This window comes from Pseudophryne corroboree, chromosome 9 (genome assembly GCF_028390025.1).
Source record: "Pseudophryne corroboree isolate aPseCor3 chromosome 9, aPseCor3.hap2, whole genome shotgun sequence".
In the NCBI taxonomy this organism is placed as follows: domain Eukaryota; kingdom Metazoa; phylum Chordata; class Amphibia; order Anura; family Myobatrachidae; genus Pseudophryne; species Pseudophryne corroboree.
Genome location: NC_086452.1, coordinates 442442331 through 442689288, shown reverse-complemented (window position 1 = coordinate 442689288; position 246958 = coordinate 442442331). Strand labels below are relative to the sequence as shown.

The window sequence follows — 246958 nt, the reverse complement described above, 5'->3', positions numbered from 1 at the left end:
CATCTAGCCCCAATACGCCATGCAGTGCGAGAGGGCTGGTGTGAGTGAGCCGCAAGGTGCCATACAACTAACAGCGGGCGTCTTTTTGCCGGAAATGAGTCTAAATTGCAATGGAACTAGGACACACGAAGAGACTGTGCTGATTAATGCAATAGGACCCTTGTATACTGTGTGTGACTGAGTCTGAATCATTACACACAGTGCTACAATGTAGCAGCTTTTTCCAATACAAGTTCTGCTCCAGGTTACGGCATGAATGGTCAACCATGTTATGGTCGATAATCATTAGGTCAACCACTATTGGTCGACACATGAAAAAGTCGACACAAGTTTTTTTTACTTTTTTTGGTGTCGTTTTCTGCGTAAAGTGACAGGGAACCCCAATTAGTGCACCACCTTCGCTCACCATGCTTCGGGCAAGCTGCTTTGCTCCGCTACCACTATGCTCGGCACATATCGTTCCTAATCATAGTCTACGTGGATCGTAAAGTATGGAAGAGTTCCACAAAAGGAAAAAAAAATAAGATTTTACTTACCGATAAATCTATTTCTCATAGTCCGTAGTGGATGCTGGGGACTCCGTCAGGACCATGGGGAATAGCGGCTCCGCAGGAGACAGGGCACAAAAGCAAGCTTTTAGGATCACATGGTGTGTACTGGCTCCTCCCCCTATGACCCTCCTCCAAGCCTCAGTTAGGTACTGTGCCCGGACGAGCGTACACAATAAGGAAGGATCTTGAATCCCGGGTAAGACTCATACCAGCCACACCAATCACACCGTACAACTTGTGATTTGAACCCAGTTAACAGTATGATAACAATGGAGTAGCCTCTAAAAAAGATGGCTCAACAATAATAACCCGATTTTTTTGTAACAATAACTATGTACAAGTAATGCAGACAATCCGCACTTGGGATGGGCGCCCAGCATCCACTACGGACTATGAGAAATAGATTTATCGGTAAGTAAAATCTTATTTTCTCTAACGTCCTAGTGGATGCTGGGGACTCCGTCAGGACCATGGGGATTATACCAAAGCTCCCAAACGGGCGGGAGAGTGCGGATGACTCTGCAGCACCGAATGAGAGAACTCCAGGTCCTCCTCAGCCAGGGTATCAAATTTGTAGAATTTAGCAAACGTGTTTGCCCCTGACCAAGTAGCTGCTCGGCAAAGTTGTAAAGCCGAGACCCCTCGGGCAGCCGCCCAAGATGAGCCCACCTTCCTTGTGGAATGGGCATTTACAGATTTTGGCTGTGGCAGGCCTGCCACAGAATGTGCAAGCTGAATTGTACTACAAATCCAACGAGCAATAGTCTGCTTAGAAGCAGGAGCACCCAGCTTTTTGGGTGCCTACAATATAAACAGCAAGTCAGACTTTCTGACTCCAGCCGTCCTGGAATTATATATATATATATATTTTCAGGGCCCTGACAACGTCTAGCAACTTGGAGTCCTCCAAGTCCCTAGTAGCCGCAGGCACCACAATAGGTTGTTTCAGGTGAAACGCTGACACCACCTTAGGAAGAAACTGGGGACGAGTCCGCAGTTCTGCCATGTCCGAATGGAAAATCAAATATGGGCTTTTGTAAGACAAAGCCGCCAATTTTGACAATCGCCTGGCCGAGGCCAGGGCCAACAGCATGGTCACTTTCCATGTGAGATATTTCAAATCCACAGATTTGAGTGGTTCAAACCAATATGATTTGAGGAATCCCAACACTACGTTGAGATCCCACGGTGCCACTGGAGGCACACAAGGGCTGTATATGCAATACTCCCTTGACAAACGTCTGGACTTCAGGAACTGAAGCCAATTCTTTCTGGAAGAAAATCTATAGGGCCGAAACTTGAACCTTAATGGACCCCAATTTGAGGCTCATAGACACTCCTGTTTGCAGGAAGTGCAGAAATCGACCTAGTTGAAATTTTTTCGTGGGGCCCTCCTGGCCTCACCCACGCAACATATTTTTACCACATGTGGTGATAACGTTGTGCGGTCACCTCCTTCCTGGCTTTGACCAGGGTAGGTATGACCTCTTCCGGAATGCCTTTTCCCTTAGGATCCGGCGTTCAAACCGCCATGCCGTCAAACGCAGTCGCGGTAAGTCTTGGAACAGACAAGGTCCCTGCTGGCGCAGGTCCTTTCTTAAAGGCCGATGCCACGGTTCCTCTTGGAACAGACATGGTACTTGCTGAAAGCAAATCCCTTCTTAGCTCCCGAGGCCATTAGTCCTCTGTGAGCATCTCTTGAAGTTCCGGTTACCAAGTCCCTCTTGGCCAATCCGGAGCCACGAGTATAGTTCTTACTCCTCTATGTCTTATAATTCTCAATACCTTGGTTATGAGAAGCAGAGAAGGGAACACATACACCGACTGTTACACCCACGGTGTTACCAGGACGTCCACAGCTATCGCCTGAAGGTCTCGTGACCTGGCGCAATACCTGTCCCATTTTTTTGTTCGGGCGGGACGCCATCATGTCCACCTTTGGTCTTTCCCAACGGTTCACAATCATGCGGAAAACTTCCCGATGAAGTTCCCACTCTCCCGGGTGGAGGTCGTGCCTGCTGAGGAAGTCTGCTTCCCAGTCGTCCACTCCCGGAATGAACACTGCTGACAGTGCTATCACATGATTTTCCGCCTAGCGAAAAATCCTTGCAGTTTTGCCACTGCCCTCCTGCTTCTTGTGCCGCCCTTTCTGTTTACGTGGGCGACTGCCGTGATGTTATCCCACTGGATCAATACCGGCTGACCTTGAAGCAGAGGTCTTGCTAAGCTTAGAGCATTATAAATTTGCTCTTAGCTCCAGTATATTTATGTGGAGAGAATTCTCCAGACTTGATCACACTCCTTGTGTGACTGCTCCCCAGCCTCTCAGGCTGGCCTCCGTGGTCACGAGCATCCAATCCTGAATGCCGAATCTGCGGCCCTCTAGAAGATGAGCACTCTGTAATCACCACAGGAGAGACACCCTTGTCCTTGGATATAGGGTTATCCGCTGATGCATCTGAAGATGCGATCCGGACCATTTGTCCAGCAGATCCCACTGAAGAGTTCTTGCGTGAAATCTGCCGAATGGAAGCGCTTCGTAATAAGCCACCATTTTTACCAGGACTCTTGTGCAATGATGCACTGACACTTTTCCTGGTTTTAGGAGGATCCCGATTAGCTCGGATAACTCTCTGGCTTTCTCCTCTGGGAGAAACACCTTTTCCTGGACTGTGTCCAGAATCATCCCTAGGACCAGCAGACGTGTCGTCGGAACAACTGCGGTTTTGGAATATTTAGAATCCACCCGTGCTGTCGTAGAACTACTTGAGATAGTGCTACTCCGACCTCCAACTGTTCTCTGGACCTTGTGCTTATCAGGAGGTCGTCCATTTTCTTTGAAGACGAATCCTCCTTTCGGTCATTACCTTGGTAAGGACCCGGGGTGCCTTGGACAATCCAACGGCATCGTCTTGAAACTGATAGTGACAGTTCTGTACCACGAACCTGAGGTACCCTTGGTGAGAAAAGGCAAATTTTGGGACATGGAGGTAAGCATCCCTGATGTCCCGGGACACCATATAGTCCCCTTGTTCTTTGCTATCACTGCTCTGAGTGACTCCATCTGGATTTGAACCCTTGTAAGTGTTCAAATTTTTCAGATTTAGAATAGGTCTCACCTAGCCTTCAGTACCACCATATAGTGTGGAGTAATACCCCTTTCCTTGTTGTCGGAGGGGTAAATTTATTATCACCTGCTGGGAATACAGCTTGTGAATTGTTTTCAATACTGCCTCCCTGTCGGAGGGAGACATTGGTACAGCAGACTACAGGAACCTGCGAGGGGGGAAACCTCTCGACATTCCAATCTGTACCCCTTGGATACTACTTGTAGGATCCAGGGGTCCTGTACGGTCCCAGCGTCATGCTGAGAACTTGGTAGAAGCGGTGGAGGGCTTCTGTTCCTGGGAATGGGCTGCCTGCTGCAGTCTTCTTCCCTTTCCTCTATCCCTGGGCAGATATGACTCTTATAGGGACGAAAGGACTGAGGCTGAAAAGACGGTGTCTTTTTCTGCAGAGATGTGACTTAGGGTAAAAAACGGTGGATTTTCCAGCAGTTGCCCTGGCCACCAGGTCCCATGGACCGACCCCAAATAACTCCTCCCCTTTATACGGCAATACATCTTTGTGCCGTTTGGAATCTGCATCACCTGACCACTGTCGTGTCCATAAACATCTTCTTGCAGATATGGACATCGCATTTACTCTTGATGCCAGAGTGCAAATATCCCTCTGCGCATCTCGCATATATAGAAATGCATCCTTTAAATGCTCTATAGTCAATAAAATACTGTCCCTGTCAAAGGTATCAATATTTTTAGTCAGGGAATCCGACCAAGCCACCTCAGCTCTGCACATCCAGGCTGAGGCGATCGCTGGTCGCAGTATAACACCAGCATGTGTGTGTATACTTTTTAGGATATTTTTCAGCCTCCTATCAGCTGGCTCCTTAAGTACGGCCCTATCCGTAGATGGTACCGTCACTTGTTCTGATAAGCGTGTGAGCGCCTTATCCACCCTGAGGGGTGTTTCCCACCGCGCCTTAACTTCTGGCGGGAAAGGGTATACCGCCAATAATTTTCTATCGGGGGAAACCCACGCATCATCACACACTTCATTTAATTTATCTGATTCAGGAAAAACTACAGGTAGTTTTTTCACCTCACACATAATACCCTTTTTTGTGGTACTTGGAGTATCAGAAATATGTAACACCTCCTTCATTGCCCTTAACGTGTGGCCCTAAAAGAAAATATGTTTGTTTCTTCACCGTCGACACTGAAATCAGTGTCCGTGTCTGGGTCTGTGTCGACCGACTGAGGTAAATGGGCATTTTACAGCCCCTGACGGTGTTTGAGACGCCTGGACAGATACTAATTTGTTCGCCGGCCCTCTCATGTCGTCAACCGGCTTGCAGCGTGTTGACATTGTCACGTAATTTCCATAAATAAGCCATCCATTCCGGTGTCGACTCCCTAGAGAGTGACATCACCATTACAGGCAATTTGCTCCGACTCCTCACCAATATTTTCCTCATACATGTCGACACACACGTACCGACATACAGCACACACATAGGGAATGCTCTGATAGAGGACAGGACCCACTAGCCCTTTGGGGAGACAGAGGGAGAGTTTGCCAGCACACACCAAAACGCTATAATTATCCAGGGACAACCTTTATATAAGTGTTCCTCCCTTATAGCATTTTAATATATATACATATCGCCAAATCAGTGCCCCCCCTCTCTGTTTTAACCCTGTTTCTGTAGTGCAGTGCAGGGGAGAGCATGGGAGCCTTCCCACCAGCCTTTCTGTGAGGGAAAATGGCGCTGTGTGCTGAGGAGAATAGGCCCCGCCCCCTTTTCGGCGGGCTTCTTCTCCGGAGTTTTAGATATCTGGCAGGGGTTAAATACATCCATATAGCCTCAAGGGCTATATGTGATGTATTTTTCGCCATACAGGTATTATACATTGCTGCCCAGGGCGCCCCCCCCAGCGCCCTGCACCCTCCGTGACCGCTGTGTGAAGTGTGCTGACAACAATGGCGCACAGCTGCAGTGCTGTGCGCTACCTGATGAAGACAGAGAGTCTTCTGCCGCCTGGTTCCGGACCTCTTCATCTTCAGCGTCTGCAAGGGGGGTCGGCGGCGCGGCTCCGGGACGAACCCCAGGGCGAGCCCTGTGTTCCGACTCCCTCTGGAGCTATGTCCAGTAGCCTAAGAATCCAATCCATCCTGCACGCAGGTGAGTTGAAAATCTCTCCCCTAAGTCCCTCGATGCAGTGAGCCTGTTGCCAGCAGGACTCACTGAAAATAAAGAACCTAAAAACTTTTTCTAAGTAACTCTTTAAGAGAGCCACCTAGATTGCACCCTTCTCGGCCGGGCACAAAAACCTAACTGAGGCTTGGAGGAGGGTCATAGGGGGAGGAGCCAGTACACACCATGTGATCCTAAAAGCTTGCTTTTGTGCCCCGTCTCCTGCGGAGCCGCTATTCCCCATGGTCCTGACGGAGTCCCCAGCATCCACTAGGACGTTAGAGAAATAAAAAAATAAAATAAAAAATAAATAAAAATGGGAAACTCATATCGACCATGTCAATGTTGACAAACAGTGGTCGACCATCCAAATGGATACCCTGCTCCATATACAGACCGTCACACACACACGTCATATCACATTATTCAGCAGAGTCCCCTTGTGCATCCTAGTCGCATTGAGTCATTAATCAGGCGTATTTGCGGCAAGAAAAAAAAAAAAACGCTTCTCAGGAGACCTGGCGTGCCAAGAGGGCCCATTTGACCTGACTGCAGCAAAGATGAATGAGGACACATCGGTAAACCAGGCTGAGCGTTCATTGCAGTTGCCGCTTTAAATCAGTCACAGGAGCTAATCATCAGCTTTAACAAACTGCAGGTTAGTTAATCTACCCATTAATGTACGAATGAAAAGCGTCCACACTCCTAGCAGAGTCTCTATACCCAAAGCAGCTGGCCTTCTCTAGATGGTCTCAGAGAAAGAATCCCATTAGTAGATTACTGAAAACGGTAAAGTTTTATAACGATAAACAGCAGATAGCCCATCAATAAGAAAGCAAGACCTGAAACCTGGGACTTACGAGTGGAGTCCATGCACGCCGCCCTCCACCTGCGCAGACCTAGTCCTCTTCTCAAACTTCAGCTCACCGGAATACATCATCGCTCTATAATGAAGCAAAAAGCTTACACTTCATTTCCATCCAATGGCAGATCTTCCTCTGGACTGCCTACTGCAACTCTATAGAGTGTAAGGAGTGCTGGAGTCTTTACCACTTTCTAGGTCACACTGCTGACTGAAGTCTGTATTGGGCGCATCCAAACACAGGTAAAAGGCACCTCCAACTAGGGGACAATGGAGCAGATGTATTAAGCCCGGAGAAGGGATAAAGAAGTGTACCAGCCAATCAGCTCCTATCTGTCATTTTTCAAATACACAATGATTGGCTGGTGTGTTATCACTGCTTTATCCCTTCTCCAGGCTTAATACATCTGCCCCACTATTCCCTATGCAGATCATCTGGCTGGTACGTACCAAAATTCCACACCAGTAGGTTGCAGGCATCTGCAAGTCTGGCTGAGGTTTTAATGTGGCCATCAATTAAAAGGCCTTTTTAAAATGATTGCCACTTTAAACATCATCCATCCAGAATTCCCATATTACCCCCGGGTGACGAATCAATGCCAGAGGAAAAATAGGATTTTGGTACTTACCAGGTAAATCCTTTTCTTTGTATCCATAGGGGGCACTGGAGTACTCTTGGGATATGGACGGCTTCCGCAGGAACAGGGCACTGAATATTTAAATTTAGAACCCTCCATATCCCAGAGTGCCTCAGTGTTTTTTACTGAGCAGAACAGGAGCTATAGAGAGGTTGACAATGGAGAATTACATATAACATAACGGACAACAATAAAGTTGACACATAACGTTACTGACAACTAAACAGTTTACACCATAACCGATAGAACTTGATAATTTGAACCAGTCGGTGAGTGTGTTACCATAAGATCCCCTGAACTTACCACAAACTGCTGTGGGTGGACGTCCAGTGCCCCCTATGGATTCAAAGAAAAGGATTTATCTGGTAAGTACCAAAATCCTATTTTCTTTTTCATCCACTAGGGGTCACTGGAGTACTCTTGTGACGTACCAAAGCTTCCCCCGTGGGCGGGAGGGCTGTTTGGCACCTGTAACACTAGGCGGCCAAAGCTAGATGCTGATGCCGCAAACGTGTGCACTGATGACCATGTAGCCGCACGGCAAAGCTGCGTCGTAGAAGCCCCACGACCAGTTGCCCATGAAGTTCCCACGGAACGTGTGGAATGAGCTGTTACCGATGTAGGCGGCTGTAACCTAGCATGAAGGTAAGCCTGATGTATTGTCAGTTTTATCCATCTGGATAAGGTCTGCTTAGAAGCTGGCCAACCCATCTTGGCAGCATCATAGAGAAAAACAACGTATCCGTCTTACGAACTGAAGACGTTCGGGATACATAAACGCGTAATGCGCGTACCACATCTAAAGTTCCAGAATCTTCTGTTAAAACACAGAAACTACTATTGGTTGATTGATGTGAAAAGATGACACTACCTTTGGTAAGAAAGCAGGATTCGTCCGAAGTTCCGCTCTGTCATCATGAAACACCAAATACGGTGGCTTGTATGACAAGGCACCCAAATCTGAAACACGCCTTGCTGAAGCTAAGGCTAGGAGAAAAATTGTTTTCCAAGTGAGAAACTTAATATCCACTTGTTGTAAGGGTTCAAAATATAAAGACTGTAAGAAATCTAAAACCAAATTCAAGTCCCATGGCGCTGTAGGTGGAATGAATGGAGGCTGTACTCTGAGGACACCTTGCAGAAAGGTGTGTACAGACGGCAATAGAGCCAATCGTCTTTGAAAGTAAATTGACAAAGAAACCTGCACCTTTAGTGTAGATAAACGCAGTCCTCCATCTAACCCCGTCTGTAGAAATAACAAGACGGGATAACTTGAAAGATGTCGGAAACTTCTGAGCTTCACACCAACCTATATAGGCACGCCAAATTCTGTAATAATGAGCTGCCGTAACTGGCTTCCTAGCTAGTAACATGGTTGGTATAACAGATTCTGGAATGCCCTCTCTTCTTAAGGAGGGCGGTCTCAACAGCCACCCCGTCAAAACGCAGCCGCGCTATATCGGGGTAAAGGAACGGACCCTGTTGTAACAGGTCCGGACGTAGTGGGAGCGGCCAAGGATCGTCTGCGAGTAGTCCGCGGAGATCCGAGAACCAAGCTCTCCGAGGCCAATAAGGCGCCACTAGTATGACTGTGGCGGACTCTTTTGATCCGTTTTAGCAACAGAGGGAGCAGCGGAAACAGATACACGAGGCTGTACGGCCACGCGATTGAGAGAGCATCCACCGCCACTGCCTGTGGATCTCGCGTTCTGGACACATACTGGGGCGTTTGGGGATTGTGGCGAGATGCCATCAGGTCCACTTGAGGGTAACCCCACCTCTGGACCAACATGTGAAACACTTCGGGATTTAATGCCCATTCTCCTGGATGAAAATCCAGACAGCTCAGATAATACGCCTCCCAGTTGTCCACTCCCGGAATGAACACTGCCGACAATATTACTTGGTGATGCTCGGCCCAATTGAGGATTCGAGCTACTTCCCGCATTGCCATGCGGCTTCTCGTTCCTCCTTGTTTGTTGATGTACGCGGCAGCCGTCGCGTTGTCTGGCTGCACCTGGACAGTCAGAGACCGAAGCATGTGCACTGCTTGTCGTAGCGCATTGTAAATTGCCCGGAGTTCCAGGACATTTATAGACCGCAATCTTTCGTGATCCGCCCAGAGACCCTGGAGCTGACAATTTTGAACTACAGCTCCCCAACCTCTGAGACTCGCATCCGTCGTTAGAATTATCCAATTCCAGGCGCCGAACCGTTTCCCTGCGGTTAGATTGTGTACTTTGAGCCACCAGAGTAGATACCCTGGCCCGTGGCGACAACCTCACCCTGTGGTGAATCTGCAGATGCGAGCCCGACCACTGTGCGAGCACATCCAGTTGAAAAGGACGCGAGTGAAATCTTCCGAACTGAAGCGCTTCGAAAGCCGCCACCATTGTGCCTAAGAGGCGAATGCACAAATGTACCGAGACTGTGCGTGGCTTGAGTACTAATTGTACCAGATGACAAATAATCTGTACTTTCTGTTCTGGTAGGTAAATTCTTTGATTTACCGTATCGAGAATCATACCTAGGAATTGAAGTAGTTGAGATAGAATTAGATGTGATTTCTTGAAGTTGACAATCCAACCGTGCTGAACTAGTACATTGTAAGTTAGCAACGCATGTTGGAGGAGCATCTGTTGAGACGGAGCTTTGATGAGCAGATCGTCCAAGTACGGAACTATTATCACTGCCAGGGATCTGAGATGAGCTATCATCACAGACATCACTTTGGTGAATACCCGAGGTGCTGACGAGAGGCCAAACGGTAGAGCCTGAAACTGGTAATGGTTCTGCCGTATGGCAAAACGCAAGAACCTCTGATGAGGTGGCCAAATCGGAATGTGTAAGTACGCATCCTTGAGATCTAGCGCAATCATGAATTCCTGTGGCTCTAAACCTGCAATTACTGACCACAGAGATTCAATCTGTAGTAAGTGACATACTGATTGAGACCCTTTAGGTTCAATATTGGCCTGACGGAGCCATCCGGCTTTGGTACCACAGACCGACTGGAATAATAAACCTGACCTTGTTGTGCAGGGACCGGAATCAAAACTGCTGAATCCAGCAGGGACTGAATGGCAATTTGCAGAACCACCCTCTTGTCGTCCGACAGAGGCAGTCCTGTCTTGAAAAACCGCAGTGGCGGGAGACAGTCTAACTCTATTTTGTAACCTTTTAACACTAAATTGCGGATCCACCCATCTGTGGATGTCTGGAACCATGCCAAATGGAACGTCTGAAGGCGTGCTCCCACAATTGGAGATCAGAGATGGGCTGGGAGCCCGTCATGCCACTGGCTTGTCGGTGACCTTAGCGTCCCGACGACTGGTGTTGGTTTGGTGGAAACCACGTCCTCGTCTACCAGGCGTGGCTGTTCCTCTACCACGGCCTCGAAAGGGCTGAGGTCTAAAGGATTTGAACGCCGGGCCAGAGTATTTCCGTCTAGGTACCGTTGGAGGCAATGGTAGGAAAACAGATTTTCCTCCCGTGGCCTCAGAAATCCATTTGTCCAATTCAGGACCAAACAATTTCTCGCCACCGTAAGGTAACGCCTCTATACCTTTCTTGACCTCTGCCTCCGCTTGCCAAGAACGCAGCCAGAGTGCTCGTCGTACTGTAACTAGCGACAAAGAAATACGAGAAGTGAGCTGACAGACGTCAGTAGAAGCTGTACATAGATACTCAGCAGCTTCACTGATTTGTTCAGCGAGAAGTATAAGGTGATCGTCATGTAGGGCAGACTTGAGTTCTGTTATCCATACTATTAGCGCCTTAGTGACCCACATGCCAACCAACCCAGGTCTAAGCAGCACTCCTGCTGCTATATACATGGACTTTAGCATAGTTTCTATTTTACGGTCTGAAGGGTCTTTAAGCGTAGTAGCAGTTGGTACTGGTATGGTTAATTTCTTTGTAAGTTTTGACACCGATGAATCCACCATTGGCGGATTCTCCCATGTACATGTTACAGACTCTGGAAACGGGTAACTAGACTTAAATCTGCGAGGTATAGAAAACCGTTTATCTGGATTCTTTCGTGTTTCTACTAACATCTTAAGGGATTCCGAAACAGGAAAACACATTGGAGATCGGTCGTTTAGTAAAGACTACTTCATCATTTGTCAGAGGTTCCTCAGCTTCTGTAAACTTCAGAGACTGACGCACCGCTCTGATGAGATTATCAATACCTGGGCTGTTAAAATCATCACTATCTGACTGCTGTTCCAGTTCGCCCTCCTCACCCTCATCTTGCGCAGTGAGGTCTGGTATGGACTCGTCAGAATGCAACATAGCAGAAACTGGTAAATCATAAGACATATGAAATTTATCCCGAATACCCAAAATGGATTTGGACTTTTGGCAAGGCTGAGACGTCTCCGGTAGTTCTGGCGGTCTCACCCTAGACTCAGATCTTGCAGCTTCCCGTTCTTGTCGAGCGGCGGCCAATTCTGATTGCAACCCAGCCATTACATTTGTTAGCATAGCCCATGGAGGGTCCGGGGAGGAAACCGGCTTTAAAACCGGAGCAAAAATTGTATTCGTAGCTGAATTCACAAAACATACTGTACAAGTGGTAGATCCATCCGGTAACACACTGTTACAGACCTTGCAGTGAGACTGCTTTTTTGCTTTAGCTGGTGCCTTACTCATTATGGAGACAGACAATACAATAGACAAAGACAAACAGCTTGCACGACTCCGTAAAATAGTACTAAGGTGTGTCATATATATATATATATATATATATATATATATATATATGTGAAAAGGTGGTACTTAGCGCTACACCAAATGAGTGAAAATAAAGTGAGTCTTAGTCCAGAGACAGTGGTAATGTCCAATTTCTATGTCTCCAATCCACATTCCCTCTGACAGGGTGGCAGCCGTAATCCAGGTGACCGGTGTTCAGTCGGTCTGTTTTGATGGATCTAGAAAGGAGGTGCGCCTACTAGTGCAGTATATTAAGATCCTTCAAATGAAAACCTCCACCAGTTCAATAACACCCTTAGAAAAACGCAAGTACCATCATGAGTGGAGTTAACCACTTAATTAAATCGCACGCTCTCAAAATGGGAATTCCCGAACTGGATAGATTTCTCCCTTTAGCTCCAGAACCTCATGGTACTTCTAATGCTCAATGATCACCAATGAAAGGAAAGAAGGTAGCCGAAATAGTGTAATAAAGTTTTAACACCAGGTTATATATCTCTATCTATATCTCTCTGGCCAAGTGCAGTGCACGTGGCCCGTACTACATGAAATCTGATCCCAAATTCCCACTAACACCCCTGCGCCTACGGTGGAGTAGAGATGTAGTACAGGAACGTTCTGGAATCACAACAGGAAGAACAGGAAGCATGGTTAAAATGGCCACCATGCCATGCTTACAGTTAAAATCACAGTACAGGTTAACTTTGCAAAACAGATATAACCTGGGAATAATCCGGTTAAGAAAGGCTTAATAGCCGGGGCTTACATGACTGAGCTATCTGCTCTGATTACGGGGAGCGAGGTAGAGGGAGCCAGGGAGCGGGAGCGCGCTTCATAGAGCCGTGGAGCGGCATCTATGGTGTGCAGCAAATGCGGCCGGCGCGGCTCTGTTAGCGGCGGGACTGAGAGGGTTCGGCATCCGCTCACAAGCTCCTCACATAGCGGCGGGCGGCGCTTCACCGTACAGTGTCCCCACACAGCGGGGCGGCAGCGTGACCTGACCGCCCCGTCCCCAACATACCTGGACGCCTGTGGTGAGGGGCTATGACGGGGCTTCATCTGCAAGCTCCGTCCAGCCTTTCCTGCAGGTTGTATGCACTTGGCTGTGAGGGTGCTCTTTTAGAGAGGACAGACACGCCACAGTAGCAGCTTCCACTCTCCCGGACCCTCACCTTTCGGAAGGGGGGGGGGGGGGGGGGGGGGGAAGGGATGTGGAGAAAGTGAAAAAGAAAAATCAAAAATATAATAAAAATAAAAATATATTCAAAAGAAGTGTGGTTGAGCTACACAAGCCTTGTTGCTACATCGAGCACAGAAAAAACACTGAGGTACTCTGGGATATGGAGGGGTGGAGAGTTCTAAATTTAAATATTCAGTGCCCTGTTCCTGCGGAAGCCGTCCATATCCCAAGAGTACTCCAGTGACCCCTAGTGGATGAAAAAGAAAGGGTTCTCCTTTCTGCACTGATCTGTGCCTTGGTGTTGGCACTGAATGCCTTAGTGCACCAGCCTACTTCTCTCCATAGGGATCGTCGTTCCAGATGTTGGAGGTGCATTTTAGATACATTTTGAATGTGCCTTGGATGGTCCATACAAGGAGATAAAACACTTATGCAGCACATAGGGCTGGATGACCGTTATCCAAAGTCTCTTCCTAGCTAGCTTAGGGAAAAGGAAGTGGGGCTTACTACTTACCGGACTTGCATTAGACTCTTTGCACCGATATCCTGGCAGGAGTGCTGGATGCCAGCAATCAAATACGGAATAAACTTGTGAATGGATCCCTTGTCTTGTACGGCGCCAGATACACCCTGTGCCACTTTAATCTTATCTGCCTCGCTGAGGAGAGAAAACATGAATGAAGAACAGGAAAATTCCAGCAGCCTATAGAGGGCGCTGTTGTACAGCGAGCCACAGATATCCATTCCACAAGATGCAAGCTCAAGGGTTTAGTGGTGGTTCTGCATCTATTCCTCACCTGAAATATCTCTTCTGGCTGCTCACGTTCTTGTCCATGGCATCAAGGGAACCCATGCCGCGGTATTTCTTTAGCCGAATGCCGTCAGAGAAGAAATATTCACCCGGGGCTTCTGTGGTCGCTGCCAGCAAGGATCCCATCATAACTGCAACCAGAACACCGGACGGTTACAGACCCAGACATGACCGCCGTAAGCCAGGGGGGGTATTTGTATTGAAAGAAGATTCTGATCGAATCTTTAATTAGTTTAAATCTTTCCAATCATATTTCACGGAAAGAGGGGGATTTAGTTCTTGCCAACATCCTTAAAGTCTTATTCAAATGGGTTTGCCGGCCAGACAGATCGGGCGGACAATTGGTAAGTGTGTAAGCACAAGATCGTTTGTGTATAATGGTTACCAATCATTAAAAATCGGTCAGCCCATCCATTGGCCAGTTGCACCCTGCCTAAGGAGGAGAGCCGTCACCCACAGAATCCTTCCTCGCCCACATATGGGATTTACCACATACAGGGCTGCCATCAGAAATTGTGGTACCCGGTACTGACAAAATGGGCAGGACCCCACGGGGGTTAGGTGGGATACAGAGGCGAGAGGAGCTGTGGATAGATGTGACGGAGAGGGTGACAGGGGGAGTTAGAGTGACAGGAAGAGGGGGAATGAGAGTAGGTAGCGCCGGGTCTTCAGTGTTACAGCTAGTGCACCGGCAGCAGCACGAAGCAGTCATGTAAAGACAAGGACAGCGGTATGTCAAATGTGACAGAGGGCGTGGCCAATTGGAGCTCGCAGACCGACAGCCAATCAGGAGCCAACGGCTCCTGATTGGCTGCCAGTCCGCATGCCCCGTTTGGCTTGCGGCAAGTGGCACATTTAAATTGCCGCTGTCTTTGTCCCTACATGGCTGTTGCCAGTGCACTAGCTGTAACACTGACGAACCGGTGCTACCCACACTGCTGCCACCCAGGCCCCCTTTATGGCTGGGCCCTGGACTGCAGCACCCTCTTGATGGTGGGCCTGACCACATAGCACCCTCAAAAGCTAAATGCCAGAAATAGTCATTTTTGACAACAAACTGCTCTAGTGTCTGAAAAGGTTGGAGACCAGAGTGCACATATCTCCATCACAGCCATCCTGAACTTCAACTCACAGCATGCCTAGATACCTCAGTAGGTCTTTTAAACATTACAAGTAAGACTTATTTCACGTCACTCAAGTGCGCTGTGGGACAATCTTTTGTGGACCATTTCCGGTGATAAACTATAAGAGGACATGTACCTGTAGAGGCGCCAAGGGAGAGAGCCTTTGCAATATGGCCGACTGTCTGAATCCCACCATCCGCGATCACAGGGACGCCAAATCTTCTTGCATACTCGGACACTTTGTACACAGCAGTAGCCTGAGGCCTTCCACACGCAAGCACTGCAGTGAACACATAAGGAGGACACATTCAAATGACTATCCAATTAACGGGGAATTAGCTTGGGAAAAAAACAAAAAACCACACACAATTCACGTAATAAGGGGGATTGTGCAGAAATTACAAAGACTGCCCGTCTTGAAGTGTACCTGTCGCCTGCAGACTGAGCCGGCGGCAATATGCACTACGACAACATACATCAATTTGCTATAAACCGGTGAGGTATTGTACAGAGTAACCATTCACACGAAGAAAGGAAGCGCCGTTCAGCCTAGTTATAAGCGCAGCACAAGTATTGTAATGATAGGATAATAGTCCGCAGCAGATGACTAGCATAACATTACACCCAGCTCTCTTCCTTTAGGACCATTGCTTATTAGTGTTACTGTAACGCAGGATACTTGGTTTTTGCGGTTGCGTCTGGCTGTACTCAGCGGGTGGCACAGTTGCAATCGCTAATTATGGAGCTTCTTGCAATTGTAAAGGATTCTGTTGACCAAATGCATTCAGTAGGGATAACTATCCCAATCTACTAACAGAACAGCTAGCGGAGTAATCAATATTTCATTTTAATACAGACAAGCAAAGTATTTCTGTAGGATTTAAATTGTAAAGAAAAATAAATATTCTCATTACAGAGGTTATTAACCTATATCATCTGACAGAGGTCTGCAAATAGAGATTGAGGGACTGCCTATACAAACATGTACATCAAGAAGTAAAGCACTAAGGGGGCAATTCAGACTTAATCGCTAGCAAGCGATTTTTGTACTGCTGCAATCAGATTGTCACCATGTGTATATGCGCAAAACCTGTGGAAAAAGAAAAAGTTAGTAAAATGTTTACAGCCCTTTTAGGACTTTAAGGATCGGGTTCCAATTAAGCCAAAAGATACAGATTAGTAGGATTCCTGTCTAACCCTATCTAAATACCTGTCAGTCCGTTTTGGTAATAGCAGAGCTTCCACATCAGCGTGTGGTGGAATTCCTTGGTCCTATGTTCTTGCAGAACGATGATTACGGCACCTGTAGCTTGATGAGAAATACGGTGCCCGCTCTCCACTGTTGAACTGTATTAGTGGCTGACAGCTATAGATAGCGGCTGACGGCTGTAATTAGCGGCTGACGGCTGGCTGGTTCCCCGTCTGTGTCACGTTTAGTATTGCAGTTTAGTGCACAGCATTAGATCCTTAAAACATAAAATCCAACGCGTTTCAGGCATAAGCCCTTCATCTACAGAGACGGGGAACCAGCCAGCTGTCAGCCGCTAATTACAGCCGCCAGCCACTAACTATAGCCGTCAGCCGATAATACAGTTCAACAGTGGAGAGCAGGCACCGTATTTCTCATCAAGCTACAGGTGCCGTAATCATCGTTCTGCAAGAACATAGGAGCAAGGAATTCCACCACACGCTGATGAGGAAGCTCTGCTATTACCAAAACGGACTGACAGGTATTTAGATAGGGTTAGACAGGAATCATACTAATCCGCATCTTTTGGCTTAATTGGAACCCGATCCTTAAAAAGTCCTAAAAGGGCTGTAAACATTTTACTAACTTTTTATTTTTCCACAGGTTTTACACATATACATATCAAGCGCTCATTACTTCTATTCCACATTGTATAATTTTTAATAGAGCTGCTCTCAAATCCCATTTTAGCACGATTACGTATTTTATGTATATCTAATCAGATTGTCACCGCCTACAGGGGAGTGTATTTTATATGTGCAAGTATACGAACGCATGTGTAGCAGAGCTGTACAAACAGATTTTGTGCAGTCTGAGTTGCCCAGGACTTCCTCAGCCGCTGCGATCACTTCAGCCTCTCCGGGACCAGAATTGACGTCGGGAACCCTCCCTGCAAACACATGGACACGCCTGCGTTTTTCCAGACACTCCCTGAAAATGGTCAGTTACCACCCACAAACGTCTTCTTCCTGTCAATCTCCTTGCGATCGCCAGTGCGAACGGATCTGTCACACAAACACATCGCTGAGCGGCGATCCGCTTTGTACCCATGCGACACGCCTGCGCATTGCGGTGCATACGCAGTTTAGACCCGATTGCCCGCTGTGCGAAAACGCAGCCTAGCGATCAGGTCTGAATTACCCCATAATTGTGAACCCTGCTCAGATACGACCCCTACAAAATAGTTGTCACCCTCCAACATTCCAGTTTCTCCGTGGCCACTAGCTGGTCTGATGCGATTCTTTTAAACGGCCCATTAAAATCAGGTCACCCATTCCATGCGTTTTACATTTACACTTAAAGGATTTACCGGTAGGTAATTAAAATCCTATTTTCTCTTACATCCTAGAGGATGCTGGGGTCCACTTTAGTAGCATGGTGATGTACCAAAGCTCCCAGAACAGGAGGGAGAGCGCGGTGGCTCCTGCAAAACCAATTGGCCTCTGAGGACCTGAAGTTTGGTCAAAGTATCGAACTTGTAGAACTTAGCAAACGTGTTCGACCGAGACCAAGAAGCCGCTCGGCAAAGCTGTAAAGCAGAGATACCCCGGGCAGCCGCCCAGGAAGAACCCACCTTACGAGTAGAGTGGGCCTTAACAGATGTAGGACACAGCAATCCTGCTGTAGAATACGCATGCTGGATAGTGAACCTGATCCAGCGAGAGATAGTCTGCTTAGGACACCCAAGTTTCTTGGGATCATACAGGACAGAGTCCGATTTTCTGTGACAAGCAGTCCTCTTCACAGATTTTCAGAGCCCTTACAACATCCAAGGACTTTGATAAAATTGAGGAGTCAGTAGCAGCTGGCACCACAATAGGTTGGTTAATATGAAATGCAGACACAAGCTTTGGAAGGAACTGCAGATGTGTCCAGAGCTCAGCTCTATCTTAATGGAAGATCAAGTAGGGGCTCTTACAAGACAAAGCCCCCAACTCCGACACACATCTAGTTGAAGCCAAGGCCAACAAAGTGACAGCATTCCACGTGAGAAACTTGACCGCAACCTCCGGTAGAGGTTCGAACCAATCAGATTGGAGGAACTGCAACACCACGTTAAGATCCCAGGGCGTCGTAGGCGGCACAAAGGGAGGCTGGATGTGCAGAACCCCTTTCAAAAAAAAAAAAGTCTGAACCTCAGGGAGGGAAGCCAATTGTTTCTGGAAGAAAATGGGTAGGGCCGAAATCTGGACCTTTACGGATCCCAACTGTAGGCCCATATCCACACCTGCTTGCAGGAAGAGGAGAAAAACGTCCCAGTTGAAAGTCCATCGTAGGAAACTTCTTGGACTCGCACCAAGATACATACTTTTTCCAAATGCGATGGTAAGGTTTAGACGTTACTCCTTTCCTAGCCTGTATCAGGGTAGGAATAACCTTGTTCGGAATGCCCTTCCGAGCTAAGATCTGGCATTCAACCTCCATGCCGTCAAACGTAGCTGAGGTAAGTCTTGATAAGCGAATGGCCCCTGCTGCAGCAGGTACTCCCGACGAGGAAGAGGCCTCGGCTCTTCCAGCAGTAGATCCAAAAGATCCGCGTACCAAGCCCTTCTTGGCCAGTCCGGAGCAATGAGGATTGTTCTCCTTATGAGCTTTAGAATCCTTGGAATTAGTGGAAGTGGAGGAAACACGTACACCGACTGGAACACCCAGAGTTACCAGGGGCGTCCACCGCCACTGCTTGTGGGTCTCTTGACCTTGAGCAATGCCTGCGAAGTTTTTTGTTGAGGCGGGAGGCCATCATGTCTATTTGAGGAACCCCCCAAAGATTTGTCACCTCCGTGAACACCTCTGGATGGAGGCCCCACTCTCCTGGATGGAGATAGTGGGGTAAATTTACTAAGGTGGGAGATTTTTAGAACTGGTGATGTTGCCCATAGCAACCAATCAGATTGTATCTATTATCTTCTAGAAGCAGCTAGACAAATGTTAAGTAGAATCTGATTGGTTGCTATGGGCAACATCACCACTTCTAAAAATCTCCCACCTTAGTAAATTTACCCCAGTGTCTGCTGAGGAAGTTAGCTTCCCAGTTGTCCACTCCCGGAATGAAAATTGGCGACAGTGTTAACACGTGCTTTTCCACCCAGAGGACGATTCTTGTCACCTCTGACATTGCAGCTCTGCTCTTTGTTCCGCCTTGACGGTTTATGTAGGCCACTGTCATTACATTGTCCGACTGCACTTGAATGGGTCGATCTCGCAGAAGGAGAGTTGCTCGAAGAAGACCGCTGTATACGGCTCTTAGTTCCAGCATGTTTATTTGAAGACTGGATTCCAGACTTGACAACCTTCCTTGGAAGGTTTCGCCTTAAGTGACTGCGCCCCAGCCTCAGAGACTTGCATCCGTGGTTAGAAGGATCCAGTCATGAATCCCAAACCTGCAGCCCTCCAGAAGGCGAGGCATTTGTAGCCACCAAAGGAGTGAAATCCTTGCTTTCGGCGACAGACGTATCCTCAGGTGCATATGTAGAGGAGAACCCAACCACTGGTCTAGGAGATCCAGTTGGAAGGATCGAGCATGAAATTTGTAGAGCCTCGTAGAAGGCAACAATCTTCCCCAAGAAGGCGAATGCACTGATGACCCGAAACCCGGGCTGACTTAAGGACATCCCGGACCATTGTTTGCATCACCAACGCTTTCTCTTCCGGTAAAAACACCCTTTGCACTTCAGTGTCGAGGATCATCCCCAGGAAAGACAGACAATCTCCTTGTCAGCTCCAAATGTGACTTTGGAAGGTTCAGGATCCAATCATGGACCCTGAACAGATGAGTCGTGAGAGCAATGGACTGCAACAGCTTCTCCCTGGATGACTCCTTTATCAGCAGATCGTCCAGGTATGGAATTATGTTCACTCCCTGTCTGCGGAGAACCGTCATCTCTGCCATCACCTTGGTGAATACCCTCAGTGCCATGGAGAGACCGAACGGCAGTGCCTGAAACTGATAGTGACTGTCTAACAGTGCAAATCTGAGATAAGCCTGGTGCGGAGGCCAAATCGGAATGTGGAGATACGCATCCTTGATATCCAGAGATACCAGAAACTCCCCCTCCTCCAGACCCGAGATCACCGCTCTCAGAGACTCCATTTTGAATTTGAACTCCCTTAGATAAGGGTTTAGCAATTCCAAGTTCAAAATTGGTCTGACTGAACCATCCGGTTTCGGTACCACGAAAAGGTTTGAATAGTAACCCACGTTGTGAATATGAGGTGGAACTGGAACAATGACCTCTGACTTTTCCAATTTTTGGATAGCTTCCAGTAGGACATTTCTGTCTGTCAATAAAGCTGGCAAGCCTGATTTGAAGAGTCGGTGAGGTGGGGTTTCTTGAAACTCCAGTTTGTACCCCTGGGACACAATATCCTGTACCCAGGGGTCCAGGCCGGACAACACCCAGACGTGGCAGAAACGTCTGAGTCTCACCCCCACCAGCCCGTCCTCCAGGCTGTGTGGTCCACAGTCATGTTGAGGATTTTGAGGCATCAGAAGCAGGCTTCTGGTCCTGGGAGCCTGCAGGTGCAGGCTTTTTGTATTTTGCCCACTTTTAAAGAAGGTGGTAGTAGGCTTGGACTTTTTTGTCTTAGCGGTCCGAAAGGACTGTGATGCAGACGAAGAAAGGGTTTCTTCGTAGGAGGCGTAGCGGAGGGAATAAAAAGGTGACATACCTGCGGTTGCCGTGGAAATTCACGCATCCAATGCTTCCCCAAATAGAGCCTGGCCTGTGTAGGGTAGGTTCTCCACACTTCTCCTGGTTTCCGCATCTGCAGACCATTGGCGTAGCCAGAGTCCCCTGCGTGCTGAGACAGCCATGGAAGATATTCTTGCAGTCAGCGTACCCAGGTCATTCATGGATTCCACCATGAACCCCGCAGAATCCTGTATGTTACGTAAAAATAATTCAATGTCACTTCTATCCATTAAATCCAAATCCTCTAGTAACGTGCCTGACCACTTTACTATAGCTTTAGAGATCCATGTGCAGGCAATAGTAGGCCTCAGCGCCACCCCTGAAGCAGTGTATATGGATTTGAGCGTAGTGTCAATCTTACGATCAGCCAGTTCTTTTAACGCGGTAGATCCACGGACAGGTAAACCCACCTTTTTTGACAGTCTGGAAACAGATGCGTCAACTATGGGTGGGTTTTCCAATTTTTTTTTTCTATCTTCCTGAGGGACGGGAAAAGCAACCAGAATCCTTTTGGGAATCTGGAATTTTTTCTCCAGGTTTTCCCAGGATTTTTCAAATAATAGGATTTTGGTACTTACCAGGTAAATCCTTTTCTTTGAATCCATAGGGGGCACTGGAGTACTCTTGGGATATGGACGGGCTTCCGTAGGAACAGCACTGAATATTTAAATTTAGAACACTCCACCCCTCCATATCCCAGAGTACCTCAGTGTACTACCTCAGTGTTTTTTACTGAGCTGAACAGGAACTATAGAGAGGTTGACAATGGAGAATTCCTATAACATAACGGACAACAACAAAGTTGACACACAACGTTACTGACAACTAAACAGTTGACACCATAACCGATAGACCTTTATAATTTGAACCAATCGGTGAAAATGTGTTACCATAAGCTCCTCTGAGCTTAATACAACCCAGGTAAAACTGCTCTGGGTGGGCGTCCAGTGCCCCTTATGGATTCAAAGAAAAGGATTTACCTGGTAAGTACCAAAATCCTATTTTCTTTATCATCCACTAGGGGTCACTGGAGTACTCTTGGGACGTACCAAAGCTTCCCCCGTGGGCGGGAGAGCTGTTTGGCACCTGTAACACTAGGCGGCCAAAGCTAGATGCTGATGCCGCAAACGTATCAAACTTGTAAAAGCGCACAAACGCGTGCACTGAAGACCATGTAGCCGCACGGCAAAGCTGCGTCGTAGAAGCTCCTCGACCAGCTGCCCATGAAGTTCCCACAGAACGTGTGGAATGAGCGGTTACTGATGTAGGTGGTTGTAACCTAGCATGAAGGTAAGCCTGACGTACGGTTAGTTTTATCCATCTGGATAAGGTTTGTTTAGATGCTGGCCAACCCCATCTTGGCAGCATCATCGAGAACAAACAACGTATCCGTCTTACGAACTGAAGACGTTCGGGATACATAAACGCGTAATGCGCGTACCACATCCAGAGTTCCAGAATGTGCTGTCAACACAGGAACTACTATTGGTTGATTGATGTGAAAAGATGACACTACCTTTGGTAAGAAAGCGGGATTCGTCCGAAGTTCCGCTCTGTCATCATGAAACACCAAATACGGTGACTTGCATGACAAAATACCCAAATCCGAAACACGCCTTGCCGAAGCTAAGGCTAGAAGAAAAATTGTTTTCCAAGTGAGAAACTTTATATCCACTTGCTGTAAGGGTTCAAAATATGAAGACTGTAAGAACTCTAAAACCAGATTCAAGTCCCATGGCGCTGTAGGTGGAATGAATGGAGGCTGTACTCTGAGGACACCTTGGAGAAAAGTGCGTATAGACGGCAATAGAGCCAATCGTCTTTGAAAGTAAATTGACAAAGCAGATACCTGCTCCTTTAGTGTAGATAAACGCAGTCCTCCATCTAACCCTGTTTGTAGAAACAACAAAAGGCGGGATAACTTGAAAGATGATGTCGGAAACTTCCGAGCTTCACACCAACCTATATAGGCACGCCATATTCTGTAATAATGAGCTGCCGTAACCGGCTTCCTAGCTCGTAATATGGTTGGTATAACCGAATCTGGAATGCCCTCTCTTCTTAAGAGGGCAGTCTCAACAGCCACCCCGTCAAACGCAGCCGCGCTAAATCGGGGTAAAGGAACGGACCCTGTTGTAACAGGTCTGGACGCACTGGGAGCGGCCAAGGATCGTCTGCGAGTAGTCCTCGGAGATCCGAGAACCAAGCTCTCCGAGGCCAATGAGGCGCCACTAGTATGACTGTGACAGACTCTCTTTTGAGCCGTTTTAGCACCAGAGGGAGCAACGGAAACGGTGGAAACAGATACACAAGACTGTACGGCCACGCGACAGTGAGAGCATCCACCGCCACTGCCTTTGGATCTCTTGTTCTGGACACATACTGGAACGTTTGGTGATTGTGTCGAGACGCCATCAGGTCCACCTGAGGATAACCCCATCTCTGAACCAACATGTGAAACACTTCTGGATTTAATGCCCATTCGCCTGGATGAAAATCCCGACGACTGAGATAATCCGCTTCCCAGTTGTCCACTCCCGGAATGAACACTGCCGACAATATCACCTGGTGGCATTCCGCCCAATTGAGGATACGAGCTACTTCCCGCATTGCCATGCGGCTTCTTGTTCCTCCTTGTTTGTTGATGTATGCGACCGCCGTCGCATTGTCCGACTGCACTTGGACAGGCTGAGAGCGAAGCATGTGCACTGCTTGTCGTAGCGCATTGCAAATTGCGCGGAGTTCTAGGACATTTATAGACAGCAATTTCTCGTGATCCGCCCAGAGACCCCCTGGAGCTGACAATTTTGAATTACCGCTCCCCAACCTCCGAGACTGGCGTCCATAGTTAGAATTATCCAATTCCAGCCTCCGAACCGTCTTCCTGCGGTTAAATTGTGTTCCTTGAGCCACCAGAGCAGAGATACTCTTGCCCTTGGCGACAACCTCACCCTGTGGTGAATCTGCAGATGCGAGCCCGACCACTGGGCGAGCACATTCAGTTGAAATGGACGCGAGTGAAATCTTCCGAACTGAAGCGCTTCGAAAGCTGCCACCATTGTGCCTAAGAGGCGAATGCACAAGTGTACCGACACTGTGCGTGGCTTGAGCACTAATTGTACTAGATGGCGTAGAATTTGTACTTTCTGCTGTGGTAGGTAAATTCTTTGATTGACCGTATCGAGAATCATACCTAGGAATTGAAGGCGTTGAGACGGAATTAGATGTGATTTCTTGAAGTTGACAATCCAACCGTGGTGAACCAGTACATCGTATGTTAGCAGCGCATGTTGGAGAAGTATCTGTTGAGACGGAGCTTTGATGAGCAGATCGTCTAAATACGGAACTATTGTCACTCCCAGGGATCTGAGATGAGCTATCATCACAGACATCACTTTGGTGAATACCCAAGGCGCTGGCCAAATGGTACAGGCCAAACGGTAGAGCCTGAATCTGGTAATGTTTCTGGCGTATTGCAAACCGTAAGAATTTCTGATGAGGCTGCCAAATTGGAATGTGTAAGTACGCATCTTTGAGATCTAGTGCAATCATAAATTCCTTTGGCTCTAAACCCGCAATCACCGAACGCAGAGACTCCATTTTGAATCTGTAGTAAGTTACGTACTGATGGAGACCTTTTAAGTTCAATATTGGTCTGACTGAGCCATCCGGCTTCGGTACCACAAACAGACTTGAATAATAACTCTGACCCTGTTGGTGTACAGGGACCGGAATCAAAACTGCCGAATCCAGTAGGGACTGAATGGCAATTTGCAGAACCGTCCTCTTGTCGTCCGACAGAGGCAATCCTGTCTTGAAAAACCGCAGAGGTGGAAGACAGTCGAACTCTATTTTGTAACCTTTTAACACTAAATTGCGGATCCACCCATCCGCGGATGTGTGGAACCACGCCAAATGGAACGTCTGAAGGCGTGCTCCCACAATCGGAGAACCGAGATGGGCTGGTAGCCCGTCATGCCACTGGCTTGTCGGTAACCTTAGCGTCCTGGCGAGTTGTGTTGGTTTGTTGAAAACCACGTCCTCGACCACGTCTAGCAGGCGTGGCTGTTCCTCTGCCACGTCCTCGAAAGGGCTGAGGTCTAAAAGATTTGAACGAAGGTCCAGCGTACCTTCTTCTTGCTACCGGTGGAGGCAATAGTAAGAAAACAGACTTACCTCCCGTAGCCTCAGCAATCCATGCGTCCAATTCAGGACCAAACAACTTCTTGCCATCGTAAGGCAACGCCTCTATCCCTCGTTTGACCTCTGCCTCCGCATGATAAGCACGCAGCCAGAGTGCTCTTCGTGCCGTTACTAGAGACGATGAAATACGAGAAGCGAGCTGACAGACGTCAGTAGACGCTGTGCAGAGATACTCTACAGCCTCACTCATTTGATTTACAAGAAGTATCAGGTTTTCGTCATGTAAAGCAGATTTGAGTTCTGTAAGCCATATTATGAGCGCCTTAGTGACCCAAATGCCAACCAATCCAGGTCTCAGCATCACACCTGCTGCTACATACATGGATTTTAGCATAGTTTCTATCTTGCGATCTGAAGGGTCTTTAAGCGTAGTAGCTGCTGGCACTGGTATGGTTAATTTCTTGGTAAGCTTGGACACTGAAGAATCAACTATTGGTGAATTCTCCCATGTACACGTTACCGAGTCTGGAAACGGATAACTAGATTTAAATCTGCGAGGTATAGAAAACCGTTTATCTGGATTCTGTCGTGTTTCTACTAACATCTGATTAAGAGATTCCGACACAGGAAAACTTATTGGCGTTTTTCGTTGTTTCGTAAATACGACCTGATCATTTGTGAGAGGCTCTTCAGTTTCAGTAAACTTCAGAGACTGACGTACCGCTCTGATGAGATCATCAATGCCGGAACTGTTAAAATCCTCGCCATCTGACTCCACTTCGCCCTCCTCACCCTCATCTTGTTCCGTGAGGTCTGGCATGGAATCGTCAGAATGCAACATAGCAGAAACTGGAAAATCATAAGACATATGAAATTTATCCCGTTTACCCAAAATGGATTTGGACCTTACGCAAGGCTGAGACGCCTCCGGTAGTTCTGGCGGTCTCACCCTAGACTCAGATCTTGCTGTTTCCCGCTCCTGACGAGCGGCGGTCAATTCGGATTGTAACCTATCCAGTACATTTACTAACATACCCCACGGAGGGTCCGGTGAGGACATTGGTTGTAAAACTGGAGCAGAAATGGTATTCTGAACCGAATCCACAAAACATACTGTACATGTGGTAGATCCATCCAGTAACACACTGCTACAGACTCTGCAATTATGCTTTTTAGTTTTTGCTGGTGCCTTACTCATTATGGCGACAGACAATACAATACACAAAAACAGACACTTGCACGACTCAGTAAAATAGCAGTAAGGTGTCTCTGTATATATATCTGGCAAAGTGCAGTACACGTGGCCAGTACTATGAAATGTGATCCCAAATTCCCACTAACACCCCTGCGCCTCCGGTGGAGTAGAGATGTAGTACTGGAACGTTCTGGAATCACAGCAGGAAGACACAGGAAGCATGGTTAAAATGGCTGCCATGCTTATACATATAATCACAGTGCATTTCATACTGATCTTATAAACAGTCTCCCTGCCAGCATAAACATCATTATATATCTATATAAATGTGTGCTATACTACCAACAGCCTGATATTGCTGCTGTCCCTTCTCCCCCCCTCGCATCTGCTCATAGCGTGCAGTGCGGGCCGGGCATCGGGCACCCCTGCGCCGGGACCTGGAAGACTGGGAGCGCGTGTTAGCGCTATGTAACGGGCCGCAGCTGATACAAGCGGCGGCCGGAGCATCGGGAGAAGCGGCGGCCGGACCAGCGGCGACTTCAGAGACGCGGGGAGCGGATGGGCTGTGAGAAGCGCCGGAGCAGCGCGTTATGAGACCCGGCGGCCAGAGCAGTTGAGCGGCTATGTTATCCGGCGGCCGGAGCCGCTGCGCGCCTTCCCCACACGTCGGGGCGGCAGCGGAAGCTGACCGCCCCGTTCTCCCCCCTCACATACCTGCAATTGTTGTCTGTGATGAGGCTCCGACGGGGCTTCTTAGTTAAGCGCCGGCCAGCCTGCAGGATGTGTGTGTGTGGCTGTGAGGGAGCTCTTTCAGAGAGGCCCGACACGCCCCTGCTGCTATCAGCAGCTGCACTATCCCTGACCCTGCCTTTTGGAAGGGGGAAAGGGATGTATAAAAATAGAGAAATATAAAAATAAAAATATTCAAAGTAATTGTGACCTGAGCCACAGAGCTGTTACTACTTCGAGCACAGAAAAAACACTGAGGTAGTACACTGAGGTACTCTGGGATATGGAGGGGTGGAGTGTTCTAAATTTAAATATTCAGTGCTGTTCCTACGGAAGCCCGTCCATATCCCAAGAGTACTCCAGTGACCCCTAGTGGATGATAAAGAAAAAGCGTTTAATTCTTTAGATGCAGGGAAGGTTAGCGAGGCTTTCTTATTGTTTGTGAAGTAAGCCTCCTCAACCTGCTCAGGTGTTGTGTCAGTAATATTTAACACCTCTCTAATGGCCTCAATCATTAGCTGCACCCCTTTTGCAAGGGATGCCGCCTCCCTCAGCACCTCCCCATCACCGTCTGCCGTGTCAGAGTCGGTATCTATGTCATCTTGCATAATCTGGGCAAGTGCACGTTTCTGTGGGTGTGGCTAGGGGATTTTGAAGGAATAGGAACAGAACCTGACCACACTGCCATAGACTTCTTTAAAACCCGAGTTTCAGTCTCAGTATGAGCTACCCTAGTAGAAATCTGAGAGATCATACCCTTAGAGCAGGGGTGGGGAACCTCCGGCCCGGGGGCCGTATAAGGCCCGCGAAGCAGTTTGCTCCGGCCCACCCGCTCAGTCCGGCGGCAGCGTGTCTCAGCTTTTGAGGACAGGGAGGAGAGCGCGGCTATAGTCGGGTGGCCAATCACAGCTCGCGGACCGGCAGCCAATCAGGAGCCGCGGCTGCCGGTCCGCAAGCTCTGATTGGCTCTCGAACTGGCGGCTGGTTTCAAGTCCTACACGCCGCCCCCCCCCCCCCCCACCCCCACATAGCCGCGCTCTCCTCCGTGTCCCGCCGAAAGGTGCAGCATGCAGCGGTAAACAGCGCGGGGGGGCGGCATTTGTATACCTGGCACTGTGGGGGGCATCTGTATACCTGGCACTGTGAGGGGCATCTGTATACCTGGCACTGTGAGGGGCATCTGTATACCTGGCACTGCACTATTGGGGGATATGTGTATCACGTCCCATATTAACTGGCCACATCCATGGCATGCGCGCCTCCAGCGCACACACACACACACTGCCTCTAAGGGGTAGACCTACTGGGGGGCAGGCTTATTTTTTTAAGTTGAGAATTTATGTATGGCCCCGAAGGATTTTATAAATATCCAAATGGCCCTCGGTAGAAAAAAAGGTTCCCCACCCCTGCCCTAGAGGTTAACCACTCAGTCTCATTAATAGGGATCTGAGACAAGACATTACATTCCTGTGTACATGGAATGGATTCCTCCTGAGAGGAAGAGTCCTCTGCAGCATAGACAGAGTCCCTAGACATGGCTATGCAAGACAACATACACACACACAGGGAAATGTCAGACAAATGTCGGGCACATTTTCTGGTAGGAGTGGCATAGAGGGAGGAGCCAGCCCACACTCTCAAACTCTTAACGTGCCAATGGCTCCTAGTGGACCCATCTATACGCCATGGTACTAATGTGGACCCCAGCATCCTCTAGGACGTAAGAGAAATATACCCTGGAGCTTGTGTATTGTCCTGTGCTACAAAGAGCATTCCCCACGTTGCCCCCTAGTGGTGGTATGAATGGACCTTGCAATCTAAAATGTATACCTGAGCGTTTATCTTTGCCATAAGTATAACAGATAAGTATAACAGAACAAGGCTCAGGTGGGAAAGTGGATTGTTACAGAGCATCATTGTCGTGGGCTTCACAGGCTGCAACAGCCGAAGGATCATTTATCAGCAGCAATACCGTACCGCAACATTTATTCTCTGCTCATCGCACGCACTTGTATTAGTCCATAAATTCATAGATTTATTTTGTAATGTTTCACGTTGATTTGCAGGCTTAAATTTTACCCAATTACACCGGTAACAGAAAGTGTAGGGACCAAACGAGCGTCCATGAGTGAACAGCCTCAATCTTCCCTAGGACAACATCACCAAGACACGGGCCAAGGTTCAAACCAATAAATAGCCGCCTGCACTGTATGTAGGCAACAAGTACACACGTGACGATCACAGCAGTGACATGCTATACACAAACATACAATCCGACATCAGAAAACCAACGTGTCCACTCTTTTTGTGGGCGCTACATAAGGTGGGATGGGGAGGAATTAAGGAGGGGGAGGGGATGGGAGTGTTTGGACAGATTTTTTTGTCCAACTTTAACAATATTAATATTTGTCTCATGCATTCTCACATCCCTCTGCTGTAACACATGCAGGATTAGTAATTACAGTACAGTAGCATTATAATATCAAACCGTAACATTATTATAATGTCAAACAGGAGCAATAAGATAATGCTGGGTTTTCCTGCTCGGAACCAGGCAGGCTGGCAAGGGAATGGTCAGTTCCCCAAAATACCCCCCGAGCCAGCAGTTCCCAAATCCGGTTCTCAAGGAACCCTAACAGCCCAGGTATTAATGTGAAAACCATGATATAGCACAGGTGACTTAGTCAGTACCTCGGAGGCACCCAAATAACAACTGAATCCCCCCCCCCCCCAGTCAGTCTGATTTTATCATCTGTGCACAAGCATGGATATCCTTAAAACCTGGCCTGTTAGTGTGCCCTGAGAAAAGAGTCTGGGGAAACACTGACCTAAGCCATTGGCATGGATGAGTAGACAGGAGAGGAGGGATGAGTTCCTGTCTGGTGATAAACATTAGAAGGTCCGGTGACAGACATCACATGATTGTTTTCATCCCACATTAAGGGTGACCATTCCCTTTATATCTCACCCGCAGCAGCTGGTGTGGATTATTAAATGTCACAGTATCAGAAATTCCAAATTGGAGTGCTAGGGGGTTAGGATGATGCAGTCATTCCCCCCCCAACAAAAGCAGGGTTCAGGGGGATTCTCTGGTACAGAATTAATCTTACGGATTTGAAGAGCAAAAGGACTGAGACGCTGCAATTACTGTACGCGTCAGTTTTTTTCTTTTACACATTCTTTGCTAAGGGAATAATACAAAACACTAAACAAAAAAAAAAAAAAAAACAGAAAAATCTACTTAAAAGCATTAGGGGACAGGCGCTCCTTAGAGAAATCACTTTGCCAGTCAGAAAAGCGCAGTGTTCAGAAAATCCTGTGGTGAACGGTGAAAGAGAAAACGATTTTCCCTTCACGCAGAATCAGGGCCTGGCAGAACCCTGAATGGCAGAGACATTATTATTCCCACTCACGGCTGTGTCACTGTGGGAGCTTTGGAACGCTGTACTTTTACTGTGTGGGCGTCCAATATTTTATAGGGAAAAATATATATTTATAGAAATGTAAGAACCACATGACACGAATCTGCCCCCTAATAAGGAAGAAACAATTAAAAAAAAAAAAAACACAACTCTATACCAGGTATATTCAATCTGAAGCCCTCCAGTTGCTGTATAACTACACATCCCAGCATGACTGTAGGAGGGGATGATGGGATATGTAGTTCCACAACAGGGCTGCATGTTAAAAGCAACAACTGAGCAATATTTGGGTCGGTTATTGGAAAGGGAGGGAATAAAACATTTTGGTGGTTTATGGTTCTAGACCCCACCAGGCATGAGCAAAACGCAGGCAACGAAACATGGGAGGATGTTTGAGGAGAAAGATACATAAATAGAACCCTGCTTTCATAAATGGCCTTTCCTATCAGAGAGTTCAGCAAGTTCCCCAAAGCCGCAAAACCCCAAGTGCATCTACAACTACCAATCAGTCAAGCAGGGCGCCGCCTCGGGGCTCAGGCCAAACAAACCTGTGACTTACTATAAGTGCCTGTCACACTAGAGGGGCACTTGGGGCTGTGAGACTTTAGGTCTGGGGGGATCTTGGGTGCAGCTAAATAAAAAAAAAATAAAAAAAAATAGGAAAACAAAAATATATATAACAAATAAATTCATTCAGCAGCAGCGTCATATCAATAAATTTCTATAGCAGTGGAAAACATGGGCGGCTGCCACAACGACAAGTCACACACAGCTGGAAACATCGGAGCATTGCGGAATGTGGACCTGTCACCTACACAGAGTGGGGGCTGGACTGATAAGTGATCTTGGGGCAGATGTATTAACCTGGAGAAGGCATAAGGAAGTGATAAACCAGTGATATGTGCAAGGTGATAAAGGCACCAGCCAATCAGCTCCAATATGCAAATTAACACTTAGGATCTGATTGGCTGGTGCCTTTATCACCTTGCACATATCACTGGTTTATCACTTCCTTATGCCTTCTCCAGGTTAATACATCTGCCCCCTTATTGGTTATTAGTTCCGCCCACAGAATGAATGCTGCCGCTGGACTGTCATTTGTAATGCATTAGCGTCTCTGGTACAGTACAGTCAACTTTCCCAGCACCTCGTGCCTCAATTCACTTAAGTTTATCCAGAGTTTTCCTGAGGCTTCTATGGGTAAATGTAGGCTTATGCAGGAGGTGTAGAGGTTGGGTTTTTAGCATCTATGGCAGGGATGGGGAACCTTCGGCCCTCCAGCTGTTGTTGAACTACACATACCAGCATGCCTTGCTACAGTTTTGCCATTTGGCCATGCTAAAACTGTTGCAGGGCATGCTGGGATGTGTAATTCAACAGCTGGGAAAGTCAGTTGTGACTCTACCTTCAGCTGAATGGGTGTAAATGGGTGGCAATGGGACTCAGGCCGAAATCACGAGTGATCTAGAGTGCTGTGCATGCAGAAAGTCATTTGATTAGAGCTGCTGCAGGTGTGCACTGATAATGGAAGCTAGGAACCCAGGCGTGTGGACAGGGGCGGTGCGTCTACATCGGCGAGGATATCTGAATTTAGGGGGTCATTCAGAGTTGTTCGCTAGCTGCTTTCGTTCGCTGTGCAGCGATCAGGCAAAAAAAAAAGGCACCTCTGCATATGCGGCGCAATGCGCACACATGTCGTACTATGACAATGGCCGATGTAGTTTCACACAAGGTCTAGCGAAGCATTTCAGTCGCACTGCTGGCCGCAGACTGATTGACATGAAGTGGGCGTTTCTGGGTGTCAACTGACCGTTTTCGGGGAGTGTTCGAACAAACGCAGGCGTGCCATGAAAAACGCAGGCGTGGCTGGGAGAACACAGGGCGTGTTCGTGACGTCAAAACAGGAACTGAACAGTCTGAAGTGATCGCAAGCGCTGAGTAGGTTTTGAGCTACTCTAAAACGACACAAAATTATTTTGTAGCCGCTCTGCGATCCTTTCGTTCACACTTCTGCTAAGCTAAAATACACTCCCAGTGGGAGGCAGCATAGCGTTTGCACGGCTGCTAAAAACTGCTAGTGAGCAAACAACTCGGAATGACCCCCTTAGTTCTATGCGCACTGTTTTATGTCTGACTTGCATGTAGCGCTGAATCATTCACTGTATGTAGAAGACAGTTCCACAGAGTGGGATTGGCAGAATGTAGTGCAGGAGAGGTTTGGCTAGTAAGGAGCTGATAATTACATTCACTTATTGAAAAACAAAAAAACGAAACCCAGTTCCACGTGATAACGTGACCATGTACGGTGACGACGTCCCAATGCTTTCAGGCTGACACACGTTCTGGCAGTGCTGCCAGGAAATACTTTAACAAAACACAGAACACATCTAACCAGGCAACTAGCACTCCAATGGTTCTCAGTGTGAGGCTTTGGGTCTCTCTAGACATATAAAGACCCTCCTGCCACAAGTCTGACCCACCCAGACAATTTAATATAATTGACTGTTACAAGCTAACAGATCATAAATTTCTGCAGGCTTACATTAAAGATTCAAGTGTCTGTGTGTTGTAAAGGAAAAGAAGTATTTAGCTTACAATACCGGCTTCCTGGAATGGACTAGAGTTAAATGCCCTTTAAATGAGAATTTTCCAGCAACTAGACCTTCTATTGTACACAGTATGATAGCAATTCAGGGGGGGAAATTAAATGATGCGTGATTTTCCAAGGTCACCAATTTGCAATAATTTTTGCTGCAGGATTTATAATAGCTATAAAAAAATAAAATAAAAGCAAAGCCTTACATTTTGGGTTGGGAATAGCTAATACACAAGTTTTGGCTTATTATAAAATAAAACTAAATTATCTATATTTCCGCTTTATATTAAGTGGAAAAAAGAATCATAGGAAAATAAAATTGAAAGCATTTTTTTTTAGCACCACCCTAAGCACGGTTAGACAACTGGTGTCCCTCCAGCTGGGGAACTATAAGTGCCAGCATCTTGGTATGGCACGATGATGCTTTTCAGTACAAGCCAGCTGGAAGGACACCGGTGCACAGTACTTAACGCGCCATATAGGTTACCCACCAAACACACCCATCTGCAGCTGCTGTTCACCCGCTCAGTGCTGATTACCCGGGCAGCAATCACACACAGTCACTACACGGATCAGCTGTAATATTATTACCTTCCTGCGTTATGCAGATGGAACCGCTTCCCATTCCTACCCTCAAGGCATCTGCTCCGGCGTCAATAAGGTTCTTAGCCTGCGCTGCAGTCACAACTGCAAAGAAACGAAAGCATTTCTGGTGAGTGACATTAAACATTACTATGGCCCTACAAGAAGCACGGATGGCAAATGTCTGTGGGTCAGACATTCTGGGGGGGGGGGGGAATTCAATTGTTTGAAGAGTCGGTTGGGTGTCTTTTTTCCCCAGCTAACAGATGGGAGGGGGGGGGGGGGAACAAGAAAAAAAAAAAAAAAACCACACAGCAGACACCCAACCAACTTTTCAAACAATTGAATTCCCCCCATGGGCTTTGTTCAGAGGTGGAAAAAGAAATCGCTCACAGCTGTGTCTATTGGCCGCCGCCCATGTGACTTTATGCAGATGCTGCAACAAAGCCAGTCACTGGTATGCATCTATGCAACCTACTGGGTTAATGTAGGTAATTAGGAAGGAGTAGTTATTCTGTACATAACCAATTAATGACGTGGCGTTTCGTAATGTGAATGAGGGAACTGATGATTGTTTAAAGAGTGGTTGTCAATGAGGGGATAATATTGTGTGGCAGTGTCTAGGGTGCGCTCTGTACTGTATATGGCAGTGGCTGGGATGTTTTACGTTTTGGGTAAAGGTAGGCAGCATTGAGATTTTATTCTTTTATGCTGCTGGATCAGTTACGTGTCGGCCCCACCTGCATCAAGTCACTGGCGTAATTTTCCAGCAGCACCACGTTCCCATTCCACGTAGATTATATTGTGAGTCATTACGAGTATGTGTCACTGTGAATCAGACATGGAGGCATATGTATCAAAAGCTTGGCAAGATGTAAATTGCCAACCAATCAGCTATTAACGGTCATGTTACAGGCAGTTTTTGGAAGGAGGGGAAAAATAAATAAATAAATAAATAAAGAGAGTGTGAGTAGCCGATTGGTTGGTACATTATCTTTCGCCAAGCTGTGATACATATGCCCCATGGTCACAGAGTGTGTCGGTCACTGTAAGTCTGATCGGATTAACACAACTGTGTGTATTAGAGAACACGGTGTAAGATAATAAAAGTAAATCTCAAATACACAAACAAGCGTTTGGTTGAGTTTACATACATTTACCATGGTCACAGGTTCCTCCGTACCTATATTTATACCTTACAGTAGGCAGTAAAATATCCCAGATATAATGGATTCTTTTGCACATGTCCCTTAGGCTGCCACATGATACAGATAGCCGAGAGTGATCCCAGGGCATACACATGCCCCTGCCTATCATTACACGCCGAGTGTCACATTACTGGATGTGCCACCGCTCTATTTATAGCTGCAGAGAGACTGCCGGGTGGCTCAGCACAGGAATTGTATTGCAGAGTACAACAGGCTTCGCCTCACATGTGTAAACATGCAGAAACCCACCGATTCTGCAGAACCCAATGGGGTTTCCCACGCGTTAGATGCATGTAACGTTGATTTTTCCTGCCTGTGGAGAGTTGCACGTGTGATTCCTGCAGCCAATTGAATCGGGCATTGTGATCAATTAACTGGATCTAATTCTGCAACATCAATCGCAGTGCCCTGGATACAGCAGGTGACTTTGGGGATGGAGGTGTTTTGGCGTTCAGAGGCCAGGGTCTGCATCCCCCGACGCAGATTTCCTGGCGTCTGCAACGTGATTACGCCACCCACCCTGAGTAACCCGTAGGTTCCCAATATCCAGTCTCAAATATATTTTTGAAAAACAGATATTAGTGAATGTACAACAGTCCTTTCCATATTAGGCCAAGTAGCATTTTAGGCTGACTGGCCAGGCATACTGTCAACAAGGAGGCTTATTTAAACCGAGGCTATTTTTGGACAAATATTGCAGTTGGTCGTAGCTTCATCAGGACGGATAGAGCGTTTGTAGATAGAATATGGCGGAACGGACAGGAAGTGGCTGTAACCCATGGCAATCAGATCAGCTTCAGGCCACCTCAGGAGCCGGGAACATCTGATTGGAAGCGGTAGGTCAAAGCATGTTCTACTTTATTAGATTAAACATCATACGGAATAATAGCATTAAATTGGATTTTCAGCAAATCCTTGTTACCATTTCCGGCGATGACTTGAAGATCCAAATACTTCTCCTTAATGTACTTAATCATATTGATCTGATAAATGGAGTTTCCTTGAGACGAATCCTGGAATGTAGAAGGATAGTTTGTTATTGCAAATGATAATTAATGTCAGTAAAATAATCCCTCATTTTTAGGAGCACAGTTATTTAATGCTCAGACACTTCACTTACAGTCTATATACAGGGAATGCAGACATGGGGAAGATTTAATAAACATTCTAAAGAAAAAAATGGAGGCGTTGTCTATAGCAACCAGATTCCAGCTATCATTTTATAGAACATACTAGATAACGGACGCCTAGAATCTGATTGGTAGCTACTGGCAATGACTCCACTTGTCAGCTTCAGAAGGATTGGTACATCTCCCACACGGGATGTACTTATGAGACCACCGGTCACATTACCGGCACCTACATCCCACACACCCCTAATCCAGACTAGCAGGGACTATTCCAACTCGTGGGTGTCCATGACACTCAGTGGGCATAGAACCTGTGGCCACTGAGCCCACCATGGGACTCGTTGCGCTCGCCCCCCCTGGCATTATGCTGCCAGGATCCCAGCGTCAAGATGCTCAACGCCAGGATCCCGGCCACCAGTAACTCATACCAAACCCTGATGTAAGACCATGGGTGTGGAACTTTTTTTTCTACCAAGGGCCATTTGGATATTTATAAAATCCTTCAGGGTCCATACAAAAATGATAAACTTAAAAATTAGCCTGTCCCCCAGTAGTTACGCCCCTTAGTGATACTGGGTGCGCGCCAAAGGCACGCATGCCAAAAAATGGGTGTGGCCAATAAAAATGGGGCGCGATACATATGCCACCAATAGTGCAGTACCAGACACATTGCCAGATACACACTGCCCCACACATGCGTCTCTCCCCCCCTCCCCCCACCGTGCTGCTGCTGTGTGACAGGGGAGGGGAGCACAGAGTGTCCCTTAGTGCTCCGTTGGGCGGCGGTGTGTCTCAGCCATCAGGGGTCAGGGCAGGGATTAGAGCGTGGCTATGTCGGGCGGCAGCGGCGTGTAGAACCTCAAACCAACCACCGGTTCGGGAGCCAGTCAGAGCTCGAGGACCGGCAGCGACGGCTCATGATTGGCTCACGAACCGGCGGCTGGTTTGGAGATCCTACCCGCCACCGGACACAGCTGCGCTCTCCTCCCTGCCCTGACAGCCAAGAAACGCCGCCGCTGGACTGAGGGGCGGCGTGTCTGACACACAGCAGCAGGTGGGCCGGAACAAACAGCTTTGTGGGCCTTATACGGCCCGGAGGTTTCCCACCGCTGATATAGACCCCCAATGAAGGAGTTCCAATAAAGAGACTTTTTGGCTGGAGATCACAGTGCTTTGGAGTATTCCCGACACTGAGGAGGGGGGGACATTTTGGCGGGAGAGCACAGTGCTTTGGAGTGTTCCCGACACTGAAGAGGGGGGGGGAGGAATGGGGGGCACAGCCATTTTTTAATCAATGAAGGTTTGGCCACAAAATGGCTGTCTCCACCGTGTGTAAGTGACTGATGCAGTTTGACTGCCAGTTATGCATTTCTCAGCTCCTTACAGTATAATTCAGTTGTGACAAGATGGAGAGCACCGCTCTGCGCAAGAGAACACAGTTCTGTTGGATAAAATGTTCTAATAAACTAGCTGACGTGCCCAGCTTCACCAGGGCAAACGTTTGCTGGGTGGAACATTTTACCCTTTTTCACCCCCGTAGGAGTCAAATTTGGAAAAATCTCTGCTTAGTGGGAGGCTGAAAATAACGGTCACAGTTTCCATACCACCCAGCAGGAGCACAGGGAGAGTTCACCAACTGTCACATTTCCTAGAGCACAATGGTGATGCATTGTAAATGGCAAGCGGACGCTTTGCCACAACTCCGGAACGAAGCAACCAATTGCGACGCCAACATTTTTTTTGCAAATCTACAGACCAAGAACTTTAATTTGGTAAATGATGTGCCCTACTCAGACACTGGCATCATATAAATAGGTCACTCAAAAGTCGCTCTTCTGCTATTCATATATAGATAAGCGGCCAGCAACTTTCATTCAAGTTCTTGCACAACTACAGTTAACAGATTCAGTCTATATAGTATACACAAGACTCCACCATACAGCGCAGGTTTTAAGCAGATCCATTGCTTGTGCACAGATGGTTAAATCAAATTGACTGAGGTACTAATTAACTCACCTGTATTCAAGCAAGGATATCGTTTAAAAAATAAATAAAAAATAATGGACTGTAATGGCGGAGATTAGGAAACTCTGGTATATGCGCTGGGTAATCCTGCCAAATACTATTGCTGGGCGCTGGTGTTTATAACCGCAACCATTAGAAAAACACAGCATGCCAGGCAATTATTCACTATGAAACTGGAATATGGGACTACGGTGCCTCTGAAATACGGTCAGTAAAACGACTTTGCATCAGTTGTGTCATTAAATAAATACCCCAATAAAACACAGTGTGTCACGTACAAGAACCACAGCGTCTACCCCGGCCTGCATTAGGAGATCTAGCCGGTATTTATCATCCTCATGGGTCCCAATAGCTGCTCCGCATAGCAGCTGCTTCTTGGAATCCTTTGAAGCCAGCGGATAATCCCGATTCTTCTTCAAATCTGTTCGAGCAATAATCGCCACCAGCTCATCATCCTGATTGACAATTGGCAGCTTCCCTGAAAACGAAACGCAATGGATTTGAATGCTATTTCAGAGCAGGCAGAAATTGGAGCCGAAACAAAAATACCAAGCAGGAGGACTTGGAATTACCTTTCTTACTCCTCTGCAGAATTTCATTTGCTTCTTTTAAATTAACACCAGCTGGGGCGACCACAAGATCTTCCCGTTTGGTCATGATCTGGTTATACAAACCAAAAAGATGGTATTTATCCGGTTATTAAATCAGTTTCTGAAGGTCATCCACAAAACCTAGAACCTCACAACCACGGTAATAGATAATTTAAACTCCAGCAGACATGAAATAATGTATAATATAGTTTGGTATAAGTGGGGTGCAGTTACACGCTATGGCCGACACAGGACAGATACTTACTTCACTCAGAGGTAGATCGTGCTCTTCAGATTTAAGGAAGTCTATATCTCGGGATGAAATGATCCCCACCAGTTTGCTGCCCATCTTTCCATTGTCCGTGATGGGGATCCCGCAGAACCCGTGACGTGCCTTCGCCTCAAACACGTCTCGTACTCTGTGCTTAGGGCTCAACACTACGGGGTCGGTGATGAATCCTTGTTCATATTTCTGTGACGGAAAAGGCAACAAAATTACATGGGTGATTCTACCCAGGGCTGTAACTAGGGGGGGGGGGGGGTTTGGCTAAGGGGGCATGCGCCACAGGTGCAGAATTTGAGGGGACACCAAGGAGTTACAGAGGAGCAGGTTTGTTTGTTTTTTTTAAACCGGCTGTGCTGCTCCAGCTCCTAGGACAATGTATCTGACCCACCTGTCTGCTCGCAGCTGTCTCCGACGCTGTGCAGGTGAGCTCTAGTACCTGGGATCTCTCCTATGTTGGCTACTGTCTTAAACTCTCTACTTTGCCATGCAGTGCTGCGACTAGCGTGCGGTGCACCGTGCAAGCTATAGAAGCGCACTGTGCTCTCAGTTAGCAGTATCAACCACCGCTTTGCCTCCCAGATGGGGGGGAATTTGGTGTAGCTTATAGGGGGGTTGTAGTGTAGTGATGCAGTGTACCTTATAGGGTATGTATTGTAGTAATATATTGCAGTATATAGGGGCATGTAGTGTACTGATGTGATGTAGCATATAATAGGATTTTAATACCTACCGGTAAATCCTTTTCTCCTAGTCCGTAGAGGATGCTGGGAACTCCAAAAGGACCATGGGGTATAGACAGGATCTGCAGGAGACATGGGCACACTAAAAGACTTTGACTGGGTGTGAACTGGCTCCTCCCTCTATGCCCCTCCTCCAGACCTTAGTTATAGGAACTGTGCCCAGGAGAGACGGACATTTCGAGGAAAAGGATTTTTGTTAAACTAAGGGTGAGAAACATACCAGCTCACACCACAAACACACCGTACAACTGGATTAGCAGGAATACCAGATAACAGTATGAACGAAAAAACAGCAACAAGTTGAACGTAACCGATACACAACTATCGTGTAACCAAAAACAATCACCAATAATACAACTGCAGGTAAAGTACGCACTGGGATGGGCGCCCAGCATCCTCTACGGACTAGGAGAAAAGGATTTACCGGTAGGTATTAAAATCCTATTTTCTCTTACGTCCTAGAGGATGCTGGGGACTCCAAAAGGACCATGGGGTCTATACCAAAGCTCCAGACCGGGCGGGAGAGTGCGGACGACTCTGCAGCACAGATTGAGCAAACATGAGGTCCTCCTCAGCCAGGGTATCAAACTTATAGAATTTAGCAAAAGTGTTTGAACCCGACCATATAGCTGCTCGGCAAAGTTGAAGTGCCGAGACCCCTCAGGCAGCCGCCCAAGACGAGCCCACCTTCCTGGTAGAATGGGCCTTTACCGACTCCGGCAATGGCAACCCAGCCGAAGAGTGAGCATGCTGAATCGTATTACAAATCCAGCGTGCAATAGTCTGCGTGGAAGCAGGATTTCCAATCTTGTTGGAAGCATACAGGACAAACAGTGTTTCAGTTTTCCTAACAAGAGCCATTCTGGCGACAAATTTTTAAAGCTCTAACGACCTCAAGAGACTTTGGGACTGCCGCAGCCACAGGTACCACAATAGGTTGATTTATGTGAAACGAAGAAACCACCTTCGGCAGAAATTCTTGACGAGTCCTCAATTCCGCTTTATCCACATCAAAAATCAAATATGGGCTCTTGCGAGACAAAGCCGCCAATTCTGACACTCGTCTGGCAGACGCCAAGGCCAAAAGCATGACCACTTTCCAAGTGAGAAACTTTAACTCAACCTTTCGCAAAGGTTCAAACCAGTGAGACATAAGAAACTGCAAGACCACTTCAAGATCCCACGGGTGGCACAAACGGAGGATGGATATGCAGCACTCCCTTCACGAAAGTCTGAACTTCAGGAAGGGCGGCCAATTCTTTCTGAAAGTAAAATAGATAAAGCTGAAATCTACACTTTGATTAAACCTAATTTCGGGCCTGCATCCACGCCTGCCTGCAAAAAAAAATGGAGGAAACGACCAAAGTGAAACTCCTCCGCAGGAGCTGCTTGGTTTCACACCACGACACACATTTTCTCCAAATACGGTGATAATGTTTTGCCGTGACCTACTTTCTAGCCTTAAGGAGAGTGGGGAGGACTTCCCCGGGAATACCTTTCAGAGCTAGGATTTGGCGTTCAACCTCCACGCCATTAAACGCAGCCGCGGTAAGTCCGGTAACACGCATGGCCCCTGCAGTAACAGGTCCTCTTAGAGGAAGCGGCCAAGGATCTTCTACGAGTAATTCCTGAAGATCCGGATACCAGGCCCTCCGTGGCCAATCTGGAACGACGAGTATTGCCTGAACCATTGTTCGTCTTATAATCCTCAACACTCTTGGAATGAGAGGAAGTGGAGGGAACACATACACCGACTGAAACACCCACGGAGTTATCAGGGCGTCCACTGCACTGGCTTGGGGGTCCCTCGACCTAGAACAATACCTCGGAAGCTTCTTGTTGAGGCGAGACGCCATCATGTCTATTTGAGGAATTCCCCAACGCCTTGTCACTTCTGCAAATACCTCTTGATGAAGGGCCCACTCTCCTGGATGGAGATCGTGTCTGCTGAGGAAGTCTGCTTCCCAGTTGTCCACGCCCGGAAGGAAGACTGTCGACAGAGCGCTCACGTGCTGTTCCGCCCAGCGGAGAACTCTTGTGGCCTCCGCCATTGCCGCCCTGCTCTTTGTACTGCCCTGGCAGTTTACGTACGCCACCGCTGTTATGTTGTCCGACTGGATCAGGACAGGGAGACCTTGAAGAAGGTTCTTTGCTTGCAGGAGGCCGTTGTAAATGGCTCTTAACTCAAGAACATTTATGTGGAGACAAGATTCCTGGTTTGACCATTTTCCCTGGAAACTTCTTCCTTGTGTGACTGCACCCCAGCCTCGGAGACTTGCATCTGTGGTCAGTAGGACCCAATCCTGGATTCAGAATCGGCGTTCCTCTAGAAGGCGAAAACCTTGCAGCCACCACAGGAGAGAAATTCTGGTCCTGGAAGATAGACTTCTTTCCGGTGCATGTGCAGGTGAGCCCCGGACCATTTGTTCAGCAGATCGCACTGAAACACCCGGGCATGAAACCTGCCCAACGGAATGGCTTCGTAAGCAGCAACCATCTTCCCTAGCACTCAAGTGCATTGATGAATCGACACTCTTGCCGGTCTCAGAATCTCCTTGACCATGGTCTGGATTTCCAGAGCTTTTTCCGCCGGAAGAAACACCCTCAGTAGTTCCGTATCTAGAATCATGCCCAAGAAGGGCAGCCGATTTGTCGGAATCAAGTGAGACTTTGGCAAATTTAGAATCCAACCATGATGTTGCAGAACAGTCAGGGAGAGTTCCACATTTCTTAGCAACTGCTCTTTTGATCTCGCCTTTATCAGGAGATCGTCCAAGTACGGGATAATTGTGACCCCCTGCTTGCGTAGGAGTACCATCATTTCCGCCATCACCTTGGTGAAGACCCTCGGGCCGTGGAAAGCCCAAACGGCAACGTCTGAAATTGGTAATGACAATCCTGCACCACAAATCTTAGGAAGGCCTGATGAGGAGGATATATCGGGACATGTAAGTAGGCATCCTTTATGTCGACTGACACCATAAAATCCCCCCCTTCTAGGCTGGAGATCACAGCTCGAAGAGATTCCATCTTGAACTTAAGTTTTCAAGTACGGATTGAGGGATTTTAGGTTCAGAATCGGTCTGACCGAGCCGTCCGGCTTCGGCACGACAAAGAAGCTCGAACAGAACCCTTCCCCCCGTTGGGACGGGGGAACCGGGACAATGACCCTCTGTCGACACAGCTTTTGTATCGCAGCATTTACCACTGCTTTCTGGAAGAGAAACTGGCAAGGCCGACTTGAAAAAGCGGCGGGGGGGGGGGGTTTGGCGGGCGGCATCTCCTGAAACTCCAGTTTGTACCCTTGGGACACTATGTCTAAGACCCAAGGATCCAGGGCCGACTGAAACCAGACCTGACTGAAGATTCGGAGACAGCCCCCCACCGGCACGGACGCCCCAGCGTCATGCAGTGGACTTGGTAGAGGCGGGGGGGGGGGGGGGGGGGGGGGGGCTTTTGGTCCTGGGCGCCAGACACAGCAGGCGACCTTTTTCCCCTTCCTCTACCCTTTGAAGCGAGGAAGGACGAGCCCTTTCCTTTTTTGTATTCATTAGGCCGAAAGGACTGCATCTGATAATGGGGCGCCTTTTTTGGTTGTGTGGGAACATAAGGAAGAAAAGATGACTTACCCGCAGTAGCGGTAGACACCAGGTCAGCAAGGCCGTCACCAAACAAGACACTACCTTTAAAAGGGAGAGCTTCCATAGCTTTCTTGGAGTCGGCATCAGCATTTCATTGATGAATCCACAGCGCCCTCCTGGCAGAGACCGCCATGGCATTGGCCCTTGATCCCAAGAGGCCAATATCCCTCGCCGCATCCTTTAGGTAATCTGCAGTGTCCTTGATATAACTAAGAGTCAAAAGAATGTCATCCTTACCAAGGGTATCCATATCAGAAGCTAAATTATCAGCCCACTTAGCAATAGCACTACTCACCCACACCACAGAAGGCCTGAGTAGTGCACCAGTAGTAACGAAAATGGCCTTCAATGTCGTCTCCTGCTTGAGATCCGCCGGATCCTTGAGAGCAGCAGTGTCAGGAGACGGAAGCACCACCTTTTTGGACAGTCGAGACAGAGCCTTGTCCACGTTGGGTGACGACTCCCATTTCTCCCTGTCGTCAGAGGGGAAAGGATATGCCATAAAAATTCTCTTGGGAATCTGCCACTTTTGTCAGGCGACTCCCAAGCCTTTTTACAAAGAGCGTTCAGTTCATGAGAGGGGGGAAAAGTCACCTCAGGCTTTTTTCCCTTATACAAACAAACCCTCTTATCTGGAACAGCAGGCACTTCAGAAATATGTAAAACATCTTTAATAGCCACAATCACGTACTGAATACTCAACCACTTTCGATGTAAACTGGCCTCATTGAAGTCGACACTGGAATCAGAGTCTGTGTCGGTATCTGTATCTGCCATCTGGGTAAATGAACGTTTTTGTGACCCTGAGGGGGTCTGTACCCGAGACAAAGTGTCCACCATGGATTTACTCCATGTTTGTGTCTGAGAATCAGATTTATCTAGCCTCTTAGACAATAATGCCACGTTTGCATTCAATGTACTCAACATATTTACCCAATCAGCAGTCGGCTGTACCGACAGTCATTCCCAAATCTTTCTCCGCGCCCCCAGTAACCTCCTCTGGGGAGGAACACTCAACCTCAGACATGTCGACACACCTACACTCACACCGGCCAAAAGGGGACAGACCTACAGGGAAGCCTGTAGAGAGAACACAGAGGGAGTATGCCAGCTCACACCCCAGCGCCCATATACTACTAAATAAATATTATATGATGGCTGCGCTGTAAATATATACACATATATAGCACCAAATTGCCTGTGCCCCCCCCCCGTTTTGCTCCCTTGTACTTGTAAGGAGAGTGGAGGTCCGGGCCAGCGTCTCTGCAGCGGCTGTGAAGAGATAAAATGGCGCTGGTAAACTGTGCGGCTAAGCCCCGCCCCTTCCCGGCGCGCTGTAGTCCAGCTTAAATTTGAAATTTTTTATACTGGCGGAGGTATCGTACACGGTGCCCGGGCACCGAATATGCATCTTTTGCCAGTTAAAAGACCCTCAGTAACTTGCTGCCCAGGGCGCTCCCCCCCCAGCGCCCTGCACCCTGTGAGTGCCGTTGGTGTGTGTGTGTGTGTGGGAGCATGGAGCGGAGCGCAGCGCGACCGCTGCGTGTTACCTCCGTTACTGAAGTCTTCTGCCGTCACTGAAGTCTTCTGTTCTTCGAATGCTCACCCGGCTTCTGTGAGGGGGGTGGCGGCGCAGCTCCGGGAACAAGCAGCTAGGTGCACCAAGTGATCGAACCCTCTGGAGCCAATGGTGTCCAGTAGCCTAAGAAGCAGAGCCCTTAACTCAGAAGAAGTAGGTCTGACTTCTCTCCCCTCAGTCCCACGATGCAGGGAGCCTGTAGCCAGCAGGTCTCCCTGAAAATAAAAAAGCCTAACAAAGTCTTTCCAGAGAAACTCAGTAGAGCTCCCCTAGTGTGTGTCCAGTCACTCCTGGGCACAGAATCTAACTGAGGACTGGAGGAGGGGCATAGAGGGAGGAGCCAGTTCACACCCAGTCAAAGTCTTTTAGTGTGCCCATGTCTCCTGCGGATCCCGTATATGCCCCATGGTCCTTTTGGAGTCCCCAGCATCCTCTAGGACGTAAGAGAAAAGTGAATGTAGTGTAGTGATGTAGTGTACCATATCGTGTATGTAGTGCAGTGCATAGGGGCATGTAGTGTAGTGATGCAGTATAGTGATGTAGTGCAGTGATGAAGTGTTATGATATAGTGCAATGTATGGGGACACAGAGGAGCATGTAGTTGAACACCCACCTATTTATCAAAGCATACCCCTCCAATGCATAACCTAGTCCTTAGGCTGCTCCTCCATCCCCATGCCTTGAACATCTCTGCTTTGCTCGCATACCACCATCAGGCTTCCTCCCGCTTGCTTGCACCTCATGTCATCTGTCTGTCGCCCCTCCCCACTACATTGTTAGCTCTTCAGAGCAGGGCCCTCTTTCCTCTTGTCTAAGCCCTCTTCTCGACACATTTCACTCAGCGACCATCTTTACCTGCTCTTTCTCCTACTGGTAAATGGCCCCTCTCTATCTATGGCCGCCAGCCCCTTGTAGTACAATGATCACTCCCTCACTACTTACATCTATGTTGTATTATGTATGAGAATTGTGGTGCTCTTTGTTACCTGCACTCTATTTTTGTTATTTATTTACTGTAATGCTAAGTTTTGTCTCCCTGTACTGTCCTTTGTACGGCGCTGCGAAACACTTGTGGCGCCCTATAAATAAAATGTAATAATAATAATAATAATAATAATACGCTGGCGGGGCATGTGACTCATAGGGCATTTGAGGCACATAGGGGAATATTGTCCAGTAACATTCCCTTTTTTAAAAATTTGTGATAATCTGATTATTTTAGTCTGATAGGGCTTGTTTGTTTTGTGTTTGTTTTTTGGGGGGCAAATTATTGCCTTGCCCCGGGTGACGAAAACCCTAGTTTCGGCCCTGTTCTACCTAGTCTCAAATCCCTTCTCTCACCCCTCTAGGCAGCACTGTGTAACTCCCAGAAGAGGGACAGACCTTGCAAGTGACACTTAAAAGTATCCCTGACTGCCATTAGTGCCAAGGGTGGTACTAGAGGTTGAAGGGTGGAATTTGCCCGAAGTGGACAATCAGATTAATACCAAACACTAAAAAAAAAGAAAAAGAAAAAAAAAAGGGAAAAAGGGAAGCATTGAAGGGGCCTTGACTGTATTTCCTTCTATGTTCTTCTTACATATAGAGTATAGGAAATTTTATATATTTTAGCTATAAAGTAGTTCTTTTAGTATTCAGTACAGTTCCATGGTTTTCACTCCATCAGGAACCACTGAAGTCCTTCCAATCTCAGAAGTGTAATCAGCCTTCTACGTTACAGTAGCTTGGAGATGTGAGCAAACGATGCACGACAAATATGGTAGGAGGTCATTGGAAGTGTGATCAGATCCATAAATGTAGCGAACAGGAACAGGTAAAATAGGTAGTAAGTAGCCCTGGGATGGCTTGTAGAACTCAGAGGGAGAATATAAAACCATGACTATGTGCCAGGCCTTCATAGAAGAGTGGGTTAAGGTTATAGCGACTTTAAAGAAGTCCTCAAGAGTGAAACCTACCGCTTAGTAAATATGACTAAAGGCAAAAGGTTTATGCTTTATCCCCAGAACCTCCAGTGACTAGCACTGGGTGACGGACACTTACCTTAACCTTGCGCACTTCGTTAGCTTGGAACTCTGGCGTACAGTTGTGATGCATGATACCGATGCCGCCCGTCAGCTGGGACACAGTGGGGAGAGATAAGTGACTTACCATAATGAATGCCCTAGCACAGTGGTTCTCAAACTCGGTCCTCAGGACCCCACACAGTGCATGTTTTGCAGGTAACCCAGCAGGTGCACAGGTGTATTCATTACTCACAGACACATTTTAAAAGGTCCACAGGTGGAGCTAATTATTTCACTTGTGATTCTGTGAGGAGACCTGCAAAACATGCACTGTGTGGGGTCCTGAGGACCGAGTTTGAGAACCTGTGCCCTAGCAGAACAAAACCAATCAATAACTAAGATCAAAGCCATAAGCTACTTACCGCCATAGTGATAGCCATGTTGGCTTCAGTCACCGTGTCCATTGGGGACGAGACCAATGGTGTTTTTAGAGTTATTTTCTTAGTAAGGGCCGAGGTGAGGTCCTAAAACACAGGCCAGTGGTACGTAATCAGAAATGACCCCAAAAAATGCCTGCCACCCCCACAGCCCAGGCTATTTACAATGCACAAAGCTGCGCACATGTCCCAGACAGCACCCAATTAGCAATGTCTGGAAGGCATCAGGCCCTGAGGTTACATATTAAGCGGAGACTACGGGAGGGTCACTCACCACTTGATCCGCCGTGAAGTCAATGTACCCGGGAAGTATAAGGAAGTCGCTGGAAATTAGAATAAAATAGCAGTTAGTTTGATCTTTCTTGAACACAGTGTATGGTTGCGATATTAAAAAGATGTGGGCAAGCCCCTGCCCCATTTACCAATACCAGGGTAACAGTGGGAGCCCTAAAAAAGCTGAAACTAGGAACTGCAAAATGCAGAAGGATTACAGCAATACTGTATATCCATTATTAAGGAAGGGGGGGGGGGGGTTTGGAACGATGACAGGTCTGATGTCAAAAGATTTGTACATTCTTTCACAGATGACATTGCATTAAGGGGAGATGTACTAAGCAGTGATAAAAGTGGAGAAGTGAGCCAGTGGAGAAGTTGCCCGTGGCAACCAATCAGCATTGACATAACATTTATAATTTGCATACTATAAAAAGGTATACAAAGCAGCCAATTGGAGCAGTTGCTCATGGCAACCACTTATCACTGCTTAGTACGGGTGTGGTATAGAAGGTAGATAGTTACTAGGTTGACAGGGTCTCTAGGTCGACATGAGTTTATGGTTTTTTGGTGTCGTTTTCTCCGTACAGTGACCGGGAACCCCAATTAGTGCACAGTGTCCCCTCACATGGCCCGCTTCGCTCGCCATGCTTCGGGCAAGGTGCATCGCTCCGCTGCCGTAGCGTTCGGCACACGTTACAATTCCCAATCATAGTCCACGTGGATCGTCAAGTATGAAAAAGTAAAAAATAAAAAAAAATGGAAAAAAAAATAAAATTGAGAAAGACTCATGTCGACCTTTTGACTTGTCAACCTACAGACCCTGTCGACCAATAGTGGTCGACCTAGTCACTGTCAACCTAGAGACCGGATCCCGCTTAGTACATGTCCCCCTAGGTTTTGTTAGTAACACTTCGGGAACTTGCAGAACATCTGTGACTACTAAACTGATGTCACATCTGTGATAACATAATTTGCAGGAGGCTTTCACATTTTAGCAAGAGAACCGCGTTTATGTAAATGAGAAAACGGACACTTCACGTAAACAAGCTGGTAAGGCAGTCAGAGGGACAGCCAGGAGATAAGGCGGTATCTCTCCAGAGCAGCTTTGCACCATTCATGGAAAGTATTTCCCAGCCGTGCGTTACATCTGCGTAGAACCATATAAACAAGGTTTAAAGGCAAATAAACATGGGCTCTGCCTGACAAACTGTAAAATACAATAAGCTCCTGGACCTATTCACTTTCAACAACACAATTATATAGTCTCCGGCCCTTTCAAAATATATGCTCTAGAACTAACCCGACTTGTCCTAGCCACAGCATAACCCAGGGACCATGCTAGGTAAAATATAAAATTCATCACTTCCTTATGACACAAGTGGCATATTAGGAAAACTTATTTTAGGACTCAGTGTTGTCACTCACATGACCTCAGTGCAGTTAGGCAGTAATGCTTACCACTACGCTATCCATGCTATGCCTGGCACCGATTCTAGAAAGGCCCAAAAACTGCATTTACAGATCTTTTAAATTGGGGCGACATCAAATCAGGGGTGGGGGGGTTTGGGGGAGAGAGAGGGAGAACCATCTGCCCGTCCGAGTACAGGAGGGTGAGATGTTCCTTGTGGCAGGAGCCATCTCAAAAGCATCTGGAGGACACTGAAAAGTACAGTAACCACCAATATGTGGCGTGTATATATATATATATATATATATATATATATATATATTATATATTAGGAGAAAGTCTACCCTACCCCCCCCCCCCCCTCTCTCAACTGTATTTAGGTCTTGTTATATCCAGTCCCAGGTCTGTCACCTTCCCACGTGATTCAGAGTACAGCTTGCAAACACAGAGACCGTGAGAAAAGGTCACAAGGAATTCCCCCCCCTCCCCTCCGAGTTCTGAAAGATTATTATGTATAAGGTCAAACATTTCCAATTAATGACGCTGATTACTTAAACTAAAGTTGGGCTTTTATCTTAAATAATGGCAGCACACATATACAGTGGCTACGAGGAAATGTGAAACACGTGTGACCTCAGATTACGCAGGGTAGCACAGGGCAGGATATGGTGTCGTCAAGGAAGGAGCATACCGGGCGACAGCAACAATAAGTGTTTATATATGGATTCCATAATCACACTGAACTTGTTCATCGAATTCAACCTATTTGTTGTCTCCTATGCTGTATTATTTTTAGGACTAATTTTGTCTGTTGCTAATGTCGGCCGTTGTGTTTGCTCCTTTTTTTTTATTTTTATATATAACTATAGTGCGTGACTACACACCGTATCTCTGTCTATCCTTATCCATTAGGAATATATCTAGGCCATTCTTAAAGGGGTTGTCTTAGTCCGCAGTTACTACTCTCTCAGGCAGGGAATTCCAAACACGTATTGTCCTTACTGTGAAAAAACCTTTTCACCCCTGTGTGCAAAATCTCCTCTCCTCTAACCCAAGCAGGTGTTCACGTGTCCTCTGTATTGATTTTACCAAAAACAGATCCCCCGCAAACTGTGTATTGTCCCCTTATATTTTCGTAAATGTTGATCATGTCCCCTCTAAGTCTCCTCTTTTCCAGTGTAACCATGCCTAGCCTTACAAGCCATTCCTCGTATTCCAGCGTCTCCAACCCCTTAGTTTGGTCGCCCGCCTCTGAACCTTTTCTAGCTCCAAAATATCCTTTGTAGTATGGTGCCAAAAATTGTACACATTATTCAAGATGTGGCCTAACTAGGGATTTATATAATGGGAGTATAACACTCATCCCTTGCATCAATTCCCCGCTTTATACATGCTAATACCTGGTTAGTATTCTTTGCTGCAATCCTACTTTAGGTACTGCTGCTTAGTTTGCTATCTATGTGAACACCTAAGTCTTTTTCCAGTACAGAATTTCCTAATTTTACCCCATTTATACCCCTTTCACATCGCACAAATAACCCGGTATCGACACAGCATATTGCCGTGTCGAAACGGGTCAGTGTGCGATGTGAAAGCACTTGCGCTGAATTAGCGGTCGCCTGACCCAGTAATTCAACCCGGTATAAAAATAAGAATTTACTTACCGATAATTCTATTTCTCGGAGTCCGTAGTGGATGCTGGGGTTCCTGAAAGGACCATGGGGAATAGCGGCTCCGCAGGAGACAGGGCACAAAAAGTAAAGCTTTAGGATCAGGTGGTGTGCACTGGCTCCTCCCCCTATGACCCTCCTCCAAGCCTCAGTTAGGATACTGTGCCCGGACGAGCGTACACAATAAGGAAGGATTTTGAATCCCGGGTAAGACTCATACCAGCCACACCAATCACACTGTACAACCTGTGATCTGAACCCAGTTAACAGTATGATAACAGCGGAGCCTCTGAAAAGATGGCTCACAACAATAATAACCCGATTTTTGTAACTATGTACAAGTATTGCAGATAATCCGCACTTGGGATGGGCGCCCAGCATCCACTACGGACTCCGAGAAATAGAATTATCGGTAAGTAAATTCTTATTTTCTCCATCGTCCTAGTGGATGCTGGGGTTCCTGAAAGGACCATGGGGATAATACCAAAGCTCCCAAACGGGCGGGAGAGTGCGGATGACTCTGCAGCCCCGAATGAGAGAACTCCAGGTCCTCCTTAGCCAGGGTATCAAATTTGTAGGATTTTACCAACGTGTTTGCCCCTGACTAAATAGCCGCTCGGCAAAGTTGTAAAGCCGAGACCCCTCGGGCAGCCGCCCAAGATAAGCCCACCTTCCTTGTGGAATGGGCATTTACATATTTTGGCTGTGGCAGGCCTGCCACAGAATGTGCAAGCTGAATTGTATTACACATCCAACTAGCAATAGTCTGCTTAGAAGCAAGAGCACCCAGTTTGTTGGGTGCATACAGGATAACAGCAAGTCAGTTTTCCTGACTCCAGCCGTCCTGGAACCTATATTTACAGGGCCCTGACAACATCTAGCAACCTGGAGTCCTCCAAGTCCCTAGTAAGCGCAAGGCACCAAAATAAGCTGGTTCAGGTGAAACACTGACACCACCTTAGGGAGAGAACTGGGGACGAGTCCGCAGCTCTGCCCTGTCCAAATGGACAACCAGATATGGTCTTTTTTGAGAAAAAAACCACCAATTTGACACTCGCCTGGTCCAGGCCAGGGCCAAGAGCATGGTCACTTTTCATGTGAGATGCTTCAAATCCACAGATTTGACTGGTTTTAAACCAATGTGATTTGAGGAATCCCAGAACTACGTTGAGATCCCACAGTGCCACTGGAGGCACAAAAGGGGGTTGTATATGCAATACTCCCTTGACAAACTTCTGGACTTCAGGAACTGAAGCCACTTCTTTCTGGAAGAAAATCGACAGGGCCGAGATTTGAACCTTAATGGACCCCAATTTGAGGCCCATAGACACTCCTGTTTGCAGGAAACGCAGGAATCGACCGAGTTGAAATTTCTTCGTGGGGCCTTTCTGGCCTCACACCACGCAACATATTTTTGCCACATGTGGTGATAATGTTGTGCGGTCACCTCCTTTCTGGCTTTGACCAGGGTAGGAATGACCTCTTCCGGAATGCCTTTTTCCCTTAGGATCCGGCGTACCACCGCCATGCCGTCAAACGCAGCTGCGGTAAGTCTTGGAACAGACATGGTACTTGCTGAAACAAGTCCCTTCTTAGCGGCAGAGGCCATAAGTCCTCTGTGAGCATCTCTTGAAGTTCCGGGTACCAAGTCCTTCTTGGCCAATCCGGAGCCATGAGTATAGTTCTTACTCCTCTACGTCTTATAAGTCTCAGTACCTTAGGTATGAGAAGCAGAGGATGGAACACATACACCGACTGGTACATCCATGGTGTTACCAGAACGTCCACAGCTATTGCCTGAGGGTCTCTTAACCTGGCGCAATACCTGTCCCGTTTTTTGTTCAGACGGGACGCCATCATGTCCACCTTTGGTATTTCCCAACGGTTTACAATCATGTGGAAAACTTCCCGATGAAGTTTCCATTCTGCCGGGTGGAGGTCGTGCCTGCTGAGGAAGTCTGCTTCCCAGTTTCCATTCCCGGAATGAAACACTGCTGACAGTGCTATCACATGATTTTCCGCCCAGCGAAAAGTCCTTGCAGTTTTAGCCATTGCCCTCCTGCTTCTTGTGCCGCCCTGTCTATTTGCGTGGGCGACTGCCGTGATGTTTTTCCCACTGGATCAATACCGGCTGACCTTGAAGCAGAGGTCTTGCTAAGCTTAGAGTATTATAAATTTACCCTTAGCTCCAGTATATTTATGTGGAGAAAAGTCTCCAGACTTGATCACACTCCCTGGAAATTTTTTCCTTGTGTGACTGCTCCCCAGCCTCTCGGGCTGGCTTCCGTGGTCACCAGCATCCAATCCTGAATGCCGAATCTGCGGCCCTCTAGAAGATGAGCACTCTCTAACCACCACAGGAGAGACACCCTTGTCCTTGGATATAGGGTTATCCGCTGATGCATCTGAAGATGCGATCCGGACCATTTGTCCAGCAGATCCCACTGAAAAATTATTTCGTGAAATCTGCCGAATGGAATTGCTTCGTAGGAAGTCACCATCTTTACCAGGACCCTTGTGCAATGATGCACTGATTTTAGGAGGTTCCTGACTAGCTCGGATAACTCCCTGGCTTTCTCTTCCGGGAGAAACACCTTTTTCTGGACTGTGTCCAGAATCATCCCTAGGCACAGCAGACTTGTCGTCGGGATCAGCTGCGATTTTGGAATATTTAGAATCCACCCGTGCTGTTGTAGCAGTATCCGAGATAGTGCTACTCCGACCTCCAACTGTTCCCTGGACTTTGCCCTTATCAGGAGATCGTCCAAGTAAGGGATAATTAAGACGCCTTTTCTTCGAAGAAGAATCATCATTTCGGCCATTACCTTGGTAAAGACCCGGGGTGCCGTGGACAATCCAAACGGCAGCGTCTGAAACTGATAGTGACAGTTCTGTACCACGAACCTGAGGTACCCTTAGTGAGAAGGGCAAATTTTGGACATGGAGGTAAGCATCCCTGATGTCTCGGGACACTATATAGTCCCCTTCTTCCTGGTTCGTTATCACTGCTCTGAGTGACTCCATCTTGATTTGAACCTTTGTAAGTGTTCAAATTTTTTTAGATTTAGAATAGGTCTCACCTAGCCTTCTGGCTTCAGTACCACAATATAATGTGGAATAATACCCCTTTTCTTGTTGTAGGAGGGGTAATTTGATTATCACCTGCTGGGAATACAGCTTGTGAATTGTTTCCCATACTGCCTCCTTGTCGGAGGGAGACCTTGGTAAACCAGACTTCAGGAGCCTGCGAAGGGGAAACGTCTCGACATTCCAATCTGTACCCCTGGGATACTACATGTAGGATCCAGGGGTCCTGTACGGTCCCAGCGTCATGCTGAGAGCTTGGCAGAAGCGGTGGAACGCTTCTGTTCCTGGGAATGGGCTGCCTGCTGCAGTCTTCTTCCCTTTCCTCTATCCCTGGGCAGATATGACTCTTATAGGGACGAAAGGACTGAGGCTGAAAAGACGGTGTCTTTTTCTGCAGAGATGTGACTTAGGGTAAAAACGGTGGATTTTCCCGCAGTTGCCGTGGCCACCAGGTCCGATGGACCGACCCCAAATAACTCCTCTTCCTTTATACGGCAATACACCTTTGTGCCGTTTGGAATCTGCATCACCTGACCACTGTCGTGTCCATAACATCTTCTGGCAGATATGGACATCGCACTTACTCTTGATGCCAGAGTGCAAATATCCCTCTGTGCATCTCGCATATATAGAAAATGCATCCTTTAAATGCTCTATAGTCAATAAAATACTGTCCCTGTCAAGGGTATCAATATTTTTAGTCAGGGAATCCGACCAAGCCACCCCAGCTCTGCACATCCAGGCTGAGGCGATCGCTGGTCGCAGTATAACACCAGTATGTGTGTATATACTTTTTATGATATTTTCCAGCCTCCTGTCAGCTGGCTCCTTGAGGACGGCCCTATCTATAGACGGTACCGCCACTTGTTTTGATAAGCGTGTGAGCGCCTTATCCACCCTAAGGGGTGTTTCCCAACGCGCCCTAACTTCTGGCGGGAAAGGGTATACCGCCCATCAATTTTCTATCGGGGGGAACCCACGCATCATCACACACTTCATTTAATTTATCTGATTCAGGAAAAACTACGGTAGTTTTTTCACATCCCACATAATACCCTCTTTTGTGGTACTTGTAGTATCAGAAATATGTAACACCTCCTTCATTGCCCTTAACGTGTGGTCCGAATAAGGAATACGTTTGTTTATTTACCGTCGACACTGGATTCAGTGTCTGTGTCTGTGTCGACCGACTAAAGTAAACGGGCGTTTTAAAACCCCTGACGGTGTTTGAGACGTCTGGACCGGTACTAATTGTTTGTCGGCCGTCTCATGTCGTCAACCGACCTTGCAGCGTGTTGACATTATCACGTAATTCCCTAAATAAGCCATCCATTCCGGTGTCGACTCCCTAGAGAGTGACATCACCATTACAGGCAATTGCTCCGCCTCCTCACCAACATCGTCCTCATACATGTCGACACACACGTACCGACACACAGCACACACACAGGGAATGCTCTGATAGAGGACAGGACCCACTAGCCCTTTGGAGAGACAGAGGGAGAGTTTGCCAGCACACACCAAAAGCGCTATATATGACAGGGATAGCCTTATAATAAGTGCTCCCTGTATAGCTGCTTTAATAATATATTTTTGCCACAATTTTGCCCCCCCCTCTCTTTTTTACCCTGTTTCTGTAGTGCAGTGCAGGGGAGAGCCTGGGAGCCGTCCTGACCAGCGGAGCTGTGTAAGGAAAATGGCGCTGTGTGCTGAGGAGATAGGCCCCGCCCCTTTTCCGGCGGGCTCGTCTCCCGCTCTTTAGTGGATTCTGGCAGGGGTTAAATATCTCCATATAGCCCCCGGAGGCTATATGTGAGGTATTTTTAGCCAAATTAGGTTTTCATTTGCCTCCCAGGGCGCCCCCCTCCCAGCGCCCTGCACCCTCAGTGACTGCCGTGTGAAGTGTGCGGAGAGGAAAATGGCGCACAGCTGCAGTGCTGTGCGCTACCTTTAGAAGACTGAGGAGTCTTCTGCCGCCGATTCTGGACCTCTTCTCGTTTCAGCATCTGCAAGGGGGCCGGCGGCGAGGCTCCGGTGACCATCCAGGCTGTACCTGTGATCGTCCCTCTGGAGCTAATGTCCAGTAGCCAAGAAGCCAATCCATCCTGCACGCAGGTGAGTTCACTTCTTCTCCCCTAAGTCCCTCGTTGCAGTGATCCTGTTGCCAGCAGGACTCACTGTAAAATAAAAAACCTAAGCTAAACTTTTCTAAGCAGCTCTTTAGGAGAGCCACCTAGATTGCACCCTTCTCGGCCGGGCACAAAAATCTAACTGAGGCTTGGAGGAGGGTCATAGGGGGAGGAGCCAGTGCACACCACCTGATCCTAAAGCTTTACTTTTTGTGCCCTGTCTCCTGCGGAGCCGCTATTCCCCATGGTCCTTTCAGGAACCCCAGCATCCACTAGGACGATAGAGAAAGAAGGGTTATACCCGGGTTGAATACCGGGTCAAGTGCAGTGTGAATGGGAGCCGTTTCGACGTGTCATCCCATTCACAGCACAGGGAGAGGCGGCTCAGGAGATGAGCTTATCTCCCAGCGCCGCCTACTCCCCCGCTGCTGCGCCCCCCCCCCCCCCTGCTATGGCAAGCAACCCGGTATATTGCCGGGTCGGAAAGCCACCATAGCAGAGCAAATGCCGGATCCCACCCGGTAAGGACACGTTTCTCTTACTGGGTGGGATCCGGCATTTGCGATCTGAAAGCGGTATTAGTAGGTAGGTGTTATTTTTGTTCCTGCTACCAAAGAGCATTACCTTACACTTGTCTGTATTGAAGCTCATTTTCCATTTTGCTGCCCATGCTTACAGTTTTACCACGTCGTTCTGAAAAGACTCATCATCCCCCAACGTATTTATAACCTTACACAATTTGGTATCGTCTGCAAAAATTGACACCATGCTCTCTAGATCTACTGCTAGATCGTTATTGAAAATGTTGAACAATAGTGGTCCAAGTACAGACCGTTGTGGCACACCACTTAGTACTTCAGTCCAATTTGAAAAAGTTCCTTTTACCGCCACTCACTGCTCCCTATTATCTAACCAATTTCTGACCCAAGTACATATTGTGCTCCCTAGCCCTATTTCTTGTAGCTTGTAGATAAGTCTCATGTGCTGTACTGTGTCGAAAGCTTTAGCAAAGTCCAAAAAGATTACATCCACCTCCTTACCCTGATCAAGGTTCACACGAACCGTTTCATAAAAGCCTAGTAAGTTTGACATGATCTATCCTTCACAAATCTATGTTGGTTCCTATTAATAACCTTATTGGCTTCAATGAACTTCTGTATACTATCCCTTACAATACCTTCCAGTACTTTCCCCACTATAGATGCAAGACTAACTGGTCTATTATTACCCGGTTCAGCTTTACTTCCACTATACGCCAGTCTTTGGGAACCATGCCTGATGTAAGAGTCATTGAAGATCAAAAACAGCGGTTTTGCTAGTTCAGAGTGAAGCTCCATGAGAACCCTTGGGTGAATTCCATCGGGACCAGGTGATATATTATTTTTTTTTTTTAAATTTGGTCACAGACTACCTCCTCACTCAAATAAGCATTTACCAGTGGGACATTGGGGGTCATTCAGAGTTGTTCGCTCGTTGCCGATTTTCGCTGCGATTTGTTGCTAAACGCACATGGTACGCAGCGCGCATGCGCTTACTTATTTTACACAAAACTTAGATTTTAAATTGTTCGTGCGGCGCTTTTCAGTCGCACTGCTGATCGGTGAGTGATAGACAGGAAAGGGGCGTTTCTGGGCGGCAACTCAGCGTTTTCACGGCATTTGCAAAAAAAACGGGGGAGTGTCTGGAGAATCAGGGGAGTGGCTGGCGAAACGTAGGGCGTGTTTGTGACATCAAACCAGGAACTAAACGGACTGAGCTGATCGCAATCTAGGAGTAGGTCTGGAGCTACTCAGAAACTGCAAGAAAATATTTAGTAGCAATTCTGCTAATCTTTCATTCGCACTTCTGCTAAGCTAAGATACACTCCCAGAGGGCGGCGGCCTAGCGTGTATAATGCTGCTAAAAGCAGCTAGCGAGCAAACAACTCGGAATGACCACCATTATCTTTGTTGAGATAATGTGTTAATCCTTGCATCTGGCCCTCTTGTAAATATTGATGAGAAAAAAAAATAGGATTTTAGTACCTACCGGTAAATCCTTTTCTCTTAGTCCGTAGAGGATCCTGGGGACTCCAAAAGGACCATGGGGTATAGACTGATCCGCAGGAGCTTGGGCACACTATAAAGACTTAAACTGGGTGTGAACTGGCTCCTCCCTCTATGCCCCTCCTCCAGACCTCAGTTAGAAAACTGTGCCCAGGAGAGATGGACATGTCGAGGAAAGAATTTATTGTTATAAACACGGTGAGTGTCCTACCAGCTCACACCTCAAACACACCATAGAACGTGGCATTCAGTAGAATACCAGCCCCCGGTATGCACAAAACACAGCCACATGCTGAGAGAATATGTAACACAAACCGTGTGTCCACATAAGCAAAAATAAGACCCCGCATGCCATGGCATGAAAAACGGTAGCAACCGCCTGACAGAGTAGACACCACCAGGGTGTACCAAAAACACTAACTGCAGACACCGTACGCACTGGGACGGGCGCCCAGCATCCTCTACGGACTAAGAGAAAAGTATTTACCGGTAGGTACTAAAATCCTATTTTCTCATACGTCCTAGAGGATGCTGGGGACTCCAAAAGGACCATGGGGTTTATACCAAAGCTCCAAAACGCGTGGAAGAGAGTGCGGACGATTCTGCAGCACCGAATGAGCAAACAAAAGGTCCCCAACAATCATGGTATCAAACTCGTAAAGCATAGCAAAAGCGTTTGATCCCGACCAATAATCCGCTCGGCAAAGTTGAACCGCCTAGACTCCTCGGGCATCCGCCCAAGAAGAGCCCATCTTTCTATTAGAATGGGCTTCCACCGACTTCGGTCACGGCGATACACCCGTAGAACAAACATGCCAAATCGTATCACAGATTCAGCATGTAACAGACTGCATACTGCAGTCGCCCCAAGCATGTTGGGAGCATACCGGACAAACAGAGCCTCTGTTTCTCCAAACTGAGCCAAATTGGCTACCTAAATATTCAAATCCCCGATAACACCGAGAGACTGAATCAGCTAATGCCTAAGTAACCACCGGCATTAAAAATAGATTGTTTTCTGCGAAACCCAGAAACCACTCTTTGGCAGAACTACAATCCGAGTTCACAATTCCTCTCTATCCACCTGGAAGATCAAACAAGGCTCTTGTGAGACAAAACCACCACTTCCGACACCCACCTTGTGGACGCCAAAGCCAATAGCATGACCACTTTCCAAGAGAGAAATTTTTATTTTATTTTTTATTTTAAAGAAAATAATAAGGCCATACTGCACCGAAATGGAGCCTAACTGGAGGCCTGCATCCACACCGGCTTGTAAGTATGGATAAGAACGACCTAGCTTAAAGTCTTCCGTAGGAACCATCCTGGATTCACACCAAGGCACAGAATTACGCCAACCACGGTGGTAAGGCTTTGCCGTTACTTCTGTCCTAGCCTGAAACATTGAGGAAATGGCTTCACTGAGAACATCCTTCCGGCTTAGGATATGGCATTCAACCGCCACGCCGTCAGACGCAGTAAGTCTTGATACATGCCCTGATCTAGTTGTAACAGTTCCTCACGTAAAGGAAGAGGGCAGGAATCTCCCATGAGCAAATCATGAAAAACTGGATAGCAAAACCTACTTGGCTAGATCAGATCCAAGAGAATCGCCTGAACCTTTGTTCTTCTTACGTTTATCACCTTCAGAAAAAATGAAAGAGGAGATGCCACATAGACCGACTAAAAACACCCACGGTGTCACGAGGGTGTCCCTTGACCTGAAACAATATCCCTGAGGCCTCTCGTTGAAGCGAGATGCCAACATGACCAATTGCGACCCACCACAAAAAGTTGTCACGTCTGTGAAAATTTCTCGATGACTGAATTTTTCCCGGATGGAGATCGCGTCAGCAGAGGAAATCTATTTCTCCTTCGCTTACCACCGGAACGAATACTACCAGACTTTTCGCCCCACGGCAAAACTGTGCATCTTCTGCCATTGCCGCTTTGCTCCTTGTTCCGTCAGAGCGGCTTACTTACGCCACTGCTGACAAGTGGTCTGGCAGAACTAACATGGGCCGAACACGAAGAATACGTTCGTCGAAAATATCTCTTAAATCAAGAAAGCTTATTGCAGACAAGCTTTCCAACTTAACCTTAACCTCTGGAAATAAGTCCCTTGCAAGGCCTGCTCCCCAGCCTTGGAGATCTGTATGCACGGATACCAGGATCTAAACCTGGATCCCAAACCTTCATCCCTCTAGAAGGAGAGAACCGAGCAGACACCACAGGAGTGATGTCCTGGCCTTTAGGATTATATTCCGGTGCATGTGCAGGTGAAACCCGGACCACAATTCCAACTGGCCCCTTGAAAGCCACTCTGGCAGTAGACCTGCTCACCAAAACAGGCCTCGTAGGCCGCACCCATCTGTTTTAGTAACAGAACATATTGATGAAGTGTCCCAGCAAAGCTGATCCAACTATGTATCCTCAGACCTCTTTCCACAGGAAAAAACCCCGAACATTAACCGGGCAGTATCTACTCTGAAACCCACCTCCGACAACTGTGTCGGTGGGAACAACAGCCAATCCCTGTGTCGAAGAACAGTCAGAGAGAAACAACGATTTGCACCTTTATACAGGGACAACCGGACAATGTCCTGAACCTGACGCACCTCTGTATGACGTAGCGTACTACCTCTCCATCCAGAGGGGAACGGCAAGATCTATTAGAAAAACAGTAAGGGGAACAACCGTAACTCAGAATGCTCCCCTTTTGGATTCTATAAATAACTCACAAGTCTTAATCTATTCCTGGACTAACTGAAATTATTAGACGAGCGCTCACCGGAGTGGGAACTAGCCAGATAGACTCAGCGACAAGTGGTGGATGTGTTGGAAACAGAAAACGACATCCACTTCTGCGAACCTACCAAGGCTGCAGAACTCTTAGCTTTCAACCTTCCACTGTCTGCACAGAAAAGGAAAAAAAGAACGGTATCGAACCGGTTAAAACGACTGTATCACACAAAAGAATGCGTCACCAACCGTTGTGAAGGAGGCTAACTCACGAAGGTAGACTTACCAGGTGTATCCGCCGAGAGTGACTGAACAGAGGGCTCACCAAACAGCTGTATACCTCCCCCGAGTATCTCTCGGAGACAACCTCAGCATTTTTCCCGGCTACACCTCCTGCTGTCACGCGGCAGCCTGCTGCAATGTTATAAGTAGAATCAACATATGCAAGCTTACCCACTCTGGGTAGGGTAATTCTATCGGATGCCTACCCGAATACAACCCTCCCTCATGTGCATGCAATCCAAATAAGGCCAAAGTATAGAAATAAAATCTCACTTCGCTTCCTGTGTATGATCCTTTGCGACCGGGCTCTGCGTCGACCAGGAGTTGACTGCCGTAATGTTCTCTCCGCGTCGGGAAGAGAATAATATTCGGACTCCGTGAGAGGATCAAAAACCAACTCGTCACGGCCAATCTAGAGCTTAATCAACAGAGCGATCAGCACATGAGAAGAATACCATTATATTAGCATTCATGGATATACATAATGTAATACACAATAAAACACACATATCCTAACCATGCATATATAAACATATCTACACACACATATACATACATATAGATATAACCTATACGCAAGTGGATTGTCCAGACCAGCCAGGTCCCAGTAATGTGTATGACCATGTACTGACGTGCCCCCGATGTGGATCTCCCAGGAACGTTATGGTCGACAGAAACTGAGTAAATGTCGACAGCAAGGAATAGTAAGCGGGCAAAAAAATAATAATAATCTTGGAACCCCCAGGGGTCTGAGGGAAGTATACAAATACATACATACATACATAGTGTGTACATATGGGTATATATATTTATAGGTATGTGTGATAGATAGAGATATAGATAGAGATAGATAGAGATAGATATATATATCTATCTCTATCTATATACACATATATATATATATATATATATATATATATATATATATATATATATATATATATATATATATACACACACACACACATATACATATATATATATATATATATATATATATATATATACACACACACACACACACACACACACACACATATACATATATATATACATATACATACATACATACATACATACATACATCTCTCTCTATATATATATCTATATCTATCTCTACACACACACACACACAAATACAGGTACAAGGCAATAACAGCCTGTTAATTTTTTAACCCCGGAAATACAGTTGATGCCGACAGGGCATCCACCAACAACTGTGTCTCCCCTAGCGTGTTTACTTGTTTTCAAGCACACAAAACCAACCTGCTAATACTTAATTTTTCGGATCAAGTACCGCCAAGCGTCGGCGAAGCCGACAGTTATCCCCACAGCAGCTTGTGACAAAGCCCTCACACCTGTCGACATATGTCGACTAACAGATAGTGGGTAAAATAAGAATTTACTTACCGATAATTCTATTTCTCGGAGTCCGTAGTGGATGCTGGGGTTCCTGAAAGGACCATGGGGGATAGCGGCTCCGCAGGAGACAGGGCACAAAAAGTAAAGCTTTAGGATCAGGTGGTGTGCACTGGCTCCTCCCCCTATGACCCTCCTCCAAGCCTCAGTTAGGTACTGTGCCCGGACGAGCGTACACAATAAGGAAGGATTTATGAATCCCGGGTAAGACTCATACCAGCCACACCAATCACACTGTACAACCTGTGATCTGAACCCAGTTAACAGTATGATAACAGCGGAGCCTCTGAAAAGATGGCTCACAACAATAATAACCCGATTTTTGTAACTATGTACAAGTAATGCAGATAATCCGCACTTGGGATGGGCGCCCAGCATCCACTACGGACTCCGAGAAATAGAATTATCGGTAAGTAAATTCTTATTTTCTCTATCGTCCTAGTGGATGCTGGGGTTCCTGAAAGGACCATGGGGATAATACCAAAGCTCCCAAACGGGCGGGAGAGTGCGGATGACTCTGCAGCACCGAATGAGAGAACTCCAGGTCCTCCTTAGCCAGGGTATCAAATTTGTAGGATTTTACAAAACGTGTTTGCCCCTGACTAAATAGCCGCTCGGCAAAGTTGTAAAGCCGAGACCCCTCGGGCAGCCGCCCAAGATGAGCCCACCTTCCTTTTGGAATGGGCATTTACATATTTTGGCTGTGGCAGGCCTGCCACAGAATGTGCAAGCTGAATTGTATTACACATCCAACTAGCAATAGTCTGCTTAGAAGCAAGAGCACCCAGTTATTTTGGGTGCATACAGGATAACAGCAAGTCAGTTTTCCTGACTCCAGCCGTCCTGGAAACATATTTTCAGGGCCCTGACAACATCTAGCAACTTGGAGTCCTCCAAGTCCCTAGTATGTGCAAGGCACCACAATAAGCTGGTTCAGGTGAAACACTGACACCACCTTAGGGAGAGAACTGGGGACGAGTCCGCAGCTCTGCCCTGTCCGAATGGACAAACAGATATGGCTTTTTTGAGAAAAAACCACCAATTTGACACTCGCCTGGCCCAGGCCAGGGCCAAGAGCATGGTCACTTTTCATGTGAGATGCTTCAAATCCACAGATTTGACTGGTTTTAAACCAATGTGTTTTGAGGAATCCCAGAACTACGTTGAGATCCCACAGTGCCACTGGAGGCACAAAAGGGGGTTGTATATGCAATACTCCCTTGACAAACTTCTGGACTTCAGGAACTGAAGCCAATTCTTTCTGGAAGAAAAATCGACAGGGCCGAAATTTGAACCTTAATGGACCCCAATTTGAGGCCCATAGACACTCCTGTTTGCAAGAAATGCAGGAATCGACCGAGTTGAAATTTCTTCGTGGGGCCTTCCTGGCCTCACACCACGCAACATATTTTCGCCACATGTGGTGATAATGTTGTGCGGTCACCTCCTTTCTGGCTTTGACCAGGGTAGGAATGACCTCTTCCTGAATGCCTTTTCCCTTAGGATCCGGCGTTCCACCGCCATGCCGTCAAACGCAGCTGCGGTAAGTCTTGGAACAGACATGGTACTTGCTGAAACAAGTCCCTTCTTAGCGGCAGAGACCATAAGTCCTCTGTGAGCATCTCTTAAAGTTCCGGGTACCAAGTCCTTCTTGGCCAATCCGGAGCCATGAGTATAGTTCTTACTCCTCTACGTCTTATAATTCTCAGTACCTTAGGTATGAAAAGCAGAGGATGGAACACATACACCGACTGGTACACCCACGGTGTTACCAGAACGTCCACAGCTATTGCCTGAGGGTCTCTTAACCTGGCGCAATACCTGTCCCGTTTTTTGTTCAGACGGGACGCCATCATGTCCACCTTTGGTAATTCCCAACGGTTTACAATTATGTGGAAAACTTCCCCATGAAGTTCCCACTCTGCCGGGTGGAGGTCGTGCCTACTGAGGAAGTCTGCTTCCCAGTTTCCATTCCCGGAATGAAACACTGCTGACAGTGCTATCACATGATTTTCCGCCCAGCGAAAAGTCCTTGCAGTTTTTGCCACTGCCCTCCTGCTTCTTGTGCCGCCCTGTCTATTTACGTGGGCGACTGCCGTGATGTTTTATCCCACTGGATCAATACCGGCTGACCTTGAAGCAGAGGTCTTGCTAAGCTTAGAGCATTATAAATTTACCCTTAGCTATATTTATGTGGAGAAAAATCTCCAGACTTGATCACACTCCCTGGAAATTTTTTCCTTGTGTGACTGCTCCCCAGCCTCTCGGGCTGGCCTCCGTGGTCACCAACATCCAAAACTGAATGCCGAATCTGCGGCCCTCTAGAAGATGAGCACTCTGTAACCACCACAGGAAAGACACCCTTGTCCTTGGATATAGGGTTATCCGCTGATGCATCTGAAGATGCGATCCGGACCATTTGTCCAGCAGATCCCACTGAAAAGTTCTTGCATGAAATCTGCCGACTGGAATTGCTTCGAAGGAAGTCACCATTTTTTTTACCATGGCCCTTGTGCAATGATGCACTGATTTTAGGAGGTTCCTGACTAGCTCGGATAACTCCCTGGCTTTCTCTTCCGGGAGAAACACCTTTTTCTGGACTGTGTCCAGAATCATCCCTAAGTACAGGAGACTTGTTGTCGGGATCAGCTGCGATTTTGGAATATTTAGAATCCACCCCTGCTGTTGTAACAGTATCCGAGATAGTGCTACTCCGACCTCCAACTGTTTCCTGGACTTTGCCCTTATCAGGAGATCGTCCAAGTAAGGGATAATTAAGACGCCTTTTCTTCGAAGAAGAACCATCATTTCGGCCATTACCTTGGTAAAGACCCGGGGTGCCGTAGACAATCCAAACGGCAGCGTCAGAAACTGATAGTGACAGTTCTGTACCACGAACCTGAGGTACCCTTAGTGATAAGGGCAAATTTGGGACATGGAGGTAAGCATCCCTGATGTCTCGGGACACCCGATAGTCCCCTTCTTCCCGGTTCGTTATCACTGCTCTGAGTGACTCCATCTTGATTTGAACCTTTGTAAGTGTTCAAAATTTTTTTTAGATTTAGAATAGGTCTCACCTAGCCTTCTGGCTTCAGTACCACAATATAGTGTGGAATAATACCCCTTTTCTTGTTGTAGGAGGGGTAATTTAATTATCACCTGCTGGGAATACAGCTCGTGAATTTTTTCCCATACTGCCTCCTTGTCGGAGGGAGACCTTGGTAAAGCAGACTTCAGGAGCCTGCACAGGGGAAACGTCTCGACATTCCAAACTGTACCCCTGGGATACTACTTGTAGGATCCAGGGGTCCTGTACGGTCTCAGCGTCATGCTGAGAGCTTGTCAGAAGCGGTGGAACGCTTCTGTTCCTGGGAATGGGCTGCCTGCTGCAGTCTTCTTCCCTTTCCTCTATCCCTGGGCAGATATGACTCTTATAGGGACGAAAGGACTGAAGCTGAAAAGACGGTGTCTTTTTCTGCAGAGATGTGACTTAGGGTAAAAACGGTGGATTTTCCAGCAGTTGCCCTGGCCACCAGGTCCGATGGACCGACCCCAAATAACTCCTCTTCCTTTATACGGCAATACACCTTTGTGCCGTTTGGAATCTGCATCACCTGACCACTGTCGTGTCCATAAACATCTTGTGGCAGATATGGACATCGCACTTACTCTTGATGCCAGAGTGCAAATATCCCTCTGTGCATCTCGCATATATAGAAATGCATCCTTTAAATGCTCTATAGTCAATAAAATACTGTCCCTGTCAAGGGTATCAATATTTTTAGTCAGGGAATCCGACCAAGCCAACCCAGCTCTGCACATCCAGGCTGAGGCGATCGCTGGTCGCAGTATAACACCAGTATGTGTGTATATACTTTTTATGATATTTTTCCAGCCTCCTGTCAGCTGGCTCCTTGAGGACGGCCCTATCTATAGACGGTACCGCCACTTGTTCTGATAAGCGTGTGAGCGCCTTATCCACCCTAAGGGGTGTTTCCCAACGCGCCCTAACTTCTGGCGGGAAAGGGTATACCGCCCATATTTTCTATCGGGGGGAACCCACGCATCATCACACACTTCATTTAATTTATCTGATTCAGGAAAAACTACGGTAGTTTTTTCACATCCCACATAATACCCTCTTTTGTGGTACTTGTAGTATCAGAAATATGTAACACCTCCTTCATTGCCCTTAACGTGTGGCCCTAATAAGGAATACGTTTGTTTATTCACCGTCGACACTGGATTCAGTGTCCGTGTCTGTGTCTGTGTCGACCGACTAAAGTAAACGGGCGTTTTAAAACCCCTGACGGTGTTTCTGAGACGTCTGGACCGGTACTAATTGTTTGTCGGCCGTCTCATGTCGTCAACCGACCTTGCAGCGTGTTGACATTATCACGTAATTCCCTAAATAAGCCATCCATTCCGGTGTCGACTCCCTAGAGAGTGACATCACCATTACAGGCAATTGCTCCGCCTCCTCACCAACATCGTCCTCATACATGTCGACACACGTACCGACACAGCACACACACAGGGAATGCTCTGATAGAGGACAGGACCCACTAGCCCTTTGGAGAGACAGAGGGAGAGTTTGCCAGCACACACCAAAAACGCTATAATTATATAGGGACAACCTTATATAAGTGTTTTCCCTTATAGCATCTTTTATATATTTCTAACGCCAAATTAGTGCCCCCCCTCTCTGTTTTAACCCTGTTTCTGTAGTGCAGTGCAGGGGAGAGCCTGGGAGCCTTCCCTCCAGCCTTTCTGTGAGGGAAAATGGCGCTGTGTGCTGAGGAGATAGGCCCCGCCCCTTTTTCGGCGGCCTCGTCTCCCGCTCTTAACGGATTCTGGCAGGGGTTAAATATCTCCATATAGCCCCCGGAGGCTATATGTGAGGTATTTTTAGCCAAAAAAGGTTTTCATTTGCCTCCCAGGGCGCCCCCCTCCCAGCGCCCTGCACCCTCAGTGACTGCCGTGTGAAGTGTGCCGAGAGGAAAATGGCGCACAGCTGCAGTGCTGTGCGCTACCTTAAGAAGACTGAGGAGTCTTCTGCCGCCGATTCTGGACCTCTTCTCGTTTCAGCATCTGCAAGGGGGCCGGCGGCGAGGCTCCGGTGACCATCCAGGCTGTACCTGTGATCGTCCCTCTGGAGCTAATGTCCAGTAGCCAAGAAGCCAATCCATCCTGCACGCAGGTGAGTTCACTTCTTCTCCCCTAGGTCCCTCGTTGCAGTGATCCTGTTGCCAGCAGGACTCACTGTAAAATAAAAAACCTAAGCTAAACTTTTCTAAGCAGCTCTTTAGGAGAGCCACCTAGATTGCACCCTTCTCGGCCGGGCACAAAAATCTAACTGAGGCTTGGAGGAGGGTCATAGGGGAGGAGCCAGTGCACACCACCTGATCCTAAAGCTTTACTTTTTGTGCCCTGTCTCCTGCGGAGCCGCTATCCCCCATGGTCCTTTCAGGAACCCCAGCATCCACTAGGACGATAGAGAAAAAACAGTGAAGTTATGGATCACAACAAGGATTATGCGTCCATTATTAAACATAATGCTGTATGACACCCATATAGCATTAAAAACACTGTGCCCCCCTCCTTCTTACTATACAGTAAATCCTGGTGGGGACCTGATGAAAATGGCGCCGACTCCTCTGTGAGGGCTAAGCTCCGCCCCCTCCTGGCGCGCTTAAGCCCGCTCAATTATATAAATATATCATACCCTAAAAACTAGCTGGGGACCCTATATACAGGGGGTAACCACCTGTATAACTTACTTTTTGTCCCAACGCAGCCCAGGGCGCCCTCCCCCCCCCTGCACCCATGGAAGCCGTTGGTGTGTGGGAGCTATGCACACTGCGGTCTCCCGGCGGGGCGAAGACACCCGGTGTCTGGGCATACTCCCCCGCCCGGGATCCTTTTATAAATGCCGCCCAGGGCGCTCCCCCCCCAGCGCCCTGCAGGCCGACGGGGAGCGGGAGCAGAGAGCGCAGCGCAGCGCTGCCGCTCCCTCCCGTTTGCGGCGCACGCCGAAGCATGCCCCCCCGCCAGTGATTACATCTGTTAAATGCTGCCCAGGGCGCTCCCCCCCCCCAGCGCCCTGCAGGCCCGGTGGAGTGCGGGAGCCAGGAGCGCAGCGCTACCGCTGCTGCTCCCTCCCATTCACGGCGCACTGGCCGGGCGGGCACCAAAGTATGTCCCCCCGCCAGTGAAGTACAGAATTTATGCTATATGCTGCCCAGGGCGCTACCCCCCCAGCGCCCTGCAGGTGATTGTAAGCGCGGGAGCAGGGAGTCAGCACTACCGCTGTCTCTCCCCCCTGCAGCACCCTGGCGGGGTAAACATACACTGTACCCAGGCACCGTAATATGTCCCCCGTCAGCATTGTAGACCATCAGCAACATGCCCCCAGGGCGCGCCCTGCCAGAGATGTTGGTGTGTGGGAGCCTGGAGCGCAGCCCTACCGCTGCGGTTACCTCCGTTACTGAAGTCTTCTGCCGTCACTGAAGTCTTCTTTTCTTCCAATACTCACCTGGCTTCTTTCTTCCGGCTTTTGTGAGGGGATTGACGGCGTGGCTCCGGGAACAAGCAGCTAGACGCACCAAGTAATCGAACCCTCTGGAGCTAATGGTGTCCAGTAGCCGAGAAGCAGAGCCTTTAAACTAAGAAGAAATAGGTCCTGCTTCTCTCCCCTCACTCCCACGATGCAGGGAGCCTGTAGCCAGCAGGTCTCCCTGAAAATAAAAAACCTAACAAAGTCTTTCAGAGAAACTCAGGAGAGCTCCCCTAGTGTGTGACCCATCACTCCTGGGCACAAAGTCTAACTGAGGTCTGGAGGAGGGGCATAGAGGGAGGAGCCAGTGCACACCCAGTTTAAGTCTTTATAGTGTGCCCAAGCTCCTGCGGATCCGTCTATACTCCATGGTCCTTTTGGAGTCCCCAGCATCCTCTAGGACGTATGAGAAACTAATTTATCTGCTTGTCCTTTAAAGGGCCTATATACTCTCCTTCTTTAATCTTTTGCTGTCAAAATATTTTAAAAATGTTGTGTAAATGTATGAAACCTGATTAGAAGAGTAGAACTTTGTTTCATATACAGGTACATCTGTGATTACAATATTTATACTTCAGTGTGACAGGAGCCCAACATCCCTACTCTGCTGCTGGGGACCCTGCTCCTTCCATTATATAACTCTCAGTCTGTGGCTTCCTGCTGCCTTCATTCTCCTCCTGACAGGGGCCCTCATTCAGAGCTGATCGCTCGCTAGCAGTTTTTTTTGCAGTCCAGTGATCAGATATTTGCCGCCTATAGGGGAGTGTATTTTAGCTTTACAAGTGTGCAAACATATGTGCAGCCGAGCGGTAAAGAGAAAAAAAAAAAAAACAACAACTTTGTGCAGTTTCTGAGTTGCCCAGGACTTCCTCAGCCGCTGAGATCACTTCAGCCTGTCCGGGGCCGGAATTGACGTCAGACACCCGCCCTCCAAACGTTTGGACACGCCTGCGTTTCCCCAACCACTCCCAGAAAACGGTCAGTTGACACCCACAAACGCCCTCTTCCTGTCACTCTCCTTGCGATCGACTGTACAAATGGATTCTTCGTAAAACCCATCGCACAGCAACGATCCACTTTGTACCTGTGCGACGCTCCTGTGCACTGCGGTGCATACGCAGTTCTGACCTGATTACAGCAAAAAACACTAGCGAGCGATCAGGTTTGAATTACCCCCATTGACACATGCAGCACTGTCCTCACTAACATCACTCATCTCCTGATATACTCTGTGCTGCTGGGTGACCTGCTCCTTCCACTATATAACTCTCAGCCTGTCTCTTCCTGCTGCCTCCATCCCCCTCCTCACATCATGTCACTGTCCCCGTCACATGCAGCCCTGTCCCCACTGACACATCACTCATCTCCTGATATACTCTGTGCTGCTGGGGACCCTGCTCCTCCCACTATATAACTCTCAGTCTGTGGCCTCCTGCTGCCTCCATTCCCCTCCTCACATCATGTCACTGCCCCTGTCACATGCAGCCCTGTCCTCACTGACACATCACTCATCTCCTGATATACTCTGTGCTGCTAAGGACCCTGCTCCTTCCACTATATAACTCTCAGCCTGTCGCTTCCTGCCACCTCCATTCCTCTCCTCACATCATGTCACTGCCCCTGTCACATCACTCATCTCCTGATATACTCTGTGCTGCTGGGGGACCATGCTCATTCCACTATATAAATTGTTTTATGAACAGGCAGGTCACAGATAGAAAGATGCTCAGACCCCAGTAAAGTGCAGATTAAAAATTTAATTTCAATAATAAAAATCAACAGGTAAGTACCTAGTGGTCACTACAGATACACACATGGCTACAGCTTCCAAAACTCCAGTTCTTTGCTGGAATGATGTAGGCATGAGAAGTTTGGGGGCCCCAAGATGGCTGCCTCACCACTTCCTTTTATGGCGAGATTAAAAATGTGCAGAACCGATTATTCTGCAGGTATCTTGTCGTTTGTGTATTGTATATAATTGCACTTTGTTTCTCCTCCTGTGTATTTGTAGCTCTTTGGGGGGGGGGGGGGAATTGAATTGTGCCACGCACCCCTTGCTGGCAGTCTATAGTAATGGGCATCTATCAGAGCAATTCAATTGTTGCTCTGATCAGGCAGCCATTATCAGCAGCAGTCACATTTTTTCTCGCAGCCTCCAGGTGTGTGAAAATTGTGTGCAAAGTCCGTAGTTTGGGCACCCAATAAATATCTTTAGATGTAGATGGGTTTAGCTGCTTTATGCGGCTTATCAAGGCGCTTTCATCTGCATTACATAATAACGGGCGTCTGATCAGAGCAACAATTGAAATACTCTGATAGATGCCCATTACTATAGACGGGCAGCAGGGGGTGTGCTACACAATTGAATCCCCACCCCCTCCCCTGTTTGTTTCTGTTCTACCCACTGTAACGCATCCAAAACGGCTGCCTAGCCTGGTACTTTTTGGGATGTATCCGCGGAATGGATAATGCCGTGAGTATCTTGTGTCTGAATTTCATGTGTTGTATTCATCCACTAAGTATTGTAGTGCGCCCAAGATGGCTGCCTCCTTTGTAACAGGATGTTTTGAGTTCTCTTATGGTGCCCATACACTTGTGCGATGCCCCGCGACATCGCAGGGCATCGCACCGGCAGTTCAGGTGCGATGAAATCGCACCTGAACTGCCAAAGTGATTACCATGCGATAGATCGCATGGTAACCACGTGATGGGACATCATCGCTGAGTGGGAGCGGCTTCTGGCCGCTCCCGGCGGGTGCCCATTGCAGTGCGATATATAGCATGTGTTTTTAAAAACACATGCGATCGCACTGAGATACGATAATTATTAAGTGCAGCACATACTATCTTGAGACGCGAGATTCGACCGGCGTGCCCGCGCATCGCGTCGAAAGGTACCTAAAATGTGCATACAATCCTTTGATTTCTCTCACAGATGAGGTCAAAATCGAAGGTTAGCACAGATTATCTCACAAGTGTATGGGCACCATAAGAGAAAAGCACTATAGAAATAATTATGGCATAAACGCACAACATGCATCAATTCCTCTACATGGGACACAACAGGCCGGTTACCAGAAGGCAGACCGTTTCCCAGGCCACATATGCACGGTGCCCATATCGGTAGAAAACATAGTGCATATCACCTTGCGATGCCGATGCGTGGTTATGCGGAATCGGCATCACAGGGGGGGGGGGGGGGGGGGGGGGGAGAAAAAGACTGCAGCCAGGCCAATATTGACTATGTCGGAGGTTTATACCGCCGGCCAGATTGTATTGTCAATGTCGGCCGTACCCTGCATTGCACTGCGTGTATGAAGCTTCAGGCTTATCAGCCGCCGTTTTCTAGATGATAACGTCCCTGGACTGATTTTATATTATGTAGAATTGCACAGTACCACTTCTCTTGTAAAGAAGTGGCAGTGCCTCTATACTAAACAACACACATGCTAGGACAGTGGTGGGTAACATTCCATCTAAGAACATAATCATGGGGCAGATGTATTAAGGCTGGAGAAGTGATAAAGTAGTGATAAGTGGAAGGTGATAATGCACCAGCCAATCTACATATTGGAGCATATTGGCTGGTGCATTATCACCTTGCACTTATCACTTCTCCAGGCTTAATACATCTGCCCCAATGTTACCAAGGACATTAACTTAGAGGCACAGTACTGAGCAGCATTACAGGCTAACCACGATCTGGCAAGTACCAATACATCAGCTGCCGGTTATGGTGTAACCAGGTAAATACTCAGTGTGACACACATCCGGACACCTGAGCCGCTAGGAAAAAATGGTCACATTGTAGCAAGATGGGCTATTACGGCACACCTGTGAGGGCTCTCTGTTGCCCACCATTATATTAGGCATATAAAATGTAACAGAGCTCAGTTACATTACATTTCTACTGTATAATGTTACGTTTATTGATGCCACTATAGTGTGCCCTGAGGTCCCACACTATATAGATCAGCAATGTGGTAGGGAATTCAGCGCTCTACAGTGTAATGCAGGATACAGTGTGTTACACAGAAGGAAGGCCCAGACTCACAACACAAAGCTTAGAATCTGCTTAATCATGCCAATATCTACATTATCACATACAGAATATGGTGAGCGGGTATTAAAGGGTTTTCTATATTCCTTTAACCCCACCACATGACCCCAGTACATGTATGCCAGTCTCACACATTAATCCATAGAGGAGTTACACAGACAGCTGATTATATAGGGAGCAGACTGACATACTAGCAGGCAACCAATGACTCATCAGCTCTGGACCTAGAGGCTGACAATTATTGTATCATCAAAGAGACCAGCATGTCGTGCCGAGACATATGGTCCCCTGGCACATTATGCTGGGACTTCTGGTTCTCCTTGCATATCATGCTGGGGACTGCTGGTTCTCCTCACACCCCCTGGCACGTCATCCTGGGATTGGGATCCGGATGACGAGTCGACAGTAAATAGGTCAACAGGCACAACAAGTTAAAATGGTCAACAAGTTCTTTTGGGAATTCTTTCGTCATTTACCATCCACGTGGTCTACAACTGGGAACAGTAACATGCAGCGAGGGGACGCAGTACACCAATTGGGGTAAAATGAGGTTTAACATAGAAAATGACGCCTCCCCCCCCCCCCCCCCCCCCAAAAAAATAAAAATATATATATATATATAAATCCATAAAAATAACACCCAAAACACCTATGTCGACCTGTCTTGTGTCGACCATTTCAATGTTGACCTTTGACCCTACCCCCAGCAACCTTTTGTACTTGTCGACCTAATTCTGGTCGACTCAATGACACATCTGCTGGGACTTGTGGTCCAATCACACCCCCTGGCACATCATCCTGGGACTTCTAGTCCCCTCATGCTCTCTGGTACATCATACTGGGAAGTATAGTGCCTTCACGCCCCCTGGAACGTCATGCTGGGACTTATGGTCCCCTCACACCCCCCTGGTACGTCATGCTGGGATTTCTGGACCCCTCACACCACCCTGGTACTTCATGCTGGGACTTATGGTCCCCTCACACCACCCTGGTACTTCATGCTGGGATTTATGGTCCCCTCACACCCCTGGCAGGTCATGCTGGGACTTACGGTCCCCTCACACCCCTGGCAGGTCATGCTGGGACTTATGGTCCACTCACACCCCATAGAATGCCATGCTTTGATCCATGATACCACAACTCCCAGGCACCTGGCCGAGCCCTCTCCTTGGCAGTCAGACACAGAAGCTCAGGGTCACTCACTTGTAGGTGAGTCCGTCTCCGGCCCCGAAGAGCTGCTGCGCTGAGAGCCCATCATCCGGGACATAGCAGGTGCCTCCGCTGATCAGGTAATCCGCCATCGTGCTCCGGAGGCCGGGGAGAGCTGCACCACGAGGACTGGCTCCTTCCTCCCCCGGCGCCTAATGCTGCAGTGTCCCTGCGACGGTGACTAAGAGAGAGGCCCCGGACCGGAGCGTCTGCCTCTTATACCCAGCTCCCGAGCGCCGCCCGCTGGCGGGTCCCTCACCCCACACCCGCCCGCCCGCTGCTGCACGTGTGCACTAGTATACAGTGTATAATACAATATGTCCGGGGAGTGGGCGCACACTCAGTATGTAACGGGTCAGGATAACGGGTGACACTGCCGGACACTCCGGGGGGGAGGATAACGGGTGACACTGCCGGACACTCCAGGGATAGCGGGTGACAATGCCGGACAGTCAGGGGAGAGGATAACGGGTGACACTGCCGGACAGTCCGGGGGGAGAATAACGGGTGACACTGCCAGACTCTCCAGGGGGCAGGGACGGATCTAGACTTTTCTTTAGGGGGGGCGGTTTACTGTTTAACCTTGACTCCTCCCTCTACGATCCTAACTCCTCTCTCAATTCTGACTGAACTTTTTGAGTGAGACTGAGATAGAGCTTTGTGATTGTTTTATGTGCATGTGACCAGAGGCGGATTGGGCATAGGGTTCACAGGGAAGATTCCCGGTGGGCCGACGCTCCCATGGGGCCTGTTTTGTTTGAGGACATGTGGTCCTTTTTATAGACATAATGAATAAGATGCAAAATAATTTGCATATATGAAAATTACTTTGCCACTTAGCCTGTGATTGCAGATGATCTAGTGTATGCTCTGTCTGCCTGTCTGCTTGGCTGACATATAAGATTGAGTGAACAGTGATTGGGATACGGTTGGTGTACAAAACAAGAAAATATATCTTTCTAAAGATGATATAGTTTCCTAAATTCTGAAGGTGTATCATATAATGTGCTCATAATATTTAATTGTATTTCCTTTTAACTTCCCCCTTGATGCTGGACATGCCCACTATCTGGAAAGTCTTGTGGGGAGGGTGCTGCTGGCATTGTCCATGGCTAGACCTTACACCTCTGGTGCTGCCCATGTGGGGCCACTAGTACAAATTTTTCCAGGGCCGCTTTTTGTTCCCAATCCGCCCCTGCATGTGACTATGCTATGGGGTAATTTTATTTATTAGCCCTAGTACCCACACACCAGCAAGTGAGGGGCAAATGCTCTGTAAACCTTGCTCTCCTGGCTCCTCTGTGCTGCTGTGGTATAAGCTGCAGCACATCGTTCTGCCTCATGCTCTCCCAGAGAGCTCTCTTCTGCTCAAAAGTGGGCGTGGCTATGACTGTGTTAGGGGGGGCGGTCGCCCCCTTGCCCCCCCCCCCCCCTAGATCCGGCCCTGCCGGGGGAGGATAACGGGTGACACTGCCGGGCAGTTCAGGGAGAGGATAACGGGTGACACTGCCGGACAGTCCGGGGAGAGGATAACAGGTGACATTGATGGACACTCCGGGGGGAGGATAATGGGTGACACTGCCAGACACTCCAGGGGGACGATAACGGGTGACACTGCCGGGCAGTCCGGGGAGAGGATAACGGGTGACACTGCCGGGCAGTCCGGGGAGAGGATAACGGGTGACACTGCCGGGCAGTCCGGGGAGAGGATAACGGGTGACACTGCCGGGCAGTCCGGGGAGAGGATAACGGGTGACACTGCCGGGCAGTCCGGGGAGAGGATAACGGGTGACACTGCCGGGCAGTCCGGGGAGAGGATAACAGGTGACATTGATGGACACTCCGGGGGGAGGATAATGGGTGACACTGCCAGACACTCCAGGGGGACGATAACGGGTGACACTGCCGGGCAGTCCGGGGAGAGGATAACGGGTGACACTGCCGGGCAGTCCGGGGAGAGGATAACGGGTGACACTGCCGGGCAGTCCGGGGAGAGGATAACGGGTGACACTGCCGGGCAGTCCGGGGAGAGGATAACGGGTGACACTGCCGGGCAGTCCGGGGAGAGGATAACGGGTGACACTGCCGGGCACTCCGGGGGAAGGATAACGGGTGACACTGCCGGACACTCCGAGGAGAGGATAACGGGTGACACTGCCGGGCAGTTCAGGGAGAGCAAACGGGTGACACTGCCGGGCAGTCCGGGGAGAGGATAACGGGTGACACTGCCGGGCAGTCCGGGGAGAGGATAACGGGTGACACTGCCGGGCACTCCGGGGGAAGGATAACGGGTGACACTGCCGGACACTCCGAGGAGAGGATAACGGGTGACACTGCCGGACACTCCGAGGAGAGGATAACGGGTGACACTGCCGGACACTCTGGGAGGAGGATAACGGGTGACACTGCTGGACATTCCGGGGGGATGATAACAGGTGACACTGCCGGACACTTCGGGGGGAAGATAACGGGTGACACTGCCGGACACTCCGGGGGGAGGATAACGGGTGACACTGCCGGGCAGTTCAGGGAGAGCAAACGGGTGACACTGCCGGGCAGTCCGGGGAGAGGATAACAGGTGACACTGTCGGACACTCCGGGGAGAGGATAACGGGTGACACTGCTGGACACTCCGGAGGGAGGATAACGGCTGACACTGGTGGTCATTCCGAGTTGTTCGCTCGTTGCCGGTTTTCACAACGGAGCAATTAAGGCAAAAATGCGCATGGTACGCAGTGCGGTAAGTATTTTTGCTCAAAACTTAGTAGATTTACTCACGTCCGAACGAAGAAATGTCATCGTTGTAGTGATCGGAGTGTGATTGACAGGAAGTGGGTGTTTCTGGCCGGAAACTGGTCGTTTTCTGGGAGTGTGCGGAAAAACGCAGGCGTGCCAGGATAAAACGCGGGAGTGTCTGGAGAAACGGGGGAGTGGCTGGCCGAACGCTGGGCGTGTGTGTGACGTCACTGCTAAGAAATTTCTATTCGCAATTCTGCTAATCTTTCGTTCGCAATTCTGTTATGCTAAGATACACTCCCAGAGGGCGGCGGCCTAGCGTGTGCAATGCTGCTAAAAGCAGCTAGCGAGCGAACAACTCAGAATGACCCCCACTGTCGGGCAGTTCAGGGAGGGTATAACGGGTGACACTGCCGGACACTTCGGGGGGAGTATAAGAGGTGACACTCTGGGGAGAGGATAACGGGTGACACTGCTGGACAGTCCGGGGAGAGGATAACGGGTAACACTGTCGGACACTCCGGGGAGAGGATAACGGGTGACACTGCTGGACAGTCCGAGGAGAGGATAACAGGTAACACTGTCGGACACTCTGGGGAGAGGGTAACGGGTGACACTGCTGAACAGTCCGGGGAGATGATAACGGGTGGCACTGCTGGACAGTCTGGGGAGAGGATAACGGGTGACACTGTCGGACACTCCGTGGAGAGGATAACGGGTGACACTGCCGGACACTCCGTGGAGAGGATAACGGGTGACACTGCCGGACAGTCCGGGGGGAGAATAACGGGTGACACTGCCGGACTCTCCGGGGGGAGGATAACGGGTGACACTGCCGGGCAGTTCAGGGAGAGGATAACGGGTGACAATTCTGCTAATCTTTCGTTCGCAATTCTGTTATGCTAAGATACACTCCCAGAGGGCGGCGGCCTAGCGTGTGCAATGCTGCTAAAAGCAGCTAGCGAGCGAACAACTCGGAATGACCCCCACTGTCGGGCAGTTCAGGGAGAGTATAACGGGTGACACTGCCGGACACTTCGGGGGGAGTATAAGAGGTGACACTCTGGGGAGAGGATAACGGGTGACACTGCTGGACAGTCCGAGGAGAGGATAACGGGTAACACTGTCGGACACTCCGGGGGGAGGATAACGGGTGACACTGCTGGACAGTCCGGAGAGAGGATAACGGGTGACACTGCCGGACACTCCGGGGGGGGGGGGGGGGGGGATAATGGGTGACACTGCCGGGCAGAGGATAACGGGTGACACTGCTGGACAATCCGGAGAGAGGATAACGGGTGACACTGCCGGACACTCCGGGGGGAGGATAACGGGTGACACTGCCGGGCAGAGGATAACGGGTGACACTGCTGGACAGTCCGGGGAGATGAAAATGGGTGACACTGCTGGACAGTCTAGGGAGAGGATAATGGGTGACACTGCCGGACAGTCTGGGGAGAGGATAACGGGTAACACTGCCGGACAGTCTGGGGAGAGGGCGCGTGGTGACACTGCTGGACTGTTCGGGGAGACAATAACGGGTGACACTGCTGGACGGTCCAGGGAGAGGATAACTGGTGACACTGCCGGAGAGTCTGAGGAGAGGGCGCAGGGTGAAACTGCTGGACACTCCGGGGTGAGGGCGCAGGGTGACACTACTTGACACTCCGGGGTGAGGGTGCAGGGTGACACTACTGGACACTTTGAGGTGAGGGCGCAGGGTGATACTGCTGGACAGTCCGGGAAGTGGGTGCAGGGTGACACTGCTGGACACTCCGGGATGAGGGCGCAGGGTGACACTACTGGACAGTCCAGGGAGAAGTGTGCAGGGTGACACTGCTGGACACTCCGGGGTGAGGGCACAGGGTGACACTGCTGGACACTTCGGGGTGAGGGCGCAGGGTGATACTGCTGGACACTCCGGGGTAAGGGCGCAGGGTGACACTACTGGACATTCCTGGGAGAGGGCGCAGGGTGACACTGCTGGACAGTCCAGGGAGAGGGCGCAGGGTGACATTGCTGGACACTACGTGGTGAGGGCGCAGGGTGACACTGCTGGACAGTCCAGGGAGAAGGGTGCAGGGTGACACTGCTGGACAGTCCAGGGAGAGGGTGCAGAGTGACATTGCCGGACACTCTGGGGTGAGGGCGCAGGGTGACACTGCTGGACAGTCCAGGGAGAGGGTGCAGAGTGACATTGCCGGACACTACGGGGTGAGGGCGCAGGGTGACACTGCTGGACAGTCCAGGGAGAAGGGTGCAGGGTGACACTACTGGACAGTCTAGGGTGAGGGCGCAGGGTGACACTGCTGGACAGTCCAGGGAGAAGGGTGCTGGGTGACACTGCTGGACAGTCCAGGGAGAAGGGTGCTGGGTGACACTGCTGGACAGTCCAGGGAGAAGGGTACAGGATGACACTGCTGGACAGTCCAGGAAGAAGGGTGCAGGGTGACACTGCTGGACAGTCCAGGGAGAAGGGTGCAGGGTGACACTGCTGGACAGTCCAAGGAGAGGGTGCATAGTGACATTGCCGGACACTCCGGGGATAGAGCTCAGCGTAACAGACAAACACAGGGTATGGAGAAACAGAAGTGTGACCCTGTCGTTGCCACATCACTGACCCTAGGGATAAGAGGTAAGAACAATTTACTTTAATCATTTTTTCTGAATATCTCAATAAGAACCTTTTGGCGTAGGGGCCGCGATTCTCTAGGTGCTGATACTCTGGGTGGCTGCGATTCTTGAAACCCCTACGGAATTTGATTAGTTATGTTAGTAATAATTTGTTATGAACATGGTGAAATGACAAATATAAAGAGATCACTTACAGGGGTCTCTTGGTGAGCGGTGAACAGTTTGGGAACGTAGTAACAACAGGTATTGTTGTCCGTCAGTGATTCCTGCGCTATGCCAGAACTTGTTGTGCCACTGGCCCCAAGCAACCAGTTATTGCTGTGCCACTGCTCCGTATACATGTCTACACATAGAGAGACATGTACGGCATTCAGCACAATCTGCATTTTTTTTATATTTTGTGGGTGAAATGCGTGAGCTACTGAGCTGCCAAGAGAATTTCTGTATTATTAATTCCTATATACAAGGGTAGTTCAAAACGTACAGTAACAAGACCTCTCACGTGTTTAATGTTCTCTATTTCAGTCTAATTCACCCCAGGCCAGCGCAGGTAGACCACTGCTTCCCCTCATATCAGTCATCTTGTCCCAGGCAGCGTCAGATGTAAGATGGCGGGGCTGGCGGAAACATGGTCACGCATTGTGGTGCGTAGTGTGAGCGGGTTTGTGCGTCTACAGGGCCATCAGCAACTGAAATTTATCGCCAACTTGTTTAGGTATATCAGTGAGGTGATTGGCTGGGGAGGCACTGGCTAGTGTCAGAGCCAGATTTCCACACACAAATCAGTAACTTACACTATGTTACACATCTCTTATTTGTATTATTATAGTGACAACTCTGGACTAGACTGGAGTACGACAGGTGAGGCGCTGCACTGGGTAATAACGTCATGTCACGGTAACAGGTTTGGTGTACGGCCCTTGGGTGTGATGAGCCGGCCAGAACGCTGCTATTCTTCAATGTCTGTCCTGGCGTTGTCAAAGGCAGTGCCCCAAACCTGTTTCTGTGACACAACGTTATCACCGGAATACATGCGATTTACCGGCTGTCCGTATCCCGACAGCAGCATCCCGCCCACCAGAATGCCGGCAACGAGCCGAGCGCAAAAAGTCCCATTGCAGGCTAGCTGCGCTCGCCACGCTGCAGGCTCGGTGGGTCACTGCGCTCGCCACAGAGTCTATTCCCACTCTATGGGTGTCGTGGACACCCACGAGTGGGAATAGTCCTGTTTTGCAGGGATTCCGGCGTCGGCAGCCTGACCGCGGGGATCCCGACAGCTGGTAAATGTAACTGATCCCTTACCACCGTATACCTAGACAAGTTGGCGATGAATTGCAACTGCAGCTGTGCCCTTTAGACGCAGAAACCCAATCACACTACGCACCTCAATGTGTGATCATGTGTCCGCCAGCCCCGCCATCTTACAGCTGATGCTGGGACAGTATGACTGATATGAGGCACAGCCTAACGGACGTGAGGAGATACAATGGTCTACCTGCACTGGTACAATGAATTAGAGAACATTACACACGTGAGAGGTCTTGTTGCCTTAATTATGGAACCACTATCGTATTTTAGTTTTTTTTTTTTTTTTTTTAAGAGAGGAACAGACCCAGGAAGGAGGGAAGGCTACAGCCTGACAGCTGAAATAGGTGCCAAACCTGTAACATTTGACAAACGCATGTCAGCCCGACCAAGTGGCAGCGCGACATAAAGTAGTCATGGAAACCCCGTGGACAGCCACCCACAGAGCGCGTAGAGTGCGGCGAAATGGAAGACGGAGGCTCTCGAGAAACCGCCAAATAAGCTTGTCTGATGGTCAGCCGAATCCATCGGGACAACGACTGCTTGGAGGCCGGCCATCCACGACGGGCAGCATCGTACCTAACAAATAAGGAATCAGACTTCCGAATAGTTGAAGTCCTATCCACATATATTCTGAGCGCCCGGACAACATCCAAAAATCTTGAATCCGGTGAATCCGCCGAGAGGGCCGGAACCACAAGCGGCTGATTGATGTGAAAATCGGACACCACCTTCAGGAGAAACGACATGCGCGTACGAAGCTCGGCCCTATCCTCATGAAATATGAGGTAAGGAGGTCGACAAGAGAGAGACCCAAGTTCCGATACCCGTCTGGCCGAAGCCAGAGCCAGGAGAAGGACCACCTTCCAGGTGAGATATTTCATCTCCACCGACTCCAGAGGATCAAATAACGGAGACTGTAGAAAAGAGGACCAGGTTGAGGTCCCATGGTGCCGTCGGAGGGTGAAAGGGAGGTTGTATTCGGAGAACCCCGAAAGAAGGTCTGAACTTCTAGGAGCAAGGCTAACTTCCTTTGGAAGAAAACCAAAAGAGCAGAGACCTGAACCTTTAGTGAACCCAGTCTCAGCCCTGCCAAGAAACCCGCCTGCAGAAAACTGAGAAGGCGGACTAAGTGAAAAACTGAAAGGGAAAACTCACGTCGTTCACACCAGGCCACATAAGTCTTCCAAATGCGGTAGTAGTGAGACAATGTGACTGACTTCCGAGCCTGGAGCATAGTAGGTATAACTGTACGAGGAATCCCCTTCCTTCTCAAGATAGCCTTCTCAACAGCCATGCTGTCAAACAAAGCCTGCGTAAGTCTGGATAAAGAAAAGGACCATGTTGTAGTAGATCGTCTCGTATTGGCAGGGGCCAAGGCTCCGCTACTGACAACAGGTGTAGAGCGGAGTACCAAGTCCTGCACGGCCAATCTGGAGCCACCAGGAGGACCAGTGCGTCTTCTCTCTTGATGCGTTGCAGAACCCGAGGCAGCAACGGGAAGGGAGGAAAGAGATAAACGAACCGGAAGTTCCAAGGAGCCGTGAGGGTTCCTCGTCCGAGAGTAGTAAAGAGGTAGTTGATGGTTCAGGCGGGATGCCATAAGGTCAATCTGTGGTCTTCCCCACCGGGGGACCAGCTGACAAAACACCTGGGGATTGAGTGACCACTCCCCCGGGTGCATGTCCTGGCGGCTGAGATAATCGGCTTCCCAAGTGTCCACCCCTGGAATGAATATTACCGACAAGGCCAGATCATTTTCTTCTGCCCAGAGGAGGATGTTGGTGACCTCTCTCATCGCCGCACGGCTGCGAGTGCTGCCCTGACGGTTGATGTATGCCACCGTCGTGGCGTTGTCGGACTGAACTCTGACTGCATGACCGCGAAGCAGGCGATGTGCCTGACATAGGGCATTGTACACCGCCCGTAGCTCGAGAATGTTTATGGGGAGAGTGGATTCGTGAAACGACCAGCGCCCCTGAAACCGATGTTCCAGGATCACAGCCCCTCATCCTCGCAGACTTATGTCTGTGGTGAGGAGAGTCCAATCCCAAACACTGAACCGCTTTCCCTCCAACAGATGAGTCGAATTGAGCCACCAGAGGAGAGACAACCGTGCTTTTGGAGACAGCGTCACCCGCTGATGAAGAAATAGATGAGACCCTGACCACTGATGTAGAAGACACAGTTGGAAGGGACCAGAGTGGAACCGTCCATATGGAAGAGCTTCGAATGCCGCTACCATCTTTCCCAGAAGGCGAATATACAGATACACCGACACCCGACGGTGACGAAGGACCAACCTCACCAACGTCTGAAGAGATAGGATCTTGTTGTGAGGAAGAAAAACCTTCTGACGGACCGTGTCGAGAATCATCCCCAAGAACAGCAACCATTGTGAGGGGCATAATTGAGACTTCGGGAAGTTCAGGATCCACCCGTGCCGAATCAGAAGGTCCTGGGTTATCCGGATATTCTGAAGCAACAGGTCTGCAGAGTGCGCCTTCAGCAGCAGATCGTCCAGATAGGGGACAATCGTCACTCCCTGCTTTCCGAAGTAGGGCCATCATGACTGCCATGACCTTTGTGAACACTCTGGGAGCAGAAGAGAGACCGAACGGAAGGGCCTGGAACTGGAAATGAGGGTCCTGTATCGCGAACCGGAGAAAAGCCTTATGAGGAGACCAAATGGGTACATGTAAGTATGCATCTTTGATGTCCAAGGATGCCATAAACTCGTTTTGCTCCAACCCAACAATAACTGTCACGATCCGGGTAATTTCTCATCTGTATTTACCTACCAAATGCCTCCTGAGACTGTCCCAGCGTTCCAAGCCTGGATTCCATCTGCGCTGTCTGCATGCAGCACCCCATTGCCTCAAGTCTCCTCATTGTGATTCTGGCAGCATCATGGTTAAAACTCACATGCAAGTTACAAACAGTCTTTCCCTCCAAATTCAAACATGGGTGCAGCCATGTTTGTTTACATCACGTTACTTTTCAGCCTATAAGCTGCACTCTGGTCTCTGCCTAATTATCCAGCAGCTGCACTCTGGTCTCGGCTTAATTGCCCAGCCAATACCTGTTTCCCAGCTGGTATAAATATCCTGCATTAAGGCTGCTTAGATGTCAGTGCTTCAGTTGTCAAACCCAGTGATACAAGTCTCTCCTGCTTGTGGTTGTTCTGCTATTGTTCCAGGTATTCCAGCTCCTGAGTTCAGCTCCACTAGAGACCCGCACCTCCTACCATCTTGCAGTGCAGCCTGACTCTGCAGTGTCCCAGCATTGCATCCTGTGACCGGCAGTTACCCGACACCGGCTTCCAGCATCCAGCTTCCAGCGGTGCTCTGCCCTGCCAGTAACCATCGGTGTTCCGCCATCGATCCCAAGTCATCATCAGTGTTCCACCATCGATCCCAAATCATCATCGGTGTTCCGTCATCGATCCCAAATCATCATCAGTGTTCCGCGGTCTAGACTTTCTGAAGAGGAACGCAGGCGTCGCATGCAGTTTCAACTCTGTTTCTACTGTGGGGGTTCTCATCACTTTATTAAAGACTGTTCTCTCCGTAAGCCAAGGAAGTATGTTAGATCTCCACATCACAGCATTCATAATTACAAACCTTCCTATGTGGAATCTTCAGCTTCTTGTGATCCGGTCAGGAACAATAAGAAGGTCGATCAAAGAAAAACCCAATTCTACAATTGGGGTCCTGTGACCAGGAGCCCCATTTCCAATTTTGGGAAACAAGAGAGTTTAAATAAGACTTTCTTCACCAAAGGGAATTCAAATTCTGCAGCCCAAAAAGGGGCATTCGTTTCTGCAGCCCAAGGAGGGGCGTACGTGTCTTCAGCCCCAGGAGGAGGTTCAGGGGGTTCCGAGTGTGCAGCCCAAAATGTCCAGGCTCTTGTAGGGGCATATGAGTCTTCTACTCAAAAAGGAGTATCTGATCTGTCAACCCCAGGAGGGGTGCTGGAAATAACAACCCTGAGAGAGGTGTCTGATTCGTCAACCCCAGGAGGGGTCACCACAGTTTCAGCCCTGAGGGGAGTAGCCAGAGCCAAGTTTCCTGATGGGAATCTTTGTGCTACAGATGCAGTTATGAACTCCTGTTTGCCGTCTCCTGAGAACGCTACCATGTTGGCATCTAGCATGACCCAGGTTTGGGAAGGACTAACTGAACACTTGGATTCCACTCATTCCGGTTCTAACCAGATTCTGACTCCTTCAGTTCCAGCTGATTCAACTGTCTCCAGACTCAATCCGGTTCCATCCATCTGTCTGAAGATTCCTTCGGTTCCAGCTGATTCCAATATCTCTGGACCCAATCCGGTTCCATCCGTAGGTTCAAAGTCTCTGCCGGTCTCAGCCGGTTCAAGTTTGTCTGGACTCAATCTGGTCTCGTCCATAAATCCGGCAGTCTCCTCTGGTTTCAGCCAGTTCAAGTTCATCAGGATTCAATCCAGATCCTTCCGTTTGTTCAGGTAAAGAACTTATGTCAGCCTGTCCCAGTAAAGGACTTCCACCATCTGGTTCTAAAATTAGACTTCAGTCTGTCTCTGATTCTGTTTCCTCGTCTTCCAGCATTGAGTCCACAGCTTCTGCGGGGAAATCTAATACCTCTTCTCATCAATGTCAGAATAATTCTGCTGTAGCATCTAAAGTCAAGAAAAATACCAAGGCTATTGACCTAATGTCTGAATGTGAACCTCAGTCTAATGTTTAAATGGCATCTGTTTCCTTGAGTCCAATTTCATCCTCCACTCAGTCTTCAGAACATTCAGCCAATGCTCCGTTTTCTGACCGATCGCTTTCTGAGCAAGATAATGCCGTGATGAACCAATACATTAGGAACTTCAGGAATGCCAAGAATTGGAAAACAGTACAAAGACAACAGCCTGTTGATTTAAGAGTTGATTATTTTTCCATTGATTCCACTCCAAGTTCGTTGTGTTGTTCTAAACTTGTTAATGCAGCTTACAAAACGGATGTAGTTACTCCCAAAGAAGACTGGTAATCTTCCATTAGACTTGGACTCAGACTCTAACTTTGATCCAGTTCATGATGCTACTCCTTTACTGGGAGGTCCTGCTCTTTCCTGTTATGCTTTCACACATGAAGAGGTTCCAGAATTACCAAAAAGCTCTACAGGTCTCTGTATGAAAAGTCCTCATTATAGAACAAGATTTAATTTAAGCCTCAGTGGAGTGCAAGCTTCGAAAGCACAATCTTCTCGTACTACAAATCCAGGAAAGGAACCTTCTACAGGTTATTCCTTAGTCCTTTCAGATGAAGGAAATTCAAGTTTAGTCAATGATGGATGGTCTACCATCAGAAGATGAAGATCAGGAAGACTTCTAAAGAATCCAGCTTAAGTTTTGTTTTAAGACCCTCTGGTTTCCACTTTTCTGAATCTTTGTGTACAAGTTATTCATCAAGTTCCTCTAGGTTTCAAGATGGGTGTCCGGAGTCCACCCTTGAAGAGGGGGGTACTGTCACGATCCAGGTAATTTCTCATCTGTATTTACCTTCCAAATGCCTCCTGAGACTGTCCCAGCGCTCCAAGCCTGGATTCCATCTGCGCTGTCTGCATGCAGCACGCTGCATCCCATTGCCTCAAGTCTCTTCATTGTGATTCTGGAAGCATCATGGTTAAAACTCACATGCAAGTTACAGTCTTTCCCTCCAAATTCAAACATGAGCGCAGCCATGTTTGTTTACATCACATGTTACTTTTCAGCCTATCAGCTGCACTCTGGTCTCTGCCTAATTATCCAGCAGCTGCACTCTGGTCTCTGCTTAATTGCCCAGCCAATACCTGTTTCCCAGCTGGTATAAATATCCTGCATTAAGGCTGCTTAGGTGTCAGTGCTTCAGTTGTCAAACCCAGTGATACAAGTCTCTCCTGCCTGTGGGTGTTCTGCTATTGTTCCAGGTATTCCAGCTCCTGAGTTCAGCTCCACTAGAGACCCGCACCTCCTACCATCTTGCGGTGCAGCCTGACTCTGCAGTGTCCCAGCATTGCATCCTGTGACCGGCAGTTACCCGACACCGGCTTCCAGCGGTGCTCTGCCCTGCCAGTAACCATCGGTGTTCCGCCATCGATCCCAAGTCATCATCGGTGTTCCGCCATCGATCCCAAGTCATCATCGGTGTTCCGTCATCGATCCCAAATCACCATCGGTGTTCTACCATCGATCTCAAATCACCATCGGTGTTCTAACATCGATCTCCAGTCACCATCGGTGCTCTGTCATCGAGCTCTAGCATCACCAGTGTTTCTACATCTAACCTTCCATTACACTGGTATCTAACACCATTTCACAGCTCACCACCTGTATCGGTTCTATCCGGCATTTCCTGGCAGTTCACAAGTGCTCATTTAGTACTTCATCAGCATCTCCAGCTTCCAGCGTGTCATTTGCTGAACATTTCCCATGCATACCATCTATACAGCAGTTAGCTGTTTATCTGGACTTATCATCTCCAAGTCTTCCAAGACCATATAGTGCTAATATCATGCTTCAATTCCATATTACTGAGTACCACTGTCTTTCGTGAACTGTCAATGTACACAGGGAACTGTGTTTAATAAACTTTTACGAAGTTGTCTTGGTCACGGGCATCTGTGCTAAAGATTGCCTTGGTCTTCGGGCATCTGTGCTAAAGATTCATGTACACCTCAGCCCCTACAACTGAGGCTTCCCCTGGTCAGCACCAGCCCTCAGTTGTGACAATAACAGACTGAAGGGACTCCATCTTGAATTTGAATATCCTCAAAAACGGATTGAGATCCTTTAAGCTCAGAATTGGCCGGACCGAGCCGTCCGGCTTCGGTACGAGAAACAGGCTTGAGTAATAGCCCTGTTTCCGATGATGTGAGGGAACAGGGATCAGAACCCTTGCGGACAGAAATTTCTGCAAGGCGACCCTTCTGTTGTTGGAAACTGGCAAACCCGTGGTGAAGAAACGCTGAGGCGGTTGGGTTTGAAAATCGAATTTGTAACCGCAAGTGATGAGATCCCTGACCCAAGCATCTGGACAGGATTAAACCCAGGCTTCCCTGAAATCCCGCAGACGAGCTCCCACCCTGAGATCCCCCAGGTGGGAGAGAAGCCCGTCATGCGGAAGGAGTGGTGGATGACTTAACCTCTGGCTGGGTTGAGGCTGTGGAACCTCTACCTCTATGGCCACGGGAGACTGAAGCTCCGCCCCTGACCTCGAAACCTGGAAGGGGCACGAAAGGACCGAAAGGAAGGACCCGTATAGGTCCTCTGAGAAGCTGGAGCAGCAGTGGGAAGATAAGTCGACTTACCCCCAAGTGGCTTGAGAAATCCAGGCATCCAGATCCTTTCTGAACAGGACCTCTCCCGTAAAGGGCAATTCTTCTGCTGCCCTCTTGGATTCAGCATCCGCCTGCCACTGTCGTAGCCAGAGAGCTCTGCGGGCCGAAATAGCCAAGGAGGAAATCCTGGTTCCGTGGATACAGACGTCCTTGGAAGCCTCACAAAGATAAAGGGGCGATTCACAAATGTGCACTGCCATCGGTATCAGCTGATCCAGAGGCAAATCGTTAAGTAGACCCGAGGAAAATTGTTCTGCCCAAGCTTCCATAGCCTTGTTGACCCAACAACCTACCCCCGCCGCCGAGTAAATCGTCTTCAAGGTGGTTTCCAACTTTCTATCAGACGGTTCCTTCAGCGAAGTCGCTCCAGGAACCGGCAGAATTGTCTTCTTGGACAGACGAGACCCCGAAGGATCCACAATTGGAGGGTTCTCATAACGCTTCCTGCTATCTGCGGGAAAAGGATAGGAAGACAAAATCTTCTTTGATACCTGAAATTTTGCAATCGGATGTTTCCAAGCTGCCGTCATGAGCGCATCCAGCTCCTCCGAAACTGGAAAGGTCACAGGCAGTTTTTGGTTGGTGCCAAACATTGAAGGACGTAAGGTATCCTGTTCCGTCTCCTCTACCTGTAATACTGAGCGAATAGCTGTAATAAGCGCCTCGATACTCTGAGCCGCTGGTTCAGAGTCCTCATAAACCTGATCGTCATCAGTATCCTGTACATCTACCGCCTCCTCCAATAGAGGCATTTCATCATCAGAGTCGTGTAACACTGAGGCTAGCAACCTATTTTTTGAAACCTGGGGAGGGGAAGTTGAGGACGGGGCTTGGGAAGGGAGCACAGCCTTAGAGAGCCCTTCAACTGACTGCCAGGGACTGAGCCCATGCTGGTTCAGGTTCGGGAATAGGAACAAGCTGTTGGAACCAGGCTGCTTCTCTATCTTCCCGAGAAGCCTTCAGTTCCCTAGTTAACAACGACATAACTTCTGTAAGCTGTGTTGTCCAAACAGGAGTGGTCTGCGGCTGTGATGAGGGCTGAACAGATGGCTCAGACCCACAATCCTCACACAACAGGGAATTCTCAGACTGTTCCCGAGTGTACTTTGCAGAACATTTTTGACATGTAAAAACTTTCTGTGCTGCCTTGGAACCAGCAACTTACACACAGCCACCCACACAAACAAGCAGTAGCAGACAGAAGGAGGGGGGTAGTAAAGGAGTGTAGCCACACCCACCCTGTAAGCCCTGCACTCTACTGTGCAGTGACAGGCACGTTCTTTCTGTAAATTACAGGTGCCTCACATGATCCCTCACTGTCCCACAAAACACCCCACTGAAACTGCTTGCAGTGCCTTGGGGTGTAGTGTTGAACATCCTTACAGCGATCTGAAGATGGCCGCCAGCGCGCGCAGAGACGCAGGGGCTGCTGGGAGCAGAGGGCCCATAGCGGGATTAAGCTCTGCTCCCCCGTTATGGTGCCTGATTCAAAATTAAGCGGTGCCAGCGGTAATCGTAGCAGGGGGAGCCCTGCTTCCCCCGCCAGCAATGTGAGCCGCGGCAGGGGGTAATACTTACCTATGCTGCGCTGCTGGTCTGTGCTGGTGGAGAGGCCCCGACAGGCGTCGCACGCAGCGGGGTCCAGCCGGTCTCCAGAGAAGAGTCTCTTCAGCCGGGGATCCATCCCGAGTCGCACGCAGCTGCGATGGGATCCCGTCGGCAGCTCCCGCGGTGCAAGAAAAGAAGAAAAAAAAATTCAGAGAGAAATCCCAAGAGTGACCAGCTCACTTGGGCATAAAATAAAGACTGGCTTGGAGGGGGTACATAGTAGGGGAGGAGCTAGCCCCATTAAAGTTTTAAAGTGCCAATTCCCAGTTACTGCCTACTATATCCCCCATTGTGACTGCTCTCCAGTGTCCCCTAGTGGATGAAGGAGAAACATATTTCTGTATTGAGTGTGGAAACTGCAGGGAAACTTATTGCTTGTGGGCTAACGCGTTTCACCTGGGTCTTTACTAGCGATTTTAAATACTAAGCAAAAATGAGGCCTTATCTGACAAAGGTTTAAGTCAGGGGTGGGGAACCTTTTTTCTACCGAGGGCCATTTGGATATTTATAAAATCCTTCGGGGGCCATATAAAAATTCTCAACTTAAAACATTACCCTGCCCCCCAGTAGGTCTGCCCCTTAGAGGCACTGTGTGTGCGCGCCAAAAAATGGGTGTGGCCAGTTAAAATGGGACGTGATACACATATGCCCCCAATAGTGCAGTGCCAGATCCACAATTGCCCCCACAGTGCCAGGTATACAAATGCCCCTCACAGTGCCAGGTATATAGATGCCCCCACAGTGCCAGGTATACAGATGCCCCCACAGTGCCAGGTATACAATTGCCCCTCACAGTGCCAGGTATACAGATGCCCCCCCCATGCTGCTTACCGCTGCTTCTTTCGGCGGGACACGGAGGAGAGCGCGGCTATGTTGGGCGGCGGCGTGTAGGACTTGAAACCAGCCGCCGGTTCGAGAGCCAAACAGAGCTCGCGGACCGGCAGCCACGGCTCCTGATTGGCTCACGAACCGGCGGCTGGTTTCTAGTCCTACACGCCGCCGCCATCCGACAATAGCCACGCTCTCCTCCTGAGTCCCTATCCTGACAGCTGAGACGCTGCCGCCGGACTGAGCGGCGGCGTGTCTCACAGAGAAGCGAGTGGGCCGGAGCAAACGGCTTCGCGGGCCGGAGGTTCCCCACCCCTGGTTTAAGTGGTTCCCTTGGAAGATGCCTCAATATGAGGGATCTCTCACACCTGTGGTAACATCTCAACTGCACATACCTAACAGGGACTATTCCCACTAATGGGTGTCCACGACGCTCAGAGTTGGAACAGAACCTGTATCTTGCGCAGCTCACCACAGAGCCCGCAGGGGGCTTCGTTGCGCTCACCCCCCACCCCCCCCATCCCCGCCGGGCAACTCAATGCCGGGGACGTTGGTATGGTGACCGACTTGCCATGTAGGGCCAACATACCAAGTGCTGCCTCTTACAGGTTTGTTTTGCCCCAGTTTAGAAGGAACTTTGACCCTGTTCAGGAACAGTGTTTCCACTTAAAAGGCTTTTTATCCCCCCACCCTGGATTATCCGGAAAATTGGGCCAGATGGGGATGAAATAATCATTATATAATTTCAAAGGTAATATTTTCATTTTTTGGAGGGAATTCAATTGCCGGTGAAGAACCGTATTGCAACAAACAATTTTCCAATATTGATACATCACTGGCAATTTCCAGTGGAAGATTGGTCCTTGTAGTTATACTGCTCAATTAGAAAACCTTTGCGAGAGACAGAACACCTGACATGCGCACACACACACTGTAAAAGGCTGTAGGGCACAACGTTACCCAGGACTCTGGTCTTACCTGTACTGGTACAAACATGGTCTCACCCCACAATTACTGCTAGAAACTAACTGGAGACTTCCATCACAATCTTTCCTCGCGTCATTGTCTTAAGTGTAAGGCTCTTCGGCATATGCGGTCACTGTACAAAGGTTAATAAAACTTCAAGATACTCTTTCTACTGCTCAGTATATAAACAATGCTAGTTCCCAAATAAAGTTGTGTTCTGTGGAGCTGCTAAGATAAAAAAAAAAAAAATAGGAGTGGTGAGATTTATACACCAGCACACCACTAACATACAACAACCAGCGACGGCTGGTAACAATAAACAGCAACAGCTGACTACATAAAAAGAGAACCTGCAGAAAAGTCAACGTACTGAGGCGGGTGCCCAATATCCCTTTATGGACTACGAGAAAAGGATTTACCGGTAGGTAATTAAAATCCTACTTTCTCTAGAATCCATAAGGGATATTCGGGAGACTTAGTACGATGGGGACGTCCCAAAGCTTCCAGAACGGGCGGGAACGCTGCAGCACCGCCTGCCCAAACTGGGTATCCTCTTTGGCCAGGGTATCAAACTTGTAGAACTTAACAAAAAAGTGTTCTTCCCCGACCAGGTAGCAGCTCGACACAGTTGAAAGGCCGAGACTCCACGGGCAGCCGCCCAGGAAGACCCCACCGATCTTGTAGAGTGGGCCTTCAGAGACTTAGGCCTATTGGATAGTAAGCCTAAGCCAACGAGCAATGGACTGCTTCGAAGCAGGGCAACCCTTCTTCTGCGCATCATAGAGCACGAACAAGGAATCAGTCTGATCTAAGCCGTTCACTTGCCATAGATCTTCAAGGCTCGCACATCGGGGTAATTCTGAGTTGATCGCAGGAGGAACTTTGTTAGCAGTTGGGCAAAACCATGTGCACTGCAGGGGAGGCAGATATAACATGTGCACTGCAGGGGAGGCAGATATAACGTGCAGAGAGTTAGATTTGGGTGGGTTATTTTGTTTCTGCGCAGGGTAAATACTGGCTGCTTTATTTTTACACTGCAATTTAGATTGCAGATTGAACACACCACACCCAAATCTTTCTCTGCACATGTTATATCTGCCTCCCCTGCAGTGCACATGGTTTTGCCAAACTGCTAACAAGTTCCTGCTGCAATCAACTCAGAATTACCCCCATCACCCAATGCCTCCGGAGGAGCAGAAGTGCCAGAACCACAATAGGTTGATTCTGGCGAAACGCAGAGACAACCTTTGGCAGGAACTGCTGCCTAGACCTGAGCTCCACTCTGTCCTCTTAAAATACCAAGTAAGGACTTTTACACGATAAGGCCCCCAATTCTGAGACACGCCTAGCAGAAGCCAGGGCCAGTAACATCACCATCTTCCACATGAGGTACTTGTCTTCTACCGTCGTCAGAGGTTCAAACCAGGAGGACTGTAGAAATTCCAACACCACATTCAAATCCCAAGGTGCTGTAGGCGGCACAAAAGGAGGTTGTATGTGGAGTACCCCTTGCAAGAAGGTCTGAACTTCTGGCAATACTGCCAATTTCTTCTGAAAGGAAATTGAGAGAGCTGAAATCTGGACCTTAATGGAACCTAGACGTAAGCCCTTATCTACACCAGCCTGCAGGAAAAATAAGAAACGTCCCAAGCGGAACTCTGCAGGTGGATACGTGCATTCCTTGCACCAAGAGACATATCTTCTCCAGATATGATAGTGTTTTGACATCACAGGTTTCCTGGCCTGAACCAAGGTAGCAATAACCTTTTTGGAAAGGAACTTGTGAGCTAGTATGTTCTGCTCAACCTCCATGCCGTCAAACAAAGTCGCCGTAAGTCCGGGTAGACGAACGGTCCTTGTTGAAGATCGCTTCTTAGTGGTAGAGACAAAGGGTCTTCGGACATGTCCAGAAGATCAGCGTACCACGCCCTCCGAGGCAGTCAGAATTGCCTAGACTCCTTGATTTCGGATTCGCTTGAGCACCCTTGGAGCAATGGAATCGGAGGAAACAGGTAGACCAGCTGTTAAGGCCAAGGTGACGTCAGTGCATCCACTGCCCTCGACTGTGGGTCCATGGTTCGTGAGCAATACCAGTGAAGCTTCTTGTTGAGGCGTGAAGCCATCATGTCTATCTGTGGGCAGCCCCACCGGTGGATGATCTACTGGAACACCTGAGGGTGGAGTCCCCACTCCTCCGGGTGGAGATCGTGACGACTCAAGAAGTCCGCTTCCCAGTTGTCCACACCCGGAATTAAGATTGCAGACATTGTTCTTCCATTTCTTTCTGCCCAGAGGAGTATCTTTGACACCTCTCGCATGCAGGCTCTGCTGTTTGTCCCTCCTTGTCGATTGATGTACGCCACTGCTGTGGCGTTGTTCGACTGAACTTGGATCGCATGATCCGTGAGCAGAGGAGAGGCCTGAAGCAGAGCATTGGAGATCGCCCGAAGTTCCAGAATGTTGATCGGAAGGAAGGCTTCCTGGGCTGACCACCTGCCCTGGAACTGCGCCCCATGGGTGACAGCTCCCCATTCTCGCATCCGTCGAGAGGAGGGTCTAATCCTGAATCCCGAAACTCCGGCCTTCCATGAGATTGGAGGACTGCAGCCACCACAGGAGGGAAATCCTGGCCTGAGGTGACAGTCGGTGCATCTGTAGATGTGATCCGGACCACTTGCTCAGGAGATCCAATTGAAATATTCTGGCATGGAACTTCCCATATTGGATCGCTTCGTATGAGGCACCCATCTTCCCCAACAATCTGCTGCAAAGATGGATGGAAACTCGAGTCAGTCGGAGAACCATGCAAACCATTTCCTGGAGAGTTCTCACTTTGTCCTCTGGGAGGAACACTTTCTGTGCTACAGTATCCAGTAGCATTCCTAGAAACAGGAGTCACTGAGATGTCTCCAGGTGGGACTTTTGTAAATTGAGGATCCACCCGTGGTGTGATAGAACGTGTATAGTGCAATCTATATGGAGCAGTAGTAGCTCCCTGAAACTCACTTTTATCAGATCGTTCAGGTAAGGGACCACGTTGACCCTGAGCTGGAACATCATTTCCGCCATCACCTTCGTGAACATCCTCGGAGCTGTAGATAGGCCAAAGGGTAACGTCTGGAACTGGTAGTGATCGTTCAGCAGGGCGAACCTCAGATAGGCCTCATGAGGGGGCCAAATTGGGATATGGAGGTAGGCGTCTTTCATATCCAGGGACACTAGGAATTCCTGACGTTCCAGGCCTGCGATTACTGCTCTCAAAGATTCCATCTTGAATTTGAAAACCTTTAGGTAAGAATGCAAGGACTTCAGATTCAAAATTGGCCTCACAGACCCACCTGGTTTTGGCACAACGAACAGACTGGAGTGGCACCTTGTCCTTGCTGTTGCAGGGGTACTGGAACAATGACTTGGGACTGGACCAACTTTGTGATGGCCTGTAGTAGCAGAACATGCATATTTTCCAAAGCTGGTAAGCTTGATTTGAAAAATCGTTGGGGAGGAGCACCGTCGAACTCCAGCTTGTAACCCTGAAAAATAAGGTCCCTTACCCAGGCGTCCTGGCAGGAACTTTCACAGATGTGGCTGAAGTGATGTAACCGGGCTCCCACCTCGAGATCCTCCCAGGGTGGGCGGGCACATTCATGCTGAGGTCTTTGCGGAAGCTGAACTGGTGCTCTATTATTGAGAGCCGGCAACGGCTGGTTTCCTAGGTTTACCCCTGGTGCCTCTAGCTGCATAGTAACATAGTATCTAAGGTTGAAAAAAGACAATTTGTCCATCGAGTTCAACCTATTTGTGGTCTCCTATGCAGGATTATTTTGGTCTATAATTTTGTCTGATGCTGGTGTCTGCCGTTGCGTTTTATCCCTCTTTTTATAGTAACTATAGTGCGCGACTATGCACCATAACCCTGTATATCCTTATCCATTAGGAATTTATCTAACCCATTCTTAAAGGTGTTGACTGAGTCCGCCATTACAACTCCCTCTGGCAGGGAATTCTAAACACGTAACACTTCACCAAACACATCTGGCCCTAGATCGAAATCTGGTGGACAGAAAGGACTGAGTAGACTGTCCCGGGTAGGTACGTCTAGCAGGTGGAGCCCCCGAGGGAAGACGCGCAGATTTCCCAGCAGTAGCTTTGGAGATCCATGCGTCCAGTTCACCTCCGAAGAGCCATTCACCTGTAAAGGGAAGAGATTCTACATTGCGTTTTGAGTCAGTGTCTGCAATCCACTGACGTAACCATATGGCTCTGCGTGCGGACACAGCCATAGCAGTGGTTCTAGCATTAATATTGCCAGTCTCTTTTAGGGAGTCACAGACGACTCTTGCCGTGTCCTGAATGTGTTTTAGGAAAGTCACCGTAGTAACTAGGGTCATGTCACCCGAAAGACCCTCCTGAATTTGAGTAGCCCACGAGTGAATTGCATGCGTCATCCAGCAACCTGCAATGACCGGTCTTTGAGATACACCTGCAGCAATGTAGATAATTTCAGTGTGGCCTCAATTTTCCTATCCCCCCCGAGTCCTTTACCCTAAAGGAGCTGGGAGTACCACCTTCTTAGAGAGGCGAGAGACTGAGACGTCTACAGCTGGAGATTCTTCCCAGAACTTTCTACTCTCGGGGGCAAAGGGGAATGTATACAAAAAAAAACCCATTTTGACACCTGGTGTTTCTTATCTGGATTCTTCCAGGCTAGCGTAAATAAATCATCTAATTGTTTTGAATCAGGAAATGTGACAGTCAGTTTGTCTTGACGGAGGAAAAAATAAGAATTTACTTACCGATAATTCTATTTCTCGGAGTCCGTAGTGGATGCTGGGGTTCCTGAAAGGACCATGGGGAATAGCGGCTCCGCAGGAGACAGGGCACAAAAGTAAAGCTTTTACAGGTCAGGTGGTGTGTACTGGCTCCTCCCCCTATGACCCTCCTCCAGACTCCAGTTAGGTACTGTGCCCGGACGAGCGTACACAATAAGGGAGGATTTTGAATCCCGGGTAAGACTCATACCAGCCACACCAATCACACCGTACAACTTGTGATCTAAACCCAGTTAACAGTATGATAACAGAGGAGCCTCTGAAAGATGGCTTCCTAAACAATAACCCGAATTAGTTAACAATAACTATGTACAAGTATTGCAGATAATCCGCACTTGGGATGGGCGCCCAGCATCCACTACGGACTCCGAGAAATAGAATTATCGGTAAGTAAATTCTTATTTTCTCTATCGTCCTAAGTGGATGCTGGGGTTCCTGAAAGGACCATGGGGATTATACCAAAGCTCCCAAACGGGCGGGAGAGTGCGGATGACTCTGCAGCACCGAATGAGAGAACTCCAGGTCCTCCTTTGCCAGGGTATCAAATTTGTAAAAATTTACAAACGTGTTCTCCCCTGACCACGTAGCTGCTCGGCAGAGTTGTAATGCCGAGACCCCTCGGGCAGCCGCCCAAGATGAGCCCACCTTCCTTGCGGAATGGGCCGTAACAGATTTAGGCTGTGGCAGGCCTGCCACAGAATGTACAAGTTGAATTTTGTTACAAATCCAACGAGCAATCGACTGCTTAGAAGCAGGTGCACCCAACTTGTTGGGTGCATACAGTATAAACAGCGAGTCAGATTTTCTGACTCCAGCCGTCCTTTAAATGTATATTTTTAAGGCTCTGACAACGTCCAACAACTTGGAGTCCTTCAAGTCGTCTGTAGCCGCAGGCACTACAATAGGCTGGTTCAGGTGAAACGCTGATACCACCTTAGGGAGAAAATGCGGACGCGTCCGCAGCTCTGCCCTATGTCGAATGGAAAATTAAATAAGGGCTTTTATAAAACAAAGCCGCCAGTTCAGATACTCTCCCGGCCGAAGCCAGGGCCAGTAACATAGTCACTTTCCATGTGAGATATTTCAAATCAACATTCTTTAGTGGTTCAAACCAATTTGATTTGAGGAAATCTAAAACTACATTTAGATCCCACGGTGCCACCTTAGGCACCACAGGAGGCTGTATATGCAGTACTCCTTTGATAAAAATCTGGACCTCAGGGACTGAGGCCAATTCTTTTTGGAAGAATATTGATAGGGCCGAAATTTGAACCTTAATAGATCCCAATTTGAGACCCATAGACAATCCTGATTGCAGGAAATGTAGGAAAACGACCCAGTTGAAATTCCTCCATCGGAGCACTCCGCTGCTCGCACCACGCAACATATTTTCGCCAAATACGGCGATAATGCTTCGCGGTGACTTCCTTCCTTGCCTTTATCAAGGTAGGAATGACTTCTTCTGGAATGCCTTTTCCTTTTAGGATCTGGCATTCAAACGCCATGCCGTCAAACGCAGCCGCGGTAAGTCTTGAAAAAGACAAGTACCCTGCTGAAGCAGGTCCCTTCTCAGAAGTAGAGGCCACGGATCGTCCGTGACCATCTCTTGAAGTTCCGGGTACCAAGTCCTTCTTGGCCAATCCGGAGCCACTAGTCTTACTCCACTTTGCCGTATAATCCTCAATACCTTTGGTATGAGAGGCAGAGGAGGAAACACATATACCGACTGGTACACCCAAGGTGTTACCAGCACGTCCACAGCTATTGCCTGCGGATCTCTTGACCTGGCGCAATACCTGTCCAGTGTTTTGTTGAGGCGAGACGCCATCATGTCCACCATTGGTTTTACCCAACGGTTTAATAGCATGTGGAAAACTTCTGGATGAAGTCTCCACTCTCCCGGGTGAAGGTCGTGTCTGCTGAGGAAGTCTGCTTCCCAGTTGTCCACGCCCGGGATGAATACTGCTGACAGTGCTATCACGTGATTCTCCGCCCAGCGAAGGATCCTGGCAGCTTCTGCCATTGCCCTCCTGCTTCTTGTGCCGCCCTGTCTGTTTACATGGGCGACTGCCGTGATGTTGTCCGACTGGATCAACACCGGTCTTCCTTGAAGCAGAGGTTCCGCCTGGCTTAGAGCATTGTAGATTGCTCTTAGTTCCAGAATGCTTATGTGAAGAGACTTTTTCAGGCTCGACCACACTCCCTGGAAATTTCTTCCCTGTGTGACTGCTCCCCAGCCTCTCAGGCTGGCATCCGTGGTCACCAGGATCCAATCCTGCATGCCGAATCTGCGGCCCTCCAATAGATGAGCCTCCTGCAACCACCACAGAAGGGATACCCTTGTCCTCGGCGACAGGGTTATCCGCAGGTGCATCTGAAGATGCGACCCTGACCATTTGTCCAACAGATCCCTTTGCATGGAATCTGCCGAAAGGGATTGCTTCGTAAGAAGCTACCATTTTTTCCCAGGACTCTTGTGCATTGATGTACAGACACCTTTCCTGGTTTTAGGAGGTTCCTGACCAGGTCAGATAACTCCTTGGCTTTTTCTTCGGGAAGAAAAACCTTTTCTGAACTGTGTCCAGAATCATCCCCAGGAACAGCAGACGAGTTGTCGGCATTAATTGGGATTTTGGAATATTCAGAATCCATCCGTGCTGCTTTAGCACCTCTTGAGATAGTGCTAAACCCATCTCTAGCTGTTCTCTGGACCTTGCCCTTATTAGGAGATCGTCCAAGTATGGGATAATTAATACGCCTTTTCTTCGAAGAAGAAATATTATCTCGGCCATTACCTTTGTAAAGACCCGAGGTGCCGTGGACAAACCAAACGGCAGCGTCTGAAACTGATAGTGACAGTTTTGTACAACGAACCTGAGGTACCCCTGGTGTGAGGGGTAATTGGAACGTGGAGATACGCATCCTTGATGTCCAAGGATACCATAAAGTCCCCTTCTTCCAGGTTCGCTATCACTGCTCTGAGTGACTCCATCTTGAACTTCTTTATGTACAGGTTCAAGGACTTCAGATTTAGAATAGGCCTTACCGAGCCATCCGGCTTCGGTACCACAAAAAGAGTGGAATAATACCCCTTCCCTTGTTGTAGAAGAGGTACCTTGACTATCACCTGCTGAGAATACAGCTTGTGAATGGCTTCCAAAACCGTCTCCCTTTCTGAGGGGGACGTTGGTAAAGCAGACTTCAGGAAACGGCGAGGTGGCTCTGTCTCTAATTTCAACCTGTACCCCTGAGATATTATCTGCAGGATCCAGGGATTTACCTGCGAGTGAGCCCACTGCGCGCTGTAATTCTTGAGACGACCGCCTACCGCCCCCGAGTCCGCTTGCGAAGCCCCAGCGTCATGCTGAGGCTTTTGTAGAAGCCGGGGAGGGCTTCTGTTCCTGGGAAGGAGCTGCCTGTTGCTGTCTCTTCCCTCGTCCTCTGCCTCGTGGCAGATATGAATAGCCCTTTGCTCTCTTATTTTTAAAGGAACGAAAAGGCTGCGGTTGAAAGGTCGGTGCCTTTTTCTGTTGGGGAGTGACTTGAGGTAGAAAGGTGGATTTCCCGGCCGTAGCCGTGGCCACCAAATCCGATAGACCGACCCCAAATAACTCCTCTACGCATCGCCTGTCCACTGTCGTGTCCATAAAGCTCTTCTGGCCGAAATGGACATAGCACTTACCCGTGATGCCAGTGTGCAGATATCTCTCTGTGCATCACGCATATAAAGAAATGCATCCTTTATTTGTTCTAACGACAGTAAAATATTGTCCCTGTCCAGGGTATCAATATTTTCGATCAGGGACTCTGACCAAACTACCCCAGCACTGCACATCCAGGCAGTCGCAATAGCTGGTCGTAGTATAACACCTGCATGTGTGTATATACCTTTTTGGATATTTTCCATCCTCCTATCTGATGGATCTTTAAGTGCGGCCGTCTCAGGAGAGGGTAACGCCACTTGTTTTGATAAGCGTGTTAGCGCTTTGTCCACCCTAGGAGGTGTTTCCCAGCGCTCCCTAACCTCTGGCGGGAAAGGGTATAAAGCCAATAACTTCTTTGAAATTAGCAGTTTTTTATCGGGGCACCCCACGCTTCATCACACACGTCATTTAATTCTTCTGATTCGGTAAAAACTACTGGTAGTTTTTTCACACCCCACATAATACCCTGTTTAGTGGTACCTGTAGTATCAGCTAAATGTAACATCTCCTTTATTGCCAAAATCATATAACGTGTGGCCCTACTGGAAAATACGGTTGATTCGTCACCTTCACTACCGGAATCAGTGCCTGTGTCTGGGTCTGTGTCGACCGACTGAGGCAAGGGGCGTTTTACAGCCCCTGACGGTGTTTGAGGCGCCTGGACAGGCACTGAGTGTCCGGCCGCCTCATGTCGGCAAACGACTGCTTAAGCGAGTTGACGCTATCCCGTAATTCCACAAATAAAGGCATCCATTCTGGTGTCGACCCCCTAGAAGGTGACATCCTCATATTTGGCAATTGCTCCGCCTCCACACCAATAACGTCCTCATACATGTCGACACACACGTACCGACACACAGCAGACACACAGGGAATGCTCTATACGAAGACAGGACCCACTAGCCCTTTGGGGAGACAGAGGGAGAGTCTGCCAGCACACACCAAAAAGCGCTATATATGACAGGGATAGCCTTATGATTAAGTGCTCCCTTATAGCTGCTTTTATATTAATATATTAATATATTGCCATTTATTTTGCCCCCCCTCTCTGTTATACCCTGTTTCTGTAGTGCAGTGCAGGGGAGAGACCTGGGAGCCTTCCTGACCAGCGGAGCTGTGACAGAAAATGGCGCCGTGTGCTGAGGAGATAGGCCCCGCCCCTTTTCCGGCGGGCTCGTCTCCCGCTATTTAGTACATTTAGGCAGGGGTAAATATCTCCATATAGCCTCTGGGGCTATATGTGAGGTATTTTTAGCCTTTTTAAAGGTTTTCATTTGCCTCCCAGGGCGCCCCCCCCCCCAGCGCCCTGCACCCTCAGTGACTGCCGTGTGAAGTGTGCTGAGAGGAAAATGGCGCACAGCTGCAGTGCTGTGCGCTACCTTAAGAAGACTGCAGGAGTCTTCAGCCGCCGATTCTGGACCTCTTCTTGCTTCAGCATCTGTGAGGGGGCCGGCGGCGTGGCTCCGGTGACCATCCAGGCTGTACCTGTGATCGTCCCTCTGGAGCTTCATGTCCAGTAGCCAAGAAGCCAATCCATCCTGCACGCAGGTGAGTTCACTTCTTCTCCCCTCTGTCCCTCGTTGCAGTGATCCTGTTGCCAGCAGGAATCACTGTAAAATAAAAAACCTAAGCTAAACTCTCTAAGCAGCTCTTTATGAGAGCCACCTAGAATTGCACCCTTCTCGGCCGGGCACAAAAATCTAACTGGAGTCTGGAGGAGGGTCATAGGGGGAGGAGCCAGTACACACCACCTGACCTGTAAAAGCTTTACTTTTGTGCCCTGTCTCCTGCGGAGCCGCTATTCCCCATGGTCCTTTCAGGAACCCCAGCATCCACTTAGGACGATAGAGAAACAACTGATTTGCAGCTTTAGCACATCCCTTATAGCTAAAATGAGGTGTTCAATACCTTGTGTAGGAGTGGAATCCCCACCTAAGGGATCCACACCGTCCCCATCATCCTGTATATCATCAGAATCTGACAGAAGTGCAGGTAAAGCACATTTATGTGCACCTGTAGTAGACAGGGGGGGATGGGGAACATCAGCCTTGGCAGCTAGATCTGCTACTGCTTGTTGCAGTTCTTGTGTTTTGTTGGCATTTGCAGTGAGCTGAGATAACATATCAGACATCATACCTCGTGACTCTCCCCCACATTGTCCTTAGCATTTTGTGATGACTGACTACACTGCGCACATGATATGGAACCAGATGAAAGAGGGGAGAGTCTGGCATTACATACACTGCATAACTTTTGTTTTACCATAATGAAAAATAAGAATTTACTTACCGATAATTCTATTTCTCATAGTCCGTAGTGGATGCTGGGGACTCCGAAAGGACCATGGGGAATAGCGGCTCCGCAGGAGACTGGGCACAAAAGTAAAAGCTTTAAGACTACCTGGTGTGCACTGGCTCCTCCCCCTATGACCCTCCTCCAAGCCTCAGTTAGGATACTGTGCCCGGACGAGCGTACACAATAAGGAAGGATTTTGAATCCCGGGTAAGACTCATACCAGCCACACCAATCACACCGTACAACTTGTGATCTGAACCCAGTTAACAGCATGATAACAGAGGAGCCTCTGAAAAGATGGCTCACAACAATAGTAACCCGATTTTTTTGTAACAATAACTATGTACAAGTATTACAGACAATCCGCACTTGGGATGGGTGCCCAGCATCCACTACGGACTATGAGAAATAGAATTATCGGTAAGTAAATTCTTATTTTCTCTGACGTCCTAGTGGATGCTGGGGACTCCGAAAGGACCATGGGGATTATACCAAAGCTCCCAAACGGGCGGGAGAGTGCGGATGACTCTGCAGCACCGAATGAGAGAACTCCAGGTCCTCCTCAGCCAGGGTATCAAATTTGTAGAATTTAGCAAACGTGTTTGCCCCTGACCAAGTAGCTGCTCGGCAAAGTTGTAAAGCCGAGACCCCTCGGGCAGCCGCCCAAGATGAGCCCACTTTCCGTGTGGAATGGGCTTTTACAGATTTTGGCTGTGGCAGGCCTGCCACAGAATGTGCAAGCTGAATTGTACTACAAATCCAACGAGCAATAGTCTGCTTAGAAGCAGGAGCACCCAGCTTGTTGGGTGCATACAGGATAAACAGCGAGTCAGATTTTCTGACTCCAGCCGTCCTGGAAACATATATTTTCAGGGCCCTGACTACGTCCAGCAACTTGGAATCCTCCAAGTCCCTAGTAGCCGCAGGCACCACAATAGGCTGGTTTAAGTGAAATGCTGAAACCACCTTAGGGAGAAATTGAGGACGAGTCCTCAATTCTGCCCTGTCCGTATGAAAAATTAGGTAAGGGCTTTTATAGGATAAAGCCGCTAATTCTGAGACACGCCTGGCTGAGGCCAGGGCTAACAGCATTACCACTTTCCATGTGAGATATTTTAAGTCCACAGTGGTGAGTGGTTCAAACCAATGTGATTTTAGGAACCCCAAAACTACATTGAGATCCCAAGGTGCCACTGGAGGCACAAAAAGAGGCTGTATATGCAGTACTCCCTTGACAAACGTCTGAACTTCAGGAACTGAAGCTAGTTCCTTTTGGAAGAATATTGACAGGGCCGAAATTTGAACCTTAATGGACCCTAATTTTAGGCCCATAGACAGTCCTGTTTGCAGGAAATGCAGGAAACGACCCAGTTGAAATTCCTCTGTAGGGGCCTTCCTGGCCTCACACCACGCAACATATTTACGCCAAATACGGTGATAATGTTGCACAGTTACATCCTTTTTTCTAAGCAGCTCAGTAGAGCCACCTAGACTGCACCCTTCTCGTTCGGGCACAAAAATCTAACTGAGGCTTGGAGGAGGGTCATAGGGGGAGGAGCCAGTGCACACCAGGTAGTCTTAAAGCTTTTACTTTTGTGCCCAGTCTCCTGCGGAGCCGCTATTCCCCATGGTCCTTTCGGAGTCCCCAGCATCCACTTAGGACGTTAGAGAAACACACAATATACATACAACACAGACTGATTACAATGCAAGCCTACCCTATTGCATGTGTGAAGAGACGCAGAGGAAAAGCGGACACCAGCACACCCAACGCTGCAGAGCTCCAGTGAGGCTGTCAGCGTTTTTAAATAACAGTGAGAACTGATTATACAATGTAATTCCCTCAGAGGAATAATATCTGTGCAGAATTAGCAGCTCTCCCCCTAATCAACACCCTGTAACAGTGAACCAGCGTGTGACAGTCTGGAGCTGTGTGAGGCTGCTTATGCAGAGGAATGCGCCAAAATTCTGCTGAGCCTGCTCTGATGTAGCTCCGCCCCCCATAATGGCGCCAGAGCTACACACACACATATTTTATATATATATATATATATATATATATATATATATATTTATATTTTTATACTGGGCCTGTCTCCTAACCATGCTGTAGCCTCACATGAATGTTTAGTACAGCCAGCGCTAGCCAGTCTCACGCAGGGGCTATAGCGGGTCTCACGCAGGGGCTATAGCGGGTCGGTCTCTCTCCCTCCCCCCCCCCCCCCCCCCCCAGGAGTGACCCGTGTGCCTCACCTGCGCTTATGCCGCACCAAGAACCGGGGGACCCCTTTAGCAGGGTCCCCGGTGTGTACTCACCACCGCCGATCACCTTCAGGCAGTGTTAGGGGCGTGCGGCGACAGCCAAGGCGCAGTGCCCCGCTGAACAAACAACCCCTCAGGATGGTGGTCCTGCAGTGGGGAAGCGGCTCTGCACCTCGCGAGGCCGGTGACCGTCCCCTCCTCTAACTCCCACGGCGCAGGTATTCTGTTGCCCAAACAGCATACCGAAATGAACAAGTTTTAAATAAAAAAACAATAACTCTGGAGCTAGCAGAGTGTGCAACCTCTCCTGAGGGCACGTTTTTCTAAACTGCCTGTGGGAGGGGCCATAGAGGGGAGGAGCCAGCATACCCAGTGGAAGAAATTTAAAGTGCACTGGCTCCTTTGGACCCCATCTATACCCATCGTACTAATGTGTCCCCAATATCCCTTATGGATGCTAGAGGGAAAAGAAGTTACAAAACCCAGCTGCAAAACTGATTTGCCCACACTTGTGAATCAGGTCTTAAGTTGCTAATGGTGCTGGATAATTGGTGTCATGGAAGAGGAACCTTAACTGTGTACAAATCTTCATCAAAGTTGTAAATACAAAGAGAACCCAATAAATCAAACACAAAAAGGACATACTACAGAACTTATTAATTTACTCATCAAAATGATCCAACATTAAAAATTGTGACCTTCTTGGATTATCAGTATACTAGGAGACTAGTCAAACATATATTTGAGACTTCAAAAGGAGATCACGGAGTGCTTCAAAAAGAAGTGTAGATACTCATAAGGCTGGACAAGAGCTACAGAAGGATTCCTAGAGTTTGGGTGGCATCAATACACGGTCAGGCAGATATTACACAAGGAAAATGTAACCCCCATTATTCTTCTCAGCAGGAGCTGTTGGACAATGGAAATCACACCAAAAACAAGGCATATTACTGGAGCACACAAAGGGGCAGATGTACAGATAGGTTCACATTTATCTTGACTTCTTTGCTGCACCTAGGCACCCCATGGTTTATTAACATAAACCCTTCATCTATTGTTCTCGGCTGCAATACGATACATAGAACACCACATCAGGGGATTAAGTCATTACAGCAGGGTATTAAGTCTGATTGACCCGGCTCAGTTAATACTATTAAAGGCCAAGATAAACATGGACCCATCTGTATTAAGCCTGGAGAAGTGATAAAGCAGTGATAAGTGCAAGGTGATAACGCACCAGCCAATCGGCTCCAATATGTAAATTTTCAGTTAGTTGCCCCAAACAACCCAAGGAATCTGCAGGCTTCTCTTACACGGGCTAATCCATTACTCCATGACCTGGAGTCACCATCAGACAAGCTTTGAACAAGAAGCGTTTTAGAGCGAGCTCATTTTGATCAACCAGAGGACAACTGGAATAGGGTCATGTTGATGGAGGAGTCTAAAATCTAACTTTTTGGCTTAAATAATAAATGTAATTTCAACATAAAGAACTTCATCCCAGCAATGAAAACACAGAAGTGGGAGTATCAGGGCTTGGGCCAGTTTTGCTGCCAACGGACCAGGGTCGTTTGGAACTATGGGTGCTGTATTGTATCAGCAAGTTCTGCTCATCAGAAGGTGGGTCTTGTAGCCAGACAATGACCATAAACATTCAGTTTGGACTACAAAAAAATATATAAAAGAACAAATGGATGAAGCAGAAGTAATGTTACATGTTGGACGAGGTCACCGCTGCGCAAGGGTTGTACCAATCACTGAAATTATAGGCTCACATAATTTTTACAACCAAGAAATTTAATGTTGGAACATCTTGATCAATAAATAAAACAATCATCCTTGTGTGCCATTTGATTTGTAAGGTTCTCTCTTTTTAAAGAGGACAATCTGAGCAAAGTTAAAGTCACATTTATATAGAAATTCCAGAAACACTGAACTCTGGGACCACTGTAGCTGGGGTATGAGTTTATGTACATGGAATGGAAGAATGTTTCCTCTGCTTTCCTCATGAAAATACGTTTTTAGGTCTCTAATCTCTCTAAACATACAGTACATCATGTGAGTTCATCTGTTCACAAGATCGCTAGCAATGAAGACATAATACAAAGCATATTGGGGGGGAGGAGACACACGACACACAAATAAAATCAGGTGCTATAACCCAATATGTCATTCTTCCAGTGAACCAACTGGTTGCAAGCAGTTCCAGAACCTTTCGTCTTTGCATCAGTTTTACCAATTCTATCCCTGGTTACGGTCCATAGACTGCTGTATTGACACCTCCATAATATTGGCTTTTTGAGAGAGAGTGAGAGAGAGAGAGAGGGGGGGGCGCAGAAACAAGCAATATTGGTCAAAGACTGTAGACACCAAGGGGCTATACCAAGCCTTGAAAAGAGAAAGTGGAGAGAGATAAAGACAAACTTCTTTCATTTTTCAAACACAGGGGCAGATGTATTAACCTGGAGAAGGGATAAAGCAGTGATAAGTGGAAGGTGGTAACGCACCAGCCAATCAGCTCCTGTCATTTTTCAAATCCGTTAGGATTGGCTAGTACGTTATCACCTTACACTTATCACTTCTTTATCTCCAGGTTAAGTGTAACGCACCAGCCAATCCTAACAGATTTGAAAAATGACAGTTAGGAGCTGATTGGCTGGTGCGTTATCACCTTCCACTTATCACTGCTTTATCCCTTCTCCAGGCTTAATGCATCCGCCCCACAGTCTGTAATATGACCATTAGGAGCTGATTGGCTGGTACTTTTATCCCTCTCCAAGCCTTGATGCATCTTCCCTCAAATCCAAAGCGCACACACACCAGGAATAAAACACACTGCGCGGTGGCATGTTAAAAAGACATGCTTGTCATTCTTAATAAAACAAAGAGCATTAAGAACAAATGGAGAAATATGGATATATCTGCAGATACACAAGAATATTTTACAATAAATTTACAAAAGGCTCAGACGCCTGCAGTTTTAAGGCCTTGATATTTGGGCCAGAGGAAAAGTTGATATATTTAGGCTTATGTGTATTTTTTTTTCTTCCCCTCAGAAATATTTGTATACACTTCATAATATAAAAATTAAAGAGTTTTCCCTCCTAGCGAAAACAGAATACAAGTCTTTAAATAGAGTAGCAAGAAAATAGTCAACTCCTTTCACAAAAGTCCATCTTGTTACCCCATGAAATACATGTAGACAAAACGTATTTTGTCTACACGCGGCTTGCGGACCCCCCCGCCTTATGCCGATCGTACAGAGACATCCAGATTCTTCTGCAACTTGGAGCTCTGAATACTTGACCATAAATTTTAATCGTTTGAGATGCACATCTGAATGTCTTATACTTTATTTTAAACAGAAGCCTAAAAGGGCTTCATCACTACACCAATTAAAAAAAAGAAAAAAGAAAAAAAAGTTAGGCATCTTCTTTTAGTGTAAAAGTCTGTACATGTCTTTTCACTGGGTCACATTTCCTCCACATTTGTTTAGTGCATGTTGGTGGCGTTGGCGACCACAATGGCCTCCTGGATTTCACGGATGATCAAAATTCGGGTCAGCATCTGTTCCATCTGCTCTCTGCTGATTGGCTGGGTGGAGTACCAGATTGGACTGTTAGGGGCCACCACAGGCTCCGGTGTCAGATAAAAAGTGTCATTTCGACCTTTCACGCTCTGTGGGCTGGAAATGAAAAAAAAAAAAGAAGTCAATCTTTATTTTAACACTTACTGTAGTAACTGCAAATGTAAATGGAATATTAAAACTCTCTGGTGTCACAGTAGTACCGAGAGAGGATTTTAATTACCTACCGGTAAATCCTTTTCTCGTAGTCCGTAAGGGATACTGGGAACACTGATTACGATGGGATATAGATGAGGTCCAAAGGAGCCGGTGCACTTTAAATTTCTTCAACAGAGTATGCTGGCTCCTCCCCTATATGCCCTCCTTCACAGCTCAGTCTAGGAAAACTGTGCCCGAAGGAGAAGGACATACTTGAGAGGAGGAAACATGACAAGACACGAGTGGCGAGGGTAACGAACCAGCACATAGAAACAACAAAACTAGCAACCGCTAGTGAAACCGGAAAACAGCAACAGTTGAAATTAACAACTTCATACAAGAACAATAACTTGCAGTAAAGGTGAAGCACAGAGGCGGGCACCCAGTATCCCTTATGGACTAGGATTTAGCGGTAGGTAATTAAAATCCTCTTTTCTCTATCATCCATAAGGTATACTGGGAACACGGATTACAATGGGGACGTCCCAAAGCTCCCAGAATGGATGGGAACGTGCTGAGACGCCTGCAACACCGTATGTCCAAACTGGACTTCCTCCGAGGCCAGGGTATCAAACCTGTAGAACTTAACAGACGTGTTTGTCCCCAACCAGGTAGCGGCCCGGCATAGTTGCAAAGCCGAGACACCATGGGCAGCCGCCCAGGAAGAACCCACAGATCTGGTAGAGTGGGCCTTGACAGACCTAGGAACAGGCAAGGCTGCCGACGCATAGGCCTGTTGAATAGTGAACCTAATCCAACGGGCGATGGATTGCTTGGAAGCAGGAAGACCTTTCTTGCAAGCGTCATAGAGGACAAACAAGGAATCCGATTTCGGACAAAATCGCAGTCCTCTTGACGTAAATCCTCAGGGCTTGTACCACATCCAAGGACTCAGGAAGAGAGGCAGTGGCCGTAGCCGCCAGACCCACAATAGGCCGATTCAGGTGGAACGCAGAGACCACTTTCGGCAGAAACTGCTGACGAGTCCTGAGCTCTGCCCTGTCAGCGTGAAGACCATGTAGGAACTCCTACAGGAAAAAGACCCCAGTTCTGAAACCCGCCTAGCGGAAGTCAAGGCCAAGAGCATCACCATCTTCCACGTGAGGAATTTGTCTCCCACCGACATCAGAGGCTCAAACCAAGAAGACTATAGGAATTTCAGAACCAAGCTGAGATCCCAAGGAGCCATGTGCGACACAAAGGGAGGCAGGACACTCTGCAGGAACGTCTGTACCTCAGGCAGAGCAGCCAGTTTCTTCTGGAAGGAGATGGACAAGGCCGAGATCTGAACCTTTATGGAGCCCAACCGTAGGCCCATATCCACGGCAGCTTATAGGAAGCGCAAAAAGTGCCCCAGATTGAATTCCGCAGCTGGACACCCGCGGCCTTCACACCAGGAGATGTATCGTTTCCAGATATGGTGGTAATGCTTCGACGTGACAGGCTTCCTGGCCTGAACCATGGTGGTAATGACCTTATCCGGAATACCCTTCTTAGCTAGAATGCTCCCCTCAACCGCCATGCCGTTAAACAAAGCCGCCGTAAATCCAGGTAGACGAACGTCCCTTGTTGAAGATCCTCCCGTAGTGGGAGGGCCCAGGGTTCTTCTACTGCCATGGCCAGAAGATCCGTGTACCAGACTCTTCGAGGCCAGTCGGGGGCAATGAGAATTGGCCGTACCCCCTCTCTTCGGATTATTTTTAGAATCCGCGGGAGTAAGGGAATCGGAGGGAACAGGCACATTAGCTGGTAATCCCACGGTGTCGTCAGCACGTCCACCGCCGCTGCTAGAGGGTCCCTCGTCCTGGAACAATAGCATGGAAGCTTCTTGGCGAGTCGAGAGGCCATCAGATCGATCTGTGGACGTCCCCATAGCTCTGTTATCATCCGGAACACCTGTGGATGCAGACCGCACTCTCCTGGGTGGAGCTCGTGGCGGCTTAGGAAGTCCGCCTCCCAGTTGTCCACTCCTGGAATGAAAATGGCTGACACCACCCTTGCATTCCGTTCTGCCCAAAGAGAATCTTGGATACTTCCCGCATGCAGGCCCTGCTCTTTGTTCCTGTCGATTGACATATGCCACCACCGTGGCATTGTCCGACTGAACTTGAACGGCTTGACCTCGGAGCAGATGAGCTCCTTGCAGCAGAGCACTGTATATCGCTCTGAGTTCCAGTATGTTTATCGGAAGGCAGGCCTCGAGTACAGACCACCTGCCCTGAACTGTGCCCCTTGGGTAACAGCGCCCCAGCCCCGAAGGCTGGCGTCTGTGGTCCCGAGAATCCAATCCTGGATCCCGAAGCTCTTCCCCGCAAAGAGGTTGGAGGGCTGTAACCACCACAGAAGAGAATTCCCGGCCTCTGGTGGCAGACAAATGACTTGGTGCATCTGACCACTTCTTCAGGAGGTCCAGTTGGAAGGTCCTTGCATGAAACCTGCCAAACGGAATGGCCTCGAAAGAGGCCACCATCTTCCCCAACAGATGGGTGCAGAGATGTATGGAGACCTTGTGTGGTTGAAGAACCGCTCGAACCAACTCCTGAAGAGCCTTGTCTGCAGGAAGGAAAACTTTTTGAGCCACCGTGTCCAGGATCATTCCGAGGAACTGGAGGCGTTGGGTTGGCTCCAGGTGGGATTTCTGAAAAAGTTCAGAATCCAACCGTGGCGTGACAACAGGGATGTCGTGCGGCAGATGCTGTCCATCAGGATTTCTTTTGACCTTGCTTTTATAAGCAGATTGCCCAGGTAGGGTAAAATGTTCACCCCCTTAATCCTGAGTTGTAACATCATCTCCACCATTGCCTTGGTGAAAACCCTTGGGGCTGTGGATAAGCCGAAGGGTAGCGCCTGGAACTGGTAGTGTTCCTCTATCAGAGCAAACCTGAGGAGGCGGCCATATTGGGACATGGAGGTAGGCGTCCTTTATATCCAGAGAGACCAAGTATTCCCCCTCCTCCAGACCTGAGATCACCGTTCTCAGAGACTCCATTTTGAACCGGAGCCCTCAGATATGGGTTTAACGATTTGAGGTTCAAAATGGGTCTCACGGAACCATCTGGCTTTGGTACCACAAAAAGGCTTGAATAGTATCCTTCGCCCCATTGCTGAAGTGGTACAGGAACAATGACCTGGGTTCTGGACTAACTGTCGTATGGCCTCCCGTAGGGTGAGGCACATGGTTTCTGAAGCCGGTAAATCCGATTTGAAAAACCTTTGTGGTGGCGAACTGTCAAACTCTAGTTTGTAGCCCTGGGAGAACAGGTCTTTTACCCAGGCATCCCGGCAGGAGCTGTTCCAAATGGGGCTGAAGAATCTCAGACGAGCTTCCACCCTGAGATACCCCTGGAGCAAAGGGACACAGTCATGCTGAGGGTTTCGAGGAGCCAGAGCTGACGCTCTGGTCCTGAGATCCTGTGGTAGCCGGCTTGCGAGACTTACCTCTGGATCCTCGTGCCGCATTTGAGGCACCTCTGGATTTACTCTTAAAGTGCGCTGTCGGAAAGGACAGCCAATCACCTGTGAAGGGTACGGCTTCCACACTTTTTAGACTCAGCGTCTGTCACCCACTGGCGTAACCACAACGCTCTGCGTGCAGATACCGCCATGGTAGAGGTACGTGCATTAACAACACCGATTCCTTTGATGGTATCACAGAGAAAGCGGGCAGACTCCTGAATATGCTGAACCAGTAATACTAAGTCGGCCAGGGACTAATCCCCTGCGATGCCCTCCTGAATGTTACCAGCCGAAGTGTCTATGGCGTACGTCACCCAACATCCTGCAATAACAGGCCTTTGGGATGCCCCCGCTGCAACAAAAATAGATTTTAAAGTTGCTTCTATTTACCTATCTGCAGGTTCCTTTAAGGCCGTAGCCCCTGAACCGGCAGAACTAGCTTTATTGACAGGCGTGACACTGAAGCGTCCACCGCCGGGGGAGTTTCCCATACCTTAAGCCCCCTTCCTGGGCAAATGGGAAGGTGGCTAACCATGTTTTGGACACTAGGAACTTTTCTATCAGGAGAGACCCATGGCTCTCTAAAAAGGTCACCCAGTTCCTTTGAGTCAGGAAATTAGACCTGTACCTTTTTACTGTGCAGAGAAAAAGGATTGCTGCACATCAGATTGATTACTAGGAATATTTAAAACATCTCTTATTGCATTAAGTGAGTCTACACCCTGTGCAGCAGAGGAATCATCTAACTCTGCATTTGATTCCAGCTCCTCCCCCTCCGGTACCTCTTCCTCGGATTCCGAGATATCAGGTAACCCCCTATTTTGGGGTAAAGGATTAGAGAGAGGAGAAACACGTCTGCTATCTGCCCTGTCCTTTGTCAGAGCAGCCATAGACTGTTGTAACTGCTGCCTTTCAGTAGTTAACTCATTAGACATGTCAGCCATCATAGATTTAATTGAACTGAGCCAAGGAGGCTATTGCAATTCACCCCCAGAAACCCCACTAGTTTGTGAGGGCTGACTGTATTGTTCACACATGAGGGAATCCCCAGGAGAGGGGGAAAACCTGGTATGACAAACAGCACATACAACTTTTTCACCATGCTGACAGAGGACATTTACATACACACATACACAGAGACACAGGGTACAAGCAAGCCTGCCCAGCCTAATATGTGTGGAGACGCACAGAGATGAGGAACCAGCACACAGCTTGATACTAACAATTGAATAGAAGAAGGCAATTTAGTGTACAGTGTGAGGAGCCTTATATAAGGGTCCCACAGCAGGCTCTCTCCCTTAACTACGTCCCTGTACCAGTGTCTGGCCGTGGAGTATCACTTGGAGGAGCCGGCAGTCCTGCAGCAGCACTGTGAGTAAGGAAATGGCGCTAGGAAGCCGCTGGTCCCGCTCTGATGAAGCTCCGCCCCCTGTAATGGCGCCGGAGTTAAACAGTTATTTATACTGGCAAAGTCACCAAATAGTGTAAAATTTAAAGTACTGGTACCCCATTCCACTATCGCTGTCCAGTCTGTGCAGGGGTGGGTTATGGAATCACCTGAAGGGGAGTCCGTATGCCCGCCCCGCGATCGTGCCGTACAATGAACCGGGGGGCCCCCACAAGCGGGATCCCTGGTTATCACTCACCACTCTTCTTCGGGCTCTGTACTCGGGGTGTGCGGCGGGTGTGTGCGCGAGAACGCAATGCCTGCGGTACACAAACCCTCAGGACCGTTGTCCTGTCAGCTGGATCAGACTCAGCACATCCAGGAGGCCAGTGTCGGTTCCCCCCCCACACTCCCCATCAGTGTCCCTCGGTGCAGGTAAGCTGTTGCCCTACAGCAGGCTTTCCCAACCACGGTCCTCGAGGAACACCAACAGTGCAGGTTTTAGTGATATCCAGGCTTCAGCACAGATGACTTAATTAGTAGCACAGTTATTTTGATTTAACCATCTGTGCTGCAGCCTGGATATCACTAAAACCTGCACTGTTGGTGTGCCTTGAGGACCGCGGTTGGGAATGCCTGCGCTACAGCTTACATCTTACCTGAAAATAAACTGAAGAAAAACGCTCTCTGGAGCTCTAGAGTGTGCATGCTCTCCTGAGGGCACATTTTTCTAAACTGAGCTGCGAGGGAGGGCATAGAGGGGAGGAGCCAGCACACTCTGTTGAAGAAATTTAAAGTGCACCGGCTCCTTTGGATCCCATCTATATCCCATCGTAATCACTGTTCCCAGTATCCCTTATGGATAAGAGAAATAAAAATAAATTATATTTATGTGTCGGGATCAGCATTCTAGGTTTAGCAGTCCAAGAAGAGTACGGATGGCATCTCCCAATCATCCTTAGAGCGCACACAAAAAATAGGGATTTTTGTTACTTACCGTAAAATCTCTATCTCTCTGATTCCATCTGGTGGACGCTGCGCTGTTACTTGTGGGGTTAGAGTGTGTGGATGGGAGCTTGGCACAGAACCTATCAAAACTAACTCCTCCCCCCTCTAACCCTTCCCATCTCCAGCCTACCACTAGATCACATCAGTTAACGTTCAGCAAAGCCAGAGGAGATGGAATAGGACCTGACCAAAAAAAACAGACAGAAGTACGGGAGGGATCGCAGCGTCCTCCAGATGGAATCAGAGAAAGATTTTACGGTAAGTAACAAAAAATAAGAATTTACTCACCGGTAATTCTATTTCTCGTAGTCCGTAGTGGATGCTGGGGACTCCGTCAGGACCATGGGGAATAGCGGCTCCGCAGGAGACAGGGCACAAAATTTAAAAGTTTGACCACTAGGTGGTGTGTACTGGCTCCTCCCCCCATGACCCTCCTCCAAGCCTCAGTTAGGATACTGTGCCCGGACGAGCGTACACAATAAGGAAGGATTTTGAATCCCGGGTAAGACTCATACCAGCCACACCAATCACACCGTACAACTTGTGATCTGAACCCAGTTAACAGTATGATAACGTAGGAGCCTCTGAAAAGATGGCTCACAACAATAAACAACCCGATTTTTTTGTAACAATAACTATGTACAAGTATTGCAGACAATCCGCACTTGGGATGGGCGCCCAGCATCCACTACGGACTACGAGAAATAGAATTACCGGTGAGTAAATTCTTATTTTCTCTGACGTCCTAGTGGATGCTGGGGACTCCGTCAGGACCATGGGGATTATACCAAAGCTCCCAAACGGGCGGGAGAGTGCGGATGACTCTGCAGCACCGAATGAGAGAACTCCAGGTCCTCCTTAGCCAGGGTATCAAATTTGTAGAATTTTACAAACGTGTTCTCCCCTGACCACGTAGCTGCTCGGCAGAGTTGTAATGCAGAGACCCCTCGGGCAGCCGCCCAAGATGAGCCCACCTTCCTTGTGGAGTGGGCATTGACAGATTTAGGCTGTGGCAGGCCTGCCACAGAATGTGCCAGTTGAATTGTGCTACAAATCCAACGAGCAATCGTCTGCTTAGAAGCAGGAGCACCCAGCTTGTTGGGTGCATACAGTATAAACAGCGAGTCAGATTTTCTGACTCCAGCCGTCCTTGAAATATATATTTTCAATGCTCTGACAACGTCCAGCAACTTGGAATCCTCCAAATCGCTAGTAGCCGCAGGCACCACAATAGGCTGGTTCAGGTGAAACGCTGATACCACCTTAGGCAGAAAATGAGGACGCGTCCTCAATTCTGCCCTGTCCGAATGGAAAATCAGATATGGGCTTTTATACGATAAAGCCGCCAATTCCGACACTCTCCTGGCTGAAGCCAGGGCCAGTAGCATGGTTACTTTCCATGTAAGATATTTCAAATCTACCGATTTGAGTGGCTCAAACCAATGGGATTTGAGAAAATCCAAAACTACATTGAGATCCCACGGTGCCACTGGGGGCACAACCGGGGGCTGTATATGTAGTACTCCTTTTACAAAAGTCTGGACTTCAGGAACTGAAGCCAATTCTTTCTGGAAGAAAATCGACAGGGCCGAAATTTGAACCTTAATGGACCCTAATTTGAGGCCCATAGATAATCCTGTTTGCAGGAAATGTAGGAATCGACCCAGTTGAAATTCCTCTGTCGGGGCCTTCCTGGCCTCACACCATGCAACATATTTTCTCCAAATGCGGTGATAATGTTGTGCAGTCACCTCCTTCCTGGCTTTGACCAGGGTAGGGATGACCTCTTCCGGAATGCCTTTTTCCCTTAGGATCCGGCGTTCAACCGCCATGCCGTCAAACGCAGCCGCGGTAAGTCTTGGAATAGACACGGTCTCTGCTGAAACAGATCCCTTCTTAGAGGTAGAGGCCACGGATCTTCCGTGAGCATCTCCTGAAGTTCCGGGTACCAAGTCCTTCTTGGCCAGTCCGGAGCCACTAGTATCGTTCTTACTCCCCTTTGCCGTATAATTCTCAGTACCTTGGGTATGAGAGGCAGAGGAGGGAACACATACACTGACTGGTACACCCATGGTGTTACCAGAGCGTCCACAGCTATTGCCTGAGGGTCTCTTGACCTGGCGCAATACCTGTCCAGTTTTTGTTGAGGCGGGACGCCATCATGTCCACCATTGGTCTTTCCCAATGGACTACAATCATGTGGTGAACACTGCTGACAGTGCTATCACATGATTTTCCGCCCAGCGAAGAATCCTTGCAGCTTCTGCCATTGCCCTCCTGCTTCTTGTGCCGCCCTGTCTGTTTACGTGGGCGACTGCCGTGATGTTGTCCGACTGGATCAACACCGGCTGACCCTGAAGCAGAGGTTTTGCCAGGCTTAGAGCATTGTAGATTGCTCTTAGTTCCAGTATATTTATGTGAAGAGACGTTTCCAGGCTTGACCACACGCCCTGGAAGTTTCTTCCTTGTGTGACCGCTCCCCAGCCTCTCAGGCTGGCATCCGTGGTCACTAGGACCCAGTTCTGTATGCCGAATCTGCGGCCCTCTAACAGATGAGCACTCTGCAACCACCATAGCAGAGAGACCCTTGTCCTTGTCGACAATTTTATCCGCTGATGCATCTGCAGATGCGATCCGGACCATTTGTCTAGCAGATCCCACTGAAAAATTCGTGCATGGAATCTGCCGAATGGAATCGCTTCGTAAGAAGCCACCATTTTTCCCAGGACTCTTGTGCATTGATGCACAGACACTGTCCCTGGTTTTAGGAGGTTCCTGACGAGTTCGGATAACTCCATGGCTTTCTCCTCCGGAAGAAATACCTTTTTCTGAACAGTGTCCAGAATCATCCCTAGGAACAGCAGACGTGTCGTCGGGATCAGTTGGGATTTTGGAAAATTCAGAATCCACCCGTGCTGTTGGAGCACTACTTGAGTTAGTGCTACTCCGACCTCCAGCTGTTCTCTGGATCTTGCCCTTATCAGGAGATCGTCCAAGTAAGGGATCATTAATACGCCTTCTCTTCGAAGAAGGATCATCATTTCGGCCATTACCTTGGTAAAAACCCTGGGTGCCGTGGACAATCCAAACGGCAGCGTCTGAAACTGATAATGACAGTTTTGTACCACGAACCTGAGGTACCCTTGGTGTGAAGGGCAAATTGGGACATGAAGGTAAGCATCCTTGATGTCCAAGGACACCATAAAATCCCCTTCTTCCAGATTCGCTATCACTGCTCTGAGTGACTCCATCTTGAACTTGAATTTTTGTATGTACAGGTTCAGAGATTTCAGATTTAGAATAGGTCTTACCGAGCCGTCCGGCTTCGGTACCACAAATAGCGTGGAGTAATACCCCTTTCCCTGTTGTAGAAGGGGTACCTTGATTATCACCTGCTGAGAATACAGCTTGTGAATGGCTTCCAATACCGTCGCCCTGTCTGAGGGAGACGTTGGCAAAGCAGATTTTAGGAACCGGCGAGGGGGAGACTTCTCGAATTCCAACCTGTAACCCTGAGATACTACCTGCAGGATCCAGGGGTCCACCTGCGAGTGAGCCCACTGTGCGCTGAAATTCTTGAGGCGACCCCCCACCGCCCCTGAGTCCGCTTGTAAGGTCCCATCGTCATGCTGAGGCCTTTGCAGAAGCCGGGGAGGACTTCTGCTCCTAGGAAGGGGCTGTTTGCTGCAGTCTCTTACCCTTTCCTTTGCCTCGGGGCAAATATGAATGTCCTTTTGCTCGCTTGTTCTTATAGGAACGAAAGGACTGCGGCTGAAAAGACTGCGTCTTTTTCTGCTGGGAGGGGACTTGAGGTAAAAAGGTGGACTTCCCGGCTGTTGCCGTGGCTACCAAATCCGATAGACCGACCCCAAATAATTCCTCCCCTTTATACGGCAATACTTCCATATGCCGTTTGGAATCCGCATCGCCTGACCACTGTCGTGTCCATAGACTTCTTCTGGCAGATATGGACATCGCACTTACTCTTGATGCCAGAGTGCAGATATCCCTCTGTGCATCTCGCATATAAAGGAATGCATCCTTTAATTGCTCTATAGTCAATAAAATACTGTCCCTATCCAGGGTATCAATATTTTCAGTCAGGGAATCCGACCAAGCCACCCCAGCACTGCACATCCAGGCTGAGGCGATTGCTGGTCGCAGTATAACACCAGTATGTGTGTATATACTTTTTAGAGTATTTTCCAGCCTCCTATCAGCTGGATCCTTGAGGGCGGCCGTATCAGGAGACGGTAACGCCACTTGTTTGGATAAACGTGTGAGCGCCTTGTCCACCCTAGGGGGTGTTTCCCAGCGCGCCCTAACCTCTGGCGGGAAAGGGTATAACGCCAATAACTTCTTTGAAATTAGCAGTTTTTTTATCAGGGGTAACCCACGCTTCATCACACACGTCATTCAATTCCTCTGATTCAGGAAAAACTACAGGTAGTTTTTTCAGACCCCACATAATACCCCTTTTTGTGGTACTTGCAGTATCAGAGATATGCAAAGCCTCCTTCATTGCCGTGATCATATAACGTGTGGCCCTACTGGAAAATACGTTCGTTTCTTCACCGTCGACACTAGATTCGGTGTCCGTGTCTGGGTCTGTGTCGACCGACTGAGGCAAAGGGCGTTTTACAGCCCCTGACGGTGTTTGAGACGCCTGTACAGGTACTAACTGGTTTGCCGGTCGTCTCATGTCGTCAACCGACTTTTGCAGCGTGCTGACATTATCACGTAATTCTATAAACAAAGCCATCCATTCCGGTGTCGACTCCCTAGGGGGTGACATCACCATTACCGGCAATTGCTCCGCCTCCACACCAACATCGTCCTCATACATGTCGACACACACGTACCGACACACAGCAGACACACAGGGAATGCTCTGATAGAAGACAGGACCCCACTAGCCCTTTGGGGAGACAGAGGGAGAGTTTGCCAGCACACACCAAAGCGCTATAATTATATAGGAACAACCTTATATAAGTGTTGTTTCCTTATAGCTGCTTAAATATATATAATATCGCCAAAAAATGCCCCCCCTCTCTGTTTTTTACCCTGTTTCTGTAGTGCAGTGCAGGGGAGAGCCTGGGAGCCTTCCTAGCAGCGGAGCTGTGTAGGAAAATGGCGCTGTGTGCTGAGGAGATAGGCCCCGCCCCCTATTCCGGCGGGCTCTTCTCCCGGTTTTTCTGAGACCTGGCAGGGGTGAAATACATCCATATAGCCTCATGGACTATATGTGATGTATTCTTTTTAGCCAGAAAGGTATTAACATTGCTGCCCAGGGCGCCCCCCCCAGCACCCTGCACCCTCAGTGACCGCCGGTGTGAAGTGTGCCTGTGCGCAATGGCGCACAGCTGCAGTGCTGTGCGCTACCTCATGAAGACTGAAAAGCCTTCAGCCGCCGGTTTCTGGACCTCTTCTTACTTCAGCATCTGCAAGGGGGTCGGCGGCGCGGCTCCGGTGACCCATCCAGGCTGTACCTCTGGAGCTAGTGTCCAGTAGCCTAAGAAGCAAATCCATCCTGCACGCAGGTGAGTTCACTTCTTCTCCCCTAGGTCCCTCGTTGCAGTGAGCCTGTTGCCAGCAGGACTCACTGAAAATAATAAAACTATCAAAACTTTTACTCTAAGCAGCTCTTTATGAGAGCCACCTAGATTGCACCCTGCTCGGACGGGCACAAAAACCTAACTGAGGCTTGGAGGAGGGTCATGGGGGGAGGAGCCAGTACACACCACCTAGTGGTCAAACTTTTAAATTTTGTGCCCTGTCTCCTGCGGAGCCGCTATTCCCCATGGTCCTGACGGAGTCCCCAGCATCCACTACGACGTCAGAGAAATCCCTATTTCTCTTTCATCCATCTGGGGGACGCTGCACTGTTACTTGTGGGATTTCCCAAAGCAAGCTAAGTAGAGGAGGGAGACATGGACGGCATAGCCGTCCATAAAATCGGATGCCCAACAGAGGCAGACTCCAAACCAAAAGTATGGAAACGGTAGAACTTTGTGAAGGTATGCATGGAAGACCAGGTTGCCGCTTGACATAACTGCTCGACAGACACCCCACCGCGCACAGCCCAAGAAGCCCCAACAGCTCTAGTCAAATGAGCCCTCAAAGAATCAGGAACAGGTAACGCTGAGGAAACATAAGCTTGCCTAATAGCATAAGTAACCCAGCGCGCCACTGTATTTTTAGAGGCCGGCCAGCCACGCTTGTGCGCAGCAAACAAAATCAATAAGGTATCCGTACGTCGAATAGATTCTGTATGGGACAAATAAATGCGTAATGCTCTAACAACATCCAATGAGGCCAAATGGCAATCCCCTCCAGAAGAGTCTGGGATAAACGCCGGAAGAACAATGTCCTGATTCATATGGAAAGCCGACACAACTTTAGGCAAAAAGGCTTCGTACGGAAAACCACTCGATTGTCGTGAAAAACCAACAAAGGTGGCCTGCAAGAAAGTGCTGCTAACTCAAACACACCTAGCCGAAGCAATGGCCAAGAGAAAAAAACACTTTTAGAGTAAGAAAGCGTAACTCAACATAATTTAATGGTTCAAACGGAGGCTTCTGGAGAGCCTGAAGAACCAGATTTAAATCCCACGGTGGAACCGGAGGTACAAAAGGAGGTTGAATCCTGAGTACACCCTGAAGGAAAGTCTGAACTTCCAGAATGACAGCCAATCTTGTTTGAAAAAGTACCGACAGTGCTGAAACCTGTCCCTTAAGGGAAGACAAAGTAAAGTATTTTAGTCAGAACCTCCTGAAGAAAAGACAGCAGACGAGGTAACCTAAAGAGGTGCGGGGACAACCCACGCTTCTCACACCAAGCAATGTAAATACGCCATACCCTGTGATATATACGAGAAGTGACAGGCTTCCTAGCCTGAAGCATAGTTTTTACCACTGGTCGAGATAACCCTTTAGCTTTTAAAATGTTGGATTCAAGAGCCAAGCTGTCAAAGCCAGACGATCTAAACCCTGATGGTGACAAGGACCTTGTAAGAGGAGATCGGGTCGTAGAGGTAGCCAGAACGGTTCCCCGACCACCATGCTGCGAAGAAGAGTGTACCACTGACGTCGAGGCCAGTCCGGTGCTACAAGAATGACTGGTACACCTTCCCTGCGGATGCGTTGAAGAAGACGCGGTATCAAGGGAATTGGAGGGAACACACATCCGAGATGAAATTGCCACAGAGCTGTCAATGCATCGATTAGCGTTGCTTGAGGGCCCTGAGTGCGAGAGCCGTACCGAGGTAACTTTCGGTTGAGGCGGGATGCCATTTGATCGATGTCGGGTGTTCCCCACTGAGACACCAGGGTCAGAAATACTTCTTGATGAAGTTCCCATTCCCCCGGATGTATTGTGTGACGGCTTAAGAAATCTGCTTCCCAGTTGTCTACCCCTGGAATTTGAATTGCAGATATGGTCGGTTTCCACCTCTCCGCCCACTGTAGAATATGTGCGACTTCCTTCATGGCTCTCCAGCTGCGAGTTCCTCCCTGCTTGTTTATGTAAGCTACTGCTGTGGCGTTGTCTGATTGAATGCATACTGGGTGACCCCTGACACTGTCCTGTATCTGAACCAGAGAGTACCGAATTGCTCTTAACTCTAAAATGTTGATCGGTAACTTCGATTCCTGAACGCTCCAGAGCCCCTTAAGATGTTGGGACTGAAACACCGCCCCCCAACCGATGAGGCTGGCGTCCGTGGTGACCATCATCCAATCCCAGACCGTGAACGGTGCTCCCTTGGTTAAATTGGGACTGTGAAGCCACCAAAGTAGAGACTGTCGAGTCTGAACAGACAGTCGGCATAATTACAATTCCAGATGCGGACCCATCTGATTCCAAGAGCCCAGAATCTGCGACTGAAGGGCACGAGCATGAAATCTGGCATATGGTACCAACTCGAACGTTGCTACCATTTTGCCCAACACCAACATCTGAGAACCGATACCCTCGGCAATTGCAACAGAGAGCGAATCCTGGTCCTGAGATCCTGAATCTTGTCCTGAGGTAGAAAAACCTTCTGACTCCTTGTGTCGAACAGTAGACCTAGAAACACTATCTCCTGAGAGGGAGTCGGGGTAGATTTTCGGAAATTCACAATCCATCCGAAGGACTGCAGAGTGGTCGTGGTGTGTTGTAGGTGCTGTTGAAGAAGTTCCGGCGAGGAAGCTTTTAGTAGTAGATCGTCCAGGTAAGGATCCCTTGACCTCTGAGGACCGCCACCATGTGACCCAATATATTTGTAAATACTCGAGGGGCCATGGAAAGACCAAAAGGGAGAGTCTGAAATTGGAAATGCCAAGGCCCTAGTGCGAACCTCAACAAACGTTGATGACCCGACCAAATTGGGACGTGGTGATAAGCGTCCTTTATGTCGATAGATGCCAAATACTCCTCTGGTTCCATGGCTGCGATGATCGAACGAATCTATTCCATTTTTAACTTCTGGACAGAAAGATAAGGATTCAGGCATTTTAGATTTAAAATGGATCGAAATGAACCATCCGGTTTGTTTACTAGAAAAAGACTTGAGTAAAACCCTTGACCGTGTTGAGCTCTGGGAACTGAACAAATTACTCCTCGTTTCTCTATCGTCCTAGTGGATGCTGGGGTTCCTGAAAGGACCATGGGGAATAGCGGCTCCGCAGGAGACAGGGCACAAAAAGTAAAGCTTTAGGATCAGGTGGTGTGCACTGGCTCCTCCCCCTATGACCCTCCTCCAAGCCTCAGTTAGATTTTTGTGCCCGGCCGAGAAGGGTGCAATCTAGGTGGCTCTCCTAAAGAGCTGCTTAGAAAAGTTTAGCTTAGGTTTTTTATTTTACAGTGAGTCCTGCTGGCAACAGGATCACTGCAACGAGGGACTTAGGGGAGAAGAAGTGAACTCACCTGCGTGCAGGATGGATTGGCTTCTTTGGCTACTGGACATTAGCTCCAGAGGGACGATCACAGGTACAGCCTGGATGGTCACCGGAGCCTCGCCGCCGGCCCCCTTGCAGATGCTGAAAAGAGAAGAAGGTCCAGAATCGGCGGCAGAAGACTCCTCAGTCTTCTTAAGGTAGCGCACAGCACTGCAGCTGTGCGCCATTGCTCTCAGCACACTTCACACGGCAGTCACTGAGGGTGCAGGGCGCTGGGAGGGGGGCGCCCTGGGAGGCAATGTAAACCTATTTTTTGGCAAAAAATACCTCACATATAGCCTCCGGGGGCTATATGGAGATATTTAACCCCTGCCAGAATCCGTTGAAGAGCGGGAGACGAGCCCGCCGAAAAAGGGGCGGGGCCTATCTCCTCAGCACACAGCGCCATTTTCCCTCACAGAAAGGCTGGAGGGAAGGCTCCCAGGCTCTCCCCTGCACTGCACTACAGAAACAGGGTTAAAACAGAGAGGGGGGGCACTAATTTGGCGTTAGAAATATATAAAAAGATGCTATAAGGGAAAACACTTATATAAGGATGTCCCTATATAATTATAGCGTTTTTTGGTGTGTGCTGGCAAACTCTCCCTCTGTCTCTCCAAAGGGCTAGTGGGTCCTGTCCTCTATCAGAGCATTCCCTGTGTGTGTGCTGTGTGTCGGTACGTGTGTGTCGACATGTATGAGGACGATGTTGGTGAGGAGGCGGAGCAATTGCCTGTAATGGTGATGTCACTCTCTAGGGAGTCGACACCGGAATGGATGGCTTATTTAGGGAATTACGTGATAATGTCAACACGCTGCAAGGTCGGTTGACGACATGAGACGGCCGACAAACAATTAGTACCGGTCCAGACGTCTCAAAAACACCGTCAGGGGTTTTAAAACGCCCGTTTACCTTAGTCGGTCGACACAGACACAGACACGGACACTGAATCCAGTGTCGACGGTGAATAAACAAACGTATTCCTTATTAGGGCCACACGTTAAGGGCAATGAAGGAGGTGTTACATATTTCTGATACTACAAGTACCACAAAAGAGGGTATTATGTGGGATGTGAAAAAACTACCTGTAGTTTTTCCTGAATCAGATAAATTAAATGAAGTGTGTGATGATGCGTGGGTTCCCCCCGATAGAAAATTATTGGCGGTATACCCTTTCCCGCCAGAAGTTAGGGCGCGTTGGGAAACACCCCTTAGGGTGGATAAGGCGCTCACACGCTTATCAAAACAAGTGGCGGTACAGTCTATAGATAGGGCCGTCCTCAAGGAGCCAGCTGACAGGAGGCTGGAAAAATAGGATTTTGGTACTTACCAGGTAAATCCTTTTCTTTGAATCCATAGGGGTCACTGGAGTACTCTTGGGATATGGACGGGCTTCCGCAGGAAACAGCACTGAATATTTAAATTTAGTAACACTCCACCCCTCCATATCCCTGGTCACTACCCAGTGTTTTTTACTGAGCCGAACAGGAATTAAGAGAGGTTAATAATGGAGTATTACATATAACATAACTGACAATAACGAAGTTAACACATAACGTTACTGACAACTAAACAGTTGACACCCTAACCAGCACTTGTAACTTGAACCAGTCGGTGAAAGTGTGTTACCATAAGATCCTCAGAACTAACCACAAGTAGGTAAAACTGCTCTGGGTGGGCGTCCAGTGACCCCTATGGATTCAAAGAAAAGGATTTACCTGGTAAGTACCAAAATCCTATTTTCTTTTTCATCCACTAGGGGTCACTGGAGTACTCTTGGGACGTACCAAAGCTTCCCCCGTGGGCGGGAGAGCAGTTTGGCACTTGTAACACTAGGCGGCCAAAGCTAGATGCTGATGCCGCAAAAGTATCAAACTTGTAAAAGCGCACAAACGTGTGCACTGAAGACCATGTAGCCGCTCGGCAAAGCTGCGTCGCAGAAGCCCCACGACCAGCTGCCCATGAAGTACCCACAGAACGTGTGGAATGAGCGGTTACTGACGTAGGCGGTTGTAACCTAGCATGAAGGTAAGCCTGGCGTATGGTCAGTTTTATCCATCTGGATAAAGTTTGTTTAGATGCTGGCCAACCCATTTTGGCAGCATCATAGAGAACAAATAACGTATCCGTCTTACGAACTGAAGACGTTCGGGATACATAAACGCGTAATGCGCGAACCACATCCAGAGTTCCAGAATGTTCTGTCAACACAGGAACTACTATTGGTTGATTGATGTGAAAAGATGACACTACCTTTGGTAAGAAGGCGGGATTCGTCCGAAGTTCCGCTCTGTCATCATGAAACACCAAATACGGTGGCTTGCATGACAAGGCACCCAAATCCGAAACACGCCTCGCCGAAGCTAAGGCTAAGAGAAAAATTGTTTTCCAAGTGAGAAACTTTATATCCACTTGTTTTAAGGGTTCAAAATATGAAGACTGTAAGAACTCCAAAACCAGATTCAAATCCCATGGCGCTGTAGGTGGAATGAATGGAGGCTGTACCCTGAGTACACCTTGGAGAAAAGTGTGTATCGACGGCAATAGAGCCAATCGTCTTTGAAAATAAATTGACAAAGCAGAAACCTGCACCTTTAGTGTAGATAAACGCAATCCTCCATCTAAGCCTGTTTGTAGAAACAACAACAGGCGGCATACCTTGAAAGCTGATGTCGGAAATTTCCGAACCTCACACCAACCTATATATGCACGCCATATTCTGTAATAATGAGCTGCCGTAACTGGCTTCCTAGCTCGTAACATGGTTGGTATAACTGAATCTGGAATGCCCTCTCTTTTTAAGAGGGCGGTCTCAACAGCCACCCCGTCAAACGCAGCCGCGCTAAATCGGGGTAAAGAAACGGACCCTGTTGTAACAGGTCTGGACGTATTGGGAGCGGCCACGGATCGTCTGCGAGTAATCCTCGAAGATCCGAGAACCAAGCTCTCCGAGGCCAATGAGGCGCCACTAGTATGACTGTGAGCGACTCTCTTTTGATCCGTTTTAGCACCAGAGGGAGCAACGGAAACGGTGGAAACAGATACACCAGACTGTACGGCCACGCGATAGTGAGAGCATCCACCGCGACTGCCTTTGGATCTCTTGTTCTGGACACATACTGGAGCGTTTGATGATTGTGTCGAGATGCCATCAGGTCCACCTGAGGATAACCCCATCGCTGAACCAACATGTGAAACACTTCTGGATTTAATGACCATTCGCCTGGGTGAAAATCCCGACGACTGAGATAATCCGCTTCCCAGTTGTCCACTCCCGGAATGAACACAGCCGACAATATCACCTGGTGGCATTCCGCCCAATTGAGGATTCGAGCTACTTCCCGCATTGCCATGCGGCTTCTCGTTCCTCCTTGTTTGTTGATGTATGCGACCGCCGTCGCATTGTCCGACTGCACTTGGACAGGCTGAGAGCGAATCATGTGCACTGCTTGTCGTAGCGCATTGAAGATTGCGCGGAGTTCTAGAACATTTATAGACAGCAATTTCTCGTGATCCGCCCAGAGACCCTGGAGCTGACAATTTTGAATTACCGCTCCCCAACCTCTGAGACTGGCGTCCGTAGTTAGAATTATCCAATTGCAAACTCCGAACCGTCTTCCTGCGGTTAAATTGTGTTCCTTGAGCCACCATAGCAGAGATACTCTTGCTATTGGTGACAACCTCACCCTGTGGTGAATCTGCAGATACGAGCCCGACCACTGGGCAAGTACGTTCAGCTGAAAATGGACGAGAGTGAAATCTTCCGAACTGAAGCGCCTCGAAAGCTGCCACCATTGTGCCTAACAGGCGAATGCACAAGTGTACCGACACTGTGCGTGGCTTGAGTACTAATTGTACTAGATGGCGTAGCATTTGTACTTTCTGTTGTGGTAGGTAAATTCTTTGATTGACCGTATCGAGAATCATACCTAGGAACTGAAGGCGTTGAGACGGAATTAGATGTGATTTCTTGAAATTTACAATCCAACCGTGGTGAACCAGTACATTGTATGTTAGCAGCGCATGTTGGGTAAGTAACTGTTGAGACGGAGCTTTGATGAGCAGATCGTCTAAATACGGAATTATTGTCACTCCCAGGGATCTGAGGTGAGCTATCATCACAGACATTACTTTGGTGAATACCCGAGGCGCTGATGACAGGCCAAACGGCAGAGCCTGAAACTGGTAATGGTTCTGGCGTATTGCAAATCGTAAGAATTTCTGATGAGGCTGCCAAATTGGAATGTGTAAGTACGCATCCTTGAGGTCTAGCGCAATCATAAATTCCTTGGTCTCTAATCCCGCAATTACTGAGCGTAGAGACTCCATTTTGAATCTGTAGTAAGTTACGTACTGATTGAGTCCCTTTAAATTCAATATTGGTCTGACTGAGCCATCCGGCTTTGGGACCACAAATAGACTTGAATAATAACCCTGACCCTGTTGGTGTACAGGGACCGGAATCAACACTGCCGAATCCAGTAAGGACTGAATGGCAATTTGCAAAACTGTCCTCTTGTCGTCCGACAGAGGCAATCCTGTCTTGAAAAACCGCAGAGGCGGCAGACAGTCGAACTCTATTTTGTAACCTTTTAATACTAAATTGCGAATCCAGCCCTCCGCGGATGTGTGGAACCACGCCCCATGGAACTTCTGAAGGCGTGCTCCCACAATTGGAGAACCGAGATGGGCTGGTAACCCGTCATGCCACTGGCTTGTCGGTAACCTTAGCGTCTTGGCGAGTTGTGTTGGTTTGATGGAAACCACGTCCTCGACCACGTCTAGCAGGTGTGGCTGATCCTCTGCCACGTCCTCGAAAGGGCTGAGGTCTAAAAGATTTGAACGAAGGTCCAGCGTACCTTCTTCTTGGCGCAGGTGGAGGCAATGGTAAGAATACAGACTTACCTCCCGTAGCCTCCTTAATCCATGCGTCCAATTCTGGACCAAACAACTTCTTGCCATCGTAAGGCAATGCCTCTATACTTCGTTTGACCTCTGCCTCCGCTTGATAAGTACGCAGGTAAAGTGCTCTTCTTGCCGTAACTAGCGAAGATGAAATACGAGAAGTGAGCTGACAGACGTCAGTAGACGCTGTACAGAGATACTCTACAGCCTCAATCATTTGATTTACCTGAATTATCAGGTTTTCGTCATGTAAAGCAGATTTGAGTTCTGTAAGCCATATTATGAGCGCCTTAGTTACCCAAATGCCAACCAATCCAGGTCTTAGCATCACACCTGCTGCTACATACATGGTTTTTAGCATAGTTTCTATCTTGCGATCTGAAGGATCTTTAAGCGTAGTAGCTGCTGGCACTGGTATGGTTAATTTCTTGGTAAGCTTTGACACTGAAGAATCAACTATAGGTGGATTCTCCCATGTACACGTTACCGAGTCTGGAAAAGGATAACTAGACTTAAATCTGCGAGGTATAGAAAACCGTTTATCTGGATTCTGTCTTGTTTCTACTAACATCTCATTTAGAGAATCCGACACAGGAAAACTTACTGGCGTCTTCCGTCGTTTAGTAAATACGACCTGATCATTGGTGAGAGGCTGCTCAGCTTCAGGGAACTTTAGAGACTGCCGTACCGCTCTGATGAGATCATCAATGCCGGAACTGTTAACATCCTCGCTATCTGACTCCACTTCGCCCTCCTCACCCTCCTCGTGTTCCGTGAGGTCAGGTATGGAATCGTCAGAATGTAACATAGCAGACACTGGAAAATCATAAGACATATGAAAATTATCCCGTTTGCCCAAAATGGATTTGGACCTTACGCAAGGCTGAGACGCCTCTGGTAGTTCTGGCGGTCTCACCCTAGCCTCAGATCTTAACGTTTCTCGCTCCAGACGAGCAGCGGTCATTTCCGTCTGAAAACTCTCCAGTACATTCACTAACCTACCCCACGGTGGGTCCGGTGAGGAAATTGGTTGTAAAACCGGAGGAGCAATGGTATTATGGACGGAATCCACAAAACATACTGTACATGTGGTAGATGCATTTGGTAACACACTGTCACATATTTTGCAATTAATCTTTTTAGTTTTCGCTGGTGCCTTACTCATTATGGCGACAGACAACACAATACACAAAACACAGACACCTGCACGACTCAGTAAAATAGCAATAAGGTGTCTCTGTATATAAATCTGACCAAGTGCAGTACACGTGGCCAGTACTACGAAATGTGATCCCAAATTCCCACTAACACCCCTGCGCCTTCCGGTGGTGTAGAGATGTAAGACAGGAACCTTCTGGAATCACAGAGGGAGACACAGGAAGCATGATTAATGGCTGCCACAGGAAGCATGGTTAATGGCTGCCACAGGAAGCATGGTTAATGGCTGCTATTTAAACATATAATCACAGTTCCATACTGATATTATAAACAGTCTCCCTGCCAGCAAAAGCCTCATTATATATTATATATATATAAAATGTGCTTAAACATATCACTGATGTTATACACAGTCTCCTTGCCAGCAAAAGCCTCATTATATATTTTATATATAAAATGTGCTTAAACATATAATCACAAAATCATACTGATATTATTACAGTCTCAATGCCAGCAAAAAACCTCATTATATATTCTATATATAAAATGTGCTTAAACCTATAATCACAAAATCATACTGATATTATTACAGTCTATCTGCCAGCAAAAGCCTCATTATATATTTCTATATATAAAATGTGCTTAACATTCACAGTACACATTCTATAAATGCATGAGACGCTGTAAAGATCTGCTGCTGTCCCCCCTCTACCCCCTTCGCAGCTGCTTAGTGTGCAGTGCGGGCCGGGCATCGGGCTGATAGCTTAGGACCCCCAGCGATACAAGCGGCGCTGGATCATTGACAGAAGCGGCAGCCTGAAGCAGGGAGATGTAGTGGCGGCCGTGTGTTCAAGTGCTGGAACGGAGACCCGGCGGCCAGATTACCCGCGGCCATCAGCTGTTCACTCGGCGGGCGACCTGCTGCCGCCGCCGCTATACCGAACACAAGCGCCTTTTTACACAGTCTCCCCTCCTCGGGACGGCAGCGAAAGCTGTCCGCCCCGTTCTCACATACCTGCAGTCTGTCCTGAGGCTCCGACGGGGCTTCTTCAACAAGCGCCGGCCAGCCAGTTCAGCAGGATGTGTGTGCTTGTGAGGGAGCTCTTTCAGAGAGGCCCGACACGCACGTGCTGCTATCAGCAGCTGCACTATCCCTGACCCTGCCTTTTGGAAGGGGGAAAGGGATGTGCCTTGTAGAAAAAATAAAGAAAAATAAAATATCTTCAATAGCCGAAACTTCAGTAGCTGCTACCTCGTTCAGCACAGAAAAAACACTGGGTAGTGACCAGGGATATGGAGGGGTGGAGTGTTACTAAATTTAAATATTCAGTGCTGTTTCCTGCGGAAGCCCGTCCATATCCCAAGAGTACTCCAGTGACCCCTAGTGGATGAAAAAGAAATATCATATAAAAGTATATACACACATACTGGTGTTATACTGCGACCAGCGATCGCCTCAGCCTGGATGTGCAGAGCTGGGGTGGCTTGGTCGGATTCCCTGACTAAAAATATTGATACCCTTGACAGGGACAGTATTTTATTGACTATAGAGCATTTAAAGGATGCATTTCTATATATGCGAGATGCACAGAGGGATATTTGCACTCTGGCATCAAGAGTAAGTGCGATGTCCATATCTGCCAGAAGATGTTTATGGACACGACAGTGGTCAGGTGATGCAGATTCCAAACGGCACAAAGGTGTATTGCCGTATAAAGGAAGAGGAGTTATTTGGGGTCGGTCCATCGGACCTGGTGGCCACGGCAACTGCTGGAAAATCCACCGTTTTTACCCTAAGTCACATCTCTGCAGAAAAAGACACCGTCTTTTCAGCCTCAGTCCTTTCGTCCCTATAAGAGTCATATTTGCCCAGGGATAGAGGAAAGGGAAGAAGACTGCAGCAGGCAGCCCATTCCCAGGAACAGAAGCCTTCCACCGCTTCTGCCAAGCTCTCAGCATGACGCTGGGACCGTACAGGACCCCTGGATCCTACAAGTAGTATCCCAGGGGTACAGATTGGAATGTCGAAACGTTTCCCCCTCGCAGGCTCCTGAAGTCTGCTTTACCAAGGTATCCCTCCGACAAGGAGGCAGTGTGGGAAAAAATTCACAAGCTGTATTCCCAGCAGGTGATAATCAAATTACCCCTCCTACAACAAGGAAAGGGGTATTATTCCACACTATATTGTGGTACTGAAGCCAGAAGGCTAGGTGAGACCTATTCTAAATCTAAAAAAATTTGAACACTTACAAAGGTTCACATCAAGATGGAGTCACTCAGAGCAGTGATAACGAACCAGGAAGAAGGGGACTATATAGTGTCCCGGGACATCAGGGATGCTTACCTCCATGTCCCAAATTTGCCCTTCTCACTAAGGGTACCTCAGGTTCGTGGTATAGAACTGTCACTGTCAGTTTCAGACGCTGCCGTTTGGATTGTCCAAGGCACCCCGGGTCTTTACCAAGGTAATGGCCGAAATGATGATTCTTCTTCGAAGAAAAGGCGTCTTAATTACCCCTTACTTGGACGATCTCCTGATAAGGGCAAAGTCCAGGGAACAGTTGGAGGTCGGAGTAGCACTATCTCGGATACTGCTACAACAGCACGGATGGATTCTAAATATTCCAAAATCGCAGCTGATCCTGACGACACGTCTGCTGTGCCTAGGGATGATTCTGGACACAGTCCAGAAAAAGGTGTTTCTCCCGGAAGAGAAAGCCAGGGAGTTATCCGAGCTAGTCAAGAACCTCCTAAAACCAGGAAAAGTGTCAGTGCATCATTGCACAAGGGTCATGGTAATAATGGTGGCTTCCTACGAAGCAATTCCATTCGGCAGATTTCACGCAAGAACTTTTCAGTGGGATCTGCTGGACAAATGGTCCGGATCGCATCTTCAGATGCATCAGCGGATAACCCTATATCCAAGGACAAGGGTGTCTCTCCTGTGGTGGTTACAGAGTGCTCATCTTCTAGAGGGCCGCAGATTCGGCATTCAGGATTGGATGCTGGTGACCACGGAGGCCAGCCCGAGAGGCTGGGGAGCAGTCACACAAGGAAAAAATTTCCAGGGAGTGTGATCAAGTCTGGAGACTTTTCTCCACATAAATATACTGGAGCTAAGGGTAAATTTATAATGCTCTAAGCTTAGCAAGACCTCTGCTTCAAGGTCAGCCGGTATTGATCCAGTGGGAAAAACATCACGGCAGTCGCCCACGTAAACAGACAGGGCGGCACAAGAAGCAGGAGGGCAATGGCAAAAACTGCAAGGACTTTTCGCTGGGCGGAAAATCATGTGATAGCACTGTCAGCAGTGTTTCATTCCGGGAGTGGAAACTGGGATTCCTCAGCAGGCACGACCTCCACCCGGGAGAGTGGAAACTTCATCGGGAAGTTTTTCCACATGATTGTGAACCGTTGGGAAATACCAAAGGTGGACATGATGGCGTCCCGTCTGAACAAAAAACGGGACAGGTATTGCGCCAGGTCAAGAGACCCTCAGGCAATAGCTGTGGACGTTCTGGTAACACCGTGGGTGTACCAGTCGGTGTATGTGTTCCCTCCTCTGCTTCTCATACCTAAGGTACTGAGAATTATAAGACGTAGAGGAGTAAGAACTATACTCATGGCTCCGGATTGGCCAAGAAGGACTTGGTACCCGGAACTTCAAGAGATGCTCACAGAGGACTTATGGCCTCTGCCGCTAAGAAGGGACTTGCTTCAGCAAGTACCATGTCTGTTCCAAGACTTACCGCAGCTGCGTCTGACGGCATGGCGGTGGAACGCCGGATCCTAAGGGAAAAAGGCATTCCGGAAGAGGTCATTCCTACCCTGGTCAAAGCCAGGAAGGAGGTGACCGCACAACATTATCACCACATGTGGCGAAAATATGTTGCGTGGTGTGAGGCCAGGAAGGCCCCACGAAGAAATTTCAACTCGGTCGATTCCTGCATTTCCTGCAAACAGGAGTGTCTATGGGCCTCAAATTGGGGCCCATTAAGGTTCAAATTTCGGCCCTGTCGATTTTCTTCCAGAAAGAATTGGCTTCAGTTCCTGAAGTCCAGAAGTTTGTCAAGGGAGTATTGCATATACAACCCCCTTTTGTGCCTCCAGTGGCACTGTGGGATCTCAACGTAGTTCTGGGATTCCTCAAATCACATTGGTTTAAAACCAGTCAAATCTGTGGATTTGAAGCATCTCACATGAAAAGTGACCATGCTCTTGGCTCTGGCCTGGGCCAGGCGAGTGTCAAATTGGTGGGTTTTTTCTCAAAAAAGCCCATATCTATTTGTCCATTCGGACAGGGCAGAGCTGCGGACTCGTCCCCAGTTCTCTCCCTAAGGTGGTGTCAGTGTTTCACCTGAACCAGCTTATTGTGGTGCCTTGCGCCTACTAGGGACTTGGAGGACTCCAAGTTGCTGGATGTTGTCAGGGCCCTGAAAGTATAGGTTCCAGGACGGCTGGAGTCAGGAAAACTGACTTGCTGTTATCCTGTATGCACCCAACAAACTGGGTGCTCTTGCTTCTAAGCAGACTATTGCTAGTTGGATGTGTAATACAATTCAGCTTGCACATTCTGTGGCAGGCCTGCCACAGCCAAAATATGTAAATGCCCATTCCACAAGGAAGGTGGGCTCATCTTGGGCGGCTGCCCGAGGGGTCTCGGCTTTACAACTTTGCCGAGCGGCTATTTAGTCAGGGGCAAACACGTTTGTAAAATCCTACAAATTTGATACCCTGGCTAAGGAGGACCTGGAGTTCTCTCATTCGGTGCTGCAGAGTCATCCGCACTCTCCCGCCCGTTTGGGAGCTTTGGTATAATCCCCATGGTCCTTTCAGGAACCCCAGCATCCACTAGGACGATAGAGAAAATAAGAATTTACTTACCGATAATTCTATTTCTCGGAGTCCGTAGTGGATGCTGGGCGCCCATCCCAAGTGCGGATTATCTGCATTACTTGTACATAGTTACAAAAATCGGGTTATTATTGTTGTGAGCCATCTTTTCAGAGGCTCCGCTGTTATCATACTGTTAACTGGGTTCAGATCACAGGTTGTACAGTGTGATTGGTGTGGCTGGTATGAGTCTTACCCGGGATTCAAAATCCTTCCTTATTGTGTACGCTCGTCCGGGCACAGTATCCTAACTGAGGCTTGGAGGAGGGTCATAGGGGGAGGAGCCAGTGCACACCACCTGATCCTAAAGCTTTACTTTTTGTGCCTTGTCTCCTGCGGAGCCGCTATTCCCCATGGTCCTTTCAGGAACCCCAGCATCCACTACGGACTCCGAGAAATAGAATTATCGGTAAGTAAATTCTTATTTTTAAAAGCGTGGAAGTATCCTGAATTATTGCTCGTCGTCTGGAGGGATCGCTCGGAAGAGGAGTGATGAAGAAACGGTCTGGAACAGGTTCTTCAAGAACCAAAATGTAACCTCGGGTTATGACTCCAGTCACCCACTGATTCGGATGTGACAGGAGCAACACCTCTTTGAACTGTAGTAACCGCGCTCCCACCACCAAGGATCCCTCCGGCGGAGTCCTCGCGTCATGCTGCAGGTTTGTCGGCAGGCTTGATTGCCGCTCTGCGAGGTGCCTATTCGCCCCTACCACGGTACACGCCTCTACGTGGAAATCTTGAAAAGGCTCGAAAGGACTGGAAACCGCCCCTACTCTGAGTACGGAAGGACCGGAATCTAGTCGTTTTTGACTTCTGAGGAGCAACTGGAAGAAACTGACTCTTACCACCCGTAGTATCAGAGATAATCTTCTTAAGCTCTGAACCAAAGAGGAACTCTCCTTCAAATGGAACTGCTGTCAATGTCTGTTTTGAACCAGTCAGCGTTCCAAACACGAAGCCATAGCGCACGCCTCGCTGTAACCGCCAGAGCAGATACCCGCGACTGTAGCAAAACAGAGTGTAGCAAGGCCTCACCAACAAAGGTGAGAGCCTCAGAGATCTGTCCAGCCAGCTGAATAGCCTCTGATGGGTCATCTGACTGTATGCCAGATACCACCTGGGCCAACCAGTCATCAACGGCTTTAAGGACCCAGGCACTAGCAAGTATTGGACGCAGAGAAATACCTGATAAAGCAAAAAATAAGAATTTACTTACCGATAATTCTATTTCTCGGAGTCCGTAGTGGATGCTGGGGTTCCTGAAAGGACCATGGGGAATAGCGGCTCCGCAGGAGACAGGGCACAAAAAGTAAAGCTTTAGGATCAGGTGGTGTGCACTGGCTCCTCCCCCTATGACCCTCCTCCAAGCCAGTTAGGTACTGTGCCCGGACGAGCGTACACAATAAGGGAGGAATTATGAATCCCGGGTAAGACTCATACCAGCCACACCAATCACACCGTACAACTTGTGATCTAAACCCAGTTAACAGTATGATAACAGCGGAGCCTCTGAAAAGATGGCTCACAACAATAATAACCCGATTTTTGTAACTATGTACAAGTATTGCAGATAATCCGCACTTGGGATGGGCGCCCAGCATCCACTACGGACTCCGAGAAATAGAATTATCGGTAAGTAAATTCTTATTTTCTCTATCGTCCTAGTGGATGCTGGGGTTCCTGAAAGGACCATGGGGATTATACCAAAGCTCCCAAACGGGCGGGAGAGTGCGGATGACTCTGCAGCACCGAATGAGAGAACTCCAGGTCCTCTTTTGCCAGGATATCAAATTTGTAGAATTTTACAAACGTGTTCTCCCCTGACCACGTAGCTGCTCGGCAGAGTTGTAATGCCGAGACCTCTCGGGCAGCCGCCCAAGATGAGCCCACCTTCCTTGTGGAATGGGCCTTAACCGATTTAGACTGTGGCAGGCCTGCCTCAGAATGTGCAAGTTGAATTGTGTTACAAATCCAACGAGCAATCGCCTGCTTAGAAGCAGGCGCACCCAACTTGTTGGGTGCATACAGTATAAACAGCGAGTCAGATTTTCTGACTCCAGCTGTCCTGGAACATATTTTCAGGGCCCTGACAACTCCTAGCAACTTGGAGTCCTCCAAGTCCCTAGTAGGTGCAAGGCACCACAATAAGCTGGTTCAGGTGAAACACTGACACCACCTTAGGGAGAGAACTGGGGACGAGTCCGCAGCTCTGCCCTGTCCGAATGGACAAACAGATATGGGCTTTTTTTGAGAAAAAACCACCAATTTGACACTCGCCTGGTCCAGGCCAGGGCCAAGAGCATGGTCACTTTTTATGTGAGATGCTTCAAATCCACATATTTGACTGGTTTTAAACCAATGTGATTTGAGGAATCCCAGAACTACGTTGAGATCCCACAGTGCCACTGGAGGCACAAAAAAGGGGTTTGTATATGCAATACTCCCTTGACAAACTTCTGGACTTCAGGAACTGAAGCCAATTCTTTCTGGAAGAAAATTTACAGGGCCGAATTTGAACCTTAATGGACCCCAATTTGAGGCCCATAGACACTCCTGTTTGCAGGAATGCAGGAAACGACCGAGTTGAAATTTCTTTGTGGGGCCTTCCTGGCCTCACACCACGCAACATATTTTCGCCACACGTGGTGATAATGTTGTGCGGTCACCTCCTTTCTGGCTTTGACCAGGGTAGGAATGACCTCTTCCGGAATGCCTTTTTTCCCTTAGGATCCGGCTTTCCATCGCCATGCCGACAAACGCAGCTGCGGTAAGTCTTGGAACAGACATGGTACTTGCTGAAGCAAGTCCCTTCTTAGCGGCAGAGGCCATAAGACCTCTGTAAGCATCTCTTGAAGTTCCGGGTACCAAGTCCTTCTTGGCCAATCCGGAGCCATGAGTATAGTTCTTACTCCTCTACGTCTTATAATTCTCAGCACCTTAGGTATGAGAAGCAGAGGAGGGAACACATACACCGACTGGTACACCCACGGTGTTACCAGAACGTCCACATCTATTGCCTGAGGGTCTCTTGACCTGGCGCAATACCTGTCCCGTTTTTTGTTCAGACGGGACGCCATCATGTCCACCTTTGGTATTTCCCAACGGTTTACAATCATGTGGAAAAAACTTCTCAATGAAGTTTCCACTCTCCCGGGTGGAGGTCGTGCTGAGGAAGTCTGCTTCCCAGTTTCCATTCCCGGGATGAAAAACTGCTGACAGTGTTATCACATGATTTTCCGCCCAGCGAAAAGTCCTTGCAGTTTCTGCCATTGCCCTCCTGCTTCTTGTGTCGCCCTGTCTGTTTACGTGGGCGACTGCCGTGATGTTTTTCCCACTGGATCAATACCGGCTGACCTTGAAGCAGAGGTCTTGCTAAGCTTAGAGCATTATAAATTTACCCTTAGCTCCAGTATATTTATGTGGAGAAAAGTCTCCATACTTGATCACACTCCCTGGAAATTTTTTCCTTGTGTGACTGCTCCCCAGCCTCTCAGGCTGGGCTCCGTGGTTACCAGCATCCAATCCTGAATGCCGAATCTGCTGCCCTCTAGAAGATGAGCACTCTATAACCACCACAGGAGAGACACCCTTGTCCTTGGATATTGGGTTATCCGCTGATGCATCTGAAGATGCGATCCGGACCATTTGTCCAGCAGATCCCACTGAAAAGTTCTTACGTGAAATCTGCCGAATGGAATTGCTTCGTAGGAAGCCACCATTTTTACCAGGACCCTTGTGCAATGATGCACTGTTTTTAGGAGGTTCCTGACTTGCTCGGATAACTCCCTGGCTTTCTCTTCCGGGAGAAACACCTTTTTCTGGACTGTGTCCAGAATCATCCCTAGGCACAGCAGACGTGTCGTCGGGATCAGCTGCGATTTTGGAATATTTAGAATCCACCCGTGCTGATTGTAGCAGTATCCGAGATAGTGCTACTCCGACCTCCAACTGTTCCCTGGACTATGCCCCTATCAGGAGATCGTCCAAGTAAGGGATAATTAAGACGCCTTTTCTTCGAAGAAGAATCATCAATTCGGCCATTACCTTGGTAAAGACCCCAGGGTGCCGTGGACAATCCAAACGGCAGCGTCTGAAACTGATAGTGACAGTTCTGCACCACGAACCTGAGGTACCCTTAGTGAGAAGGGCAAATTTGGGACATAGAGGTAAGCATCCCTGATGTCCCGGGACACTATATAGTCCCCTTATTCCTGGTTCGTTATCACTGCTCTGAGTGACTTCATCTTAATTTGAACCTTTGTAAGTGTTCAAAAACAAATTTTTAGAATAAGTCTCACCTAGTCTTCTGGCTTCAGTACCACAATATAGTGTGGAATAATACCCCTTTTCTGTAGTAGGAGGGGTAATTTAATTATCACCTGCTGGGAATACAGCTTGTGAATTTTTTCCCATACTACCTCCTTGTCGGAGGGAGACTTGGTAAAGCAGACTTCAGGAGCCTGCGAAGGGGAAACGTCTCGACATTCCCATCTGTACCCCCGGGATACTACTTGTAGGATCCAGGGGTCCTGTACGGTCTCAGCGCCATGCTGAGAACTTGTCAGACGCGGTGGAACGCTTCTGTTCCTGGGAATGGGCTGCCTGCTGCAGTCTTCTTCCCTTTCCTCTATCCCTGGGCAGATATGATCTTATAGGGACGAGAGGACTGAGGCTGAAAAGACGGTGTCTTTTTCTGCAGAGATGTGACTTAGGGTAAAAAACGGTGGATTTTCCAGCAGTTGCCGTGACCACCAGGTCCGATGGACCGACCCCAAACAAGTCCTCTTCCTGTATACGGCCATACTGTGCCGTTTGGAATCTGCATCACCTGACCACTGTCGTGTCCATAACATCTTCTGGCAGTTATGGACATCGCGTTTATTCATGATGCCAGAGTGCAAATATCCCTCTGTGCATCTCGCATATATAGAAATGCTCTATAGTCAATAAAATACTGTCCCTGTCAAGGGTATCAATATTTTTAGTCAGGGAATCCGACCAAGCCACCCTAGCTCTGCACATCCAGGCTGAGGCGATCGCTGGCCGCAGTATAACACCAGTATGTGTGTATATACTTTTTATTATATTTTCCAGCCTTGTCAGCTGGTCCTTGAGGACGGCCCTATCTATAGACGGTACCGCCACTTGTTTTGATAAGTGTGTGAGCGCCTTATCCACCTTAAAGGGTGTTTCCCAACGCGCCCTAACTTCTGGCGGGAAAGGGTATACCGCCCATAATTTTCTATCGGGGGGAACCCACGCATCATCACACACTTTATTTAATTTATCTGATTCAGGAAAAACTATGGTAGTTTTTTCACATCCCACATAATACCCTCTTTTGTGGTACTTGTAGTATCAGAAATACGTAACACCTCCTTCATTGCCTTTAACGTGTGGCCCTAATAAGGAATACGTTTGTTTATTCACCGTCGACACTGGATTCAGTGTCCCTGTCTGTGTCTGTGTCGACCGACTAAAGTAAACGGGCGTTTTAAAACCCTTGACGGTGTTTTTGAGACGTCTGGACCGTACTAATTGTTTGTCGGCCGTCTCATGTCGTCAACCGACCTTGCAGCGTGTTGACATTATCACGTAATTTCCTAAATAAGCCATCCATTCCGGTGTCGACTCCCTAGAGAGTGACATCACCATTACAGGCAATTGCTCCGCCTCCTCACCAACATCGTCCTCCTACCTGTCGACACACGCGTACCGACACACAGCACACACACAGGGAATGCTCTGATAGAGGACAGGACCCACTAGCCCTTTGGAGAGACAGAGGGAGAGTTTGCCAGCACACACCAAAAACGCTATAATTATATAGGGACAACCTTATATAAGTGTTTTCCCTTATAGCATCTTAATATATATATAAGCATATCGCCAAATTAGTGCCCCCCCTCTCTGTTTTAACCCTGTTTCTGTAGTGCAGTGCAGGGGAGAGCCTGGGAGCCTTCCCTCCAGCCTTTCTGTGAGGGAAAATGGCGCTGTGTGCTGAGGAGATAGGCCCCGCCCCTTTTTCGGCGGCCTCGTCTCCCGCTCTTAACGGATTCTGGCAGGGGTTAAATATCTCCATATAGCCTCCGGAGGCTATATGTGAGGTATTTTTAGCCAAAATAGGTATTCATTTGCCTCCCAGGGCGCCCCCCTCCCAGCGCCCTGCACCCTCAGTGACTGCCGTGTGAAGTGTGCTGAGAGGAAAATGGCGCACAGCTGCAGTGCTGTGCGCTACCTTTAGAAGACTGAGGAGTCTTCTGCCGCCGATTCTGGACCTCTTCTTACTTCAGCATCTGCAAGGGGGCCGGCGGCAAGGCTCCGGTGACCATCCAGGCTGTACCTGTGATCGTCCCTCTGGAGCTGATGTCCAGTAGCCAAGAAGCCAATCCATCCTGCACGCAGGTGAGTTCACTTCTTCTCCCCTAAGTCCCTCGTTGCAGTGATCCTGTTGCCAGCAGGACTCACTGTAAAATAAAAAACCTAAGCTAAACTTTCCTAAGCAGCTCTTTAGGAGAGCCACCTAGATTGCACCCTTCTCGGCCGGGCACAAAAATCTAACTGGCTTGGAGGAGGGTCATAGGGGGAGGAGCCAGTGCACACCACCTGATCCTAAAGCTTTACTTTTTGTGCCCTGTCTCCTGCGGAGCCGCTATTCCCCATGGTCCTTTCAGGAACCCCAGCATCCACTAGGACGATAGAGAAATGGATTTAAGAATAGCTTCAATCTTCCGATCTGTTGGATCCTTTAATGTCACTTATTGTATCGAAGGAATTACCGTAGCCTTCGCCAAATGAGAAATAGGAGCATCAACTTTCGGAGCAGTTTCCCAGAATTTTGTGTCTTCCTCTGCAAAAGGATACAAAAATCTTAATTTCTTAGGAGCCTGAAATCGTGAATCTGGCTTAAGCCAAGGTTCTTTCAAAATGTCTGCGAAATGAGTATAAGACGGAAAGACCATTACTTGTCTTCTCTGACGCTTGAAGAAGCATGACGAAGTCTCCGCCTCTGCCGAATCCTGAAGATTAAGAGTCTGACGGATGGCCTCAATCAATAATCTGACACCTGAACTTGTAGATAATTCCTCTTCTTCCCAGGCGGAAGCCTCCCCCCACTCAGACTCCAGTTCACCCTCCTCCAGAGGAGCGGATACCGGATCCAAGTCCTCTCCTGGGAAGGTGATAGCGGGCAACGGATGCTGTCGTTTAGCGGCCGCTGAACTTGAAGCGGTCACAATCTTGTTAATAGACTGTGCTAAGTCTGCAATACTTTTACCCATATTCCTTGCCCAAGGTGGCTCCATAGCCGACTGACCAGAATCAACACCTGACTGGGATTGACGTAAATCAGCAATAGCGTCGGCCATGTTTCTAGCCCATAGAGGGACTGACTGATCAGCTGATACACTAGGCTGCTCTACTGTAGGTGTCACGGAGCATGCCGTGCAGAGCGAACCAGGATCCGTGCTACCCTTTGACAGCTTTGCACCACACTGAGAACAGGCAAAATATACAGCTGAGCCTGTCTTCCCTTTAGTATGTTTGTCTGGCTTACTGGCCATTGCTAACTTCTATCAGTGACTTATTACATAAACAATAACCAAATAACCAGGAAATTCTATATTAGGTTTCCAGAGAAAAACTTTCTACATATGTTGAAATATTGTGTACCCCCCTGTAAATCTCAGTGCGAGTACTAAAATAACGCAAAATGAATCAAATTTCTACAATATCAATAGCCTAGCAATACTTGCTATTATGCTGCTCCCCGCCTGTTTATATATATATATATATATATATATATATATATATATATATATATATAGGGTGAGACGCTGGATTCTGTCAGTGCGGTCAGCGCAGCGTCCCCCGCTTCCACTCCGGCAGCAAACAAGAAGATGGTGCCTGAAGCTGGGCCCCGCCCCCACAGAGTGAGGACGGCGGACAGGAAGGTGCTGCAGGGCGGGAATGCAAGGGCCCCCCCCCCCACGGTTACCGCTCCCCTTCAGTAACCCGAGCGCCATACGTCCCCTTCCGTGAAGGGACCTTCTGCGCTCTGCTCTGTTACACTAGCGGCGATGATCTGAGTGATCCCGTCCGCTAGTGCTGCCGGCACCGCGCTATACGTCCCCTTCCGTGAAGGTACCTTAGCGCTCTGTTCAGTCAAACTAGCGGCGGTGATCCGAGTGATCCCGTCTACTAGTGCTGCCGCTGTCATATATAAACAGCGCCCCGCCCTTGTCAACAGTCCCCCCCACACATATGAGGGGGAGAAGGGGAGAGGGTACAAATGGGGGGGTCGAGGGGAGGATTACTGAAATTTTCTTAAAGTAGCCGCCCACCGTTACCTACAGATTGTGGCAGTCCTACTTTGACAGATTTGTTGCCTCCTCGGATCTGAGTCCGGAACAAGCAAGCCCCAGTGACATAAGTATGGAGTGGGTAAATGCATAACTGACTAACCCCACTCCTGTTATACTTGTCACCTGTGAACAGGGACCAAGCATAGCTGAAAAATCTAAAAGAAATAAATAAAACCTAACTAAAATCTATAGATAAGGAAATCTGTGCCTGTTCTCCCCAGGCACAAAACTAAAACTGAGGTGATCTAGTGGTAGGCTGGAGATGGGAATGGTTAGAGGGGGGAAGAGTTAGTTTTGATAGGTTCTGTGCCAAACTCCCATCCACACACGCTAACCCCACAAGTAACAGCGCAGCGTCCCCCCAGATGGATGAAAGAGAAATAAATGTTTTTAAGTGTGTTATATCACTGGTGCCATTTTCCAAACCAAAAGCAACAGTGCTGTATCATCAGTAGGGGGCGCTGAGTCATTACCTATATATAGAAAGCAGTTTCACAGCAGCAAACTCTTACCACAGGCCACATGTAGACAACATAATGAAAGGGAAGAATCACAACCAAACTATATTGCACAAACATAGGAAACTGGAGTCATTGATACACTCACAGTGAAATAGAAAGATCCTTGCATATTTATATAGTGACATGTATAAGCTTGGTGATTTTTTGGGCCTTTGAACTGTAAATTATTCTCATTGGAGCATATGCAGACCTTTAGAAAGGGACTCTGGGCAGCCTCTGCAGGCTTACACCGATAGTCATGGCTCATTAGAAAAGTGCTAGCACTGTAAGACACGCTGAAGCTTCTGGCGGAGCGGGTGGGACAGACCTACAACCAGAGCAGCTTAGATGACAGTAGGGGAGGTTGGTGGCAGTGAGCAAAAAACAAAGAAAGTATTAAATGCATTTTTGTTTGTTTTGTTTTTTTAGAAGGATGTGATTTGAAGGAAAAAAAAACCACCACACCCAAAAACTGTGTATAATTAGGGCAAATACTAAAACATCCCCCACCCAAAAACAACTTATATTAATTATCACAAATGATCGTTCAGTAGGAAGAGTAAATCTGCAATGCATGTTGCAATCACATATTTGCAACAAACCATTACAAAAAATATTCTGTAGAATATAGCTAGTGGAAACGTATTCTGTGCATGTAATTAGGGCAGTGGTTGCCAAACTTTTTTGATTCACGGCGCCCTAGAGTATCAGGATTTTTTTCATGGCACCCCTAGGCCAAAAGTTTTTTATTGAGAGATTTAGAATAAATATTAAATAAAGTAAATTGTGTTTATATGTCATACTTAGGGTCAGTTGTGTGGTGAGGGACAGGAATTGATTCAGTTTGTCCACATATTTTATGATTAGCAGCCACCAGTGCTGGTTTTGCCTATTATATTGATCATAAATAATTTAAATTGGTCCTGGATCACCAATCCAAGGCACCCCTGCAAGTGTCCTGAGGCACCCCAGGGAGCCACGGCACAGTTTGGGAACCACTGAATTAGGGTATAACAAATCCGAGACACTGCCAGAAGCCTCGGCCCACAAGGCACACTGCCAGAAGCCTCGGCCCACAAGGCACACTGCCAGAAGCCTCGGCCCACAAGGCACACTGCCAGAAGCCTCGGCCCACAAGGCACACTGCCAGACCAGGTTTTACTGATATCCGTGCTCCAGCACAGATTGTTAAATCTAAATAATTGAAGTATTAAGTCATCTGTGCTACAGTATGGCTATCCTTAAAACCTGGACTGTAAGCGTGCCTTGAGGACAGTGGTTAGGAACCCCTGCACTATATACTGCAAACAGAACTGCCTGTGCTTCATGCAAGTCTAATAAACAATTCTTAATTATGAGAAATGTTTACTTTAGCCTAATTAGAGTGCTCTACGAGCAAACTCTGATTTTGTAAGTAACAGTAAAGAACCAGACAATGTTTTCCATACCATTTGAAGAGGTAGAAATCATAAAGTTTAATGGGGCATCGCAGTGGATTTTCCGGATTCTCCGTCTGCTCTGCGTACATGTCGTCTGTGACTGGGAAACCTGCAGGGTCAGAGGGAGGGGGGAGAGAGAGTAAGCAGGTGGTAAAGGAGCAGGACGGTAACTAGGACCTGGCTCAGAAGAGATTACCTTTCTGCTGCCCGGTCTGGTGGATTCCATGCGCCTTCAGGTAGCGGATGCTCGTGCTCTTATCCTTTGGGTTGGAAGGATTCTTTTTAGTTTGTCTCAGAACCTTGGAGAAAGCCAATCTCATGTGCTGGTCAACGGTCTTCAACAAAAAATACCTGGACGGGAAAAACATTTTTTTAAAAGATAAAAATAAAAAAGGGAAGGCATGCCTGCTCATTGGAGAAATAAAGTAAACATGACATGGGCAGAAGAGTGGAAGGTCGGCCAAGTTTAGGTTTAATTGGCTTTAAGTGTTCTAGAACCAGAGATCAACAATGCAGTAAAGCAATGATTTTCAACCTATTTTACTCGTGGCACACCGAACAATATTTCAAAATTGCCAAGGCACACCATCCGTTCCCCATAGGAAAAAAAAAACAAAAAACACACATTGGCCCTCACAGTAAAAAAAATCCACACATACATTGGCCTACACAGAAAAAACAATCGCATTGCTCCCCACATAAATCATGTTGCTCACACATAAATCAACCACATTTATCCCCACATAAATCCTATTGCTCCCCACATGAATTATTCACATTGTTCCCCCCATAAATCCTATTGTTCCCCACAGGAGATATAAAATAACAAATATTAGCCTCTACCAGTCAGCTGTCCTTCCTGTCCCTCAGTGGTGGGGGTTGTTCATAGTGGAGTGCTGCGAATACTGAGCAGTGGGCAGTCGGGCAGGTGTGGATGTGGGTGGGCAAGGAAAGCAATGTATGCAGGCAGGAACTGGAAGATGTGTATGCAGGCGGGTGGGCTGGCTGGGTGGTGAGACTTGGCGGCCGTGACCTATGATATCAGCACGACTAATCCTCTAAGAAGTGCCTGGGCCAATAGTTCACTCTGAAGGTGCAGGAAGCTGCTCTGGCTTCGCGGCACACCTTGCAACTGCTCGTGGCACACTAGTGTGCCATGGCACACTGGTTGAAAAAGACTGCAGTAAAGGTTCATACACACTTACCGATAAAATGAACGGTGTCGCTCATTTTCACCCTGCTTGAGCGACGTCATTCACTTTCACGACAAGTGTGTATGCTGGTGACAACGGCCGATGCGCAGCCCCGCGGGTCGTTAACGACCCTCGCTGCCGGCTGTGCATGCATGATCAATCTGGACTGTCATCCAAGAGCTGTCTGCACGGCCCGGCCGCGGCGTGACGTCACTGAGCGATATGGTCGTCATATCGTTCAGAGTGTATGCACTGCTGCTGTCCGCCCGGCCCGCAAAGGGGAAACACTACACAACATCGCTCAGAGCACGACGTCTAGTGTGTATGCACCGTTACACAACAAGCAGCATACAATCTTGTTTTTCCCACTGAGAGAATGTAGGTGAGGGCTAAAAAAGCCAGGTAAAACTTATGGTGTTTCCATATCAATATCTGATAACGATGCAAACAGAAAAAGGTTTTGAATCAATAGGAAACCATATTTGCATTACTAAGAACAGTAATTACATATATTTTGTAAACTAAAAGCTGACAAACTAGGAATGCCGAAATCTAGTGCAAGAATTCCCCATTGGTCTAGTGGTACCTATGACGGAGAGGAAGAGAGCAGATCTGCCTGAACGCAAGGCATTCAGCGCAAGCTGACATTTTCCACAATTACACACATTCCATAGTAATTTATAAAGCTTGTATTGGTCATACTGACTACAAGATAAGATAAGGGGAAGCACAGATGGTGTAATGGTCTCTCACCTACAGGTATTCAAAACAATTACTACAACTCTCAGCAGCTGCACAGTGAAATAGGATACTATAGCCTGCAGTGTCTGTTTTGCCTAGGTAATCTGGAGTTATTGTTTTATGCAGAATTTAGGCTGTTTAATTGTTAGATATTTGGGGAATTTGGGATGTCCTCCTCCCATATCATTATTGGTTTGTTTTAGCTTTATTGCCCACCAGTGAGTGTTGGGCAATGGGTGGGGTTTTAATCAGTGAACCTATACCTTATACATGTTAATGTTAGTTCATATTAGAGTTTAGCAGGCTGATTAAGCCTGGCTAATTGATCCAGGGTGTAGGACTCGAAGGGAGTAGATATATAATTTTAATATCAAAGCCTGGACTTAGCCTGGATTTAAAGTGGACGAAAAACTGAAAGAAACCCTCAAACAACAACAGATGAACTACTTATCAATACCAACTGTATATGCAAATTTATCACCCTCCAACTTTCACTCTGCGAACACTATGCAACCCATTTGCAGAAAAGAACATATGTAAGATCAAGTTTCCATCCATAATCAGGAACACAAAGATCTTCTTTGGGACAATTGAGTGTTCATCTTCTCATCTACAAACACTTAAAAAATCTAACAATTACCATTGCTTCTTAACCCTCTCACAATCCTTTCAGTTCTTACAGCCCAAATACATTTCTGCACCCACTTTAGCTACGCTTTTGACTCATTTCATACTAAATCTACACCCATTGAGCCTACACTGCTTCTCTCACCTGCATTTCTGCAATTCTTCTGCTCTGATTCCCTTACAGTCTCCTCTCCTACTTCCACTTTCCCTCAACCTATTTACCTACTTAACACTATGTCAAGGCTTTCTTATACTCCCCACATCACTCAGTGTCTACCTAATAGTGGGGCAGATGTATTAACGTGGAGAAGGCATAAGGAAGTGATAAACCAGTGATATGTGCAAGGTGATAAAGGCACCAGCCAATCAGCTCCAATATGTAAATTAACAGTTAGGATCTGATTGGCTGATGCCTTTATCACCTTGCACATATCACTGGTTTATCACTTCCTTATGCCTTCTCCAGGTTAATACATCTGCCCCAATGTATCTTTATCCTTCCACCCTAGTCTCCTACACCTCCTCCTCTGTCTCACCACCCCCTCCTTTCCTGTTACCCCACTTTCATTTACCTCTGCCCCATGGTCCTGCTACCACACAACTCAGCCCTGCTCCCTCTCCCCCTTCCCTGTCACCTCCCCACACCCCCATCCACATCACACTGACCTCCCTCCCTGCCCACCTCCTGTAGTTTCCCCTCCTAGCTCAGGCACCCATACCATCACTACTCTCTCATCATCCCTGCCCTCAAAGTTAATCTCACCTCATCGCTACAGCAACCCTGATAATCTCATTCACATCTCTCCCACAAACTCATCCCCACTCATGACCTTTTCATTTCCAACTCCCTGCACCTACTAGCCATTACTGAAACTTGGATTACGCCCTCTGACACTACTTCTCCTGCTGCTCTCTCTGCTGGGGGCCTCACATTCACACACACACCCCGTCCTGGGGGTCAACATGGGGGTGGTGTTGGGGTCCTTTTACCTTCTAGTAACTCCTACCAACTCATACCACCAGAACCATCCCTTACATTCTCTACATTTGAGGTCCATGCCATACGCCTCTTCCAACCAGTCCATCTTAGAGTAGCTGTCATTTACCGCCCCCCCTGGCACTGCTTCCAAATTCATCGACAACTTTGCTTCCTGGCTTCCTCACTTCCTCTCTTCTGACATTCCCTCCATTATCCTAGGCGATTTCAACATCCCTATTGACATCCCCACACAATCCCCTGCCTCTAAACTCCTTAACCTCACCTCTTCACTTGGTCTCTCCCAGTGGACATCCTCACCCTCCCATGCTAATGGGAGCTCACTGGATCTGGTCTTCACTCACCGCTGTGATATTTATGATTTTTCCAACTCCCCATTTCCCCTCTCTGACCACCACCTGCTCTTCTTTAACCTATCTCTCTCGACTTCCCCATCTCTACCTCCTAAGGCTACCATCACTAAGCGTAACATTGAAGCTATTGACACCACATTCCTTTCCTCCCTGTTTGACTCACTTCTCTCTCCTATTCGCTCTCTCTCTCTCATACCCTGAACAAGCCACTTCCATATACAATGCATCCCTTACTTCTGCTCTTGACTCTGTTGCTCCACCAACCACTATTCACCCTCGCAAATTAACACCTCAACCCTGGCACACAAAATGCACCAGATATCAGCAAAAATGCTCACGTACTGCTGAGCCACACTGGAGGAAATCACGCTCTAAGGCAGACTTCCTCCATTTCAAACTTATGCTCTCATCCTTCAGTACTGCCCTTTCTCTTGCTAAATAGTCATACTTCAAGAACCTCATCTCCTCCCAGTCTTCCAACCCCCGGCGCCTCTTTGCCACTCTCAACTCACTCCTCTGCCCACCTCGTCTCCCTTCCCTCACTCTCTGCTCTTGACTTTGCCACTTACTTCACATCCAAAATTGACTCCATACGTCAGGACATCACATCACACCAGCCCATCAGTAACCAGCTTTCTCCCATCCCTTACCAACCCTCCACATCCCTTGCACCTACTCTGACATCTTTCTCCCATGCATCTGGAGAGGAAGTCATGGCCCTCATTCGTTCCTGTCCCCTCACCACCTCCCCACTTGACCCTATCCCCTCCTGCCTCCTCCGCTACCTCTCTCCTTCTGCTTGTTCCTATTTTTCCCACCTTCTCAATCTATCCCTCTCATCAGGCACTGTCCCTTCTGTCTTCAAGCATGCACTCATCTCTCCTATTCTTAAAAAAGCTACCCTTGATCCAAACACTCTCTCCAACTACCGACCCATCTCTCTCCTCCCTTTTGCCTCCAAACTCCTTCAGCGTATTGTCTACAACCGCCTTACTTCCTTTCTTTCCTCACACTCACTGCTTGACCCATTCCAGTCTGGCTTCCGTCCTCTCCACTCCACTGAAACTGCCCTTACAAAAGTATGCAATGACCTCCATGCTGCTAAATCTAAGGGACACTACTCTATAATAATTCTACTTGATCTCTCTGCTGCTTTTGACACTGTGGACCATCCTGATACTGCAAATTCTTCACTCCATTGGTCTGCGTGACACTGCCCTCTCTTTGCTGTCCTCCTACCTTTCTGACCGTTCTTTCTCTGTCTCCTCTCATGACTCCACCTCCCCCTCACTTCCACTAACTGTAGGGGTACCCCAAGGTTCTGTCCTTGGTCCTCTTCTCTCTCTATACGTCCTCACTAGGTAAGCTCATTAGTTCTTTTGGTTTCCAATATCATCTCTATGCTGATGACACCCAAATCTATCTTTCCTCTCCAGACCTCTCCCCTGCTCTCCTCACTCGCATCTCCAACTGTCTCTCTGCTACCTCTCCCTGGATGTCCCAGCGCTTTCTCAAACTTAACATGTCTAAGACCAAGCTGATCATCTTCCCTCCCTCCCGCATAACCTCACCTCCTACAATCTCATTATCTATTGATGGCACTACTATCTCCTCTAGCCCCCAAGTGCGCTGTCTTGGAGTAATCCTTGACGCCTCCCTCTCCTTCAAACCACACATTCAGCACCTCTCACAAACCTGCCATTTTCATCTAAAAAATATTTCCAGGATCAGACCCTTTCTGGCCCAGGATGCTATTAAGACTCTTATCCACTCACTGGTTATCTCCAGACTGGACTACTGTAATCTCCTCCTGACTAGCATGCCTGACAAATACCTCTCTCCACTCCAATCTATCCTCAATGCTGCTGCCCGGCTCATCTTCCTCACCAAACGCACTACGTCCACCTCTCCTCTCTCACTAGACCTTCACTGGCTCCCCTTCCCTTTCAGAATCCATTTCAAGCTTCTCACACTCGCTTACAAAGCCCTCACCCACTCCTCTCCCATCTACATCTCTGACCGTATCTCTCTTTACACTCCCACCCGTCCTCTTCGCTCTGCTAATGCACGACGACTCTCCTGCCTACGGATTACTTCCTCCTACCTCCAAGATTTTTCACGTGCTGCACCACTTCTCTGGAATTCCCTACCTCTCCCCCTCTCTACAAAACTGCAAACGGGCTCTCAAGACCCACTTCTTCACCAAACCCAGCCAAATCTCATCCTAACCCTCTGTTGTACGCTCTCTATGTACCCCATCTGTGTCACCACTGTCTGTCTACCCCTCCCCTTTAGAATGTAAGCTCTCACGAGCAGGGCCCTCTTCCCTCATGTGCTTATCCTTTCTTACTTTAATAATCTTCAACTGCACCAAATCCAGCAGTCTTCTGCCACCTGATACTTATTCCAGTGTCATCTGCTGATGTAACTATGTTTCTCTAACGTCCTAGTGGATGCTGGGGACTCCGTCAGGACCATGGGGAATAGCGGCTCCGCAGGAGACAGGGCACAAAAGCAAGCTTTTAGGATCACATGGTGTGTACTGGCTCCTCCCCCTATGACCCTCCTCCAAGCCTCAGTTAGGTTTTTGTGCCCGTCCGAGAGGGTGCAATCTAGGTGGCTCTCCTAAAGAGCTGTTTAGAAAGGGACAGTATTTTATTGACTATAGAGCATTTAAAGGATGCATTTCTATATATGCGAGATGCGCAGAGGGATATTTGCACTCTGGCATCAAGAGTAAATGCGATGTCCATATCTGCAAGAAGATGTTTATGGACACGACAGTGGTCAGGTGATGCAGATTCCAAACGGCACAAAGATGTATTGCCGTATAAAGGGGAGGAGTTATTTGGGGTCGGTCCATGGGACCTGGTGGCCAGGGCAACTGCTGGAAAATCCACCGTTTTTTACCCTAAGTCACATCTCTGCAGAAAAAGACACCGTCTTTTCAGCCTCAGTCCTTTCGTCCCTATAAGAGTCATATCTGCCCAGGGATAGAGGAAAGGGAAGAAGACTGCAGCAGGCAGCCCATTCCCAGGAACAGAAGCCCTCCACCGCTTCTACCAAGTTCTCAGCATGACACTGGGACCGTACAGGACCCCTGGATCCTACAAGTAGTATCCAAGGGGTACAGATTGGAATGTCGAGAGGTTTCCCCCCTCGCAGGTTCCTGTAGTCTGCTGTACCAATGTCTCCCTCCGACAGGGAGGCAGTATTGAAAACAATTCACAAGCTGTATTCCCAGCAGGTGATAATAAAATTACCCCTCCGACAACAAGGAAAGGGGTATTACTCCACACTATATGGTGGTACTGAAGGCTAGGTGAGACCTATTCTAAATCTGAAAAATTTGAACACTTACAAGGGTTCAAATCCAGATAGAGTCACTCAGAGCAGTGATAGCAAAGAACAAGGGGACTATATGGTGTCCCGGGACATCAGGGATGCTTACCTCCATGTCCCAAAATTTGCCTTTTCTCACCAAGGGTACCTCAAGTTCGTGGTACAGAACTGTCACTATCAGTTTCAAGACGATGCCGTTGGATTGTCCAAGGCACCCCGGGGTCCTTACCAAGGTAATGACCGAAAGGAGGATTCGTCTTCAAAGAAAATGGACGACCTCCTGATAAGAACAAGGTCCAGAGAACAGTTGGAGGTCGGAGTAGCACTATCTCAAGTAGTTCTACGACAGCACGGGTGGATTCTAAATATTCCAAAACCCCAGTTGTTCCGACGACACGTCTGCTGGTCCTAGGGATGATTTTGGACACAGTCCAGGAAAAGGTGTTTCTCCCAGAGGAGAAAGCCAGGGAGTTATCCGAGCTAATCGGGATCCTCCTAAAACCAGGAAAAGTGTCAGTGCATCATTGCACAAGAGTCCTGGTAAAAAATGGTGGCTTATTACGAAGCGCTTCCATTCGGCAGATTTCACGCAAGAACTCTTCAGTGGGATCTGCTGGACAAATGGTCCGGATCGCATCTTCAGATGCATCAGCGGATAACCCTATATCCAAGGACAAGGGTGTCTCTCCTGTGGTGATTACAGAGTGCTCATCTTCTAGAGGGCCGCAGATTCGGCATTCAGGATTGGATGCTCGTGACCACGGAGGCCAGCCTGAGAGGCTGGGGAGCAGTCACACAAGGAGTGTGATCAAGTCTGGAGAATTCTCTCCACATAAATATACTGGAGCTAAGAGCAAATTTATAAGGCTCTAAGCTTAGCAAGACCTCTGCTTCAAGGTCAGCCGGTATTGATCCAGTGGGATAACATCACGGCAGTCGCCCACGTAAACAGAAAGGGCGGCACAAGAAGCAGGAGGGCAGTGGCAAAACTGCAAGGATTTTTCGCTAGGCGGAAAATCATGTGATAGCACTGTCAGCAGTGTTCATTCCGGGAGTGGACGAATGGGAAGCAGACTTCCTCAGCAGGCACGACCTCCACCCGGGAGAGTGGGAACTTCATCGGGAAGTTTTCCGCATGATTGGGAACCGTTGGGAAAGACCAAAGGTGGACATGATGGCGTCCCGCCCGAACAAAAAATGGGACAGGTATTGCGCCAGGTCACGAGACCTTCAGGCGATAGCTGTGGACGTCCTGGTAACACCGTGGGTGTAACAGTCGGTGTATGTGTTCCCTCCTCTGCTTCTCATAACCAAGGTATTGAGGAGTAAGAACTATACTCGTGGCTCCGGATTGGCCAAGAGGGACTTGGTAACCGGAACTTCAAGAGATGCTCACAGAGGACTAATGGCCTCGGGAGCTAAGAAGGGATTTGCTTTCAGCAAGTACCATGTCTGTTCCAAGAGGAACCGTGGCATCGGCCTTTAAGAAAGGACCTGCTCCAGCAGGGACCTTGTCTGTTCCAAGACTTACCGCGACTGCGTTTGACGGCATGGCGGTTTGAACGCCGGATCCTAAGGGAAAAGGCATTCCGGAAGAGGTCATACCTACCCTGGTCAAAGCCAGGAAGGAGGTGACCGCACAACGTTATCACCACATGTGGTAAAAATATGTTGCGTGGGTGAGGCCAGGAAGGCCCCACGAAAAAATTTCAACTAGGTCGATTTCTGCACTTCCTGCAAACAGGAGTGTCTATGAGCCTCAAATTGGGGTCCATTAAGGTTCAAGTTTCGGCCCTATAGATTTTCTTCCAAAAAAGAATTGGCTTCAGTTCCTGAAGTCCAGACGTTTGTCAAGGGAGTATTGCATATACAGCCCTTGTGTGCCTCCAGTGGCACCGTGGGATCTCAACGTAGTGTTGGGATTCCTCAAATCATATTGGTTTGAACCACTCAAATCTGTGGATTTGAAATATCTCACATGGAAAGTGACCATGCTGTTGGCCCTGGCCTCGGCCAGGCGATTGTCAAAATTGGCGGCTTTGTCTTACAAAAGCCCATATTTGATTTTCCATTCGGACAGGGCAGAACTGCGGACTCGTCCCCAGTTTCTTCCTAAGGTGGTGTCAGCGTTTCACCTGAAACAACCTATTGTGGTGCCTGCGGCTACTAGGGACTTGGAGGACTCCAAGTTGCTAGACGTTGTCAGGGCCCTGAAAATATATATATATATATAATTCCAGGACGGCTGGAGTCAGAAAGTCTGACTTGCTGTTTATATTGTAGGCACCCAAAAAGCTGGGTGCTCCTGCTTCTAAGCAGACTATTGCTCGTTGGATTTGTAGTACAATTCAGCTTGCACATTCTGTGGCAGGCCTGCCACAGCCAAAATATGTAAATGCCCATTCCACAAGGAAGGTGGGCTCATCTTGGGCGGCTGCCCGAGGGGTCTCGGCTTTACAACTTTGCCGAGCAGCTACTTGGTCAGGGGCAAACACGTTTGCTAAATTCTACAAATTTGATACCCTGGCTGAGGAGGACCTGGAGTTCTCTCATTCGGTGCTGCAGAGTCATCCGCACTCTCCCGCCCGTTTGGGAGCTTTGGTATAATCCCCATGGTCCTGACGGAGTCCCCAGCATCCACTAGGACGTTAGAGAAAATAAGATTTTACTTACCGATAAATCTATTTCTCATAGTCCGTAGTGGATGCTGGGCGCCCATCCCAAGTGCGGATTGTCTGCATTACTTGTACATAGTTATTGTTACAAAAAAAATCGGGTTATTATTGTTGTGAGCCATCTTTTTTAGAGGCTACTTCATTGTTATCATACTGTTAACTGGGTTCAAATCACAAGTTGTACGGTGTGATTGGTGTGGCTGGTATGAGTCTTACCCGGGATTCAAGATCCTTCCTTATTGTGTACGCTCGTCCGGGCACAGTACCTAACTGAGGCTTGGAGGAGGGTCATAGGGGGAGGAGCCAGTACACACCATGTGATCCTAAAAGCTTGCTTTTGTGCCCTGTCTCCTGCGGAGCCGCTATTCCCCATGGTCCTGACGGAGTCCCCAGCATCCACTACGGACTATGAGAAATAGATTTATCGGTAAGTAAAATCTTATTTTATTTACCCTGTACTTGTCCTATACTGTCATCAACTGTAAGTTGCTGTTTTCCTGTTTGATTATTTGTTTATGTACTCTGTAATTGGGCGCTGTGGAAACCCTTGCGGCGCCATAGAAATAAAGGATAATAATAATGGTTAGCATTACTGCCTCACAGCACTGAGGTCATGGGTTCGATTCCCACCATGGCTCCAACTGTGTGGAGTTTGTATATTCTCCCCGTACTTGCGTGGGTTTCCTCCGGGTACTCCGGTTTCCTCCCACAATCCAAAAATATACTGGTAGGTTAATTGGCATCCTACAAATTAACCTTAGTGTTGAATGTGTGTGTGTGTACGTGTGGTAGGTAATATAGATTGTAAGCTCCATTGGGGCAGGGAGTGATGTGAATGGCCAAATATTCTCTGTAAAGCGCTGCGGAATATGTGTGCGCTATATAAAATAAGAATTTACTTACCGATAATTCTATTTCTCGTAGTCCGTAGTGGATGCTGGGGACTCCGTAAGGACCATGGGGAATAGCGGCTCCGCAGGAGACTGGGCACAAATAGAAAGCTTTAGGACTACCTGGTGTGCACTGGCTCCTCCCCCTATGACCCTCCTCCAAGCCTCAGTTAGGATACTGTGCCCGGAAGAGCTGACACAATAAGGAAGGATTTTGAATCCCGGGTAAGACTCATACCAGCCACACCAATCACATCGTACAACTTGTGATATGAAACCCAGTTAACAGTATGATAACAGAGGAGCCTCTGAATAGATGGCTCACAACAAGAACCCGACTAGTTAACAATAACTATGTACAAGTATTGCAGACAATCCGCACTTGGGATGGGCGCCCAGCATCCACTACGGACTACAAGAAATAGAATTATCGGTAAGTAAATTCTTATTTTTTGACGTCCTAGTGGATGCTGGGGACTCCGTAAGGACCATGGGGATTATACCAAAGCTCCCAAACGGGCGGGAGAGTGCGGATGACTCTGCAGCACCGAATGAGAAAACTCAAGGTCCTCCTCAGCCAGAGTGTCAAATTTGTAAAATTTTACAAAGGTATTTGACCCTGACCAAGTAGCCGCTCGGCAAAGTTGTAAAGCCGAGACCCCTCGGGCAGCCGCCCAAGATGAGCCCACCTTCCTTGTGGAGTGGGCTTTTACAGATTTTGGCTGTGGCAGGCCTGCCACAGAATGCGCAAGCTGAATTGTACTACAAATCCAGCGAGCAATAGTCTGCTTAGAAGCAGGGGCACCCAGCTTGTTGGGTGCGCACAGGATAAACAGCGAGTCAGATTTTCTGACTCCAGCCGTCCTGGAAACATATATTTTCAGGGCCCTGACAACGTCCAGCAACTTGGAGTCCTCCAAGTCCCTAGTAGCCGCAGGCACCACAATAGGCTGGTTCAGGTGAAACGCTGAAACCACCTTAGGGAGAAAATGAGGACGAGTTCTCAATTCCGCCCTGTCCGAATGGAAAATCAGATAAGGGCTTTTACAGGATAAAGCCGCCAATTCCGACACGCGCCTGGCCGAAGCCAGGGCCAACAGCATGACCACTTTCCACGTGAGATATTTTAAATCCACAGATTTAAGTGGTTCAAACCAATGTGATTTTAGGAACCCCAAAACTACATTGAGATCCCAAGGTGCCACTGGAGGCACAAAAGGAGGCTGCATATGCAGCACTCCCTTGACAAACGTCTGAACTTCAGGAACTGAAGCCAGTTCTTTCTGGAAGAAAATCGACAGGGCCGAAATCTGAACCTTAATGGATCCTAATTTGAGGCCCATGGACACTCCTGTTTGCAGGAAATGCAGGAATCGACCCAGTTGAAATTCCTCCGTTGGGGCTTTCCTGGCCTCGCACCACGCAACATATTTTCGCCAAATGCGGTGATAATGCTTTGCGGTTACATCCTTTCTGGCTTTTATCAAAGTAGGGATGACTTCCTCTGGAATGCCTTTTTCCTTCAGGATCCGGCGTTCAACCGCCATGCCGTCAAATGCAGCCGCGGTAAGTCTTGGAACAGACAGGGTCCCTGCTGGAGCAGGTCCCTTCTTAGAGGTAGAGGCCACGGGTCCTCTGTGAGCATCTCTTGAAGTTCCGGGTACCAAGTCCTTCTTGGCCAATCCGGAGCCACGAGTATAGTTCTTACTTCTCTCCGTCTTATAATTCTCAGTACCTTGGGTATGAGAGGCAGAGGAGGGAACACATAAACCGACTGGTACACCCACGGCGTTACCAGAGCGTCCACAGCTATCGCCTGAGGGTCCCTTGACCTGGCGCAATAACTTTTTAGTTTTTTGTTGAGGCGGGACGCCATCATGTCCACCTTCGGTTTTTCCCAATGGCTTACAATCATGTGGAAGACTTCCGGGTGAAGTCCCCACTCTCCCGGGTGGAGGTCGTGTCTGCTGAGGAAGTCTGCTTCCCAGTTGTCCACTCCCGGAATAAACACTGCTGACAGTGCTATCACATGATTTTCCGCCCCTCTGAGAATCCTTGCAGCTTCTGCCATCGCCCTCCTGCTTCTTGTGCCGCCCTGTCTGTTTACGTGGGCGACCGCCGTGATGTTGTCCGACTGGATCAACACCGGCTGGTCCTGAAGCAGAGGTCTCGCTTGGCTTAGGGCATTGTAAATGGCCCTTAGCTCCAGGATATTTATGTGAAGTGAGGTCTCCAGGTTTGACCACAATCCCTGGAAATTTCTTCCCTGTGTGACTGCTCCCCAGCCTCGAAGGCTGGCATCCGTGGTCACCAGGACCCAGTCCTGAATGCCGAATCTGCGGCCCTCTAAAAGATGAGCACTCTGCAACCACCACAGGAGAGAGACCCTTGTCCTTGGTGACAGGGTTATCCGCTGATGCATCTGAAGATGCGATCCGGACCATTTGTCCAGCAGGTCCCACTGGAAAGTTCTTGCGTGGAATCTGCCGAATGGAATTGCTTCGTAAGAAGCCACCATTTTTCCCAGGACCCTTGTGCATTGAAGCACCGATACTTGACCTGGTTTTAGGAGGTTTCTGACTAGATCGGATAACTCCCTGGCTTTCTCCTCCGGGAGAAATACCTTTTTCTGGACTGTGTCCAGAATCATCCCTAGGAACAGAAGACGTGTCGTCGGGATCAGCTGCGATTTTGGAATATTGAGAATCCAACCGTGCTGTCGTAACACTTCTTGAGATAGTGCTACCCCGACTACCAACTGTTCCCTGGATCTCGCCCTTATCAGGAGATCGTCCAAGTACGGGATAATTAAAACTCCCTTCCTTCGAAGGAGTATCATCATTTCGGCCATTACCTTGGTAAAGACCCGCGGTGCCGTGGACAATCCAAACGGCAGCGTTTGGAACTGATAGTGGCAGTTCTGTACCACAAACCTGAGGTACCCTTGGTGAGAAGGGTAAATTGGGACATGCAGGTAAGCATCCTTGATGTCCAGTGACACCATATAATCCCCTTCCTCCAGGCTCGAGATAACCGCTCTCAGTGACTCCATCTTGAATTTGAACTTCTTTATGTAAGTGTTCAATGACTTCAGATTTAAAATGGGTCTCACCGAACCGTCCGGCTTCGGTATCACAAACATTGTGGAATAATACCCCTTTCCTTGTTGCAGGAGGGGTACCTTGGTTATCACCTGCTGGGAATACAGCTTGTGAATAGCTTCTAATACCGCCTCCCTGTCGGAGGGAGTCGTCGGTAAGGCAGACTTTAGGAAACGGCGAGGGGCAGATGTCTCGAATTCCAATTTGTACCCCTGAGATACTACCTGAAGGATCCAGGGATCTACTTGTGAGCGAGCCCACTGTGCGCTGAAATTCTTGAGACGGGCCCCCACCGTACCTGGCGGAAATGGACATAGCACTTACTCTTGATGCCAGTCGGCAAATATCCCTCTGTGCATCACGCATGTATAAAAATGCATCTTTTAAATGCTCTACAGTCAGTAATATACTGTCCCTATCCAGGGTATCAATATTTTCTGTCAGGGAGTCTGACCAAGCCACCCCAGCACTGCACATCCAGGCTGAGGCGATCGCTGGTCGCAGTATAACACCAGTGTGTGTGTATATACACTTTAGTATAGTCTCCTGCTTTCTGTCAGCAGGTTCCTTAAGGGCGGCCGTATCCGGAGACGGAAGTGCCACCTGTTTGGACAAGCGTGTGAGCGCTTTATCCACCTTAGGGGGTGTTTCCCAACGTGCCCTATCCTCTGGCGGGAAAGGGTACACTGCCAATAACCTCTTAGGAATTATCAGTTTTTTATCGGGAGAAATCCACGCTTCATCACACACTTCATTTAATTCCTCAGATGCAGGAAAAACTACAGGTAGTTTTTTCTCACCAAACATAATACCCTTTTTAGTGGTACCTGTGGTATTATCAGAAATGTGTAAAACATTTTTCATTGCCTCAATCATGTAACGTGTGGCCCTACTGGAAGTTACATTTGTCTCCTCGTCGTCGACACTGGAGTCAGTATCCGTGTCGACGTCTGTATCTGCCATCTGAGGTAGTGGGCGTTTTAGAGCCCCTGATGGCCTTTGAGACGCCTGGACAGGCACAAGCTGAGAAGCCGGCTGTCCCATGTCATCAAACTTCTTATGTAAAGAGTTGACACTTTCACGTAATTCCTTCCATAAGCCCATCCACTCAGGTGTCGACTCCCTAGGGGGTGACATCTCCACTACAGGCAATTGCTCCACCTCCACATCATTTTCCTCTTCATACATGTCGACACAGCCGTACCGACACACAGCACACACACCGGGAATGCTCTGAAAGAGGACAGGACCCCACTTAGCCCTTTGGGGAGACAGAGGGAGAGTATGCCAGCACACACCAGAGCGCTATATAAACACAGGGATATCACTATATAACACACCAGAGCGCTATATAAACACAGGGATATCACTATATAGAGTGTATTCCCCTATAGCTGCTGTTATATTTAATACTGCGCCTAAATAGTGCCTCCCCTCTCTTTTTTACCCTTTTCTGTAGTGCAGGACTGCAGGGGAGAGACAGGGAGACGTCCTTCCAGCGGAGCTGTGAGGGAAAATGGCGCCAGTGTGCTGAGGGAGATAGCTCCGCCCCCTTTTCGGCGGACTTTTCTCCCGCTTTTTTGGAAAATCTGGCAGGGGTTAATGTACATCCATATAGCCCTGGGGGTTATATGTGATGTATTTTTGCCAGCCAAGGTGTTAATATTGCTGCTCAGGGCGCCCCCCCCCCCAGCGCCCTGCACCCATCAGTGACCGCAGTGTGAGGTGTGCATGAGGAGCAATGGCGCACAGCTGCAGTGCTGTGCGCTACCTTGATGAAGACTGATGTCTTCTGCCGCCGATTTTCCGGACCTCTTCTTGCTTCTGGCTCTGTAAGGGGGCCGGCGGCGCGGCTCTGGGACCGGACTCCGAGGCTGGGCCTGTGTTCGATCCCTCTGGAGCTAATGGTGTCCAGTAGCCTAAGAAGCCCAAGCTGGCTGCAAGCAGGCAGGTTCGCTTCTTCTCCCCTTAGTCCCTCGATGCAGTGAGCCTGTTGCCAGCAGGTCTCACTGAAAATAAAAAACCTAAAACTAACTTTCTTCTAAGAAGCTCAGGAGAGCCCCCTAGATTGCACCCAGCTCGGCCGGGCACAAAAATCTAACTGAGGCTTGGAGGAGGGTCATAGGGGGAGGAGCCAGTGCACACCAGGTAGTCCTAAAGCTTTCTATTTGTGCCCAGTCTCCTGCGGAGCCGCTATTCCCCATGGTCCTTACGGAGTCCCCAGCATCCACTAGGACGTCAGAGAAATAACTGGTAATAAATAATAAATAAATAATTAGGGCAACCAGATGGACCACGTTGTTCTTATCGGTCGGCAAATTCTATTTTTCTATGTAATTAATTGTTCTAAAGGAATGGTCAGGAGTTTTTACAAATAGGTCTAATATCCATTACAGAGACTTACAAAGCCTCTGGAAAGTCATTGTACAGATGATCTGAATTTGGCTATTAAAGCAAGGCAACCTGCTGAGCCATTAGTCCAGGGGATAATTTGTGGGTGCTCTATCTTTCAGCTGAAGGATCACTTCAGACCTGTAAAATGTGGCCATTTCCCAAACTTTTCTTAATCTGTTGTTCAGGAGGGGGGAACAGAAATAGCTATATTTTCATTATTCAAAATGTAGAAGTTGCTCCCTACAAGTTATCATATGTTAAAAAAAATTCCTCCCTGTGTACAGCACATTACCCTACTTTCTGAGTGATATAATAATGGCAGTCAGCCAAGATGTGATGCAGTCCAGTGTGAGATGCCAAAATGACTGCATTTCATAATGCGGGTCGTAAATTCCTTTATTACTACTACTTACTTTGTGTTAAAAAACATAAGAGTAGTGAGTAGCGTGGCCGGGGAATGTGCCCCCAGCTGTTTGCACTCCCAAAGCATTTCTTCCGTTACATGGCTGGGAATTACAAATCCTATAACAAAAAGACAGCAGTGTTATTAGTGGTACAAAAAAAACAAAAAACATTTTCGTTAAACCTAAAAATGTACGAGTTGATTTCTAGAAACAAAACCATATTACATTCCTTCAAAGATCTGAACATCTGTTTTAGGAGCAAGGACGATATCTGACACACAATCATCTTGGACTTTATTTCCTATGTACAGCAGGCTTCCTCTCCACCAAAGTCCCATTACAAATTGTATACCCTGCACTCCGCATCACAACACCCAATGGGACTGTAGATGACCAACTGCTATATAAGGAGGGAAAAGGAAGTCTGAGTTAGCAGCCTGTATATTCATAAACATATAATCCCTGTAAATCTCAGTCTGTGAGCAGCGGTCCGTAACAGTCCTACATCCTATTGTGTGTTAGGTAATCACTGCATCGTTACGCAATTCTTTGGGCCAGTGCCCAAAGCCATCTACCTGCTTCATATACTTTCTTGCAGTCTCCTGTTCTTACCTGGCATAACCTCTCCTCAAAATAAGTGAGTAAATGTTCTAAAAGGGACTTTAGCTGAGAGATCTGATTTCGGATATGGTATAGGACCTCTGATGCTCTAAATGGATATATAGTACAGTTACGTGGCATGTCTAGACACAAGCTTGGTCATCTATAATTCTACTCCTCAAGGTTTGGACCCCTTAAGACTAAAGAAGCTGTTCACCTGCTCCTCCTACCAGTAAAGCCTTTCAATCCTATTAAAAAATAAGAATTTACTTACCGATAATTCTATTTCTCGGAGTCCGTAGTGGATGCTGGGGTTCCTGAAAGGACCATGGGGAATAGCGGCTCCGCAGGAGACAGGGCACAAAAAGTAAAGCTTTAGGATCAGGTGGTGTGCACTGGCTCCTCCCCCTATGACCCTCCTCCAAGCCTCAGTTAGGATACTGTGCCCGGACGAGCGTACACAATAAGGAAGGATTTTGAATCCCGGGTAAGACTCATACCAGCCACACCAATCACACCGTACAACCTGTGATCTGAACCCAGTTAACAGTATGATAACAGCGGAGCCTCTGAAAAGATGGCTCACAACAATAATAACCCGATTTTTGTAACTATGTACAAGTATTGCAGATAATCCGCACTTGGGATGGGCGCCCAGCATCCACTACGGACTCCGAGAAATAGAATTATCGGTAAGTAAATTCTTATTTTCTCTATCGTCCTAGTGGATGCTGGGGTTCCTGAAAGGACCATGGGGATTATACCAAAGCTCCCAAACGGGCGGGAGAGTGCGGATGACTCTGCAGCACCGAATGAGAGAACTCCAGGTCCTCCTCAGCCAGGGTATCAAATTTGTAGAATTTAGCAAACGTGTTTGCCCCTGACCAAGTAGCTGCTCGGCAAAGTTGTAAAGCCGAGACCCCTCGGGCAGCCGCCCAAGATGAGCCCACTTTCCTTGTGGAATGGGCTTTTACTGATTTTGGCTGTGGCAATCCTGCCACAGAATGTGCAAGCTGAATTGTACTACAAATCCAACGAGCAATCGTCTGCTTAGAAGCAGGAGCACCCAGCTTGTTGGGTGCATACAGGATAAACAGAGAGTCAGATTTTCTGACTCCAGCCGTCCTGGAAACATATTTTCAAGGCCCTGACAACGTCAAGCAACTTAGAGTCCTCTAAGTCCCTGGTAGCCGCAGGTACCACAATAGGTTGGTTCATGTGAAATGCAGAAACCACCTTAGGTAGAAATTGAGGACGAGTCCTCAATTCCGCCCTGTCAGAATGAAAAATTAAGTAAGGGCTTTTATATGATAAAGCCGCCAATTCTGACACACGCCTGGCTGAAGCCAAGGCTAACAGCATCGACACCTTCCATGTGAGATATTTTAAGTCCACAGTGGAAAGTGGTTCAAACCAATGTGACTTTAGAAAACTCAACACCACATTGAGATCCCAAGGTGCCACTGGAGGCACAAAAGGAGGCTGTATGTGCAGGACCCGTTTTACAAATGTCTGAACTTCAGGTACTGAAGCCAGTTCTTTCTGGAAGAAAATCGACAGGGCCGAAATTTGAACCTTAATGGACCCTAATTTTAGGCCCATAGACAGTCCTGTTTGCAGGAAATGAAGGAAACGACCCAGTTGAAATTCCTCTGTAGGGGCCTTCTTGGCCTCACACCACGCAACATATTTACGCCAAATGCGGTGATAATGTTTTGCGGTTACGTCCTTCCTGGCTTTGACCAGAGTAGGGATGACTTCTTCTGGAATGCCTTTTTCCCTCAGGATCCGGCGTTCAACCGCCATGCCGTCAAACGCAGCCGCGGTAAGTCTTGGAACAGACAAGGCTCCTGCAGTAGCAGGTCCTTTCTTAGAGGTAGAGGCCACGGTTCGTCCGTGAGCATCTCTTGAAGTTCTGGGTACCAAGTCCGTCTTGGCCAATCCGGAACCACGAGTATAGTTCTTACTCCTCTCCTTCTTATGATTCTCAGTACTTTTGGTATGAGAGGCAGAGGAGGGAACACATACACTGACTGGTACACCCACGGCGTTACCAGAGCGTCCACTGCTATTGCCTGAGGGTCCCTTGACCTGGCGCAATATCTGTCCAGTTTTTTGTTGAGGCGGGACGCCATCATGTCCACCTTTGGTTTTTCCCAACGGTTTACAATCAGGTGGAAGACTTCTGGGTGAAGTCCCCACTCTCCCGGGTGAAGGTCGTGTCTGCTGAGGAAGTCTGCTTCCCAGTTGTCCACTCCCGGAATGAATACTGCTGACAGTGCTATCACATGATTTTCCGCCCAGCGAAGAATCCTTGCAGCTTCTGCCATTGCCCTCCTGCTTCTCGTGCCGCCCTGTCTGTTTACGTGGGCGACTGACGTGATGTTGTCCGATTGGATCAACACCGCCTGACCCTGAAGCAGAGGTTTTGCTTGACTTAGGGCATTGTAAATGGCCCTTAGTTCCAGAATGTTTATATGAAGAGACGTTTCCAGGCTTGACCACAGGCCCTGGAAATTCCTTCCCTGTGTGACTGCTCCCCAGCCTCTCAGGCTGGCATCCGTGGTTACCAGGATCCAATCCTGAATGCCAAATCTGCGGCCCTCTAGTAGATGAGCACTCTGCAGCCACCACAGGAGAGACACCCTTGTCCTTGGCGACAGGGTTATCCGCTGATGCATCTGCAGATGCGATCCGGACCATTTGTCCAGTAGATCCCACTGAAATGTTCTTGCATGGAATCTTCCGAATGGAATCGCTTCGTAAGAAGCCACCATTTTCCCCAGGACCCTCGTGCACGGATGCACTGAGACCTGTCCTGGTTTTAGGAGGTTCCTGACTAGCTCGGATAACTCCCTGGCCTTCTCCTCCGGGAGAAACACCTTCTTCTGGACTGTGTCCAGAATCATTCCTAGGAACAGTAGACGTGTCGTTGGAATCAGCTGCGATTTTGGAATATTTAGAATCCACCCGTGCTGACGTAACACTACCTGAGATAGTGCTACTCCGACTTCTAACTGTTCCCTGGATCTTGCCCTTATCAGGAGATCGTCCAAGTAAGGGATAATTAAAATGTCTTTTCTTCTTAGAAGAATCATCATTTCGGCCATTACCTTGGTAAAGACCCGAGGTGCCGTGGACAATCCAAACGGCAGCGTCTGAAACTGATAATGACAGTTTTGTACTACAAACCTGAGGTACCCTTGGTGAGAAGGGTATATCGGGACGTGGAGATAAGCATCCTTGATGTCCAGAGACACCATATAGTCCCCTTCTTCCAGGTTTGCTATCACTGCTCTGAGTGACTCCATCTTGAATTTGAACCTTTTTATGTAAGTGTTCAAGGATTTCAGATTTAAAATTGGTCTCACCGAGCCGTCCGGCTTCGGTACCACAAACAGCGTGGAATAATACCCCTTTCCTTGTTGCAGGAGGGGTACCTTGATTATCACCTGCTGGGAATACAGCTTGTGAATGGCTGCCAAAACTGCCTCCCTGTCGGAGGGAGACTTTGGTAAAGCAGACTTCAGGAAACGACGAGGGGGAAACGCCTCGAATTCCAGTTTGTACCCCTGCGATACTACCTGTAGAATCCAGGGATCCACTTGCGAGTGAGCCCACTGCGCGTTGAAATTCTTGAGACGGGCCCCCACCATATCTGAGTCTGCTTGTAAAGCCCCAGCGTCATGCTGAAGACTTGGCAGAAGCAGGGGAGGGCTTCTGCTCCTGTGAAGCGGCTGCATGGTGCAGTCTTTTTCCTCTTCCTCTGCCCCGGGGCAGAAAAGAGTGGCCTTTTGCTCGCTTGTACTTATGGGAACGAAAGGACTGAGTTTGAAAAGACGGTGTCTTTTTCTGCTGATGTGGAGTGACCTGGGGTAAAAAGGTGGATTTTCCAGCCGTTGCCGTGGCCACCAGGTCCGATAGACCAGCCCCAAATAACTCCTCCCCTTTATACGGCAATACTTCCATGTGCCGTTTGGAATCCGCATCCCCTGACCACTGTCGCGTCCATAACGCTCTTCTGGCAGAGATGGACATAGCACTTATTCTTGATGCCAGGATGCAAATATCCCTCTGTGCATCACGCATATATAGTAGTGCATCCTTTAAATGTTCTATAGTTAACAAAATATTGTCCCTATCCAGGGTATCAATATTCTCGGTCAGGGAATCCGACCATGCGACTCCAGCACTGCACATCCAGGCTGAGGCGATTGCTGGTCGCAGTATAACACCAGTATGTGTGTATATACTTTTTAGGATATTTTCCAGCCTTCTATCAGCTGGTTCTTTGAGGGTAGCCGTATCAGGAGACGGTAACGCTACTTGTTTTGATAAACGTGTGAGCGCCTTATCTACCCTAGGGGGTGTTTCCCAACGCGCCCTAACCTCTGGCGGGAAAGGATATAATGCTAATAATTTTTTAGAAATTAGCTGTTTTTTATCGGGGGAAACCCACGCTTTTTCACACACCTCATTTATTTCCTCTGACTCAGGAAAAAATATTGGTAGTTTTTTCTCTCCCCACATAATACCCTTCTTTGTGGTACTTGTAGTGTCAGAAAGGTTCAATGCCTCTTTCATTGCCGTGATCATGTAACGTGTGGCCCTACTGGACATTACGTTTGTCTCGTCACCGTCGACACTAGACTCAGTATCTGTGTCAGGGTCTGTGTCGACCCACTGAGGTAACGGGCGTTTTAGCGCCCCTGACGGTGTCTGAGACGCCTGGACAGGCACTAATTGATTTGCCGGCTGTCTCATGTCGTCAACAGTTTTCTGCAAATTGCTGACATTATCACTTAATTGTTTAAATACAATCATCCAGTCAGGTGTCGACTCCCTAGGGGGTGACATCACCAACACAGGCAACTGCTCCGCCTCCACATAATTTTCCTCCTCATACATGTCGACACACGCGTACCGACACACAGCACACACACCGGGAATGCTCTGATAGAGGACAGGACCCCACTTAGCCCTTTGGAGAGACAGAGGGAGAGTCTGCCAGCACACACCCAGCGCTATATATATATATATATATATATACAGGGATAACCTTATATAAGTGTTATTCCCTTATAGCTGCTGTTATTATCGTTATTTGCTGCCAAAAATGCCCCCCCTTCTCTTTTTTACCCTGATTCTGAAGCAGGACTGCAGGGGAGAGTCAGGGAGCCGTCCTTCCAGCGGAGCTGTGAGGGAAATTGGCGCTTGTGTGCTGAGGAGATAGGCTCCGCCCCTTCACGACGTCCTTATCTCCCGCTTTTCTGTGTAAAATGGCAGGGGATTAAAATACATCCATATAGCCCAGGAGCTATATGTGATGTATTCTGTTTTGCCACCTAAGGTATTCCGTTATATTGCGTCTCAGGGCGCTCCCCCCCCAGCGCCCTGCACCCTCAGTGACCGGAGTGTGAAGTGTGCTGAGAGCAATGGCGCACAGCTGCGGTGCTGTGCGCTACCTTAGTCTGAAGACAGGATGTCTTCTGCCGCCGATTTCACCGGACCTCTTCGTCTCTTCTGGCTCTGTAAGGGGGACGGCGGCGCGGCTCCGGTGACCCATCCAGGCTGAACCTGTGATCGTCCCTCTGGAGCTAGTGTCCAGTAGCCTAAGAAACCCGATCCACTCTGCACTCAGGTGAGTCCGTTTCTTCTCCCCTTAGTCCCACGATGCAGTGAGCCTGTTGCCAGCAGGACTCACTGAACATAAAAAAACCTAACTAAACTTTTATTCTAAGCAGCTCAGGAGAGCCACCTAGATTGCACCCTTCTCGGCCGGGTACAAAAATCTAACTGAGGCTTGGAGGAGGGTCATAGGGGGAGGAGCCAGTGCACACCACCTGATCCTAAAGCTTTACTTTTTGTGCCCTGTCTCCTGCGGAGCCGCTATTCCCCATGGTCCTTTCAGGAACCCCAGCATCCACTAGGACGATAGAGAAATGAAATTTGAAATTTTAGTCACTTTAATCTGAATAAACAGTCATGAGAATTTAGCCAGATCACTAGTGACATCCCAGCAGGGGCGTATCTATGCATTGGCCAGGATGGCACTCCCCAGGGGGGCTTGCTGAGGAGGGGGCGCCGCACGGCGGTTGCACCCCGGCCCGGCACCCTCTCTCATCAGTAACGTGTGTAGTCGCATGTGTGCGCAGCAGTGGAGACAGGGGCTGGAGATGCCTAGACTTTATGTCCACAGCACATGGTCCTGCCCCCTCCTCACAGGTTAGTGCGGGATGTGCTCACACTCGGGGCAATGAGTGCCGCTGGACCCGCTGCTGCTCCTCCACGGTGGCCATGTGGCTGTGAGCCTGTGCTGCCCGCAAACTCAGCCATCCCCAGGGATTCAGGAACTACACATATGGGGGCTGTCTGACATTGCTTCACAGCTCTCCCTAGGGACCGCCTTCCTTCACCACACTCTCCTGGTTCCCTGCACTTTTTTATAGGACGAAGGAAAAAAGGCCAGGTACCATTGGGACACTGAGTTTTGGGGGGTAATATGGATGCAACCACAATGTGATTGACAGGCAAGGCTGTTGCAAGGCGGAGTTTTGGCGTTGCATGGGTGACGCTGGGCAAACGGGGGCGGGCAAGTTTTGCAGGGTGGCTGTGTGACGTTACACGTCACGCAGATGAGGCTATAACTGGGCAAAATGACAGGGTTTCAAACAATGGGGTAGATCAGGCATGTCCAAACTGCGGCCCTCCAGCTGTTGTGAAACTACATATCCCAGCATGCCCTGACACTGTTTTGCTGTCAGAGAATGCTAAAGCTGTGTCAGGGCATTCTGGGATGTGTAGTTTCTCAACAGCTGGAGGGCCGCAGTTTGGACATGCCTGGGGTAGATGTATGATAGTTTGTTATGGGGGAGAAGTGGTATCAGCCCCATTGACAACCATTGTAGCGGCTGCCGGCTCCAGGATGCACATGGGAGAGCTCGCGGTAGTAGCGAGATCATGCGCACAGGAACCGGCCAGGGGGTGAGAGCATCAGGGATCGCTGGAGGGAATTTTCACACCCACACTCTGGCAAACAAGATGTTCTTACATCTTGTCGCTATTGCTTCCTGCTTCACTTGGTAAATCGGCGAAGTGGGTAGCCTTATACGGTATCATACATTCCCCCCCCCAAAGTGAGACTAGACCAACCATGTGTGAGGGGGAGGTGTGAGTGGAGTTGAGGGAGGTTTAAGTGAAAGTTCTAAATACAGAGTGTAATTATTCCAAAAATGTAGTGATGGGGGCGGGGAGGGGGGCGCCAGTCCCTTACTTTGCCAGAGGAGCTCAGACCCCTAGATACACCTCTGCATCCCAGAAAGATTTCTGATGCGCGTAGCAGGCCCTTGTAAGCTTATGAGCGGAACATACATCTGCATGAGAGATAACAAGTAGCTCTTACCAAGGGGTGTGACTCTTGGTTGAAATATCCTCAGGCTCCCGTGGAGCCACTCGGTGAACTTGATGTAGTACGGATCTGAAAATATATCATCTACCCTGCCATTCTCACACAGGTACTGAAAAAGAGATTACTTATCTAAGAACACAATACAAATCACTGAAAATGCATCATAACAGACCAATGTATCTTAAAAGGACCATCCCACTTTTTTTTTTTTTTTTAACCCTCCCAACTGGGTCAGGTGCCATAATTCCAAAACATTGCGGAAACCAGACATAGCAGTTTCTCGGGTATGGTGTGCCTGCCGTGTGTGATCTAAACACAACACCAACCAATGACAGCCTACACAACACCAACCAATGACAGCCTACTAATTTGGAAGGAAGGAAATACATTTCATACAAGACCTACTCACCTTCTGAATGCAAAGGAAAATATAATACAGTACATCGGGATCGTAGAGCTCCCCCTCCGCATTGTGCGCTTCTTTTGTCATAAGACACAGCCCATAATTCAATTCTGCGACAGCCGAGGATATGAGATCTTCCTGAAACCGCAATAGCTGGCGCCCTAGGAAAACATTATAGGCACTTACTGCAGAGAATAATTTACTTACCAGAGAATTACTATCTGGTCCTACTATTAGGTCTAGAGCAACATTTCATGGAAACAACTCAAAGCTCTACAGCCGGATAATGCATTATAGGTCTTCTCCAGCTGTTGTGGTCTTTGACTGATGTGCACGCATTAGAATCTGCAGTTAGGTCCCCATACAGTATATTTGGGCACTGACACAATTTGCATAATTTTGGCTCTGTACTCCACCACAATGGATTTGAAATTAAACAAGAGACATGTAATTGAAGTGCAGACTTTTAGCATTAATTCAATGGGTTGAACAAAAATTATTGTATGAAACGTTTAGGAGTTACAGCTATTTTTATACACTGTCCCCTAATTTTAGAGACTCATATGTAATAATTGGACAAAATATCAAAATTATTAATGTTCATTTTTAATACTTTGGTAAGAATCCTTTGCAGGCAATGATTGCCTAATGTCTGCAATGCATGGTTATAGCCAAGTGATGGGTTTCAGTTGTTATCAGAGTCTCTCTAGCAACCACTAGGGGACACACTAGCCCCAGTTTCTTTAATGTGCCGGTCACATACTGCTGCTGCTCTAGCACTTTCAGAAGAATTACCTCAGGAGAGGTCCTTCGTCACCTCTTCAAAAGGTGGGGTCCGGGTCCTCTTGCAGCCTGACAGGAGAAGTCAGGAGTGATCTGTCAGAGTTATACCCCTTTTCCACTAGGTCTAAAAACATGGGTAAATGCGCGGGGAGGCAGAGGAATCTGGAGAAGCAGCCGCAGAGGAATCTGGTGCGCGGTGATAGGGAGAGGGGAGAACTACACAGCGCATCGCGCTGAGGAGCTGTTAGCTGTGGCTATAGAGCATCCTGCAGGCTTTTACTTAGCCTCTGGTACCTGGCCACGCTTCTAATGGCGCTGAGCGGGTACATGGTGGCGGGAAGAAAAGGGGTGGAGCTTGGTGTGTAACAGCTCCTGCATGCAAGGAGACTTTTCTACAGAAGATTCCCGGATATCTTCAACTGACTGGAGGTTGAAGTTTACTGGGAAGATTGCTGGCATAGTGGGGATCTAATTCTGTATTAACAAAGAGTAGAGCATTAGTTGCTCAGAGTGTTCACCCCTGGACCACAATGGTCGGGAAAGGCTACAGCGCAAAAAAAAAAAACTTCGCAAAAGTTTTTTGTATACATCAAATGTAACAAAAAGTTGCCTCACATCTGATGGCTCCACCGTATGTTCTGCATGCGCACAAGACGACAGGGTCCAAGCCACTACATCTGCGGAGGGTTCAAACCCACCTTGGTCATTGACTCTGGCTCAGGTTATATCAGATCTTAGATCCGAAATGGTGGATGGATTCCTCCACTAAACAAGCAGCGCCTGAGCATCCTAAGAAAAGGACTCTTCCGGCAATTCTCACGTGATATTGGTCAGGTGGAGGTTCGGATCTCAGCATCCGCAGTTGCAGCTCCCCGAGCTCTTTGGTTGCGTTCCTAGCAGGCATGCGGTAACCAAGCAAACAACTGAAGCCCCCCCCCCCCACTTAAGAGAACTTATTTTGGTTCTTCCTTTCGGGTTTCCAATTCCTTTCGACCAAGATCCAGGACTTCGGCAGAACAAACCAGAGGCAGAAGAGGCCGCAGTAGACAGACTACCAGCCGTCGCCAAGAGCCAAAGCGCGCTGAGAAGACACTGGCATGACAGGCTCCCTTCCCACCTGGGGTCTCCCATGGTGGGAGCGCGTCTCCGGCATTTCCAGGAGGTGTGAGTCCATACATCCACTGATGGGTGGGTTCGTTTTCTAGTGTCCAGAGGTTACAAAATCGATTTTAAACTTTCACCTCAAACGAGGTTCTTTACCACCGGCCTTCTGATATCGGAAGAAAGACAAATGGCTCTTCAGGGGGCAATTCAGTCCCTCCTGGACTCGGCAGTATTAATGCCGGTCCCAGGCCCACAGTGGACAAAAGGGTTTTATTAAAACCGGTTTGTAGTTCCGAAGCAGGACAGCTTGGTGAGATCCAACATATTACCGATTCAAGATGGAGTCCATCACTTCAGTAATTGCGGGTCTGGAGCCAGAAGAGTTCATGTTATCCCTGGACATAAAAGGATGCGTACCTACACATCCCTATTTGGGAGCCACATCAGGAGTTCTTGAGATTCGCAATACTACAAGACGATTATCAATTCAGAGTACTTCCGTTTGGCCTGTCTTTGGCTCCAAGAGTGTTTACTAAGGTCATGGCAGTCACAGTGGCACACCTTCGATCACGGGGTGCAATTGTGGCGCCGTACCTAGACAATCTTCTCCTCAAGGCGCAGACAATGGACATTCTCCAAAACCATGCTTTAATCACCCATGACGTTCTCCTAGCGCATGGGTGGATACTCAATTTCAAGAAGTCCAATCTTCTGCCGTCTCAGCGCATCCAATTCCTGGGTCTAGTTATGGATACGACCTTGCAAAAGGTATTCCTGCCGGCAGACAAAGCTCAGAGTATCTGACTGTTGGTTCGGAAAGTCCTCAGACCAAAGAAGGTGTTGTTGCACCTATGTCTCAGTCTCTTGAGGAAAATGGTAGCAGCCTACGAGACGTTACAATTAGGTTGATTTCATTATCGACCCGACCCTTCCAACTAGACCTTTTAGCACAGTGGTCGCGGTCACATCTCCATCTTCACGGACCGTGAAACTGTCTCCAAACACTCGAGTGTCTTCATCTGCACAACCTTACGGCCGGGAGATGGTTCGGCATATTGGATTGGATCTTGGTCACAACCGATGCCAGCCACAGGGACTGGGGAGGAGTGATCCTGGAGAATCATTTCCAAGGCCGATGGTCGAGTCAGGAACAGTCACTGCCAATAAATGTATTGGAACTGAGAGCGATCTTCAACACGTTGCAAGAAGCGGTTCACCTACCCCAATCAAAGACGGTTCAGGTGCAATCAAACAATGCAACCGCAGTCGCTTATATCGATCGCCAGAGAGGCACACGGAGTCGCATGGCCATGCGGCTAGTAGCTCGGATTCTACGGTGGGCCAAACTTCACAATGTCATTCTATCGGCTGTCTTCATTCCAGGGGTAGACAACTGGGAAGCCGATTATCTCAGTTGTCAGGACCTTCACCCGGGCGAGTGGGCCCTTCATCCTCAGGTGTTTCAACAACTGATTCGGCGCTGGGGTCGTTCACAGGTGGACCTCATGGCTTCCCGGTTGAATCAACTGCCACGCTACATGTCCAGAACTTGGGGTCCAAGTGCAGAAGCAGTGGATGCTCTCATTGCTCCTTGGCCGTGCGATCTGGTTTATCTCTTTCCCCCGTTTCCTCTTCTACCTCGGGTACTCAAATGGATCAAGAGAGAATTGACCTGGATAATCTGGTGGCCCCGGATTGGCCTCGGAGAGCTTGATACTCGGACATCCTCCTACTTCTTGCAGACGACCCATGGCCACTGCCTCTTTGTCCAGACTTGTTGCAACGAGGACCGTTGCTTCAACCCGATTTAACGCGGCTGCGTTTAACGGGCTGGCTCGAGGCCTCTATCCTAAAACGTAAGGGCATTCCACCTTCGGTGATTCCGACTATGCTAAGGGCACGTAAACCTGTCACTGCTGCCCATTACCATCGCATATGGCGAGCCTATATGTCCTGGTGTGCGGATAGAGATGTGGACACTCTTTCCGTCTTTTGTTGTTTTTACAATCTGGCTTGGACGGAGAACTACGCCTGGGATACCTCAAGGTTCAGATTTCCACCTTGTCTGTATTTATCCAGCGTAAACTTGGTCCTCTTGCTGGAGGTGTAGACTTTTTGCAGGGCGTGCTGCGGCTGCAGCCGCCATTTGTCCTGCCTACTGCTCCATGGGATGTCAATTTTGTCCTTCTCTTCTTACAGTCCTTGGTCTTTGAACCGTTGGAAAAGGTGGATCTTAACTTCCTTACTTAGTAGACTGTTCTCATTTTAGCCTTGGCTTCGGCTCGTAGGGTTTCCGATTTAAGTGCCTTATCGTGCAGACCGCCATACCTGATCTTCCACGATCATGCAGAACTTAGGACACACTCCTGACTTCTCCCAAAAGTAGTTTCCGCTTTTCATATCAACCAGCCCATTGTGGTTCTTGCATTCAAGAAGGATTCAGGGGATTCGTCTTCTCTGGATGTTGTAGGGCGCTTTGCATCTATGTGGAACATACTGCACCTTTACGAAAATCGAATGCCTTGTTTGTTCTGTATGATGCGGTCAAGCGTGGTTGGACTGCTTCAAAACAGACCTTAGCAAGATGGATTAAACTGCCCATTTGGGAGGCCTACCCGTTTAATTCTAGATGGCGCCCTGCAGTTTCGGCGCACTCCACTCGGTCAGTGGGTCCGTCGTGGACTGCAAGCCGTGGGGCCAATGTTTCAGCTTTGTCTTGCAGCTACCTGGTCCACGGCTCATACGTTTGTTCGGTTTTACAAATTTGATACGTTTGCCACCTCCACCTCGCGGTTTGGTCGGCTTGTGTTGCAGAATCCCCAGTGCTCTCCCACCCACAGGGACAGCTTTGGAATGTCCCCTGTGTACTCAGCCTCCAGTGTCCCCTAGTGGATGCTAGAGAAAAAATAAGAATTTACTTACCGATAATTCTATTTCTCGGAGTCCGTAGTGGATGCTGGGGTTCCTGAAAGGACCATGGGGAATAGCGGCTCCGCAGGAGACAGGGCACAAAAAGTAAAGCTTTACGATCAGGTGGTGTGTACTGGCTCCTCCCCCTATGACCCCCCTCCAAGCCTCAGTTAGGATACTGTGCCCGGACGAGCGTACACAATAAGGAAGGATTTATGAATCCCGGGTAAGACTCATACCAGCCACACCAATCACACCGTACAACCTGTGATCTAAACCCAGTTAACAGTATGATAACAGAGGAGCCTCTGAAAGATGGCTCCCTACAACAATAACCCGAATTAGGTAACAATAACTATGTACAATTATTGCAGATAATCCGCACTTGGGATGGGCGCCCAGCATCCACTACGGACTCCGAGAAATAGAATTATCGGTAAGTAAATTCTTATTTTCTCTATCGTCCTAGTGGATGCTGGGGTTCCTGAAAGGACCATGGGGATTATACCAAAGCTCCCAAACGGGCGGGAGAGTGCGGATGACTCTGCAGCACCGAATGAGAGAACTCCAGGTCCTCCTTAGCCAGGGTATCAAATTTGTAGAATTTTACAAACGTGTTCTCCCCCGACCACGTAGCCGCTCGGCAGAGTTGTAATGCCGAGACCCCTCGGGCAGCCGCCCAAGAAGAACCCACCTTCCTTGTGGAGTGGGCTTTTACCGATTTTGGCTGTGGCAGGCCTGCCACAGAATGTGCAAGCTGAATCGTACTACAAATCCAGCGAGCAATAGTCTGCTTAGACGCAGGAGCGCCCAACTTGTTGGGAGCATATAGTATAAACAGTGAGTCAGATTTCCTGACTCCAGCTGTCCTTGAAATGTATATTTTTAAAGCTCTGACAACGTCCAACAACTTGGAGTCCTCCAAGTCGCTTGTAGCCGCAGGCACTACAATAGGCTGGTTCAGATGAAATGCTGACACCACCTTAGGGAGAAAATGCGGACGAGTCCGCAGTTCTGCCCTGTCCGAATGGAAAATCAGATATGGGCTTTTGTAAGATAAAGCTGCCAGTTCTGACACTCTCCTGGCCGAAGCCAGGGCTAGTAGCATGGTCACTTTCCATGTGAGATATTTCAAATCCACAGTTTTTAGTGGTTCAAACCAATGAGATTTGAGAAAGTCCAAAACAACATTGAGATCCCACGGTGCCACTGGAGGCACCACAGGGGGCTGTATATGCAGCACTCCCTTAACAAAAGTCTGGACTTCAGGAACTGAAGCCAATTCTTTTTGGAAGAAAATCGACAGGGCCGAAATTTGAACCTTAATAGATCCCAATTTGAGACCCATAGACAATCCTGATTGCAGGAAATGTAGGAATCGACCCAGTTGAAATTCCTCCGTCGGAGCACTCCGATCCTCGCACCACGCAACATATTTTCGCCAAATGCGGTGATAATGTTGCGCGGTTACTTCCTTCCTTTAATCAAAGTAGGAATGACTTCTTCCGGCATGCCTTTTTCATTTAGGATCCGGCGTTCAACCGCCATGCCGTCAAACGCAGCCGCGGTAAGTCTTGAAACAGACAGGGACCCTGCTGAAGCAAGTCCCTTCTCAGAGGTAGAGGCCACGGATCTTCCGTGATCATCTCTTGAAGTTCCGGGTACCAAGTCCTTCTTGGCCAATCCGGAACCACTAGTATCGTTCTTACGCCTCTTTGCCGTATAATTCTCAATACTTTTGGTATGAGAGGCAGAGGAGGAAACACATACACCGAGTGGTACACCCAAGGCGTTACCAGCGCGTCCACAGCTATTGCCTGCGGATCTCTTGACCTGGCGCAATACCTGTCCAGTTTTTTGTTGAGGCGAGACGCCATCATGTCCACCATTGGTCTTTCCCAACGGGTTACCAGCATGTGGAAAACTTCTGGATGAAGACCCCACTCTCCCGGGTGAAAGTCGTGTCTGCTGAGGAAGTCTGCTTCCCAGTTGTCCACTCCCGGGATGAACACTGCTGACAGTGCTATCACATGATTCTCTGCCCAGCGAAGAATCCTTGCAGCTTCTGCCATTGCACTCCTGCTTCTTGTGCCGCCCTGTCTGTTCACATGGGCGACTGCCGTGATGTTGTCCGACTGGATCAACACCGGTTTTCCTTGAAGCAGAGGTTCTGCCTGGCTTAGAGCATTGTAGATTGCTCTTAGTTCCAGAATGTTTATGTGAAGAGACGTTTCCAGGCTCGACCACACGCCCTGGAAGTTTCTTCCTTGTGTGACTGCTCCCCAGCCTCTCAGGCTGGCGTCCGTGGTCACCAGGATCCAATCCTGTATGCCGAATCTGCGGCCCTCCAATAAATGAGCACTCTGCAACCACCACAGAAGAGATACCCTTGTCCTTGGAGACAGGGTTATCCGCTGGTGCATCTGAAGATGCGACCCTGACCATTTGTCCAACAGATCCCTCTGGAAAATTCTTGCGTGGAATCTGCCGAATGGAATTGCTTCGTAAGAAGCCACCATTTTTCCCAGGACTCTTGTGCATTGATGTACAGACACCTTTCCTGGTTTTAGGAGGTTCCTGACAAGTTCGGATAACTCCTTGGCTTTTTCCTCCGGGAGAAAAACCTTTTTCTGAACCGTGTCCAGAATCATCCCTAGGAACAGCAGACGTGTTGTCGGAATTAACTGGGATTTTGGAATATTCAGAATCCACCCGTGCTGTTTTAGCACTTCTTGAGACAGTGCTAATCCCATCTCTAGCTGTTCTCTGGACCTTGCCCTTATTAGGAGATCGTCCAAGTATGGGATAATTAATACGCCTTTTCTTCGAAGAAGAATCATCATCTCGGCCATTACCTTGGTAAAGACCCGAGGTGCCGTGGACAATCCAAACGGCAGCGTCTGAAACTGATAGTGACAGTTCTCTACGACGAACCTGAGGTACCCCTGGTGTGAGGGGTAAATTGGAACGTGGAGATACGCATCCTTGATGTCCAAGGATACCATAATTCTGTTGGGGAGTGACTTGAGGTAAAAAGGTGGATTTCCCGGCTGTAGCCGTGGCCACCAAATCCGATAGACCGACACCAAATAACTCCTCCCCTTTATACGGCAAAACTTCCATATGCCGTTTTGAGTCCGCATCACCTGACCACTGTCGCGTCCATAAACTTCTTCTGGCCGAAATGGACATAGCACTTACCCGTGATGCCAGTGTGCAAATATCCCTCTGTGCATCACGCATATAAAGAAATGCATCCTTTATTTGCTCTAAAGACAGTAAAACATTGTCCCTATCCAGGGTATCAATATTTTCAATCAGGGACTCTGACCAAGCTACCCCAGCACTGCACATCCAGGCTGTCGCTATAGCTGGTCGTAGTATAACACCTGTATGTGTGTATATACTTTTTTGGATATTTTCCATCCTCCTATCTGCTGGATCTTTAAGTGCGGCCGTCTCAGGAGAGGGTAACGCCACTTGTTTTGATAAGCGTGTGAGCGCCTTGTCCACCCTAGAAGGTGTTTCCCAGCGCGCCCTAACCTCTGGCGGGAAAGGGTATAAAGCCAATAACTTCTTTGAAATTAGCATATTTTTTTTTATCGGGGGCAACCCACGCTTCATCACACACCTCATTTAATTCATCTGATTCAGGAAAAACTATAGGTAGTTTTTTCACACCCCACATAATACCCTGTTTTGTGGTACCTGTAGTATCAGCAATATGTAACGCCTCCTTCATTGCCAAAATCATATAACGTGTGGCCCTACTGGAAAATACGGTTGATTCATCACCGTCGCCACTGGAATCAGTGCCTGTGTCTGGGTCTGTGTCGACCGACTGAGGCAAAGGGCGTTTTACAGCCCCTGACGGTGTTTGAGGCGCCTGGACAGGTGCTAATTGATTGTCCGGCCGTCTCATGTCGTCAAACGACTGCTTTAGCGTGTTGACACTATCCCGTAATTCCATAAATAAAGGCATCCATTCTGGTGTCAACCCCCTAGGGGGTGACATCCCCATATTTGGCAATTGCTCCGCCTCCACACCAATATCGTCCTCATACATGTCGACACACACGTACCGACCCACAGCAGACACACAGGGAATGCTCTTAAAGAAGACAGGACCCCACTAGCCCTTTGGGGAGACAGAGGGAGAGTTTGCCAGCACACACCAAAAAGCGCTATATATGACAGGGATAGCCTTATAATAAGTGCTCCCTGTATAGCTGCTTTAATATAATTTTGCCACAATTTTGCCCCCCCTCTCTTGTTTTACCCTGTTTCTGTAGTGCAGTGCAGGGGAGAGCCTGGGAGCCTTCCTGACCAGCGGAGCTGTGTGAGGAAAATGGCGCTGTGTGCTGAGGAGATAGGCCCCGCCCCTTTTTCGGCGGGCTCGTCTCCCGCTCTTTAGTGGATTCTGGCAGGGGTTAAATATCTCCATATAGCCCCCGGAGGCTATATGTGAGGTATTTTTAGCCAAAATAGGTTTTCATTTGCCTCCCAGGGCGCCCCCCTCCCAGCGCCCTGCACCCTCAGTGACTGCCGTGTGAAGTGTGCGGAGAGGAAAATGGCGCACAGCTGCAGTGCTGTGCGCTACCTTAAGAAGACTGAGGAGTCTTCTGCCGCCGATTCTGGACCTCTTCTCGTTTCAGCATCTGCAAGGGGGCCGGCGGCGAGGCTCCGGTGACCATCCAGGCTGTACCTGTGATCGTCCCTCTGGAGCTAATGTCCAGTAGCCAAGAAGCCAATCCATCCTGCACGCAGGTGAGTTCACTTCTTCTCCCTTAAGTCCCTCGTTGCAGTGATCCTGTTGCCAGCAGGACTCACTGTAAAATAAAAAACCTAAGCTAAACTTTTCTAAGCAGCTCTTTAGGAGAGCCACCTAGATTGCACCCTTCTCGGCCGGGCACAAAAATCTAACTGAGGCTTGGAGGGGGGTCATAGGGGGAGGAGCCAGTACACACCACCTGATCGTAAAGCTTTACTTTTTGTGCCCTGTCTCCTGCGGAGCCGCTATTCCCCATGGTCCTTTCAGGAACCCCAGCATCCACTAGGACGATAGAGAAATAAGATTTTAAACCTACCGGTAAATCTATTTCTCCTAGTCCGTAGAGGATGCTGGGGACTCCGTAAGGACCATGGGGTATAGACGGGCTCCGCAGGAGACATGGGCACCTATAAAGAACTTTTAGTATGGGTGTGCACTGGCTCCTCCCTCTATGCCCCTCCTCCAGACCTCAGCTAGAGAACTGTGCCCAGAGGAGATCGGCAATACGAGGAAAGGATTTTGTAAATCTAAGGGCAAGATTCATACCAGCCCACACCAATCATACCATATAACCTGGAATACACATAACCAGTTAACAGTATAAACAAACAACAGCAACGGTCCAAGACCGATTCCAACTGTAACATAACCCTTATGTAAGCAATAACCATATACAAGTCTTGCAGATTTTCCGCACTGGGACGGGCGCCCAGCATCCTCTACGGACTAGGAGAAAATAAGATTTTACTTACCGATAAATCTATTTCTCGTAGTCCGTAGTGGATGCTGGGGACTCCGTCAGGACCATGGGGAATAGCGGCTCCGCAGGAGACAGGGCACAAAAGCAAGCTTTTAGGATCACATGGTGTGTACTGGCTCCTCCCCCTATGACCCTCCTCCAAGCCTCAGTTAGGTACTGTGCCCGGACGAGCGTACACAATAAGGAAGGATCTTGAATCCCGGGTAAGACCCAAACCAGCCACACCAATCACACCGTACAACTTGTGATCTGAACCCAGTTAACAGTATGATAACAATGAAGTAGCCTCTAAAAAAGATGGCTCACAACAATAATAACCCGATTTTTGTAACAATAACTATGTACAAGTAATGCAGACAATCCGCACTTGGGATGGGCGCCCAGCATCCACTACGGACTACGAGAAATAGATTTATCGGTAAGTAAAATCTTATTTTCTCTAACGTCCTAGTGGATGCTGGGGACTCCGTCAGGACCATGGGGATTATACCAAAGCTCCCAAACGGGCGGGAGAGTGCGGGTGACTCTGCAGCACCGAATGAGAGAACTCCAGGTCCTCCTCAGCAAGGGTATCAAATTTGTAGAATTTTACAAACGTGTTCCCCCCTGACCACGTAGCTGCTCGGCAAAATTTTAAAGCCGAGACCCCCTCGGGCATCCGCCCAAGATGAGCCCACCTTCCTTGTGGAATGGGCATTGACAGATTTTGGCTGTGGCAGGCCTGCCACAGACTGTGCAAGCTGAATTGTACTACAAATCCAACGAGCAATAGTCTGCTTAGAAGCAGGAGCACCCATCTTTTGGGGTGCATACAATATAAACAGCAAGTCAGACTTTCTGACTCCAGCCGTCCTGGAAATATATATATATCTATTTTTAGGGCCCCGACAACGTCTAGCAACTTGGAGTCCTCCAAGTCCCTAGTAGCCGCAGGCACCACAATATGTTGTTTCAGGCGAAACGCTGACACCACCTTAGGAAGAAACTGTGGACGAGTCCGCAGTTCTGCCCTGTCCGATATGGAAAACAAATATGAGCTTTTTTTAAGACAAAGCCCCCAATTCTGACAATCGCCTGGCCGAGGCCAGGGCCACAACATGGTCCCTTTCCATGTGAGATATTTCAAATCCACAGATTTGATCTGTTCAAACCAATATGATTTGAGGAATCCCAACACTACGTTGAGATCCCACGGTGCCACTGGAGGCACACAAGGGGCTGTATATGCAATACTCCCTTGACAAACGTCTGGACTTCAGGAACTGAAGCCAATTTTTTCTGGAAGAAAATCTACAGGGCCGAAACTTGAACCTTAATGGACCCCAATTTGAGGCTCATAGACACTCCTGTTTTCAGGAAGTGCAGAAATCGACCTAGTTGAAATTTTTTCGTGGGGCCTTCCTGGCCTCACCCACGCAACATATTTTCACCACATGTGGTGATAACGTTGTGCGGTCACCTCCTTCCTGGCTTTGACCAGGGTAGGTATGACCTCTTCCGGAATGCCTTTTCCCTTAGGATCCGGTGTTCAACCGCCATGCCGTCAAACGCAGTCGCGGTAAGTCTTGGAACAGACAAGGTCCCTGCTGGAGCAGGTCCTTTCTTAGAGGCAGATGCCACGGTTCCTCTTGGAACAGACATGGTTCTTGCTGAAAGCAAATCCCATCTTAGCTCCCGAGGCCATTAGTCCTCTGTGAGCATCTCTTGAAGTTCCGGGTACCAAGTCCCTCTTGGCCAATCCGGAGCCACGAGTATAGTTCTTACTCCTCTACGTCTTATAATTCTCAATACCTTGGTTATGAGAAGCAGAAGAGGGAACACATACACCGACTGTTACACCCACGGTGTTACCAGGACGTCCACAGCTATCGCCTGAAGGTCTCGTGACCTGGCGCAATACCTGTCCCGTTTTTTGTTCGGGCGGGACGCCATCATTTCCACCTTTGGTCTTTCCCAACGGTTCACAATCATGCGGAAAACTTCCCGATGAAGTTCCCACTCTCCCGGGTGGAGGTCGTGCCTGCTGAGGAAGTCTGCTTCCCAGTCGTCCACTCCCGGAATGAACACTGCTGACAGTGCTATCACATGATTTTCCGTCTAGCGAAAAATCCTTGCAGTTTTGACCACTGCCCTCCTGCTTCTTGTGCCGCCCTATCTGTTTACGTGGGCGACTGCCGTGATGTTATCCCACTGGATCAATACCGGCTGACCTTGAAGCAGAGGCCTTGCTAAGCTTATAGCATTACAAATTTGCTCTTAGCTCCAGTATATTTATGTGGAGAGAATTCTCCAGACTTGATCACACTCCCTGGAAATTTTTTCCCTGTGTGACTGCTCCCCAGCCTCTCAGGCTGGCCTCCGTGGTTACCAGCATCCAATCCTGAATGCCGAATCTGCGGCCCTCTAGAAGATGAGCACTCTGTAATCACCACAGGAGAGACACCCTTGTCCTTGGATATAGGGTTATCCGCTGATGCATCTGAAGATGCGATCCGGACCATTTGTCCAGCAGATCCCACTGAAGAGTTCTTGCGTGAAATCTGCCGAATGGAAGCGCTTCGTAATAAGCCACCATTTTTTACCAGGACTCTTGTGCAATGATGCACTGACACTTTTCCTGGTTTTAGGAGGATCCCGATTAGCTCGGATAACTCCCTGGCTTTCTCCTCTGGGAGAAACACCCTTTTCCTGGACTGTGTCCAGAATCATCCCTAGGACCAGCAGACGTGTCGTCGGAACAACTGCGGTTCTGGAATATTTAGAATCCACCCGTGCTGTCGTAGAACTACTTGAGATAGTGCTACTCCGACCTCCAACTGTTCTCTGGACCTTGTTCTTATCAGGAGGTCGTCCATTTTCTTTGAAGACGAATCCTCATTTCGGTCATTACCTTGGTAAAGACCCGGGGTGCCTTGGACACTCCAACGGCATCGTCTGAAACTGATAGTGACAGTTCTGTACCACGAACCTGAGGTACCCTTGGTGAGAAAAGCAAATTTTGGGACATGGAGGTAAGCATCCCTGATGTCCCGGGACACCATATAGTCCCCTTGTTCCCAGTTCGCTATCACTGCTCTGAGTGACTCCATCTGGATTTGAACCTTTGTAAGTGTTCAAATTTTTCAGATTTAGAATCGGTCTCACCTAGCCTTCTGGCTTCAGTACCACCCTATAGTGTGGAACAATACCCCTTTCCGTGTTGTAGGAGGGGTAATTTTATTATCACCTGCTGGGAATACAGCTTGTGAATTGTTTTCAATACTGCCTCCCTGTCGGAGGGGGACATTGGTACAGCAGACTACAGGAACCTGCGAGGGGGGAAACGCCTCGACATTCCAATCTGTGCCCCTTTGATACTACTTGTAGGATCCAGGGGTCCTGTACGGTCCCAGCGTCATGCTGAGAACTTAGTAGAAGCGGTGGAGGGCTTCTGTTACTGGGAATGGACTGCCTGCTGCGGTCTTCTTCCCTTTCCTCTATCCCTGGGCAGATATCTTATAGGGACGAAAAGACTGAGGCTGAAAAGACGGTGTCTTTTTCTGCAGAGATGTGACTTAGGGTAAAAAACGGTGGATCTTCCAGCAGTTGCCGTGGCCACCAGGTCCCATGGACCGACCCCAAATAACTCCTCCCCTTTTATACGGCAATACATCTTTGTGCCGTTTGGAATCTGCATCCCCTGACCACTGTCGTGTCCATAAACATCTTCTTGCAGATATGGACATCGCATTTACTCTTGATGCCAGAGTGCAAATATCCCTCTGCGCATCTCGTATATATAGAAATGCATCCTCTATAGTCAATAAAATACTGTCCCTGTCAAGGGTATCAATATTTTTAGTCAGGGAATCCGACCAAGCCACCTCAGCTCTGCACATCCAGGCTGAGGCGATCGCTGGTCACAGTATAACACCAGCATGTGTGTGTATACTTTTTAGGATATTTTTCTGATAAGCATGTGAGCGCCTTATCCACCCTGAGGGGTGTTTCCCAATGCGCCTTAACTTCTGGCGGGAAAGGGTATACCGCCAATAATTTTCTATCGGGGGAAACCCACGCATCATCACACACTTCATTTAATTTATCTGATTCAGGAAAAACTACAGGTAGTTTTTTCACCTCACACATAATACCCTTCTTTGTGGTACTTGGAGTATCAGAAATATGTAACACCTCCTTCATTGCCCTTAACGTGTGGCCCTAAAGGAAAATACGTTTGTTTCTTCACCGTCGACACTGAAATCAGTGTCCGTGTCTGGGTCTATGTCGACCGACTGAGGTAAATGGGCGTTTTTACAAGCCCCTGACGGTGTCTGAGACGCCTGGACCGGTACTAATTTGTTCGCCGGCCGTCTCATGTCACGTAATTCCATAAGTAAGCCATCCATTCCGGTGTCGACTCCCTAGAGAGTGACATCACCATTACAGGCAATTTGCTCCGCCTCCTCACCAACATTTTCCTCATACATGTCGACACACACGTACCGACATACAGCACACACATAGGGAATGCTCTGATAGAGGACAGGACCCACTAGCCCTTTGGGGAGACAGAGGGAGAGTTTGCCAGCACACACCAAAATGCTATAATTATACAGGGACAACCCTTATATAAGTGTTCCTCCCATATAGCATTTAATATATATGTATATCGCCAAATTAGTGCCCCCCCTCTCTGTTTTAACCCTGTTTCTGTAGTGCAGTGCAGGGGAGAGCCTGGGAGCCTTCCCACCAGCATTTCTGTGAGGGAAAATGGCGCTGTGTGCTGAGGAGAATAGGCCCCGCCCCCTTTTCGGTGGGCTTCTTCTCCGGAGATTGTGAAGTCTGGCAGGGGTTAAATACATCCATATAGCCTCAAGGGCTATATGTGATGTATTTTTCGCCATACAGGTATTCTACATTGCTGCCAGGGCGCCCCCCCCCGCGCCCTGCACCCTCCGTGATCGCTGTGGGAAGTGTGCTGACAGACAATGGCGCACAGCTGCAGTGCTGTGCGCTACCTGAGGAAGACTGAAGAGTCTTCTGCCGCCTGGTTCCGGACCTCTTCAATCTTCAGCATCTGCAAGGGGGTCGGCGGCGCGGCTCCGGGACGAACCCCAGGGCGAGACCTGTGTTCCGACTCCCTCTGAAGCTAATGGTGTCCAGTAGCCTAAGAATCCAATCCATCCTGCACGCAGGTGAGTTGAAATTCTCTCCCCTAAGTCCCTCGATGCAGTGAGCCTGTTGCCAGCAGGACTCACTGAAAATAAAGAACCTAAAAACTTTTTCTAAGCAACTCTTTAAGAGAGCCACCTAGATTGCACCCTGCTCGGACGGGCACAAAAACCTAACTGAGGCTTGGAGGAGGGTCATAGGGGGAGGAGCCAGTACACCATGTGATCCTAAAAGCTTGCTTTTGTGCCCTGTCTCCTGCGGAGCCGCTATTCCCCATGGTCCTGACGGAGTCCCCAGCATCCACTAGGACGTTAGAGAAATAGATTTACCGGTAGGTTTAAAATCTTATTTTCTCTTACGTCCTAGAGGATGCTGGGGACTCCGTAAGGACCATGGGGTTCATACCAAAGCTCCCAATCGGGCGGGAGAGTGCGGATGACTCTGCAACACCGACTGAGCTAGGTCCTCATCAGCCAGGGTATCAAACTTGTAGAATTTAGCAAGTGTTTGACCCCGACCAAGTCGCTGATCGGCAAAGCTGTAATGCCAAGACGCCTCGGGCAGCCGCCCAAGAAGAGCCCACTTTCCTAGTGGAATGGGCCTTTACTGAATGTGGTAACGGCAATCCAGCCGTAACATACGCCTGCTGAATCGTGTTACAGATCCAGCGAGCAATAGTCTGCTTTGAAGCAGGCGCGCCAATCTTGTTGGCTGCATACAGAACAAACAGAGCCTCTGTTTTCCTAATTCTAGCCGTCCTGGCTACATAAATCTTTAAGGCCCTGACTACATCCAGGGACCTGGAATCCTCCAAGTCACTCGTAGCCACAGGCAACACAATAGGTTGGTTTATATGGAATGAAGAAACCACCTTCGGTAAAAATCGAGGACGAGTCCTCAATTCCGCTCTATCAACATGAAAAATCAAGTATGGGCTCTTGTGAGACAAGGCCGCTAATTCTGACACCCGCCTTGCAGATGCCAAGGCCAATAACATGACCACCTTCCAGGTGAGAAATTTCAACTCAACCGTGTAGGGGTTCAAACCAGTGTGATTTTAGGAACTGCAACACCACGTTCAGGTCCCATGGTGCCACTGGGGGCACAAAAGGAGGCTGGATGTGTAGCACTCCCTTTACAAAAGTCTGGACTTCTGGAAGAGAAGCCAATTCCTTCTGAAAGAATATCGACAGTGCCGAAATCTGTACCTTAACAGAGCCTAAGTTTAGGCCCATATCCACTCCTGTCTGTAGTAAGTGGAGAAAACGACCCAAATGGAAATCTTCCGTAGTAGCATTCTTGGTTTCACACCAAGAGACATATTTCCGGCAGATACGGTGATAATGTTTTGCAGTCACCTCCTTCCTAGCCTTTATTAGAGTAGGTATCACCTCTTCCGGAATACCCTTCTCAGCTAGGATCCGGCGTTCAACTGCCATGCCGTAAAACGTAACCGCGGTAAGTCTTGGAACAGGCAGGGCCCCTGCTGCAACAGGTCCATCCACCCTTAGAGGAAGAGGCCAGGGATCTTCTGTGAGCATCTCCTGAAGATCTGGGTACCAGGCCCTTCGAGGCCAGTCTGGAACAATGAGTATTGTCTGTACTCTTTTTCGCCTTATGATCCTCAACACCTTTGTGATGAGAGGAAGAGGAGGAAACACGTAGACCGACTGGAACACCCATGGCGTTACCAGAGCGTCTACTGCTATTGCCTGAGGGTCCCGGGACCTGGCACAATACCTCCGAAGCTTCTTGTTGAGGCGTGACGCCATCATGTCTATTTGAGGAACTCCCCAAAGACCCGTTATCTCTGCAAAGACTTCTTGATGAAGTCCCCACTCTCCTGGATGGAGATCGTGTCTGCTGAGGAAGTCTGCCTCCCAGTTGTCCACACCCGGAATGAAGACAGCTGACAGAGCGCTTACGTGATTTTCCGCCCAGCGAAGAATCCTGGTGGCTTCTGCCATCGCGACTCTGCTCCTTGTCCCGCCTTGGCGGTTCACATGAGCCACTGCTGTGACATTGTCCGACTGAATCAGCACCGATAGGTTTCGAAGAAGATTCTCCGCTTGTCGAAGGCCGTGGTATATGGCCCTTAATTCCAACATGTTGATGTGCAGGCAGGACTCCTGGCTTGTCCATAGTCCTTGAAAATTTCTTCCTTGGGTGACTGCTCCCCATCCTTGGAGGCTTGCGTCCGTGGTTACCAGAACCCAGTCCTGAATGCCGAATCTGCGACACTCTAGGAGGTGAGCACTTTGCAGCCACCATAGAAGAGACACCCTGGCCCTGGGGGACAGTGTTATCCTTTGATGTAATTGTAGATGGGACCGGGACCATTTGTCCAGAAGGTCCCATTGAAACGTCCTTGCATGGAACCTGCCGAAGGGGATGGCCTCGTAGGCTGCCACCATTTTCCCCAGAACACGAGTGCATTGATGAACTGACACTCTTTTTGGCTTTAGCAGGTCTCTGACCATGTTCTGGAGGTCCTGGGCTTTTTCCAACGGGAGAAAAACCTTCTTTTGTTCCATGTCCAGTATCATACCTAGGAACGCCAGTCGAGTTGTTGGAACCAACTGTGACTTCGGTAGATTGAGAATCCAACCGTGTTGCTGGAGCACTCTCAGAGAGAGAGTGACACGTTTCTCAGCAATTGCTCTTTTGATCTCACCTTTATCAGGAGATCGTCCAAGTATGGGATAATTGTGACTCCTTGCTTGCGCAGGACCACCATCATTTCCGCCATTATCTTGGTGAAAATCCTCGGGGCCGTGGAAAGCCCAAACGGCAACGTCTGAAACTGGTAATGACAATCCTGTACAGCGAATCTCAGGTACTCCTGATGAGAGGGATATATGGGGACATGAAGGTAAGCATCCTTTATGTCCAGTGACACCATAAAATCCCCCCCCCCCCTCCCCCCCTCCAGGCTGGCTATTACCGCTCGGAGCGATTCCATCTTGAATTTGAATCTTTTCAAGTATAGGTTTAGGGATTTTAGATTTAAAAATGGGTCTGACCGAACCATCCGGCTTCGGGACCACAAAGAGGGTCGAATAGTACCCTTTTCCCTGTTGGTTCAGGGGAACCCTGATAATTACTTGCTGTTGACACAGCTTTTGAATTGCAGCTAACACTACATCCCGCTCTGGGGTAGAAGTTGGTAAGGCCGACTTGAAAAATCGTCGTGGGGGCACCTCTTCGAATTCCAGTTTGTAGCCTTGGGAAACTATTTCCAACGCCCAAGGATTCACGTCTGACCTGACCCAGACCTGGCTGAAGAGTCGAAGGCGTGCCCCCACTGGTGCGGACTCCCGCAGGGGAGCACCAGCGTCATGCAGTGGGTTTTGTAGAAGCCGGGGAGGACCTGGACAGTTAGGGTGCCTTTGGTCTAATTTTATCTTTCTGTTCTTGTGGATTATGAATAGTTTGTACCTTTTGGTGAACCCTCTTTATTTGCTCTGGTGAAGTCTTCTCTTAATGGTGGAATGGATACGGATATGACTAAATCCTGGAGAGTGTTCCTCACTTGGCTGGATTTTGCGAAGGGGTTTTCCTTTACCATGGAATAGATCCTGCGATCATCTACCACTGTTGTCTAATGTGGATTTTTGTGTTGCCGAGCTCACCAGTGCATTCTTGATTTTTTTTCCCCTCAGAATATACTGTTGATTGTTATCTCCTGTTGATTTGGCCACTCCTAAGGATGGATTTATGGTGTTTCTGCAGCCTGAGGACAGCCTGCCTCACTTGCATTGAGAGCTCATTTTACTGCATTTTGTGGGTTCAAAGCAAGAACTTCCAAATGCAAACGCCACACTTTGCATCAACTCCAGACCTTTTGTCTGCTTAATTAAGATAACACGAATGTATAGCCCAAGCTGCTTTTGAGTCAACTGTCCAATTACTTTTGGTCCCTTGAAAAAACAAACAACAAACGTGCTAGATATTAAACAGTCTAATGCTGGCCGTACTATAGGACGACTCCCCCACCCCCAGCGTGCAATAGATCAGAAGGTGCTTTTACACCTTACGATCTATTGTACGATCGGCATGGACCCCTACCCGGATCGACTGATCATATGTGCAGCACATATGATCATTTGATGCGACCCATGGGGCCGCACATCGCATCGTAATCGCACCCAAAACACGCATGATGTGCATGCGATGGGTCGAATGACGCGTCTATATCATGTATTCGTACACAATATGGCTGCCATTAATTCCTAAATCCTTCTTCCAATTAGGATGTAAATACTCAAAGTGGACAGTTCGCACTAAACCCCAAATTCTGTAACCTGAATGCTTTAGTAGATAGGGATAGTTTTATGCGTTTGAATTGAGCTTAGTTTTAATCAGAAGGTGATCGGTACTAGAGGTGTGACTAAGCGCTATATTGGTGTATGGCGAGTGCTATGATGGATGTAGAGAAAATAAGAATTTACTTACCGATAATTCTATTTCTCGGAGTCCGTAGTGGATGCTGGGGTTCCTGAAAGGACCATGGGGAATAGCGGCTCCGCAGGAGACAGGGCACAAAAAAGTAAAGCTTTACTAGGTCAGGTGGTGTGCACTGGCTCCTCCCCCTATGACCCTCCTCCAGACTCCAGTTAGGTACTGTGCCCGGACGAGCATACACAATAAGGGAGGCATTTTGAATCCCGGGTAAGACTCATACCAGCCACACCAATCACACCGTACAACTTGTGATCTAAACCCAGTTAACAGTATGACAACAGAAAGGGCCTCTTAAAGATGGCTCCTTAACAATAACCCGAATTAGTTAACAATAACTATGTACAAGTATTGCAGATAATCCGCACTTGGGATGGGCGCCCAGCATCCACTACGGACTCCGAGAAATAGAATTATCGGTAAGTAAATTCTTATTTTCTCTATCGTCCTAAGTGGATGCTGGGGTTCCTGAAAGGACCATGGGGATTATACCAAAGCTCCCAAACGGGCGGGAGAGTGCGGATGACTCTGCAGCACCGAATGAGAGAACTCCAGGTCCTCCTTTGCCAGGGTATCAAATTTGTAAAATTTTACAAACGTGTTCTCCCCCGACCACGTAGCTGCTCGGCAGAGTTGTAATGCCGAGACCCCTCGGGCAGCCGCCCAAGATGAGCCCACCTTCCTTGTGGAGTGGGCTTTTACAGTTTTAGGCTGTGGCAGGCCTGCCACAGAATGTGCAAGTTGAATTGTGTTACAAATCCAACGAGCAATCGACTGCTTAGAAGCAGGTGCGCCCAACTTGTTGGGTGCATACAATATAAACAGCGAGTCAGATTTTCTGACTCCAGCCGTCCTTGCAATGTATATTTTTAAGGCTCTGACAACGTCCAACAACTTGGAGTCCTCCAAGTCGCTAGTGGCCGCAGGCACCACAATAGGTTGGTTCAGATGAAATGCTGATACCACTTTAGGGAGAAAATGCGGACGAGTCCGCAGTTCTGCCCTATCCGAATGGAAGATTAGATAAGGACTTTTATAAGATAAAGCCGCCAATTCAGATACTCTCCTGGCAGAGGCCAGGGCTAGTAACATAGTCACTTTCAATGTGAGATATTTCAAATCCACCTTTTTCAATGGTTCAAACCAATGGGATTTGAGGAAATCTAAAACTACATTTAGATCCCACGGTGCCACCGGAGGCACCACAGGAGGCTGTATATGCAGTACTCCCTTGACAAAAGTCTGGACCTTAGGGACAGAGGCCAATTCTTTTTGGAAGAATATTGACAGGGCCGAAATTTGAACCTTAATGGATCCCAATTTGAGACCCATAGATAATCCTGATTGCAGGAAATGTAGGAAACGACCCAGTTGGAATTCCTCCGTCGGAACCCTCCGATCCTCGCACCACGCTACATATTTTCGCCAAATGCGGTGATAATGTTTCACGGTGACTTCCTTCCGTGCCTTAATCAAGGTAGGAATGACTTCTTCTGGAATGCCTTTCCCTTTTAGGATCTGGCGTTCAACCGCCATGCCGTCAAACGCAGCCGCGGTAAGTCTTGAAAAAGACAGGGACCCTGCTGTAGCAGGTCCCTTCTCAGAGGTAGAGGCCACGGTTCGTCCGTGAGCATCTCTTGAAGTTCCGGATACCAAGTCCTTCTCGGCCAATCCGGAACCACTAGTATTGTTCTTACTCTTCTTTGCCGTATGATCTTCAATACCTTTGGTATGAGCGGCAGAGGAGGAAACACATACACTGACTGGTACACCCAAGGAGTTACCAGTGCGTCCACAGCTATTGCCTGTGGATCTCTTGACCTGGCGCAATATTTGTCCAGTTTCTTGTTGAGGCGAGACGCCATCATGTCTACAATTGGTCTTTCCCAACGGTCTATTAACATGTTGAAGACTTCTGGATGTAGACCCCACTCTCCCGGATGAAGATCGTGTCTGCTGAGGAAGTCTGCTTCCCAGTTGTCCACGCCCGGGATGAACACTGCTGACAGTGCTATCACGTGATTCTCCGCCCAGCGAAGAATCTTGGCAGCTTCTGCCATTGCACTCCTGCTTCTTGTGCCGCCCTGCCTGTTTACATGGGCGACCGCCGTGATGTTGTCCGACTGAATCAACACCGGCTTTCCTTGCAGGAGAAGTTCCGCCTGGCTTAGAGCATTGTAGATTGCTCTTAGTTCCAGAATGTTTATGTGAAGAGACTTTTCCAGACTCGTCCATACTCCCTGGAAGTTTCTTCCTTGTGTGACTGCTCCCCAGCCTCTCAGGCTGGCGTCCGTGGTCACCAGGATCCAATCCTGAATGCCGAATCTGCGGCCTTCTAATAGGTGAGCCTTCTGCAACCACCACAGAAGTGACACCCTTGTCTTTGGTGACAGGGTTATTCGCAGGTGCATCTGCAGATGCGACCCTGACCATTTGTCCAACAGATCCCTTTGGAATATTCTTGCATGGAATCTGCCGAATGGAATTGCTTCGTAAGAAGCCACCATTTTTCCCAGGACTCTTGTGCATTGATGTACTGACACTTTTCCTGGTTTTAGGAGGTTCCTGACCAGATCGGATAACTCCTTGGCTTTTTCCTCTGGAAGGAAAACCTTTTTCTGAACCGTGTCCAGAATCATTCCTAGGAACAGCAGACGAGTTGTCGGGATTAAATGGGATTTTGGAATATTCAGAATCCACCCGTGTTGTCTTAGCACCTCTTGAGATAGTGCTAAAGCTGTCTCCAGCTGTTCTCTGGACCTTGCCCTTATTAGGAGATCGTCCAAGTATGGGATAACTAATACGCCTTTTCTTCGAAGAAGAATCATCATCTCGGCCATTACCTTGGTAAAGACCCGAGGCGCCGTGGACAATCCGAACGGCAGCGTCTGAAACTGATAGTGACAGTTTTGAACAATGAACCTGAGGTACCCCTGGTGTGCGGGGTAAATCGGAACGTGTAGATACGCATCCTTGATGTCCAAGGATACCATAAAGTCCCCTTCTTCCAGGTTCGCTATCACTGCTCTGAGTGACTCCATCTTGAACTTGAACTTTTTTATGTAGAGGTTCAAGGACTTCAGATTTAGAATAGGCCTTACCGAGCCATCCGGCTTCGGTACCACAAATAGAGTGGAATAATACCCCTTTCCTTGTTGTAATAGGGGTACTTTGACTATCACCTGCTGAGCGTACAGCTTGTGAATGGCTTCCAACACCCTCTCCCTTTCGGAAGAGACGGTTGGTAAGGCAGACTTCAGGAAACGATGAGGAGGATCCGTCTCTAATTCCAACCTGTACCCCTGAGATATTATCTGCAGGATCCAGGGGTCTACCTGCGAGTGAGCCCACTGCGCGCTGTAATTTTTGAGACGGCCCCCCACTGTCCCCGAGTCCGCTTGAGAGGCCCCAGCGTCATGCTGAGGTTTTTGCAGGAGCCGGGGAGGGCTTCTGTTCCTGGGAAGGAGCTGCCTGTTGGTGTCTCTTCCCTCTTCCTCTGCCTCGTGGCAGGTACGACAAGCCCTTTGCTCTCTTATTTTTGTAGGAGCGAAAAGGCTGCGGTTGAAAGGTCGGTGCCTTTCTCTGTTGGGGAGTGACTTGAGGTAAAAAAGTGGATTTCCCGGCAGTAGCCGTGGCCACCAAGTCTGATAGACCAACTCCAAATAACTCCTCCCCTTTATACGGCAAAACCTCCATGTGACGTTTTGAATCCGCATCGCCTGTCCACTGTCGTGTCCATAAGGCTCTTCTGGCTGAAATGGACATAGCACTCACCCGAGATGCCAGTGTGCAAATATCCCTCTGTGCATCACGCATATAGATAAATGCATCCTTTATTTGTTCTAACGACAGTAAAACATTGTCCCTATCTAGGGTATCAATATTTTCAATCAGGGATTCTGACCAAACTACTCCAGCACTGCACATCCAGGCAGTTGCTATAGCTGGTCGTAGTATAACACCTGCATGTGTGTATATATTCTTTTGAATAACTTCCATCTTTCTATCTGATGGATCCTTAAGTGCGGCCGTCTCAGGAGAGGGTAACGCCACTTGTTTGGATAAGCGTGTGAGCGCCTTGTCCACCTTAGGGGGTGTTTCCCAGCGCGCCCTAACCTCTGGCGGGAAAGGGTATAATGCCAATAACTTTTTTGAAATTATCAACTTTTTATCAGGAGCAACCCACGCTTCATCACACACGTCATTTAATTCTTCTGATTCAGGAAAAACTGTTTGTAGTTTTTTCACACCATACATAATACCCTGTTTTACGGTATCTGTAGTATCAGCTAAATGTAACGTCTCCTTCATTGCCAAAATCATATAACGTGTGGCCCTACTGGAAAATACGTTTGAATTTCTACCGTCGTCACTGGAATCAGTGCCCGTGTCTGGGTCTGTGTCGACCGACTGAGGCAAAGGGCGTTTTACAGCCCCTGACGGTGTTTGAGGCGCCTGGACAGGCATTAATTGATTGTCCGGCCGCCTCATGTCCTCAACTGACTGTTTAAGGGAAGATAAACCATCACGTAATTCCACAAATAAAGGCATCCATTCTGGTGTCGACCCCCTGGGGGGTGACATCTGCATATTTGGCAATTGCTCCGCCTCCACACCAATATCGTCCTCATACATGTCGACACCACGTACCGACACACACCGCAAACTCACAGGGAATGCTCTAATGAAGACAGGACCCACTAGCCCTTTTGGGGAGACAGAGGGAGAGTCTGCCAGCACACACCACAAAGCGCTATATATACAAGGGATATCCTTATATTAAGTGCTCCCTTATAGCTGCTTTAATATATATATATATAGCCATTAATGTGCCCCCCCTCTCTGTTTTACCCTGTTTCTGTAGTGCAGTGCAGGGGAGAGACCTGGGAGCCGTTCTGACCAGCGGAGCTGTGACAGAAAATGGCGCCGTGTGCTGAGGAGATAGGCCCCGCCCCTTTTTCGGCGGGTTCTTCTCCCGCTATTTTTCCAGTCAGGCAGGGGTTAAATATCTCCATATAGCCCCTATGGGCTATATGTGAGGTATTTTTAGCCTTGTATAAGGTTTATATTTGCCTCTCAGAGCGCCCCCCCCCAGCGCTCTGCACCCTCAGTGACTGCCCAGTGAAGTGTGCTGAGAGGAAAATGGCGCACAGCTGCAGTGCTGTGCGCTACCTTATGAAGACTGAGGAGTCTTCAGCCGCCGGTTTCCGGACCTCTTCACGCTTCAGCATCTGCAAGGGGGTCGGCGGCGCGGCTCCGGGACCGGACTCCACGGCTGGGCCTGTGTTCGATCCCTCTGGAGCTAATGGTGTCCAGTAGCCAAGCAGCAAATCCACTCTGCATGCAGGTGAGTTTACTACTTTCCCCCTAAGTCCCACGTTGCAGTGATCCTGTTGCCAGCAGGACTCACTGTAAAGAAAAAAACCTAAACTAAACTTTCTCTAAGCAGCTCTTTAGGAGAGCCACCTAGATTGCACCCTTCTCGTTCGGGCACAAAATCTAACTGGAGTCTGGAGGAGGGTCATAGGGGGAGGAGCCAGTGCACACCACCTGACCTAGTAAAGCTTTACTTTTTTGTGCCCTGTCTCCTGCGGAGCCGCTATTCCCCATGGTCCTTTCAGGAACCCCAGCATCCACTTAGGACGATAGAGAAATGTGTGTTGGCTGTGGAAAAAGGAGAGAACAAAAGAGGAGAGAAAGAAAAGAAGAAAGCCGGGTCCCGCTCTGTGCGCCGTATTCGCTGACCGGAAGTTCGGATCTCGGCTTCCGGTGACGTCAGACGCTGGCGGCGGTAGTGGTTCCCTCTCCTTCTCTTCTGCCTGCTCACACAGTATATCCAACACGTTTCGAATCCTGTTTGATTCTTTTTCAGGGATAAAATTGTAGAGTACAGCGCACAGGTCGGGACCCGGCTTAGGGTAAGGTAGGGACAGTGCTCTTGGAAACTGCTATCTGGACACTACAAAGCGGGACTGCATTATCTCAATCTAGCTCCACACAAAAATAACCAGAAGGGGCTGTAAACATTGGGTTACCAGACCTTATTTTTCTTTTATATATTTTTAATCAATCCTAACATCCTCCTTTCCATTTTCTTTTCTAGCTGCATTCACAGCATTTTCCCTCCTCTCTTTTGCTTTCTTTCTCTCTCCTTCTTTCCCCCCTTCTCTTTTTTTTTTACTTTTCTTTCTCTCCTCTTTTGTGCTCTCCTTTTTCCACAGCCAACACACTTTTCTCTACAGCCATCATAGCACTCACCATACACCAATATAGTGCTTAGTCACACCTCCTGAATGCTTTGGTAGTTAAAAAGTAACAGAAAATGTGTCAGTGTCCAAATCTACATGGACCCATCTGTATCTAGTGTACCAGCACATGGAGTCCATACCAATCTAATTGATGTACGTACTTCCTATCGGTGCCAGTCTGTTCTGAGACTCCTTGTCCAGCTCCGAATTTTTTGTCTGTGCCCAGCTCTTCCATACCTCCAGACCCTCATGTGGTTTCAGGGAATTTGGTAACATAAGTTCGGGTGAGGGCTGAGGCGGTGGCTCTACCTCTGCAACTTGAACGGATTGAGTCTGAAGAAAAAAAAAAAAAAAAAGTCATACAGTACGAGGCTTACACTCTAATATAAAAGGTGTATGTTGTGGATACGCAGATGGTCCAGATTCAGTGTGATATAGCAAGCAGCACAGCACAGACCTTTTACCTCTAGTGTCATAGGTCACCTGTACCAGACTCTTATTTAAATAGCGCTGGCATACTCTGTAGCGCTTTACAACGGAGGACAAACACAGCACTTGAACAATACTTACAATCTATAAGACTCTCCGGGCACGGACACCACTGGAACAGCATGGCGCATTAAAAGCAGATCTATATATTTCATGGAGAGGGATTTTTTTTTACCAGTATGATCAGCTATTCCTGTGTTAGCCTATGACACTAGCTGAATGAACACAATTCCCCAATTGTATAATGCTAGACTTAGCAAAGGTGTAGGGGCAACTAGGGCATTAACCGTGCAGCGTTTAATTGCTCCCCCTGGGATTGTGCAGCTACCATACAGATGCAGACATTAAACACAGCTTAAATCATCTCGCTGCAAGCAATCAGTCTCTCCTTCAGTCCAAGAGTGTCCTACAGATGGACATAATAAACTCTAGTTAAAGAAAACTTGGCTCACATTTACACAATTAATGTAAACCAGTGGTTCTCAAAACCGGTCCCCAGGACCTCACACGGGTCACGTTTTCCAGGTCCACTGGCAGGTGCGCTGTGTATCACCAACTATCACAGGTGACCTGGAAAACATGAACTGTGTGGGGTCCCGAGGACTGAGTTTGAGAACCTGTGATGTAAACGGTGACCTGGAAAACATGAACTCTGTGGGGTCCTGAGGACAGAGTTTGAGAATCTGTGATGTAAACGATTAAAGCCCTTCCAGTGCATTTTGATGGCCCTATATACACAGGCTGACTGACAAATGTTCACTTTACATCCACTGCAACCTGGCCTGCAGGAGTCACAAGTGTTTCATGAAATGAAGGCTCCGTGGTCGAGTGGTCAGGATATTGAAAGAAGGATAGAGGTCAAAATAAATGACAATTTGAGAAGAGAGAGGACCTTAGTGGAGTAACCCAATAATCTGTACTTGGACGATCGGTTATCTTTATTGGCGACATTACTATGGCTGTTGACATATGCATTTATGCAAGGGTGCTAGATCAGATCAAACCAAAATCTATGCAAATTACAGGATAAATCAACAGCATAACAACTACAGTTAAAAGTTTAGGTACAGGGAGACTGAGGGGCAATCCCAAACAGTAGCTATTCCTTGGTACTCAGGGGGAGGGGGGGAATACCAAATCTTAATCCAATTGGAGGAAAGCCTTCAGTACACAGCCAGCACCTCTCATTCCACCATCTGCCGGGAACTAGTGTAAGAGGTGGGTGTTGCGTCTGTGATTCCAATCTCTGTGAAACTACAATATGTAAATTGGCAGTTATGAGCTGATTGGCTGGTACGTTATCACTTTGCACTTATCACCGCTTTATCCCTTCTCCAGGCTTAATACATCTGCCCCACAGACCAGTAACAGTCACCTCTGGCTTGTGTGCTGCAGCTGTCCTCTCTATGGGGCAGATGTATTAAGCCTGAAGAAGGCATAAAGAAGTGACAAAGCGGTGATAACGCACCAGCCAATCAGCTCACAACCGTCAATGTACATATTGGAGCTGATTGGCTGGTGTTATCACCTTGCACTTCTCACTTCTTTATGCCTTATCCAAGCGTAATACATCTGCCCCTATCCTCCCTCATATTTCCTATAATGCATCATCATGGGAGGAAGAGCACAGCTGAGCATGAGAGGCTCCACGTATCACTGCAAATAGCCTAGTGGCAAATCAGGAGCTGGCACCTCATGCACAGCATGGGAGGAAGTTGAGCAACAGATGAAAAGATGGCAAAATAGGAGTCTTGTCTAAAATGGACACTTGCATATTACTCATGATACTAATACACCACACAGAAAATCAAAGCCACACTTATAAGTGAGGCCTCCCCACTGCAATGTAAATGGTTCTATCTTCAAGCTTTGGGTAATATTAGTGTTCACTCTAGGAGTGAAAAGGGGCAGGGCGTCGGACTCCGGGGGCACATGTGCGCGCACGGCCGATATGGGCGTGGCCACGCCTCCGACATTTTAGGGGACGGTGCGGCCCACAGACGCTACTATAGAGAGCGTCTGTGGCCGGCGACGTCACTGTTGGGGGCGTGCCCAGCACCTCCGTCGGTGCTGGGCTTCCCCCAGCCCTCTCCCAATGCGTGAATGGATGCCGCGCGCATGCGCACGGCATCTATACACGCCGGGAGGGCAGGGAGCGGGCGGCTGTTCTAGCAGGGCGCCGCAAAAGGGGCAGGACGGGTTTTGCCTGTTTAAAAACGGGCAGGGCGCGGCACCCTGCTAAAACAGCCTAGAGTGAACACTATAATATTATAGTAGGAGGTGGCCAGAGCAACCTGTAGACTATTTACAGTCAGACAGGCACAGACCCAGATTTGCCTTGTGGACATGTCAACCACTAAGATTCCAGCCTCACTGCTGTGCCCTCTGTCTTAGGGCCTGGAAGGTGGACAGCCTAAAAAGGTCTCTGCAGCCCCTGGCATTTCTCTAGAAGAATCTTATTCTACAACTGGATACAATTATTCACTGGCCATGGGGAGAAAGCATTGTTTTCTAATCAATGCCCCTGAGCAAAATTACCCTAAGAGTCAACATTCTAGAGTACAACACGCTGCTCCTCGTGTAGGTCATCAAAGATGGAAACAGGCTTGGTCAGCTAAGTAGTCAATTCCCATGTCCTCAGTCAGCATAAGAGGCAGGGATCATTTGTAATGGAAGTCAGTCTATTCTTCAAGCACCAGTAGGTAAATTCCACCTCAAATGTCCGAATGAGAGGAATTATATAAATTGTGGCTAAAGTCAAACATGTTTTTTGTTTACATCCAGCCTTCCTGGAGACAAAACAAACAGTAAGCCCTATGAGAAGGCATTTGATCCTCAATCTCGGTGGTAGTCCTTTCAGGCCTAGAAGAGCTTGTGTTTTTACACAAATCTTTTTTTTGGTCCAGAAACCATCTGGGAAGAACACCAGTAGCTTCACTCTTCAAACAGATGGTTTAACTGGGGTTGCTGTTCCACAACCAAGAGCAGGAGGTATTCTTGCCAGTGGACAATAACAGTTCCTTACAGTGACTCTTCTAGCTCGCTGACCATTGGACAGTGATCGCAAAAACGCGCTATAGCGCGTATTTTACCCCATAATGAGGATCGGGGACTCTCTTTTACAAAATGAGTGCGTCCCTGGGGACGCGCTCCGTTGTAGGCCGTCCTGTAGCTCCTTTGATCTCTCCGCGGGTCCCGCTGCCAATCTTGTGGCTTCATTGATGTCTCTGGGTCCAGCGGCCAATCCTGTGGTGCCAGGTCCAGCGGCCAATCCTGTGGTGCCAGGTCCAGCGGCCAATCACATGTATACACAGAGCTCTCCCTCTCAAACCCCTCCAATAGCCGGGCTTCCGGGAGGGCTAGTAGACGGGGAGGAGGAGCTGTTGGTGCCTTTTACTCCTGTATGCAGCGCCGGCACCCGTATTCAGAAGGCGGCCCGAATTGCAGCGTTAACAGGCTCTCTCTGCAGCCTCCCGTCTCCTCCCCGTCCCACCGCTGCTATTCACTTCTCCCCCCTCACCGCCGCGGCCACTCAGGATGCGGGGTCATGCGCCGGTGGATTCAAAGGCTCAGCGCGGCACTTACAACGCTGAGTCCTGAGTGCCCGCGGCGGTGGGGGGTAAAAGCGAATAGCAGGGCTGGGACGGGGAGGAGACGGGTGGCCGCAGAGAAAGCCTGTTAATGCTGTAGAAGAGGTTATTACATCCCGCCCACAGCAGTAAGGATCTGAAGAGAAGAATTTCAAGCAGCACCTGGCATGGAGGATTCATGTTAGTAATAAACATATGGGTAATTGGGATGGCAGCAGCTAACGATTCAAACACTGGGGGTGGGGGCAGTGCCCAGCATACACCAACACAAATGCACACATTGGCCAGCCCCACCCCCATATACCCACACCCTCCATACACCCTCCATAGCCACACAGTGCCATCACATGCACCCCACCAACCACACAGTGCCCATCATACACACCCCCAATACCCACACATTGCCCATTATACACACACAGTGCCAATCATACACACACAGTGCCAATCATACACACTCCCCACAACGTGTTCACACTGCCCATTATACACACACCCATCTGACACCCCCTCCACTGACACCCGTGATCACTGTGTCTGGGGACGACAACTGGGGGTCCAAGATGGTGGCTACAATGTCCCTAAGTGGTCACCTGGTGCAATGTGTGTAACGTGCTCTACCTGGCGCAATGTGTATAACGTGCTCTACCTGGCGCATTGTGTGTAACGTGCTCTACCCGCTGCAATGTGTATAACGTGCTCTACCTGCTGCAATGTGTATAACGTGCTCTACCCGGCGCATTGTGTGTAACGTGCTCTGCCCGGCGCAATGTATATAATGTGCTCTACCTGCTGCAATGTGTATAACGTGCTCTACCTGTTGCAATGTGTATAACGTGCTCTACCCGGCGCATTGTGTGTAACGAGCTCTGCACGGCGCAATGTGTATAACGTGCTCTACCCGGCGCAATGTGTATAACGTGCTCTGCCCGGCGCATTGTGTGTAACGAGCTCTGCACGGCGCAATGTGTATAACGTGCTCTACCCGGCGCAATGTGTATAACGTGCTCTACCTGGCGCATTGTGTGTAACGTGCTCTACCCGCTGCAATGTGTATAACGTGCTCTACCTGCTGCAATGTGTATAACGTGCTCTACCCGGCGCATTGTGTGTAACGTGCTCTGCCCGGCGCAATGTATATAATGTGCTCTACCTGCTGCAATGTGTATAACGTGCTCTACCTGCTGCAATGTGTATAACGTGCTCTACCCGGCGCATTGTGTGTAACGTGCTCTGCCCGGCGCAATGTATATAATGTGCTCTACCTGCTGCAATGTGTATAACGTGCTCTACCTGTTGCAATGTGTATAACGTGCTCTACCCGGCGCATTGTGTGTAACGAGCTCTGCACGGCGCAATGTGTATAACGTGCTCTACCCGGCGCAATGTGTATAACGTGCTCTGCCCGGCACATTGTGTGTAACGTGCTCTGCCCGGCGCAATGTGTATAACGTGCTCTACCCGGCGCAATGTGTATAACGTGCTCTGCCCGGCACATTGTGTGTAACGTGCTCTGCCCGGCGCAATGTGTATAACGTGCTCTGCCCGGCGCAATGTGTATAACGTGCTCTACCTGGTGCAATGTTTTATATGTGCTTTACCTGGTGCAGTGTGTCTAAGTGTTCTACCTGGCGCAATGTGTATAACGTGCTCTACCTGGCGCATTGTGTATAACGTGCTCTACCTTGTGCAGTGTTTATATTTGCTTTACCTGGTGCAATGTATATAACATGCACTACCGGACGCATTGTGTATAACGTGCTCTACCTGGTGCAATGTGTATAAGCGGCACTTCTGTGTGGTGTAATGTGAATTGGCACTATTATGTAGTCACGCCCCTTCCGCATGAAGCCACGCCCCTTAAATTTTGCAGCGCGCCTTCGGCGCGCACTGCCTACCCTTTCCTATCTCGCAGGTGGAACACCAATTCACTTCATGCCTAGGGCACCAAAATGTCTACTTACAGCTCTGGTGCAGGGTGTCCTGCATGCTACACAGCCCAGCAGCACTGTCACCCCATCCCCCCACCTTGCAAAACTTTTGTAATGTCCAAACAAGATTAAGATTAATAAGAACCTTTATTCCGATGGGACCCAGAAAAAGAACGGTAGGACCCCAATTTTTGAAAGTGAGGGGTCCCTGGGACCCACTTTTTTTTTGGATCAGCGCGATCACTGACCAATATCCGTTCATTTTTTTGCATGAAAGATCTCCCATTGGACAAGGATTTACTATTGGTTTAAATTCCCCACAGAGAGGGACTGAGAATATTTGACAAGAGATCAACTATTCACAAACCAAAACATTTGTGTGCGCGGCCCTATCTTCGGTTCTCCAACCACAAGGAAATCTATTTATAACTGATAACAGCCTGTAAACCTACACGTCTGCATAAGTTTAATCAAGTTTATCTTTTGCCTTGCCCTACTGTGTGTACAGATTCTCCAGCGTCTACACGTCGTCCTGGCATGACTGCTGCCAATTAGACACCTCACAGCATCAGTGTGGGTGTGGAAGCCCACAGTCAGTCACAAAGATTCAGATGATCATTACATGCACTTCATTTCATTCCTTCAGGCATCATTTTTTGGCAAGAACATAATTTGATTGGTTTCTGCGTATCCAACACGCCTGCCAGGGTTTTCCCATAAAGGATCAGAAGAAGCTTTAAAACCCTCATCTCCGATATCTGTGGTTATCACAGAACTGTGTGGCGTGTGGTCATTACAAATTACATAATTGTGGTTTATGTTTGCAGATTACGCAGATCTAAACAACCATCGTGGAGGGCGCGGGGGGGGGGGAATCAGCAAAAAATAAGAATTTACTTACCGATAATTCTATTTCTCGGAGTCCGTAGTGGATGCTGGGGTTCCTGAAAGGACCATGGGGAATAGCGGCTCCGCAGGAGACAGGGCACAAAAGTAAAGCTTTTACAGGTCAGGTGGTGTGTACTGGCTCCTCCCCCCATGACCCTCCTCCAGACTCCAGTTAGGTACTGTGCCCGGACGAGCGTACACAATAAGGGAGGATTTTGAATCCCGGGTAAGACTCATACCAGCCACACCAATCACACCGTACAACTTGTGATCTAAACCCAGTTAACAGTATGATAACAGAGGAGCCTCTGAAAGATGGCTTCCTAAACAATAACCCGAATTAGTTAACAATAACTATGTACAAGTATTGCAGATAATCCGCACTTGGGATGGGCGCCCAGCATCCACTACGGACTCCGAGAAATAGAATTATCGGTAAGTAAATTCTTATTTTCTCTATCGTCCTAAGTGGATGCTGGGGTTCCTGAAAGGACCATGGGGATTATACCAAAGCTCCCAAACGGGCGGGAGAGTGCGGATGACTCTGCAGCACCGAATGAGAGAACTCCAGGTCCTCCTTTGCCAGGGTATCAAATTTGTAAAAATTTACAAACGTGTTCTCCCCTGACCACGTAGCTGCTCGGCAGAGTAGTAATGCCGAGACCCCTCGGGCAGCCGCCCAAGATGAGCCCACCTTCCTTGCGGAATGGGCCTTAACAGATTTAGGCTGTGGCAGGCCTGCCACAGAATGTACAAGTTGAATTTTGTTACAAATCCAACGAGCAATCGACTGCTTAGAAGCAGGTGCACCCAACTTGTTGGGTGCATACAGTATAAACAGCGAGTCAGATTTTCTGACTCCAGCCGTCCTTTAAATGTATATTTTTAAGGCTCTGACAACGTCCAACAACTTGGAGTCCTTCAAGTCGTCTGTAGCCGCAGGCACTACAATAGGCTGGTTCAGGTGAAACGCTGATACCACCTTAGGGAGAAAATGCGGACGCGTCCGCAGCTCTGCCCTATGTCGAATGGAAAATTAAATAAGGGCTTTTATAAAACAAAGCCGCCAGTTCAGATACTCTCCCGGCCGAAGCCAGGGCCAGTAACATAGTCACTTTCCATGTGAGATATTTCAAATCCACCTTCTTTAGTGGTTCAAACCAATTTGATTTGAGGAAATCTAAAACTACATTTAGATCCCACGGTGCCACCTTAGGCACCACAGGAGGCTGTATATGCAGTACTCCTGTGATAAAAATCTGGACCTCAGGGACTGAGGCCAATTCTTTTTGGAAGAATATTGATAGGGCCGAAATTTGAACCTTAATAGATCCCAATTTGAGACCCATAGACAATCCTGATTGCAGGAAATGTAGGAAAACGACCCAGTTGAAATTCCTCCATCGGAGCACTCCGCTGCTCGCACCACGCAACATATTTTCGCCAAATACGGCGATAAAGCTTCGCAGTGACTTCCTTCCTTGCCTTTATCAAGGTAGGAATGACTTCTTCTGGAATGCCTTTTCCTTTTAGGATCTGGCATTCAACGCCATGCCGTCAAACGCAGCCGCGGTAAGTCTTGAAAAAGACAAGTACCCTGCTGAAGCAGGTCCCTTCTCAGAAGTAGAGGCCACGGATCGTCCGTGACCATCTCTTGAAGTTCCGGGTACCAAGTCCTTCTTGGCCAATCCGGAGCCACTAGTCTTACTCCACTTTGCCGTATAATCCTCAATACCTTTGGTATGAGAGGCAGAGGAGGAAACACATATACCGACTGGTACACCCAAGGTGTTACCAGCGCGTCCACAGCTATTGCCTGCGGATCTCTTGACCTGGCGCAATACCTGTCCAGTGTTTTGTTGAGGCGAGACGCCATCATGTCCACCATTGGTTTTACCCAACGGTTTAATAGCATGTGGAAAACTTCTGGATGAAGCCTCCACTCTCCCGGGTGAAGGTCGTGTCTGCTGAGGAAGTCTGCTTCCCAGTTGTCCACGCCCGGGATGAATACTGCTGACAGTGCTATCACGTGATTCTCCGCCCAGCGAAGGATCCTGGCAGCTTCTGCCATTGCCCTCCTGCTTCTTGTGCCGCCCTGTCTGTTTACATGGGCGACTGCCGTGATGTTGTCCGACTGGATCAACACCGGTCTTCCTTGAAGCAGAGGTTCCGCCTGGCTTAGAGCATTGTAGATTGCTCTTAGTTCCAGAATGCTTATGTGAAGAGACTTTTTCAGGCTCGACCACACTCCCTGGAAATTTCTTCCCTGTGTGACTGCTCCCCAGCCTCTCTGGCTGGCACCCGTGGTCACCAGGATCCAATCCTGCATGCCGAATCTGCGGCCCTCCAATAGATGAGCCTCCTGCAACCACCACAGAAGGGATACCCTTGTCCTCGGCGACAGGGTTATCCGCAGGTGCATCTGAAGATGCGACCCTGACCATTTGTCCAACAGATCCCTTTGCATGGAATCTGCCGAAAGGGATTGCTTCGTAAGAAGCTACCATTTTTTCCCAGGACTCTTGTGCATTGATGTACAGACACCTTTCCTGGTTTTAGGAGGTTCCTGACCAGGTCAGATAACTCCTTGGCTTTTTCTTCGGGAAGAAAAACCTTTTCTGAACTGTGTCCAGAATCATCCCCAGGAACAGCAGACGAGTTGTCGGCATTAATTGGGATTTTGGAATATTCAGAATCCATCCGTGCTGCTTTAGCACCTCTTGAGATAGTGCTAAACCCATCTCTAGCTGTTCTCTGGACCTTGCCCTTATTAGGAGATCGTCCAAGTATGGGATAATTAATACGCCTTTTCTTCGAAGAAGAAATATTATCTCGGCCATTACCTTTGTAAAGACCCGAGGTGCCGTGGACAAACCAAACGGCAGCGTCTGAAACTGATAGTGACAGTTTTGTACAACGAACCTGAGGTACCCCTGGTGTGAGGGGTAATTGGAACGTGGAGATACGCATCCTTGATGTCCAAGGATACCATAAAGTCCCCTTCTTCCAGGTTCGCTATCACTGCTCTGAGTGACTCCATCTTGAACTTGAACTTCTTTATGTACAGGTTCAAGGACTTCAGATTTAGAATAGGCCTTACCGAGCCATCCGGCTTCGGTACCACAAAAAGAGTGGAATAATACCCCTTCCCTTGTTGTAGAAGAGGTACCTTGACTATCACCTGCTGAGAATACAGCTTGTGAATGGCTTCCAAAACCGTCTCCCTTTCTGAGGGGGACGTTGGTAAAGCAGACTTCAGGAAACGGCGAGGTGGCTCTGTCTCTAATTTCAACCTGTACCCCTGAGATATTATCTGCAGGATCCAGGGATTTACCTGCGAGTGAGCCCACTGCGCGCTGTAATTCTTGAGACGACCGCCTACCGCCCCCGAGTCCGCTTGCGAAGCCCCAGCGTCATGCTGAGGCTTTTGTAGAAGCCGGGGAGGGCTTCTGTTCCTGGGAAGGAGCTGCCTGTTGCTGTCTCTTCCCTCGTCCTCTGCCTCGTGGCAGATATGAATAGCCCTTTGCTCTCTTATTTTTAAAGGAACGAAAAGGCTGCGGTTGAAAGGTCGGTGCCTTTTTCTGTTGGGGAGTGACTTGAGGTAGAAAGGTGGATTTCCCGGCCGTAGCCGTGGCCACCAAATCCGATAGACCGACCCCAAATAACTCCTCTACGCATCGCCTGTCCACTGTCGTGTCCATAAAGCTCTTCTGGCCGAAATGGACATAGCACTTACCCGTGATGCCAGTGTGCAGATATCTCTCTGTGCATCACGCATATAAAGAAATGCATCCTTTATTTGTTCTAACGACAGTAAAATATTGTCCCTGTCCAGGGTATCAATATTTTCGATCAGGGACTCTGACCAAACTACCCCAGCACTGCACATCCAGGCAGTCGCAATAGCTGGTCATAGTATAACACCTGCATGTGTGTATATACCTTTTTGGATATTTTCCATCCTCCTATCTGATGGATCTTTAAGTGCGGCCGTCTCAGGAGAGGGTAACGCCACTTGTTTTGATAAGCGTGTTAGCGCTTTGTCCACCCTAGGAGGTGTTTCCCAGCGCTCCCTAACCTCTGGCGGGAAAGGGTATAAAGCCAATAACTTCTTTGAAATTAGCAGTTTTTTATCGGGGCACCCCACGCTTCATCACACACGTCATTTAATTCTTCTGATTCGGTAAAAACTACTGGTAGTTTTTTCACACCCCACATAATACCCTGTTTAGTGGTACCTGTAGTATCAGCTAAATGTAACATCTCCTTTATTGCCAAAATCATATAACGTGTGGCCCTTTTGGAAAATACGGTTGATTCGTCACCTTCACTACCGGAATCAGTGCCTGTGTCTGGGTCTGTGTCGACCGACTGAGGCAAGGGGCGTTTTACAGCCCCTGACGGTGTTTGAGGCGCCTGGACAGGCACTAAGTGAGTGTCCGGCCGCCTCATGTCGGCAAACGACTGCTTAAGCGAGTTGACGCTATCCCGTAATTCCACAAATAAGGCATCCATTCTGGTGTCGACCCCCTAGAAGGTGACATCCTCATATTTGGCAATTGCTCCGCCTCCACACCAATAACGTCCTCATACATGTCGACACACACGTACCGACACACAGCAGACACACAGGGAATGCTCTATACGAAGACAGGACCCACTAGCCCTTTGGGGAGACAGAGGGAGAGTCTGCCAGCACACACCAAAAAGCGCTATATATGACAGGGATAGCCTTATGATTAAGTGCTCCCTTATAGCTGCTTTTATATTAATATATTGCCATTCATTTTGCCCCCCCTCTCTGTTATACCCTGTTTCTGTAGTGCAGTGCAGGGGAGAGACCTGGGAGCCTTCCTGACCAGCGGAGCTGTGACAGAAAATGGCGCCGTGTGCTGAGGAGATAGGCCCCGCCCCTTTTCCGGCGGGCTTGTCTCCCGCTATTTAGTACATTTAGGCAGGGGTAAATATCTCCATATAGCCTCTGGGGCTATATGTGAGGTATTTTTAGCCTTTTTAAAGGTTTACATTTGCCTCCCAGGGCGCCCCCCCCCAGCGCCCTGCACCCTCAGTGACTGCCGTGTGAAGTGTGCTGAGAGGAAAATGGCGCACAGCTGCAGTGCTGTGCGCTACCTTAAGAAGACTGCAGGAGTCTTCAGCCGCCGATTCTGGACCTCTTCTTGCTTCAGCATCTGTGAGGGGGCCGGCGGCGTGGCTCCGGTGACCATCCAGGCTGTACCTGTGATCGTCCCTCTGGAGCTTCATGTCCAGTAGCCAAGAAGCCAATCCATCCTGCACGCAGGTGAGTTCACTTCTTCTCCCCTCTGTCCCTCGTTGCAGTGATCCTGTTGCCAGCAGGAATCACTGTAAAATAAAAAACCTAAGCTAAACTCTCTAAGCAGCTCTTTATGAGAGCCACCTAGAATTGCACCCTTCTCGGCCGGGCACAAAAATCTAACTGGAGTCTGGAGGAGGGTCATGGGGGGAGGAGCCAGTACACACCACCTGACCTGTAAAAGCTTTACTTTTGTGCCCTGTCTCCTGCGGAGCCGCTATTCCCCATGGTCCTTTCAGGAACCCCAGCATCCACTTAGGACGATAGAGAAATAGGTCTATGGTCGGCCTAAAGGTTTTGTGCCCACACCCAACAATAACTTTGCACTCGCTGCAGAAGAGGAATAGTCAGACAGTGTCTGGCGAAGGTAGGCGGAAGTGAATGTGAACACTGCTCTCAGAGTGTAAGGATCCAGACTAATCTATGCTGGAGCATATGGAAGGAATTAGCACATTCTCTGATGGGGCGCTAACATCACTGAGGAACAATGAACACTTTCTGCAGGAAACTCAAGGCGCAGGCCAGAAATATGCTTATTTTACCAGACTGACTATTTTGTATTACAGCATGTACCAGAGAAATGTGTATTTCCAGCTCATGGGATGAGGGACGTACTGTTCTGTTATACAGAAACTCTCTCAGACTACATAAAAAATACAGAAACTAACAGGAATTGCTGGTTTACTATCAACACACGTCTTCTATGTCCCATATCCAAGGTCCCCGACAACCTTACTATAAGCAAATGGTTGTCACAGCTAAAGACGCAGAACGGAAGCATGCCACACCATCTCCACTGGAACTGGTAACACAAGGATGGATCCGTAGATCTGTGGTATTTTTACCTTACTCTGACAGTACCATTTGTCTGTAGCAGCAGAAATAGTGATTACAAAAGCTAGGCAATGGGGTCAATTCAATTCAGCAACTTATGAATAGCGCCGGGAATTAGCTCCCGACGCTATTCAATTCAGCTCCAGTTAAGTCGGCGATGTCCCGTTCTCGACAACTAAACAGGTTGAATTGTCGGGAGAACGGGCATTCTCCGACTTAACTCCCCGGCGCGAGGCTGATTCCCGACAGAATCAGCCTTGTGCCAGCCGCGAGGAAGCACTTTTGTCGGGTTTCTTCTCTCATCTCCGGGGATGAGAGAAGAATTCCCGACAATTGCGGGTAACTAGCAGCTGAGCTAATTCCCGGCGCTATTCATAAGTTGCCGAATTGAACCCAATGTGTTTGTGTGACTATTTGCCCACTGTAGCCCCAATTTCCCAGTCTTACAGCCTCACACACTTAAGTGCCATTTCCCTGACCCGGCCAGAACCGCCGACCCGCTGGCCAGCAATCCGTCAGGGAATCGGCAGTCTTAAACATGTTTAATATTCCTGATTCCCCCACCCAACTAATCGGCAATTAGCAACAATACGTCACAGATGTATGTGGGCCATTAGCTGACAGGAGAGGAACCCGACGTGGTCTTCTACCTCCATAGTCCATGTTTACTGCATTTCACTGCTGTCGTCTGGCCATTGTGCACTGACCTCTCCCATTAAACAGACATTTTGCCCACACACCTCATTGGGTGTTCCTTTACTTTGTACATTATTCTCTGACAACACTAGAGATAGCAGTTTTGAGATTCTCAAACCAGCCCTCCTGGCACTAAGGGGGAAATTCAATTGTTTTAACAGTAGTAATAATTGATGGGCACCTGATGGAGTGATTCAATTATGCTGGGTAGCCATTAATTACCGCACCTATATTGACCAGGTAGAGCTGCTAAACCTGACTAAAGTACTGGGCACAATGCCACCTCAGGAGGCTGAGAGCAGAAATCTGGGTGCCGGCAGCACTCACAGCCAAACGGAGCAAGAATTGAATTGCTCCATCGGACACCCATTACACAGTGCCGCTGGCAAAACAACTGAAATCGCCCCCTTAGATCACTTTTCTTCCTTATTCTGATGTTTGAGCTGAACAAATGAACCTCTTGACTTGTCATAATAGGATGTCTCCATGCTATTATGCGCTGACTTACCATAACCTGATTGACTCAGATATTTACAATAATGAGCAGGTGTACCTAACAAAGGGGTGATTCAATTGTTTTCACAGGCACATTAAGTAACGGGAGCACAACGGAAATATTCAATTGTTGTTCTGATTGGACTCGAGTGCCGTCGGCGCTCATTATTTCTGCCTGAATACTCCTGGGGTGAAAAGTCCCTCTACTGGACGTCTAAGCTACCATTCTGGTGGCTAAACACAGTGCTTTTGGACGCGACAAGTGCTATAAGCAATGGGTGGCCACGGCAGTCGTGCACGATTGGAGCCAAAAAGGAAAAACTCCATAGAAAGAAGCAAAGCAAACCATCATTAATCCCCAAAATTTGATTATAGCAATTGTAAAGCACCACAAATGCATCCTGCTTGGGATAGACACCAGTGTATCATAATAACGCAGAATGTGAGGTAGAGATATTTATCCAGCCGGCAGGTCACCTGGATCCTTTCTTCCTTTTGCCTTAAAGCACCAATGAGCATGAATATCTTTATTAGTTTCTACAACCTAACTTGTGTGCAATGATAATGTAACGCTTACAAACTGTATTTCAAAAAGTGTCACTTTATTATTTATTTATATTTATTTCTATCTATTGATTCGCCAGCAAGAGAGAATGGCGTACTTCTTTTACCAGTAGCAGCGATACGGAATGCGAAATCTCACGCTGACTTGATTTGATAGGAACAGACAAGTAAGATCTACTTGCGCTGAGGGAATGGACCTTATCCTACTGCAGGCTGGGTATTCCTGAGTTATGTTGTCAACAAAATGCCAAAGAGTGGAGTCATACCCTTCAGTTACTACGCTGTGATCAGTGGCTGGAAGTCAGGGATGCTTCCTGATCACCAATCACAAACCCTTCATAGGCTTGGCACGGACAGCCTGGACTCCATCAGGAATTACAAAGTAATGAAAATATGCCAAATAGGTGAAGATTTACTGGACTTAAGCTAGTGCTAGCTGCAGGGTCACGTCACAGCAAGTGCTTTAGGTCAGGTACACAGGTATCTTTCATACACCTGCGTTAGAAACATCCCATCCACCTTTGCTGCAAACTTAACTGGCACTCTTATTAAATGCTACGAAGCGTGCAGTGACAGTACACAAGCATTGGGAGTGATCAGTGGTAGAATAATGGACGCAAGCCAGTAGGGCATGCGGCATCCTTCTCCGTTTACCATTCACTCATGTGAACTGTTGCTGCATTTTCTATGGTTCTATAGGGTGTGGTTCATTATGTCGACATGCTTTAGGTCGACATACATTGGGTCAACATGATCAGTAGGTCGTCACAGGAAAAAGTTCGACATTAGTTTTTTTTAACCTTTTTTTGGTGTTTTCTTCGAAAAGTGACGGGGAACCCCAATTAGTGCACCGTAAACCGGGCACGGTGCCTCACTGCGCTCAGTACAGCTTACCGTTCCCAATTGTAGTCCACGTGGATCGTTAAGTATGGAAAAGGTCAAAAATTAATTTAAAAAATTGTGAAAAACTCATGTCAACCTTTTTCCATGTCGACCTAATGCATGTCGACCAAACGTGGTCGACCCAATGTATGTTGACCTAACGACAGCCATCCGGTTCAATAAAACCTGTTTAAAGTACAGCTTAAACTGCGTTCACCAAGTATAGACTAAACCGGAGTCCATGAAAACCACACAGAAGTATGAGCCCTTATAACAGGTCTCATATGCTTTCTAGTAGGGTACAAAGTTGTAGAATAGGAGTTATACTGCAATACACTAACAGAGCAATTCAATTGTTGCACCGATTGGGTGTCCATTGCTTTATATGCACCCAAATAGTTTGTCAATGTGTTGATTTGTACCAACATGTACACACTTTACAACCCCAGGTACGATCATGTGACAGATAATATGCACAGTAACCACAGTGGGAACTTGGGGCGCCCGCTGCGCACATTAGGTAACAATGGGTGAGATTCAATTGTTATCACGCCGGCAGCCAGTAGATGGTGCACAAAAGGAGCTATTCAACTGTAGCTCCATTCGGGTGCAATGGCTGCAGAGTTGAAAGGTGCAAAAAGTGACCCGTTTGGGCGCTCAAACGGCCCTTTTTTTCACAAACGCATCCAGCACTTTGATTGGGTTTAGACGTTTTACAGGGCTAAACCTGACCTCTATTGGCACAACCAGCGTGAAAACCAGATAGATTAAATATCGCACCCGTGATCTCCCGTCACTTTACATGGAAGATCGGGCACGATAGTCAATTGAATACAGCATAAAATATAAATAAATATAAAAGTTCAGAACATGGGGTACACTAACCTAAGGAATCTCTTACTATAGCCCAACATAATTGGGTTATGTTTTGTGGGTGCCCAAATGTATTGTTTTGTGGGCACCCATCAGGGCTATTCAATTGATGCCCTGTTTGGTGCACATGCCCTGTATGTGCGTCCATTAGTGCCGGGTTTAGTCGCACAAAGCTGCTAAAGGCGTCCACAATACAGGTTAGGGCGCTACCAGACCACGGAGTTAACATACATTTCAGTTGACACCTGAGGAGGCTGCGTGGTGAAGTGTGGAGATTTGAATCTCGCCCTAAGAATTGAATTGGTCCCACTGTGTTGTAAAAGGTTACTATGCCCCATGTCCTGAACACATTATATATTTTTTACCGCACACTTGTTTTCATGTAGCTAAATGTATATTGAATGACATTTTACATGACTCAGTAGTACACTCTTTCTAGTCACACTTGTAAAATGCAAATGACTGCACAGCAACTCCCAATGTTGCCGCCGCCCAGCCATTCTGCATAAGACCATAGCTTTAGGCAATACTTTCATAGAAAGAAGAAAAGCAAAGCTGCATAAGAATTGCATTAACGCCTCTTCACTGCACTTGCTGCCAAGCTTGTAGCCATGAATGTGGATTGCTGTGCAACAACCAACGCCAAGTGTCTGCTCACTGTCAGGTATATAGTGCACTGCTAGTGACATCTATATATACACAAATACAGTGCACTGTAGGAATGGATTTCCCCATTACAAAATAGGCTATTACACACTCCCTTGCTGTCATTACGTCAGGAGCGGAGCACTGGACATAAGTCTTCAGAGGTAACAAACATCTGACATAACAGGGCCAATTCAATTTGTCGCTTTTTAGATGCCCAAACAATTGTCACTATTCAATTATTGTTTGGGCACCCATGTATGTCGCGCCCAAAAAGACCGGGTTTAGCTGCTTAAAAATGACTAAACCCATCTAAAACTCCTGCTTTGGGCGTCCAAACTCTCATTGCTATTAACACTGCGCAAAATTTAATCGAGCAAAAAAACATTCTAAGGCAATAGCTTTGGTAGGAGAAATATTTAAAGCTGGGAAAACCTACAAGGTCCATAAAACTCAATCTAAAGGGGATATCAAAGTGAATTGTGTAAACATAAAAAGAAAGCGAGACCAGGTATCTGAAACAAGAACGGAGGAACCTCTAGGTACAGGTAGATTGTATGAGTGTTGGGACACACTGAGGGGCCAATTCAATTGCTGCGCCCCCCTCCTGCTATGTCTATCGGACCTATTCAATTGTTGCTCCGATCAGATGCCCATTAGCATTTTATATGGCAGACCACTCTGAGTTTAGCTGTACAAACCCATCTAAAGGAGTCGTTTAGGCACCCAAACTGTGGACTTTAAAACACATTTTCTCTCACACCCTATGGTGCAAGTTAAAAAAATAAATAAATAAAAAAGTGTGCGCCGCGGGTAATTGGCATCTATTGGAGCAACAATTGAATAGCTCCGATAGACATCCATTCCTTTATACGGGCAGCAGGTGACGCACACCACAATTGAATCGGCCCCCAAAGAATTACATGGCTACTCTTCAGACATTAATACTGTAGGACTGCGGACATTGAGTCGCTATGAATTGGAAAACACATGACAGAATATACAGCAATTTCCTCTAGGAATGTAGTCGCTGTTATCAAAACCAACAGGTCAGAATGAGCGGTGACATCCGTATGCTGAATTTAATATTGATCAGTATATAGGTCTACCTGGATCCATACATACATGAATGTAGCACCCATGGGCTGTCGACCTTGTACATACAGACAACCACCACCACTGTGGGTTATGAGATTAGTATGTGGGTTATAACACGATAATTGTGCATCACTGAGCTGAAACCATTTATACAACAGCTATGTAATTCTCAAAAGGTTGCGATATGCCTCTGAGTGGTTTTGCTCCCCTAAAGGAATAAGACCACCCTGGAGTCCCATTACTAGGACAGCAATACCTGTAAAGCAAGCCATTAGTTACAGCCTGTTTATAGGCATCTGCTAAATCATGGATTGAGTAAATGTCTGGCAGGCAGTTACCTCTCATGAAGCAGCACACAGATCTGCACAGTCATTAGACCAGCTTATTTGATAAAGATTTTATTAATTTATATACAGTACCAGTCAAGAGTTTGGACACACTTTCTCAGTCATTTGAATGAGAAAGCGTGTCCAAACTTTTGACTGGTACTGTATATGTATTTTCTACCAATCAAATGCAAGTTACTGCGGGCGTGGCTCATTAGATCGACAGTGTCTAGGTCGACCACTATAGGTCGACAGTCACTACGTCGACGGGGTCTGAAGGTCGACAGGGTTTCTAGGTCGGCACGTGCTAGGTCGACATGTCAAAAGGTCGACATGAGTGTTTTGTTTTTTTGTGTGCGTCGTTTTCTTCGTAGAGTGACCGGGAACCCCAATTAGTGCAACGTATCCCCTTGCATGGCATTCTTCGCTCGGCACAGATTACCGTTCCAATCGTGGATCGTTAAGTATAAAAAAGTAAAAAAATATTTTATTTTTTTTTAAACTCATGTCGACCTTTTGACCTATCGACCTAGCACATGGCAACCTAGAAACCCTGTCGACCTAGTGACTGCTGACCTATAGTGGTCGACCTAGACAATGTCTAGCTTCAGACCAGATCCCGTTACTACGATGTATCGCAGAAGAATGTTCTATTGTTTTGCTGTGTCACTACAATGTTTCCCAGGGAGTGTTGCAATACAGCGCTGTATTAACAAATATACAGGTGATATACATAGTCACCAGAGGTTTTTTTTTTTTGTTTGGTTTTTTTAACATCACAAGGAGAACGCCTAACATGTGAAACGCTATCTGAGGCATCATACTATAGCTTCTCAGAACTGGGCGACTTACCTGTAGCTGATGATGATGATGCTGCTGCTGAAGGTGCTCGTGTAGCGTGGTCTGCTGCTGTGGGTCCCATATGTGGACAGTCTGTGCTGTGTTCTGATATGCCCCCGTCACCGCCTGTACAGCCACCGGAATGTGGATATTCCCATTCATAAACTGAGCCGGGAACAGGGAGTTTGCCAGAGTCTGAACCACTTCCTCGTGCGTATTTTTCCCCATTTTGTCCTTGTCATCCTCTAACTTCACCGCAGTCACAGTGGTGGGAGAGCCTGTTACGTGGACGGTATTGTAAGCCTCTTGTGGGATGGCAATGTGAGTTATGTTCTGCTGCTGTAAGTCACTGCGAGTGTTTGCAGAGTAAACCGGGATGGTCCAAGTCTCTCCTGTTGGGCTTGTAATGGTGCCTGTGGCCCCATAAAGATGGGCACTGTCCACCGTCAGCAAGTCTGGCCTCAGAGATACGTAACTTTGCTGCTGGCCTTGTGGGATTGCCAGAACAGCTGCAAGCGGCTGCCCCGAAATTGCATACGACAGAGTGATGGGCATGTCCACCTTGCGTTTCTTTACGGGCTGAAGGACGCCTGAAGAGCCAGATCGCCGCTCTCCCTCCCTGGGAGAACCTTGCTGCTGGGGTGGTGGTGAAAGAGCTCCTGCCGTCTGTATCTGAATACCACCACCCACCATCTGCATCTGCTGGTGCTGCATGTGATCCTCCTGCATCTGCTGCACCTGAATCTGGGACACCTGTAACTGGGAGTTAGAAAGTTGCTGTGAAGGGCTGGAGCTTTGTATCGTCTGTGCGCCCTGCTGACTCTGAGACGAGCCCTGGATCTGTACTTGGATTGGCTGTTCGTTAGACTGATGGACATTGAGCTGTGGGGAAAGTTGCTGGGCTGTGACCTGCTGGGGGGACTGCTGCACCTGTGTAACAAATGAACAGCACTTAATAGTAATATATACAAGCTGTGGACTTATTACCCACATTAAGGCACAACTTCCGGAGAATTACAATAATAGAAAAACCCTACAGAATAATCTATAAGCAGATGCATAATAAAATCAGTCTAGTTCCACGGCACAAACCGATTGGTCAGCAAAGGTGTTGATATTATTCCGTCACACACAAGTACTAGGATACAAATGTATAATGTCGCCCCATCTGCTCCTACCCATTGTAAGTACAATGTTACCCACATTCTTTCCCCATCTCTGCTGCTGAATACATGAATATTCTGACCAATGGAATATATTAAGCACAGCACTATAGTATGAGCAACGTATGAAAGGAAAACCTCTCACTGAACAGTACAGAGTGGATCTGCAGTATGACCAATAAAGTCTCTGTTATAAATCAATACACTGGAATTTAGATGAAGATGCAGCAAGCTCTATCAATACAATGAGAGGGAATACAATAGGATCTCAGCTTCGCTCTATTGCTGGCAGCATTTAATAAATATCACAGCTTAAGAATTGGAATAGGTATACATAAATATTGAATTAGGTGTAAGTGTCTAAATGACTAATAGTCTCAGACCCAGTCTCCGCACTTTGGAAAAGTATCACTAATATGTACTAGTGCGACATTTAGGGGAGCGTATGTCGGACTATGGAGTTAAACTTTCACATTTAACTCAAGGTTACAATCCCATGGAAAACCAACAGCAAATAAAACAAAAAATGTCCACCTCACCCCAATTAGCTTATTGGCTCATGTTGGCAATACCTGGGAATGCTACTCAAGGCAAAAAACAAAGTAGAACATTCACCCTAAATCCCCACTATTACTAGCGTGAAATTCTGGGGTCAAAAACAAACAAAAAAGGATTTGTTTTTAGTGACCACAGCTGCAACTACCATAGACAGAAATGAAGAACCGGATAAGTGTTGATGAAAGAGATAGCAGGAGAGGATGAGGAAGATACCAAAACACCAGAGGAATAATTACACTCAAAAGATTTCTCTTTGGATTTTATGAACGCTGTTAAAACCAGAGTTTGTTCTTCATCGGTGAGCAACCAACGGTACTGTGTTGTGGATTGAAGAGTTCACCGGGAATAATCCAGCAAATTTTACACTTCAGTTTCCCCAGACAAACAACATTTATGTCCCAGATCTGCACATTATAGTGTGGACCTACCTTTAGCCAGACTCTACCCGTTCTGCACATTATAGTATGGGGCTACATTTAGCCAGACTCTGCCCATTATAGTATGGAGCTACATTTAGCCAGACTCTGCCCGTTCTGCACATTATAGTATGGAGCTACATTTAGCCAGACTCTGCCCATTATAGTATGGAGCTACATTTAGCCAGACTCTGCCCGTTCTGCACATTATAGTATGGAGCTACATTTAGCCAGACTCTGCCCATTCTGCACATTATAGTATGGAGCTACATTTAGCCAGACTCTGCACATTATAGTATGGGTCTACATTTAGCCAGACGCTACCCATTCTGCACATTATAGTATGGGTCTAAATTTAGCAAGACTCTGCCCGTTCTGCACATTATAGTATGGGTCTACATTTAGCCAGACGCTACCCGTTCTGCACATTATAGTATGGAGCTACATTTAGCCAGACTCTACCCGTTCTGCACATTATAGTATGGGTCTACATAAAGCCAGACGCTACCCGTTCTGCACATTATAGTATGGAGCTACATTTAGCCAGACTCTGCCCGTTCTGCACATTATAGTATGGGTCTACATTTAGCCAGACGCTACCCATTCTGCACATTATAGTATGGGTCTACATTTAGCAAGACTCTGCCCGTTCTGCACATTATAGTATGGGTCTACATTTAGCCAGACTCTGCCCGTTCGGCACATTATAGTATGGGTCTACATTTAGCCAGACTCTACCCATTCTGCACATTATAGTATGGAGCTACATTTAGCCAGACTCTGCCCATTCTGCACATTATAGTATGGGTCTACATTTAGCAAGACTCTGCCCGTTCTGCACATTATAGTATGGGTCTACATTTAGCCAGACTCTACTCATTCTGCACATTATAGTATGGGTCTACATTTAGCCAGACGCTACCCGTTCTGCACATTATAGTATGGGTCTACATTTAGCCAGACTCTGCCCGTTCTGCACATTATAGTATGGAGCTACATTTAGCCAGACTCTACCCATTCTGCACATTATAGTATGGGTCTACATTTAGCCAGACTCTACCCATTCTGCACATTATAGTATGGAGCTACATTTAGCCAGACTCTACCCATTCTGCACATTATAGTATGGGTCTACATTTAGCCAGACTCTACCCATTCTGCACATTATAATATGGAGCTACATTTAGCCAGACTCTGCCCATTCTGCACATTATAGTATGGGTCTACATTTAGCCAGACTCTACCCATTCTGCACATTATAGTATGGGTCTACATTTAGCCAGACGCTACCCATTCTGCACATTATAGTATGGGTCTACATTTAGCAAGACTCTGCCCGTTCTGCACATTATAGTATGGGTCTACATTTAGCCAGACGCTACCCATTCTGCACATTATAGTATGGGTCTACATTTAGCAAGACTCTGCCCGTTCGGCACATTATAGTATGGGTCTACATTTAGCCAGACTCTACCCATTCTGCACATTATAGTATGGAGCTACATTTAGCCAGACTCTGCCCATTCTGCACATTATAGTATGGGTCTACATTTAGCCAGACTCTACCCATTCTGCACATTATAGTATGGAGCTACATTTAGCCAGACGCTACCCGTTCTGCACATTATAGTATGGGTCTACATTTAGCCAGACTCTGCCCGTTCTGCACATTATAGTATGGAGCTACATTTAGCCAGACTCTACCCATTCTGCACAGTATAGTATGGAGCTACATTTAGCCAGACTCTACCCATTCTGCACAGTATAGTATGGAGCTACATTTAGCCAGACTCTACCCATTCTGCACATTATAGTATGGGTCTACATAAAGCCAGACGCTACCCGTTCTGTACATTATAGTATGGAGCTACATTTAGCCAGACTCTACCCATTCTGCACATTATAGTATGGGTCTACATTTAGCCAGACTCTACCCATTCTGCACATTACAGTATGGAGCTACATTTAGCCAGACTCTGCACATTATAGTATGGGTCTACATTTAGCCAGACTCTACCCATTCTGCACATTATAGTATGGGTCTACATTTAGCCAGACTCTACCCATTCTGCACATTATAGTATGGGTCTACATAAAGCCAGACGCTACCCGTTCTGTACATTATAGTATGGAGCTACATTTAGCCAGACTCTACCCATTCTGCACATTATAGTATGGGTCTACATTTAGCCAGACTCTACCCATTCTGCACATTACAGTATGGAGCTACATTTAGCCAGACTCTGCACATTATAGTATGGGTCTACATTTAGCCAGACTCTACCCATTCTGCACATTATAGTATGGAGCTACATTTAGCCAGACTCTACCCATTCTGCACATTATAGTATGGAGCTACATTTAGCCAGACTCTACCCGTTCTGCACATTATAGTATGGGTCTACATTTAGCCAGACTCTACCCATTCTGCACATTATAGTATGGAGCTACATTTAGCCAGACTCTACCCATTCTGCACATTATAGTATGGAGCTACATTTAGCCAGACTCTACCCATTCTGCACATTATAGTATGGAGCTACGTTTAGCCAGACTCTACCCATTCTGCACATTATAGTATGGGTCTACATTTAGCCAGACTCTACCCGTTCTGCACATTATAGTATGGAGCTACATTTAGCCAGACTCTGCCCGTTCTGCACAATTTAGTATGGAGCTACATTTAGCCAGACTCTGCCCGTTCTGCACATTATAGTATGGGTCTACATTTAGCCAGACTCTGCCCGTTCTGCACATTATAGTATGGGTCTACATTTAGCCAGACTCTACCCATTCTGCACATTATAGTATGGGTTTACATTTAGCCAGACTCTGCCCGTTCTGCACATTATAGTATGGAGCTACATTTAGCCAGACTCTACCCATTCTGCACAGTATAGTATGGAGCTACATTTAGCCAGACTCTACCCATTCTGCACAGTATAGTATGGAGCTACATTTAGCCAGACTCTACCCATTCTGCACATTATAGTATGGGTCTACATAAAGCCAGACGCTACCCGTTCTGTACATTATAGTATGGAGCTACATTTAGCCAGACTCTACCCATTCTGCACATTATAGTATGGGTCTACATTTAGCCAGACTCTACCCATTCTGCACATTACAGTATGGAGCTACATTTAGCCAGACTCTGCACATTATAGTATGGGTCTACATTTAGCCAGACTCTACCCATTCTGCACATTATAGTATGGGTCTACATTTAGCCAGACTCTACCCATTCTGCACATTATAGTATGGGTCTACATAAAGCCAGACGCTACCCGTTCTGTACATTATAGTATGGAGCTACATTTAGCCAGACTCTACCCATTCTGCACATTATAGTATGGGTCTACATTTAGCCAGACTCTACCCATTCTGCACATTACAGTATGGAGCTACATTTAGCCAGACTCTGCACATTATAGTATGGGTCTACATTTAGCCAGACTCTACCCATTCTGCACATTATAGTATGGAGCTACATTTAGCCAGACTCTACCCATTCTGCACATTATAGTATGGAGCTACATTTAGCCAGACTCTACCCGTTCTGCACATTATAGTATGGGTCTACATTTAGCCAGACTCTACCCATTCTGCACATTATAGTATGGAGCTACATTTAGCCAGACTCTACCCATTCTGCACATTATAGTATGGAGCTACATTTAGCCAGACTCTACCCATTCTGCACATTATAGTATGGAGCTACGTTTAGCCAGACTCTACCCATTCTGCACATTATAGTATGGGTCTACATTTAGCCAGACTCTACCCGTTCTGCACATTATAGTATGGAGCTACATTTAGCCAGACTCTGCCCGTTCTGCACAATTTAGTATGGAGCTACATTTAGCCAGACTCTGCCCGTTCTGCACATTATAGTATGGGTCTACATTTAGCCAGACTCTGCCCGTTCTGCACATTATAGTATGGGTCTACATTTAGCCAGACTCTACCCATTCTGCACATTATAGTATGGGTCTACATTTAGCCAGACTCTACCCATTCTGCACATTATAGTATGGGTCTACATTTAGCCAGACTCTACCCATTCTGCACATTATAGTATGGGTCTACATTTAGCCAGACTCTACCCGTTCTGCACATTATAGTATGGAGCTACATTTAGCCAGACTCTACCCATTCTGCACATTATAGTATGGAGCTACATTTAGCCAGACTCTACCCGTTCTGCACATTATAGTATGGGTCTACATTTAGCCAGACTCTACCCATTCTGCACATTATAGTATGGAGCTACATTTAGCCAGACTCTACCCATTCTGCACATTATAGTATGGAGCTACATTTAGCCAGACTCTACCCATTCTGCACATTATAGTATGGAGCTACGTTTAGCCAGACTCTACCCATTCTGCACATTATAGTATGGGTCTACATTTAGCCAGACTCTACCCGTTCTGCACATTATAGTATGGAGCTACATTTAGCCAGACTCTGCCCGTTCTGCACAATTTAGTATGGAGCTACATTTAGCCAGACTCTGCCCGTTCTGCACATTATAGTATGGGTCTACATTTAGCCAGACTCTGCCCGTTCTGCACATTATAGTATGGGTCTACATTTAGCCAGACTCTACCCATTCTGCACATTATAGTATGGGTCTACATTTAGCCAGACTCTACCCATTCTGCACATTATAGTATGGAGCTACATTTAGCCAGACTCTGCCCGTTCTGCACATTATAGTATGAGTCTACATTTAGCAAGACTCTACCCATTCTGTACATTATAGTATGGAGCTACATTTAGCCAGACGCTACTCGTTCTGCACATTATAGTATGGAGCTACATTTAGCCAGACTCTACCCGTTCTGCACATTATAGTATGGAGCTACATTTAGCCAGACGCTACCCGTCCTGCACATTATAGTATGGAGCTACATTTAGCCAGACTCTGCCCGTTCTGCACATTATAGTATGGAGCTACATTTAGCCAGACTCTGCCCGTTCTGCACATTATAGTATGGAGCTACATTTAGCCAGACTCTACCAGTTCTGCACATTATAGTATGGGGGCTACATTTAGCCAGACTCTACCCATTCTGCACATTATAGTATGGGTCTACATTTAGCCAGACTCTGCCCGTTCTGCACATTATAGTATGGAGCTACATTTAGCCAGACTCTGCCCGTTCTGCACATTATAGTATGGAGCTACATTTAGCCAGACTCTACCCGTTCTGCAATTTACAGTATGGGGCTACATTAAGCCAGACTGTACCCGTTCTGCACATTATAGTATGGAGCTACATTTAGCCAGACTCTGCCCGTTCTGCAATTTATAGTATGGGGCTACATTAAGCCAGACTGTACCCATAACACACTATATACATGTAGTATGGGGCTACATTTAGTCAGACTGTGTATGGATGGTATTAGACATACTGCCAACAGTCCCCCCTCTATTCAATCAATGAGATCGGAAAGTCACCTAGAAGTCTTAATTTAGAGTCACTAAGTACGCTGATGGAAATTTACGCTGGTCTAATTTTCAGCACAGCTAGGTATGACGGCAATGGAAATATTCTCCCCCCCCAGAACAAATGAAAAAGGTTTTCCCTGCTGCAGTATAACTTTCATGAACTCCGTCAGAGTAAATCTTGGAAACCTATATTCATGGAGAGGAGAGAACCATCATTAACCACCACATTTTCAGTATGCACAGTGCAGCAATGTGTTGTCCCTGGAAGCGGTTGTGTAGCCGTTCTTTCTGGATACAGTCACCCACATATAAGGTTTGAAAGACCCACCAACATAAAGCCAGGACCTCAACCAATTAAATTCTTCCAAAGATACAAACTCAACCCACTGTACAATCCTCTATGCAGGGATGTTGGATGGCGAATTAAAACATGTGGTAAGTCTGTAAAAATGCATCAGATATTCATGCAAGTTCAACTTATCGATTCAATAGGAACTTGGTGCGTCAGTCACGACACTGTTCCCACGTGAATCGATAGGCTGCATTCTCATGGACACAGTCTCTGCCCGCAAAACAGCTTCCTCCGCTCTGTGTAGAAGAGGGGTCAATTTTATTAGTGTTAGTTTGTTGCAACTGTACCCAAAAAGGCCCACCAGTATTCTGCACAATTATAAGTATGGGCAAGATGCCAGGAAAAAACGGGCGCTATCCTCAGCCATCATGACGGCGCTGATCTGGAGAATTGGTAACAGACCAGAACAGCTTAGGGAGAATTCACTTTCAGGAAAAAGCCACCTTTTGTTGCAGAAATTAATGTACTACTAGACTGTCTTAGGGAAACTGACCAACAAATCTTCTGAAATACCAGAGTCCTGGGACCCCTCGGGGGAGAGGTTGATTCGATTCAGCTGGGGGGCAGGGTGGAGAATCCAAGGCCTGATGAGCGCTTCGGGAATCTGAAATCAACAACGGAAACTCAGCCACTAACATCTCTCGGAGGCGAGCTAAAAGCGTCAGACATCTGCAATTGTTTGCGTACTAGCATTTACAGGCCAGGCTTCCCCATTGTAAATAGGTGGCAGACAGGTGTCTCATTTGCAAGGACTATGAAGCAATCAGTGGGGACTCACTGTCAAAATCAAACTTTTTGAGTTAGCATATAAAAAGCTGAGGGGGTGGGGAGCAATCTGAATATTAAATTAAAAACAAAATGCTATACTGTAAGATGTATAGTCCAGTACGTCCTGTTTACATTTATACATGTTACAATTCCCTCTTAATGTAAAATAAGTGACATAAATTCATGTAATATAAAATAAGCACAGTAGTTAAACTTCCTAATAAATTACTGAACCCAAGAACCATAAGCAAAGGTCAGGTTGTACAAGATAATTTAAACGTGGCAAAAAGTATCTATTATTTTACCCTATTGATTACACAATGTAATAATGTGGTGCAATACGGAGGCCTAAGAACATCGCACCAGCATATTAAATAAACCACAATGAAAAACAGGTAAAATAGGAAACTTTTTAACTTTGTTTCTGCAGAAGGCACTACTGTTTTATGAATGGGAATGCTATACACATACAGATTAATTGTGTCAAATGTATTTGCCTCCTCAGACCAATGTTTCTAGAATGCCACATTTAAATAAGCAGTGTTGAGACACTACTAAACACAAGGGGAAAATGTAAAACAGGACAGTCACCTGCACCTGCTGGGATTGAACTTGGATTTGCGACTCTTGTTGGCTCTGCTGTTGAACGCTCGTAGTTACAGGACAAGCCAGTTCGAGGAGGGATCCGGCCACTTCTGTGCTATCCGTGTAAATACAGTTGCCCTGCTGATACACCATGGTGCTGCTAGGGGGCTGATGAAATTCTTGCAAGGCGTCGGGCCCTTTAGCAGCCAAGGAATCCAGGAATTCTTTCATCCTGTGCTGCGGGACCGTTCGGGCCTTCATGCGGATATACTCTTCGAATGAAATGGTGTTCTCCAAAGAATTATTCATAGCTCACGCTGAAGTCCTGATGTTAGAAAAAGAAAGTTAATAGGCCGTTTTCATTTTATACTGAAGTGAAACATATTCCAGCACACATCGCCTTCCATACAGAGAAACCTGGTTTCTCATTTACAAATCTAAATATTAAGCTAGCAACAGAAAAATATAACAACCACTCAGATAACCTAGTTCTGATCTAGTGCATTCAACTACTGTGACATAGGGTTTATGGTTTTATGGTTTTTAACATTCATAGCCACGAAGGGTGGAATTCAATTCAAAGTGATGGAAGCAAAGTGCGTTAATCCACATTATGGGAGGGAATGCAATTGTTTTCGGGTTATTCATAAGTAATGGGCACCCAAACTGCGATATGCAATTGTTTTGCCGACAGGCACCCACTATTTCTGCTCACATCTTCTAGTGTTCACTCCAGGCTGTTTTAGCAGGGCGCCGCGCCCTGCCCGTTTTTTAGCAGGCAAAACCCGCCCTGCCCCTTTTGCGGCGCCCTGCTAGAACAGCCGCCCGCTTCCAGCCCTCCTGGCGTGTATAGATGCTGTGCGCATGCGCGCGGCATCCATTCACGCATTGGGAGAGAGCTGGGGGAAGCCCAGCACCGACAGAGGTGCTGGGCACGCCCCCAACAGTGACGTCGCCGGCCACAGACGCTCTCTATAATAGCGTCTGTGGGCCGCACCGCCCCCTAAAATGACATAGGCGGGGCCACGCACCCTAATTTGCGTGGACCCCCCCATTTCGGACGCCCGGAGTCCGGCGCCATGCCCCTTTTCACTCCTAGAGTGAACACTACATCTTCTGAGGCGTCCGGCAAAAGCCGCCCACCAAAGTTAGGGTTTTGGATGCTCAAACTCTGTGCACCCCGTAGTACTTTGAAGGGATTTGGCCACTTTATGCATCTAAACCCAGTGAATCTGGGCATGACATACATCCGCAGCACTCGTGCCCATCGAGAAATCAACTGATACCGCTTTCAGTCACAACAGCCGGGTCGCACCCGTGAATGTGTACACAGGTGCTTCCCAGGTGCGACCCGGCTTGACCCCCCCCCCTTCAGACTTGCTGCGCGACCCGGCATATTGGCGGGTTGGTGACATCACCGCTGATGCTACCGGAGGCGGTGCTTGGAGATAATCATCTCCAATTACCGCCTCCTCCTATGCAGAGAACGTGTGCCGGGTCGCCTTGACCCAGCTTACCCGTTCACACTGCATGCATCCCGGGTAGATTCCGGCTTCAACCCAGGAGGAGAACTGGGATGAAATGCCAGGACGCTTGACCCAGGATATTCTTTCAGGACCATGAGCAAATTCCCGGGTTGATGCGCGTTCATGTGCAATAACCCGGAAATATTTGTCAGTGTGAAAGGGGTAATGCCCGTCAGGCTCTTATTACGTACGGATGCCAAAACACAACTGAATTCCCCCCTTCATGTCTTAACGTGATAAGCCAGAATACAAAACATTTATATTAGGAACGCCTAACATAAAGGCCCATAACATCCTAATTACAATGGTACTCTGTAACAGTTCTCTATGTAGAATTCTTTTCTATTTTAACATCAGTTTACTGCAGACAATCAAAAAATTTTTGGGGTTTAAATCAAGTTTATTGTAACATCAGCAATTAAGGGCATCGGAGGTCCCTTATGCAGGCAGCAGAGGGTTAATGCCACAGCCAGGGTGACCTGGAGACAGTGTCCTCCTGCTGAACCCTGGGATCTGCTGCCCGCCCTCCTTGTCTGTCAGGGAATTCCTCTGTGCTGCAGGGTGCGAGCCTGCGTGTAATACAGGGACTCCGCTACTACAATGGAGGCTCGTGCACACTGACACTGTAATACAGGGAGGGGAGGAACTAAGAGGCTGCAGGGACATGGGACAAGACGCAGCACATCCTTATTTCAGGTCACGTATGACAAATACCGCCACACAACACGGTATAACAATGCACATTTCTCAGTGACAAGCTGTGACTCCTATATTATACTTTTGCCTTAGTTTTAGGTGTTTGGTTTTATTCTATAAAAAGAAAAAAACTGCTGATGAAAATGACCAGCACATACACGTCACAACAAGCGTGTATGGCACACTCCCAGCTCCCACTGTGCACACCATGCATATTAGCGGTGGCATGATAACAGGTCACCCAGGAAATAGAACCAATATTGGGGGGGGGTACACACCTGGAGAACATAATACATGCAATATTGCTGACGTTTTATTTATCGTGCAACAGGCAGCTAAGCATCAACTCTAAAGCAGCTTCCAATAGAATCAGAAAGCAATCCTGTACACAGCAGAGGTTAAGGACTATTGGATTGGCAGCTGTGAAGACGCAGCATGTCTTTGACTGGTAGTGTGCCACAGCTGATGCAGACTGGCAGGACATGCCGAGATTTCTAGTTCTATGGTAGCCTTAGTAGCAGTCTGTAAGACAGGTTTTTGGCTATAGGGCTGTAACACACACTCCGGTTTTTCCCGGATATCAAAAAGCCGGACAAACTTTGTCCAGCTTTTTGCCATCCGGGAGAAACCGGCAGAGTCTGTCACACAGGACGGCTTTGAGCAGTGTGTGATGCTGTGCGCATGCGCAGCATTAGACGCGGCTTGGGAAAAAACCGTTGCGTGTGAAAGCTCCCCTTCACACACACGGTTTACTGGCTGCAAAGACGGCCAGGCGCCCGCCCGGCAGCCGGACCTTCCAGTGGTGAGACCCGGCTGCAACCCGGCAGCCGGGCCGGGACCGTGCCGTGTGTAAGGACACATTGCGCTGCATGTGTCTTTACATCACGGCAGCCTTTTAAAGCCGCCTCGTGTGTTTCGGCCCATAGGGTTGTGCTGAGCGTTATAGTTCAACAAACGCCTTAGTAGCAGCCTGTAAGATAGGTTTTTAGCTATAGGGTTGAGCTGGGAGTTGTAGTTCCATAGCAGCCTGTAAGACAGGCTTTTGGGTTCTGCTGGGAGTTGTAGTTCAATAGCAGCCTGTAAGAGGCTTTTGGCTACAGGGTTCTGCTGGGAGTTGTAGTTCCATAGCAGCCTGTAAGGCAGGCTTTTGGCTACACGATTGTGCTGGGAGTTGTAGTTCCGTAGAAGCCTGTAAGACAGGCTTTTGGCTTCAGGGTTCTGCTGGGAGTTGTAGTTCCATAGCAGCCTGTAAGGCAGGCTTTTGGCTACACGATTGTGCTGGGAGTTGTAGTTCCATAGCAGCCTGTAAGACAAGCTTTTCCAGCACATCACAGTACTGCAATCACTGGGGCTGGTATCAGAGACACACACGTATGTGCACACTCCCTGGTGCCGTCCTCTGACACTGCGAGAAGCGCATTTAACAAACAGTTGAACTAAAACGAATGCAATGTTTATAAAAAGAATAATAAATGATTAGTGTCATCCTATGGGCAGCCCAGAGCCTGATCAGGGGTCTCAGCCCCCCTCCCCCCAGGGATGGCACAGCCACGTATAGGTAATTGCATGCACAAGGTGTCAGTGACAGGAGGCAGCAGCAGCGAGGAGGTAACACGCTATGTATGATGTGACGTGTCTCCCGGGGTGACAGCGCTGCTTATAGGGGATGTCATGCAGCAGCAGCGCTGTCATCCCCTGCTCGGCCCCGCCCCTCCGGAGCGCGCTCCCGCGCACCGAATCCTTTCTCCCTGACCCCGCCCTCTCCGCCGCGGCGACGCGCACTGGGCAAGAGACGGCGGTCCCGGTACACAGTGGGGGGGGGGATGGGGGTCGCGGTGCCAACCGTCAAGTGACAGCTCCTCCCCCCACCCACAGAACCCCAGCGCGCGCCGGCCCAATACAGTATAATAACACACTCATCAACCACCACTCCCGGGGACGCGCACGGCTGGCTCATACAGAAGCGCGCCCCACGGTGTGGAGGGGGGCGCGCTTGCTCGACGGTGCGGATCCCGCGCTTTACCGTGCGCGCGCGGGGGGTATAGAGAGAAAGGGAGCGCGCGCACGTTGTGACAGGCGGGCGTCGGGAGCGCGCACTGTATGCTATATGAAGATGATGGGGGGATTCCCTAATCCGCCGTCCCGGGGTCCGCTCTCCCCACCCCGCCCGGTGGAATGATGCGCGGACGGTGCAGCTGAGGCCTCCCCCGGACCCGCCCGTATCACTCACCTCCCCGCTGTCTGGAGGCAGCCCGTCCCCAGCGCACAGCCCGCTCCGGCCCCGCAGCCGCCGCCACCTCCTCCGTCCTCCGCCACCTCACGCCCGGCGGCCTGGGTCCCGCTGCTGCTTCTGCTGGAGCCCTCCGGCCGCCTCGACGCTTTATTCCTCTCGGATAGATTATTTTCGCCTCACAGCTCCCTCGACGCCATCTTACATTCACAGCCTGCGAGAGCCAATCGCGGCCCCGCCGCCCGGCCTCGCGAGATCTCCGCGGGCAACTCTCGCGAGGTCGGGGGGCGGCCCCTGGGTCCACTTAAAGGGGACACACAGCAGAAGCAGCTCCAGGCTGAGGGAGCTCCCCTGACACTGTGTGCATGTACAGGACTACTGCCATATACCTATAGATATAGATATATACTATATGTACATACAGACACACATATATAATGTAGGTACATACATATATACTATATGTACATACATACACACACATTGGGTGATCATTCTACATGTCCTACACAGTATGTGTGATGTTAGCCCATATTAATTATAACATAAGATTCTTGGTGAGAACCAGCCACACACACAGCGTTACAGGCACGTCTGTGCTCCCATACAGTGTGTGTGTGGCTGCAAATCTATAAAAATCCAATCACATTGGGATACTCATTTGTTTTGTGATTCGGGCACTTCTCCCTGGCAGATCTCCTCTGACCAGCCAGCCAACAGGACGGAGTTATGTGAGCGGCGGTCTCACAATACTGACGCATGCATCCCGACCACTCACAATCCCAACAGTCGGCATTCTAAACCCCAGGATCCCGGGTTCAGAATGGTGACCGGCAGGTTCCCAGACGCCGGTCATCTATACCCGACCCAATATAGCGAGATCTGTACACAGGGATGTAATAGTCTCTTTGAATTGTAATATTTTCTTACAAAATGTTTTGGATACACAGCACACAGGTATTGGACAAGTGCTGAGTACAGTCCCAAAACAAGGCTTACAGGTTAACATTTCATTGTTACTGTAAAGGTTTTCGGGGAAGAATGGTAAAAGCTCGGGACCATCACACAACATAAGGGAGAGTGGGCGTTTGTGCATAAAACTCTCACATTGTATATTTACACACACACATATATATATATATATATATATATATATTTTTTTTTTTTTAATAGGCTTAGTTATATTTGTGGAACGTTAAATTATATGTGCTAATACAGAGTTCACTAAAAGCATATCAGATCTCACAGGCCAGGGGAAAATTATCAACTTTTACAGAGCGGAACTTCCAGACCAGAGAACTTTGTCTACATTTCTCTATCGTCCTAAGTGGATGCTGGGGTTCCTGAAAGGACCATGGGGAATAGCGGCTCCGCAGGAGACAGGGCACAAAAAAGTAAAGCTTTACTAGGTCAGGTGGTGTGCACTGGCTCCTCCCCCTATGACCCTCCTCCAGACTCCAGTTAGATTTTGTGCCCGAACGAGAAGGGTGCAATCTAGGTGGCTCTCCTAAAGAGCTGCTTAGAGAAAGTTTAGTTTAGGTTTTTTTCTTTACAGTGAGTCCTGCTGGCAACAGGATCACTGCAACGTGGGACTTAGGGGGAAAGTAGTAAACTCACCTGCATGCAGAGTGGATTTGCTGCTTGGCTACTGGACACCATTAGCTCCAGAGGGATCGAACACAGGCCCAGCCGTGGAGTCCGGTCCCGGAGCCGCGCCGCCGACCCCCTTGCAGATGCTGAAGCGTGAAGAGGTCCGGAAACCGGCGGCTGAAGACTCCTCAGTCTTCATAAGGTAGCGCACAGCACTGCAGCTGTGCGCCATTTTCCTCTCAGCACACTTCACTGGGCAGTCACTGAGGGTGCAGAGCGCTGGGGGGGGGCGCTCTGAGAGGCAAATATAAACCTTATACAAGGCTAAAAATACCTCACATATAGCCCATAGGGGCTATATGGAGATATTTAACCCCTGCCTGACTGGAAAAATAGCGGGAGAAGAACCCGCCGAAAAAGGGGCGGGGCCTATCTCCTCAGCACACGGCGCCATTTTCTGTCACAGCTCCGCTGGTCAGAACGGCTCCCAGGTCTCTCCCCTGCACTGCACTACAGAAACAGGGTAAAACAGAGAGGGGGGGCACATTAATGGCTATATATATATATATTAAAGCAGCTATAAGGGAGCACTTAATATAAGGATATCCCTTGTATATATAGCGCTTTGTGGTGTGTGCTGGCAGACTCTCCCTCTGTCTCCCCAAAAGGGCTAGTGGGTCCTGTCTTCATTAGAGCATTCCCTGTGAGTTTGCGGTGTGTGTCGGTACGTGGTGTCGACATGTATGAGGACGATATTGGTGTGGAGGCGGAGCAATTGCCAAATATGCAGATGTCACCCCCCAGGGGGTCGACACCAGAATGGATGCCTTTATTTGTGGAATTACGTGATGGTTTATCTTCCCTTAAACAGTCAGTTGAGGACATGAGGCGGCCGGACAATCAATTAATGCCTGTCCAGGCGCCTCAAACACCGTCAGGGGCTGTAAAACGCCCTTTGCCTCAGTCGGTCGACACAGACCCAGACACGGGCACTGATTCCAGTGACGACGGTAGAAATTCAAACGTATTTTCCAGTAGGGCCACACGTTATATGATTTTGGCAATGAAGGAGACGTTACATTTAGCTGATACTACAGATACCGTAAAACAGGGTATTATGTATGGTGTGAAAAAACTACAAACAGTTTTTCCTGAATCAGAAGAATTAAATGACGTGTGTGATGAAGCGTGGGTTGCTCCTGATAAAAAGTTGATAATTTCAAAAAAGTTATTGGCATTATACCCTTTCCCGCCAGAGGTTAGGGCGCGCTGGGAAACACCCCCTAAGGTGGACAAGGCGCTCACACGCTTATCCAAACAAGTGGCGTTACCCTCTCCTGAGACGGCCGCACTTAAGGATCCATCAGATAGAAAGATGGAAGTTATTCAAAAGAATATATACACACATGCAGGTGTTATACTACGACCAGCTATAGCAACTGCCTGGATGTGCAGTGCTGGAGTAGTTTGGTCAGAATCCCTGATTGAAAATATTGATACCCTAGATAGGGACAATGTTTTACTGTCGTTAGAATAAATAAAGGATGCATTTATCTATATGCGTGATGCACAGAGGGATATTTGCACACTGGCATCTCGGGTGAGTGCTATGTCCATTTCAGCCAGAAGAGCCTTATGGACACGACAGTGGACAGGCGATGCGGATTCAAAACGTCACATGGAGGTTTTGCCGTATAAAGGGGAGGAGTTATTTGGAGTTGGTCTATCAGACTTGGTGGCCACGGCTACTGCCGGGAAATCCACTTTTTTACCTCAAGTCACTCCCCAACAGAGAAAGGCACCGACCTTTCAACCGCAGCCTTTTCGCTCCTACAAAAATAAGAGAGCAAAGGGCTTGTCGTACCTGCCACGAGGCAGAGGAAGAGGGAAGAGACACCAACAGGCAGCTCCTTCCCAGGAACAGAAGCCCTCCCCGGCTCCTGCAAAAACCTCAGCATGACGCTGGGGCCTCTCAAGCGGACTCGGGGACAGTGGGGGGCCGTCTCAAAAATTACAGCGCGCAGTGGGCTCACTCGCAGGTAGACCCCTGGATCCTGCAGATAATATCTCAGGGGTACAGGTTGGAATTAGAGACGGATCCTCCTCATCGTTTCCTGAAGTCTGCCTTACCAACCGTCTCTTCCGAAAGGGAGAGGGTGTTGGAAGCCATTCACAAGCTGTACGCTCAGCAGGTGATAGTCAAAGTACCCCTATTACAACAAGGAAAGGGGTATTATTCCACTCTATTTGTGGTACCGAAGCCGGATGGCTCGGTAAGGCCTATTCTAAATCTGAAGTCCTTGAACCTCTACATAAAAAAGTTCAAGTTCAAGATGGAGTCACTCAGAGCAGTGATAGCGAACCTGGAAGAAGGGGACTTTATGGTATCCTTGGACATCAAGGATGCGTATCTACACGTTCCGATTTACCCCGCACACCAGGGGTACCTCAGGTTCATTGTTCAAAAACTGTCACTATCAGTTTCAGACGCTGCCGTTCGGATTGTCCACGGCGCCTCGGGTCTTTACCAAGGTAATGGCCGAGATGATGATTCTTCTTCGAAGAAAAGGCGTATTAGTTATCCCATACTTGGACGATCTCCTAATAAGGGCAAGGTCCAGAGAACAGCTGGAGACAGCTTTAGCACTATCTCAAGAGGTGCTAAGACAACACGGGTGGATTCTGAATATTCCAAAATCCCATTTAATCCCGACAACTCGTCTGCTGTTCCTAGGAATGATTCTGGACACGGTTCAGAAAAAGGTTTTCCTTCCAGAGGAAAAAGCCAAGGAGTTATCCGATCTGGTCAGGAACCTCCTAAAACCAGGAAAAGTGTCAGTACATCAATGCACAAGAGTCCTGGGAAAAATGGTGGCTTCTTACGAAGCAATTCCATTCGGCAGATTCCAGGCAAGAATATTCCAAAGGGATCTGTTGGACAAATGGTCAGGGTCGCATCTGCAGATGCACCTGCGAATAACCCTGTCACCAAAGACAAGGGTGTCACTTCTGTGGTGGTTGCAGAAGGCTCACCTATTAGAAGGCCGCAGATTCGGCATTCAGGATTGGATCCTGGTGACCACGGACGCCAGCCTGAGAGGCTGGGGAGCAGTCACACAAGGAAGAAACTTCCAGGGAGTATGGACGAGTCTGGAAAAGTCTCTTCACATAAACATTCTGGAACTAAGAGCAATCTACAATGCTCTAAGCCAGGCGGAACTTCTCCTGCAAGGAAAGCCGGTGTTGATTCAGTCGGACAACATCACGGCGGTCGCCCATGTAAACAGGCAGGGCGGCACAAGAAGCAGGAGTGCAATGGCAGAAGCTGCCAAGATTCTTCGCTGGGCGGAGAATCACGTGATAGCACTGTCAGCAGTGTTCATCCCGGGCGTGGACAACTGGGAAGCAGACTTCCTCAGCAGACACGATCTTCATCCGGGAGAGTGGGGTCTACATCCAGAAGTCTTCAACATGTTAATAGACCGTTGGGAAAGACCAATTGTAGACATGATGGCGTCTCGCCTCAACAAGAAACTGGACAAATATTGCGCCAGGTCAAGAGATACACAGGCAATAGCTGTGGACGCACTGGTAACTCCTTGGGTGTACCAGTCAGTGTATGTGTTTCCTCCTCTGCCGCTCATACCAAAGGTATTGAAGATCATACGGCAAAGAAGAGTAAGAACAATACTAGTGGTTCCGGATTGGCCGAGAAGGACTTGGTATCCGGAACTTCAAGAGATGCTCACGGACGAACCGTGGCCTCTACCTCTGAGAAGGGACCTGCTACAGCAGGGTCCCTGTCTTTTTCAAGACTTACCGCGGCTGCGTTTGACGGCATGGCGGTTGAACGCCAGATCCTAAAAGGGAAAGGCATTCCAGAAGAAGTCATTCCTACCTTGATTAAGGCACGGAAGGAAGTCACCGTGAAACATTATCACCGCATTTGGCGAAAATATGTAGCGTGGTGCGAGGATCGGAGGGTTCCGACGGAGGAATTCCAACTGGGTCGTTTCCTACATTTCCTGCAATCAGGATTATCTATGGGTCTCAAATTGGGATCCATTAAGGTTCAAATTTCGGCCCTGTCAATATTCTTCCAAAAAGAATTGGCCTCTGTCCCTGAGGTCCAGACTTTTGTCAAGGGAGTACTGCATATACAGCCTCCTGTGGTGCCTCCGGTGGCACCGTGGGATCTAAATGTAGTTTTAGATTTCCTCAAATCCCATTGGTTTGAACCATTGAAAAAGGTGGATTTGAAATATCTCACATTGAAAGTGACTATGTTACTAGCCCTGGCCTCTGCCAGGAGAGTATCTGAATTGGCGGCTTTATCTTATAAAAGTCCTTATCTAATCTTCCATTCGGATAGGGCAGAACTGCGGACTCGTCCGCATTTTCTCCCTAAAGTGGTATCAGCATTTCATCTGAACCAACCTATTGTGGTGCCTGCGGCCACTAGCGACTTGGAGGACTCCAAGTTGTTGGACGTTGTCAGAGCCTTAAAAATATACATTGCAAGGACGGCTGGAGTCAGAAAATCTGACTCGCTGTTTATATTGTATGCACCCAACAAGTTGGGCGCACCTGCTTCTAAGCAGTCGATTGCTCGTTGGATTTGTAACACAATTCAACTTGCACATTCTGTGGCAGGCCTGCCACAGACTAAAACTGTAAAAGCCCACTCCACAAGGAAGGTGGGCTCATCTTGGGCGGCTGCCCGAGGGGTCTCGGCATTACAACTCTGCCGAGCAGCTACGTGGTCGGGGGAGAACACGTTTGTAAAATTTTACAAATTTGATACCCTGGCAAAGGAGGACCTGGAGTTCTCTCATTCGGTGCTGCAGAGTCATCCGCACTCTCCCGCCCGTTTGGGAGCTTTGGTATAATCCCCATGGTCCTTTCAGGAACCCCAGCATCCACTTAGGACGATAGAGAAAATAAGAATTTACTTACCGATAATTCTATTTCTCGGAGTCCGTAGTGGATGCTGGGCGCCCATCCCAAGTGCGGATTATCTGCAATACTTGTACATAGTTATTGTTAACTAATTCGGGTTATTGTTAAGGAGCCATCTTTAAGAGGCCCTTTCTGTTGTCATACTGTTAACTGGGTTTAGATCACAAGTTGTACGGTGTGATTGGTGTGGCTGGTATGAGTCTTACCCGGGATTCAAAATGCCTCCCTTATTGTGTATGCTCGTCCGGGCACAGTACCTAACTGGAGTCTGGAGGAGGGTCATAGGGGGAGGAGCCAGTGCACACCACCTGACCTAGTAAAGCTTTACTTTTTTGTGCCCTGTCTCCTGCGGAGCCGCTATTCCCCATGGTCCTTTCAGGAACCCCAGCATCCACTACGGACTCCGAGAAATAGAATTATCGGTAAGTAAATTCTTATTATAACATACATCATCTATATATTTCTCTACATATAACATGCATCATCTATAGATTTGTCTACATATAACATACATCATCTATAGATTTGTCTACATATAACATACACCATCTATAGATTTGTCTACATATAACATACACCATATATAGATTTGTCTACATATAACATACACCATATATAGATTTGTCTACATATAACATACACCATATATAGATTTGTCTACTTATAACATGCATCATTAAAATATATTTCTCTACATATAACATGCATCATCTATAGATTTGTCTACATATAACATACATCATCTATAGATTTGTCTACATATGGCATACATCTATAGATTTGCCGACATAACATACATCATCTATAGATTTGTCGACATAATATATGTCATCTATAGATATGTCTACATATAACATACACCATCTATAGATTTGTCTACATATAACAGACATCATCTACAGATTTGTCAACATATACAGTAATATACATCATCTATAGATGTGTCGACATAATATACGTCATCTATACATTTAGCAATTTAACAAATTATAGAAAAATTGCTATTCATAGTACAGGTTGAGTCTCCCTTATCCAAAATGCTTGGGACCAGAGGTATTTTGGATATGGGATTTTTCCGTATTTTGGAATAATTGCATACCATAATGAGATATCATGGTGATGGGACCTAAATCTAAGCACAGAATGCATTTATGTTACATATACAACTTATACACACAGCCTGAAGGTAATTTTAGCCAATATTTTTTATAACTTTGTGCATTAAACAAAGTGTGTCTACATTCACACAATTCATTTATGTTTCATATACACCTTATACACACAGCCTGAAGGTCATTTAATACAATATGTATAATAACTTTGTGTATTAAACAAAGTTTGTGTACATTGAGCCATCAAAAAACAAAGGATTCACTATCTCACTCTCACGCAAAAAAAGTCCGTATTTCGGAATATTTGGATATGGGATACTCAACCTGTATAATATATATGTTTTTCAAATGCCTGCGGCAGGAGCTGCTAAAGGCCAGTTATTTAGATTTATTTTATTTTCCTATAATTCACCAATGTCCAGTGCAGTGGGTGTCAATAAATAATTATTTGCTGATGTGGAACTACAACTCCCAGCATGCCACACCAGCCTCTGACTTGTAGTTCCTCAACACCAAGGTAGCCTTGTTTTCCAGCCCTGTCTCATTGGCTTCTAGCAGAAATCTGGCCACATTTAACCCCTTTAATGCCATAACACAAAGACAGTCTCCTGCTGCAGAGTGTTATTATACCATAGGCTCAGACAGACCCTAGTGTGTGATTTGTGTGTTTGTATTCAGTAAAGCTATGAGTGTGTATGTGCCAGGCACAGGAGCTGCCCGGATCACTGGAGTATGTCTGGACATAGGGATCCCTGTAGGGACAGGACAGCTTTAACATATCCATGTGCTACTATATAACCTCCCACTCTACACAGCAACACTCCAGCTTAAGGTGGCACGGCACCTCTGCCTGCAGTATGCACAGAGGCGAGCAGCTCCCTACCTTAACCAGGATCTGGGCATGGAGATGACTGCATGGCTAAGGGTGTGTGCCACCTGGGGAATGGCATGCCCCCTGGCAGAGATGAGTGCAGCAGCCTCCATGTGGCAGGTGTAGCATCCCATCCGCTCCACCTTAAACAAGGAATTGGGTAGCTGGTGAGCCAGTGATTAGTTACTGTGTTTGTATACAAGGGGAAATGTGCTGAACTTTAAAGCTACAGTGTCAGGATTTCACGGGTGGCCGCCAGGCAGGGAGGGGGAGGACTGACACTCACACGGGCATGAAAGGGTTCCTTTGCAACTGTTCAGGCGGCTCCTAGACTTTGTTCATGTCATTTGTGTGACCCTGTCCAGCAGCCTGAGGACCCCTATGGGGGGGGCACCATTCCCCCATCTTTAATCTGCTAATAGTTATTTCTGATATGATGCAGTAAAGCCTGTACTTGGCTTTATATAAAAGTGTACTTGCATGTGATATTCCCGTCAGCATATACTTGCAGCTTGGGAATTGCATGCAAGGGGTTTTATAGTTCATTTTGGTTCTCCTGGAAAGTATTTCAGTGACAATGTCAGAAAGTTATAGCTTTACTGACTCACCAGAGGGAGCTTTGCAGAGGTGTGGTTCATCAAATCGACAGTGTCTAGGTCGACAATGCTTAGGTCGACCACTATAGGTCGACAGTCACTAGGTCAACATGGATGGAAGGTCGACAGGGTTTCTATGTCGACGTGCTAGGTCGACAGGTCTAAAGGTCGACATGAGGATTTTTATTTATTTTTTGTGTCGTTTTCTTCGTAGAGTGACCGGGATCCCAAATTAGTGCACCGCGTCCCCACGCATGGCTCGCTTCGCTTGCCATGCTTCGGGCATGGTGCCTTCGCTTCGCTCGGCACACTTTACCGTTCCAATCGTAGTCCACGTGGATCGTTAAGTATGAAAAAATTCAAAAAAAGAAAAAAAATGTGAAAAACTCATATCGACCTTTAGACCTGTCGACCTAGCACATGTCGACCTAGAAACCCTGTCGACCTTCCATCCATGTCGACCTAGTGACTGTCGACCTAAAGTGGTCGACCTAAACATTGTCGACCTAGACACTGTCGATCTTCAGACCGGATCCCGCTTTGCAGATAGTAACATGGAATTATATTATTCTTTATTTGTAAGGCGTCAGCAGGGTTCCCTAGGCCTGTTCAAGAGTATAAACCGGACAAGAAATAGAAGTACAGACACTATAAAAATATGCCTTGATGCATAATTGAAGCCAGTCTATAGCATAATTCTGCAGAGAAGACAAAGGGGAAAGGGCCCTGCGTATATGAGCATACATCAGATCTCTCTCCACATGTATAGATCTAAAGGCCCATACACACTTGCCGATAAAATGAGCGACGGCGCTTATTTTCCCTCTCCCTGAGCGACGTCACTCATTTTATCGGCAAGTGTGTATGCCGCCAGCGACGACCGATGCGCGCCCCGCGGGTCGCCACCGATCGTCGCTGTCAGTAGGGCATGCATGCAGGATCTGGACTGTCGGAGGCGTGACGTCACTGAGCGATATGAGCGGTCATATCGCTCAGTTTGTACAGTCGGCCGCCGACCGGCCGGCCCGAGGGTGAAAAATTAGACGACGTCGCTCACAGAGCGACATCGTCTAATGTGTACGGACCTTTATTCTTGTTGAAGTTTTATGTAATAGGAAATAGCATTGATGGTCAGAAAATCTCAATCTGCTGGTTACGAGGACATTGGTGGTTTATATTTGATGAAACATATTGGCCCTAGGGGTTATTAATCCCAATAATACCCCTTTCACACAGAAAATGAAATTACCGGGTGAAGAAGTTCTACCCAGTAATTTGCCGATAAACACGGGTCCTTTTTTTGTGTGAAAGGGTCACCCCGGGTTTAAATTCCCGGGACTTCAACCCAGGAATTTACCAGGGTTGAAGACCCAGAAATTTCAATTCCTTTCACACAGATGAAATACCCATTTTGATCCGCAAATTACCGGGTAGAAATTCTTGACCCGGTAATTTGCTTCTCTGTGTGAAAGGGGGGGGGGGGGGGGGTTCAGGCAGAGACCGGCAAAACTACCCTGCACTGAAAAGTCGGGTAAGTGCCGTGGTTTCTGTCTGAAAAGGGTGTTAGAAACGTTCCATGTGTATAACCATACATAAGCCTGGGAGAGTTTGGGGTCTATTTGTCAAAGGCATACATGGGAATTTTCTCTGGATTTTAGGGCTTCTGCTGAATTACCAAGGCTCCCCTCCTGGTGATCACTATCACTATGGGGGGCTCTTGCAATGTTTTCCCTCAATCAAGATGGCATTAGCTGGGGGTGCTCACAGGGGGGGGAAGTTTTATTAGAATAAAAAAAGTTATTCATGATTTTTTATTTTTATGTTGAACCTGTAACTGGAAACCAGAGTTTGTTCTTCCAGTTCCATTGCGCATGCGGGATCTAGGATGGCACTCACACAAATGCAGTGATTGATAACTGACTACCCTGTAAGACAACTCTTAGCGCTGACGGACAGTGCCGCTGGAGACTGAGCGTTGCTCAGCTGCCCGTTATTTTTTTTCCAATACATTTCATAGAAACATAGAATTTGACGGCAGATAAGAACCACTTGGCCCATCTAGTCTGCCCCTTTTTTATCCTTAGGTAATCTCAACCCCTTTTGAACCTTAATTCTTTGTAAGGATATTCGTATGCCTATCCAAAGCATGTTTAAATTGCTCAACAGTCTTAGCCTCTACCACCACTGATGGGAGGCTCTTCCACTTATCCACTACACTTTCCGTGAAGTAATTTTTCCTTACATTTCCCCTGAACCTGCCTCCCTCCAGTCTCAGTGTATGTCCTCGAATTCTAATACTTCTCTTCCTTTGGAGAATGTTTCCCTCCTGAACTTTGTTAAAACCCTTGATATATTTGAAAGTTTCTATCGATGTCTCCCCTTTTATTATTATTTATTTATTAGCAGTTTCTTATATAGCGCAGCATATTCCGTTGCACTTTACAATTAGAACAACAATTATAGAACAAAACTGGGCAAAGACAGACGTAGCGGTAGGAAGGCCCTGCTCGCAAGCTTACAATCTATACAATCCCTTCTCTCCTCCAAACTATACATGTTAAGATCAGGGCCGGTTCCGGGGCTTCTGGCGCCCCGGGCGGCATTAGGGGGCGTGGCTTCGTACAGGGGGCGTGGTCATTTACGCCCCCTGTACAGACTGAAATGATGAAATGATGTGCGGTGCGCGATGACGCGCACCGCACAGTAAAGGACCTCTCCACGAAGGGAAACTAGACGCGTACGCGTCTAGTTTCCCTTCCCAGCGGCAGCGGGGGGGCACACAGCAGCAGCGGATCTTGCCCTGGTGCGGCGCCCTCCGGAAGGCGGCTCCCCGGGCAAAATTCCTGCTTGCCCGTGGCAAGATCCGCTACTGGTTAAGATCTTTTAGCCTTTCCGGGTAAGTTTTGTGATGCAGGCCATGCACCATTTTAGTTGCCCTTCTTTGTACACTCTCTAATGTATTTATATCCTTCTGGAGATATGGTCTCCAGAACTGAACACAGTATTCCAGATGAGGCCGTACCAATGACCTATACAGTGGCATTATTGCTTTTTTTTTCCTGCTACTGATTCCTCTCCCTATGCAACCAAGCATCTGACTTGCCTTTCTCATTGGTTTGTTGCATTGCTTCCCTGCCTTTAAGTCACTTGAAATAGTGACTCCTAAATCCCCTTCCTCCTCAGTAGTTTCCATTATAGTACCCTTGATACTACATTCAACCTTTGGGTTTTTGAGACCCAAGTGCATGATTTTGCATTTTTTAGCATTAAACTGTAGTTGCCACGTTCTTGACAATTTCTCAAGCCTAGCTAAGTCATCAATCATTTGTTTTAGCCCTCCCGGTGTGTCTACCCTGTTGCATATCTTTGTATCATCTGCAAGTGTCACCAACAAAGATATTAAAGAGAACTGGTCCAAGTACAGATCCCCTCGGTACTCCACTAGTAACATTTCCCTCCATAGATTGCACTCCATTTACTACAACTGTCTGTTTCCTATCCTGCAACCAGGTTCTTATCGGTTTTATAATCCACCCCCACGCTTTCAAGTTTATTTAGCAGTCTGCGATGTGGGACAGTGTCAAATGCCTTACTAAAGTCTAGATATGCTACATCTACAGCTCCCCCTTGATCTATTATTTTCATCACAGAGTCAAAAAGGTCAATAAGATTTGTTTGGCATGATCTCCCACCAGTAAATCCATGCTGTTTTGTATCCTGTAAGTTGTTTGATTTCAGATATTCCACAACTCTTTCTTTTAATAGTTTTTCCATTATTTTCCCTACTACTGATGTAAGGCTTACTGGTCTGCAGTTACTTGCTTCTTCCTTGCTTCCACTTTTGTACAGTGGAACTACATTCGCTCTTTTCCAGTCCTCTGGAATGGCACCTGTATTTAGTGACTGGTTAAATAATTCTGTTAATGGTGCCACCAGCACATCTTTTAGCTCTTTTAGTATCCTTGGGTGTATCCCATCTGGCCCCATTGATTTATCCACTTTTCGTTTTGACAGTTCTGTTAGGACCTTCTCCTCTGTAAATGTACTTTCATCTGCTTTATTTTTATAAATGTCCTTGCAACTTAACTGTGGCCCCTCCCCTTTTCCTTCTGTAGTAAATACTGAGCAAAAATAACTATTTAGATGATCTGCTATTGCCTTGTCTCCCTCCACCAAATTCTCACTCTGTCTTAAGTTTTAAGGGCCCCATACACTAGAGCGATAATGCCCGATTTCGGGCATTCGGCCCAATATATCGGATGAAATCGGGCATTTTGGAGGGGTTTCCAATCCGATGCGCATTCCCGTGAGCATCGGATCGGATCCTTCAGATTGAATGTGCTGCACATTCAATCAGGTCCGACCTGGGGTCATGGCTGGGATCGCCCAAGATACATCGTATGCAAAAGGACAGCATACGATGTATCTTGGGGAATTCTGCCCCCCGGGGAGGCTGCCAAGGTGGTCGCATAAGTGTATGGGGCCCTTTATTATTCCTCCATTTTATTTTCTCCTTTCATTTATATACTTGAAAAAAGTTTTGCCCCCTTTATCTACTGACTGGGCCATTTTCTCCTCAGCTTCTGCCTTTGCACATCTAATAACTTTCTTAGCATCCTTCCATCTGTCAAGATACACCTCTTTGTCGTTATTATTTTGAGTCTGTTTGTATTTCCTAAAATTAACCTTTTTTGCTTTCACACTAGTTGATACTTCTTTTGTGAACCACACTGGCCTCCTTTTCCTAACCCTTTTGATACAAAGGTCTGTTGGCCGCAGTATTGCACTTTTCAGTTTTTCCCACCTCTCATGCACCCCCTTCCAAGTTCCTCCAGTCCGCCAATGACTCACTTAAACTTTTCCCCATTTTTGCAATTCAGCATTTCTAAAATCCAACACCTTTGTTTTTGTGTGATAGGAGTTGGATTTCCTGGTAGAAGATTTTCTATAGCTGCGAGAAGCAGCAAGAGGGTTGTGTAGCCATAGTCAGAGGGCTAACAATATGTAGGACACTTAGACACAATAGAAAGGATGTTCTATTTGTGTCCTATTTAGTCCTGATTTATAGATATTCCTGCCCACAGACGGCCATTTCCTTGGGAATCACCAAACCCTACACTGCTGGTGTCACCTCATCTTCCCTCTCTACGTCCTAAAAAAACGTAATGCATGTTCTAAACACAGCTGCGAGGGAACATTGGCCAGTGTTTTTATATAGAATTGTCAGTCTTGACATACAGTAGTGACATTTGTCAGTTCTCCAACAAGTTACAGATTGTTACCTTATGGTAAAACAGCACAACCCTGCAGTTCTGAACATAATGCATAACTGCATGGACCTGAAGACATAACCTGATCTAGGGGTGGTCTTCAGTTTGCCAGCTGTTGGAATCCCGGCGCACAGTATACCAGCGCCGGCATACCGACACCTTTTCTCCCTCTTGGGGGTCCACAACCCACCTGGAGGGAGAATAGATAGCGTGGTGCGTGTAGCGCGCCCGCAAGGGGCTAATTTGCGCTCGTCCAGCTTGAAATTTTTCGGGTTTTGTGTTTTGGTTTTGGGTTCGGTTCCGCGGCCGTGTTTTGGGTTCGACCGCGTTTTGGCAAAACCTCACCGAATTTTTTTGTCGGATTCGGGTGTGTTTTGGATTCGGGTGTTTTTTTCAAAAAACACTAAAAAACAGCTTAAATCATAGAATTTGGGGGTCATTTTGATCCCAAAGTATTATTAACCTCAAAAACCATAATTTCCACTCATTTTCAGTCTATTCTGAATACCTCACACCTCACAATATTATTTTTAGTCCTAAAATTTGCACCGAGGTCGCTGGATGACTAAGCTAAGCGACCCTAGTGGCCGACACAAACACCGGGCCCATCTAGGAGTGGCACTGCAGTGTCACGCAGGATGGCCCTTCCAAAAAAACACTCCCCAAACAGCACATGACGCAAAGAAAAATTAAAGAAAAAAGAGGTGCAAGATGGAATTGTCCTTGGGCCCTCCCACCCACCCTTATGTTGTATAAACAGGACATGCACACTTTAACCAACCCATCATTTCAGTGACAGGGTCTGCCACACGACTGTGACTGAAATGACGGGTTGGTTTGGACCCCCACCAAAAAAGAAGCAATTAATCTCTCCTTGCACAAACTGGCTCTACAGAGGCAAGATGTCCACCTCATCATCATCCTCCGATATATCACCGTGTACATCCCCCTCCTCACAGATTATCAATTCGTCCCCACTGGAATCCACCATCTCAGCTCCCTGTGTACTTTGCGGAGGCAATTGCTGCTGGTCAATGTCTCCACGGAGGAATTGATTATAATTCATTTTAATGAACATCATCTTCTCCACATTTTCTGGAAGTAACCTCGTACGCCGATTGCTGACAAGGTGAGCGGCGGCACTAAACACTCTTTCGGAGTACACACTTGTGGGAGGGCAACTTAGGTAGAATAAAGCCAGTTTGTGCAAGGGCCTCCAAATTGCCTCTTTTTTCCTGCCAGTATAAGTACGGACTGTGTGACGTGCCTACTTGGATGCGGTCACTCATATAATCCTCCACCATTCTTTCAATGGGGAGAGAATCATATGCAGTGACAGTAGACGACATGTCCGTAATCGTTGACAGGTCCTTCAGTCCGGACCAGATGTCAGCATCAGCAGTCGCTCCAGACTGCCCTGCATCACCGCCAGCGGGTGGGCTCGGAATTCTGAGCCTTTTCCTCGCACCCCCAGTTGCGGGAGAATGTGAAGGAGGAGATGTTGACAAGTCGCGTTCCGCTTGACTTGACAATTTTCTCACCAGCAGGTCTTTGAACCCCAGCAGACTTGTGTCTGCCGGAAAGAGAGATCCAAGGTAGGTTTTAAATCTAGGATCGAGCACGGTGGCCAAAATGTAGTGCTCTGATTTCAACAGATTGACCACCCGTGAATCCTTGATAAGCGAATTAAGGGCTCCATCCACAAGTCCCACATGCCTAGCGGAATCGCTCCGTGTTAGCTCCTCCTTCAATGTCTCCAGCTTCTTCTGCAAAAGCCTGATGAGGGGAATGACCTGACTCAGGCTGGCAGTGTCTGAACTGACTTCACGTGTGGCAAGTTCAAAGGGCAGCAGAACCTTGCACAACGTTGAAATCATTCTCCACTGCGCTTGAGACAGGTGCATTCCACCTCCTATATCGTGCTGAATTGTATAGGCTTGAATGGCCTTTTGCTGCTCCTCCAACCTCTGAAGCATATATAGGGTTGAATTCCACCTCGTTACCACTTCTTCCTTCAGATGATGGCAGGGCAGGTTCAGGCGTTTTTGGTGTTGCTCCAGTCTTCTGTACGTGGTGCCTGTACGCCGAAAGTGTCCCGCAATTCTTCTGGCCACCGACAGCATCTCTTGCACGCCCCTGTCGTTTTTTAAAAAATTCTGCACCACCAAATTCAAGGTATGTGCAAAACATGGGACGTGCTGGAATTTGCCCATATTTAATGCACACACAATATTGCTGGCGTTGTCCGATGCCACAAATCCACAGGAGAGTCCAATTGGGGTAAGCCATTCCGCGATGATCTTCCTCAGTTGCCGTAAGAGGTTTTCAGCTGTGTGCGTATTCTGGAAACCGGTGATACAAAGCGTAGCCTGCCTAGGAAAGAGTTGGAGTTTGCGAGATGCTGCTACTGGTGCCGCCGCTGCTGTTCTTGCGGCGGGAGTCCATACATCTACCCAGTGGGCTGTCACAGTCATATAGTCCTGACCTTGCCCTGCTCCACTTGTCCACATGTCCGTGGTTAAGTGGACATTGGGTACAGCTGCATTTTTTAGGACACTGGTGACTCTTTTTCTGAGGTCTGTGTACATTTTCGGTATCGCCTGCCTAGAGAAATGGAACCTAGATGGTATTTGGTACCGGGGACACAGTACCTCCAACAAGTCTCTAGTTGGCTCTGCAGTAATGATGGATACCGGAACCACGTTTCTCACCACCCAGGATGCCAAGGCCTCAGTTATCCACTTTGCAGCAGGATGACTGCTGTGATATTTCATCTTCCTCGCAAAGGACTGTTGGACAGTCAATTGCTTGGTGGAAGTAGTAAAAGTGGTCTTACGATTTCCCCTCTGGGATGACCATCGACTCCCAGCAGCAACAACAGCAGCGCCAGCAGCAGTAGGCGTTACACGCAAGGATGCATCGGAGGAATCCCAGGCAGGAGAGGAATCGTCAGAATTGCCAGTGACATGGCCTGCAGGACTATTGGCATTCCTGGGGAAGGAGGAAATTGACACTGAGGGAGTTGGTGGGGTGGTTTGCGTGAGCTTGGTTACAAGAGGAAGGGATTTACTGGTCAGTGGACTGCTTCCGCTGTCGCCCAAAGTTTTTGAACTTGTCACTGACTTATTATGAATGCGCTGCAGGTGACGTATAAGGGAGGATGTTCCGAGGTGGTTAACGTCCTTACCCCTACTTATTACAGCTTGACAACGGCAACACACGGCTTGACAAATGTTGTCCGCATTTCTGGTGAAATACTTCCACACCGAAGAGCTGATTTTTTTGGTATTTTCACCAGGCATGTCAACGGCCCTATTCCTCCCACGGACAACAGGTGTCTCCCCGGGTGCCTGACTTAAACAAACCACCTCACCATCAGAATCCTCCTTGTCAATTTCCTCCCCAGCGCC

The 246958-nt window shown here is 48.1% G+C and overlaps 2 protein-coding genes across 6 annotated transcripts in view; both read right to left on the bottom strand.

Annotated features, from left to right (window-relative positions):
* The window catches only part of IMPDH2 (inosine monophosphate dehydrogenase 2), a 100376-nt gene extending 25899 nt beyond the window's left edge, over positions 1–74477 (bottom strand). The window contains exons 1-14 of one of the 2 annotated variants that reach the window (XM_063941126.1): positions 74263–74477; positions 47660–47708; positions 47371–47472; positions 46986–47060; positions 38965–39171; positions 38682–38769; positions 38388–38587; positions 35877–35967; positions 33756–33851; positions 31128–31199; positions 15276–15419; positions 14002–14146; positions 13719–13862; positions 6669–6752 (exon numbers count right to left, since the gene is read on the bottom strand). In XM_063941126.1, coding sequence (XP_063797196.1) covers positions 6669–6752; positions 13719–13862; positions 14002–14146; positions 15276–15419; positions 31128–31199; positions 33756–33851; positions 35877–35967; positions 38388–38587; positions 38682–38769; positions 38965–39171; positions 46986–47060; positions 47371–47472; positions 47660–47708; positions 74263–74360 — 1595 coding nt within the window. In that variant the 5' untranslated portion in view covers positions 74361–74477. The remainder of the gene's footprint in view (positions 1–6668; positions 6753–13718; positions 13863–14001; positions 14147–15275; positions 15420–31127; positions 31200–33755; positions 33852–35876; positions 35968–38387; positions 38588–38681; positions 38770–38964; positions 39172–46985; positions 47061–47370; positions 47473–47659; positions 47709–74262) is intronic. The other variant, XM_063941127.1, reaches the window with a different exon arrangement.
* A 33150-nt stretch (positions 74478–107627) lies between these two features.
* Positions 107628–229419, bottom strand: QRICH1 (glutamine rich 1). 4 transcript variants are annotated; one of them, XM_063941121.1, is made up of 11 exons: positions 229151–229419; positions 224705–225023; positions 223839–223949; positions 215411–216328; positions 196077–196248; positions 169731–169885; positions 169316–169430; positions 161323–161431; positions 144793–144947; positions 144606–144705; positions 107628–108466 (listed from the first exon to the last, which is right to left on the bottom strand). In XM_063941121.1, the coding sequence occupies exons 2-11, from the start codon at positions 225005–225007 to the stop codon at positions 108274–108276; spliced, it is 2331 nt and encodes a 776-aa protein (XP_063797191.1). In that variant the 5' UTR covers positions 225008–225023; positions 229151–229419; the 3' UTR covers positions 107628–108273. The 4 variants fall into 4 exon arrangements, with proteins under 4 accessions (XP_063797191.1, XP_063797192.1, XP_063797193.1 ...); XM_063941122.1 differs by having other exon boundaries at positions 224711–225023; XM_063941123.1 differs by lacking the exon at positions 223839–223949.
* Between the last annotated feature and the right edge of the window lie 17539 nt (positions 229420–246958).

What these genes read in the sequence shown, in the direction of transcription:
- QRICH1 (XM_063941121.1), bottom strand. Translation starts at nt 225,007, where the DNA reads ATGAATAATTCTTTGGAGAACACCATTTCATTCGAAGAGTATATCCGC. An exon ending in TTCAATCCCAGCAGGTGCAG is followed by an intron (nt 223,950 to 224,704) that starts GTGACTGTCCTG and finishes TGTTGATTTCAG; the next exon opens with ATTCCCGAAGCGCTCATCAG. An exon ending in CTTATGTTTTTTAACACAAA is followed by an intron (nt 144,948 to 161,322) that starts GTAAGTAGTAGT and finishes TTTCCCGTCCAG; the next exon opens with GTATTTTTTGTTGAAGACCG.